Raw genomic sequence first — 213986 nt, forward strand, 5'->3', positions numbered from 1 at the left:
TCTGCAGAGGCAAGACAGGTAATGGAGGAGCGGGGAAAGAGAAAGGCCATGGAGCAGCATCCCACTGGTCGCCTCTGTAGGTTCTGCCACAAGCCCCTCAAACAAGGCCCAGATAGTCCACATACACATACTGGGTTCCCTGGTGTGGCAGGGAAATATGTATATTGTCCTGCCAAAGTGTTTTCCCTATATCGGACAGAGGGGATGACTCACGAGATGACTTGGGGAGAGTTCTGTCAATCTTCCTTTTATGAGGCAGAAAGGAAGAGATGGGTAGCAGAAAAGGGAAAGTGACTGCCCTCATGTTTCCTGGTTTTGAATGTGTACATTGTAATTATTGTATCGTAAAAAAATAACTCTGTATCTTGTTATGGATATCTTTTACATGCTGAAACCACTGTGGTTTGTTCTTGCCTTATTTGTCTTTCTGGTTTTTGTTTTTTTTTACTTTAGAATGCCATGTGGGTCCATGCATGATTGTAAAATGTTAAAAAAGTCTGCAACATTTACTGTTATATGCATAATTTATCAGTTAAAATGTTTTTACAATTCGTTCAAAACTCTATGATTATTTGGATGATGGAAAGCACTATTAATCTTTTGTAATTGTAAATACTTTGCATCTCACCTGTAAGATTTTTTTTGCATATAATATTTCTTAAGCATGTTGTTATATTGTTCTTACTTTTTATTAGTTTGTTACTTTTGGCACAATCATATTTATAACTGTACTGTATACATGCACATGGGCAGTAGGAACTTTGTTTAACTGAAAAAGTACTGTGTAGCCTGTTTCAGCCTGTTTCTTTTTTATTCTTCCATAGACCTTTGTTCAGTAGGTGTTTTTAAACTGTCACTTGATTTCATAGATTGATTAATTCTTTTGGTCATGTTGAGATATTCCCATTTTTTTTTTATTGGTTCATTCAATCCAATTGCCTTGGTTCACATTATTGTGTACTTAACATGTACTGTACATAGTGTTGTGGTATAATTAGTCTTTTAAAATGAAAAAGGTATTATTTTATAATTGTATATTTTATAAAGGTATACTTTTATTCTTTTGGATGTTTATTTTTTATTAAAACATAATTTAACTGAAAATGTCCCTAAATCCTTGACTGTTATTTTGGACAAGCACAATAAGTTACAGTATATATCACATTGCACCAATTAATTTATCAGTAAAATAAGGACTGTTATTTTGGGCAAGCCCAATAGGTAATATATCACAGTGCACCAATTAATTTATCAGTAAAATAAGTATCCTTCAGAAGCAAGTTTCATATTAGAAAACAAAAGTAAAGTGATTACTGATTCATACTCCATTAAATATATGAATTAGTGAATGTGTCAAAAGGTATAAATAACATCTTCATTTTCACCTCAGCTGGGATTCGAAGCGAAGTTTCAGTGAGGAATAATATTGATAAAACCTGGAACACGCCCTCAAATTTTTCTCGCTTCTGATTGGCTAGTCACCGATCTACAGGTATACATGCCTGGCCCCCGCGTGGAAGGCAGCTATGCTCACCACTATACCACCAACGCAGGCGGTTGGGCATAGACTGGATGCCGCCTTGTGCGGTCAGCAAGAATGCTGGCAACACATTAGCAGCTGGCAGGAACCGAAACTCTCTTTGTTTGGGCCCGGCACTGGAAAAAATACGCATGAACTTTTTGACCGGACCTACCAGGCTCTTTATTAAAAAAGCAAGCTCTCTAATTTAATAACGTAACCCGTTTTACACAGACACTTCATATTTAAATGGTATTAGATGATTTTTTTGGCTTCACTGGCTTCTGTGAAGCGATGACCTAAAATGATGCATGAGGCCGTTCCTGGTCGGGGGGGCGCTGATCGGGGGCGACTACCTTTCACTGTTACTCCTCGTTAGTATAGTGGACAGTATCTCCGCCTGTCACGTGGAAGACCGGGGTTCGATTCCCCGACGGGGAGACCTAGTCCTTTACTGCTGCCCAAAGACCCATACAAAAGTTTTGCTCCAGCCACGAGTTAAAGGAGGAGTTGGCCAGGGCCATACTAGGGCCATTTTTTCACCACATTTTGAATTTTGGGTGTATATTAATTCTGCTGGCATTTTTTGCCACCAAACCCTGATAACATTAAGAGAAACATAAACGACAAAACTAACAGTTTTCTATATTGTTTTTCGTCATTGGAAAGAACAACATTTTTGGCTTTAAAGCATGATTTAAAAAGAAATGTGGCAAATGTTATACAAAACATATACCGTCATTAATTATCATTTGAATATTGACAACATTAAGCTACATTTGAAAACATAATTGTGTATAAAGAGGCATGCTGTTTTGACCAATATTAATCTCTCTAGATTTAAAGATAGTCAAATTAACTATAACAAACAGGTTAAACAAGCCATAGCTTACTTTTAGACGTGGTGAATGAAGTTCGACTGTTCGAGGTTGTGATGGTCGTCCGATATCCCTTGCCAGTTATTATGCGTACAAAAAATCTTCTTGCATGAATATGGTCATTTTCTAGTGTTTATATCCAAAAAGATACGATGCAGGGAGATGTTTTTGTATTTAGCGCGCTCACCGCGATGTAGGCTATTTCTGGACTTGTGCAGCGTCACGCAATCGCGCAGAATCTGATGACGTCAATGGTTCCGTTGCTTTCATTTTGTTTATCAATGGATGTTGCGATGATTTATATAAAAATGTATATCAAGTCATTCTCGAGTCATACAGTTCAAGTCAAGTCAAGTCTCAAGTCATTGGATCTCAAGTCAAAGTCAAGTCGAGTCATTTTTTTAATTTAGTCAAGCAAGTCTCAAGTCCTTAAATTTGCGACTCGAGTCTGACTCGAGTCAAGTCATGTGACTCGAGTCCCCCATCTCTGCCTTTACTGCTGCCCAAAGACCCATGCAAAATTTTTGCTCCAGCCACGAGTTAAATGAGGAGTTGGCCAGGGGCCCCGGACGACTGTTTTAACGACAGCTTGAGCAAAAGGCGATGCGTTGGCCGGGAATCGAACCCGGGTCAACTGCTTGGAAGGCAGCTATGCTCACCACTATACCACCAACGCAGGCGGTTGGGCATAGACTGGATGCCGGGTTGTGCGGTCAGCAAGAATGCTGGCAACACATTAGTAGCTGGCAGGAACCGAAACTCTCTTTGTTTGGGCCCGGCACTGGAAAAAAACGCATGAACTTTTTGACCGGACCTACCAGGCTCTTTATTAAAAAAGCAAGCTCTCTACTTTAATAACGTAACCCGTTTTACACAGACACTTCATATTTAAATGGTATTAGAATATTCGTTTGGCTTCACTGGCTTCTGTGAAGCGATGACCTAAAATGACGCATGAGGCCGTTCCTGGTCGGGGGGCGCTGATCGGGGGCGACTACCTGTCTCTGCAACTCCTCGTTAGTATAGTGGACAGTATCTCCGCCTGTCACGCGGAAGACCGGGGTTCTATTCCCCGACGGGGAGACCTAGTCCTTTACTGCTGCCCAAAGACCCATGCAAAAGTTTTGCTCCAGCCACGAGTTAAAGGAGGAGTTGGCCAGGGCCATACTAGGGCCATTTTTCCACCACATTTTGAATTTTGGGTGCATATTAATTCTGCTGGCATTTTTTGCCACCAAACCCTGATAACATTAAGAGAAACATAAACGACAAAACTAACAGTTTTCTATATTGTTTTTCGTCATTGGAAAGAACAACATTTTTGGCTTTAATTCAATTCAATTCAATTCAAATTTATTTGTATAGCGCTTTTCACAATACATATTGTTTCAAAGCAGCTTTACAGAAAGTGCATTTCAGAAATGTACATAGAAGAATATAGTTAGTTAATCATCATGTATTAATTTAGGGCATAACATATCGCCGGCGTTGAGTCGTCTCTTCACAGGCGTCGAGTCGTCTCATCGCAGGTGTTGGGGCATCTGAAGTCTCCGTGAGAGGCTGGATACAAACTGGAGCTGACGAACGCTATTTACCTCGGGACTAGCGTCCCGAGATAACAGCAGAAAAACAGATGGGAGATAATTAGCGTAGCTGCTGTTCATAATATTAATGCAGTCGATCTGATTCAACAGTGGTATAAAAGGTAAGCATTATGTGAATGCTTGGCTGAAGAGATGCGTCTTTAATCTAGTTTTGAACTGGGAGAGCGAGTCTGAGCCACGAACAGTATCAGGAAGGCTATTCCAGAGTTTAGGAGCTAAATGTGAGAACGCCCTCCCTCCTTTAGTGGACTTAGATATCCTAGGAATGACCAGAAGCCTCGAATTTCGGGATCTTAAAGAACGCGATGGATTGTAGGGCGATAGAAGGTCCATTAAATACACAGGAGCTAAACCATTTAGGGCTTTATAGGTCAGTAGTAGTACTTTGTAATTGATACGGAACTTAATAGGTAACCAGTGCAGAGATGATAAAATCGGTGTTATATGATCATATTTTCTCGACCTAGTAAGAACTCTAGCGGCTGCATTTTTGGACTAACTGTGGCTTGTTTATTGAGGATGCAGGACAACCAGCTAATAAAGCATTACAGTAATCTAGTCTCGAGGTCATGAATGCATGAACTAACTTTTCTGCATCAGAAACAGATAGCATGTTACGTAATTTAGCAATGTTTCTAAGGTGGAAAAAAGCTGTTCTTGTAACATACGAAATATGATTTTCGAAAGACAAGTTGCGGTCTAGTATAACACCCAGGTATTTTACTGTAGTCGATAAGGTAACAGGACATCCTTCTAAATTAAAGTTGTATTGTAAGAGATTTTGTGGGTAGTTTTTTGGACCAATAAGTAATACCTCAGTTTTATCTGGATTTAGTAGCAGGAAATTACACGTCATCCAGCATTTTATATCTTTAAGACATTCTGTCAATTTAGATAAGTTAGTGTATTCATCTGGTCGTGATGCAATATATAATTGAGTGTCATCAGCATAGCAGTGGAAATTAATTCCATGTTTTCTTATAATATTACCAAGTGGCAGCATATATATTGAGAATAGCAGAGGGCCTAACACCGATCCTTGCGGCACTCCATAGTCTACTGACGTTATCTTTGATTTTTCCCCATTTAAACAGACAAAATGGTAACGGTCCGATAAGTACGATCTGAACCAGCTTAATGCCTGTCCCTGAACACCAGTGTAGTTTTGTAGTCGATCCAGGAGTATTTTATGATCTATAGTGTCGAACGCAGCGCTAAGATCGAGTAGAACTAGTATTGAGATACAGCCTTGGTCAGAAGCTAAAAGTAAATCATTTGTAATTTTAACTAGCGCAGTTTCTGTGCTATGATGCGGTCTGAATCCTGACTGAAATTTTTCGTATATCTCATTTTCTTGCAAGAAAGAACACAATTGAGCGGACACAATTTTTTCTAGTATTTTAGACATAAATGGAAGATTTGAAATGGGTCTGTAATTTGCTAAGTTATTTTGATCTAATTGCGGTTTCTTAATAAGAGGTTTTATTACTGCCAGCTTGAATATTTTTGGAACATGACCTAAAGATAAAGACGAGTTAATAATATTGAGAAGAGGCTCTTCCACTACAGGTAACACTTCTTTCAGTAGTTTAGTGGGTATTGGATCTAATAAACATGTTGTTGGTTTAGATGCAATGATAAGTTTATTTAGCTCTTCCTGTCCTACAGTTGTAAAGCGGTGTAGTTGTTCTTGAGGGACGATAATTGAGGCTGAATCACAAGACACCATAGAGGATTGTACATTTACAATTGTATTTCGGATGCTTTCTATTTTCTCATTGAAGTAATTCATAAAATCATTACAACTATACTGTAACGGAATATTTTGCTCTGGTGATGTCTGTTTATTTGTTAGTCTAGCCACGGTGTTAAATAAAAACCTTGGATTATGTTGGTTATTTTCTATTAGTTTGCGGAGATGCTCTGCCCTGGCTGCTTTTAGAGCCTTTTTATAACGTGACACACTGTCTTTCCACGCGATTCTAAAGACCTCTAAATTAGTTTGTTTCCATTTACGCTCTAAGTTACGAGTTTCTCTCTTGATAGCATGTGTAGTACTATTGTACCATGGTGCTTTAGTTTTCTCTCTAACCTTTTTCAATCTAATTGGTGCAACAATATCTAATGTACTAGAGAAAATGGTGCTCAAACTGCTGGTCATTTCCTCTAGTTCATCTGTTTGTTTGGGTTCACTGAGCAGCTGAGATAGATCAGGTAAGCTATTTGAGAATCTATCTATAGTGATTGGAAGGATTGTTCTGCCTGGTCGATAACGCGGCGCAACATGACAAATTTCAGCAGTACGTATTATACAAGTTACCATGTGATGATCAGTGAGATCGTCACTTTGCGGTATAATATCTATATCGGTTGGATCGGTTCCATATGATATAATTAAGTCTAGTGTGTGATTTAGACGGTGAGTGGGACCACTGACGTTTTGCTTGACCCCAAAGGAGTTTAATAAATCTGTAAACGCAGTCCCTAACGCATCATTTGTGTTATCTACGTGTATGTTAAAATCTCCAACAATTATTGCTTTATCAACATTGACCAATAGATCTGAGAGAAAGTCTGCAAACTCTTTTAGGAAATCAGTGTAGGGCCCTGGAGGTCTATATACAGTAGCCAAGGCTAGAGATAATAGGGATTTCTTTCTTACATCTAAGAGCGTAACATTTAGCACAAGTACTTCAAACGAATTAAACCTGTGACCTGTTTTCTGAGTAACATTAAGAATATCTCTATAGATTGTTGCAACACCGCCGCCACGACCGATCAGACGGGGCTCATGCTTATAACAATATCCTGACGGAGTAGACTCATTTAGACCGAAATACTCATTTGGTTTAAGCCAGGTTTCAGTAAGGCAAAGTACATCGAAGCTATTATCTGTGACCATTTCATTTACAATAACCGCCTTAGGTGTGAGCGATCTAATGTTTAGAAGACCTAGTTTTAGAAATTGTTTTTGTTCACTGATATTTAGATTTTCTGGTTTAATTACAATAAGATTTTTCCTAGATCCTACACTACATTTATTGTTTGGCCTCACTAGACGAGGAATAGACACAGTTTCTATATAATGTTCTACACTACTTATATCAATTAAGTTGGGACAGCAAAGACTGTGAATTGGACTTTGACTTACTAGTCAGATGGTGTGCAACGTCTTGGAGATGTTGTCCGACAGAACAGCCGCTCCGGCTCTGCTGGGGTGCAGGCCATCAGCACGGTAGAGCCTAGGTCGCTCCCAGAACAGATTCCAATTATTTACAAAGAGCAGTTTCTGTTCATTACACCATGACATTAACCATTCATTTAGAGCAAATAGTCTACTGAACCTTTCTTGTCCTAGTCGGTACGTGGGAAGCGGTCCAGACACGATGATCGTTGCCTCAGGCGCTGTGTTGCGTACCGCCTCGATCAGGCTCCTGTAGTCCTTCTTCAGAACCTCCGTCTGCCGCAGCCTGATGTCGTTCGTTCCCGCATGGAGGACAACGGCTCCGACGCGCTCGTCACCGTTCAGAATCTCGGGAACCTGTGCGGCGACATCAAGAACACGAGCACCAGGAAAGCAGTGAGTGCGCACCTTACCCTTACCTGAGGAAGCGCGGACATGACGGACCATGGAAGTGCCGATGATCACGGCGTCGTCGCGTTCCGACTCGTGAAGAGGGGAGAAGCGGTTCCGGGTGGAGATCTCGAAGACCGGGAGGGGCGGAGAGGCTCTTGCTCTGGTCCTGGCTCGTGTCTTCCGCTGTGGGATCACCCAGGGTCCATGGTGTTGTGTAGGTGCCGGAGTGAATGAAGCCAGAGATGATCGCGTCCTCCTGGGCAGAGAAACGCACGGAGTAGAGGAAGTCGGAGTCAAAAAGTTACTAACCACTGACTTGTGAGCATCGGCGCGTGACGTTTCAAGCGCTGATCGCCGATCCCGCAGCTCGGCTTGCCTCTCCAGCAGACCACGGATCTGTTTCTCCACCGATTCCAGTTCCAATCGTACCGACATCAGCTCGAATGTGTCCTCACCTGCACTCAGAGGTAACGTTAGACACACATCCGATATGTTCGCCATTATAACAGATGAACAGTAAATTAGCAGTGATACTACCAATATCACTACTAATTTAGGACTGGAATGCTGGATATAACCTGTATCCTTTCAGTGAAACGGGTGTAAAATCAGACGCTCGATAGGCGCGAGCCCACGCGTGAAATGCTAACGGGCTAAAGGCTAGTAGCCGAGATTCGCAAAGTTGGATCTAAGTAGCGATATCAAAGCAATCCGATTGTTTTTTTTATAGGGAATAGTATCGAGGATAGGTTCACACGATATAAAAATAGAAAGTGCTTGTTAATAAATGAGTGGTAAAGAAGAAAATCAAGGATTAATGAATCAATTCGACGGAGCTCTAAACACAAACAAACACCGCCCGCGCATGCGCACTATCAGTCTATCTAAAATTAAAAAGCACTATCACAAGCACTATCACTATCTTTAAAGCATGATTTAAAAAGAAATGTGGCAAATGTTATACAAAACATATACCGTCATTAATTATCATTTGAATATTGACAACATTAAGCTACATTTGAAAACATAATTGTGTATAAAGAGGCATGCTGTTTTGACCAATATTAATCTCTCTAGATTTAAAGATAGTCAAATTAACTATAACAAACAGGTTAAACAAGCCATAGCTTACTTTTAGACGTGGTGAATGAAGTTCGACTGTTCGAGGTTGTGATGGTCGTCCGATATCCCTTGCCAGTTATTATGCGTACAAAAAATCTTCTTGCATGAATATGGTCATTTTCTAGTGTTTATATCCAAAAAGATACGATGCAGGGAGATGTTTTTGTATTTAGCGCGCTCAGCGCGATGTAGGCTATTTCTGGACTTGTGCAGCGTCACGCAATCGCGCAGAATCTGATGACGTCAATGGTTCCGTTGCTTTCATTTTGTTTATCAATGGATGTTGCGATGATTTATATAAAAATGTATATCAAGTCATACAGTTCAAGTCAAGTCAAGTCTCAAGTCATTGGATCTCAAGTCAAAGTCAAGTCGAGTCATTTTTTTAATTTAGTCAAGCAAGTCTCAAGTCCTTAAATTTGCGACTCGAGTCTGACTCGAGTCAAGTCATGTGACTCGAGTCCCCCATCTCTGCCTTTACTGCTGCCCAAAGACCCATGCAAAAGTTTTGCTCCAGCCACGAGTTAAATGAGGAGTTGGCCAGGGGCCCCGGACGACTGTTTTAACGACAGCTTGAGCAAAAGGCGATGCGTTGGCCGGGAATCGAACCCGGGTCAACTGCTTGGAAGGCAGCTATGCTCACCACTATACCACCAACGCAGGCGGTTGGGCATAGACTGGATGCCGGGTTGTGCGGTCAGCAAGAATGCTGGCAACACATTAGTAGCTGGCAGGAACCGAAACTCTCTTTGTTTGGGCCCGGCACTGGAAAAAAACGCATGAACTTTTTGACCGGACCTACCAGGCTCTTTATTAAAAAAGCAAGCTCTCTAATTTAATAACGTAACCCGTTTTACACAGACACTTCATATTTAAATGGTATTAGAATATTCGTTTGGCTTCACTGGCTTCTGTGAAGCGATGACCTAAAATGACGCATGAGGCCGTTCCTGGTCGGGGGGCGCTGATCGGGGGCGACTACCTGTCTCTGCAACTCCTCGTTAGTATAGTGGACAGTATCTCTGCCTGTCACGCGGAAGACCGGGGTTCGATTCCCCGAGGGGGAGACCTAGTCCTTTACTGCTGCCCAAAGACCCATGCAAAAGTTTTGCTCCAGCCACGAGTTAAATGAGGAGTTGGCCAGGGGCCCCGGACGACTGTTTTAACGACAGCTTGAGCAAAAGGCGATGCGTTGGCCGGGAATCGAACCCGGGTCAACTGCTTGGAAGGCAGCTATGCTCACCACTATACCACCAACGCAGGCAGTTGGGCATAGACTGGATGCCGCCTTGTGCGGTCAGCAAGAATGCTGGCAACACATTAGCAGCTGGCAGGAACCGAAACTCTCTTTGTTTGGGCCCGCACTGGAAAAAAACGCATTAACTTTTTGACCGGACCTACCAGGCTCTTTATTAAAAAAGCAAGCTCTCTAATTTAATAACGTAACCCGTTTTACACAGACACTTCATATTTAAATGGTATTAGATGATTTGTTTGGCTTCACTGGCTTCTGTGAAGCGATGACCTAAAATGACGCATGAGGCCGTTCCTGGTCGGGGGCGCTGATCGGGGGCGACTACCTATCTCTGCAACTCCTCGTTAGTATAGTGGACAGTATCTCCGCCTGTCACGCGGAAGACCGGGGTTCGATTCCCCGACGGGGAGACCTAGTCCTTTACTGCTGCCCAAAGACCCATGCAAAAGTTTTGCTCCAGCCACGAGTTAAATGAGGAGTTGGCCAGGGGCCCCGGATGACTGTTTTAACGACAGCTTGATCAAAAGGAAATGGGTCGGGCATAGACTGGATGCCGCCTTGTGCGGTCAGCAAGAATGCTCGCAACACATTAGCAGCTGGCAGGACCCGAAACTCTCTTTGTTTGGGCCCGGCACTGGAAAAAAACGCATTAACTTTTTGACCTGACCTACCAGGCTCTTTATTAAAAAAGCAAGCTCTCTAATTTAATAACGTAACCCGTTTTACACAGACACTTCATATTTAAATGGTATTAGATGATTTGTTTGGCTTCACTGGCTTCTGTGAAGCGATGACCTAAAATGACGCATGAGGCCGTTCCTGGTCGGGGGGCGCTGATCAGGGGCGACTACCTGTCTCTGCAACTCCTCGTTAGTATAGTGGACAGTATCTCCGCCTGTCACGCGGAAGACCGGGGTTCGATTCCCCGACGGTGAGACCTAGTCCTTTACTGCTGCCCAAAGACCCATGCAAAAGTTTTGCTCCAGCCACGAGTTAAATGAGGAGTTGGCCAGAGGCCCCGGACGACTGTTTTAACGACAGCTTGAGCAAAAGGCAATGCGTTGGCCGGGAATCGAACCCGGGTCAACTGCTTGGAAGGCAGCTATGCTCACCACTATACCACCAACGCAGATGGTCGGGCATAGACTGGATGCCGGCTTGTGCGGTCAGCAAGAATGCTCGCAACACATTAGCAGCTGGCAGGACCCGAAACTCTCTTTGTTTGGGCCCGGCACTGGAAAAAAACGCATTAACTTTTTGACCTGACCTACCAGGCTCTTTATTAAAAAAGCAAGCTCTCTAATTTGATAACTTAACCCGTTTTACACAGACACTTCATATTTAAATGGTATTAGATGATTTGTTTGGCTTAACTGGCTTCTGTGAAGCGATGACCTAAAATGACGCATAAGGCCTTTCCTGGTCGGGGGGCGCTGATCGGGGGCGACTACCTATCTCTGCAACTCCTTGTTAGTATAGTGGACAGTATCTCCGCCTGTCACGCGGAAGACCGGGGTTCGATTCCCAGATGGGGAGACTTAGTCCTTTTACTGCTGCCCAAAGACCCATGCAAAAGTTTTGCTCCAGCCACGAGTTAAATGAGGAGTTGGCCAGGGGCCCCGGACAACTGTTTTAACGACAGCTTGAGCAAAAGGCGATGCGTTGGCCGGGAATCGAACCCGGGTCAACTGCTTGGAAGGCAGCTATGCTCACCACTATACCACCAACGCAGGCGGTTGGGCATAGACTGGATGCTGCCTTGTGCGGTCAGCAAGAATGCTGGCAACACATTAGCAGCTGGCAGGAACCGAAACTCTCTTTGTTTGGGCCCGGCACTGGAAAAAAACGCATGAACTTTTTGACCGGACCTACCAGGCTCTTTATTAAAAAAGCAAGCTCTCTAATTTAATAACGTAACCCGTTTTACACAGACACTTCATATTTAAATGGTATTAGATTATTCGTTTGGCTTCACTGGCTTCTGTGAAGCGATGACCTAAAATGACGCATGAGGCCGTTCCTGGTCGGGGGGCGCTGTTCGGGGGCGACTATCTGTCTCTGCAACTCCTCGTTAGTATAATGGACAGTATCTCCGCCTGTCACGCGGAAGACCGGGGTTCGATTCCCCGACGGGGAGACCTAGTCCTTTACTGCTGCCCAAAGACCCATGCAAAAGTTTTGCTCCAGCCACGAGTTAAATGAGGAGTTGGCCAGGGGCCCCGGACGACTGTTTTAACGACAGCTTGAGCAAAAGGCAATGCGTTGGCCGGGAATCGAACCCAGGTCAACTGCTTGGAAGGCAGCTATGCTCACCACTATACCACCAACGCAGGCGGTTGGGCATAGACTGGATGCTGCCTTGTGCGGTCAGCAAGAATGCTGGCAACACATTAGCAGCTGGCAGGAACCGAAACTCTCTTTGTTTGGGCCCGGCACTGGAAAAAAACGCATGAACTTTTTGACCGGACCTACCAGGCTCTTTATTAAAAAAGCAAGCTCTCTAATTTAATAACGTAACCCGTTTTACACAGACACTTCATATTTAAATGGTATTAGATTATTCGTTTGGCTTCACTGGCTTCTGTGAAGCGATGACCTAAAATGACGCATGAGGCCGTTCCTGGTCGGGGGGCGCTGTTCGGGGGCGACTATCTGTCTCTGCAACTCCTCGTTAGTATAATGGACAGTATCTCCGCCTGTCACGCGGAAGACCGGGGTTCGATTCCCCGACGGGGAGACCTAGTCCTTTACTGCTGCCCAAAGACCCATGCAAAAGTTTTGCTCCAGCCACCAGTTAAATGAGGAGTTGGCCAGGGGCCCCGGACGACTGTTTTAACGACAGCTTGAGCAAACGGCAATGCGTTGGCCGGGAATCGAACCCGGGTCAACTGCTTGGAAGGCAGCTATGCTCACCACTATACCACCAACGCAGATGGTCGGGCATAGACTGGATGCCGCCTTGTGCGGTCAGCAAGAATGCTCGCAACACATTAGCAGCTGGCAGGACCCGAAACTCTCTTTGTTTGGGCCCGGCACTGGAAAAAAACGCATTAACTTTTTGACCTGACCTACCTGGCTCTTTATTAAAAAAGCAAGCTCTCTAATTTAATAACGTAACCCGTTTTACACAGACACTTCATATTTAAATGGTATTAGATGATTTGTTTGGCTTCACTGGCTTCTGTGAAGCGATGACCTAAAATGACGCATGAGGCCGTTCCTGGTCGGGGGGCGCTCATCGGGGGCGACTACCTGTCTCTGCAACTCCTCGTTAGTAAAGTGGACAGTATCTCCGCCTGTCACGCGGAAGACCGGGGTTCGATTCCCCGACGGGGAGACCTAGTCCTTTACTGCTGCCCAAAGACCCATGCAAAAGTTTTGCTCCAGCCACGAGTTAAATGAGGAGTTGGCCAGGGGCCCCGGACGACTGTTTTAACGACAGCTTGAGCAAAAGGCAATGCGTTGGCCAGGAATCGAACCCGGGTCAACTGCTTGGAAGGCAGCTATGCTCACCACTATACCACCAACGCAGATGGTCGGGCATAGACTGGATGCCGCCTTGTGCGGTCAGCAAGAATGCTCGCAACACATTAGCAGCTGGCAGGACCCGAAACTCTCTTTGTTTGGGCCCGGCACTGGAAAAAAACGCATTAACTTTTTGACCTGACCTACCTGGCTCTTTATTAAAAAAGCAAGCTCTCTAATTTAATAACGTAACCCGTTTTACACAGACACTTCATATTTAAATGGTATTAGATGATTTGTTTGGCTTCACTGGCTTCTGTGAAGCGATGACCTAAAATGACGCATGAGGCCGTTCCTGGTCGGGGGGCGCTCATCGGGGGCGACTACCTGTCTCTGCAACTCCTCGTTAGTAAAGTGGACAGTATCTCCGCCTGTCACGCGGAAGACCGGGGTTCGATTCCCCGACGGGGAGACCTAGTCCTTTACTGCTGCCCAAAGACCCATGCAAAAGTTTTGCTCCAGCCACGAGTTAAATGAGGAGTTGGCCAGGGGCCCCGGACGACTGTTTTAACGACAGCTTGAGCAAAAGGCAATGCGTTGGCCGGGAATCGAACCCGGGTCAACTGCTTGGAAGGCAGCTATGCTCACCACTATACCACCAACGCAGATGGTCGGGCATAGACTGGATGCCGCCTTGTGCGGTCAGCAAGAATGCTCGCAACACATTAGCAGCTGGCAGGACCCGAAACTCTCTTTGTTTGGGCCCGGCACTGGAAAAAAACGCATTAACTTTTTGACCTGACCTACAAGGCTCTTTATTAAAAAAGCAAGCTCTCTAATTTAATAACGTAACCCGTTTTACACAGACACTTCATATTTAAATGGTATTAGATGATTTTTTTGGCTTCACTGGCTTCTGTGAAGCGATGACCTAAAATGACGCATGAGGCCGTTCCTGGTCGGGGGGGCGCTGATCGGGGGCGACTACCTTTCTCTGTTACTCCTCGTTAGTATAGTGGACAGTATCTCCGCCTGTCACGCGGAAGACCGGGGTTCGATTCCCCGACGGGGAGACCTAGTCCTTTACTGCTGCCCAAAGACCCATGCAAAAGTTTTGCTCCAGCCACGAGTTAAAGGAGGAGTTGGCCAGGGCCATACTAGGGCCATTTTTTCACCACATTTTGAATTTTGGGTGCATATTAATTCTGCTGGCATTTTTTGCCACCAAACCCTGATAACATTAAGAGAAACATAAACGACAAAACTAACAGTTTTCTATATTGTTTTTCGTCATTGGAAAGAACAACATTTTTGGCTTTAAAGCATGATTTAAAAAGAAATGTGGCAAATGTTATACAAAACATATACCGTCATTAATTATCATTTGAATATTGACAACATTAAGCTACATTTGAAAACATAATTGTGTATAAAGAGGCATGCTGTTTTGACCAATATTAATCTCTCTAGATTTAAAGATAGTCAAATTAACTATAACAAACAGGTTAAACAAGCCATAGCTTACTTTTAGACGTGGTGAATGAAGTTCGACTGTTCGAGGTTGTGATGGTCGTCCGATATCCCTTGCCAGTTATTATGCGTACAAAAAATCTTCTTGCATGAATATGGTCATTTTCTAGTGTTTATATCCAAAAAGATACGATGCAGGGAGATGTTTTTGTATTTAGCGCGCTCAGCGCGATGTAGGCTATTTCTGGACTTGTGCAGCGTCACGCAATCGCGCAGAATCTGATGACGTCAATGGTTCCGTTGCTTTCATTTTGTTTATCAATGGATGTTGCGATGATTTATATAAAAATGTATATCAAGTCATTCTCGAGTCATACAGTTCAAGTCAAGTCAAGTCTCAAGTCATTGGATCTCAAGTCAAAGTCAAGTCGAGTCATTTTTTTAATTTAGTCAAGCAAGTCTCAAGTCCTTAAATTTGCGACTCGAGTCTGACTCGAGTCAAGTCATGTGACTCGAGTCCCCCATCTCTGCCTTTACTGCTGCCCAAAGACCCATGCAAAAGTTTTGCTCCAGCCACGAGTTAAATGAGGAGTTGGCCAGGGGCCCCGGACGACTGTTTTAACGACAGCTTGAGCAAAAGGCGATGCGTTGGCCGGGAATCGAACCCGGGTCAACTGCTTGGAAGGCAGCTATGCTCACCACTATACCACCAACGCAGGCGGTTGGGCATAGACTGGATGCCGGGTTGTGCGGTCAGCAAGAATGCTGGCAACACATTAGTAGCTGGCAGGAACCGAAACTCTCTTTGTTTGGGCCCGGCACTGGAAAAAAACGCATGAACTTTTTGACCGGACCTACCAGGCTCTTTATTAAAAAAGCAAGCTCTCTAATTTAATAACGTAACCCGTTTTACACAGACACTTCATATTTAAATGGTATTAGAATATTCGTTTGGCTTCACTGGCTTCTGTGAAGCGATGACCTAAAATGACGCATGAGGCCGTTCCTGGTCGGGGGGCGCTGATCGGGGGCGACTACCTGTCTCTGCAACTCCTCGTTAGTATAGTGGACAGTATCTCCGCCTGTCACGCGGAAGACCGGGGTTCGATTCCCCGACGGGGAGACCTAGTCCTTTACTGCTGCCCAAAGACCCATGCAAAAGTTTTGCTCCAGCCACGAGTTAAATGAGGAGTTGGCCAGGGGCCCCGGACGACTGTTTTAACGACAGCTTGAGCAAAAGGCAATGCGTTGGCCGGGAATCGAACCCGGGTCAACTGCTTGGAAGGCAGCTATGCTCACCACTATACCACCAACGCAGATGGTCAGGCATAGACTGGATGCCGCCTTGTGCGGTCAGCAAGAATGCTCGCAACACATTAGCAGCTGGCAGGACCCGAAACTCTCTTTGTTTGGGGCCGGCACTGGAAAAAAACGCATTAACTTTTTGACCTGACCTACCTGGCTCTTTATTAAAAAAGCAAGCTCTCTAATTTAATAACGTAACCCGTTTTACACAGACACTTCATATTTAAATGGTATTAGATGATTTGTTTGGCTTCACTGGCTTCTGTGAAGCGATGACCTAAAATGACGCATGAGGCCGTTCCTGGTCGGGGGGCGCTCATCGGGGGCGACTACCTGTCTCTGCAACTCCTCGTTAGTATAGTGGACAGTATCTCCGCCTGTCACGCGGAAGACCGGGGTTCGATTCCCCGACGGGGAGACCTAGTCCTTTACTGCTGCCCAAAGACCCATGCAAAAGTTTTGCTCCAGCCACGAGTTAAATGAGGAGTTGGCCAGGGGCCCCGGACGACTGTTTTAACGACAGCTTGAGCAAAAGGCAATGCGTTGGCCGGGAATCGAACCCGGGTCAACTGCTTGGAAGGCAGCTATGCTCACCACTATACCACCAACGCAGATGGTTGGGCATAGACTGGATGCCGCCTTGTGCGGTCAGCAAGAATGCTCGCAACACATTAGCAGCTGGCAGGACCCGAAACTCTCTTTGTTTGGGCCCGGCACTGGAAAAAAACGCATTAACTTTTTGACCTGACCTACAAGGCTCTTTATTAAAAAAGCAAGCTCTCTAATTTAATAACTTAACCCGTTTTACACAGACACTTCAAATTTAAATGGTATTAGATTATTTGTTTGGCTTAACTGGCTTCTGTGAAGCGATGACCTAAAATGACGCATGAGGCCTTTCCTGGTCGGGGGGCGCTGATCGGGGGCGACTACCTATCTCTGCAACTCCTCGTTAGTATAGTGGACAGTATCTCCGCCTGTCACGCGGAAGACCGGGGTTCGATTCCCCGACGGGGAGACTTAGTCCTTTTACTGCTGCCCAAAGACCCATGCAAAAGTTTTGCTCCAGCCACGAGTTAAAGGAGGAGTTGGCCAGGGCCATACTAGGGCCATTTTTTCACCACATTTTGAATTTTGGGTGCATATTAATTCTGCTGGCATTTTTTGCCACCAAACCCTGATAACATTAAGAGAAACATAAACGACAAAACTAACAGTTTTCTATATTGTTTTTCGTCATTGGAAAGAACAACATTTTTGGCTTTAAAGCATGATTTAAAAAGAAATGTGGCAAATGTTATACAAAACATATACCGTCATTAATTATCATTTGAATATTGACAACATTAAGCTACATTTGAAAACATAATTGTGTATAAAGAGGCATGCTGTTTTGACCAATATTAATCTCTCTAGATTTAAAGATAGTCAAATTAACTATAACAAACAGGTTAAACAAGCCATAGCTTACTTTTAGACGTGGTGAATGAAGTTCGACTGTTCGAGGTTGTGATGGTCGTCCGATATCCCTTGCCAGTTATTATGCGTACAAAAAATCTTCTTGCATGAATATGGTCATTTTCTAGTGTTTATATCCAAAAAGATACGATGCAGGGAGATGTTTTTGTATTTAGCGCGCTCAGCGCGATGTAGGCTATTTCTGGACTTGTGCAGCGTCACGCAATCGCGCAGAATCTGATGACGTCAATGGTTCCGTTGCTTTCATTTTGTTTATCAATGGATGTTGCGATGATTTATATAAAAATGTATATCAAGTCATTCTCGAGTCATACAGTTCAAGTCAAGTCAAGTCTCAAGTCATTGGATCTCAAGTCAAAGTCAAGTCGAGTCATTTTTTTAATTTAGTCAAGCAAGTCTCAAGTCCTTAAATTTGCGACTCGAGTCTGACTCGAGTCAAGTCATGTGACTCGAGTCCCCCATCTCTGCCTTTACTGCTGCCCAAAGACCCATGCAAAAGTTTTGCTCCAGCCACGAGTTAAATGAGGAGTTGGCCAGGGGCCCCGGACGACTGTTTTAACGACAGCTTGAGCAAAAGGCAATGCGTTGGCCGGGAATCGAACCCGGGTCAACTGCTTGGAAGGCAGCTATGCTCACCACTATACCACCAACGCAGGCGGTTGGGCATAGACTGGATGCCGGGTTGTGCGGTCAGCAAGAATGCTGGCAACACATTAGTAGCTGGCAGGAACCGAAACTCTCTTTGTTTGGGCCCGGCACTGGAAAAAAACGCATGAACTTTTTGACCGGACCTACCAGGCTCTTTATTAAAAAAGCAAGCTCTCTAATTTAATAACGTAACCCGTTTTACACAGACACTTCATATTTAAATGGTATTAGAATATTCGTTTGGCTTCACTGGCTTCTGTGAAGCGATGACCTAAAATGACGCATGAGGCCGTTCCTGGTCGGGGGGCGCTGATCGGGGGCGACTACCTGTCTCTGCAACTCCTCGTTAGTATAGTGGACAGTATCTCCGCCTGTCACGCGGAAGACCGGGGTTCGATTCTAGTGTTTATATCCAAAAAGATACGATGCAGGGAGATGTTTTTGTATTTAGCGCGCTCAGCGCGATGTAGGCTATTTCTGGACTTGTGCAGCGTCACGCAATCGCGCAGAATCTGATGACGTCAATGGTTCCGTTGCTTTCATTTTGTTTATCAATGGATGTTGCGATGATTTATATAAAAATGTATATCAAGTCATTCTCGAGTCATACAGTTCAAGTCAAGTCAAGTCTCAAGTCATTGGATCTCAAGTCAAAGTCAAGTCGAGTCATTTTTTTAATTTAGTCAAGCAAGTCTCAAGTCCTTAAATTTGCGACTCGAGTCTGACTCGAGTCAAGTCATGTGACTCGAGTCCCCCATCTCTGCCTTTACTGCTGCCCAAAGACCCATGCAAAAGTTTTGCTCCAGCCACGAGTTAAATGAGGAGTTGGCCAGGGGCCCCGGACGACTGTTTTAACGACAGCTTGAGCAAAAGGCAATGCGTTGGCCGGGAATCGAACCCGGGTCAACTGCTTGGAAGGCAGCTATGCTCACCACTATACCACCAACGCAGATGGTCGGGCATAGACTGGATGCCGCCTTGTGCGGTCAGCAAGAATGCTCGCAACACATTAGCAGCTGGCAGGACCCGAAAATCTCTTTGTTTGGGCCCGGCACTGGAAAAAAACGCATTAACTTTTTGACCTGACCTACAAGGCTCTTTATTAAAAAAGCAAGCTCTCTAATTTAATAACTTAACCCGTTTTACACAGACACTTCAAATTTAAATGGTATTAGATTATTTGTTTGGCTTAACTGGCTTCTGTGAAGCGATGACCTAAAATGACGCATGAGGCCTTTCCTGGTCGGGGGGCGCTGATCGGGGGCGACTACCTATCTCTGCAACTCCTCGTTAGTATAGTGGACAGTATCTCCGCCTGTCACGCGGAAGACCGGGGTTCGATTCCCCGACGGGGAGACTTAGTCCTTTTACTGCTGCCCAAAGACCCATGCAAAAGTTTTGCTCCAGCCACGAGTTAAATGAGGAGTTGGCCAGGGGCCCCGGACGACTGTTTTAACGACAGCTTGAGCAAAAGGCAATGCGTTGGCCGGGAATCGAACCCGGGTCAACTGCTTGGAAGGCAGCTATGCTCACCACTATACCACCAACGCAGGCGGTTGGGCATAGACTGGATGCCGCCTTGTGCGGTCAGCAAGAATGCTGGCAACACATTAGCAGCTGGCAGGAACCGAAACTCTCTTTGTTTGGGCCCGGCACTGGAAAAAATACGCATGAACTTTTTGACCAGACCTACCAGGCTCTTTATTAAAAAAGCAAGCTCTCTAATTTAATAACGTAACCCGTTTTACACAGACACTTCATATTTAAATGGTATTAGATGATTTTTTTGGCTTCACTGGCTTCTGTGAAGCGATGACCTAAAATGACGCATGAGGCCGTTCCTGGTCGGGGGGGCGCTGATCGGGGGCGACTACCTTTCTCTGTTACTCCTCGTTAGTATAGTGGACAGTATCTCCGCCTGTCACGCGGAAGACCGGGGTTCGATTCCCCGACGGGGAGACCTAGTCCTTTACTGCTGCCCAAAGACCCATGCAAAAGTTTTGCTCCAGCCACGAGTTAAAGGAGGAGTTGGCCAGGGCCATACTAGGGCCATTTTTTCACCACATTTTGAATTTTGGGTGCATATTAATTCTGCTGGCATTTTTTGCCACCAAACCCTGATAACATTAAGAGAAACATAAACGACAAAACTAACAGTTTTCTATATTGTTTTTCGTCATTGGAAAGAACAACATTTTTGGCTTTAAAGCATGATTTAAAAAGAAATGTGGCAAATGTTATACAAAACATATACCGTCATTAATTATCATTTGAATATTGACAACATTAAGCTACATTTGAAAACATAATTGTGTATAAAGAGGCATGCTGTTTTGACCAATATTAATCTCTCTAGATTTAAAGATAGTCAAATTAACTATAACAAACAGGTTAAACAAGCCATAGCTTACTTTTAGACGTGGTGAATGAAGTTCGACTGTTCGAGGTTGTGATGGTCGTCCGATATCCCTTGCCAGTTATTATGCGTACAAAAAATCTTCTTGCATGAATATGGTCATTTTCTAGTGTTTATATCCAAAAAGATACGATGCAGGGAGATGTTTTTGTATTTAGCGCGCTCAGCGCGATGTAGGCTATTTCTGGACTTGTGCAGCGTCACGCAATCGCGCAGAATCTGATGACGTCAATGGTTCCGTTGCTTTCATTTTGTTTATCAATGGATGTTGCGATGATTTATATAAAAATGTATATCAAGTCATTCTCGAGTCATACAGTTCAAGTCAAGTCAAGTCTCAAGTCATTGGATCTCAAGTCAAAGTCAAGTCGAGTCATTTTTTTAATTTAGTCAAGCAAGTCTCAAGTCCTTAAATTTGCGACTCGAGTCTGACTCGAGTCAAGTCATGTGACTCGAGTCCCCCATCTCTGCCTTTACTGCTGCCCAAAGACCCATGCAAAAGTTTTGCTCCAGCCACGAGTTAAATGAGGAGTTGGCCAGGGGCCCCGGACGACTGTTTTAACGACAGCTTGAGCAAAAGGCAATGCGTTGGCCGGGAATCGAACCCGGGTCAACTGCTTGGAAGGCAGCTATGCTCACCACTATACCACCAACGCAGGCGGTTGGGCATAGACTGGATGCCGGGTTGTGCGGTCAGCAAGAATGCTGGCAACACATTAGTAGCTGGCAGGAACCGAAACTCTCTTTGTTTGGGCCCGGCACTGGAAAAAATACGCATGAACTTTTTGACCGGACCTACCAGGCTCTTTATTAAAAAAGCAAGCTCTCTAATTTAATAACGTAACCCGTTTTACACAGACACTTCATATTTAAATGGTATTAGATGATTTTTTTGGCTTCACTGGCTTCTGTGAAGCGATGACCTAAAATGACGCATGAGGCCGTTCCTGGTCGGGGGGGGCGCTGATTGGGGGCGACTACCTGTCTCTGCAACTCCTCGTTAGTATAGTGGACAGTATCTCCGCCTGTCACGCGGAAGACCGGGGTTCGATTCCCCGACGGGGAGACCTAGTCCTTTACTGCTGCCCAAAGACCCATGCAAAAGTTTTGCTCCAGCCACGAGTTAAAGGAGGAGTTGGCCAGGGCCATACTAGGGCCATTTTTTCACCACATTTTGAATTTTGGGTGCATATTAATTCTGCTGGCATTTTTTGCCACCAAACCCTGATAACATTAAGAGAAACATAAACGACAAAACTAACAGTTTTCTATATTGTTTTTCGTCATTGGAAAGAACAACATTTTTGGCTTTAAAGCATGATTTAAAAAGAAATGTGGCAAATGTTATACAAAACATATACCGTCATTAATTATCATTTGAATATTGACAACATTAAGCTACATTTGAAAACATAATTGTGTATAAAGAGGCATGCTGTTTTGACCAATATTAATCTCTCTAGATTTAAAGATAGTCAAATTAACTATAACAAACAGGTTAAACAAGCCATAGCTTACTTTTAGACGTGGTGAATGAAGTTCGACTGTTCGAGGTTGTGATGGTCGTCCGATATCCCTTGCCAGTTATTATGCGTACAAAAAATCTTCTTGCATGAATATGGTCATTTTCTAGTGTTTATATCCAAAAAGATACGATGCAGGGAGATGTTTTTGTATTTAGCGCGCTCAGCGCGATGTAGGCTATTTCTGGACTTGTGCAGCGTCACGCAATCGCGCAGAATCTGATGACGTCAATGGTTCCGTTGCTTTCATTTTGTTTATCAATGGATGTTGCGATGATTTATATAAAAATGTATATCAAGTCATTCTCGAGTCATACAGTTCAAGTCAAGTCAAGTCTCAAGTCATTGGATCTCAAGTCAAAGTCAAGTCGAGTCATTTTTTTAATTTAGTCAAGCAAGTCTCAAGTCCTTAAATTTGCGACTCGAGTCTGACTCGAGTCAAGTCATGTGACTCGAGTCCCCCATCTCTGCCTTTACTGCTGCCCAAAGACCCATGCAAAAGTTTTGCTCCAGCCACGAGTTAAATGAGGAGTTGGCCAGGGGCCCCGGACGACTGTTTTAACGACAGCTTGAGCAAAAGGCAATGCGTTGGCCGGGAATCGAACCCGGGTCAACTGCTTGGAAGGCAGCTATGCTCACCACTATACCACCAACGCAGGCGGTTGGGCATAGACTGGATGCCGCCTTGTGCGGTCAGCAAGAATGCTGGCAACACATTAGCAGCTGGCAGGAACCGAAACTCTCTTTGTTTGGGCCCGGCACTGGAAAAAATACGCATGAACTTTTTGACCGGACCTACCAGGCTCTTTATTAAAAAAGCAAGCTCTCTAATTTAATAACGTAACCCATTTTACACAGACACTTCATATTTAAATGGTATTAGATGATTTTTTTGGCTTCACTGGCTTCTGTGAAGCGATGACCTAAAATGACGCATGAGGCCGTTCCTGGTCGGGGGGGCGCTGATCGGGGGCGACTACCTTTCTCTGTTACTCCTCGTTAGTATAGTGGACAGTATCTCCGCCTGTCACGCGGAAGACTGGGGTTCGATTCCCCGACGGGGAGACCTAGTTCTTTACTGCTGCCCAAAGACCCATGCAAAAGTTTTGCTCCAGCCACGAGTTAAAGGAGGAGTTGGCCAGGGCCATACTAGGGCCATTTTTTCACCACATTTTGAATTTTGGGTGTATATTAATTCTGCTGGCATTTTTTGCCACCAAACCCTGATAACATTAAGAGAAACATAAACGACAAAACTAACAGTTTTCTATATTGTTTTTCGTCATTGGAAAGAACAACATTTTTGGCTTTAAAGCATGATTTAAAAAGAAATGTGGCAAATGTTATACAAAACATATACCGTCATTAATTATCATTTGAATATTGACAACATTAAGCTACATTTGAAAACATAATTGTGTATAAAGAGGCATGCTGTTTTGACCAATATTAATCTCTCTAGATTTAAAGATAGTCAAATTAACTATAACAAACAGGTTAAACAAGCCATAGCTTACTTTTAGACGTGGTGAATGAAGTTCGACTGTTCGAGGTTGTGATGGTCGTCCGATATCCCTTGCCAGTTATTATGCGTACAAAAAATCTTCTTGCATGAATATGGTCATTTTCTAGTGTTTATATCCAAAAAGATACGATGCAGGGAGATGTTTTTGTATTTAGCGCGCTCAGCGCGATGTAGGCTATTTCTGGACTTGTGCAGCGTCACGCAATCGCGCAGAATCTGATGACGTCAATGGTTCCGTTGCTTTCATTTTGTTTATCAATGGATGTTGCGATGATTTATATAAAAATGTATATCAAGTCATTCTCGAGTCATACAGTTCAAGTCAAGTCAAGTCTCAAGTCATTGGATCTCAAGTCAAAGTCAAGTCGAGTCATTTTTTTAATTTAGTCAAGCAAGTCTCAAGTCCTTAAATTTGCGACTCGAGTCTGACTCGAGTCAAGTCATGTGACTCGAGTCCCCCATCTCTGCCTTTACTGCTGCCCAAAGACCCATGCAAAAGTTTTGCTCCAGCCACGAGTTAAATGAGGAGTTGGCCAGGGGCCCCGGACGACTGTTTTAACGACAGCTTGAGCAAAAGGCAATGCGTTGGCCGGGAATCGAACCCGGGTCAACTGCTTGGAAGGCAGCTATGCTCACCACTATACCACCAACGCAGGCGGTTGGGCATAGACTGGATGCCGCCTTGTGCGGTCAGCAAGAATGCTGGCAACACATTAGCAGCTGGCAGGAACCGAAACTCTCTTTGTTTGGGCCCGGCACTGGAAAAAATACGCATGAACTTTTTGACCGGACCTACCAGGCTCTTTATTAAAAAAGCAAGCTCTCTAATTTAATAACGTAACCCGTTTTACACAGACACTTCATATTTAAATGGTATTAGATGATTTTTTTGGCTTCACTGGCTTCTGTGAAGCGATGACCTAAAATGACGCATGAGGCCGTTCCTGGTCGGGGGGGCGCTGATCGGGGGCGACTACCTTTCTCTGTTACTCCTCGTTAGTATAGTGGACAGTATCTCCGCCTGTCACGCGGAAGACTGGGGTTCGATTCCCCGACGGGGAGACCTAGTTCTTTACTGCTGCCCAAAGACCCATGCAAAAGTTTTGCTCCAGCCACGAGTTAAAGGAGGAGTTGGCCAGGGCCATACTAGGGCCATTTTTTCACCACATTTTGAATTTTGGGTGTATATTAATTCTGCTGGCATTTTTGGCCACCAAACCCTGATAACATTAAGAGAAACATAAACGACAAAACAAACGACAGTTTTCTATATTGTTTTTCGTCATTGGAAAGAACAACATTTTTGGCTTTAAAGCATGATTTAAAAAGAAATGTGGCAAATGTTATACAAAACATATACCGTCATTAATTATCATTTGAATATTGACAACATTAAGCTACATTTGAAAACATAATTGTGTATAAAGAGGCATGCTGTTTTGACCAATATTAATCTCTCTAGATTTAAAGATAGTCAAATTAACTATAACAAACAGGTTAAACAAGCCATAGCTTACTTTTAGACGTGGTGAATGAAGTTCGACTGTTCGAGGTTGTGATGGTCGTCCGATATCCCTTGCCAGTTATTATGCGTACAAAAAATCTTCTTGCATGAATATGGTCATTTTCTAGTGTTTATATCCAAAAAGATACGATGCAAGGAGATGTTTTTGTATTTAGCGCGCTCAGCGCGATGTAGGCTATTTCTGGACTTGTGCAGCGTCACGCAATCGCGCAGAATCTGATGACGTCAATGGTTCCGTTGCTTTCATTTTGTTTATCAATGGATGTTGCGATGATTTATATAAAAATGTATATCAAGTCATTCTCGAGTCATACAGTTCAAGTCAAGTCAAGTCTCAAGTCATTGGATCTCAAGTCAAAGTCAAGTCGAGTCATTTTTTTAATTTAGTCAAGCAAGTCTCAAGTCCTTAAATTTGCGACTCGAGTCTGACTCGAGTCAAGTCATGTGACTCGAGTCCCCCATCTCTGCCTTTACTGCTGCCCAAAGACCCATGCTAAAGTTTTGCTCCAGCCACGAGTTAAATGAGGAGTTGGCCAGGGGCCCCGGACGACTGTTTTAACGACAGCTTGAGCAAAAGGCGATGCGTTGGCCGGGAATCGAACCCGGGTCAACTGCTTGGAAGGCAGCTATGCTCACCACTATACCACCAACGCAGGCGGTTGGGCATAGACTGGATGCCGCGTTGTGCGGTCAGCAAGAATGCTGGCAACACATTAGTAGCTGGCAGGAACCGAAACTCTCTTTGTTTGGGCCCGGCACTGGAAAAAAACGCATGAACTTTTTGACCGGACCTACCAGGCTCTTTATTAAAAAAGCAAGCTCTCTAATTTAATAACGTAACCCGTTTTACACAGACACTTCATATTTAAATGGTATTAGAATATTCGTTTGGCTTCACTGGCTTCTGTGAAGCGATGACCTAAAATGACGCATGAGGCCGTTCCTGGTCGGGGGGGCGCTGATCGGGGGCGACTACCTTTCTCTGTTACTCCTCGTTAGTATAGTGGACAGTATCTCCGCCGGTCACGCGGAAGACCGGGGTTCGATTCCCCGACGGGGAGACCTAGTCCTTTACTGCTGCCCAAAGACCCATGCAAAAGTTTTGCTCCAGCCACGAGTTAAATGAGGAGTTGGCCAGGGGCCCCGGACGACTGTTTTAACGACAGCTTGAGCAAAAGGCAATGCGTTGGCCGGGAATCGAACCCGGGTCAACTGCTTGGAAGGCAGCTATGCTCACCACTATACCACCAACGCAGATGGTCGGGCATAGACTGGATGCCGCCTTGTGCGGTCAGCAAGAATGCTCGCAACACATTAGCAGCTGGCAGGACCCGAAACTCTCTTTGTTTGGGCCCGGCACTGGAAAAAAACGCATTAACTTTTTGACCTGACCTACAAGGCTCTTTATTAAAAAAGCAAGCTCTCTAATTTAATAACTTAACCCGTTTTACACAGACACTTCAAATTTAAATGGTATTAGATTATTTGTTTGGCTTAACTGGCTTCTGTGAAGCGATGACCTAAAATGACGCATGAGGCCTTTCCTGGTCGGGGGGCGCTGATCGGGGGCGACTACCTATCTCTGCAACTCCTCGTTAGTATAGTGGACAGTATCTCCGCCTGTCACGCGGAAGACCGGGGTTCGATTCCCCGACGGGGAGACTTAGTCCTTTTACTGCTGCCCAAAGACCCATGCAAAAGTTTTGCTCCAGCCACGAGTTAAATGAGGAGTTGGCCAGGGGCCCCGGACGACTGTTTTAACGACAGCTTGAGCAAAAGGCAATGCGTTGGCCGGGAATCGAACCCGGGTCAACTGCTTGGAAGGTAGCTATGCTCACCACTATACCACCAACGCAGGCGGTTGGGCATAGACTGGATGCCGCCTTGTGCGGTCAGCAAGAATGCTGGCAACACATTAGCAGCTGGCAGGAACCGAAACTCTCTTTGTTTGGGCCCGGCACTGGAAAAAATACGCATGAACTTTTTGACCGGACCTACCAGGCTCTTTATTAAAAAAGCAAGCTCTCTAATTTAATAACGTAACCCGTTTTACACAGACACTTCATATTTAAATGGTATTAGATGATTTTTTTGGCTTCACTGGCTTCTGTGAAGCGATGACCTAAAATGACGCATGAGGCCGTTCCTGGTCGGGGGGGCGCTGATCGGGGGCGACTACCTTTCTCTGTTACTCCTCGTTAGTATAGTGGACAGTATCTCCGCCTGTCACGCGGAAGACCGGGGTTCGATTCCCCGACGGGGAGACCTAGTCCTTTACTGCTGCCCAAAGACCCATGCAAAAGTTTTGCTCCAGCCACGAGTTAAATGAGGAGTTGGCCAGGGGCCCCGGACGACTGTTTTAACGACAGCTTGAGCAAAAGGCGATGCGTTGGCCGGGAATCGAACCCGGGTCAACTGCTTGGAAGGCAGCTATGCTCACCACTATACCACCAACGCAGGCGGTTGGGCATAGACTGGATGCCGCCTTGTGCGGTCAGCAAGAATGCTGGCAACACATTAGCAGCTGGCAGGAACCGAAACTCTCTTTGTTTGGGCCCGGCACTGGAAAAAATACGCATGAACTTTTTGACCGGACCTACCAGGCTCTTTATTAAAAAAGCAAGCTCTCTAATTTAATAACGTAACCCGTTTTACACAGACACTTCATATTTAAATGGTATTAGATGATTTGTTTGGCTTCACTGGCTTCTGTGAAGCGATGACCTAAAATGACGTATGAGGCCGTTCCTGGTCGGGGGGCGCTGATCGGGGGCGACTACCTGTCTCTGCAACTCCTCGTTAGTATAGTGGACAGTATCTCCGCCTGTCACGCGGAAGACCGGGGTTCGATTCCCCGACGGGGAGACCTAGTCCTTTACTGCTGCCCAAAGACCCATGCAAAAGTTTTGCTCCAGCCACGAGTTAAATGAGGAGTTGGCCAGGGGCCCCGGACGTCTGTTTTAACGACAGCTTGAGCAAAAGGCAATACGTTGGCAGGGAATCGAACCCAGGTCAACTGCTTGGAAGGCAGCTATGCTCACCACTATACCACCAACGCAGGCGGTTGGGCATAGACTGGATGCCGCCTTGTGCGGTCAGCAAGAATGCTGGCAACACATTAGCAGCTGGCAGGAACCGAAACTCTCTTTGTCTGGGCCCGGCACTGGAAAAAAACGCATGAACTTTTTGACCGGACCTACCAGGCTCTTTATTAAAAAAGCAAGCTCTCTAATTTAATAACGTAACCCGTTTTACACAGACACTTCATATTTAAATGGTATTAGATGATTTGTCTGGCTTCACTGGCTTCTGTGAAGCGATGACCTAAAATGACGCATGAGGCCGTTCCTGGTCAGGGGGGCGCTGATTGGGGGCGACTACCTATCTCTGCAACTCCTCGTTAGTATAGTGGACAGTATCTCCGCCTGTCACGCGGAATACCGGGGTTCGATTCCCCGACGGGGAGACCTAGTCCTTTACTGCTGCCCAAAGACCCATGCAAAAGTTTTGCTCCAGCCACGAGTTAAATGAGGAGTTGGCCAGGGGCCCCGGACGTCTGTTTTAACGACAGCTTGAGCAAAAGGCAATACGTTGGCAGGGAATCGAACCCAGGTCAACTGCTTGGAAGGCAGCTATGCTCACCACTATACCACCAACGCAGGCGGTTGGGCATAGACTGGATGCCGCCTTGTGCGGTCAGCAAGAATGCTGGCAACACATTAGCAGCTGGCAGGAACCGAAACTCTCTTTGTCTGGGCCCGGCACTGGAAAAAAACGCATGAACTTTTTGACCGGACCTACCAGGCTCTTTATTAAAAAAGCAAGCTCTCTAATTTAATAACGTAACCCGTTTTACACAGACACTTCATATTTAAATGGTATTAGATGATTTGTCTGGCTTCACTGGCTTCTGTGAAGCGATGACCTAAAATGACGCATGAGGCCGTTCCTGGTCAGGGGGGCGCTGATTGGGGGCGACTACCTATCTCTGCAACTCCTCGTTAGTATAGTGGACAGTATCTCCGCCTGTCACGCGGAATACCGGGGTTCGATTCCCCGACGGGGAGACCTAGTCCTTTACTGCTGCCCAAAGACCCATGCAAAAGTTTTGCTCCAGCCACGAGTTAAAGGAGGAGTTGGCCAGGGCCATACTAGGGCCATTTTTCCACCACATTTTGAATTTTGGGTGCATATTAATTCTGCTGGCATTTTTTGCCACCAAACCCTGATAACATTAAGAGAAACATAAACGACAAAACTAACAGTTTTCTATATTGTTTTTCGTCATTGGAAAGAACAACATTTTTGGCTTTAAAGCATGATTTAAAAAGAAATGTGGCAAATGTTATACAAAACATATACCGTCATTAATTATCATTTGAATATTGACAACATTAAGCTACATTTGAAAACATAATTGTGTATAAAGAGGCATGCTGTTTTGACTAATATTAATCTCTCTAGATTTAAAGATAGTCAAATTAACTATAACAAACAGGTTAAACAAGCCATAGCTTACTTTTAGACGTGGTGAATGAAGTTCGACTGTTCGAGGTTGTGATGGTCGTCCGATATCCCTTGCCAGTTATTATGCGTACAAAAAATCTTCTTGCATTAATATGGTCATTTTCTAGTGTTTATATCCAAAAAGATACGATGCAGGGAGATGTTTTTGTATTTAGCGCGCTCAGCGCGATGTAGGCTATTTCTGGACTTGTGCAGCGTCACGCAATCGCGCAGAATCTGATGACGTCAATGGTTCCGTTGCTTTCATTTTGTTTATCAATGGATGTTGCGATGATTTATATAAAAATGTATATCAAGTCATTCTCGAGTCATACAGTTCAAGTCAAGTCAAGTCTCAAGTCATTGGATCTCAAGTCAAAGTCAAGTCGAGTCATTTTTTTAATTTAGTCAAGCAAGTCTCAAATCCTTAAATTTGCGACTCGAGTCTGACTCGAGTCAAGTCATGTGACTCGAGTCCCCCATCTCTGCCTTTACTGCTGCCCAAAGACCCATGCAAAAGTTTTGCTCCAGCCACGAGTTAAATGAGGAGTTGGCCAGGGGCCCCGGACGACTGTTTTAACGACAGCTTGAGCAAAAGGCAATGCGTTGGCCGGGAATCGAACCCGGGTCAACTGCTTGGAAGGCAGCTATGCTCACCACTATACCACCAACGCAGGCGGTTGGGCACAGACTGGATGCCGCCTTGTGCGGTCAGCAAGAATGCTGGCAACACATTAGCAGCTGGCAGGAACCGAAACTCTCTTTGTTTGGGCCCGGCACTGGAAAAAAACGCATGAACTTTTTGACCGGACCTACCAGGCTCTTTATTAAAAAAGCAAGCTCTCTAATTTAATAACGTAACCCGTTTTACACAGACACTTCATATTTAAATGGTATTAGATGATTTGTTTGGCTTCACTGGCTTCTGTGAAGCGATGACCGAAAATGACGCATGAGGCCGTTCCTGGTCGGGGGGCGCTGATCGGGGGCGACTACCTGTCTCTGCAACTCCTCGTTAGTATAGTGGACAGTATCTCCGCCTGTCACGCGGAAGACCGGGGTTCGATTCCCCGACGGGGAGACCTAGTCCTTTACTGCTGCCCAAAGACCCATGCAAAAGTTTTGCTCCAGCCACGAGTTAAATGAGGAGTTGGCCAGGGGCCCCGGACGACTGTTTTAACGACAGCTTGAGCAAAAGGCAATGCGTTGGCCGGGAATCGAACCCGGGTCAACTGCTTGGAAGGCAGCTATGCTCACCACTATACCACCAACGCAGGCGGTTGGGCATAGACTGGATGCCGCCTTGTGCGGTCAGCAAGAATGCTGGCAACACATTAGCAGCTGGCAGGAACCGAAACTCTCTTTGTTTGGGCCCGGCACTGGAAAAAAACGCATGAACTTTTTGACCGGACCTACCAGGCTCTTTATTAAAAAAGCAAGCTCTCTAATTTAATAACGTAACCCGTTTTACACAGACACTTCATATTTAAATGGTATTAGATGATTTGTTTGGCTTCACTGGCTTCTGTGAAGCGATGACCTAAAATGACGCATGAGGCCGTTCCTGGTCGGGGGGCGCATTAACTTTTTGACCTGACCTACCAGGCTCTTTATTAAAAAAGCAAGCTCTCTAATTTACACAGACACTTCATATTTAAATGGTATTAGATGATTTGTTTGGCTTCACTGGCTTCTGTGAAGCGATGACCTAAAATGACGCATGAGGCCGTTCCTGGTCGGGGGGCGCTGATCAGGGGCGACTACCTGTCTCTGCAACTCCTCGTTAGTATAGTGGACAGTATCTCCGCCTGTCACGCGGAAGACCTGACCTACCAGGCTCTTTATTAAAAAAGCAAGCTCTCTAATTTAATAACGTAACCCGTTTTACACAGACACTTCATATTTAAATGGTATTAGATGATTTGTTTGGCTTCACTGGGTCGGGCATAGACTGGATGCCGCCTTGTGCGGTCAGCAAGAATGCTCGCAACACATTAGCAGCTGGCAGGACCCGAAACTCTCTTTGTTTGGGCCCGGCACTGGAAAAAAACGCATTAACTTTTTGACCTGACCTACCAGGCTCTTTATTAAAAAAGCAAGCTCTCTAATTTAATAACGTAACCCGTTTTACACAGACACTTCATATTTAAATGGTATTAGATGATTTGTTTGGCTTCACTGGCTTCTGTGAAGCGATGACCTAAAATGACGCATGAGGCCGTTCCTGGTCGGGGGGCGCTGATCAGGGGCGACTACCTGTTTCTGCAACTCCTCGTTAGTATAGTGGACAGTATCTCCGCCTGTCACGTGGAAGACCGGGGTTCGATTCCCCGACGGTGAGACCTAGTCCTTTACTGCTGCCCAAAGACCCATGCAAAAGTTTTGCTCCAGCCACGAGTTAAATGAGGAGTTGGCCAGAGGCCCCGGACGACTGTTTTAACGACAGCTTGAGCAAAAGGCAATGCGTTGGCCGGGAATCGAACCCGGGTCAACTGCTTGGAAGGCAGCTATGCTCACCACTATACCACCAACGCAGATGGTCGGGCATAGACTGGATGCCGGCTTGTGCGGTCAGCAAGAATGCTCGCAACACATTAGCAGCTGGCAGGACCCGAAACTCTCTTTGTTTGGGCCCGGCACTGGAAAAAAACGCATTAACTTTTTGACCTGACCTACCAGGCTCTTTATTAAAAAAGCAAGCTCTCTAATTTGATAACTTAACCCGTTTTACACAGACACTTCATATTTAAATGGTATTAGATGATTTGTTTGGCTTAACTGGCTTCTGTGAAGCGATGACCTAAAATGACGCATGAGGCCTTTCCTGGTCGGGGGGCGCTGATCGGGGGCGACTACCTATCTCTGCAACTCCTTGTTAGTATAGTGGACAGTATCTCCGCCTGTCACGCGGAAGACCGGGGTTCGATTCCCAGACGGGGAGACTTAGTCCTTTTACTGCTGCCCAAAGACCCATGCAAAAGTTTTGCTCCAGCCACGAGTTAAATGAGGAGTTGGCCAGGGGCCCCGGACGACTGTTTTAACGACAGCTTGAGCAAAAGGCGATGCGTTGGCCGGGAATCGAACCCGGGTCAACTGCTTGGAAGGCAGCTATGCTCACCACTATACCACCAACGCAGGCGGTTGGGCATAGACTGGATGCTGCCTTGTGCGGTCAGCAAGAATGCTGGCAACACATTAGCAGCTGGCAGGAACCGAAACTCTCTTTGTTTGGGCCCGGCACTGGAAAAAAACGCATGAACTTTTTGACCGGACCTACCAGGCTCTTTATTAAAAAAGCAAGCTCTCTAATTTAATAACGTAACCCGTTTTACACAGACACTTCATATTTAAATGGTATTAGATTATTCGTTTGGCTTCACTGGCTTCTGTGAAGCGATGACCTAAAATGACGCATGAGGCCGTTCCTGGTCGGGGGGCGCTGTTCGGGGGCGACTATCTGTCTCTGCAACTCCTCGTTAGTATAATGGACAGTATCTCCGCCTGTCACGCGGAAGACCGGGGTTCGATTCCCCGACGGGGAGACCTAGTCCTTTACTGCTGCCCAAAGACCCATGCAAAAGTTTTGCTCCAGCCACGAGTTAAATGAGGAGTTGGCCAGGGGTCCCGGACGACTGTTTTAACGACAGCTTGAGCAAAAGGCAATGCGTTGGCCGGGAATCGAACCCGGGTCAACTGCTTGGAAGGCAGCTATGCTCACCACTATACCACCAACGCAGATGGTCGGGCATAGACTGGATGCCGCCTTGTGCGGTCAGCAAGAATGCTCGCAACACATTAGCAGCTGGCAGGACCCGAAACTCTCTTTGTTTGGGCCCGGCACTGGAAAAAAACGCATTAACTTTTTGACCTGACCTACCAGGCTCTTTATTAAAAAAGCAAGCTCTCTAATTTAATAACTTAACCCGTTTTACACAGACACTTCATATTTAAATGGTATTAGATGATTTGTTTGGCTTCACTGGCTTCTGTGAAGCGATGACCTAAAATGACGCATGAGGCCGTTCCTGGTCGGGGGGCGCTGATCGGGGGCGACTACCTTTCTCTGCAACTCCTCGTTAGTATAGTGGACAGTATGTCCGCCTGTCACGCGGAAGACCGGGGTTCGATTCCCCGACGGGGAGACCTAGTCCTTTACTGCTGTCCAAAGACCCATGCAAAAGTTTTGCTCCAGCCACGAGTTAAATGAGGAGTTGGCCAGGGGCCCCGGACGACTGTTTTAACGACAGCTTGAGCAAAAGGCAATGCGTTGGCCGGGAATCGAACCCGGGTCAACTGCTTGGAAGGCAGCTATGCTCACCACTATACCACCAACGCAGTTGGTCGGGCATAGACTGGATGCCGGGTTGTGCGGTCAGCAAGAATGCTCGCAACACATTAGCAGCTGGCAGGACCCGAAACTCTCTTTGTTTGGACCCGGCACTGGAAAAAGACGCATTAACTTTTTGACCTGACCTACCAGGCTCTTTATTAAAATAGCAAGCTCTCTAATTTAATAACGTAACCCGTTTTACACAGACACTTCATATTTAAATGGTATTAGATGATTTTTTTGGCTTCACTGGCTTCTGTGAAGCGATGACCTAAAATGACGCATGAGGCCGTTCCTGGTCGGGGGGGCGCTGATCGGGGGCGACTACCTTTCTCTGTTACTCCTCGTTAGTATAGTGGACAGTATCTCCGCCTGTCACGCGGAAGACCGGGGTTCGATTCCCCGACGGGGAGACCTAGTCCTTTACTGCTGCCCAAAGACCCATGCAAAAGTTTTGCTCCAGCCACGAGTTAAAGGAGGAGTTGGCCAGGGCCATACTAGGGCCATTTTTTCACCACATTTTGAATTTTGGGTGCATATTAATTCTGCTGGCATTTTTTGCCACCAAACCCTGATAACATTAAGAGAAACATAAACGACAAAACTAACAGTTTTCTATATTGTTTTTCGTCATTGGAAAGAACAACATTTTTGGCTTTAAAGCATGATTTAAAAAGAAATGTGGCAAATATTATACAAAACATATACCGTCATTAATTATCATTTGAATATTGACAACATTAAGCTACATTTGAAAACATAATTGTGTATAAAGAGGCATGCTGTTTTGACCAATATTAATCTCTCTAGATTTAAAGATAGTCAAATTAACTATAACAAACAGGTTAAACAAGCCATAGCTTACTTTTAGACGTGGTGAATGAAGTTCGACTGTTCGAGGTTGTGATGGTCGTCCGATATCCCTTGCCAGTTATTATGCGTACAAAAAATCTTCTTGCATGAATATGGTCATTTTCTAGTGTTTATATCCAAAAAGATACGATGCAGGGAGATGTTTTTGTATTTAGCGCGCTCAGCGCGATGTAGGCTATTTCTGGACTTGTGCAGCGTCACGCAATCGCGCAGAATCTGATGACGTCAATGGTTCCGTTGCTTTCATTTTGTTTATCAATGGATGTTGCGATGATTTATATAAAAATGTATATCAAGTCATTCTCGAGTCATACAGTTCAAGTCAAGTCAAGTCTCAAGTCATTGGATCTCAAGTCAAAGTCAAGTCGAGTCATTTTTTTAATTTAGTCAAGCAAGTCTCAAGTCCTTAAATTTGCGACTCGAGTCTGACTCGAGTCAAGTCATGTGACTCGAGTCCCCCATCTCTGCCTTTACTGCTGCCCAAAGACCCATGCAAAAGTTTTGCTCCAGCCACGAGTTAAATGAGGAGTTGGCCAGGGGCCCCGGACGACTGTTTTAACGACAGCTTGAGCAAAAGGCGATGCGTTGGCCGGAAATCGAACCCGGGTCAACTGCTTGGAAGGCAGCTATGCTCACCACTATACCACCAACGCAGGCGGTTGGGCATAGACTGGATGCCGCCTTGTGCGGTCAGCAAGATTGCTGGCAACACATTAGCAGCTGGCAGGAACCGAAATTCTCTTTGTTTGGGCCCGGCACTGGAAAAAAACGCATGAACTTTTTGACCGGACCTACCAGGCTCTTTATTAAAAAAGCAAGCTCTCTAATTTAATAACGTAACCCGTTTTACACAGACATTTCATATTTAAATGGTATTAGATTATTCGTTTGGCTTCACTGGCTTCTGTGAAGCGATGACCTAAAATGACGCATGAGGCCGTTCCTGGTCGGGGGGCGCTGATCGGGGGCGACTACCTGTCTCTGCAACTCCTCGTTAGTATAGTGGACAGTATCTCCGCCTGTCACGCGGAAGAACGGGGTTCGATTCCCCGACGTGGAGACCTAGTCCTTTACTGCTGCCCAAAGACCCATGCAAAAGTTTTGCTCCAGCCACGAGTTAAATGAGGAGTTGGCCAGGGGCCCCGGATGACTTTTTTAACGACAGCTTGAGCAAAAGGAAATGGGTCGGGCATAGACTGGATGCCGCCTTGTGCGGTCAGCAAGAATGCTCGCAACACATTAGCAGCTGGCAGGACCCGAAACTCTCTTTGTTTGGGCCCGGCACTGGAAAAAAACGCATTAACTTTTTGACCTGACCTACCAGGCTCTTTATTAAAAAAGCAAGCTCTCTAATTTAATAACGTAACCCGTTTTACACAGACACTTCATATTTAAATGGTATTAGATGATTTGTTTGGCTTCACTGGCTTCTGTGAAACGATGACCTAAAATGACGCATGAGGCCGTTCCTGGTCGGGGGCGACTACCTGTCTCTGCAACTCCTCGTTAGTATAGTGGACAGTATCTCCACCTGTCACGCGGAAGACCGGGGTTCGATTCCCCGACGGGGAGACCTAGTCCTTTACTGCTGTCCAAAGACCCATGCAAAAGTTTTGCTCCAGCCACAAGTTAAATGAGGAGTTGGCCAGGGGCCCCGGACGACTGTTTTAACGACAGCTTGAGCAAAAGGCAATGCGTTGGCCGGGAATCGAACCCGGGTCAACTGCTTGGAAGGCAGCTATGCTCACCACTATACCACCAACGCAGATGGTCGGGCATAGACTGGATGCCGCCTTGTGCGGTCAGCAAGAATGCTCGCAACACATTAGCAGCTGGCAGGACCCGAAACTCTCTTTGTTTGGGCCCGGCACTGGAAAAAAACGCATTAACTTTTTGACCTGACCTACCAGGCTCTTTATTAAAAAAGCAAGCTCTCTAATTTAATAACGTAACCCGTTTTACACAGACACTTCATATTTAAATGGTATTAGATGATTTTTTTGGCTTCACTGGCTTCTGTGAAGCGATGACCTAAAATGACGCATGAGGCCGTTCCTGGTCGGGGGGGCGCTGATCGGGGGCGACTACCTTTCTCTGTTACTCCTCGTTAGTATAGTGGACAGTATCTCCGCCTGTCAAGCGGAAGACCGGGGTTCGATTCCCCGACGGGGAGACCTAGTCCTTTACTGCTGCCCAAAGACCCATGCAAAAGTTTTGCTCCAGCCACGAGTTAAAGGAGGAGTTGGCCAGGGCCATACTAGGGCCATTTTTTCACCACATTTTGAATTTTGGGTGCATATTAATTCTGCTGGCATTTTTTGCCACCAAACCCTGATAACATTAAGAGAAACATAAACGACAAAACTAACAGTTTTCTATATTGTTTTTCGTCATTGGAAAGAACAACATTTTTGGCTTTAAAGCATGATTTAAAAAGAAATGTGGCAAATGTTATACAAAACATATACCGTCATTAATTATCATTTGAATATTGACAACATTAATTTACATTTGAAAACATAATTGTGTATAAAGAGGCATGCTGTTTTGACCAATATTAATCTCTCTAGATTTAAAGATAGTCAAATTAACTATAACAAACAGGTTAAACAAGCCATAGCTTACTTTTAGACGTGGTGAATGAAGTTCGACTGTTCGAGGTTGTGATGGTCGTCCGATATCCCTTGCCAGTTATTATGCGTACAAAAAATCTTCTTGCATGAATATGGTCATTTTCTAGTGTTTATATCCAAAAAGATACGATGCAGGGAGATGTTTTTGTATTTAGCGCGCTCACCGCGATGTAGGCTATTTCTGGACTTGTGCAGCGTCACGCAATCGTGCAGAATCTGATGACGTCAATGGTTCCGTTGCTTTCATTTTGTTTATCAATGGATGTTGCGATGATTTATATAAAAATGTATATCAAGTCATTCTCGAGTCATACAGTTCAAGTCAAGTCAAGTCTCAAGTCATTGGATCTCAAGTCAAAGTCAAGTCGAGTCATTTTTTTAATTTAGTCAAGCAAGTCTCAAGTCCTTAAATTTGCGACTCGAGTCTGACTCGAGTCAAGTCATGTGACTCGAGTCCCCCATCTCTGCCTTTACTGCAGCCCAAAGACCCATGCAAAAGTTTTGCTCCAGCCACGAGTTAAATGAGGAGTTGGCCAGGGGCCCTGGACGACTGTTTTAACGACAGCTTGAGCAAAAGGCGATGCGTTGGCCGGGAATCGAACCCTGGTCAACTGCTTGGAAGGCAGCTATGCTTACCACTATACCACCAACGCAGGCGGTTGGGCATAGACTGGATGCCGCCTTGTGCGGTCAGCAAGAATGCTGGCAACACATTAGCAGCTGGCAGGAACCGAAACTCTCTTTGTTTGGGCCCGGCACTGGAAAAAAACGCATGAACTTTTTGACCTGACCTACCAGGCTCTTTATTAAAAAAGCAAGCTATCTAATTTAATAACTTAACCCGTTTTACACAGACACTTCATATTTAAATGGTATTAGATTATTCGTTTGGCTTCACTGGCTTCTGTGAAGCGATGACCTAAAATGACGCATGAGGCCGTTCCTGGTCGGGGGCGCTGATCGGGGGCGACTACCTATCTCTGCAACTCCTCGTTAGTATAGTGGACAGTATCTCCGCCTGTCACGCGGAAGACTGGGGTTCGATTCCCCGACGGGGTGACCTAGTCCTTTACTGCTGCCCAAAGACCCATGCAAAAGTTTTGCTCCAGCCACGAGTTAAATGAGGAGTTGGCCAGGGGCCCCGGATGACTGTTTTAACGACAGTGTTACGTGCCCACTAAATGAGTTTGAACAGGGACAACATAACACATAAAAACGACACCTCAAGCGATATACATAAATGAGTACATAAACGTGCCCACTAAATGAGTTTGAACAGGGACAACATAACACATAAAAACGACACCACAAATATTCCGGTGAGTCTTCCGGGTCCGCTGACTGCTGTTCTAGCTAAATCTACACTAAACAACGTGATAACCCAACACCAATACCACCAGCTCGAAACAAAAGAAAAACGGGTAAGACGTGGTACATACACAAGCGTCCCGCTAAGAACGGCATAAGAAAGAAACATGAAACATGACGCTGATCATGTAGACGCCTCTGTGGAGACGAGCGCCTGAGAGCACTCTGAAGGGCGCGCGCGCTGCCATCAGAGACGACTCAGCAATGAAAGTGAGAGCGTCAACACGGGTGTGAGAGAGAGAGCGGATGTCGATCTCGGCGTCCTTATAGTAGCAAGCCCCGCCCACTCGCAGCTGGCGAGACGTCACGTGACCTATGGGGAGAGACAGCGAGAAAGAACAGCACAGACATTGTTCCCAACAGGCTGACCAACGTAACACCCCCACCCTTAAAGAAAATAAATTGGGATTAAATCAATAACCAATAAACAGATTATAAATAAACAGATTATAAATAACATTTACAAACCCACAAACAGCAAGGACTCCGAAACATGCTGAACTAAAACAGGGAAGAGAAAAAAAAATTAAACAATTTATTTGGCAATTTTCAACAGGACCGAGGCAATGCATCTGCAACTACGTTGTCACGTCCTCGAATATGTCTAATCTCCAAGTTGCAACCTTGAAGGATCAAACTCCACCGCATTAAACGTTGGTTGGAATTTCTCATGCGATCAAGAAAAACCAAAGGGTTGTGGTCTGTATAGACCACCACCGGACACAAAGCACCTCCGACATAGACCTCGAAGTGCTGAAAGGCAAGCACTAGAGCAAGGGCTTCCTTTTCTATTGTCGAATAAGCACGCTGACAGCGGGTAAACTTACGCGAAAAAAAACAGACAGGGTGTTCAAAACCATCCCCGTCCTGTTGCAGAAGAACGGCTCCCGCTCCCAGATCACTCGCGTCAACAGCGATGGAAAAAGGCAGAGAAAAATTAGGAGCGGCTAGCACAGGCGCAGTAGTCAACAGTGCTTTTATAGAGTCGAAAGCAGCTTGACTCCGTGAAGTCCAGATATAAGACACCTTCGGACTCAGCAGATCAGTGAGAGGTGAGGCAAGAGCAGAGAAGTTTTTACAAAACGACCGATAGTAGCCGACCATGCCAAGGAAGCGGCGGAGTTCGCGGCGGGTTGTTGGAGAAGGATAATTCAAAATCGCCTCCACTTTAGACTGGACAGGGCGCACCTGCCCCCGACCAACCACTTTACCCAGATACACCACAGTGGCCTGGCCAAACTCACACTTAGCCAGGTTAATGGTCAAATTAGCTTCAGACAACCTGCCAAACACAGTAGAAAGATGGGTCATATGCGAAAACCAGGAGTCACTATAGATGATCAAATCATCTAAATAAGCCTCGCAGTTGGACACCCCTTCAAGAACGCCGTTGATAAGCCTCTGAAAGGTGGCAGGATCGTTACGAAGGCCGAAGGCCATAGCGGTGTACTGGAGGAAGTGATCAGGTGTTACAAAGGCTGAGATCTCCTTGGCACGGAGCGTCAACGGAACCTGCCAGTAACCCTTCAATAGGTCAATTTTACTGACGAATACAGCGGAACCCAGACGATCAACACAATCGTCAATGCGCGGTAATGGGTAACTGTCAGGCCTTGTGACAGCATTCACCCTCCTAAAATCCGTGCAAAACCGGGTGGAACCGTCACTCTTTGGAACAAGTAAACAAGGCGAACTCCACGGACTATTACTAGACTCTGCAATGCCGTTTCTTAGCATAAACTTCACCTCATTTGAAAACAACAACCTTTTATGTGGATTTACACGATACGGATGTTGTTTAATTGGGCATGTAGCGCCCACATCAATGTCATGCTCAATTTTCGTTGTCCGATGCGGCACATCAGGAAACAGGTTCTCATACTGCTTAAACAGAGAGACTAAGTCGTTACGTTCCAAGGTGGATAAGTTAGACAAAAATGAATCTAAATCATTAAGAACCTCAGAATTCTTCATTCTTCCTTCAATAACCTCCCTCGAGGGAATACGACCTTCATCTTCCAACAAAGGACTAAACACAGCGCCCTGTTGTACCGACGGAAACACATTCTCAACATGCGCCGTCACCGCCAGCGAAGCAGCAACTTCAGCACCCCACTTCTTGGACAGCGCCACTTTTGGCACGCGAACATCAGTTCTGTTAACTGAAGTGGAAGGCGATTTGAGCTCCGTAACTGAACCTTCTCCTCGATCACAAAACAGCTTCAGACGATTAATGTGACACAACGTAGTCTTTCTCCTTCGATCTGGGGTAGAGATAACATAGTTTAAATCACCCACTCGTCGTTCGACACGATAGGGACCACTGTAACGAGCCTGCAAAGCAGAACCCAACCCAGGAATCAACACGAGAACTCTATCCCCAGGACTGAAACTTCGAGAAACAGCCCTCTGATCAAATCTCTGCTTCATTCTCTTCTGACAGACCCCTAAATTATCTCTAGCCAACTGACATGCACGACTGAGTCTACTACGCATCTTAGACACATAATCCGTCAAACTGAGACAATCTTTAGGCTCAGCAAGCCAAGACTCCTTCAACAGCTTTAAAGGTCCCCGAACCGTGTGCCCAAAAACCAGCTCCGACGGGCTAAAACCCAAACTCTCTTGTACCACCTCGCGCACAGCAAAAAGAGCAGACGGAACCCCTTCGTCCCAATCACGCTGGAACTCGAGGCAAAAACACTTGAGTATACTCTTCAAAGTTTGATGGAACCTCTCGAGTGCACCTTGAGTCTGCGGACGGTACGGACTGGATGTAACATGATGGACCGCGAGCTGACGCATAACTTGTGCGAACACACGAGACATAAAATTGGTGCCGCGGTCTGTCTGAACTGTTTTTGGGAGGCCAAAAAGAGAGAAGAAACCCATCAGGGCTTTTATAATGACCGGAGCTGTGATTTTGCGGAGCGGGACAGCTTCTGGAAAACGAGTCGAGCTACACATTATGGTGAGCAACCATTGATTCCCAGTCTTTGTTCGAGGCAATGGACCAACACAGTCCAGTATAATATTTTCAAAAGGCTCAAAAGCAACCGGAATTGGCTGTAAAGGCGCAGGCGGAATCACCTGGTTAGGTTTACCAGTAACCTGACACACGTGACATGTTCTACAGTATCTCACAACGTCTCTCTTAATACCTGGCCAAAAAAAATGGCGTTGAACTCTATCAGTAGTTTTATTTACGCCAAGATGACCTGCCAAGTGATGGTCATGAGCCAAACTCAGAACCTTATCACGAAAAGCAACTGGGACAACAACTTGAAAAAGAACTCTCCACTCATCTTGCGCTGAGGCCATCAGAGGTCTCCACTTGCGCATTAAGACACCATCTCGTAAAAAATAGCCATGCGGCGTATGCTCAATATCTTCTTCAGACAAACTTTCTGAAAAAAAAGAAGACAGAGATGGGTCACTTTTCTGTTCCTTAATGAGCTGCTCTCGACTCATAGACAAATTATGAACATCAGAGGGAAACGACAGTGAACCAGAATTCAAAAGTAACTCACTATCGCTTGAGAGTGAAGGTCGAGCAATAAAAGTATCGCTAAGGTCAAGCTGTTCCTCAATTCCATTCTCTAGTTCATTTCTCGCCATGGCTCGAGTAACGACGCTAGAGGAAAAAACTTCAGGGAAGCTAATGGACAAGTCATCTGTACACGTTTTTGGAAGTGCATGAGACACTATGGGGCAAGGCAAAACTTTTCCCCCACACAAATCATTACCCAGTATCATCGCTACATTTTCAATGGGCAAGGAGGGCCGTACGCCCACGGTAACGTTGCCAGTAACTAAGTCAGACATAAGAAAAATCTCATGCAGAGGGACATTAACATGACCCATTTCGAATCCACGCACCAAAATACTATCACCAGTAAAAGTCTCATCACCGAAAGGCAATACATCTCGTAAAATAAAGCTCTGTGAAGCGCCAGTATCTCGCAGAATTTTTACCGGAGTTTTTACACGCTCACCGGGCAAAGAGACAAAACCATCCATTATAAACGGCCCAAAACCGTGCTTATCCAACTTAGTGTCGTTCCTACTCACCGATAAATTTGAAACACACAACCCCACCTCTGATCTGTAAGAAGCGGGCTGACTTGTCGCCCTATTTTTACGCTTTAGAGTATAACACTCAGACAGAACATGACCTCGTTTCTTACAGTAGGCGCAGGTCGGAACGGTAACACTAGACCCCGACGGACGGTGGTCTGGAGAGCAAGCAGAAGCAGGCACGGTCTCTTTAGACATTTTAGACATATTTGAATGACCCGAGACATTTTGCGAAAGTTTTAAACTAGGAAGGACACGCTTATGTGTGAGCACATACTCGTCAGCCAACACGGCTGCGCGAGCAGGAGTCAGATTTTTATGCTCACTAACATGGGTAGCGACAGCTTGAGGAAGACCGTTTTTAACATCTTCAAGAATAATCAAATCACGAAGAGATTGAAAAGTTGTTACTTCCTGTGAACTAAGCCAACGATCAAATAACATTTCTTTTTCTCTAACATATTCGACATAGGTGAGAGCTTCAGGCTTAAGATAACTGCGAAACTTTTGTCGATAAGCCTCAGGCACAAGAGCATAAATGCGTAAAACAGCATGTTTAACTTTTTCGTAATCTGCTGCGTCTTCGAGAGTTAATGAGGAATAAGCTTCCTGCGCTTTTCCAGTGAAGACACATTGTAACGTCATGGTCCAAATTTCTTTAGGCCATTTAAATGTTGTAGCCACGCGCTCGAAATGCGCAAAAAACTGATCAACTTCGCTCTCATTAAAAGGTGGAACGAGGCGAATGTTACGAGTTATGTCTAACTGATCTGGCTTAAATGCAACACCAGCCTCACGAGCCTTCAATTCGAGTTCTTTAATGCGTAACGCTTGTGCAAATTCAAGATCTTTCAATATAAATTCGTGTTCTCTTTTTTCTCGTTCTCGTACTGTCTGTCTATTAGCCTCTAACCTAGTTTTCTCGCGTTCCCATTCAATTTCCTTTTCTCTTAACTGTAAACGTTTCAATTCTAGTGCTGCTTTAGTAGGTGAAGAGTCAATAAGAAGACGCTTACCCAGATCAGGTGATGTAGATACTTCAGGAGACACTTTTCCAAACTCACCCAGTTCTCGCAACTTTTCCACAAGCATATCCTGCAGATCAGCCTTGGAAGGGCTACCACTCACTTCAAGTTTATAGTGGCCAGCGATTCTAACAAGGTCATCACGTGTAATCGTTAACAACAACTCTTGCGAAGGAGCGAGGATAAACGCGTCTAAATCAAACATTGCGAGTGATTCCAAATTCCCTAAATGGGCAAAAGTCGAAAGAGAAAACAAAACAAAAGGCGCTCTCCCACAGCGCGCAGTACAACCACCACCGAAAAAGATTTTTACGAAAGGAAAAATCGAGAAGAACAAATAAATAAATATGGTCCAAAACCCGGCAAGACGAGCCCCCATTTATATGTTACATGCCCACTAAATGAGTTTGAACAGGGACAACATAACACATAAAAACGACACCTCAAGCGTCAAATGACAATACAAAAACAATTTATGGCGCTGCCATCAGAGACGACTCAGCAATGAAAGTGAGAGCGTCAACACGGGTGTGAGAGAGAGAGCGGATGTCGATCTCGGCGTCCTTATAGTAGCAAGCCCCGCCCACTCGCAGCTGGCGAGACGTCACGTGCCCTATGGGGAGAGACAGCGAGAAAGAACAGCACAGACATTGTTCCCAACAGGCTGACCAACGTAACAGACAGCTTGAGCAAAAGGAAATGGGTCGGGCATAGACTGGATGCCGCCTTGTGCGGTCAGCAAGAATGCTCGCAACACATTAGCAGCTGGCAGGACCCGAAACTCTCTTTGTTTGGGCCCGGCACTGGAAAAAAACGCATTAACTTTTTGACCTGACCTACCAGGCTCTTTATTAAAAAAGCAAGCTCTCTAATTTAATAACGTAACCCGTTTTACACAGACACTTCATATTTAAATGGTATTAGATGATTTGTTTGGCTTCACTGGCTTCTGTGAAACGATGATCTAAAATGACGCATGAGGCCATTCCTGGTCGGGGGCGACTACCTGTCTCTGCAACTCCTCGTTAGTATAGTGGACAGTATCTCCGCCTGTCACGCGGAAGACCGGGGTTCGATTCCCCGACGGGGAGACCTAGTCCTTTACTGCTGCCCAAAGACCCATGCAAAAGTTTTGCTCCAGCCACGAGTTAAATGAGGAGTTGGCCAAGGGCCCCGGACGACTGTTTTAACGACAGCTTGAGCAAAAGGCGATGCGTTGGCCTGGAATTGAACCCGGGTCAACTGCTTGGAAGGCAGCTATGCTCACCACTATACCACCAACGCAGGCGGTTGGGCATAGACTGGATGCCGCCTTGTGCCGTCAGCAAGAATGCTGGCAACACATTAGCAGCTGGCAGGAACCGAAACTCTCTTTGTTTGGGCCCGCACTGGAAAAAAACGCATTAACTTTTTGACCGGACCTACCAGGCTCTTTATTAAAAAAGCAAGCTCTCTAATTTAATAACGTAACCCGTTTTACACAGACACTTCATATTTAAATGGTATTAGATGATTTGTTTGGCTTCACTGGCTTCTGTGAAGCGATGACCTAAAATGACGCATGAGGCCGTTCCTGGTCGGGGGGCGCTGATCGGGGGCGACTACCTGTCTCTGCAACTCCTCGTTAGTACAGTGGACAGTATCTCCGCCTGTCACGCGGAAGACCGGGGTTTGATTCCCCGACGGGGAGACCTAGTCCTTTACTGCTGCCCAAAGACCCATGCAAAAGTTTTGCTCCAGCCATGAGTTAAATGAGGAGTTGGCCAGGGGCCCCGGACGTCTGTTTTAACGACAGCTTGAGCAAAAGGCAATGCATTGGCTGGGAATCGAACCCGGGTCAACTGCTTGGAAGGCAGCTATGCTCACCACTATACCACCAACGCAGGCGGTTGGGCATAGACTGGATGCCGCCTTGTGCGGTCAGCAAGAATGCTGGCAACACATTAGCAGCTGGCAGGAACCGAAACTCTCTTTGTCTGGGCCCGGCACTGGAAAAAAACGCATGAACTTTTTGACCGGACCTACCAGGCTCTTTATTAAAAAAGCAAGCTCTCTAATTTAATAACGTAACCCGTTTTACACAGACACTTCATATTTAAATGGTATTAGATGATTTGTTTGGCTTCACTGGCTTCTGTGAAGCGATGACCTAAAATGACGCATGAGGCCGTTCCTGGTCAGGGGGGCGCTGATCGGGGGAGACTACCTATCTCTGCAACTCCTCGTTAGTATAGTGGACAGTATCTCCGCCTGTCACGCGGAAGACCGGGGTTCGATTCCCCGACGGGGAGACCTAGTCCTTTACTGCTGCCCAAAGACCCATGCAAAAGTTTTGCTCCAGCCACGAGTTAAAGGAGGAGTTGGCCAGGGCCATACTAGGGCCATTTTTTCACCACATTTTGAATTTTGGGTGCATATTAATTCTGCTGGCATTTTTGGCCACCAAACCCTGATAACATTAAGAGAAACATAAACGACAAAACAAACGACAGTTTTCTATATTGTTTTTCGTCATTGGAAAGAACAACATTTTTAGCTTTAAAGCATGATTTAAAAAGAAATGTGGCAAATGTTATACAAAACATATACCGTCATTAATTATCATTTGAATATTGACAACATTAAGCTACATTTGAAAACATAATTGTGTATAAAGAGGCATGCTGTTTTGACCAATATTAATCTCTCTAGATTTAAAGATAGTCAAATTAACTATAACAAACAGGTTAAACAAGCCATAGCTTACTTTTAGACGTGGTGAATGAAGTTCGACTGTTCGAGGTTGTGATGGTCGTCCGATATCCCTTGCCAGTTATTATGCGTACAAAAAATCTTCTTGCATGAATATGGTCATTTTCTAGTGTTTATATCCAAAAAGATACGATGCAGGGAGATGTTTTTGTATTTAGCGCGCTCACCGCGATGTAGGCTATTTCTGGACTTGTGCAGCGTCACGCAATCGCGCAGAATCTGATGACGTCAATGGTTCCGTTGCTTTCATTTTGTTTATCAATGGATGTTGCGATGATTTATATAAAAATGTATATCAAGTCATTCTCGAGTCATACAGTTCAAGTCAAGTCAAGTCTCAAGTCATTGGATCTCAAGTCAAAGTCAAGTCGAGTCATTTTTTTAATTTAGTCAAGCAAGTCTCAAGTCCTTAAATTTGCGACTCGAGTCTGACTCGAGTCAAGTCATGTGACTCGAGTCCCCCATCTCTGCCTTTACTGCTGCCCAAAGACCCATGCAAAAGTTTTGCTCCAGCCACGAGTTAAATGAGGAGTTGGCCAGGGGCCCCGGACGACTGTTTTAACGACAGCTTGAGCAAAAGGCGATGCGTTGGCCGGGAATCGAACCCGGGTCAACTGCTTGGAAGGCAGCTATGCTCACCACTATACCACCAACTCAGGCGGTTGGGCATAGACTGGATGCCGCGTTGTGCGGTCAGCAAGAATGCTGGCAACACATTAGTAGCTGGCAGGAACCGAAACTCTCTTTGTTTGGGCCCGGCACTGGAAAAAAACGCATGAACTTTTTGACCGGACCTACCAGGCTCTTTATTAAAAAAGCAAGCTCTCTAATTTAATAACGTAACCCGTTTTACACAGACACTTCATATTTAAATGGTATTAGAATATTCGTTTGGCTTCACTGGCTTCTGTGAAGCGATGACCTAAAATGACGCATGAGGCCGTTCCTGGTCGGGGGGCGCTGATCGGGGGCGACTACCTGTCTCTGCAACTCCTCGTTAGTATAGTGGACAGTATCTCCGCCTGTCACGCGTAAGACCGGGGTTCGATTCCCCGACGGGGAGACCTAGTCCTTTACTGCTGCCCAAAGACCCATGCAAAAGTTTTGCTCCAGCCACGAGTTAAATGAGGAGTTGGCCAGGGGCCCCGGACGACTGTTTTAACGACAGCTTGAGCAAAAGGCAATGCGTTGGCCGGGAATCGAACCCGGGTCAACTGCTTGGAAGGCAGCTATGCTCACCACTATACCACCAACGCAGATGGTCGGGCATAGACTGGATGCCGCCTTGTGCGGTCAGCAAGAATGCTCGCAACACATTAGCAGCTGGCAGGACCCGAAACTCTCTTTGTTTGGGCCCGGCACTGGAAAAAAACGCATTAACTTTTTGACCTGACCTACCTGGCTCTTTATTAAAAAAGCAAGCTCTCTAATTTAATAACGTAACCCGTTTTACACAGACACTTCATATTTAAATGGTATTAGATGATTTGTTTGGCTTCACTGGCTTCTGTGAAGCGATGACCTAAAATGACGCATGAGGCCGTTCCTGGTCGGGGGGCGCTCATCGGGGGCGACTACCTGTCTCTGCAACTCCTCGTTAGTATAGTGGACAGTATCTCCGCCTGTCACGCGGAAGACCGGGGTTCGATTCCCCGACGGGGAGACCTAGTCCTTTACTGCTGCCCAAAGACCCATGCAAAAGTTTTGCTCCAGCCACGAGTTAAATGAGGAGTTGGCCAGGGGCCCCGGACGACTGTTTTAACGACAGCTTGAGCAAAAGGCAATGCGTTGGCCGGGAATCGAACCCGGGTCAACTGCTTGGAAGGCAGCTATGCTCACCACTATACCACCAACGCAGATGGTCGGGCATAGACTGGATGCCGCCTTGTGCGGTCAGCAAGAATGCTCGCAACACATTAGCAGCTGGCAGGACCCGAAACTCTCTTTGTTTGGGCCCGGCACTGGAAAAAAACGCATTAACTTTTTGACCTGACCTACCTGGCTCTTTATTAAAAAAGCAAGCTCTCTAATTTAATAACGTAACCCGTTTTACACAGACACTTCATATTTAAATGGTATTAGATGATTTGTTTGGCTTCACTGGCTTCTGTGAAGCGATGACCTAAAATGACGCATGAGGCCGTTCCTGGTCGGGGGGCGCTCATCGGGGGCGACTACCTGTCTCTGCAACTCCTCGTTAGTATAGTGGACAGTATCTCCGCCTGTCACGCGGAAGACCGGGGTTCGATTCCCCGACGGGGAGACCTAGTCCTTTACTGCTGCCCAAAGACCCATGCAAAAGTTTTGCTCCAGCCACGAGTTAAATGAGGAGTTGGCCAGGGGCCCCGGACGACTGTTTTAACGACAGCTTGAGCAAAAGGCAATGCGTTGGCCGGGAATCGAACCCAGGTCAACTGCTTGGAAGGCAGCTATGCTCACCACTATACCACCAACGCATATGGTCGGGCATAGACTGGATGCCGCCTTGTGCGGTCAGCAAGAATGCTCGCAACACATTAGCAGCTGGCAGGACCCGAAACTCTCTTTGTTTGGGCCCGGCACTGGAAAAAAACGCATTAACTTTTTGACCTGACCTACAAGGCTCTTTATTAAAAAAGCAAGCTCTCTAATTTAATAACGTAACCCGTTTTACACAGACACTTCATATTTAAATGGTATTAGATGATTTTTTTGGCTTCACTGGCTTCTGTGAAGCGATGACCTAAAATGACGCATGAGGCCGTTCCTGGTCGGGGGGGGCGCTGATCGGGGGCGACTACCTTTCTCTGTTACTCCTCGTTAGTATAGTGGACAGTATCTCCGCCTGTCACGCGGAAGACCGGGGTTCGATTCCCCGACGGGGAGACCTAGTCCTTTACTGCTGCCCAAAGACCCATGCAAAAGTTTTGCTCCAGCCACGAGTTAAAGGAGGAGTTGGCCAGGGCCATACTAGGGCCATTTTTTCACCACATTTTGAATTTTGGGTGCATATTAATTCTGCTGGCATTTTTTGCCACCAAACCCTGATAACATTAAGAGAAACATAAACGACAAAACTAACAGTTTTCTATATTGTTTTTCGTCATTGGAAAGAACAACATTTTTGGCTTTAAAGCATGATTTAAAAAGAAATGTGGCAAATGTTATACAAAACATATACCGTCATTAATTATCATTTGAATATTGACAACATTAAGCTACATTTGAAAACATAATTGTGTATAAAGAGGCATGCTGTTTTGACCAATATTAATCTCTCTAGATTTAAAGATAGTCAAATTAACTATAACAAACAGGTTAAACAAGCCATAGCTTACTTTTAGACGTGGTGAATGAAGTTCGACTGTTCGAGGTTGTGATGGTCGTCCGATATCCCTTGCCAGTTATTATGCGTACAAAAAATCTTCTTGCATGAATATGGTCATTTTCTAGTGTTTATATCCAAAAAGATACGATGCAGGGAGATGTTTTTGTATTTAGCGCGCTCAGCGCGATGTAGGCTATTTCTGGACTTGTGCAGCGTCACGCAATCGCGCAGAATCTGATGACGTCAATGGTTCCGTTGCTTTCATTTTGTTTATCAATGGATGTTGCGATGATTTATATAAAAATGTATATCAAGTCATTCTCGAGTCATACAGTTCAAGTCAAGTCAAGTCTCAAGTCATTGGATCTCAAGTCAAAGTCAAGTCGAGTCATTTTTTTAATTTAGTCAAGCAAGTCTCAAGTCCTTAAATTTGCGACTCGAGTCTGACTCGAGTCAAGTCATGTGACTCGAGTCCCCCATCTCTGCCTTTACTGCTGCCCAAAGACCCATGCAAAAGTTTTGCTCCAGCCACGAGTTAAATGAGGAGTTGGCCAGGGGCCCCGGACGACTGTTTTAACGACAGCTTGAGCAAAAGGCAATGCGTTGGCCGGGAATCGAACCCGGGTCAACTGCTTGGAAGGCAGCTATGCTCACCACTATACCACCAACGCAGATGGTCGGGCATAGACTGGATGCCGCCTTGTGCGGTCAGCAAGAATGCTCGCAACACATTAGCAGCTGGCAGGACCCGAAACTCTCTTTGTTTGGGCCCGGCACTGGAAAAAAACGCATTAACTTTTTGACCTGACCTACCTGGCTCTTTATTAAAAAAGCAAGCTCTCTAATTTAATAACGTAACCCGTTTTACACAGACACTTCATATTTAAATGGTATTAGATGATTTGTTTGGCTTCACTGGCTTCTGTGAAGCGATGACCTAAAATGACGCATGAGGCCGTTCCTGGTCGGGGGGCGCTCATCGGGGGCGACTACCTGTCTCTGCAACTCCTCGTTAGTATAGTGGACAGTATCTCCGCCTGTCACGCGTAAGACCGGGGTTCGATTCCCCGACGGGGAGACCTAGTCCTTTACTGCTGCCCAAAGACCCATGCAAAAGTTTTGCTCCAGCCACGAGTTAAATGAGGAGTTGGCCAGGGGCCCCGGACGACTGTTTTAACGACAGCTTGAGCAAAAGGCAATGCGTTGGCCGGGAATCGAACCCGGGTCAACTGCTTGGAAGGCAGCTATGCTCACCACTATACCACCAACGCAGATGGTCGGGCATAGACTGGATGCCGCCTTGTGCGGTCAGCAAGAATGCTCGCAACACATTAGCAGCTGGCAGGACCCGAAACTCTCTTTGTTTGGGCCCGGCACTGGAAAAAAACGCATTAACTTTTTGACCTGACCTACCTGGCTCTTTATTAAAAAAGCAAGCTCTCTAATTTAATAACGTAACCCGTTTTACACAGACACTTCATATTTAAATGGTATTAGATGATTTGTTTGGCTTCACTGGCTTCTGTGAAGCGATGACCTAAAATGACGCATGAGGCCGTTCCTGGTCGGGGGGCGCTCATCGGGGGCGACTACCTGTCTCTGCAACTCCTCGTTAGTATAGTGGACAGTATCTCCGCCTGTCACGCGGAAGACCGGGGTTCGATTCCCCGACGGGGAGACCTAGTCCTTTACTGCTGCCCAAAGACCCATGCAAAAGTTTTGCTCCAGCCACGAGTTAAATGAGGAGTTGGCCAGGGGCCCCGGACGACTGTTTTAACGACAGCTTGAGCAAAAGGCAATGCGTTGGCCGGGAATCGAACCCAGGTCAACTGCTTGGAAGGCAGCTATGCTCACCACTATACCACCAACGCATATGGTCGGGCATAGACTGGATGCCGCCTTGTGCGGTCAGCAAGAATGCTCGCAACACATTAGCAGCTGGCAGGACCCGAAACTCTCTTTGTTTGGGCCCGGCACTGGAAAAAAACGCATTAACTTTTTGACCTGACCTACAAGGCTCTTTATTAAAAAAGCAAGCTCTCTAATTTAATAACGTAACCCGTTTTACACAGACACTTCATATTTAAATGGTATTAGATGATTTTTTTGGCTTCACTGGCTTCTGTGAAGCGATGACCTAAAATGACGCATGAGGCCGTTCCTGGTCGGGGGGGGCGCTGATCGGGGGCGACTACCTTTCTCTGTTACTCCTCGTTAGTATAGTGGACAGTATCTCCGCCTGTCACGCGGAAGACCGGGGTTCGATTCCCCGACGGGGAGACCTAGTCCTTTACTGCTGCCCAAAGACCCATGCAAAAGTTTTGCTCCAGCCACGAGTTAAAGGAGGAGTTGGCCAGGGCCATACTAGGGCCATTTTTTCACCACATTTTGAATTTTGGGTGCATATTAATTCTGCTGGCATTTTTTGCCACCAAACCCTGATAACATTAAGAGAAACATAAACGACAAAACTAACAGTTTTCTATATTGTTTTTCGTCATTGGAAAGAACAACATTTTTGGCTTTAAAGCATGATTTAAAAAGAAATGTGGCAAATGTTATACAAAACATATACCGTCATTAATTATCATTTGAATATTGACAACATTAAGCTACATTTGAAAACATAATTGTGTATAAAGAGGCATGCTGTTTTGACCAATATTAATCTCTCTAGATTTAAAGATAGTCAAATTAACTATAACAAACAGGTTAAACAAGCCATAGCTTACTTTTAGACGTGGTGAATGAAGTTCGACTGTTCGAGGTTGTGATGGTCGTCCGATATCCCTTGCCAGTTATTATGCGTACAAAAAATCTTCTTGCATGAATATGGTCATTTTCTAGTGTTTATATCCAAAAAGATACGATGCAGGGAGATGTTTTTGTATTTAGCGCGCTCAGCGCGATGTAGGCTATTTCTGGACTTGTGCAGCGTCACGCAATCGCGCAGAATCTGATGACGTCAATGGTTCCGTTGCTTTCATTTTGTTTATCAATGGATGTTGCGATGATTTATATAAAAATGTATATCAAGTCATTCTCGAGTCATACAGTTCAAGTCAAGTCAAGTCTCAAGTCATTGGATCTCAAGTCAAAGTCAAGTCGAGTCATTTTTTTAATTTAGTCAAGCAAGTCTCAAGTCCTTAAATTTGCGACTCGAGTCTGACTCGAGTCAAGTCATGTGACTCGAGTCCCCCATCTCTGCCTTTACTGCTGCCCAAAGACCCATGCAAAAGTTTTGCTCCAGCCACGAGTTAAATGAGGAGTTGGCCAGGGGCCCCGGACGACTGTTTTAACGACAGCTTGAGCAAAAGGCAATGCGTTGGCCGGGAATCGAACCCGGGTCAACTGCTTGGAAGGCAGCTATGCTCACCACTATACCACCAACGCAGGCGGTTGGGCATAGACTGGATGCCGGGTTGTGCGGTCAGCAAGAATGCTGGCAACACATTAGTAGCTGGCAGGAACCGAAACTCTCTTTGTTTGGGCCCGGCACTGGAAAAAAACGCATGAACTTTTTGACCGGACCTACCAGGCTCTTTATTAAAAAAGCAAGCTCTCTAATTTAATAACGTAACCCGTTTTACACAGACACTTCATATTTAAATGGTATTAGAATATTCGTTTGGCTTCACTGGCTTCTGTGAAGCGATGACCTAAAATGACGCATGAGGCCGTTCCTGGTCGGGGGGCGCTGATCGGGGGCGACTACCTGTCTCTGCAACTCCTCGTTAGTATAGTGGACAGTATCTCCGCCTGTCACGCGGAAGACCGGGGTTTGATTCCCCGACGGGGAGACCTAGTCCTTTACTGCTGCCCAAAGACCCATGCAAAAGTTTTGCTCCAGCCACGAGTTAAATGAGGAGTTGGCCAGGGGCCCCGGACGACTGTTTTAACGACAGCTTGAGCAAAAGGCAATGCGTTGGCCGGGAATCGAACCCGGGTCAACTGCTTGGAAGGCAGCTATGCTCACCACTATACCACCAACGCAGATGGTCGGGCATAGACTGGATGCCGCCTTGTGCGGTCAGCAAGAATGCTCGCAACACATTAGCAGCTGGCAGGACCCGAAACTCTCTTTGTTTGGGCCCGGCACTGGAAAAAAACGCATTAACTTTTTGACCGGACCTACCAGGCTCTTTATTAAAAAAGCAAGCTCTCTAATTTAATAACGTAACCCGTTTTACACAGACACTTCATATTTAAATGGTATTAGATGATTTTTTTGGCTTCACTGGCTTCTGTGAAGCGATGACCTAAAATGACGCATGAGGCCGTTCCTGGTCGGGGGGGCGCTGATCGGGGGCGACTACCTTTCTCTGTTACTCCTCGTTAGTATAGTGGACAGTATCTCCGCCTGTCACGCGGAAGACCGGGGTTCGATTCCCCGACGGGGAGACCTAGTCCTTTACTGCTGCCCAAAGACCCATGCAAAAGTTTTGCTCCAGCCACGAGTTAAATGAGGAGTTGGCCAGGGGCCCCGGACGACTGTTTTAACGACAGCTTGAGCAAAAGGCAATGCGTTGGCCGGGAATCGAACCCGGGTCAACTGCTTGGAAGGCAGCTATGCTTTTTTTTTTTTTTTTTTTTTTTTTTTTTTCAATTCTTAAGTTTAAAGAACTGTTAAAAAAATAAAATACAATAAAAGTAAAAATTAAAATTAAAAATCCAAATCACTTTCAGGTACATTCCATGCTAGATCTTTTACAACTTTAGAAACCCTTGGAGTAAAAACAACATAAAAGCTTTGCAACATGTTTTCATACTTAAAATACCAATACAATCCTTCAATATATCTTTCTGTTTTCCTTTTAAGAACATTCCAAACATCAAGCACCACTTTTCCTTTTTTTGCCACATTTCTTCTTTCCCATACTGCATTTTTTATCAACATTACTAACAGGTTCACAAACTGTTTACTTTGACAATTTTCCTCCCATCCAAACATCACTATCCTCTTCCATTCTATTACATCTTCGTCCCAGTCCTCAATTAATTCTTTTATCACCCTTTTGCATTTTCTGTAAAAACCCTCCAACTCTTTGCAGTATAAAAACAAGTGTAAAATCCCTTCGTCTTCTTCTTGGCATACTTTACATGTTGCATTCTGTTCCATTCCAATCTTAGTTAAAATACATTCGGTAAAAATTACTTTGTGCCTTATAAAATACTCTAAACATTCAAGTTTTGCTTCCACAAACTTTCCCCTCATATTTCTCCATATACTTTCTTTTTTCAGGTCCTTAATTTTCTGTACCCAAAAATTGTTAGCAACTGGTTCTTTAAAAACACCATCTCTAAAATAACAATAAAAATCTTTCACATTACACTCCTTAAAATTACATAGTTTTCCTTTAAGTCTGACATAAATGTCTTTCTCTTTCTTCCATTCCTCCATGTTTTCTATTCTTTTAATCCATTCCTCCGGTATTGCGTATTTGATAATTTCGTATTTATTCTCTATTTCTCGTTTGTTGCATTCCTCTTTTGCTTCCTCCATTGCATCCATTATAAATTGTGATGGTAAAAACCCTTCTTTAAATTCATACAAAACATCTCTTACCCTTGTTATACCCACATCCATCCATTTTTTAAAAAAGATCTCTTTCCCATCTCTTAAAATACTTTTGTTTAAGAACAGAGGTTGGTTTAAGATGTTTTCTCTTCCTTTCAGATTATAATCTATTACATTTAAGAAATCCCCCCAAGCACTTAAAATTTCCTTATAAAAATCCGATAATCCTTCCGCCATCCAGTTTTTTGTTTTCATCCATAAAATATCCTCCCCCAAATTAAAATTCCCACATTTGTTTAAAAAATATTGTCGGGCATAGATAGATGGTCGGGCATAGACTGGATGCCACCTTGTGCGGTCAGCAAGAATGCTCGCAACACATTAGCAGCTGGCAGGACCCGAAACTCTCTTTGTTTGGGCCCGGCACTGGAAAAAAACGCATTAACTTTTTGACCTGACCTACCAGGCTCTTTATTAAAAAAGCAAGCTCTCTAATTTAATAACGTAACCCGTTTTACACAGACACTTCATATTTAAATGGTATTAGATGATTTGTTTGGCTTCACTGGCTTCTGTGAAGCGATGACCTAAAATGACGCATGAGGCCGTTCCTGGTCGGGGGGCGCTCATCGGGGGCGACTACCTGTCTCTGCAACTCCTCGTTAGTATAGTGGACAGTATCTCCGCCTGTCACGCGTAAGACCGGGGTTCGATTCCCCGACGGGGAGACCTAGTCCTTTACTGCTGCCCAAAGACCCATGCAAAAGTTTTGCTCCAGCCACGAGTTAAATGAGGAGTTGGCCAGGGGGCCCGGACGACTGTTTTAACGACAGCTTGAGCAAAAGGCAATGCGTTGGCCGGGAATCGAACCCGGGTCAACTGCTTGGAAGGCAGCTATGCTCACCACTATACCACCAACGCAGGCGGTTGGGCATAGACTGGATGCCGGGTTGTGCGGTCAGCAAGAATGCTGGCAACACATTAGTAGCTGGCAGGAACCGAAACTCTCTTTGTTTGGGCCCGGCACTGGAAAAAAACGCCTTAACTTTTTGACCTGACCTACAAGGCTCTTTATTAAAAAAGCAAGCTCTCTAATTTAATAACTTAACCCGTTTTACACAGACACTTCAAATTTAAATGGTATTAGATTATTTGTTTGGCTTAACTGGCTTCTGTGAAGCGATGACCTAAAATGACGCATGAGGCCTTTCCTGGTCGGGGGGCGCTGATCGGGGGCGACTACCTATCTCTGCAACTCCTCGTTAGTATAGTGGACAGTATCTCCGCCTGTCACGCGGAAGACCGGGGTTCGATTCCCCGACGGGGAGACTTAGTCCTTTTACTGCTGCCCAAAGACCCATGCAAAAGTTTTGCTCCAGCCACGAGTTAAATGAGGAGTTGGCCAGGGGCCCCGGACGACTGTTTTAACGACAGCTTGAGCAAAAGGCAATGCGTTGGCCGGGAATCGAACCCGGGTCAACTGCTTGGAAGGCAGCTATGCTCACCACTATACCACCAACGCAGGCGGTTGGGCATAGACTGGATGCCGCCTTGTGCGGTCAGCAAGAATGCTGGCAACACATTAGCAGCTGGCAGGAACCGAAACTCTCTTTGTTTGGGCCCGGCACTGGAAAAAATACGCATGAACTTTTTGACCGGACCTACCAGGCTCTTTATTAAAAAAGCAAGCTCTCTAATTTAATAACGTAACCCGTTTTACACAGACACTTCATATTTAAATGGTATTAGATGATTTTTTTGGCTTCACTGGCTTCTGTGAAGCGATGACCTAAAATGACGCATGAGGCCGTTCCTGGTCGGGGGGGCGCTGATCGGGGGCGACTACCTTTCTCTGTTACTCCTCGTTAGTATAGTGGACAGTATCTCCGCCTGTCACGCGGAAGACCGGGGTTCGATTCCCCGACGGGGAGACCTAGTCCTTTACTGCTGCCCAAAGACCCATGCAAAAGTTTTGCTCCAGCCACGAGTTAAAGGAGGAGTTGGCCAGGGCCATACTAGGGCCATTTTTTCACCACATTTTGAATTTTGGGTGTATATTAATTCTGCTGGCATTTTTGGCCACCAAACCCTGATAACATTAAGAGAAACATAAACGACAAAACAAACGACAGTTTTCTATATTGTTTTTCGTCATTGGAAAGAACAACATTTTTGGCTTTAAAGCATGATTTAAAAAGAAATGTGGCAAATGTTATACAAAACATATACCGTCATTAATTATCATTTGAATATTGACAACATTAAGCTACATTTGAAAACATAATTGTGTATAAAGAGGCATGCTGTTTTGACCAATATTAATCTCTCTAGATTTAAAGATAGTCAAATGAACTATAACAAACAGGTTAAACAAGCCATAGCTTACTTTTAGACGTGGTGAATGAAGTTCGACTGTTCGAGGTTGTGATGGTCGTCCGATATCCCTTGCCAGTTATTATGCGTACAAAAAATCTTCTTGCATGAATATGGTCATTTTCTAGTGTTTATATCCAAAAAGATACGATGCAAGGAGATGTTTTTGTATTTAGCGCGCTCAGCGCGATGTAGGCTATTTCTGGACTTGTGCAGCGTCACGCAATCGCGCAGAATCTGATGACGTCAATGGTTCCGTTGCTTTCATTTTGTTTATCAATGGATGTTGCGATGATTTATATAAAAATGTATATCAAGTCATTCTCGAGTCATACAGTTCAAGTCAAGTCAAGTCTCAAGTCATTGGATCTCAAGTCAAAGTCAAGTCGAGTCATTTTTTTAATTTAGTCAAGCAAGTCTCAAGTCCTTAAATTTGCGACTCGAGTCTGACTCGAGTCAAGTCATGTGACTCGAGTCCCCCATCTCTGCCTTTACTGCTGCCCAAAGACCCATGCAAAAGTTTTGCTCCAGCCACGAGTTAAATGAGGAGTTGGCCAGGGGCCCCGGACGACTGTTTTAACGACAGCTTGAGCAAAAGGCGATGCGTTGGCCGGGAATCGAACCCGGGTCAACTGCTTGGAAGGCAGCTATGCTCACCACTATACCACCAACGCAGGCGGTTGGGCATAGACTGGATGCCGCGTTGTGCGGTCAGCAAGAATGCTGGCAACACATTAGTAGCTGGCAGGAACCGAAACTCTCTTTGTTTGGGCCCGGCACTGGAAAAAAACGCAGTAACTTTTTGACCTGACCTACCAGGCTCTTTATTAAAAAAGCAAGCTCTCTAATTTAATAACTTAACCCGTTTTACACAGACACTTCATATTTAAATGGTATTAGATGATTTGTTTGGCTTAACTGGCTTCTGTGAAGCGATGACCTAAAATGACGCATGAGGCCTTTCCTGGTCGGGGGGCGCTGATCGGGGGCGACTACCTATCTCTGCAACTCCTCGTTAGTATAGTGGACAGTATCTCCGCCTGTCACGCGGAAGACCGGGGTTCGATTCCCCGACGGGGAGACCTAGTCCTTTTACTGCTGCCCAAAGACCCATGCAAAAGTTTTGCTCCAGCCACGAGTTAAATGAGGAGTTGGCCAGGGGCCCCGGACGACTGTTTTAACGACAGCTTGAGCAAAAGGCAATGCGTTGGCCGGGAATCGAACCCGGGTCAACTGCTTGGAAGGCAGCTATGCTCACCACTATACCACCAACGCAGATGGTCGGGCATAGACTGGATGCCGCCTTGTGCGGTCAGCAAGAATGCTCGCAACACATTAGCAGCTGGCAGGACCCGAAACTCTCTTTGTTTGGGCCCGGCACTGGAAAAAAACGCATTAACTTTTTGACCTGACCTACAAGGCTCTTTATTAAAAAAGCAAGCTCTCTAATTTAATAACTTAACCCGTTTTACACAGACACTTCAAATTTAAATGGTATTAGATTATTTGTTTGGCTTAACTGGCTTCTGTGAAGCGATGACCTAAAATGACGCATGAGGCCTTTCCTGGTCGGGGGGCGCTGATCGGGGGCGACTACCTATCTCTGCAACTCCTCGTTAGTATAGTGGACAGTATCTCCGCCTGTCACGCGGAAGACCGGGGTTCGATTCCCCGACGGGGAGACTTAGTCCTTTTACTGCTGCCCAAAGACCCATGCAAAAGTTTTGCTCCAGCCACGAGTTAAATGAGGAGTTGGCCAGGGGCCCCGGACGACTGTTTTAACGACAGCTTGAGCAAAAGGCAATGCGTTGGCCGGGAATCGAACCTGGGTCAACTGCTTGGAAGGCAGCTATGCTCACCACTATACCACCAACGCAGGCGGTTGGGCATAGACTGGATGCCGCCTTGTGCGGTCAGCAAGAATGCTGGCAACACATTAGCAGCTGGCAGGAACCGAAACTCTCTTTGTCTGGGCCCGGCACTGGAAAAAAACGCATGAACTTTTTGACCGGACCTACCAGGCTCTTTATTAAAAAAGCAAGCTCTCTAATTTAATAACGTAACCCGTTTTACACAGACACTTCATATTTAAATGGTATTAGATGATTTGTTTGGCTTCACTGGCTTCTGTGAAGCGATGACCTAAAATGACGCATGAGGCCGTTCTTGGTCAGGGGGGCGCTGATCGGGGGCGACTACCTATCTCTGCAACTCCTCGTTAGTATAGTGGACAGTATCTCCGCCTGTCACGCGGAAGACCGGGGTTCGATTCCCCGACGGGGAGACCTAGTCCTTTACTGCTGCCCAAAGACCCATGCAAAAGTTTTGCTCCAGCCACGAGTTAAAGGAGGAGTTGGCCAGGGCCATACTAGGGCCATTTTTCCACCACATTTTGAATTTTGGGTGCATATTAATTCTGCTGGCATTTTTTGCCACCAAACCCTGATAACATTAAGAGAAACATAAACGACAAAACTAACAGTTTTCTATATTGTTTTTCGTTATTGGAAAGAACAACATTTTTGGCTTTAAAGCATGATTTAAAAAGAAATGTGGCAAATGTTATACAAAACATATACCGTCATTAATTATCATTTGAATATTGACAACATTAAGCTACATTTGAAAACATAATTGTGTATAAAGAGGCATGCTGTTTTGACCAATATTAATCTCTCTAGATTTAAAGATAGTCAAATTAACTATAACAAACAGGTTAAACAAGCCATAGCTTACTTTTAGACGTGGTGAATGAAGTTCGACTGTTCGAGGTTGTGATGGTCGTCCGATATCCCTTGCCAGTTATTATGCGTACAAAAAATCTTCTTGCATGAATATGGTCATTTTCTAGTGTTTATATCCAAAAAGATACGATGCAGGGAGATGTTTTTGTATTTAGCGCGCTCACCGCGATGTAGGCTATTTCTGGACTTGTGCAGCGTCACGCAATCGCGCAGAATCTGATGACGTCAATGGTTCCGTTGCTTTCATTTTGTTTATCAATGGATGTTGCGATGATTTATATAAAAATGTATATCAAGTCATTCTCGAGTCATACAGTTCAAGTCAAGTCAAGTCTCAAGTCATTGGATCTCAAGTCAAAGTCAAGTCGAGTCATTTTTTTAATTTAGTCAAGCAAGTCTCAAGTCCTTAAATTTGCGACTCGAGTCTGACTCGAGTCAAGTCATGTGACTCGAGTCCCCCATCTCTGCCTTTACTGCTGCCCAAAGACCCATGCAAAAGTTTTGCTCCAGCCACGAGTTAAATGAGGAGTTGGCCAGGGGCCCCGGACGACTGTTTTAACGACAGCTTGAGCAAAAGGCAATGCGTTGGCCGGGAATCGAACCCGGGTCAACTGCTTGGAAGGCAGCTATGCTCACCACTATACCACCAACGCAGGCGGTTGGGCATAGACTGGATGCCGCCTTGTGCGGTCAGCAAGAATGCTGGCAACACATTAGCAGCTGGCAGGAACCGAAACTCTCTTTGTCTGGGCCCGGCACTGGAAAAAAACGCATGAACTTTTTGACCGGACCTACCAGGCTCTTTATTAAAAAAGCAAGCTCTCTAATTTAATAACGTAACCCGTTTTACACAGACACTTCATATTTAAATGGTATTAGATGATTTGTTTGGCTTCACTGGCTTCTGTGAAGCGATGACCGAAAATGACGCATGAGGCCGTTCTTGGTCAGGGGGGCGCTGATCGGGGGCGACTACCTATCTCTGCAACTCCTCGTTAGTATAGTGGACAGTATCTCCGCCTGTCACGCGGAAGACCGGGGTTCGATTCCCCGACGGGGAGACCTAGTCCTTTACTGCTGCCCAAAGACCCATGCAAAAGTTTTGCTCCAGCCACGAGTTAAAGGAGGAGTTGGCCAGGGCCATACTAGGGCCATTTTTCCACCACATTTTGAATTTTGGGTGCATATTAATTCTGCTGGCATTTTTTGCCACCAAACCCTGATAACATTAAGAGAAACATAAACGACAAAACTAACAGTTTTCTATATTGTTTTTCGTTATTGGAAAGAACAACATTTTTGGCTTTAAAGCATGATTTAAAAAGAAATGTGGCAAATGTTATACAAAACATATACCGTCATTAATTATCATTTGAATATTGACAACATTAAGCTACATTTGAAAACATAATTGTGTATAAAGAGGCATGCTGTTTTGACCAATATTAATCTCTCTAGATTTAAAGATAGTCAAATTAACTATAACAAACAGGTTAAACAAGCCATAGCTTACTTTTAGACGTGGTGAATGAAGTTCGACTGTTCGAGGTTGTGATGGTCGTCCGATATCCCTTGCCAGTTATTATGCGTACAAAAAATCTTCTTGCATGAATATGGTCATTTTCTAGTGTTTATATCCAAAAAGATACGATGCAGGGAGATGTTTTTGTATTTAGCGCGCTCACCGCGATGTAGGCTATTTCTGGACTTGTGCAGCGTCACGCAATCGCGCAGAATCTGATGACGTCAATGGTTCCGTTGCTTTCATTTTGTTTATCAATGGATGTTGCGATGATTTATATAAAAATGTATATCAAGTCATTCTCGAGTCATACAGTTCAAGTCAAGTCAAGTCTCAAGTCATTGGATCTCAAGTCAAAGTCAAGTCGAGTCATTTTTTAAATTTAGTCAAGCAAGTCTCAAGTCCTTAAATTTGCGACTCGAGTCTGACTCGAGTCAAGTCATGTGACTCGAGTCCCCCATCTCTGCCTTTACTGCTGCCCAAAGACCCATGCAAAAGTTTTGCTCCAGCCACGAGTTAAATGAGGAGTTGGCCAGGGGCCCCGGACGACTGTTTTAACGACAGCTTGAGCAAAAGGCGATGCGTTGGCCGGGAATCGAACCCGGGTCAACTGCTTGGAAGGCAGCTATGCTCACCACTATACCACCAACGCAGGCGGTTGGGCATAGACTGGATGCCGCCTTGTGCGGTCAGCAAGAATGCTGGCAACACATTAGCAGCTGGCAGGAACCGAAACTCTCTTTGTTTGGGCCCGGCACTGGAAAAAAACGCATGAACTTTTTGACCGGACCTACCAGGCTCTTTATTAAAAAAGCAAGCTCTCTAATTTAATAACGTAACCCGTTTTACACAGACACTTCATATTTAAATGGTATTAGATTATTCGTTTGACTTCACTGGCTTCTGTGAAGCGATGACCTAAAATGACGCATGAGGCCGTTCCTGGTCGGGGGGCGCTGATCGGGGGCGACTACCTGTCTCTGCAACTCCTCGTTAGTATAGTGGACAGTATCTCCGCCTGTCACGCGGAAGACCGGGGTTCGATTCCCCGACGGGGAGACCTAGTCCTTTACTGCTGCCCAAAGACCCATGCAAAAGTTTTGCTCCAGCCACGAGTTAAAGGAGGAGTTGGCCAGGGCCATGCTAGGGCCATTTTTCCACCACATTTTGAATTTTGGGTGCATATTAATTCTGCTGGCATTTTTTGCCACCAAACCCTGATAACATTAAGAGAAACATAAACGACAAAACTAACAGTTTTCTATATTGTTTTTCGTCATTGGAAAGAACAACATTTTTGGCTTTAAAGCATGATTTAAAAAGAAATGTGGCAAATGTTATACAAAACATATACCGTCATTAATTATCATTTGAATATTGACAACATTAAGCTACATTTGAAAACATAATTGTGTATAAAGAGGCATGCTGTTTTGACCAATATTAATCTCTCTAGATTTAAAGATAGTCAAATTAACTATAACAAACAGGTTAAACAAGCCATAGCTTACTTTTAGACGTGGTGAATGAAGTTTGACTGTTCGAGGTTGTGATGGTCGTCCGATATCCCTTGCCAGTTATTATGCGTACAAAAAATCTTCTTGCATGAATATGGTCATTTTCTAGTGTTTATATCCAAAAAGATACGATGCAGGGAGATGTTTTTGTATTTAGCGGGCTCAGCGCGATGTAGGCTATTTCTGGACTTGTGCAGCGTCACGCAATCGCGCAGAATCTGATGACGTCAATGGTTCCGTTGCTTTCATTTTGTTTATCAATGGATGTTGCGATGATTTATATAAAAATGTATATCAAGTCATTCTCGAGTCATACAGTTCAAGTCAAGTCAAGTCTCAAGTCATTGGATCTCAAGTCAAAGTCAAGTCGAGTCATTTTTTAAATTTAGTCAAGCAAGTCTCAAGTCCTTAAATTTGCGACTCGAGTCTGACTCGAGTCAAGTCATGTGACTCGAGTCCCCCATCTCTGCCTTTACTGCTGCCCAAAGACCCATGCAAAAGTTTTGCTCCAGCCACGAGTTAAATGAGGAGTTGGCCAGGGGCCCCGGACGACTGTTTTAACGACAGCTTGAGCAAAAGGCGATGCGTTGGCCGGGAATCGAACCCGGGTCAACTGCTTGGAAGGCAGCTATGCTCACCACTATACCACCAACGCAGGCGGTTGGGCATAGACTGGATGCTGCCTTGTGCGGTCAGCAAGAATGCTGGCAACACATTAGCAGCTGGCAGGAACCGAAACTCTCTTTGTTTGGGCCCGGCACTGGAAAAAAACGCATGAACTTTTTGACCGGACCTACCAGGCTCTTTATTAAAAAAGCAAGCTCTCTAATTTAATAACGTAACCCGTTTTACACAGACACTTCATATTTAAATGGTATTAGATTATTCGTTTGGCTTCACTGGCTTCTGTGAAGCGATGACCTAAAATGACGCATGAGGCCGTTCCTGGTCGGGGGGCGCTGTTCGGGGGCGACTATCTGTCTCTGCAACTCCTCGTTAGTATAATGGACAGTATCTCCGCCTGTCACGCGGAAGACCGGGGTTCGATTCCCCGACGGGGAGACCTAGTCCTTTACTGCTGCCCAAAGACCCATGCAAAAGTTTTGCTCCAGCCACGAGTTAAATGAGGAGTGGGCCAGGGGCCCCGGACGTCTGTTTTAACGACAGCTTGAGCAAAAGGCAATGCGTTGGCCGGGAATCGAACCCAGGTCAACTGCTTGCAAGGCAGCTATGCTCACCACTATACCACCAACGCAGGCGGTTGGGCATAGACTGGATGCCGCCTTGTGCGGTCAGCAAGAATGCTGGCAACACATTAGCAGCTGGCAGGAACCGAAACTCTCTTTGTCTGGGCCCGGCACTGGAAAAAAACGCATGAACTTTTTGACCGGACCTACCAGGCTCTTTATTAAAAAAGCAAGCTCTCTAATTTAATAACGTAACCCGTTTTACACAGACACTTCATATTTAAATGGTATTAGATGATTTGTTTGGCTTCACTGGCTTCTGTGAAGCGATGACCTAAAATGACGCATGAGGCCGTTCCTGGTCAGGGGGGCGCTGATCGGGGGCGACTACCTATCTCTGCAACTCCTCGTTAGTATAGTGGACAGTATCTCTGCCTGTCACGCGGAAGACTGGGGTTCGATTCCCCGACGGGGAGACCTAGTCCTTTACTGCTGCCCAAAGACCCATGCAAAAGTTTTGCTCCAGCCACGAGTTAAATGAGGAGTTGGCCAGGGGCCCCGGATGACTGTTTTAACGACAGCTTGAGCAAAAGGAAATGGGTCGGGCATAGACTGGATGCCGCCTTGTGCGGTCAGCAAGAATGCTCGCAACACATTAGCAGCTGGCAGGACCCGAAACTCTCTTTGTTTGGGCCCGGCACTGGAAAAAAACGCATTAACTTTTTGACCTGACCTACCAGGCTCTTTATTAAAAAAGCAAGCTCTCTAATTTAATAACGTAACCCGTTTTACACAGACACTTCATATTTAAATGGTATTAGATGATTTGTTTGGCTTCACTGGCTTCTGTGAAGCGATGACCTAAAATGACGCATGAGGCCGTTCCTGGTCGGGGGGCGCTGTTCGGGGGCGACTATCTGTCTCTGCAACTCCTCGTTAGTATAATGGACAGTATCTCCGCCTGTCACGCGGAAGACCGGGGTTCGATTCCCCGACGGGGAGACCTAGTCCTTTACTGCTGCCCAAAGACCCATGCAAAAGTTTTGCTCCAGCCACGAGTTAAATGAGGAGTTGGCCAGGGGCCCCGGACGACTGTTTTAACGACAGCTTGAGCAAAAGGCAATGCGTTGGCCGGGAATCGAACCCGGGTCAACTGCTTGGAAGGCAGCTATGCTCACCACTATACCACCAACGCAGATGGTCGGGCATAGACTGGATGCCGCCTTGTGCGGTCAGCAAGAATGCTCGCAACACATTAGCAGCTGGCAGGACCCGAAACTCTCTTTGTTTGGGCCCGGCACTGGAAAAAAACGCATTAACTTTTTGACCTGACCTACCAGGCTCTTTATTAAAAAAGCAAGCTATCTAATTTAATAACTTAACCCGTTTTACACAGACACTTCATATTTAAATGGTATTAGATGATTTGTTTGGCTTCACTGGCTTCTGTGAAGCGATGACCTAAAATGACGCATGAGGCCGTTCCTGGTCGGGGGCGCTGATCGGGGGCGACTACCTATCTCTGCAACTCCTCGTTAGTATAGTGGACAGTATCTCCGCCTGTCACGCGGAAGACCGGGGTTCGATTCCCAGACGGGGAGACTTAGTCCTTTTACTGCTGCCCAAAGACCCATGCAAAAGTTTTGCTCCAGCCACGAGTTAAATGAGGAGTTGGCCAGGGGCCCCGGACGACTGTTTTAACGACAGCTTGAGCAAAAGGCGATGCGTTGGCCGGGAATCGAACCCGGGTCAACTGCTTGGAAGGCAGCTATGCTCACCACTATACCACCAACGCAGGCGGTTGGGCATAGACTGGATGCTGCCTTGTGCGGTCAGCAAGAATGCTGGCAACACATTAGCAGCTGGCAGGAACCGAAACTCTCTTTGTTTGGGCCCGGCACTGGAAAAAAACGCATGAACTTTTTGACCGGACCTACCAGGCTCTTTATTAAAAAAGCAAGCTCTCTAATTTAATAACGTAACCCGTTTTACACAGACACTTCATATTTAAATGGTATTAGAATATTCGTTTGGCTTCACTGGCTTCTGTGAAGCGATGACCTAAAATGACGCATGAGGCCGTTCCTGGTCGGGGGGCGCATTAACTTTTTGACCTGACCTACCAGGCTCTTTATTAAAAAAGCAAGCTCTCTAATTTACACAGACACTTCATATTTAAATGGTATTAGATGATTTGTTTGGCTTCACTGGCTTCTGTGAAGCGATGACCTAAAATGAAGCATGAGGCCGTTCCTGGTCGGGGGGCGCTGATCAGGGGCGACTACCTGTCTCTGCAATTCCTCGTTAGTATAGTGGACAGTATCTCCGCCTGTCACGCGGAAGACCTGACCTACCAGGCTCTTTATTAAAAAAGCAAGCTCTCTAATTTAATAACGTAACCCGTTTTACACAGACACTTCATATTTAAATGGTATTAGATGATTTGTTTGGCTTCACTGGGTCGGGCATAGACTGGATGCCGCCTTGTGCGGTCAGCAAGAATGCTCTCAACACATTAGCAGCTGGCAGGACCCGAAACTCTCTTTGTTTGGGCCCGGCACTGGAAAAAAACGCATTAACTTTTTGACCTGACCTACCAGGCTCTTTATTAAAAAAGCAAGCTCTCTAATTTAATAACGTAACCCGTTTTACACAGACACTTCATATTTAAATGGTATTAGATGATTTGTTTGGCTTCACTGGCTTCTGTGAAGCGATGACCTAAAATGACGCATGAGGCCGTTCCTGGTCGGGGGGCGCTCATCGGGGGCGACTACCTGTCTCTGCAACTCCTCGTTAGTATAGTGGACAGTATCTCCGCCTGTCACGCGGAAGACCGGGGTTCGATTCCCCGACGGGGAGACCTAGTCCTTTACTGCTGCCCAAAGACCCATGCAAAAGTTTTGCTCCAGCCACGAGTTAAATGAGGAGTTGGCCAGAGGCCCCGGACGACTGTTTTAACGACAGCTTGAGCAAAAGGCAATGCGTTGGCCGGGAATCGAACCCGGGTCAACTGCTTGGAAGGCAGCTATGCTCACCACTATACCACCAACGCAGATGGTCAGGCATAGACTGGATGCCGGCTTGTGCGGTCAGCAAGAATGCTCGCAACACATTAGCAGCTGGCAGGACCCGAAACTCTCTTTGTTTGGGCCCGGCACTGGAAAAAAACGCATTAACTTTTTGACCTGACCTACCAGGCTCTTTATTAAAAAAGCAAGCTCTCTAATTTGATAACTTAACCCGTTTTACACAGACACTTCATATTTAAATGGTATTAGATGATTTGTTTGGCTTAACTGGCTTCTGTGAAGCGATGACCTAAAATGACGCATGAGGCCTTTCCTGGTCGGGGGGCGCTGATCGGGGGCGACTACCTATCTCTGCAACTCCTTGTTAGTATAGTGGACAGTATCTCCGCCTGTCACGCGGAAGACCGGGGTTCGATTCCCAGACGGGGAGACTTAGTCCTTTTACTGCTGCCCAAAGACCCATGCAAAAGTTTTGCTCCAGCCACGAGTTAAATGAGGAGTTGGCCAGGGGCCCCGGACGACTGTTTTAACGACAGCTTGAGCAAAAGGCGATGCGTTGGCCGGGAATCGAACCCGGGTCAACTGCTTGGAAGGCAGCTATGCTCACCACTATACCACCAACGCAGGCGGTTGGGCATAGACTGGATGCTGCCTTGTGCGGTCAGCAAGAATGCTGGCAACACATTAGCAGCTGGCAGGAACCGAAACTCTCTTTGTTTGGGCCCGGCACTGGAAAAAAACGCATGAACTTTTTGACCGGACCTACCAGGCTCTTTATTAAAAAAGCAAGCTCTCTAATTTAATAACGTAACCCGTTTTACACAGACACTTCATATTTAAATGGTATTAGATTATTCGTTTGGCTTCACTGGCTTCTGTGAAGCGATGACCTAAAATGACGCATGAGGCCGTTCCTGGTCGGGGGGCGCTGTTCGGGGGCGACTATCTGTCTCTGCAACTCCTCGTTAGTATAATGGACAGTATCTCCGCCTGTCACGCGGAAGACCGGGGTTCGATTCCCCGACGGGGAGACCTAGTCCTTTACTGCTGCCCAAAGACCCATGCAAAAGTTTTGCTCCAGCCACGAGTTAAATGAGGAGTTGGCCAGGGGCCCCGGACGACTGTTTTAACGACAGCTTGAGCAAAAGGCAATGCGTTGGCCGGGAATCGAACCCGGGTCAACTGCTTGGAAGGCAGCTATGCTCACCACTATACCACCAACGCAGATGGTCGGGCATAGACTGGATGCCGCCTTGTGCGGTCAGCAAGAATGCTCGCAACACATTAGCAGCTGGCAGGACCCGAAACTCTCTTTGTTTGGGCCCGGCACTGGAAAAAAACGCATTAACTTTTTGACCTGACCTACCAGGCTCTTTATTAAAAAAGCAAGCTATCTAATTTAATAACTTAACCCGTTTTACACAGACACTTCATATTTAAATGGTATTAGATGATTTGTTTGGCTTCACTGGCTTCTGTGAAGCGATGACCTAAAATGACGCATGAGGCCGTTCCTGGTCGGGGGCGCTGATCGGGGGCGACTACCTATCTCTGCAACTCCTCGTTAGTATAGTGGACAGTATCTCCGCCTGTCACGCGGAAGACCGGGGTTCGATTCCCAGACGGGGAGACTTAGTCCTTTTACTGCTGCCCAAAGACCCATGCAAAAGTTTTGCTCCAGCCACGAGTTAAATGAGGAGTTGGCCAGGGGCCCCGGACGACTGTTTTAACGACAGCTTGAGCAAAAGGCGATGCGTTGGCCGGGAATCGAACCCGGGTCAACTGCTTGGAAGGCAGCTATGCTCACCACTATACCACCAACGCAGGCGGTTGGGCATAGACTGGATGCTGCCTTGTGCGGTCAGCAAGAATGCTGGCAACACATTAGCAGCTGGCAGGAACCGAAACTCTCTTTGTTTGGGCCCGGCACTGGAAAAAAACGCATGAACTTTTTGACCGGACCTACCAGGCTCTTTATTAAAAAAGCAAGCTCTCTAATTTAATAACGTAACCCGTTTTACACAGACACTTCATATTTAAATGGTATTAGATTATTCGTTTGGCTTCACTGGCTTCTGTGAAGCGATGACCTAAAATGACGCATGAGGCCGTTCCTGGTCGGGGGGCGCTGTTCGGGGGCGACTATCTGTCTCTGCAACTCCTCGTTAGTATAATGGACAGTATCTCCGCCTGTCACGCGGAAGACCGGGGTTCGATTCCCCGACGGGGAGATCTAGTCCTTTACTGCTGCCCAAAGACCCATGCAAAAGTTTTGCTCCAGCCACGAGTTAAAGGAGGAGTTGGCCAGGGCCATACTAGGGCCATTTTTTCACCACATTTTGAATTTTGGGTGTATATTAATTCTGCTGGCATTTTTGGCCACCAAACCCTGATAACATTAAGAGAAACATAAACGACAAAACAAACGACAGTTTTCTATATTGTTTTTCGTCATTGGAAAGAACAACATTTTTGGCTTTAAAGCATGATTTAAAAAGAAATGTGGCAAATGTTATACAAAACATATACCGTCATTAATTATCATTTGAATATTGACAACATTAAGCTACATTTGAAAACATAATTGTGTATAAAGAGGCATGCTGTTTTGACCAATATTAATCTCTCTAGATTTAAAGATAGTCAAATTAACTATAACAAACAGGTTAAACAAGCCATAGCTTACTTTTAGACGTGGTGAATGAAGTTCGACTGTTCGAGGTTGTGATGGTCGTCCGATATCCCTTGCCAGTTATTATGCGTACAAAAAATCTTCTTGCATGAATATGGTCATTTTCTAGTGTTTATATCCAAAAAGATACGATGCAGGGAGATGTTTTTGTATTTAGCGCGCTCAGCGCGATGTAGGCTATTTCTGGACTTGTGCAGCGTCACGCAATCGCGCAGAATCTGATGACGTCAATGGTTCCGTTGCTTTCATTTTGTTTATCAATGGATGTTGCGATGATTTATATAAAAATGTATATCAAGTCATTCTCGAGTCATACAGTTCAAGTCAAGTCAAGTCTCAAGTCATTGGATCTCAAGTCAAAGTCAAGTCGAGTCATTTTTTTAATTTAGTCAAGCAAGTCTCAAGTCCTTAAATTTGCGACTCGAGTCTGACTCGAGTCAAGTCATGTGACTCGAGTCCCCCATCTCTGCCTTTACTGCTGCCCAAAGACCCATGCAAAAGTTTTGCTCCAGCCACGAGTTAAATGAGGAGTTGGCCAGGGGCCCCGGACGACTGTTTTAACGACAGCTTGAGCAAAAGGCGATGCGTTGGCCGGGAATCGAACCCGGGTCAACTGCTTGGAAGGCAGCTATGCTCACCACTATACCACCAACGCAGGCGGTTGGGCATAGACTGGATGCCGGGTTGTGCGGTCAGCAAGAATGCTGGCAACACATTAGTAGCTGGCAGGAACCGAAACTCTCTTTGTTTGGGCCCGGCACTGGAAAAAAACGCATGAACTTTTTGACCGGACCTACCAGGCTCTTTATTAAAAAAGCAAGCTCTCTAATTTAATAACGTAACCCGTTTTACACAGACACTTCATATTTAAATGGTATTAGAATATTCGTTTGGCTTCACTGGCTTCTGTGAAGCGATGACCTAAAATGACGCATGAGGCCGTTCCTGGTCGGGGGGCGCTGATCGGGGGCGACTACCTGTCTCTGCAACTCCTCGTTAGTATAGTGGACAGTATCTCCGCCTGTCACGCGTAAGACCGGGGTTCGATTCCCCGACGGGGAGACCTAGTCCTTTACTGCTGCCCAAAGACCCATGCAAAAGTTTTGCTCCAGCCACGAGTTAAATGAGGAGTTGGCCAGGGGCCCCGGACGACTGTTTTAACGACAGCTTGAGCAAAAGGCAATGCGTTGGCCGGGAATCGAACCCGGGTCAACTGCTTGGAAGGCAGCTATGCTCACCACTATACCACCAACGCAGATGGTCGGGCATAGACTGGATGCCGCCTTGTGCGGTCAGCAAGAATGCTCGCAACACATTAGCAGCTGGCAGGACCCGAAACTCGCTTTGTTTGGGCCCGGCACTGGAAAAAAACGCATTAACTTTTTGACCTGACCTACAAGGCTCTTTATTAAAAAAGCAAGCTCTCTAATTTAATAACTTAACCCGTTTTACACAGACACTTCAAATTTAAATGGTATTAGATTATTTGTTTGGCTTAACTGGCTTCTGTGAAGCGATGACCTAAAATGACGCATGAGGCCTTTCCTGGTCGGGGGGCGCTGATCGGGGGCGACTACCTATCTCTGCAACTCCTCGTTAGTATAGTGGACAGTATCTCCGCCTGTCACGCGGAAGACCGGGGTTCGATTCCCCGACGGGGAGACTTAGTCCTTTTACTGCTGCCCAAAGACCCATGCAAAAGTTTTGCTCCAGCCACGAGTTAAATGAGGAGTTGGCCAGGGGCCCCGGACGACTGTTTTAACGACAGCTTGAGCAAAAGGCAATGCGTTGGCCAGGAATCGAACCCGGGTCAACTGCTTGGAAGGCAGCTATGCTCACCACTATACCACCAACGCAGGCGGTTGGGCATAGACTGGATGCCGCCTTGTGCGGTCAGCAAGAATGCTGGCAACACATTAGCAGCTGGCAGGAACCGAAACTCTCTTTGTTTGGGCCCGGCACTGGAAAAAATACGCATGAACTTTTTGACCGGACCTACCAGGCTCTTTATTAAAAAAGCAAGCTCTCTAATTTAATAACATAACCCGTTTTACACAGACACTTCATATTTAAATGGTATTAGATGATTTTTTTGGCTTCACTGGCTTCTGTGAAGCGATGACCTAAAATGACGCATGAGGCCGTTCCTGGTCGGGGGGGCGCTGATCGGGGGCGACTACCTTTCTCTGTTACTCCTCGTTAGTATAGTGGACAGTATCTCCGCCTGTCACGCGGAAGACCGGGGTTCGATTCCCCGACGGGGAGACCTAGTCCTTTACTGCTGCCCAAAGACCCATGCAAAAGTTTTGCTCCAGCCACGAGTTAAATGAGGAGTTGGCCAGGGGCCCCGGACGACTGTTTTAACGACAGCTTGAGCAAAAGGCAATGCGTTGGCCGGGAATCGAACCCGGGTCAACTGCTTGGAAGGCAGCTATGCTCACCACTATACCACCAACGCAGATGGTCGGGCATAGACTGGATGCCGCCTTGTGCGGTCAGCAAGAATGCTCGCAACACATTAGCAGCTGGCAGGACCCGAAACTCTCTTTGTTTGGGCCCGGCACTGGAAAAAAACGCATTAACTTTTTGACCTGACCTACCTGGCTCTTTATTAAAAAAGCAAGCTCTCTAATTTAATAACGTAACCCGTTTTACACAGACACTTCATATTTAAATGGTATTAGATGATTTGTTTGGCTTCACTGGCTTCTGTGAAGCGATGACCTAAAATGACGCATGAGGCCGTTCCTGGTCGGGGGGCGCTCATCGGGGGCGACTACCTGTCTCTGCAACTCCTCGTTAGTATAGTGGACAGTATCTCCGCCTGTCACGCGTAAGACCGGGATTCGATTCCCCGACGGGGAGACCTAGTCCTTTACTGCTGCCCAAAGACCCATGCAAAAGTTTTGCTCCAGCCACGAGTTAAATGAGGAGTTGGCCAGGGGCCCCGGACGACTGTTTTAACGACAGCTTGAGCAAAAGGCAATGCGTTGGCCGGGAATCGAACCCGGGTCAACTGCTTGGAAGGCAGCTATGCTCACCACTATACCACCAACGCAGGCGGTTGGGCATAGACTGGATGCCGGGTTGTGCGGTCAGCAAGAATGCTGGCAACACATTAGTAGCTGGCAGGAACCGAAACTCTCTTTGTTTGGGCCCGGCACTGGAAAAAAACGCCTTAACTTTTTGACCTGACCTACAAGGCTCTTTATTAAAAAAGCAAGCTCTCTAATTTAATAACTTAACCCGTTTTACACAGACACTTCAAATTTAAATGGTATTAGATTATTTGTTTGGCTTAACTGGCTTCTGTGAAGCGATGACCTAAAATGACGCATGAGGCCTTTCCTGGTCGGGGGGCGCTGATCGGGGGCGACTACCTATCTCTGCAACTCCTCGTTAGTATAGTGGACAGTATCTCCGCCTGTCACGCGGAAGACCGGGGTTCGATTCCCCGACGGGGAGACTTAGTCCTTTTACTGCTGCCCAAAGACCCATGCAAAAGTTTTGCTCCAGCCACGAGTTAAATGAGGAGTTGGCCAGGGGCCCCGGACGACTGTTTTAACGACAGCTTGAGCAAAAGGCAATGCGTTGGCCGGGAATCGAACCCGGGTCAACTGCTTGGAAGGCAGCTATGCTCACCACTATACCACCAACGCAGGCGGTTGGGCATAGACTGGATGCCGCCTTGTGCGGTCAGCAAGAATGCTGGCAACACATTAGCAGCTGGCAGGAACCGAAACTCTCTTTGTTTGGGCCCGGCACTGGAAAAAATACGCATGAACTTTTTGACCGGACCTACCAGGCTCTTTATTAAAAAAGCAAGCTCTCTAATTTAATAACGTAACCCGTTTTACACAGACACTTCATATTTAAATGGTATTAGATGATTTTTTTGGCTTCACTGGCTTCTGTGAAGCGATGACCTAAAATGACGCATGAGGCCGTTCCTGGTCGGGGGGGCGCTGATCGGGGGCGACTACCTTTCTCTGGTACTCCTCGTTAGTATAGTGGACAGTATCTCCGCCTGTCACGCGTAAGACCGGGGTTCGATTCCCCGACGGGGAGACCTAGTCCTTTACTGCTGCCCAAAGACCCATGCAAAAGTTTTGCTCCAGCCACGAGTTAAAGGAGGAGTTGGCCAGGGCCATACTAGGGCCATTTTTTCACCACATTTTGAATTTTGGGTGCATATTAATTCTGCTGGCATTTTTTGCCACCAAACCCTGATAACATTAAGAGAAACATAAACGACAAAACTAACAGTTTTCTATATTGTTTTTCGTCATTGGAAAGAACAACATTTTTGGCTTTAAAGCATGATTTAAAAAGAAATGTGGCAAATGTTATACAAAACATATACCGTCATTAATTATCATTTGAATATTGACAACATTAAGCTACATTTGAAAACATAATTGTGTATAAAGAGGCATGCTGTTTTGACCAATATTAATCTCTCTAGATTTAAAGATAGTCAAATTAACTATAACAAACAGGTTAAACAAGCCATAGCTTACTTTTAGACGTGGTGAATGAAGTTCGACTGTTCGAGGTTGTGATGGTCGTCCGATATCCCTTGCCAGTTATTATGCGTACAAAAAATCTTCTTGCATGAATATGGTCATTTTCTAGTGTTTATATCCAAAAAGATACGATGCAGGGAGATGTTTTTGTATTTAGCGCGCTCAGCGCGATGTAGGCTATTTCTGGACTTGTGCAGCGTCACGCAATCGCGCAGAATCTGATGACGTCAATGGTTCCGTTGCTTTCATTTTGTTTATCAATGGATGTTGCGATGATTTATATAAAAATGTATATCAAGTCATTCTCGAGTCATACAGTTCAAGTCAAGTCAAGTCTCAAGTCATTGGATCTCAAGTCAAAGTCAAGTCGAGTCATTTTTTTAATTTAGTCAAGCAAGTCTCAAGTCCTTAAATTTGCGACTCGAGTCTGACTCGAGTCAAGTCATGTGACTCGAGTCCCCCATCTCTGCCTTTACTGCTGCCCAAAGACCCATGCAAAAGTTTTGCTCCAGCCACGAGTTAAATGAGGAGTTGGCCAGGGGCCCCGGACGACTGTTTTAACGACAGCTTGAGCAAAAGGCAATGCGTTGGCCGGGAATCGAACCCGGGTCAACTGCTTGGAAGGCAGCTATGCTCACCACTATACCACCAACGCAGGCGGTTGGGCATAGACTGGATGCCGGGTTGTGCGGTCAGCAAGAATGCTGGCAACACATTAGTAGCTGGCAGGAACCGAAACTCTCTTTGTTTGGGCCCGGCACTGGAAAAAAACGCATGAACTTTTTGACCGGACCTACCAGGCTCTTTATTAAAAAAGCAAGCTCTCTAATTTAATAACGTAACCCGTTTTACACAGACACTTCATATTTAAATGGTATTAGATGATTTTTTTGGCTTCACTGGCTTCTGTGAAGCGATGACCTAAAATGACGCATGAGGCCGTTCCTGGTCGGGGGGCGCTGTTCGGGGGCGACTATCTGTCTCTGCAACTCCTCGTTAGTATAATGGACAGTATCTCCGCCTGTCACGCGGAAGACCGGGGTTCGATTCCCAGACGGGGAGACTTAGTCCTTTTACTGCTGCCCAAAGACCCATGCAAAAGTTTTGCTCCAGCCACGAGTTAAATGAGGAGTTGGCCAGGGGCCCCGGACGACTGTTTTAACGACAGCTTGAGCAAAAGGCGATGCGTTGGCCGGGAATCGAACCCGGGTCAACTGCTTGGAAGGCAGCTATGCTCACCACTATACCACCAACGCAGGCGGTTGGGCATAGACTGGATGCTGCCTTGTGCGGTCAGCAAGAATGCTGGCAACACATTAGCAGCTGGCAGGAACCGAAACTCTCTTTGTTTGGGCCCGGCACTGGAAAAAATACGCATGAACTTTTTGACCGGACCTACCAGGCTCTTTATTAAAAAAGCAAGCTCTCTAATTTAATAACGTAACCCGTTTTACACAGACACTTCATATTTAAATGGTATTAGATTATTCGTTTGGCTTCACTGGCTTCTGTGAAGCGATGACCTAAAATGACGCATGAGGCCGTTCCTGGTCGGGGGGCGCTGTTCGGGGGCGACTATCTGTCTCTGCAACTCCTCGTTAGTATAATGGACAGTATCTCCGCCTGTCACGCGTAAGACCGGGGTTCGATTCCCCGACGGGGAGATCTAGTCCTTTACTGCTGCCCAAAGACCCATGCAAAAGTTTTGCTCCAGCCACGAGTTAAAGGAGGAGTTGGCCAGGGCCATACTAGGGCCATTTTTTCACCACATTTTGAATTTTGGGTGTATATTAATTCTGCTGGCATTTTTGGCCACCAAACCCTGATAACATTAAGAGAAACATAAACGACAAAACTAACAGTTTTCTATATTGTTTTTCGTCATTGGAAAGAACAACATTTTTGGCTTTAAAGCATGATTTAAAAAGAAATGTGGCAAATGTTATACAAAACATATACCGTCATTAATTATCATTTGAATATTGACAACATTAAGCTACATTTGAAAACATAATTGTGTATAAAGAGGCATGCTGTTTTGACCAATATTAATCTCTCTAGATTTAAAGATAGTCAAATTAACTATAACAAACAGGTTAAACAAGCCATAGCTTACTTTTAGACGTGGTGAATGAAGTTCGACTGTTCGAGGTTGTGATGGTCGTCCGATATCCCTTGCCAGTTATTATGCGTACAAAAAATCTTCTTGCATGAATATGGTCATTTTCTAGTGTTTATATCCAAAAAGATACGATGCAGGGAGATGTTTTTGTATTTAGCGCGCTCAGCGCGATGTAGGCTATTTCTGGACTTGTGCAGCGTCACGCAATCGCGCAGAATCTGATGACGTCAATGGTTCCGTTGCTTTCATTTTGTTTATCAATGGATGTTGCGATGATTTATATAAAAATGTATATCAAGTCATTCTCGAGTCATACAGTTCAAGTCAAGTCAAGTCTCAAGTCATTGGATCTCAAGTCAAAGTCAAGTCGAGTCATTTTTTTAATTTAGTCAAGCAAGTCTCAAGTCCTTAAATTTGTGACTCGAGTCTGACTCGAGTCAAGTCATGTGACTCGAGTCCCCCATCTCTGCCTTTACTGCTGCCCAAAGACCCATGCAAAAGTTTTGCTCCAGCCACGAGTTAAATGAGGAGTTGGCCAGGGGCCCCGGACGACTGTTTTAACGACAGCTTGAGCAAAAGGCAATGCGTTGGCCGGGAATCGAACCCGGGTCAACTGCTTGGAAGGCAGCTATGCTCACCACTATACCACCAACGCAGGCGGTTGGGCATAGACTGGATGCCGGGTTGTGCGGTCAGCAAGAATGCTGGCAACACATTAGTAGCTGGCAGGAACCGAAACTCTCTTTGTTTGGGCCCGGCACTGGAAAAAAACGCATGAACTTTTTGACCGGACCTACCAGGCTCTTTATTAAAAAAGCAAGCTCTCTAATTTAATAACGTAACCCGTTTTACACAGACACTTCATATTTAAATGGTATTAGAATATTCGTTTGGCTTCACTGGCTTCTGTGAAGCGATGACCTAAAATGACGCATGAGGCCGTTCCTGGTCGGGGGGCGCTGATCGGGGGCGACTACCTGTCTCTGCAACTCCTCGTTAGTATAGTGGACAGTATCTCCGCCTGTCACGCGGAAGACCGGGGTTCGATTCCCCGACGGGGAGACCTAGTCCTTTACTGCTGCCCAAAGACCCATGCAAAAGTTTTGCTCCAGCCACGAGTTAAATGAGGAGTTGGCCAGGGGCCCCGGACGACTGTTTTAACGACAGCTTGAGCAATAGGCAATGCGTTGGCCGGGAATCGAACCCAGGTCAACTGCTTGGAAGGCAGCTATGCTCACCACTATACCACCAACGCAGGCGGTTGGGCATAGACTGGATGCCGCCTTGTGCGGTCAGCAAGAATGCTGGCAACACATTAGCAGCTGGCAGGAACCGAAACTCTCTTTGTTTGGGCCCGGCACTGGAAAAAATACGCATGAACTTTTTGACCGGACCTACCAGGCTCTTTATTAAAAAAGCAAGCTCTCTAATTTAATAACGTAACCCGTTTTACACAGACACTTCATATTTAAATGGTATTAGATGATTTGTTTGGCTTCACTGGCTTCTGTGAAGCGATGACCTAAAATGACGTATGAGGCCGTTCCTGGTCGGGGGGCGCTGATCGGGGGCGACTACCTGTCTCTGCAACTCCTCGTTAGTATAGTGGACAGTATCTCCGCCTGTCACGCGGAAGACCGGGGTTCGATTCCCCGACGGGGAGACCTAGTCCTTTACTGCTGCCCAAAGACCCATGCAAAAGTTTTGCTCCAGCCACGAGTTAAATGAGGAGTTGGCCAGGGGCCCCGGACGTCTGTTTTAACGACAGCTTGAGCAAAAGGCAATACGTTGGCAGGGAATCGAACCCAGGTCAACTGCTTGGAAGGCAGCTATGCTCACCACTATACCACCAACGCAGGCGGTTGGGCATAGACTGGATGCCGCCTTGTGCGGTCAGCAAGAATGCTGGCAACACATTAGCAGCTGGCAGGAACCGAAACTCTCTTTGTCTGGGCCCGGCACTGGAAAAAAACGCATGAACTTTTTGACCGGACCTACCAGGCTCTTTATTAAAAAAGCAAGCTCTCTAATTTAATAACGTAACCCGTTTTACACAGACACTTCATATTTAAATGGTATTAGATGATTTGTCTGGCTTCACTGGCTTCTGTGAAGCGATGACCTAAAATGACGCATGAGGCCGTTCCTGGTCAGGGGGGCGCTGATTGGGGGCGACTACCTATCTCTGCAACTCCTCGTTAGTATAGTGGACAGTATCTCCGCCTGTCACTTCTAATACCGGGGTTCGATTCCCTGACGGGGAGACCTAGTCCTTTACTGCTGCCCAAAGACCCATGCAAAAGTTTTGCTCCAGCCACGAGTTAAAGGAGGAGTTGGCCAGGGCCATACTAGGGCCATTTTTCCACCACATTTTGAATTTTGGGTGCATATTAATTCTGCTGGCATTTTTTGCCACCAAACCCTGATAACATTAAGAGAAACATAAACGACAAAACTAACAGTTTTCTATATTGTTTTTCGTCATTGGAAAGAACAACATTTTTGGCTTTAAAGCATGATTTAAAAAGAAATGTGGCAAATGTTATACAAAACATATACCGTCATTAATTATCATTTGAATATTGACAACATTAAGCTACATTTGAAAACATAATTGTGTATAAAGAGGCATGCTGTTTTGACTAATATTAATCTCTCTAGATTTAAAGATAGTCAAATTAACTATAACAAACAGGTTAAACAAGCCATAGCTTACTTTTAGACGTGGTGAATGAAGTTCGACTGTTCGAGGTTGTGATGGTCGTCCGATATCCCTTGCCAGTTATTATGCGTACAAAAAATCTTCTTGCATTAATATGGTCATTTTCTAGTGTTTATATCCAAAAAGATACGATGCAGGGAGATGTTTTTGTATTTAGCGCGCTCAGCGCGATGTAGGCTATTTCTGGACTTGTGCAGCGTCACGCAATCGCGCAGAATCTGATGACGTCAATGGTTCCGTTGCTTTCATTTTGTTTATCAATGGATGTTGCGATGATTTATATAAAAATGTATATCAAGTCATTCTCGAGTCATACAGTTCAAGTCAAGTCAAGTCTCAAGTCATTGGATCTCAAGTCAAAGTCAAGTCGAGTCATTTTTTTAATTTAGTCAAGCAAGTCTCAAGTCCTTAAATTTGCGACTCGAGTCTGACTCGAGTCAAGTCATGTGACTCGAGTCCCCCATCTCTGCCTTTACTGCTGCCCAAAGACCCATGCAAAAGTTTTGCTCCAGCCACGAGTTAAATGAGGAGTTGGCCAGGGGCCCCGGACGACTGTTTTAACGACAGCTTGAGCAAAAGGCAATGCGTTGGCCGGGAATCGAACCCGGGTCAACTGCTTGGAAGGCAGCTATGCTCACCACTATACCACCAACGCAGGCAGTTGGGCATAGACTGGATGCCGCCTTGTGCGGTCAGCAAGAATGCTGGCAACACATTAGCAGCTGGCAGGAACCGAAACTCTCTTTGTTTGGGCCCGGCACTGGAAAAAAACGCATGAACTTTTTGACCGGACCTACCAGGCTCTTTATTAAAAAAGCAAGCTCTCTAATTTAATAACGTAACCCGTTTTACACAGACACTTCATATTTAAATGGTATTAGATGATTTGTTTGGCTTCACTGGCTTCTGTGAAGCGATGACCTAAAATGACGCATGAGGCCGTTCCTGGTCGGGGGGCGCTGATCGGGGGCGACTACCTGTCTCTGCAACTCCTCGTTAGTATAGTGGACAGTATCTCCGCCTGTCACGCGGAAGACCGGGGTTCGATTCCCCGACGGGGAGACCTAGTCCTTTACTGCTGCCCAAAGACCCATGCAAAAGTTTTGCTCCAGCCACGAGTTAAATGAGGAGTTGGCCAGGGGCCCCGGACGACTGTTTTAACGACAGCTTGAGCAAAAGGCAATGCGTTGGCCGGGAATCGAACCCGGGTCAACTGCTTGGAAGGCAGCTATGCTCACCACTATACCACCAACGCAGGCAGTTGGGCATAGACTGGATGCCGCCTTGTGCGGTCAGCAAGAATGCTGGCAACACATTAGCAGCTGGCAGGAACCGAAACTCTCTTTGTTTGGGCCCGGCACTGGAAAAAAACGCATGAACTTTTTGACCGGACCTACCAGGCTCTTTATTAAAAAAGCAAGCTCTCTAATTTAATAACGTAACCCGTTTTACACAGACACTTCATATTTAAATGGTATTAGATGATTTGTTTGGCTTCACTGGCTTCTGTGAAGCGATGACCTAAAATGACGCATGAGGCCGTTCCTGGTCGGGGGGCGCATTAACTTTTTGACCTGACCTACCAGGCTCTTTATTAAAAAAGCAAGCTCTCTAATTTACACAGACACTTCATATTTAAATGGTATTAGATGATTTGTTTGGCTTCACTGGCTTCTGTGAAGCGATGACCTAAAATGACGCATGAGGCCGTTCCTGGTCGGGGGGCGCTGATCAGGGGCGACTACCTGTCTCTGCAACTCCTCGTTAGTATAGTGGACAGTATCTCCGCCTGTCACGCGGAAGACCTGACCTACCAGGCTCTTTATTAAAAAAGCAAGCTCTCTAATTTAATAACGTAACCCGTTTTACACAGACACTTCATATTTAAATGGTATTAGATGATTTGTTTGGCTTCACTGGGTCGGGCATAGACTGGATGCCGCCTTGTGCGGTCAGCAAGAATGCTCGCAACACATTAGCAGCTGGCAGGACCCGAAACTCTCTTTGTTTGGGCCCGGCACTGGAAAAAAAACGCATTAACTTTTTGACCTGACCTACCAGGCTCTTTATTAAAAAAGCAAGGTCTCTAATTTAATAACGTAACCCGTTTTACACAGACACTTCATATTTAAATGGTATTAGATGATTTGTTTGGCTTCACTGGCTTCTGTGAAGCGATGACCTAAAATGACGCATGAGGCCGTTCCTGGTCGGGGGGCGCTGATCAGGGGCGACTACCTGTCTCTGCAACTCCTCGTTAGTATAGTGGACAGTATCTCCGCCTGTCACGCGTAAGACCGGGGTTCGATTCCCCGACGGTGAGACCTAGTCCTTTACTGCTGCCCAAAGACCCATGCAAAAGTTTTGCTCCAGCCACGAGTTAAATGAGGAGTTGGCCAGAGGCCCCGGACGACTGTTTTAACGACAGCTTGAGCAAAAGGCAATGCGTTGGCCGGGAATCGAACCCGGGTCAACTGCTTGGAAGGCAGCTATGCTCACCACTATACCACCAACGCAGATGGTCGGGCATAGACTGGATGCCGGCTTGTGCGGTCAGCAAGAATGCTCGCAACACATTAGCAGCTGGCAGGACCCGAAACTCTCTTTGTTTGGGCCCGGCACTGGAAAAAAACGCATTAACTTTTTGACCTGACCTACCAGGCTCTTTATTAAAAAAGCAAGCTCTCTAATTTGATAACTTAACCCGTTTTACACAGACACTTCATATTTAAATGGTATTAGATGATTTGTTTGGCTTAACTGGCTTCTGTGAAGCGATGACCTAAAATGACGCATGAGGCCTTTCCTGGTCGGGGGGCGCTGATCTGGGGCGACTACCTATCTCTGCAACTCCTTGTTAGTATAGTGGACAGTATCTCCGCCTGTCACGCGGAAGACCGGGGTTCGATTCCCAGACGGGGAGACTTAGTCCTTTTACTGCTGCCCAAAGACCCATGCAAAAGTTTTGCTCCAGCCACGAGTTAAATGAGGAGTTGGCCAGGGGCCCCGGACGACTGTTTTAACGACAGCTTGAGCAAAAGGCGATGCGTTGGCCGGGAATCGAACCCGGGTCAACTGCTTGGAAGGCAGCTATGCTCACCACTATACCACCAACGCAGGCGGTTGGGCATAGACTGGATGCTGCCTTGTGCGGTCAGCAAGAATGCTGGCAACACATTAGCAGCTGGCAGGAACCGAAACTCTCTTTGTTTGGGCCCGGCACTGGAAAAAAACGCATGAACTTTTTGACCGGACCTACCAGGCTCTTTATTAAAAAAGCAAGCTCTCTAATTTAATAACGTAACCCGTTTTACACAGACACTTCATATTTAAATGGTATTAGATTATTCGTTTGGCTTCACTGGCTTCTGTGAAGCGATGACCTAAAATGACGCATGAGGCCGTTCCTGGTCGGGGGGCGCTGTTCGGGGGCGACTATCTGTCTCTGCAACTCCTCGTTAGTATAATGGACAGTATCTCCGCCTGTCACGCGGAAGACCGGGGTTCGATTCCCCGACGGGGAGACCTAGTCCTTTACTGCTGCCCAAAGACCCATGCAAAAGTTTTGCTCCAGCCACGAGTTAAATGAGGAGTTGGCCAGGGGCCCCGGACGACTGTTTTAACGACAGCTTGAGCAAAAGGCAATGCGTTGGCCGGGAATCGAACCCGGGTCAACTGCTTGGAAGGCAGCTATGCTCACCACTATACCACCAAAGCAGATGGTCGGGCATAGACTGGATGCCGCCTTGTGCGGTCAGCAAGAATGCTCGCAACACATTAGCAGCTGGCAGGACCCGAAACTCTCTTTGTTTGGGCCCGGCACTGGAAAAAAACGCATTAACTTTTTGACCTGACCTACCAGGCTCTTTATTAAAAAAGCAAGCTATCTAATTTAATAACTTAACCCGTTTTACACAGACACTTCATATTTAAATGGTATTAGATGATTTGTTTGGCTTCACTGGCTTCTGTGAAGCGATGACCTAAAATGACGCATGAGGCCGTTCCTGGTCGGGGGCGCTGATCGGGGGCGACTACCTATCTCTGCAACTCCTCGTTAGTATAGTGGACAGTATCTCCGCCTGTCACGCGGAAGACCGGGGTTCGGTTCCCAGACGGGGAGACTTAGTCCTTTTACTGCTGCCCAAAGACCCATGCAAAAGTTTTGCTCCAGCCACGAGTTAAATGAGGAGTTGGCCAGGGGCCCCGGACGACTGTTTTAACGACAGCTTGAGCAAAAGGCGATGCGTTGGCCGGGAATCGAACCCGGGTCAACTGCTTGGAAGGCAGCTATGCTCACCACTATACCACCAACGCAGGCGGTTGGGCATAGACTGGATGCTGCCTTGTGCGGTCAGCAAGAATGCTGGCAACACATTAGCAGCTGGCAGGAACCGAAACTCTCTTTGTTTGGGCCCGGCACTGGAAAAAAACGCATGAACTTTTTGACCGGACCTACCAGGCTCTTTATTAAAAAAGCAAGCTCTCTAATTTAATAACGTAACCCGTTTTACACAGACACTTCATATTTAAATGGTATTAGATTATTCGTTTGGCTTCACTGGCTTCTGTGAAGCGATGACCTAAAATGACGCATGAGGCCGTTCCTGGTCGGGGGGCGCTGTTCGGGGGCGACTATCTGTCTCTGCAACTCCTCGTTAGTATAATGGACAGTATCTCCGCCTGTCACGCGGAAGACCGGGGTTCGATTCCCCGACGGGGAGACCTAGTCCTTTACTGCTGCCCAAAGACCCATGCAAAAGTTTTGCTCCAGCCACGAGTTAAATGAGGAGTTGGCCAGGGGCCCCGGACGACTGTTTTAACGACAGCTTGAGCAAAAGGCAATGCGTTGGCCGGGAATCGAACCCGGGTCAACTGCTTGGAAGGCAGCTATGCTCACCACTATACCACCAACGCAGATGGTCGGGCATAGACTGGATGCCGCCTTGTGCGGTCAGCAAGAATGCTCGCAACACATTAGCAGCTGGCAGGACCCGAAACTCTCTTTGTTTGGGCCCGGCACTGGAAAAAAAACGCATTAACTTTTTGACCTGACCTACCAGGCTCTTTATTAAAAAAGCAAGCTATCTAATTTAATAACTTAACCCGTTTTACACAGACACTTCATATTTAAATGGTATTAGATGATTTGTTTGGCTTCACTGGCTTCTGTGAAGCGATGACCTAAAATGACGCATGAGGCCGTTCCTGGTCGGGGGCGCTGATCGGGGGCGACTACCTATCTCTGCAACTCCTCGTTAGTATAGTGGACAGTATCTCCGCCTGTCACGCGGAAGACCGGGGTTCGATTCCCCGACGGGGAGACCTAGTCCTTTACTGCTGTCCAAAGACCCATGCAAAAGTTTTGCTCCAGCCACGAGTTAAATGAGGAGTTGGCCAGGGGCCCCGGATGACTGTTTTAACGACAGCTTGAGCAAAAGGCAAAGCGTTGGCCGGGAATCGAACCCGGGTCAACTGCTTGGAAGGCAGCTATGCTCACCACTATACCACCAACGCAGTTGGTCGGGCATAGACTGGAGGCCGCCTTGTGCGGTCAGCAAGAATGCTCGCAACACATTAGCAGCTGGCAGGACCCGAAACTCTCTTTGTTTGGGCCCGGCACTGGAAAAAAACGCATTAACTTTTTGACCTGACCTACCAGGCTCTTTATTAAAAAAGCAAGCTCTCTAATTTAATAACGTAACCCGTTTTACACAGACACTTCATATTTAAATGGTATTAGATGATTTTTTTGGCTTCACTGGCTTCTGTGAAGCGATGACCTAAAATGACGCATGAGGCCGTTCCTGGTCGGGGGGGCGCTGATCGGGGGCGAAGTTTTGCTCCAGCCACGAGTTAAAGGAGGAGTTGGCCAGGGCCATACTAGGGCCATTTTTTCACCACATTTTGAATTTTGGGTGCATATTAATTCTGCTGGCATTTTTTGCCACCAAACCCTGATAACATTAAGAGAAACATAAACGACAAAACTAACAGTTTTCTATATTGTTTTTCGTCATTGGAAAGAACAACATTTTTGGCTTTAAAGCATGATTTAAAAAGAAATGTGGCAAATGTTATACAAAACATATACCGTCATTAATTATCATTTGAATATTGACAACATTAAGCTACATTTGAAAACATAATTGTGTATAAAGAGGCATGCTGTTTTGACCAATATTAATCTCTCTAGATTTAAAGATAGTCAAATTAACTATAACAAACAGGTTAAACAAGCCATAGCTTACTTTTAGACGTGGTGAATGAAGTTCGACTGTTCGAGGTTGTGATGGTCGTCCGATATCCCTTGCCAGTTATTATGCGTACAAAAAATCTTCTTGCATGAATATGGTCATTTTCTAGTGTTTATATCCAAAAAGATACGATGCAGGGAGATGTTTTTGTATTTAGCGCGCTCAGCGCGATGTAGGCTATTTCTGGACTTGTGCAGCGTCACGCAATCGCGCAGAATCTGATGACGTCAATGGTTCCGTTGCTTTCATTTTGTTTATCAATGGATGTTGCGATGATTTATATAAAAATGTATATCAAGTCATTCTCGAGTCATACAGTTCAAGTCAAGTCAAGTCTCAAGTCATTGGATCTCAAGTCAAAGTCAAGTCGAGTCATTTTTTTAATTTAGTCAAGCAAGTCTCAAGTCCTTAAATTTGCGACTCGAGTCTGACTCGAGTCAAGTCATGTGACTCGAGTCCCCCATCTCTGCCTTTACTGCTGCCCAAAGACCCATGCAAAAGTTTTGCTCCAGCCACGAGTTAAATGAGGAGTTGGCCAGGGGCCCCGGACGACTGTTTTAACGACAGCTTGAGCAAAAGGCAATGCGTTGGCCGGGAATCGAACCCGGGTCAACTGCTTGGAAGGCAGCTATGCTCACCACTATACCACCAACGCAGGCGGTTGGGCATAGACTGGATGCCGGGTTGTGCGGTCAGCAAGAATGCTGGCAACACATTAGTAGCTGGCAGGAACCGAAACTCTCTTTGTTTGGGCCCGGCACTGGAAAAAAACGCATGAACTTTTTGACCGGACCTACCAGGCTCTTTATTAAAAAAGCAAGCTCTCTAATTTAATAACGTAACCCGTTTTACACAGACACTTCATATTTAAATGGTATTAGAATATTCGTTTGGCTTCACTGGCTTCTGTGAAGCGATGACCTAAAATGACGCATGAGGCCGTTCCTGGTCGGGGGGCGCTGATCGGGGGCGACTACCTGTCTCTGCAACTCCTCGTTAGTATAGTGGACAGTATCTCCGCCTGTCACGCGGAAGACCGGGGTTCGATTCCCCGACGGGGAGACCTAGTCCTTTACTGCTGCCCAAAGACCCATGCAAAAGTTTTGCTCCAGCCACGAGTTAAAGGAGGAGTTGGCCAGGGCCATACTAGGGCCATTTTTCCACCACATTTTGAATTTTGGGTGCATATTAATTCTGCTGGCATTTTTTGCCACCAAACCCTGATAACATTAAGAGAAACATAAACGACAAAACTAACAGTTTTCTATATTGTTTTTCGTCATTGGAAAGAACAACATTTTTGGCTTTAAAGCATGATTTAAAAAGAAATGTGGCAAATGTTATACAAAACATATACCGTCATTAATTATCATTTGAATATTGACAACATTAAGCTACATTTGAAAACATAATTGTGTATAAAGAGGCATGCTGTTTTGACTAATATTAATCTCTCTAGATTTAAAGATAGTCAAATTAACTATAACAAACAGGTTAAACAAGCCATAGCTTACTTTTAGACGTGGTGAATGAAGTTCGACTGTTCGAGGTTGTGATGGTCGTCCGATATCCCTTGCCAGTTATTATGCGTACAAAAAATCTTCTTGCATTAATATGGTCATTTTCTAGTGTTTATATCCAAAAAGATACGATGCAGGGAGATGTTTTTGTATTTAGCGCGCTCAGCGCGATGTAGGCTATTTCTGGACTTGTGCAGCGTCACGCAATCGCGCAGAATCTGATGACGTCAATGGTTCCGTTGCTTTCATTTTGTTTATCAATGGATGTTGCGATGATTTATATAAAAATGTATATCAAGTCATTCTCGAGTCATACAGTTCAAGTCAAGTCAAGTCTCAAGTCATTGGATCTCAAGTCAAAGTCAAGTCGAGTCATTTTTTTAATTTAGTCAAGCAAGTCTCAAGTCCTTAAATTTGCGACTCGAGTCTGACTCGAGTCAAGTCATGTGACTCGAGTCCCCCATCTCTGCCTTTACTGCTGCCCAAAGACCCATGCAAAAGTTTTGCTCCAGCCACGAGTTAAATGAGGAGTTGGCCAGGGGCCCCGGACGACTGTTTTAACGACAGCTTGAGCAAAAGGCAATGCGTTGGCCGGGAATCGAACCCGGGTCAACTGCTTGGAAGGCAGCTATGCTCACCACTATACCACCAACGCATGCAGTTGGGCATAGACTGGATGCCGCCTTGTGCGGTCAGCAAGAATGCTGGCAACACATTAGCAGCTGGCAGGAACCGAAACTCTCTTTGTTTGGGCCCGGCACTGGAAAAAAACGCATGAACTTTTTGACCGGACCTACCAGGCTCTTTATTAAAAAAGCAAGCTCTCTAATTTAATAACGTAACCCGTTTTACACAGACACTTCATATTTAAATGGTATTAGATGATTTTTTTGGCTTCACTGGCTTCTGTGAAGCGATGACCTAAAATGACGCATGAGGCCGTTCCTGGTCGGGGGGCGCTGTTCGGGGGCGACTATCTGTCTCTGCAACTCCTCGTTAGTATAATGGACAGTATCTCCGCCTGTCACGCGGAAGACCGGGGTTCGATTCCCAGACGGGGAGACTTAGTCCTTTTACTGCTGCCCAAAGACCCATGCAAAAGTTTTGCTCCAGCCACGAGTTAAATGAGGAGTTGGCCAGGGGCCCCGGACGACTGTTTTAACGACAGCTTGAGCAAAAGGCGATGCGTTGGCCGGGAATCGAACCCGGGTCAACTGCTTGGAAGGCAGCTATGCTCACCACTATACCACCAACGCAGGCGGTTGGGCATAGACTGGATGCTGCCTTGTGCGGTCAGCAAGAATGCTGGCAACACATTAGCAGCTGGCAGGAACCGAAACTCTCTTTGTTTGGGCCCGGCACTGGAAAAAATACGCATGAACTTTTTGACCGGACCTACCAGGCTCTTTATTAAAAAAGCAAGCTCTCTAATTTAATAACGTAACCCGTTTTACACAGACACTTCATATTTAAATGGTATTAGATTATTCGTTTGGCTTCACTGGCTTCTGTGAAGCGATGACCTAAAATGACGCATGAGGCCGTTCCTGGTCGGGGGGCGCTGTTCGGGGGCGACTATCTGTCTCTGCAACTCCTCGTTAGTATAATGGACAGTATCTCCGCCTGTCACGCGTAAGACCGGGGTTCGATTCCCCGACGGGGAGATCTAGTCCTTTACTGCTGCCCAAAGACCCATGCAAAAGTTTTGCTCCAGCCACGAGTTAAAGGAGGAGTTGGCCAGGGCCATACTAGGGCCATTTTTTCACCACATTTTGAATTTTGGGTGTATATTAATTCTGCTGGCATTTTTGGCCACCAAACCCTGATAACATTAAGAGAAACATAAACGACAAAACTAACAGTTTTCTATATTGTTTTTCGTCATTGGAAAGAACAACATTTTTGGCTTTAAAGCATGATTTAAAAAGAAATGTGGCAAATGTTATACAAAACATATACCGTCATTAATTATCATTTGAATATTGACAACATTAAGCTACATTTGAAAACATAATTGTGTATAAAGAGGCATGCTGTTTTGACCAATATTAATCTCTCTAGATTTAAAGATAGTCAAATTAACTATAACAAACAGGTTAAACAAGCCATAGCTTACTTTTAGACGTGGTGAATGAAGTTCGACTGTTCGAGGTTGTGATGGTCGTCCGATATCCCTTGCCAGTTATTATGCGTACAAAAAATCTTCTTGCATGAATATGGTCATTTTCTAGTGTTTATATCCAAAAAGATACGATGCAGGGAGATGTTTTTGTATTTAGCGCGCTCAGCGCGATGTAGGCTATTTCTGGACTTGTGCAGCGTCACGCAATCGCGCAGAATCTGATGACGTCAATGGTTCCGTTGCTTTCATTTTGTTTATCAATGGATGTTGCGATGATTTATATAAAAATGTATATCAAGTCATTCTCGAGTCATACAGTTCAAGTCAAGTCAAGTCTCAAGTCATTGGATCTCAAGTCAAAGTCAAGTCGAGTCATTTTTTTAATTTAGTCAAGCAAGTCTCAAGTCCTTAAATTTGTGACTCGAGTCTGACTCGAGTCAAGTCATGTGACTCGAGTCCCCCATCTCTGCCTTTACTGCTGCCCAAAGACCCATGCAAAAGTTTTGCTCCAGCCACGAGTTAAATGAGGAGTTGGCCAGGGGCCCCGGACGACTGTTTTAACGACAGCTTGAGCAAAAGGCAATGCGTTGGCCGGGAATCGAACCCGGGTCAACTGCTTGGAAGGCAGCTATGCTCACCACTATACCACCAACGCAGGCGGTTGGGCATAGACTGGATGCCGGGTTGTGCGGTCAGCAAGAATGCTGGCAACACATTAGTAGCTGGCAGGAACCGAAACTCTCTTTGTTTGGGCCCGGCACTGGAAAAAAACGCATGAACTTTTTGACCGGACCTACCAGGCTCTTTATTAAAAAAGCAAGCTCTCTAATTTAATAACGTAACCCGTTTTACACAGACACTTCATATTTAAATGGTATTAGAATATTCGTTTGGCTTCACTGGCTTCTGTGAAGCGATGACCTAAAATGACGCATGAGGCCGTTCCTGGTCGGGGGGCGCTGATCGGGGGCGACTACCTGTCTCTGCAACTCCTCGTTAGTATAGTGGACAGTATCTCCGCCTGTCACGCGGAAGACCGGGGTTCGATTCCCCGACGGGGAGACCTAGTCCTTTACTGCTGCCCAAAGACCCATGCAAAAGTTTTGCTCCAGCCACGAGTTAAATGAGGAGTTGGCCAGGGGCCCCGGACGACTGTTTTAACGACAGCTTGAGCAATAGGCAATGCGTTGGCCGGGAATCGAACCCAGGTCAACTGCTTGGAAGGCAGCTATGCTCACCACTATACCACCAACGCAGGCGGTTGGGCATAGACTGGATGCCGCCTTGTGCGGTCAGCAAGAATGCTGGCAACACATTAGCAGCTGGCAGGAACCGAAACTCTCTTTGTTTGGGCCCGGCACTGGAAAAAATACGCATGAACTTTTTGACCGGACCTACCAGGCTCTTTATTAAAAAAGCAAGCTCTCTAATTTAATAACGTAACCCGTTTTACACAGACACTTCATATTTAAATGGTATTAGATGATTTGTTTGGCTTCACTGGCTTCTGTGAAGCGATGACCTAAAATGACGTATGAGGCCGTTCCTGGTCGGGGGGCGCTGATCGGGGGCGACTACCTGTCTCTGTAACTCCTCGTTAGTATAGTGGACAGTATCTCCGCCTGTCACGCGGAAGACCGGGGTTCGATTCCCCGACGGGGAGACCTAGTCCTTTACTGCTGCCCAAAGACCCATGCAAAAGTTTTGCTCCAGCCACGAGTTAAATGAGGAGTTGGCCAGGGGCCCCGGACGTCTGTTTTAACGACAGCTTGAGCAAAAGGCAATACGTTGGCAGGGAATCGAACCCAGGTCAACTGCTTGGAAGGCAGCTATGCTCACCACTATACCACCAACGCAGGCGGTTGGGCATAGACTGGATGCCGCCTTGTGCGGTCAGCAAGAATGCTGGCAACACATTAGCAGCTGGCAGGAACCGAAACTCTCTTTGTCTGGGCCCGGCACTGGAAAAAAACGCATGAACTTTTTGACCGGACCTACCAGGCTCTTTATTAAAAAAGCAAGCTCTCTAATTTAATAACGTAACCCGTTTTACACAGACACTTCATATTTAAATGGTATTAGATGATTTGTCTGGCTTCACTGGCTTCTGTGAAGCGATGACCTAAAATGACGCATGAGGCCGTTCCTGGTCAGGGGGGCGCTGATTGGGGGCGACTACCTATCTCTGCAACTCCTCGTTAGTATAGTGGACAGTATCTCCGCCTGTCACTTCTAATACCGGGGTTCGATTCCCTGACGGGGAGACCTAGTCCTTTACTGCTGCCCAAAGACCCATGCAAAAGTTTTGCTCCAGCCACGAGTTAAAGGAGGAGTTGGCCAGGGCCATACTAGGGCCATTTTTCCACCACATTTTGAATTTTGGGTGCATATTAATTCTGCTGGCATTTTTTGCCACCAAACCCTGATAACATTAAGAGAAACATAAACGACAAAACTAACAGTTTTCTATATTGTTTTTCGTCATTGGAAAGAACAACATTTTTGGCTTTAAAGCATGATTTAAAAAGAAATGTGGCAAATGTTATACAAAACATATACCGTCATTAATTATCATTTGAATATTGACAACATTAAGCTACATTTGAAAACATAATTGTGTATAAAGAGGCATGCTGTTTTGACTAATATTAATCTCTCTAGATTTAAAGATAGTCAAATTAACTATAACAAACAGGTTAAACAAGCCATAGCTTACTTTTAGACGTGGTGAATGAAGTTCGACTGTTCGAGGTTGTGATGGTCGTCCGATATCCCTTGCCAGTTATTATGCGTACAAAAAATCTTCTTGCATTAATATGGTCATTTTCTAGTGTTTATATCCAAAAAGATACGATGCAGGGAGATGTTTTTGTATTTAGCGCGCTCAGCGCGATGTAGGCTATTTCTGGACTTGTGCAGCGTCACGCAATCGCGCAGAATCTGATGACGTCAATGGTTCCGTTGCTTTCATTTTGTTTATCAATGGATGTTGCGATGATTTATATAAAAATGTATATCAAGTCATTCTCGAGTCATACAGTTCAAGTCAAGTCAAGTCTCAAGTCATTGGATCTCAAGTCAAAGTCAAGTCGAGTCATTTTTTTAATTTAGTCAAGCAAGTCTCAAGTCCTTAAATTTGCGACTCGAGTCTGACTCGAGTCAAGTCATGTGACTCGAGTCCCCCATCTCTGCCTTTACTGCTGCCCAAAGACCCATGCAAAAGTTTTGCTCCAGCCACGAGTTAAATGAGGAGTTGGCCAGGGGCCCCGGACGACTGTTTTAACGACAGCTTGAGCAAAAGGCAATGCGTTGGCCGGGAATCGAACCCGGGTCAACTGCTTGGAAGGCAGCTATGCTCACCACTATACCACCAACGCAGGCAGTTGGGCATAGACTGGATGCCGCCTTGTGCGGTCAGCAAGAATGCTGGCAACACATTAGCAGCTGGCAGGAACCGAAACTCTCTTTGTTTGGGCCCGGCACTGGAAAAAAACGCATGAACTTTTTGACCGGACCTACCAGGCTCTTTATTAAAAAAGCAAGCTCTCTAATTTAATAACGTAACCCGTTTTACACAGACACTTCATATTTAAATGGTATTAGATGATTTGTTTGGCTTCACTGGCTTCTGTGAAGCGATGACCTAAAATGACGCATGAGGCCGTTCCTGGTCGGGGGGCGCTGATCGGGGGCGACTACCTGTCTCTGCAACTCCTCGTTAGTATAGTGGACAGTATCTCCGCCTGTCACGCGGAAGACCGGGGTTCGATTCCCCGACGGGGAGACCTAGTCCTTTACTGCTGCCCAAAGACCCATGCAAAAGTTTTGCTCCAGCCACGAGTTAAATGAGGAGTTGGCCAGGGGCCCCGGACGACTGTTTTAACGACAGCTTGAGCAAAAGGCAATGCGTTGGCCGGGAATCGAACCCGGGTCAACTGCTTGGAAGGCAGCTATGCTCACCACTATACCACCAACGCAGGCAGTTGGGCATAGACTGGATGCCGCCTTGTGCGGTCAGCAAGAATGCTGGCAACACATTAGCAGCTGGCAGGAACCGAAACTCTCTTTGTTTGGGCCCGGCACTGGAAAAAAACGCATGAACTTTTTGACCGGACCTACCAGGCTCTTTATTAAAAAAGCAAGCTCTCTAATTTAATAACGTAACCCGTTTTACACAGACACTTCATATTTAAATGGTATTAGATGATTTGTTTGGCTTCACTGGCTTCTGTGAAGCGATGACCTAAAATGACGCATGAGGCCGTTCCTGGTCGGGGGGCGCATTAACTTTTTGACCTGACCTACCAGGCTCTTTATTAAAAAAGCAAGCTCTCTAATTTACACAGACACTTCATATTTAAATGGTATTAGATGATTTGTTTGGCTTCACTGGCTTCTGTGAAGCGATGACCTAAAATGACGCATGAGGCCGTTCCTGGTCGGGGGGCGCTGATCAGGGGCGACTACCTGTCTCTGCAACTCCTCGTTAGTATAGTGGACAGTATCTCCGCCTGTCACGCGGAAGACCTGACCTACCAGGCTCTTTATTAAAAAAGCAAGCTCTCTAATTTAATAACGTAACCCGTTTTACACAGACACTTCATATTTAAATGGTATTAGATGATTTGTTTGGCTTCACTGGGTCGGGCATAGACTGGATGCCGCCTTGTGCGGTCAGCAAGAATGCTCGCAACACATTAGCAGCTGGCAGGACCCGAAACTCTCTTTGTTTGGGCCCGGCACTGGAAAAAAAACGCATTAACTTTTTGACCTGACCTACCAGGCTCTTTATTAAAAAAGCAAGCTCTCTAATTTAATAACGTAACCCGTTTTACACAGACACTTCATATTTAAATGGTATTAGATGATTTGTTTGGCTTCACTGGCTTCTGTGAAGCGATGACCTAAAATGACGCATGAGGCCGTTCCTGGTCGGGGGGCGCTGATCAGGGGCGACTACCTGTCTCTGCAACTCCTCGTTAGTATAGTGGACAGTATCTCCGCCTGTCACGCGTAAGACCGGGGTTCGATTCCCCGACGGTGAGACCTAGTCCTTTACTGCTGCCCAAAGACCCATGCAAAAGTTTTGCTCCAGCCACGAGTTAAATGAGGAGTTGGCCAGAGGCCCCGGACGACTGTTTTAACGACAGCTTGAGCAAAAGGCAATGCGTTGGCCGGGAATCGAACCCGGGTCAACTGCTTGGAAGGCAGCTATGCTCACCACTATACCACCAACGCAGATGGTCGGGCATAGACTGGATGCCGGCTTGTGCGGTCAGCAAGAATGCTCGCAACACATTAGCAGCTGGCAGGACCCGAAACTCTCTTTGTTTGGGCCCGGCACTGGAAAAAAACGCATTAACTTTTTGACCTGACCTACCAGGCTCTTTATTAAAAAAGCAAGCTCTCTAATTTGATAACTTAACCCGTTTTACACAGACACTTCATATTTAAATGGTATTAGATGATTTGTTTGGCTTAACTGGCTTCTGTGAAGCGATGACCTAAAATGACGCATGAGGCCTTTCCTGGTCGGGGGGCGCTGATCTGGGGCGACTACCTATCTCTGCAACTCCTTGTTAGTATAGTGGACAGTATCTCCGCCTGTCACGCGGAAGACCGGGGTTCGATTCCCAGACGGGGAGACTTAGTCCTTTTACTGCTGCCCAAAGACCCATGCAAAAGTTTTGCTCCAGCCACGAGTTAAATGAGGAGTTGGCCAGGGGCCCCGGACGACTGTTTTAACGACAGCTTGAGCAAAAGGCGATGCGTTGGCCGGGAATCGAACCCGGGTCAACTGCTTGGAAGGCAGCTATGCTCACCACTATACCACCAACGCAGGCGGTTGGGCATAGACTGGATGCTGCCTTGTGCGGTCAGCAAGAATGCTGGCAACACATTAGCAGCTGGCAGGAACCGAAACTCTCTTTGTTTGGGCCCGGCACTGGAAAAAAACGCATGAACTTTTTGACCGGACCTACCAGGCTCTTTATTAAAAAAGCAAGCTCTCTAATTTAATAACGTAACCCGTTTTACACAGACACTTCATATTTAAATGGTATTAGATTATTCGTTTGGCTTCACTGGCTTCTGTGAAGCGATGACCTAAAATGACGCATGAGGCCGTTCCTGGTCGGGGGGCGCTGTTCGGGGGCGACTATCTGTCTCTGCAACTCCTCGTTAGTATAATGGACAGTATCTCCGCCTGTCACGCGGAAGACCGGGGTTCGATTCCCCGACGGGGAGACCTAGTCCTTTACTGCTGCCCAAAGACCCATGCAAAAGTTTTGCTCCAGCCACGAGTTAAATGAGGAGTTGGCCAGGGGCCCCGGACGACTGTTTTAACGACAGCTTGAGCAAAAGGCAATGCGTTGGCCGGGAATCGAACCCGGGTCAACTGCTTGGAAGGCAGCTATGCTCACCACTATACCACCAAAGCAGATGGTCGGGCATAGACTGGATGCCGCCTTGTGCGGTCAGCAAGAATGCTCGCAACACATTAGCAGCTGGCAGGACCCGAAACTCTCTTTGTTTGGGCCCGGCACTGGAAAAAAACGCATTAACTTTTTGACCTGACCTACCAGGCTCTTTATTAAAAAAGCAAGCTATCTAATTTAATAACTTAACCCGTTTTACACAGACACTTCATATTTAAATGGTATTAGATGATTTGTTTGGCTTCACTGGCTTCTGTGAAGCGATGACCTAAAATGACGCATGAGGCCGTTCCTGGTCGGGGGCGCTGATCGGGGGCGACTACCTATCTCTGCAACTCCTCGTTAGTATAGTGGACAGTATCTCCGCCTGTCACGCGGAAGACCGGGGTTCGGTTCCCAGACGGGGAGACTTAGTCCTTTTACTGCTGCCCAAAGACCCATGCAAAAGTTTTGCTCCAGCCACGAGTTAAATGAGGAGTTGGCCAGGGGCCCCGGACGACTGTTTTAACGACAGCTTGAGCAAAAGGCGATGCGTTGGCCGGGAATCGAACCCGGGTCAACTGCTTGGAAGGCAGCTATGCTCACCACTATACCACCAACGCAGGCGGTTGGGCATAGACTGGATGCTGCCTTGTGCGGTCAGCAAGAATGCTGGCAACACATTAGCAGCTGGCAGGAACCGAAACTCTCTTTGTTTGGGCCCGGCACTGGAAAAAAACGCATGAACTTTTTGACCGGACCTACCAGGCTCTTTATTAAAAAAGCAAGCTCTCTAATTTAATAACGTAACCCGTTTTACACAGACACTTCATATTTAAATGGTATTAGATTATTCGTTTGGCTTCACTGGCTTCTGTGAAGCGATGACCTAAAATGACGCATGAGGCCGTTCCTGGTCGGGGGGCGCTGTTCGGGGGCGACTATCTGTCTCTGCAACTCCTCGTTAGTATAATGGACAGTATCTCCGCCTGTCACGCGGAAGACCGGGGTTCGATTCCCCGACGGGGAGACCTAGTCCTTTACTGCTGCCCAAAGACCCATGCAAAAGTTTTGCTCCAGCCACGAGTTAAATGAGGAGTTGGCCAGGGGCCCCGGACGACTGTTTTAACGACAGCTTGAGCAAAAGGCAATGCGTTGGCCGGGAATCGAACCCGGGTCAACTGCTTGGAAGGCAGCTATGCTCACCACTATACCACCAACGCAGATGGTCGGGCATAGACTGGATGCCGCCTTGTGCGGTCAGCAAGAATGCTCGCAACACATTAGCAGCTGGCAGGACCCGAAACTCTCTTTGTTTGGGCCCGGCACTGGAAAAAAAACGCATTAACTTTTTGACCTGACCTACCAGGCTCTTTATTAAAAAAGCAAGCTATCTAATTTAATAACTTAACCCGTTTTACACAGACACTTCATATTTAAATGGTATTAGATGATTTGTTTGGCTTCACTGGCTTCTGTGAAGCGATGACCTAAAATGACGCATGAGGCCGTTCCTGGTCGGGGGCGCTGATCGGGGGCGACTACCTATCTCTGCAACTCCTCGTTAGTATAGTGGACAGTATCTCCGCCTGTCACGCGGAAGACCGGGGTTCGATTCCCCGACGGGGAGACCTAGTCCTTTACTGCTGTCCAAAGACCCATGCAAAAGTTTTGCTCCAGCCACGAGTTAAATGAGGAGTTGGCCAGGGGCCCCGGATGACTGTTTTAACGACAGCTTGAGCAAAAGGCAAAGCGTTGGCCGGGAATCGAACCCGGGTCAACTGCTTGGAAGGCAGCTATGCTCACCACTATACCACCAACGCAGTTGGTCGGGCATAGACTGGAGGCCGCCTTGTGCGGTCAGCAAGAATGCTCGCAACACATTAGCAGCTGGCAGGACCCGAAACTCTCTTTGTTTGGGCCCGGCACTGGAAAAAAACGCATTAACTTTTTGACCTGACCTACCAGGCTCTTTATTAAAAAAGCAAGCTCTCTAATTTAATAACGTAACCCGTTTTACACAGACACTTCATATTTAAATGGTATTAGATGATTTTTTTGGCTTCACTGGCTTCTGTGAAGCGATGACCTAAAATGACGCATGAGGCCGTTCCTGGTCGGGGGGGCGCTGATCGGGGGCGAAGTTTTGCTCCAGCCACGAGTTAAAGGAGGAGTTGGCCAGGGCCATACTAGGGCCATTTTTTCACCACATTTTGAATTTTGGGTGCATATTAATTCTGCTGGCATTTTTTGCCACCAAACCCTGATAACATTAAGAGAAACATAAACGACAAAACTAACAGTTTTCTATATTGTTTTTCGTCATTGGAAAGAACAACATTTTTGGCTTTAAAGCATGATTTAAAAAGAAATGTGGCAAATGTTATACAAAACATATACCGTCATTAATTATCATTTGAATATTGACAACATTAAGCTACATTTGAAAACATAATTGTGTATAAAGAGGCATGCTGTTTTGACCAATATTAATCTCTCTAGATTTAAAGATAGTCAAATTAACTATAACAAACAGGTTAAACAAGCCATAGCTTACTTTTAGACGTGGTGAATGAAGTTCGACTGTTCGAGGTTGTGATGGTCGTCCGATATCCCTTGCCAGTTATTATGCGTACAAAAAATCTTCTTGCATGAATATGGTCATTTTCTAGTGTTTATATCCAAAAAGATACGATGCAGGGAGATGTTTTTGTATTTAGCGCGCTCAGCGCGATGTAGGCTATTTCTGGACTTGTGCAGCGTCACGCAATCGCGCAGAATCTGATGACGTCAATGGTTCCGTTGCTTTCATTTTGTTTATCAATGGATGTTGCGATGATTTATATAAAAATGTATATCAAGTCATTCTCGAGTCATACAGTTCAAGTCAAGTCAAGTCTCAAGTCATTGGATCTCAAGTCAAAGTCAAGTCGAGTCATTTTTTTAATTTAGTCAAGCAAGTCTCAAGTCCTTAAATTTGCGACTCGAGTCTGACTCGAGTCAAGTCATGTGACTCGAGTCCCCCATCTCTGCCTTTACTGCTGCCCAAAGACCCATGCAAAAGTTTTGCTCCAGCCACGAGTTAAATGAGGAGTTGGCCAGGGGCCCCGGACGACTGTTTTAACGACAGCTTGAGCAAAAGGCAATGCGTTGGCCGGGAATCGAACCCGGGTCAACTGCTTGGAAGGCAGCTATGCTCACCACTATACCACCAACGCAGGCGGTTGGGCATAGACTGGATGCCGGGTTGTGCGGTCAGCAAGAATGCTGGCAACACATTAGTAGCTGGCAGGAACCGAAACTCTCTTTGTTTGGGCCCGGCACTGGAAAAAAACGCATGAACTTTTTGACCGGACCTACCAGGCTCTTTATTAAAAAAGCAAGCTCTCTAATTTAATAACGTAACCCGTTTTACACAGACACTTCATATTTAAATGGTATTAGAATATTCGTTTGGCTTCACTGGCTTCTGTGAAGCGATGACCTAAAATGACGCATGAGGCCGTTCCTGGTCGGGGGGCGCTGATCGGGGGCGACTACCTGTCTCTGCAACTCCTCGTTAGTATAGTGGACAGTATCTCCGCCTGTCACGTGGAAGACCGGGGTTCGATTCCCCGACGGGGAGACCTAGTCCTTTACTGCTGCCCAAAGACCCATGCAAAAGTTTTGCTCCAGCCACGAGTTAAAGGAGGAGTTGGCCAGGGCCATACTAGGGCCATTTTTCCACCACATTTTGAATTTTGGGTGCATATTAATTCTGCTGGCATTTTTTGCCACCAAACCCTGATAACATTAAGAGAAACATAAACGACAAAACTAACAGTTTTCTATATTGTTTTTCGTCATTGGAAAGAACAACATTTTTGGCTTTAAAGCATGATTTAAAAAGAAATGTGGCAAATGTTATACAAAACATATACCGTCATTAATTATCATTTGAATATTGACAACATTAAGCTACATTTGAAAACATAATTGTGTATAAAGAGGCATGCTGTTTTGACTAATATTAATCTCTCTAGATTTAAAGATAGTCAAATTAACTATAACAAACAGGTTAAACAAGCCATAGCTTACTTTTAGACGTGGTGAATGAAGTTCGACTGTTCGAGGTTGTGATGGTCGTCCGATATCCCTTGCCAGTTATTATGCGTACAAAAAATCTTCTTGCATTAATATGGTCATTTTCTAGTGTTTATATCCAAAAAGATACGATGCAGGGAGATGTTTTTGTATTTAGCGCGCTCAGCGCGATGTAGGCTATTTCTGGACTTGTGCAGCGTCACGCAATCGCGCAGAATCTGATGACGTCAATGGTTCCGTTGCTTTCATTTTGTTTATCAATGGATGTTGCGATGATTTATATAAAAATGTATATCAAGTCATTCTCGAGTCATACAGTTCAAGTCAAGTCAAGTCTCAAGTCATTGGATCTCAAGTCAAAGTCAAGTCGAGTCATTTTTTTAATTTAGTCAAGCAAGTCTCAAGTCCTTAAATTTGCGACTCGAGTCTGACTCGAGTCAAGTCATGTGACTCGAGTCCCCCATCTCTGCCTTTACTGCTGCCCAAAGACCCATGCAAAAGTTTTGCTCCAGCCACGAGTTAAATGAGGAGTTGGCCAGGGGCCCCGGACGACTGTTTTAACGACAGCTTGAGCAAAAGGCAATGCGTTGGCCGGGAATCGAACCCGGGTCAACTGCTTGGAAGGCAGCTATGCTCACCACTATACCACCAACGCATGCAGTTGGGCATAGACTGGATGCCGCCTTGTGCGGTCAGCAAGAATGCTGGCAACACATTAGCAGCTGGCAGGAACCGAAACTCTCTTTGTTTGGGCCCGGCACTGGAAAAAAACGCATGAACTTTTTGACCGGACCTACCAGGCTCTTTATTAAAAAAGCAAGCTCTCTAATTTAATAACGTAACCCGTTTTACACAGACACTTCATATTTAAATGGTATTAGATGATTTGTTTGGCTTCACTGGCTTCTGTGAAGCGATGACCTAAAATGACGCATGAGGCCGTTCCTGGTCGGGGGGCGCTGATCGGGGGCGACTACCTGTCTCTGCAACTCCTCGTTAGTATAGTGGACAGTATCTCCGCCTGTCACGCGGAAGACCGGGGTTCGATTCCCCGACGGGGAGACCTAGTCCTTTACTGCTGCCCAAAGACCCATGCAAAAGTTTTGCTCCAGCCACGAGTTAAATGAGGAGTTGGCCAGGGGCCCCGGACGACTGTTTTAACGACAGCTTGAGCAAAAGGCAATGCGTTGGCCGGGAATCGAACCCGGGTCAACTGCTTGGAAGGCAGCTATGCTCACCACTATACCACCAACGCAGGCAGTTGGGCATAGACTGGATGCCGCCTTGTGCGGTCAGCAAGAATGCTGGCAACACATTAGCAGCTGGCAGGAACCGAAACTCTCTTTGTTTGGGCCCGGCACTGGAAAAAAACGCATGAACTTTTTGACCGGACCTACCAGGCTCTTTATTAAAAAAGCAAGCTCTCTAATTTAATAACGTAACCCGTTTTACACAGACACTTCATATTTAAATGGTATTAGATGATTTGTTTGGCTTCACTGGCTTCTGTGAAGCGATGACCTAAAATGACGCATGAGGCCGTTCCTGGTCGGGGGGCGCATTAACTTTTTGACCTGACCTACCAGGCTCTTTATTAAAAAAGCAAGCTCTCTAATTTACACAGACACTTCATATTTAAATGGTATTAGATGATTTGTTTGGCTTCACTGGCTTCTGTGAAGCGATGACCTAAAATGACGCATGAGGCCGTTCCTGGTCGGGGGGCGCTGATCAGGGGCGACTACCTGTCTCTGCAACTCCTCGTTAGTATAGTGGACAGTATCTCCGCCTGTCACGCGGAAGACCTGACCTACCAGGCTCTTTATTAAAAAAGCAAGCTCTCTAATTTAATAACGTAACCCGTTTTACACAGACACTTCATATTTAAATGGTATTAGATGATTTGTTTGGCTTCACTGGGTCGGGCATAGACTGGATGCCGCCTTGTGCGGTCAGCAAGAATGCTCGCAACACATTAGCAGCTGGCAGGACCCGAAACTCTCTTTGTTTGGGCCCGGCACTGGAAAAAAACGCATTAACTTTTTGACCTGACCTACCAGGCTCTTTATTAAAAAAGCAAGCTCTCTAATTTAATAACGTAACCCGTTTTACACAGACACTTCATATTTAAATGGTATTAGATGATTTGTTTGGCTTCACTGGCTTCTGTGAAGCGATGACCTAAAATGACGCATGAGGCCGTTCCTGGTCGGGGGGCGCTGATCAGGGGCGACTACCTGTCTCTGCAACTCCTCGTTAGTATAGTGGACAGTATCTCCGCCTGTCACGCGTAAGACCGGGGTTCGATTCCCCGACGGTGAGACCTAGTCCTTTACTGCTGCCCAAAGACCCATGCAAAAGTTTTGCTCCAGCCACGAGTTAAATGAGGAGTTGGCCAGAGGCCCCGGACGACTGTTTTAACGACAGCTTGAGCAAAAGGCAATGCGTTGGCCGGGAATCGAACCCGGGTCAACTGCTTGGAAGGCAGCTATGCTCACCACTATACCACCAACGCAGATGGTCGGGCATAGACTGGATGCCGGCTTGTGCGGTCAGCAAGAATGCTCGCAACACATTAGCAGCTGGCAGGACCCGAAACTCTCTTTGTTTGGGCCCGGCACTGGAAAAAAACGCATTAACTTTTTGACCTGACCTACCAGGCTCTTTATTAAAAAAGCAAGCTCTCTAATTTGATAACTTAACCCGTTTTACACAGACACTTCATATTTAAATGGTATTAGATGATTTGTTTGGCTTAACTGGCTTCTGTGAAGCGATGACCTAAAATGACGCATGAGGCCTTTCCTGGTCGGGGGGCGCTGATCGGGGGCGACTACCTATCTCTGCAACTCCTTGTTAGTATAGTGGACAGTATCTCCGCCTGTCACGCGGAAGACCGGGGTTCGATTCCCAGACGGGGAGACTTAGTCCTTTTACTGCTGCCCAAAGACCCATGCAAAAGTTTTGCTCCAGCCACGAGTTAAATGAGGAGTTGGCCAGGGGCCCCGGACGACTGTTTTAACGACAGCTTGAGCAAAAGGCGATGCGTTGGCCGGGAATCGAACCCGGGTCAACTGCTTGGAAGGCAGCTATGCTCACCACTATACCACCAACGCAGGCGGTTGGGCATAGACTGGATGCTGCCTTGTGCGGTCAGCAAGAATGCTGGCAACACATTAGCAGCTGGCAGGAACCGAAACTCTCTTTGTTTGGGCCCGGCACTGGAAAAAAACGCATGAACTTTTTGACCGGACCTACCAGGCTCTTTATTAAAAAAGCAAGCTCTCTAATTTAATAACGTAACCCGTTTTACACAGACACTTCATATTTAAATGGTATTAGATTATTCGTTTGGCTTCACTGGCTTCTGTGAAGCGATGACCTAAAATGACGCATGAGGCCGTTCCTGGTCGGGGGGCGCTGTTCGGGGGCGACTATCTGTCTCTGCAACTCCTCGTTAGTATAATGGACAGTATCTCCGCCTGTCACGCGGAAGACCGGGGTTCGATTCCCCGACGGGGAGACCTAGTCCTTTACTGCTGCCCAAAGACCCATGCAAAAGTTTTGCTCCAGCCACGAGTTAAATGAGGAGTTGGCCAGGGGCCCCGGACGACTGTTTTAACGACAGCTTGAGCAAAAGGCAATGCGTTGGCCGGGAATCGAACCCGGGTCAACTGCTTGGAAGGCAGCTATGCTCACCACTATACCACCAAAGCAGATGGTCGGGCATAGACTGGATGCCGCCTTGTGCGGTCAGCAAGAATGCTCGCAACACATTAGCAGCTGGCAGGACCCGAAACTCTCTTTGTTTGGGCCCGGCACTGGAAAAAAACGCATTAACTTTTTGACCTGACCTACCAGGCTCTTTATTAAAAAAGCAAGCTATCTAATTTAATAACTTAACCCGTTTTACACAGACACTTCATATTTAAATGGTATTAGATGATTTGTTTGGCTTCACTGGCTTCTGTGAAGCGATGACCTAAAATGACGCATGAGGCCGTTCCTGGTCGGGGGCGCTGATCGGGGGCGACTACCTATCTCTGCAACTCCTCGTTAGTATAGTGGACAGTATCTCCGCCTGTCACGCGGAAGACCGGGGTTCGATTCCCAGACGGGGAGACTTAGTCCTTTTACTGCTGCCCAAAGACCCATGCAAAAGTTTTGCTCCAGCCACGAGTTAAATGAGGAGTTGGCCAGGGGCCCCGGACGACTGTTTTAACGACAGCTTGAGCAAAAGGCGATGCGTTGGCCGGGAATCGAACCCGGGTCAACTGCTTGGAAGGCAGCTATGCTCACCACTATACCACCAACGCAGGCGGTTGGGCATAGACTGGATGCTGCCTTGTGCGGTCAGCAAGAATGCTGGCAACACATTAGCAGCTGGCAGGAACCGAAACTCTCTTTGTTTGGGCCCGGCACTGGAAAAAAACGCATGAACTTTTTGACCGGACCTACCAGGCTCTTTATTAAAAAAGCAAGCTCTCTAATTTAATAACGTAACCCGTTTTACACAGACACTTCATATTTAAATGGTATTAGATTATTCGTTTGGCTTCACTGGCTTCTGTGAAGCGATGACCTAAAATGACGCATGAGGCCGTTCCTGGTCGGGGGGCGCTGTTCGGGGGCGACTATCTGTCTCTGCAACTCCTCGTTAGTATAATGGACAGTATCTCCGCCTGTCACGCGGAAGACCGGGGTTCGATTCCCCGACGGGGAGACCTAGTCCTTTACTGCTGCCCAAAGACCCATGCAAAAGTTTTGCTCCAGCCACGAGTTAAATGAGGAGTTGGCCAGGGGCCCCGGACGACTGTTTTAACGACAGCTTGAGCAAAAGGCAATGCGTTGGCCGGGAATCGAACCCGGGTCAACTGCTTGGAAGGCAGCTATGCTCACCACTATACCACCAACGCAGATGGTCGGGCATAGACTGGATGCCGCCTTGTGCGGTCAGCAAGAATGCTCGCAACACATTAGCAGCTGGCAGGACCCGAAACTCTCTTTGTTTGGGCCCGGCACTGGAAAAAAAACGCATTAACTTTTTGACCTGACCTACCAGGCTCTTTATTAAAAAAGCAAGCTATCTAATTTAATAACTTAACCCGTTTTACACAGACACTTCATATTTAAATGGTATTAGATGATTTGTTTGGCTTCACTGGCTTCTGTGAAGCGATGACCTAAAATGACGCATGAGGCCGTTCCTGGTCGGGGGCGCTGATCGGGGGCGACTACCTATCTCTGCAACTCCTCGTTAGTATAGTGGACAGTATCTCCGCCTGTCACGCGGAAGACCGGGGTTCGATTCCCCGACGGGGAGACCTAGTCCTTTACTGCTGTCCAAAGACCCATGCAAAAGTTTTGCTCCAGCCACGAGTTAAATGAGGAGTTGGCCAGGGGCCCCGGATGACTGTTTTAACGACAGCTTGAGCAAAAGGCAAAGCGTTGGCCGGGAATCGAACCCGGGTCAACTGCTTGGAAGGCAGCTATGCTCACCACTATACCACCAACGCAGTTGGTCGGGCATAGACTGGAGGCCGCCTTGTGCGGTCAGCAAGAATGCTCGCAACACATTAGCAGCTGGCAGGACCCGAAACTCTCTTTGTTTGGGCCCGGCACTGGAAAAAAACGCATTAACTTTTTGACCTGACCTACCAGGCTCTTTATTAAAAAAGCAAGCTCTCTAATTTAATAACGTAACCCGTTTTACACAGACACTTCATATTTAAATGGTATTAGATGATTTTTTTGGCTTCACTGGCTTCTGTGAAGCGATGACCTAAAATGACGCATGAGGCCGTTCCTGGTCGGGGGGGCGCTGATCGGGGGCGAAGTTTTGCTCCAGCCACGAGTTAAAGGAGGAGTTGGCCAGGGCCATACTAGGGCCATTTTTTCACCACATTTTGAATTTTGGGTGCATATTAATTCTGCTGGCATTTTTTGCCACCAAACCCTGATAACATTAAGAGAAACATAAACGACAAAACTAACAGTTTTCTATATTGTTTTTCGTCATTGGAAAGAACAACATTTTTGGCTTTAAAGCATGATTTAAAAAGAAATGTGGCAAATGTTATACAAAACATATACCGTCATTAATTATCATTTGAATATTGACAACATTAAGCTACATTTGAAAACATAATTGTGTATAAAGAGGCATGCTGTTTTGACCAATATTAATCTCTCTAGATTTAAAGATAGTCAAATTAACTATAACAAACAGGTTAAACAAGCCATAGCTTACTTTTAGACGTGGTGAATGAAGTTCGACTGTTCGAGGTTGTGATGGTCGTCCGATATCCCTTGCCAGTTATTATGCGTACAAAAAATCTTCTTGCATGAATATGGTCATTTTCTAGTGTTTATATCCAAAAAGATACGATGCAGGGAGATGTTTTTGTATTTAGCGCGCTCAGCGCGATGTAGGCTATTTCTGGACTTGTGCAGCGTCACGCAATCGCGCAGAATCTGATGACGTCAATGGTTCCGTTGCTTTCATTTTGTTTATCAATGGATGTTGCGATGATTTATATAAAAATGTATATCAAGTCATTCTCGAGTCATACAGTTCAAGTCAAGTCAAGTCTCAAGTCATTGGATCTCAAGTCAAAGTCAAGTCGAGTCATTTTTTTAATTTAGTCAAGCAAGTCTCAAGTCCTTAAATTTGCGACTCGAGTCTGACTCGAGTCAAGTCATGTGACTCGAGTCCCCCATCTCTGCCTTTACTGCTGCCCAAAGACCCATGCAAAAGTTTTGCTCCAGCCACGAGTTAAATGAGGAGTTGGCCAGGGGCCCCGGACGACTGTTTTAACGACAGCTTGAGCAAAAGGCAATGCGTTGGCCGGGAATCGAACCCGGGTCAACTGCTTGGAAGGCAGCTATGCTCACCACTATACCACCAACGCAGGCGGTTGGGCATAGACTGGATGCCGGGTTGTGCGGTCAGCAAGAATGCTGGCAACACATTAGTAGCTGGCAGGAACCGAAACTCTCTTTGTTTGGGCCCGGCACTGGAAAAAAACGCATGAACTTTTTGACCGGACCTACCAGGCTCTTTATTAAAAAAGCAAGCTCTCTAATTTAATAACGTAACCCGTTTTACACAGACACTTCATATTTAAATGGTATTAGAATATTCGTTTGGCTTCACTGGCTTCTGTGAAGCGATGACCTAAAATGACGCATGAGGCCGTTCCTGGTCGGGGGGCGCTGATCGGGGGCGACTACCTGTCTCTGCAACTCCTCGTTAGTATAGTGGACAGTATCTCCGCCTGTCACGCGGAAGACCGGGGTTCGATTCCCCGACGGGGAGACCTAGTCCTTTACTGCTGCCCAAAGACCCATGCAAAAGTTTTGCTCCAGCCACGAGTTAAATGAGGAGTTGGCCAGGGGCCCCGGACGACTGTTTTAACGACAGCTTGAGCAAAAGGCAATGCGTTGGCCGGGAATCGAACCCGGGTCAACTGCTTGGAAGGCAGCTATGCTCACCACTATACCACCAACGCAGATGGTCGGGCATAGACTGGATGCCGCCTTGTGCGGTCAGCAAGAATGCTCGCAACACATTAGCAGCTGGCAGGACCCGAAACTCTCTTTGTTTGGGCCCGGCACTGGAAAAAAACGCATTAACTTTTTGACCTGACCTACAAGGCTCTTTATTAAAAAAGCAAGCTCTCTAATTTAATAACTTAACCCGTTTTACACAGACACTTCAAATTTAAATGGTATTAGATTATTTGTTTGGCTTAACTGGCTTCTGTGAAGCGATGACCTAAAATGACGCATGAGGCCTTTCCTGGTCGGGGGGCGCTGATCGGGGGCGACTACCTATCTCTGCAACTCCTCGTTAGTATAGTGGACAGTATCTCCGCCTGTCACGCGGAAGACCGGGGTTCGATTCCCCGACGGGGAGACTTAGTCCTTTTACTGCTGCCCAAAGACCCATGCAAAAGTTTTGCTCCAGCCACGAGTTAAATGAGGAGTTGGCCAGGGGCCCCGGACGACTGTTTTAACGACAGCTTGAGCAAAAGGCAATGCGTTGGCCGGGAATCGAACCCGGGTCAACTGCTTGGAAGGCAGCTATGCTCACCACTATACCACCAACGCAGGCGGTTGGGCATAGACTGGATGCCGCCTTGTGCGGTCAGCAAGAATGCTGGCAACACATTAGCAGCTGGCAGGAACCGAAACTCTCTTTGTTTGGGCCCGGCACTGGAAAAAATACGCATGAACTTTTTGACCGGACCTACCAGGCTCTTTATTAAAAAAGCAAGCTCTCTAATTTAATAACGTAACCCGTTTTACACAGACACTTCATATTTAAATGGTATTAGATGATTTTTTTGGCTTCACTGGCTTCTGTGAAGCGATGACCTAAAATGACGCATGAGGCCGTTCCTGGTCGGGGGGGCGCTGATCGGGGGCGACTACCTTTCTCTGTTACTCCTCGTTAGTATAGTGGACAGTATCTCCGCCTGTCACGCGGAAGACCGGGGTTCGATTCCCCGACGGGGAGACCTAGTCCTTTACTGCTGCCCAAAGACCCATGCAAAAGTTTTGCTCCAGCCACGAGTTAAAGGAGGAGTTGGCCAGGGCCATACTAGGGCCATTTTTTCACCACATTTTGAATTTTGGGTGTATATTAATTCTGCTGGCATTTTTGGCCACCAAACCCTGATAACATTAAGAGAAACATAAACGACAAAACAAACGACAGTTTTCTATATTGTTTTTCGTCATTGGAAAGAACAACATTTTTGGCTTTAAAGCATGATTTAAAAAGAAATGTGGCAAATGTTATACAAAACATATACCGTCATTAATTATCATTTGAATATTGACAACATTAAGCTACATTTGAAAACATAATTGTGTATAAAGAGGCATGCTGTTTTGACCAATATTAATCTCTCTAGATTTAAAGATAGTCAAATTAACTATAACAAACAGGTTAAACAAGCCATAGCTTACTTTTAGACGTGGTGAATGAAGTTCGACTGTTCGAGGTTGTGATGGTCGTCCGATATCCCTTGCCAGTTATTATGCGTACAAAAAATCTTCTTGCATGAATATGGTCATTTTCTAGTGTTTATATCCAAAAAGATACGATGCAAGGAGATGTTTTTGTATTTAGCGCGCTCAGCGCGATGTAGGCTATTTCTGGACTTGTGCAGCGTCACGCAATCGCGCAGAATCTGATGACGTCAATGGTTCCGTTGCTTTCATTTTGTTTATCAATGGATGTTGCGATGATTTATATAAAAATGTATATCAAGTCATTCTCGAGTCATACAGTTCAAGTCAAGTCAAGTCTCAAGTCATTGGATCTCAAGTCAAAGTCAAGTCGAGTCATTTTTTTAATTTAGTCAAGCAAGTCTCAAGTCCTTAAATTTGCGACTCGAGTCTGACTCGAGTCAAGTCATGTGACTCGAGTCCCCCATCTCTGCCTTTACTGCTGCCCAAAGACCCATGCAAAAGTTTTGCTCCAGCCACGAGTTAAATGAGGAGTTGGCCAGGGGCCCCGGACGACTGTTTTAACGACAGCTTGAGCAAAAGGCGATGCGTTGGCCGGGAATCGAACCCGGGTCAACTGCTTGGAAGGCAGCTATGCTCACCACTATACCACCAACGCAGGCGGTTGGGCATAGACTGGATGCCGCGTTGTGCGGTCAGCAAGAATGCTGGCAACACATTAGTAGCTGGCAGGAACCGAAACTCTCTTTGTTTGGGCCCGGCACTGGAAAAAAACGCATGAACTTTTTGACCGGACCTACCAGGCTCTTTATTAAAAAAGCAAGCTCTCTAATTTAATAACGTAACCCGTTTTACACAGACACTTCATATTTAAATGGTATTAGAATATTCGTTTGGCTTCACTGGCTTCTGTGAAGCGATGACCTAAAATGACGCATGAGGCCGTTCCTGGTCGGGGGGGCGCTGATCGGGGGCGACTACCTTTCTCTGTTACTCCTCGTTAGTATAGTGGACAGTATCTCCGCCTGTCACGCGGAAGACCGGGGTTCGATTCCCCGACGGGGAGACCTAGTCCTTTACTGCTGCCCAAAGACCCATGCAAAAGTTTTGCTCCAGCCACGAGTTAAATGAGGAGTTGGCCAGGGGCCCCGGACGACTGTTTTAACGACAGCTTGAGCAGTTGGCCGGGAATCGAACCCGGGTCAACTGCTTGGAAGGCAGCTATGCTCACCACTATACCACCAACGCAGGCGGTTGGGCATAGACTGGATGCCGCCTTGTGCGGTCAGCAAGAATGCTGGCAACACATTAGCAGCTGGCAGGAACCGAAACTCTCTTTGTTTGGGCCCGGCACTGGAAAAAAACGCAGTAACTTTTTGACCTGACCTACCAGGCTCTTTATTAAAAAAGCAAGCTCTCTAATTTAATAACTTAACCCGTTTTACACAGACACTTCATATTTAAATGGTATTAGATGATTTGTTTGGCTTAACTGGCTTCTGTGAAGCGATGACCTAAAATGACGCATGAGGCCTTTCCTGGTCGGGGGGCGCTGATCGGGGGCGACTACCTATCTCTGCAACTCCTCGTTAGTATAGTGGACAGTATCTCCGCCTGTCACGCGGAAGACCGGGGTTCGATTCCCCGACGGGGAGACCTAGTCCTTTTACTGCTGCCCAAAGACCCATGCAAAAGTTTTGCTCCAGCCACGAGTTAAATGAGGAGTTGGCCAGGGGCCCCAGACGACTGTTTTAACGACGGCTTGAGCAAAAGGCAATGCGTTGGCCGGGAATCGAACCCGGGTCAACTGCTTGGAAGGCAGCTATGCTCACCACTATACCACCAACGCAGGCGGTTGGGCATAGACTGGATGCCGCCTTGTGCGGTCAGCAAGAATGCTGGCAACACATTAGCAGCTGGCAGGAACCGAAACTCTCTTTGTTTGGGCCCGGCACTGGAAAAAATACGCATGAACTTTTTGACCGGACCTACCAGGCTCTTTATTAAAAAAGCAAGCTCTCTAATTTAATAACGTAACCCGTTTTACACAGACACTTCATATTTAAATGGTATTAGATGATTTTTTTGGCTTCACTGGCTTCTGTGAAGCGATGACCTAAAATGACGCATGAGGCCGTTCCTGGTCGGGGGGGCGCTGATCGGGGGCGACTACCTTTCTCTGTTACTCCTCGTTAGTATAGTGGACAGTATCTCCGCCTGTCACGCGGAAGACCGGGGTTCGATTCCCCGACGGGGAGACCTAGTCCTTTACTGCTGCCCAAAGACCCATGCAAAAGTTTTGCTCCAGCCACGAGTTAAAGGAGGAGTTGGCCAGGGCCATACTAGGGCCATTTTTTCACCACATTTTGAATTTTGGGTGTATATTAATTCTGCTGGCATTTTTGGCCACCAAACCCTGATAACATTAAGAGAAACATAAACGACAAAACAAACGACAGTTTTCTATATTGTTTTTCGTCATTGGAAAGAACAACATTTTTGGCTTTAAAGCATGATTTAAAAAGAAATGTGGCAAATGTTATACAAAACATATACCGTCATTAATTATCATTTGAATATTGACAACATTAAGCTACATTTGAAAACATAATTGTGTATAAAGAGGCATGCTGTTTTGACCAATATTAATCTCTCTAGATTTAAAGATAGTCAAATGAACTATAACAAACAGGTTAAACAAGCCATAGCTTACTTTTAGACGTGGTGAATGAAGTTCGACTGTTCGAGGTTGTGATGGTCGTCCGATATCCCTTGCCAGTTATTATGCGTACAAAAAATCTTCTTGCATGAATATGGTCATTTTCTAGTGTTTATATCCAAAAAGATACGATGCAAGGAGATGTTTTTGTATTTAGCGCGCTCAGCGCGATGTAGGCTATTTCTGGACTTGTGCAGCGTCACGCAATCGCGCAGAATCTGATGACGTCAATGGTTCCGTTGCTTTCATTTTGTTTATCAATGGATGTTGCGATGATTTATATAAAAATGTATATCAAGTCATTCTCGAGTCATACAGTTCAAGTCAAGTCAAGTCTCAAGTCATTGGATCTCAAGTCAAAGTCAAGTCGAGTCATTTTTTTAATTTAGTCAAGCAAGTCTCAAGTCCTTAAATTTGCGACTCGAGTCTGACTCGAGTCAAGTCATGTGACTCGAGTCCCCCATCTCTGCCTTTACTGCTGCCCAAAGACCCATGCAAAAGTTTTGCTCCAGCCACGAGTTAAATGAGGAGTTGGCCAGGGGCCCCGGACGACTGTTTTAACGACAGCTTGAGCAAAAGGCGATGCGTTGGCCGGGAATCGAACCCGGGTCAACTGCTTGGAAGGCAGCTATGCTCACCACTATACCACCAACGCAGGCGGTTGGGCATAGACTGGATGCCGCGTTGTGCGGTCAGCAAGAATGCTGGCAACACATTAGTAGCTGGCAGGAACCGAAACTCTCTTTGTTTGGGCCCGGCACTGGAAAAAAACGCATGAACTTTTTGACCGGACCTACCAGGCTCTTTATTAAAAAAGCAAGCTCTCTAATTTAATAACGTAACCCGTTTTACACAGACACTTCATATTTAAATGGTATTAGAATATTCGTTTGGCTTCACTGGCTTCTGTGAAGCGATGACCTAAAATGACGCATGAGGCCGTTCCTGGTCGGGGGGGCGCTGATCGGGGGCGACTACCTTTCTCTGTTACTCCTCGTTAGTATAGTGGACAGTATCTCCGCCTGTCACGCGGAAGACCGGGGTTCGATTCCCCGACGGGGAGACCTAGTCCTTTACTGCTGCCCAAAGACCCATGCAAAAGTTTTGCTCCAGCCACGAGTTAAATGAGGAGTTGGCCAGGGGCCCCGGACGACTGTTTTAACGACAGCTTGAGCAAAAGGCGATGCGTTGGCCGGGAATCGAACCCGGGTCAACTGCTTGGAAGGCAGCTATGCTCACCACTATACCACCAACGCAGGCGGTTGGGCATAGACTGGATGCCGCCTTGTGCGGTCAGCAAGAATGCTGGCAACACATTAGCAGCTGGCAGGAACCGAAACTCTCTTTGTTTGGGCCCGGCACTGGAAAAAAACGCAGTAACTTTTTGACCTGACCTACCAGGCTCTTTATTAAAAAAGCAAGCTCTCTAATTTAATAACTTAACCCGTTTTACACAGACACTTCATATTTAAATGGTATTAGATGATTTGTTTGGCTTAACTGGCTTCTGTGAAGCGATGACCTAAAATGACGCATGAGGCCTTTCCTGGTCGGGGGGCGCTGATCGGGGGCGACTACCTATCTCTGCAACTCCTCGTTAGTATAGTGGACAGTATCTCCGCCTGTCACGCGGAAGACCGGGGTTCGATTCCCCGACGGGGAGACCTAGTCCTTTTACTGCTGCCCAAAGACCCATGCAAAAGTTTTGCTCCAGCCACGAGTTAAATGAGGAGTTGGCCAGGGGCCCCAGACGACTGTTTTAACGACGGCTTGAGCAAAAGGCAATGCGTTGGCCGGGAATCGAACCCGGGTCAACTGCTTGGAAGGCAGCTATGCTCACCACTATACCACCAACGCAGGCGGTTGGGCATAGACTGGATGCCGCCTTGTGCGGTCAGCAAGAATGCTGGCAACACATTAGCAGCTGGCAGGAACCGAAACTCTCTTTGTTTGGGCCCGGCACTGGAAAAAATACGCATGAACTTTTTGACCGGACCTACCAGGCTCTTTATTAAAAAAGCAAGCTCTCTAATTTAATAACGTAACCCGTTTTACACAGACACTTCATATTTAAATGGTATTAGATGATTTTTTTGGCTTCACTGGCTTCTGTGAAGCGATGACCTAAAATGACGCATGAGGCCGTTCCTGGTCGGGGGGGCGCTGATCGGGGGCGACTACCTTTCTCTGTTACTCCTCGTTAGTATAGTGGACAGTATCTCCGCCTGTCACGCGGAAGACCAGGGTTCGATTCCCCGACGGGGAGACCTAGTCCTTTACTGCTGCCCAAAGACCCATGCAAAAGTTTTGCTCCAGCCACGAGTTAAAGGAGGAGTTGGCCAGGGCCATACTAGGGCCATTTTTTCACCACATTTTGAATTTTGGGTGTATATTAATTCTGCTGGCATTTTTGGCCACCAAACCCTGATAACATTAAGAGAAACATAAACGACAAAACAAACGACAGTTTTCTATATTGTTTTTCGTCATTGGAAAGAACAACATTTTTGGCTTTAAAGCATGATTTAAAAAGAAATGTGGCAAATGTTATACAAAACATATACCGTCATTAATTATCATTTGAATATTGACAACATTAAGCTACATTTGAAAACATAATTGTGTATAAAGAGGCATGCTGTTTTGACCAATATTAATCTCTCTAGATTTAAAGATAGTCAAATGAACTATAACAAACAGGTTAAACAAGCCATAGCTTACTTTTAGACGTGGTGAATGAAGTTCGACTGTTCGAGGTTGTGATGGTCGTCCGATATCCCTTGCCAGTTATTATGCGTACAAAAAATCTTCTTGCATGAATATGGTCATTTTCTAGTGTTTATATCCAAAAAGATACGATGCAAGGAGATGTTTTTGTATTTAGCGCGCTCAGCGCGATGTAGGCTATTTCTGGACTTGTGCAGCGTCACGCAATCGCGCAGAATCTGATGACGTCAATGGTTCCGTTGCTTTCATTTTGTTTATCAATGGATGTTGCGATGATTTATATAAAAATGTATATCAAGTCATTCTCGAGTCATACAGTTCAAGTCAAGTCAAGTCTCAAGTCATTGGATCTCAAGTCAAAGTCAAGTCGAGTCATTTTTTTAATTTAGTCAAGCAAGTCTCAAGTCCTTAAATTTGCGACTCGAGTCTGACTCGAGTCAAGTCATGTGACTCGAGTCCCCCATCTCTGCCTTTACTGCTGCCCAAAGACCCATGCAAAAGTTTTGCTCCAGCCACGAGTTAAATGAGGAGTTGGCCAGGGGCCCCGGACGACTGTTTTAACGACAGCTTGAGCAAAAGGCGATGCGTTGGCCGGGAATCGAACCCGGGTCAACTGCTTGGAAGGCAGCTATGCTCACCACTATACCACCAACGCAGGCGGTTGGGCATAGACTGGATGCCGCGTTGTGCGGTCAGCAAGAATGCTGGCAACACATTAGTAGCTGGCAGGAACCGAAACTCTCTTTGTTTGGGCCCGGCACTGGAAAAAAACGCATGAACTTTTTGACCGGACCTACCAGGCTCTTTATTAAAAAAGCAAGCTCTCTAATTTAATAACGTAACCCGTTTTACACAGACACTTCATATTTAAATGGTATTAGAATATTCGTTTGGCTTCACTGGCTTCTGTGAAGCGATGACCTAAAATGACGCATGAGGCCGTTCCTGGTCGGGGGGGCGCTGATCGGGGGCGACTACCTTTCTCTGTTACTCCTCGTTAGTATAGTGGACAGTATCTCCGCCTGTCACGCGGAAGACCGGGGTTCGATTCCCCGACGGGGAGACCTAGTCCTTTACTGCTGCCCAAAGACCCATGCAAAAGTTTTGCTCCAGCCACGAGTTAAATGAGGAGTTGGCCAGGGGCCCCGGACGACTGTTTTAACGACAGCTTGAGCAAAAGGCGATGCGTTGGCCGGGAATCGAACCCGGGTCAACTGCTTGGAAGGCAGCTATGCTCACCACTATACCACCAACGCAGGCGGTTGGGCATAGACTGGATGCCGCCTTGTGCGGTCAGCAAGAATGCTGGCAACACATTAGCAGCTGGCAGGAACCGAAACTCTCTTTGTTTGGGCCCGGCACTGGAAAAAAACGCAGTAACTTTTTGACCTGACCTACCAGGCTCTTTATTAAAAAAGCAAGCTCTCTAATTTAATAACTTAACCCGTTTTACACAGACACTTCATATTTAAATGGTATTAGATGATTTGTTTGGCTTAACTGGCTTCTGTGAAGCGATGACCTAAAATGACGCATGAGGCCTTTCCTGGTCGGGGGGCGCTGATCGGGGGCGACTACCTATCTCTGCAACTCCTCGTTAGTATAGTGGACAGTATCTCCGCCTGTCACGCGGAAGACCGGGGTTCGATTCCCCGACGGGGAGACCTAGTCCTTTTACTGCTGCCCAAAGACCCATGCAAAAGTTTTGCTCCAGCCACGAGTTAAATGAGGAGTTGGCCAGGGGCCCCGGACGACTGTTTTAACGACAGCTTGAGCAAAAGGCAATGCGTTGGCCGGGAATCGAACCCGGGTCAACTGTTTGGAAGGCAGCTATGCTCACCACTATACCACCAACGCAGATGGTCGGGCATAGACTGGATGCCGCCTTGTGCGGTCAGCAAGAATGCTCGCAACACATTAGCAGCTGGCAGGACCCGAAACTCTCTTTGTTTGGGCCCGGCACTGGAAAAAAATGCATTAACTTTTTGACCTGACCTACAAGGCTCTTTATTAAAAAAGCAAGCTCTCTAATTTAATAACTTAACCCGTTTTACACAGACACTTCAAATTTAAATGGTATTAGATTATTTGTTTGGCTTAACTGGCTTCTGTGAAGCGATGACCTAAAATGACGCATGAGGCCTTTCCTGGTCGGGGGGCGCTGATCGGGGGCGACTACCTATCTCTGCAACTCCTCGTTAGTATAGTGGACAGTATCTCCGCCTGTCACGCGGAAGACCGGGGTTCGATTCCCCGACGGGGAGACTTAGTCCTTTTACTGCTGCCCAAAGACCCATGCAAAAGTTTTGCTCCAGCCACGAGTTAAATGAGGAGTTGGCCAGGGGCCCCGGACGACTGTTTTAACGACAGCTTGAGCAAAAGGCAATGCGTTGGCCGGGAATCGAACCCGGGTCAACTGCTTGGAAGGCAGCTATGCTCACCACTATACCACCAACGCAGGCGGTTGGGCATAGACTGGATGCCGCCTTGTGCGGTCAGCAAGAATGCTGGCAACACATTAGCAGCTGGCAGGAACCGAAACTCTCTTTGTCTGGGCCCGGCACTGGAAAAAAACGCATGAACTTTTTGACCGGACCTACCAGGCTCTTTATTAAAAAAGCAAGCTCTCTAATTTAATAACGTAACCCGTTTTACACAGACACTTCATATTTAAATGGTATTAGATGATTTGTTTGGCTTCACTGGCTTCTGTGAAGCGATGACCTAAAATGACGCATGAGGCCGTTCTTGGTCAGGGGGGCGCTGATCGGGGGCGACTACCTATCTCTGCAACTCCTCGTTAGTATAGTGGACAGTATCTCCGCCTGTCACGCGGAAGACCGGGGTTCGATTCCCCGACGGGGAGACCTAGTCCTTTACTGCTGCCCAAAGACCCATGCAAAAGTTTTGCTCCAGCCACGAGTTAAAGGAGGAGTTGGCCAGGGCCATACTAGGGCCATTTTTCCACCACATTTTGAATTTTGGGTGCATATTAATTCTGCTGGCATTTTTTGCCACCAAACCCTGATAACATTAAGAGAAACATAAACGACAAAACTAACAGTTTTCTATATTGTTTTTCGTTATTGGAAAGAACAACATTTTTGGCTTTAAAGCATGATTTAAAAAGAAATGTGGCAAATGTTATACAAAACATATACCGTCATTAATTATCATTTGAATATTGACAACATTAAGCTACATTTGAAAACATAATTGTGTATAAAGAGGCATGCTGTTTTGACCAATATTAATCTCTCTAGATTTAAAGATAGTCAAATTAACTATAACAAACAGGTTAAACAAGCCATAGCTTACTTTTAGACGTGGTGAATGAAGTTCGACTGTTCGAGGTTGTGATGGTCGTCCGATATCCCTTGCCAGTTATTATGCGTACAAAAAATCTTCTTGCATGAATATGGTCATTTTCTAGTGTTTATATCCAAAAAGATACGATGCAGGGAGATGTTTTTGTATTTAGCGCGCTCACCGCGATGTAGGCTATTTCTGGACTTGTGCAGCGTCACGCAATCGCGCAGAATCTGATGACGTCAATGGTTCCGTTGCTTTCATTTTGTTTATCAATGGATGTTGCGATGATTTATATAAAAATGTATATCAAGTCATTCTCGAGTCATACAGTTCAAGTCAAGTCAAGTCTCAAGTCATTGGATCTCAAGTCAAAGTCAAGTCGAGTCATTTTTTTAATTTAGTCAAGCAAGTCTCAAGTCCTTAAATTTGCGACTCGAGTCAAGTCATGTGACTCGAGTCCCCCATCTCTGCCTTTACTGCTGCCCAAAGACCCATGCAAAAGTTTTGCTCCAGCCACGAGTTAAATGAGGAGTTGGCCAGGGGCCCCGGACGACTGTTTTAACGACAGCTTGAGCAAAAGGCAATGCGTTGGCCGGGAATCGAACCCGGGTCAACTGCTTGGAAGGCAGCTATGCTCACCACTATACCACCAACGCAGATGGTCGGGCATAGACTGGATGCCGCCTTGTGCGGTCAGCAAGAATGCTCGCAACACATTAGCAGCTGGCAGGACCCGAAACTCTCTTTGTTTGGGCCCGGCACTGGAAAAAAACGCATTAACTTTTTGACCTGACCTACAAGGCTCTTTATTAAAAAAGCAAGCTCTCTAATTTAATAACTTAACCCGTTTTACACAGACACTTCAAATTTAAATGGTATTAGATTATTTGTTTGGCTTAACTGGCTTCTGTGAAGCGATGACCTAAAATGACGCATGAGGCCTTTCCTGGTCGGGGGGTGCTGATCGGGGGCGACTACCTATCTCTGCAACTCCTCGTTAGTATAGTGGACAGTATCTCCGCCTGTCACGCGGAAGACCGGGGTTCGATTCCCCGACGGGGAGACTTAGTCCTTTTACTGCTGCCCAAAGACCCATGCAAAAGTTTTGCTCCAGCCACGAGTTAAATGAGGAGTTGGCCAGGGGCCCCGGACGACTGTTTTAACGACAGCTTGAGCAAAAGGCAATGCGTTGGCCGGGAATCGAACCCGGGTCAACTGCTTGGAAGGCAGCTATGCTCACCACTATACCACCAACGCAGGCGGTTGGGCATAGACTGGATGCCGCCTTGTGCGGTCAGCAAGAATGCTGGCAACACATTAGCAGCTGGCAGGAACCGAAACTCTCTTTGTCTGGGCCCGGCACTGGAAAAAAACGCATGAACTTTTTGACCGGACCTACCAGGCTCTTTATTAAAAAAGCAAGCTCTCTAATTTAATAACGTAACCCGTTTTACACAGACACTTCATATTTAAATGGTATTAGATGATTTGTTTGGCTTCACTGGCTTCTGTGAAGCGATGACCTAAAATGACGCATGAGGCCGTTCTTGGTCAGGGGGGCGCTGATCGGGGGCGACTACCTATCTCTGCAACTCCTCGTTAGTATAGTGGACAGTATCTCCGCCTGTCACGCGGAAGACCGGGGTTCGATTCCCCGACGGGGAGACCTAGTCCTTTACTGCTGCCCAAAGACCCATGCAAAAGTTTTGCTCCAGCCACGAGTTAAAGGAGGAGTTGGCCAGGGCCATACTAGGGCCATTTTTCCACCACATTTTGAATTTTGGGTGCATATTAATTCTGCTGGCATTTTTTGCCACCAAACCCTGATAACATTAAGAGAAACATAAACGACAAAACTAACAGTTTTCTATATTGTTTTTCGTTATTGGAAAGAACAACATTTTTGGCTTTAAAGCATGATTTAAAAAGAAATGTGGCAAATGTTATACAAAACATATACCGTCATTAATTATCATTTGAATATTGACAACATTAAGCTACATTTGAAAACATAATTGTGTATAAAGAGGCATGCTGTTTTGACCAATATTAATCTCTCTAGATTTAAAGATAGTCAAATTAACTATAACAAACAGGTTAAACAAGCCATAGCTTACTTTTAGACGTGGTGAATGAAGTTCGACTGTTCGAGGTTGTGATGGTCGTCCGATATCCCTTGCCAGTTATTATGCGTACAAAAAATCTTCTTGCATGAATATGGTCATTTTCTAGTGTTTATATCCAAAAAGATACGATGCAGGGAGATGTTTTTGTATTTAGCGCGCTCACCGCGATGTAGGCTATTTCTGGACTTGTGCAGCGTCACGCAATCGCGCAGAATCTGATGACGTCAATGGTTCCGTTGCTTTCATTTTGTTTATCAATGGATGTTGCGATGATTTATATAAAAATGTATATCAAGTCATTCTCGAGTCATACAGTTCAAGTCAAGTCAAGTCTCAAGTCATTGGATCTCAAGTCAAAGTCAAGTCGAGTCATTTTTTAAATTTAGTCAAGCAAGTCTCAAGTCCTTAAATTTGCGACTCGAGTCTGACTCGAGTCAAGTCATGTGACTCGAGTCCCCCATCTCTGCCTTTACTGCTGCCCAAAGACCCATGCAAAAGTTTTGCTCCAGCCACGAGTTAAATGAGGAGTTGGCCAGGGGCCCCGGACGACTGTTTTAACGACAGCTTGAGCAAAAGGCGATGCGTTGGCCGGGAATCGAACCCGGGTCAACTGCTTGGAAGGCAGCTATGCTCACCACTATACCACCAACGCAGGCGGTTGGGCATAGACTGGATGCCGCCTTGTGCGGTCAGCAAGAATGCTGGCAACACATTAGCAGCTGGCAGGAACCGAAACTCTCTTTGTTTGGGCCCGGCACTGGAAAAAAACGCATGAACTTTTTGACCGGACCTACCAGGCTCTTTATTAAAAAAGCAAGCTCTCTAATTTAATAACGTAACCCGTTTTACACAGACACTTCATATTTAAATGGTATTAGATTATTCGTTTGACTTCACTGGCTTCTGTGAAGCGATGACCTAAAATGACGCATGAGGCCGTTCCTGGTCGGGGGGCGCTGATCGGGGGCGACTACCTGTCTCTGCAACTCCTCGTTAGTATAGTGGACAGTATCTCCGCCTGTCACGCGGAAGACCGGGGTTCGATTCCCCGACGGGGAGACCTAGTCCTTTACTGCTGCCCAAAGACCCATGCAAAAGTTTTGCTCCAGCCACGAGTTAAAGGAGGAGTTGGCCAGGGCCATGCTAGGGCCATTTTTCCACCACATTTTGAATTTTGGGTGCATATTAATTCTGCTGGCATTTTTTGCCACCAAACCCTGATAACATTAAGAGAAACATAAACGACAAAACTAACAGTTTTCTATATTGTTTTTCGTCATTGGAAAGAACAACATTTTTGGCTTTAAAGCATGATTTAAAAAGAAATGTGGCAAATGTTATACAAAACATATACCGTCATTAATTATCATTTGAATATTGACAACATTAAGCTACATTTGAAAACATAATTGTGTATAAAGAGGCATGCTGTTTTGACCAATATTAATCTCTCTAGATTTAAAGATAGTCAAATTAACTATAACAAACAGGTTAAACAAGCCATAGCTTACTTTTAGACGTGGTGAATGAAGTTTGACTGTTCGAGGTTGTGATGGTCGTCCGATATCCCTTGCCAGTTATTATGCGTACAAAAAATCTTCTTGCATGAATATGGTCATTTTCTAGTGTTTATATCCAAAAAGATACGATGCAGGGAGATGTTTTTGTATTTAGCGGGCTCAGCGCGATGTAGGCTATTTCTGGACTTGTGCAGCGTCACGCAATCGCGCAGAATCTGATGACGTCAATGGTTCCGTTGCTTTCATTTTGTTTATCAATGGATGTTGCGATGATTTATATAAAAATGTATATCAAGTCATTCTCGAGTCATACAGTTCAAGTCAAGTCAAGTCTCAAGTCATTGGATCTCAAGTCAAAGTCAAGTCGAGTCATTTTTTTAATTTAGTCAAGCAAGTCTCAAGTCCTTAAATTTGCGACTCGAGTCTGACTCGAGTCAAGTCATGTGACTCGAGTCCCCCATCTCTGCCTTTACTGCTGCCCAAAGACCCATGCAAAAGTTTTGCTCCAGCCACGAGTTAAATGAGGAGTTGGCCAGGGGCCCCGGACGACTGTTTTAACGACAGCTTGAGCAAAAGGCGATGCGTTGGCCGGGAATCGAACCCGGGTCAACTGCTTGGAAGGCAGCTATGCTCACCACTATACCACCAACGCAGGCGGTTGGGCATAGACTGGATGCTGCCTTGTGCGGTCAGCAAGAATGCTGGCAACACATTAGCAGCTGGCAGGAACCGAAACTCTCTTTGTTTGGGCCCGGCACTGGAAAAAAACGCATGAACTTTTTGACCGGACCTACCAGGCTCTTTATTAAAAAAGCAAGCTCTCTAATTTAATAACGTAACCCGTTTTACACAGACACTTCATATTTAAATGGTATTAGATTATTCGTTTGGCTTCACTGGCTTCTGTGAAGCGATGACCTAAAATGACGCATGAGGCCGTTCCTGGTCGGGGGGCGCTGTTCGGGGGCGACTATCTGTCTCTGCAACTCCTCGTTAGTATAATGGACAGTATCTCCGCCTGTCACGCGGAAGACCGGGGTTCGATTCCCCGACGGGGAGACCTAGTCCTTTACTGCTGCCCAAAGACCCATGCAAAAGTTTTGCTCCAGCCACGAGTTAAATGAGGAGTGGGCCAGGGGCCCCGGACGTCTGTTTTAACGACAGCTTGAGCAAAAGGCAATGCGTTGGCCGGGAATCGAACCCAGGTCAACTGCTTGCAAGGCAGCTATGCTCACCACTATACCACCAACGCAGGCGGTTGGGCATAGACTGGATGCCGCCTTGTGCGGTCAGCAAGAATGCTGGCAACACATTAGCAGCTGGCAGGAACCGAAACTCTCTTTGTCTGGGCCCGGCACTGGAAAAAAACGCATGAACTTTTTGACCGGACCTACCAGGCTCTTTATTAAAAAAGCAAGCTCTCTAATTTAATAACGTAACCCGTTTTACACAGACACTTCATATTTAAATGGTATTAGATGATTTGTTTGGCTTCACTGGCTTCTGTGAAGCGATGACCTAAAATGACGCATGAGGCCGTTCCTGGTCAGGGGGGCGCTGATCGGGGGCGACTACCTATCTCTGCAACTCCTCGTTAGTATAGTGGACAGTATCTCCGCCTGTCACGCGGAAGACTGGGGTTCGATTCCCCGACGGGGAGACCTAGTCCTTTACTGCTGCCCAAAGACCCATGCAAAAGTTTTGCTCCAGCCACGAGTTAAATGAGGAGTTGGCCAGGGGCCCCGGATGACTGTTTTAACGACAGCTTGAGCAAAAGGAAATGGGTCGGGCATAGACTGGATGCCGCCTTGTGCGGTCAGCAAGAATGCTCGCAACACATTAGCAGCTGGCAGGACCCGAAACTCTCTTTGTTTGGGCCCGGCACTGGAAAAAAACGCATTAACTTTTTGACCTGACCTACCAGGCTCTTTATTAAAAAAGCAAGCTCTCTAATTTAATAACTTAACCCGTTTTACACAGACACTTCATATTTAAATGGTATTAGATGATTTGTTTGGCTTCACTGGCTTCTGTGAAGCGATGACCTAAAATGACGCATGAGGCCGTTCCTGGTCGGGGGGCGCTGATCAGGGGCGACTACCTGTCTCTGCAATTCCTCGTTAGTATAGTGGACAGTATCTCCGCCTGTCACGCGGAAGACCGGGGTTCGATTCCCCGACGGGGAGACCTAGTCCTTTACTGCTGCCCAAAGACCCATGCAAAAGTTTTGCTCCAGCCACGAGTTAAATGAGGAGTTGGCCAGGGGCCCCGGACGACTGTTTTAACGACAGCTTGAGCAAAAGGCAATGCCTTGGCCGGGAATTGAACCCGGGTCAACTGCTTAGAAGGCAGCTATGCTCACCACTATACCACCAACGCAGATGGTCGGGCATAGACTGGATGCCGCCTTGTGCGGTCAGCAAGAATGCTCGCAACACATTAGCAGCTGGCAGGACCCGAAACTCTCTTTGTTTGGGCCCGGCACTGGAAAAAAACGCATTAACTTTTTGACCTGACCTACCAGGCTCTTTATTAAAAAAGCAAGCTCTCTAATTTAATAACTTAACCCGTTTTACACAGACACTTCATATTTAAATGGTATTAGATGATTTGTTTGGCTTAACTGGCTTCTGTGAAGCGATGCCCTAAAATGACGCATGAGGCCTTTCCTGGTCGGGGGGCGCTGATCGTGGGCAACTACCTATCTCTGCAACTCCTCGTTAGTATAGTGGACAGTATCTCCGCCTGTCACGCGGAAGACCGGGGTTCGATTCCCCGACGGGGAGACTTAGTCCTTTTACTGCTGCCCAAAGACCCATGCAAAAGTTTTGCTCCAGCCACGAGTTAAAGGAGGAGTTGGCCAGGGCCATACTAGGGCCATTTTTTCACCACATTTTGAATTTTGGGTGTATATTAATTCTGCTGGCATTTTTGGCCACCAAACCCTGATAACATTAAGAGAAACATAAACGACAAAACAAACGACAGTTTTCTATATTGTTTTTCGTCATTGGAAAGAACAACATTTTTGGCTTTAAAGCATGATTTAAAAAGAAATGTGGCAAATGTTATACAAAACATATACCGTCATTAATTATCATTTGAATATTGACAACATTAAGCTACATTTGAAAACATAATTGTGTATAAAGAGGCATGCTGTTTTGACCAATATTAATCTCTCTAGATTTAAAGATAGTCAAATTAACTATAACAAACAGGTTAAACAAGCCATAGCTTACTTTTTTAGGGGCCCCGGACGTCTGTTTTAACGACAGCTTGAGCAAAAGGCAATGCGTTGGCCGGGAATCGAACCCAGGTCAAGTGCTTGGAAGGCAGCTATGCTCACCACTATACCACCAACGCAGGCGGTTGGGCATAGACTGGATGCCGCCTTGTGCGGTCAGCAAGAATGCTGGCAACACATTAGCAGCTGGCAGGAACCGAAACTCTCTTTGTCTGGGCCCGGCACTGGAAAAAAACGCATGAACTTTTTGAGACATTAGCAAAAAGCAAAACCCGGACGACTGTTTTAACGACAGCTTGAGCAAAAGGCAATGCGTTGGCCGGGAATCGAACCCGGGTAAACTGCTTGGAAGTCAGCTATGCTCACCACTATACCACCAACGCAGATGGTCGCGCATAGACTGGATGCCGCCTTGTGCGGTCAGCAAGAATGCTCGCAAGACATTAGCAGCTGGCAGGAACCGAAACTCTCTTTGTTTGGGCCCGGCACTGGAAAAAAACGCATTAACTTTTTGACCTGACCTACCAGGCTCTTTATTAAAAAAGCAAGCTCTCTAATTTAATAACTTAACCCGTTTTACACAGACACTTCATATTTAAATGGTATTAGATGATTTGTTTGGCTTAACTGGCTTCTGTGAAGCGATGACCTAAAATGACGCATGAGGCCTTTCCTGGTCGGGGGGCGCTGATCGGGGGCGACTACCTATCTCTGCAACTCCTCGTTAGTATAGTGGACAGTATCTCCGCCTGTCACGCGGAAGACCGGGGTTCGATTCCCCGACGGGGAGACCTAGTCCTTTTACTGCTGCCCAAAGACCCATGCAAAAGTTTTGCTCCAGCCACGAGTTAAATGAGGAGTTGGCCAGGGGCCCCAGACGACTGTTTTAACGACGGCTTGAGCAAAAGGCAATGCGTTGGCCGGGAATCGAACCCGGGTCAACTGCTTGGAAGGCAGCTATGCTCACCACTATACCACCAACGCAGGCGGTTGGGCATAGACTGGATGCCGTCTTGTGCGGTCAGCAAGAATGCTGGCAACACATTAGCAGCTGGCAGGAACCGAAACTCTCTTTGTTTGGGCCCAGCACTGGAAAAAATACGCATGAACTTTTTGACCGGACCTACCAGGCTCTTTATTAAAAAAGCAAGCTCTCTAATTTAATAACGTAACCCGTTTTACACAGACACTTCATATTTAAATGGTATTAGATGATTTTTTTGGCTTCACTGGCTTCTGTGAAGCGATGACCTAAAATGACGCATGAGGCCGTTCCTGGTCGGGGGGGCGCTGATCGGGGGCGACTACCTTTCTCTGTTACTCCTCGTTAGTATAGTGGACAGTATCTCCGCCTGTCACGCTTTAGACCGGGGTTCGATTCCCCGACGGGGAGACCTAGTCCTTTACTGCTGCCCAAAGACCCATGCAAAAGTTTTGCTCCAGCCACGAGTTAAAGGAGGAGTTGGCCAGGGCCATACTAGGGCCATTTTTTCACCACATTTTGAATTTTGGGTGTATATTAATTCTGCTGGCATTTTTGGCCACCAAACCCTGATAACATTAAGAGAAACATAAACGACAAAACAAACGACAGTTTTCTATATTGTTTTTCGTCATTGGAAAGAACAACATTTTTGGCTTTAAAGCATGATTTAAAAAGAAATGTGGCAAATGTTATACAAAACATATACCGTCATTAATTATCATTTGAATATTGACAACATTAAGCTACATTTGAAAACATAATTGTGTATAAAGAGGCATGCTGTTTTGACCAATATTAATCTCTCTAGATTTAAAGATAGTCAAATTAACTATAACAAACAGGTTAAACAAGCCATAGCTTACTTTTAGACGTGGTGAATGAAGTTCGACTGTTCGAGGTTGTGATGGTCGTCCGATATCCCTTGCCAGTTATTATGCGTACAAAAAATCTTCTTGCATGAATATGGTCATTTTCTAGTGTTTATATCCAAAAAGATACGATGCAGGGAGATGTTTTTGTATTTAGCGCGCTCAGCGCGATGTAGGCTATTTCTGGACTTGTGCAGCGTCACGCAATCGCGCAGAATCTGATGACGTCAATGGTTCCGTTGCTTTCATTTTGTTTATCAATGGATGTTGCGATGATTTATATAAAAATGTATATCAAGTCATTCTCGAGTCATACAGTTCAAGTCAAGTCAAGTCTCAAGTCATTGGATCTCAAGTCAAAGTCAAGTCGAGTCATTTTTTTAATTTAGTCAAGCAAGTCTCAAGTCCTTAAATTTGCGACTCGAGTCTGACTCGAGTCAAGTCATGTGACTCGAGTCCCCCATCTCTGCCTTTACTGCTGCCCAAAGACCCATGCAAAAGTTTTGCTCCAGCCACGAGTTAAATGAGGAGTTGGCCAGGGGCCCCGGACGACTGTTTTAACGACAGCTTGAGCAAAAGGCGATGCGTTGGCCGGGAATCGAACCCGGGTCAACTGCTTGGAAGGCAGCTATGCTCACCACTATACCACCAACGCAGGCGGTTGGGCATAGACTGGATGCCGGTTTGTGCGGTCAGCAAGAATGCTGGCAACACATTAGTAGCTGGCAGGAACCGAAACTCTCTTTGTTTGGGCCCGGCACTGGAAAAAAACGCATGAACTTTTTGACCGGACCTACCAGGCTCTTTATTAAAAAAGCAAGCTCTCTAATTTAATAACGTAACCCGTTTTACACAGACACTTCATATTTAAATGGTATTAGAATATTCGTTTGGCTTCACTGGCTTCTGTGAAGCGATGACCTAAAATGACGCATGAGGCCGTTCCTGGTCGGGGGGCGCTGATCGGGGGAGACTACCTGTCTCTGCAACTCCTCGTTAGTATAGTGGACAGTATCTCCGCCTGTCACGCGGAAGACCGGGGTTCGATTCCCCGACGGGGAGACCTAGTCCTTTACTGCTGCCCAAAGACCCATGCAAAAGTTTTGCTCCAGCCACGAGTTAAATGAGGAGTTGGCCAGGGGCCCCGGACGACTGTTTTAACGACAGCTTGAGCAAAAGGCAATGCGTTGGCCGGGAATCGAACCCGGGTCAACTGCTTGGAAGGCAGCTATGCTCACCACTATACCACCAACGCAGATGGTCGGGCATAGACTGGATGCCGCCTTGTGCGGTCAGCAAGAATGCTCGCAACACATTAGCAGCTGGCAGGACCCGAAACTCTCTTTGTTTGGGCCCGGCACTGGAAAAAAACGCATTAACTTTTTGACCTGACCTACCTGGCTCTTTATTAAAAAAGCAAGCTCTCTAATTTAATAACGTAACCCGTTTTACACAGACACTTCATATTTAAATGGTATTAGATGATTTGTTTGGCTTCACTGGCTTCTGTGAAGCGATGACCTAAAATGACGCATGAGGCCGTTCCTGGTCGGGGGGCGCTCATCGGGGGCGACTACCTGTCTCTGCAACTCCTCGTTAGTAAAGTGGACAGTATCTCCGCCTGTCACGCGGAAGACCGGGGTTCGATTCCCCGACGGGGAGACCTAGTCCTTTACTGCTGCCCAAAGACCCATGCAAAAGTTTTGCTCCAGCCACGAGTTAAATGAGGAGTTGGCCAGGGGCCCCGGACGACTGTTTTAACGACAGCTTGAGCAAAAGGCAATGCGTTGGCCGGGAATCAATCCCGGGTCAACTGCTTGGAATGCAGCTATGCTCACCACTATACCACCAACGCAGATGGTCGGGCATAGACTGGATGCCGCCTTGTGTGGTCAGCAAGAATGCTCGCAACACATTAGCAGCTGGCAGGACCCGAAACTCTCTTTGTTTGGGCCCGGCACTGGAAAAAAACGCATTAACTTTTTGACCTGACCTACAAGGCTCTTTATTAAAAAAGCAAGCTCTCTAATTTAATAACGTAACCCGTTTTACACAGACACTTCATATTTAAATGGTATTAGATGATTTTTTTGGCTTCACTGGCTTCTGTGAAGCGATGACCTAAAATGACGCATGAGGCCGTTCCTGGTCGGGGGGGCGCTGATCGGGGGCGACTACCTTTCTCTGTTACTCCTCGTTAGTATAGTGGACAGTATCTCCGCCTGTCACGCGGAAGACCGGGGTTCGATTCCCCGACGGGGAGACCTAGTCCTTTACTGCTGCCCAAAGACCCATGCAAAAGTTTTGCTCCAGCCACGAGTTAAAGGAGGAGTTGGCCAGGGCCATACTAGGGCCATTTTTTCACCACATTTTGAATTTTGGGTGCATATTAATTCTGCTGGCATTTTTTGCCACCAAACCCTGATAACATTAAGAGAAACATAAACGACAAAACTAACAGTTTTCTATATTGTTTTTCGTCATTGGAAAGAACAACATTTTTGGCTTTAAAGCATGATTTAAAAAGAAATGTGGCAAATGTTATACAAAACATATACCGTCATTAATTATCATTTGAATATTGACAACATTAAGCTACATTTGAAAACATAATTGTGTATAAAGAGGCATGCTGTTTTGACCAATATTAATCTCTCTAGATTTAAAGATAGTCAAATTAACTATAACAAACAGGTTAAACAAGCCATAGCTTACTTTTAGACGTGGTGAATGAAGTTCGACTGTTCGAGGTTGTGATGGTCGTCCGATATCCCTTGCCAGTTATTATGCGTACAAAAAATCTTCTTGCATGAATATGGTCATTTTCTAGTGTTTATATCCAAAAAGATACGATGCAGGGAGATGTTTTTGTATTTAGCGCGCTCAGCGCGATGTAGGCTATTTCTGGACTTGTGCAGCGTCACGCAATCGCGCAGAATCTGATGACGTCAATGGTTCCGTTGCTTTCATTTTGTTTACCAATGGATGTTGCGATGATTTATATAAAAATGTATATCAAGTCATTCTCGAGTCATACAGTTCAAGTCAAGTCAAGTCTCAAGTCATTGGATCTCAAGTCAAAGTCAAGTCGAGTCATTTTTTTAATTTAGTCAAGCAAGTCTCAAGTCCTTAAATTTGCGACTCGAGTCTGACTCGAGTCAAGTCATGTGACTCGAGTCCCCCATCTCTGCCTTTACTGCTGCCCAAAGACCCATGCAAAAGTTTTGCTCCAGCCACGAGTTAAATGAGGAGTTGGCCAGGGGCCCCGGACGACTGTTTTAACGACAGCTTGAGCAAAAGGCAATGCGTTGGCCGGGAATCGAACCCGGGTCAACTGCTTGGAAGGCAGCTATGCTCACCACTATACCACCAACGCAGGCGGTTGGGCATAGACTGGATGCCGGGTTGTGCGGTCAGCACGAATGCTGGCAACACATTAGTAGCTGGCAGGAACCGAAACTCTCTTTGTTTGGGCCCGGCACTGGAAAAAAACGCATGAACTTTTTGACCGGACCTACCAGGCTCTTTATTAAAAAAGCAAGCTCTCTAATTTAATAACGTAACCCGTTTTACACAGACACTTCATATTTAAATGGTATTAGAATATTCGTTTGGCTTCACTGGCTTCTGTGAAGCGATGACCTAAAATGACGCATGAGGCCGTTCCTGGTCGGGGGGCGCATTAACTTTTTGACCTGACCTACCAGGCTCTTTATTAAAAAAGCAAGCTCTCTAATTTACACAGACACTTCATATTTAAATGGTATTAGATGATTTGTTTGGCTTCACTGGCTTCTGTGAAGCGATGACCTAAAATGACGCATGAGGCCGTTCCTGGTCGGGGGGCGCTGATCAGGGGCGACTACCTGTCTCTGCAACTCCTCGTTAGTATAGTGGACAGTATCTCCGCCTGTCACGCGGAAGACCTGACCTACCAGGCTCTTTATTAAAAAAGCAAGCTCTCTAATTTAATAACGTAACCCGTTTTACACAGACACTTCATATTTAAATGGTATTAGATGATTTGTTTGGCTTCACTGGGTCGGGCATAGACTGGATGCCGCCTTGTGCGGTCAGCAAGAATGCTCGCAACACATTAGCAGCTGGCAGGACCCGAAACTCTCTTTGTTTGGGCCCGGCACTGGAAAAAAACGCATTAACTTTTTGACCTGACCTACCAGGCTCTTTATTAAAAAAGCAAGCTCTCTAATTTAATAACGTAACCCGTTTTACACAGACACTTCATATTTAAATGGTATTAGATGATTTGTTTGGCTTCACTGGCTTCTGTGAAGCGATGACCTAAAATGACGCATGAGGCCTTTCCTGGTCGGGGGGCGCTGATCGGGGGCGACTACCTATCTCTGCAACTCCTTGTTAGTATAGTGGACAGTATCTCCGCCTGTCACGCGGAAGACCGGGGTTCGATTCCCAGACGGGGAGACTTAGTCCTTTTACTGCTGCCCAAAGACCCATGCAAAAGTTTTGCTCCAGCCACGAGTTAAATGAGGAGTTGGCCAGGGGCCCCGGACGACTGTTTTAACGACAGCTTGAGCAAAAGGCGATGCGTTGGCCGGGAATCGAACCCGGGTCAACTGCTTGGAAGGCAGCTATGCTCACCACTATACCACCAACGCAGGCGGTTGGGCATAGACTGGATGCTGCCTTGTGCGGTCAGCAAGAATGCTGGCAACACATTAGCAGCTGGCAGGAACCGAAACTCTCTTTGTTTGGGCCCGGCACTGGAAAAAAACGCATGAACTTTTTGACCGGACCTACCAGGCTCTTTATTAAAAAAGCAAGCTCTCTAATTTAATAACGTAACCCGTTTTACACAGACACTTCATATTTAAATGGTATTAGATTATTCGTTTGGCTTCACTGGCTTCTGTGAAGCGATGACCTAAAATGACGCATGAGGCCGTTCCTGGTCGGGGGGCGCTGTTCGGGGGCGACTATCTGTCTCTGCAACTCCTCGTTAGTATAATGGACAGTATCTCCGCCTGTCACGCGGAAGACCGGGGTTCGATTCCCCGACGGGGAGACCTAGTCCTTTACTGCTGCCCAAAGACCCATGCAAAAGTTTTGCTCCAGCCACGAGTTAAATGAGGAGTTGGCCAGGGGCCCCGGACGACTGTTTTAACGACAGCTTGAGCAAAAGGCAATGCGTTGGCCGGGAATCGAACCCGGGTCAACTGCTTGGAAGGCAGCTATGCTCACCACTATACCACCAACGCAGATGGTCGGGCATAGACTGGATGCCGCCTTGTGCGGTCAGCAAGAATGCTCGCAACACATTAGCAGCTGGCAGGACCCGAAACTCTCTTTGTTTGGGCCCGGCACTGGAAAAAAACGCATTAACTTTTTGACCTGACCTACAAGGCTCTTTATTAAAAAAGCAAGCTCTCTAATTTAATAACTTAACCCGTTTTACACAGACACTTCAAATTTAAATGGTATTAGATTATTTGTTTGGCTTAACTGGCTTCTGTGAAGCGATGACCTAAAATGACGCATGAGGCCTTTCCTGGTCGGGGGGCGCTGATCGGGGGCGACTACCTATCTCTGCAACTCCTCGTTAGTATAGTGGACAGTATCTCCGCCTGTCACGCGGAAGACCGGGGTTCGATTCCCCGACGGGGAGACTTAGTCCTTTTACTGCTGCCCAAAGACCCATGCAAAAGTTTTGCTCCAGCCACGAGTTAAATGAGGAGTTGGCCAGGGGCCCCGGACGACTGTTTTAACGACAGCTTGAGCAAAAGGCAACGCGTTGGCCGGGAATCGAACCCAGGTCAACTGCTTGGAAGGCAGCTATGCTCACCACTATACCACCAACGCAGGCGGTTGGGCATAGACTGGATGCCGCCTTGTGCGGTCAGCAAGAATGCTGGCAACACATTAGCAGCTGGCAGGAACCGAAACTCTCTTTGTTTGGGGCCGGCACTGGAAAAAATACGCATGAACTTTTTGACCGGACCTACCAGGCTCTTTATTAAAAAAGCAAGCTCTCTAATTTAATAACGTAACCCGTTTTACACAGACACTTCATATTTAAATGGTATTAGATGATTTTTTTGGCTTCACTGGCTTCTGTGAAGCGATGACCTAAAATGAAGCATGAGGCCGTTCCTGGTCGGGGGGGCGCTGATCGGGGGCGACTACCTTTCTCTGTTACTCCTCGTTAGTATAGTGGACAGTATCTCCGCCTGTCACGCGTTAGACCGGGGTTCGATTCCCCGACGGGGAGACCTAGTCCTTTACTGCTGCCCAAAGACCCATGCAAAAGTTTTGCTCCAGCCACGAGTTAAATGAGGAGTTGGCCAGGGGCCCCGGACGACTGTTTTAACGACAGCTTGAGCAAAAGGCAATGCGTTGGCCGGGAATCGAACCCGGGTCAACTGCTTGGAAGGCAGCTATGCTCACCACTATACCACCAACGCAGATGGTCGGGCATAGACTGGATGCCGCCTTGTGCGGTCAGCAAGAATGCTCGCAACACATTAGCAGCTGGCAGGACCCGAAACTCTCTTTGTTTGGGCCCGGCACTGGAAAAAAACGCATTAACTTTTTGACCTGACCTACCTGGCTCTTTATTAAAAAAGCAAGCTCTCTAATTTAATAACGTAACCCGTTTTACACAGACACTTCATATTTAAATGGTATTAGATGATTTGTTTGGCTTCACTGGCTTCTGTGAAGCGATGACCTAAAATGACGCATGAGGCCGTTCCTGGTCGGGGGGCGCTCATGGGGGGCGACTACCTGTCTCTGCAACTCCTCGTTAGTATAGTGGACAGTATCTCCGCCTGTCACGCGTAAGACCGGGGTTCGATTCCCCGACGGGGAGACCTAGTCCTTTACTGCTGCCCAAAGACCCATGCAAAAGTTTTGCTCCAGCCACGAGTTAAATGAGGAGTTGGCCAGGGGCCCCGGACGACTGTTTTAACGACAGCTTGAGCAAAAGGCAATGCGTTGGCCGGGAATCGAACCCGGGTCAACTGCTTGGAAGGCAGCTATGCTCACCACTATACCACCAACGCAGATGGTCGGGCATAGACTGGATGCCGCCTTGTGCGGTCAGCAAGAATGCTCGCAACACATTAGCAGCTGGCAGGACCCGAAACTCTCTTTGTTTGGGCCCGGCACTGGAAAAAAACGCATTAACTTTTTGACCTGACCTACCTGGCTCTTTATTAAAAAAGCAAGCTCTCTAATTTAATAACGTAACCCGTTTTACACAGACACTTCATATTTAAATGGTATTAGATGATTTGTTTGGCTTCACTGGCTTCTGTGAAGCGATGACCTAAAATGACGCATGAGGCCGTTCCTGGTCGGGGGGCGCTCATGGGGGGCGACTACCTGTCTCTGCAACTCCTCGTTAGTATAGTGGACAGTATCTCCGCCTGTCACGCGGAAGACCGGGGTTCGATTCCCCGACGGGGAGACCTAGTCCTTTACTGCTGCCCAAAGACCCATGCAAAAGTTTTGCTCCAGCCACGAGTTAAATGAGGAGTTGGCCAGGGGCCCCGGACGACTGTTTTAACGACAGCTTGAGCAAAAGGCAATGCGTTGGCCGGGAATCGAACCCGGGTCAACTGCTTGGAAGGCAGCTATGCTCACCACTATACCACCAACGCAGGCGGTTGCGCATAGACTGGATGCCGGGTTGTGCGGTCAGCAAGAATGCTGGCAACACATTAGTAGCTGGCAGGAACCGAAACTCTCTTTGTTTGGGCCCGGCACTGGAAAAAAACGCATTAACTTTTTGACCTGACCTACAAGGCTCTTTATTAAAAAAGCAAGCTCTCTAATTTAATAACTTAACCCGTTTTACACAGACACTTCAAATTTAAATGGTATTAGATTATTTGTTTGGCTTAACTGGCTTCTGTGAAGCGATGACCTAAAATGACGCATGAGGCCTTTCCTGGTCGGGGGGCGCTGATCGGGGGCGACTACCTATCTCTGCAACTCCTCGTTAGTATAGTGGACAGTATCTCCGCCTGTCACGCGGAAGACCGGGGTTCGATTCCCCGACGGGGAGACTTAGTCCTTTTACTGCTGCCCAAAGACCCATGCAAAAGTTTTGCTCCAGCCACGAGTTAAATGAGGAGTTGGCCAGGGGCCCCGGACGACTGTTTTAACGACAGCTTGAGCAAAAGGCAATGCGTTGGCCGGGAATCGAACCCGGGTCAACTGCTTGGAAGGCAGCTATGCTCACCACTATACCACCAACGCAGGCGGTTGGGCATAGACTGGATGCCGCCTTGTGCGGTCAGCAAGAATGCTGGCAACACATTAGCAGCTGGCAGGAACCGAAACTCTCTTTGTTTGGGCCCGGCACTGGAAAAAATACGCATGAACTTTTTGACCGGACCTACCAGGCTCTTTATTAAAAAAGCAAGCTCTCTAATTTAATAACGTAACCCGTTTTACACAGACACTTCATATTTAAATGGTATTAGATGATTTGTTTGGCTTCACTGGCTTCTGTGAAGCGATGACCTAAAATGACGCATGAGGCCGTTCCTGGTCGGGGGGCGCATTAACTTTTTGACCTGACCTACCAGGCTCTTTATTAAAAAAGCAAGCTCTCTAATTTACACAGACACTTCATATTTAAATGGTATTAGATGATTTGTTTGGCTTCACTGGCTTCTGTGAAGCGATGACCTAAAATGACGCATGAGGCCGTTCCTGGTCGGGGGGCGCTGATCAGGGGCGACTACCTGTCTCTGCAACTCCTCGTTAGTATAGTGGACAGTATCTCCGCCTGTCACGCGGAAGACCTGACCTACCAGGCTCTTTATTAAAAAAGCAAGCTCTCTAATTTAATAACGTAACCCGTTTTACACAGACACTTCATATTTAAATGGTATTAGATGATTTGTTTGGCTTCACTGGGTCGGGCATAGACTGGATGCCGCCTTGTGCGGTCAGCAAGAATGCTCGCAACACATTAGCAGCTGGCAGGACCCGAAACTCTCTTTGTTTGGGCCCGGCACTGGAAAAAAACGCATTAACTTTTTGACCTGACCTACCAGGCTCTTTATTAAAAAAGCAAGCTCTCTAATTTAATAACGTAACCCGTTTTACACAGACACTTCATATTTAAATGGTATTAGATGATTTGTTTGGCTTCACTGGCTTCTGTGAAGCGATGACCTAAAATGACGCATGAGGCCGTTCCTGGTCGGGGGGCGCTGATCAGGGGCGACTACCTGTCTCTGCAACTCCTCGTTAGTATAGTGGACAGTATCTCCGCCTGTCACGCGGAAGACCGGGGTTCGATTCCCCGACGGTGAGACCTAGTCCTTTACTGCTGCCCAAAGACCCATGCAAAAGTTTTGCTCCAGCCACGAGTTAAATGAGGAGTTGGCCAGAGGCCCCGGACGACTGTTTTAACGACAGCTTGAGCAAAAGGCAATGCGTTGGCCGGGAATCGAACCCGGGTCAACTGCTTGGAAGGCAGCTATGCTCACCACTATACCACCAACGCAGATGGTCGGGCATAGACTGGATGCCGGCTTGTGCGGTCAGCAAGAATGCTCGCAACACATTAGCAGCTGGCAGGACCGAAACTCTCTTTGTTTGGGCCCGGCACTGGAAAAAAACGCATTAACTTTTTGACCTGACCTACCAGGCTCTTTATTAAAAAAGCAAGCTCTCTAATTTGATAACTTAACCCGTTTTACACAGACACTTCATATTTAAATGGTATTAGATGATTTGTTTGGCTTAACTGGCTTCTGTGAAGCGATGACCTAAAATGACGCATGAGGCCTTTCCTGGTCGGGGGGCGCTGATCGGGGGCGACTACCTATCTCTGCAACTCCTTGTTAGTATAGTGGACAGTATCTCCGCCTGTCACGCGGAAGACCGGGGTTCGATTCCCAGACGGGGAGACTTAGTCCTTTTACTGCTGCCCAAAGACCCATGCAAAAGTTTTGCTCCAGCCACGAGTTAAATGAGGAGTTGGCCAGGGGCCCCGGACGACTGTTTTAACGACAGCTTGAGCAAAAGGCGATGCGTTGGCCGGGAATCGAACCCGGGTCAACTGCTTGGAAGGCAGCTATGCTCACCACTATACCACCAACGCAGGCGGTTGGGCATAGACTGGATGCTGCCTTGTGCGGTCAGCAAGAATGCTGGCAACACATTAGCAGCTGGCAGGAACCGAAACTCTCTTTGTTTGGGCCCGGCACTGGAAAAAAACGCATGAACTTTTTGACCGGACCTACCAGGCTCTTTATTAAAAAAGCAAGCTCTCTAATTTAATAACGTAACCCGTTTTACACAGACACTTCATATTTAAATGGTATTAGATTATTCGTTTGGCTTCACTGGCTTCTGTGAAGCGATGACCTAAAATGACGCATGAGGCCGTTCCTGGTCGGGGGGCGCTGTTCGGGGGCGACTATCTGTCTCTGCAACTCCTCGTTAGTATAATGGACAGTATCTCCGCCTGTCACGCGGAAGACCGGGGTTCGATTCCCCGACGGGGAGACCTAGTCCTTTACTGCTGCCCAAAGACCCATGCAAAAGTTTTGCTCCAGCCACGAGTTAAATGAGGAGTGGGCCAGGGGCCCTGGACGTCTGTTTTAACGACAGCTTGAGCAAAAGGCAATGCGTTGGCCGGGAATCGAACCCAGGTCAACTGCTTGCAAGGCAGCTATGCTCACCACTATACCACCAACGCAGGCGGTTGGGCATAGACTGGATGCCGCCTTGTGCGGTCAGCAAGAATGCTGGCAACACATTAGCAGCTGGCAGGAACCGAAACTCTCTTTGTCTGGGCCCGGCACTGGAAAAAAACGCATGAACTTTTTGACCGGACCTACCAGGCTCTTTATTAAAAAAGCAAGCTCTCTAATTTAATAACGTAACCCGTTTTACACAGACACTTCATATTTAAATGGTATTAGATGATTTGTTTGGCTTCACTGGCTTCTGTGAAGCGATGACCTAAAATGACGCATGAGGCCAATCCTGGTCAGGGGGGCGCTGATCGGGGGCGACTACCTATCTCTGCAACTCCTCGTTAGTATAGTGGACAGTATCTCCGCCTGTCACGCGGAAGACTGGGGTTCGATTCCCCGACGGGGAGACCTAGTCCTTTACTGCTGCCCAAAGACCCATGCAAAAGTTTTGCTCCAGCCACGAGTTAAATGAGGAGTTGGCCAGGGGCCCCGGATGACTGTTTTAACGACAGCTTGAGCAAAAGGAAATGGGTCGGGCATAGACTGGATGCCGCCTTGTGCGGTCAGCAAGAATGCTCTCAACACATTAGCAGCTGGCAGGACCCGAAACTCTCTTTGTTTGGGCCCGGCACTGGAAAAAAACGCATTAACTTTTTGACCTGACCTACCAGGCTCTTTATTAAAAAAGCAAGCTCTCTAATTTAATAACGTAACCCGTTTTACACAGACACTTCATATTTAAATGGTATTAGATGATTTGTTTGGCTTCACTGGCTTCTGTGAAGCGATGACCTAAAATGACGCATGAGGCCGTTCCTGGTCGGGGGGCGCTGATCAGGGGCGACTACCTGTCTCTGCAATTCCTCGTTAGTATAGTGGACAGTATCTCCGCCTGTCACGCGGAAGACCGGGGTTCGATTCCCCGACGGGGAGACCTAGTCCTTTACTGCTGCCCAAAGACCCATGCAAAAGTTTTGCTCCAGCCACGAGTTAAATGAGGAGTTGGCCAGGGGCCCCGGACGACTGTTTTAACGACAGCTTGAGCAAAAGGCAATGCCTTGGCCGGGAATCGAACCCGGGTCAACTGCTTAGAAGGCAGCTATGCTCACCACTATACCACCAACGCAGATGGTCGGGCATAGACTGGATGCCGCCTTGTGCGGTCAGCAAGAATGCTCGCAACACATTAGCAGCTGGCAGGACCCGAAACTCTCTTTGTTTGGGCCCGGCACTGGAAAAAAACGCATTAACTTTTTGACCTGACCTACCAGGCTCTTTATTAAAAAAGCAAGCTCTCTAATTTAATAACTTAACCCGTTTTACACAGACACTTCATATTTAAATGGTATTAGATGATTTGTTTGGCTTAACTGGCTTCTGTGAAGCGATGCCCTAAAATGACGCATGAGGCCTTTCCTGGTCGGGGGGCGCTGATCGGGGGCAACTACCTATCTCTGCAACTCCTCGTTAGTATAGTGGACAGTATCTCCGCCTGTCACGCGGAAGACCGGGGTTCGATTCCCCGACGGGGAGACTTAGTCCTTTTACTGCTGCCCAAAGACCCATGCAAAAGTTTTGCTCCAGCCACGAGTTAAAGGAGGAGTTGGCCAGGGCCATACTAGGGCCATTTTTTCACCACATTTTGAATTTTGGGTGTATATTAATTCTGCTGGCATTTTTGGCCACCAAACCCTGATAACATTAAGAGAAACATAAACGACAAAACAAACGACAGTTTTCTATATTGTTTTTCGTCATTGGAAAGAACAACATTTTTGGCTTTAAAGCATGATTTAAAAAGAAATGTGGCAAATGTTATACAAAACATATACCGTCATTAATTATCATTTGAATATTGACAACATTAAGCTACATTTGAAAACATAATTGTGTATAAAGAGGCATGCTGTTTTGACCAATATTAATCTCTCTAGATTTAAAGATAGTCAAATTAACTATAACAAACAGGTTAAACAAGCCATAGCTTACTCTTTTAGGGGCCCCGGACGTCTGTTTTAACGACAGCTTGAGCAAAAGGCAATGCGTTGGCCGGGAATCGAACCCAGGTCAACTGCTTGGAAGGCAGCTATGCTCACCACTATACCACCAACGCAGGCGGTTGGGCATAGACTGGATGCCGCCTTGTGCGGTCAGCAAGAATGCTGGCAACACATTAGCAGCTGGCAGGAACCGAAACTCTCTTTGTCTGGGCCCGGCACTGGAAAAAAACGCATGAACTTTTTGAGACATTAGCAAAAAGCAAAACCCGGACGACTGTTTTAACGACAGCTTGAGCAAAAGGCAATGCGTTGGCCGGGAATCGAACCTGGGTAAACTGCTTGGAAGTCAGCTATGCTCACCACTATACCACCAACGCAGATGGTCGCGCATAGACTGGATGCCGCCTTGTGCGGTCAGCAAGAATGCTCGCAAGACATTAGCAGCTGGCAGGAACCGAAACTCTCTTTGTTTGGGCCCGGCACTGGAAAAAAACGCATTAACTTTTTGACCTGACCTACCAGGCTCTTTATTAAAAAAGCAAGCTCTCTAATTTAATAACTTAACCCGTTTTACACAGACACTTCATATTTAAATGGTATTAGATGATTTGTTTGGCTTAACTGGCTTCTGTGAAGCGATGACCTAAAATGACGCATGAGGCCTTTCCTGGTCGGGGGGCGCTGATCGGGGGCGACTACCTATCTCTGCAACTCCTCGTTAGTATAGTGGACAGTATCTCCGCCTGTCACGCGGAAGACCGGGGTTCGATTCCCCGACGGGGAGACCTAGTCCTTTTACTGCTGCCCAAAGACCCATGCAAAAGTTTTGCTCCAGCCACGAGTTAAATGAGGAGTTGGCCAGGGGCCCCAGACGACTGTTTTAACGACGGCTTGAGCAAAAGGCAATGCGTTGGCCGGGAATCGAACCCGGGTCAACTGCTTGGAAGGCAGCTATGCTCACCACTATACCACCAACGCAGGCGGTTGGGCATAGACTGGATGCCGTCTTGTGCGGTCAGCAAGAATGCTGGCAACACATTAGCAGCTGGCAGGAACCGAAACTCTCTTTGTTTGGGCCCAGCACTGGAAAAAATACGCATGAACTTTTTGACCGGACCTACCAGGCTCTTTATTAAAAAAGCAAGCTCTCTAATTTAATAACGTAACCCGTTTTACACAGACACTTCATATTTAAATGGTATTAGATGATTTTTTTGGCTTCACTGGCTTCTGTGAAGCGATGACCTAAAATGACGCATGAGGCCGTTCCTGGTCGGGGGGGCGCTGATCGGGGGCGACTACCTTTCTCTGTTACTCCTCGTTAGTATAGTGGACAGTATCTCCGCCTGTCACGCTTTAGACCGGGGTTCGATTCCCCGACGGGGAGACCTAGTCCTTTACTGCTGCCCAAAGACCCATGCAAAAGTTTTGCTCCAGCCACGAGTTAAAGGAGGAGTTGGCCAGGGCCATACTAGGGCCATTTTTTCACCACATTTTGAATTTTGGGTGTATATTAATTCTGCTGGCATTTTTGGCCACCAAACCCTGATAACATTAAGAGAAACATAAACGACAAAACAAACGACAGTTTTCTATATTGTTTTTCGTCATTGGAAAGAACAACATTTTTGGCTTTAAAGCATGATTTAAAAAGAAATGTGGCAAATGTTATACAAAACATATACCGTCATTAATTATCATTTGAATATTGACAACATTAAGCTACATTTGAAAACATAATTGTGTATAAAGAGGCATGCTGTTTTGACCAATATTAATCTCTCTAGATTTAAAGATAGTCAAATTAACTATAACAAACAGGTTAAACAAGCCATAGCTTACTTTTAGACGTGGTGAATGAAGTTCGACTGTTCGAGGTTGTGATGGTCGTCCGATATCCCTTGCCAGTTATTATGCGTACAAAAAATCTTCTTGCATGAATATGGTCATTTTCTAGTGTTTATATCCAAAAAGATACGATGCAGGGAGATGTTTTTGTATTTAGCGCGCTCAGCGCGATGTAGGCTATTTCTGGACTTGTGCAGCGTCACGCAATCGCGCAGAATCTGATGACGTCAATGGTTCCGTTGCTTTCATTTTGTTTATCAATGGATGTTGCGATGATTTATATAAAAATGTATATCAAGTCATTCTCGAGTCATACAGTTCAAGTCAAGTCAAGTCTCAAGTCATTGGATCTCAAGTCAAAGTCAAGTCGAGTCATTTTTTTAATTTAGTCAAGCAAGTCTCAAGTCCTTAAATTTGCGACTCGAGTCTGACTCGAGTCAAGTCATGTGACTCGAGTCCCCCATCTCTGCCTTTACTGCTGCCCAAAGACCCATGCAAAAGTTTTGCTCCAGCCACGAGTTAAATGAGGAGTTGGCCAGGGGCCCCGGACGACTGTTTTAACGACAGCTTGAGCAAAAGGCGATGCGTTGGCCGGGAATCGAACCCGGGTCAACTGCTTGGAAGGCAGCTATGCTCACCACTATACCACCAACGCAGGCGGTTGGGCATAGACTGGATGCCGGTTTGTGCGGTCAGCAAGAATGCTGGCAACACATTAGTAGCTGGCAGGAACCGAAACTCTCTTTGTTTGGGCCCGGCACTGGAAAAAAACGCATGAACTTTTTGACCGGACCTACCAGGCTCTTTATTAAAAAAGCAAGCTCTCTAATTTAATAACGTAACCCGTTTTACACAGACACTTCATATTTAAATGGTATTAGAATATTCGTTTGGCTTCACTGGCTTCTGTGAAGCGATGACCTAAAATGACGCATGAGGCCGTTCCTGGTCGGGGGGCGCTGATCGGGGGAGACTACCTGTCTCTGCAACTCCTCGTTAGTATAGTGGACAGTATCTCCGCCTGTCACGCGGAAGACCGGGGTTCGATTCCCCGACGGGGAGACCTAGTCCTTTACTGCTGCCCAAAGACCCATGCAAAAGTTTTGCTCCAGCCACGAGTTAAATGAGGAGTTGGCCAGGGGCCCTGGACGACTGTTTTAACGACAGCTTGAGCAAAAGGCAATGCGTTGGCCGGGAATCGAACCCGGGTCAACTGCTTGGAAGGCAGCTATGCTCACCACTATACCACCAACGCAGATGGTCGGGCATAGACTGGATGCCGCCTTGTGCGGTCAGCAAGAATGCTCGCAACACATTAGCAGCTGGCAGGACCCGAAACTCTCTTTGTTTGGGCCCGGCACTGGAAAAAAACGCATTAACTTTTTGACCTGACCTACCTGGCTCTTTATTAAAAAAGCAAGCTCTCTAATTTAATAACGTAACCCGTTTTACACAGACACTTCATATTTAAATGGTATTAGATGATTTGTTTGGCTTCACTGGCTTCTGTGAAGCGATGACCTAAAATGACGCATGAGGCCGTTCCTGGTCGGGGGGCGCTCATCGGGGGCGACTACCTGTCTCTGCAACTCCTCGTTAGTAAAGTGGACAGTATCTCCGCCTGTCACGCGGAAGACCGGGGTTCGATTCCCCGACGGGGAGACCTAGTCCTTTACTGCTGCCCAAAGACCCATGCAAAAGTTTTGCTCCAGCCACGAGTTAAATGAGGAGTTGGCCAGGGGCCCCGGACGACTGTTTTAACGACAGCTTGAGCAAAAGGCAATGCGTTGGCCGGGAATCAATCCCGGGTCAACTGCTTGGAATGCAGCTATGCTCACCACTATACCACCAACGCAGATGGTCGGGCATAGACTGGATGCCGCCTTGTGTGGTCAGCAAGAATGCTCGCAACACATTAGCAGCTGGCAGGACCCGAAACTCTCTTTGTTTGGGCCCGGCACTGGAAAAAAACGCATTAACTTTTTGACCTGACCTACAAGGCTCTTTATTAAAAAAGCAAGCTCTCTAATTTAATAACGTAACCCGTTTTACACAGACACTTCATATTTAAATGGTATTAGATGATTTTTTTGGCTTCACTGGCTTCTGTGAAGCGATGACCTAAAATGACGCATGAGGCCGTTCCTGGTCGGGGGGGCGCTGATCGGGGGCGACTACCTTTCTCTGTTACTCCTCGTTAGTATAGTGGACAGTATCTCTGCCTGTCACGCGGAAGACCGGGGTTCGATTCCCCGACGGGGAGACCTAGTCCTTTACTGCTGCCCAAAGACCCATGCAAAAGTTTTGCTCCAGCCACGAGTTAAAGGAGGAGTTGGCCAGGGCCATACTAGGGCCATTTTTTCACCACATTTTGAATTTTGGGTGCATATTAATTCTGCTGGCATTTTTTGCCACCAAACCCTGATAACATTAAGAGAAACATAAACGACAAAACTAACAGTTTTCTATATTGTTTTTCGTCATTGGAAAGAACAACATTTTTGGCTTTAAAGCATGATTTAAAAAGAAATGTGGCAAATGTTATACAAAACATATACCGTCATTAATTATCATTTGAATATTGACAACATTAAGCTACATTTGAAAACATAATTGTGTATAAAGAGGCATGCTGTTTTGACCAATATTAATCTCTCTAGATTTAAAGATAGTCAAATTAACTATAACAAACAGGTTAAACAAGCCATAGCTTACTTTTAGACGTGGTGAATGAAGTTCGACTGTTCGAGGTTGTGATGGTCGTCCGATATCCCTTGCCAGTTATTATGCGTACAAAAAATCTTCTTGCATGAATATGGTCATTTTCTAGTGTTTATATCCAAAAAGATACGATGCAGGGAGATGTTTTTGTATTTAGCGCGCTCAGCGCGATGTAGGCTATTTCTGGACTTGTGCAGCGTCACGCAATCGCGCAGAATCTGATGACGTCAATGGTTCCGTTGCTTTCATTTTGTTTATCAATGGATGTTGCGATGATTTATATAAAAATGTATATCAAGTCATTCTCGAGTCATACAGTTCAAGTCAAGTCAAGTCTCAAGTCATTGGATCTCAAGTCAAAGTCAAGTCGAGTCATTTTTTTAATTTAGTCAAGCAAGTCTCAAGTCCTTAAATTTGCGACTCGAGTCTGACTCGAGTCAAGTCATGTGACTCGAGTCCCCCATCTCTGCCTTTACTGCTGCCCAAAGACCCATGCAAAAGTTTTGCTCCAGCCACGAGTTAAATGAGGAGTTGGCCAGGGGCCCCGGACGACTGTTTTAACGACAGCTTGAGCAAAAGGCAATGCGTTGGCCGGGAATCGAACCCGGGTCAACTGCTTGGAAGGCAGCTATGCTCACCACTATACCACCAACGCAGGCGGTTGGGCATAGACTGGATGCCGGGTTGTGCGGTCAGCACGAATGCTGGCAACACATTAGTAGCTGGCAGGAACCGAAACTCTCTTTGTTTGGGCCCGGCACTGGAAAAAAACGCATGAACTTTTTGACCGGACCTACCAGGCTCTTTATTAAAAAAGCAAGCTCTCTAATTTAATAACGTAACCCGTTTTACACAGACACTTCATATTTAAATGGTATTAGAATATTCGTTTGGCTTCACTGGCTTCTGTGAAGCGATGACCTAAAATGACGCATGAGGCCGTTCCTGGTCGGGGGGCGCATTAACTTTTTGACCTGACCTACCAGGCTCTTTATTAAAAAAGCAAGCTCTCTAATTTACACAGACACTTCATATTTAAATGGTATTAGATGATTTGTTTGGCTTCACTGGCTTCTGTGAAGCGATGACCTAAAATGACGCATGAGGCCGTTCCTGGTCGGGGGGCGCTGATCAGGGGCGACTACCTGTCTCTGCAACTCCTCGTTAGTATAGTGGACAGTATCTCCGCCTGTCACGCGGAAGACCTGACCTACCAGGCTCTTTATTAAAAAAGCAAGCTCTCTAATTTAATAACGTAACCCGTTTTACACAGACACTTCATATTTAAATGGTATTAGATGATTTGTTTGGCTTCACTGGGTCGGGCATAGACTGGATGCCGCCTTGTGCGGTCAGCAAGAATGCTCGCAACACATTAGCAGCTGGCAGGACCCGAAACTCTCTTTGTTTGGGCCCGGCACTGGAAAAAAACGCATTAACTTTTTGACCTGACCTACCAGGCTCTTTATTAAAAAAGCAAGCTCTCTAATTTAATAACGTAACCCGTTTTACACAGACACTTCATATTTAAATGGTATTAGATGATTTGTTTGGCTTCACTGGCTTCTGTGAAGCGATGACCTAAAATGACGCATGAGGCCGTTCCTGGTCGGGGGGCGCTGATCAGGGGCGACTACCTGTCTCTGTAACTCCTCGTTAGTATAGTGGACAGTATCTCCGCCTGTCACGCGGAAGACCGGGGTTCGATTCCCCGACGGTGAGACCTAGTCCTTTACTGCTGCCCAAAGACCCATGCAAAAGTTTTGCTCCAGCCACGAGTTAAATGAGGAGTTGGCCAGAGGCCCCGGACGACTGTTTTAACGACAGCTTGAGCAAAAGGCAATGCGTTGGCCGGGAATCGAACCCGGGTCAACTGCTTGGAAGGCAGCTATGCTCACCACTATACCACCAACGCAGATGGTCGGGCATAGACTGGATGCCGGCTTGTGCGGTCAGCAAGAATGCTCGCAACACATTAGCAGCTGGCAGGACCCGAAACTCTCTTTGTTTGGGCCCGGCACTGGAAAAAAACGCATTAACTTTTTGACCTGACCTACCAGGCTCTTTATTAAAAAAGCAAGCTCTCTAATTTGATAACTTAACCCGTTTTACACAGACACTTCATATTTAAATGGTATTAGATGATTTGTTTGGCTTAACTGGCTTCTGTGAAGCGATGACCTAAAATGACGCATGAGGCCTTTCCTGGTCGGGGGGCGCTGATCGGGGGCGACTACCTATCTCTGCAACTCCTTGTTAGTATAGTGGACAGTATCTCCGCCTGTCACGCGGAAGACCGGGGTTCGATTCCCAGACGGGGAGACTTAGTCCTTTTACTGCTGCCCAAAGACCCATGCAAAAGTTTTGCTCCAGCCACGAGTTAAATGAGGAGTTGGCCAGGGGCCCCGGACGACTGTTTTAACGACAGCTTGAGCAAAAGGCGATGCGTTGGCCGGGAATCGAACCCGGGTCAACTGCTTGGAAGGCAGCTATGCTCACCACTATACCACCAACGCAGGCGGTTGGGCATAGACTGGATGCTGCCTTGTGCGGTCAGCAAGAATGCTGGCAACACATTAGCAGCTGGCAGGAACCGAAACTCTCTTTGTTTGGGCCCGGCACTGGAAAAAAACGCATGAACTTTTTGACCGGACCTACCAGGCTCTTTATTAAAAAAGCAAGCTCTCTAATTTAATAACGTAACCCGTTTTACACAGACACTTCATATTTAAATGGTATTAGATTATTCGTTTGGCTTCACTGGCTTCTGTGAAGCGATGACCTAAAATGACGCATGAGGCCGTTCCTGGTCGGGGGGCGCTGTTCGGGGGCGACTATCTGTCTCTGCAACTCCTCGTTAGTATAATGGACAGTATCTCCGCCTGTCACGCGGAAGACCGGGGTTCGATTCCCCGACGGGGAGACCTAGTCCTTTACTGCTGCCCAAAGACCCATGCAAAAGTTTTGCTCCAGCCACGAGTTAAATGAGGAGTTGGCCAGGGGCCCCGGACGACTGTTTTAACGACAGCTTGAGCAAAAGGCAATGCGTTGGCCGGGAATCGAACCCGGGTCAACTGCTTGGAAGGCAGCTATGCTCACCACTATACCACCAACGCAGGCGGTTGGGCATAGACTGGATGCTGCCTTGTGCGGTCAGCAAGAATGCTGGCAACACATTAGCAGCTGGCAGGAACCGAAACTCTCTTTGTTTGGGCCCGGCACTGGAAAAAAACGCATGAACTTTTTGACCGGACCTACCAGGCTCTTTATTAAAAAAGCAAGCTCTCTAATTTAATAACGTAACCCGTTTTACACAGACACTTCATATTTAAATGGTATTAGATTATTCGTTTGGCTTCACTGGCTTCTGTGAAGCGATGACCTAAAATGACGCATGAGGCCGTTCCTGGTCGGGGGGCGCTGTTCGGGGGCGACTATCTGTCTCTGCAACTCCTCGTTAGTATAATGGACAGTATCTCCGCCTGTCACGCGGAAGACCGGGGTTCGATTCCCCGACGGGGAGACCTAGTCCTTTGCTGCTGCCCAAAGACCCATGCAAAAGTTTTGCTCCAGCCACGAGTTAAATGAGGAGTTGGCCAGGGGCCCCGGACGACTGTTTTAACGACAGCTTGAGCAAAAGGCGATGCGTTGGCCGGGAATCGAACCCGGGTCAACTGCTTGGAAGGCAGCTATGCTCACCACTATACCACCAACGCAGGCGGTTGGGCATAGACTGGATGCTGCCTTGTGCGGTCAGCAAGAATGCTGGCAACACATTAGCAGCTGGCAGGAACCGAAACTCTCTTTGTTTGGGCCCGGCACTGGAAAAAAACGCATGAACTTTTTGACCGGACCTACCAGGCTCTTTATTAAAAAAGCAAGCTCTCTAATTTAATAACGTAACCCGTTTTACACAGACACTTCATATTTAAATGGTATTAGATTATTCGTTTGGCTTCACTGGCTTCTGTGAAGCGATGACCTAAAATGACGCATGAGGCCGTTCCTGGTCGGGGGGCGCTGTTCGGGGGCGACTATCTGTCTCTGCAACGCCTCGTTAGTATAATGGACAGTATCTCCGCCTGTCACGCGGAAGACCGGGGTTCGATTCCCCGACGGGGAGACCTAGTCCTTTACTGCTGCCCAAAGACCCATGCAAAAGTTTTGCTCCAGCCACGAGTTAAATGAGGAGTTGGCCAGGGGCCCCGGACGACTGTTTTAACGACAGCTTGAGCAAAAGGCAATGCGTTGGCCGGGAATCGAACCCGGGTCAACTGCTTGGAAGGCAGCTATGCTCACCACTATACCACCAACGCAGATGGTCGGGCATAGACTGGATGCCGCCTTGTGCGGTCAGCAAGAATGCTCGCAACACATTAGCAGCTGGCAGGACCCGAAACTCTCTTTGTTTGGGCCCGGCACTGGAAAAAAACGCATTAACTTTTTGACCTGACCTACAAGGCTCTTTATTAAAAAAGCAAGCTCTCTAATTTAATAACTTAACCCGTTTTACACAGACACTTCAAATTTAAATGGTATTAGATTATTTGTTTGGCTTAACTGGCTTCTGTGAAGCGATGACCTAAAATGACGCATGAGGCCTTTCCTGGTCGGGGGGCGCTGATCGGGGGCGACTACCTATCTCTGCAACTCCTCGTTAGTATAGTGGACAGTATCTCCGCCTGTCACGCGGAAGACCGGGGTTCGATTCCCCGACGGGGAGACTTAGTCCTTTTACTGCTGCCCAAAGACCCATGCAAAAGTTTTGCTCCAGCCACGAGTTAAATGAGGAGTTGGCCAGGGGCCCCGGACGACTGTTTTAACGACAGCTTGAGCAAAAGGCAATGCGTTGGCCGGGAATCGAACCCGGGTCAACTGCTTGGAAGGCAGCTATGCTCACCACTATACCACCAACGCAGGCGGTTGGGCATAGACTGGATGCCGCCTTGTGCGGTCAGCAAGAATGCTGGCAACACATTAGCAGCTGGCAGGAACCGAAACTCTCTTTGTCTGGGCCCGGCACTGGAAAAAAACGCATGAACTTTTTGACCGGACCTACCAGGCTCTTTATTAAAAAAGCAAGCTCTCTAATTTAATAACGTAACCCGTTTTACACAGACACTTCATATTTAAATGGTATTAGATGATTTGTTTGGCTTCACTGGCTTCTGTGAAGCGATGACCTAAAATGACGCATGAGGCCAATCCTGGTCAGGGGGGCGCTGATCGGGGGCGACTACCTATCTCTGCAACTCCTCGTTAGTATAGTGGACAGTATCTCCGCCTGTCACGCGGAAGACTGGGGTTCGATTCCCCGACGGGGAGACCTAGTCCTTTACTGCTGCCCAAAGACCCATGCAAAAGTTTTGCTCCAGCCACGAGTTAAATGAGGAGTTGGCCAGGGGCCCCGGATGACTGTTTTAACGACAGCTTGAGCAAAAGGAAATGGGTCGGGCATAGACTGGATGCCGCCTTGTGCGGTCAGCAAGAATGCTCTCAACACATTAGCAGCTGGCAGGACCCGAAACTCTCTTTGTTTGGGCCCGGCACTGGAAAAAAACGCATTAACTTTTTGACCTGACCTACCAGGCTCTTTATTAAAAAAGCAAGCTCTCTAATTTAATAACGTAACCCGTTTTACACAGACACTTCATATTTAAATGGTATTAGATGATTTGTTTGGCTTCACTGGCTTCTGTGAAGCGATGACCTAAAATGACGCATGAGGCCGTTCCTGGTCGGGGGGCGCTGATCAGGGGCGACTACCTGTCTCTGCAATTCCTCGTTAGTATAGTGGACAGTATCTCCGCCTGTCACGCGGAAGACCGGGGTTCGATTCCCCGACGGGGAGACCTAGTCCTTTACTGCTGCCCAAAGACCCATGCAAAAGTTTTGCTCCAGCCACGAGTTAAATGAGGAGTTGGCCAGGGGCCCCGGACGACTGTTTTAACGACAGCTTGAGCAAAAGGCAATGCCTTGGCCGGGAATCGAACCCGGGTCAACTGCTTAGAAGGCAGCTATGCTCACCACTATACCACCAACGCAGATGGTCGGGCATAGACTGGATGCCGCCTTGTGCGGTCAGCAAGAATGCTCGCAACACATTAGCAGCTGGCAGGACCCGAAACTCTCTTTGTTTGGGCCCGGCACTGGAAAAAAACGCATTAACTTTTTGACCTGACCTACCAGGCTCTTTATTAAAAAAGCAAGCTCTCTAATTTAATAACTTAACCCGTTTTACACAGACACTTCATATTTAAATGGTATTAGATGATTTGTTTGGCTTAACTGGCTTCTGTGAAGCGATGCCCTAAAATGACGCATGAGGCCTTTCCTGGTCGGGGGGCGCTGATCGGGGGCAACTACCTATCTCTGCAACTCCTCGTTAGTATAGTGGACAGTATCTCCGCCTGTCACGCGGAAGACCGGGGTTCGATTCCCCGACGGGGAGACTTAGTCCTTTTACTGCTGCCCAAAGACCCATGCAAAAGTTTTGCTCCAGCCACGAGTTAAAGGAGGAGTTGGCCAGGGCCATACTAGGGCCATTTTTTCACCACATTTTGAATTTTGGGTGTATATTAATTCTGCTGGCATTTTTGGCCACCAAACCCTGATAACATTAAGAGAAACATAAACGACAAAACAAACGACAGTTTTCTATATTGTTTTTCGTCATTGGAAAGAACAACATTTTTGGCTTTAAAGCATGATTTAAAAAGAAATGTGGCAAATGTTATACAAAACATATACCGTCATTAATTATCATTTGAATATTGACAACATTAAGCTACATTTGAAAACATAATTGTGTATAAAGAGGCATGCTGTTTTGACCAATATTAATCTCTCTAGATTTAAAGATAGTCAAATTAACTATAACAAACAGGTTAAACAAGCCATAGCTTACTTTTTTAGGGGCCCCGGACGTCTGTTTTAACGACAGCTTGAGCAAAAGGCAATGCGTTGGCCGGGAATCGAACCCAGGTCAACTGCTTGGAAGGCAGCTATGCTCACCACTATACCACCAACGCAGGCGGTTGGGCATAGACTGGATGCCGCCTTGTGCGGTCAGCAAGAATGCTGGCAACACATTAGCAGCTGGCAGGAACCGAAACTCTCTTTGTCTGGGCCCGGCACTGGAAAAAAACGCATGAACTTTTTGAGACATTAGCAAAAAGCAAAACCCGGACGACTGTTTTAACGACAGCTTGAGCAAAAGGCAATGCGTTGGCCGGGAATCGAACCCGGGTAAACTGCTTGGAAGTCAGCTATGCTCACCACTATACCACCAACGCAGATGGTCGCGCATAGACTGGATGCCGCCTTGTGCGGTCAGCAAGAATGCTCGCAAGACATTAGCAGCTGGCAGGAACCGAAACTCTCTTTGTTTGGGCCCGGCACTGGAAAAAAACGCATTAACTTTTTGACCTGACCTACCAGGCTCTTTATTAAAAAAGCAAGCTCTCTAATTTAATAACTTAACCCGTTTTACACAGACACTTCATATTTAAATGGTATTAGATGATTTGTTTGGCTTAACTGGCTTCTGTGAAGCGATGACCTAAAATGACGCATGAGGCCTTTCCTGGTCGGGGGGCGCTGATCGGGGGCGACTACCTATCTCTGCAACTCCTCGTTAGTATAGTGGACAGTATCTCCGCCTGTCACGCGGAAGACCGGGGTTCGATTCCCCGACGGGGAGACCTAGTCCTTTTACTGCTGCCCAAAGACCCATGCAAAAGTTTTGCTCCAGCCACGAGTTAAATGAGGAGTTGGCCAGGGGCCCCAGACGACTGTTTTAACGACGGCTTGAGCAAAAGGCAATGCGTTGGCCGGGAATCGAACCCGGGTCAACTGCTTGGAAGGCAGCTATGCTCACCACTATACCACCAACGCAGGCGGTTGGGCATAGACTGGATGCCGTCTTGTGCGGTCAGCAAGAATGCTGGCAACACATTAGCAGCTGGCAGGAACCGAAACTCTCTTTGTTTGGGCCCAGCACTGGAAAAAATACGCATGAACTTTTTGACCGGACCTACCAGGCTCTTTATTAAAAAAGCAAGCTCTCTAATTTAATAACGTAACCCGTTTTACACAGACACTTCATATTTAAATGGTATTAGATGATTTTTTTGGCTTCACTGGCTTCTGTGAAGCGATGACCTAAAATGACGCATGAGGCCGTTCCTGGTCGGGGGGGCGCTGATCGGGGGCGACTACCTTTCTCTGTTACTCCTCGTTAGTATAGTGGACAGTATCTCCGCCTGTCACGCTTTAGACCGGGGTTCGATTCCCCGACGGGGAGACCTAGTCCTTTACTGCTGCCCAAAGACCCATGCAAAAGTTTTGCTCCAGCCACGAGTTAAAGGAGGAGTTGGCCAGGGCCATACTAGGGCCATTTTTTCACCACATTTTGAATTTTGGGTGTATATTAATTCTGCTGGCATTTTTGGCCACCAAACCCTGATAACATTAAGAGAAACATAAACGACAAAACAAACGACAGTTTTCTATATTGTTTTTCGTCATTGGAAAGAACAACATTTTTGGCTTTAAAGCATGATTTAAAAAGAAATGTGGCAAATGTTATACAAAACATATACCGTCATTAATTATCATTTGAATATTGACAACATTAAGCTACATTTGAAAACATAATTGTGTATAAAGAGGCATGCTGTTTTGACCAATATTAATCTCTCTAGATTTAAAGATAGTCAAATTAACTATAACAAACAGGTTAAACAAGCCATAGCTTACTTTTAGACGTGGTGAATGAAGTTCGACTGTTCGAGGTTGTGATGGTCGTCCGATATCCCTTGCCAGTTATTATGCGTACAAAAAATCTTCTTGCATGAATATGGTCATTTTCTAGTGTTTATATCCAAAAAGATACGATGCAGGGAGATGTTTTTGTATTTAGCGCGCTCAGCGCGATGTAGGCTATTTCTGGACTTGTGCAGCGTCACGCAATCGCGCAGAATCTGATGACGTCAATGGTTCCGTTGCTTTCATTTTGTTTATCAATGGATGTTGCGATGATTTATATAAAAATGTATATCAAGTCATTCTCGAGTCATACAGTTCAAGTCAAGTCAAGTCTCAAGTCATTGGATCTCAAGTCAAAGTCAAGTCGAGTCATTTTTTTAATTTAGTCAAGCAAGTCTCAAGTCCTTAAATTTGCGACTCGAGTCTGACTCGAGTCAAGTCATGTGACTCGAGTCCCCCATCTCTGCCTTTACTGCTGCCCAAAGACCCATGCAAAAGTTTTGCTCCAGCCACGAGTTAAATGAGGAGTTGGCCAGGGGCCCCGGACGACTGTTTTAACGACAGCTTGAGCAAAAGGCGATGCGTTGGCCGGGAATCGAACCCGGGTCAACTGCTTGGAAGGCAGCTATGCTCACCACTATACCACCAACGCAGGCGGTTGGGCATAGACTGGATGCCGGTTTGTGCGGTCAGCAAGAATGCTGGCAACACATTAGTAGCTGGCAGGAACCGAAACTCTCTTTGTTTGGGCCCGGCACTGGAAAAAAACGCATGAACTTTTTGACCGGACCTACCAGGCTCTTTATTAAAAAAGCAAGCTCTCTAATTTAATAACGTAACCCGTTTTACACAGACACTTCATATTTAAATGGTATTAGAATATTCGTTTGGCTTCACTGGCTTCTGTGAAGCGATGACCTAAAATGACGCATGAGGCCGTTCCTGGTCGGGGGGCGCTGATCGGGGGAGACTACCTGTCTCTGCAACTCCTCGTTAGTATAGTGGACAGTATCTCCGCCTGTCACGCGGAAGACCGGGGTTCGATTCCCCGACGGGGAGACCTAGTCCTTTACTGCTGCCCAAAGACCCATGCAAAAGTTTTGCTCCAGCCACGAGTTAAATGAGGAGTTGGCCAGGGGCCCTGGACGACTGTTTTAACGACAGCTTGAGCAAAAGGCAATGCGTTGGCCGGGAATCGAACCCAGGTCAACTGCTTGGAAGGCAGCTATGCTCACCACTATACCACCAACGCAGATGGTCGGGCATAGACTGGATGCCGCCTTGTGCGGTCAGCAAGAATGCTCGCAACACATTAGCAGCTGGCAGGACCCGAAACTCTCTTTGTTTGGGCCCGGCACTGGAAAAAAACGCATTAACTTTTTGACCTGACCTACCTGGCTCTTTATTAAAAAAGCAAGCTCTCTAATTTAATAACGTAACCCGTTTTACACAGACACTTCATATTTAAATGGTATTAGATGATTTGTTTGGCTTCACTGGCTTCTGTGAAGCGATGACCTAAAATGACGCATGAGGCCGTTCCTGGTCGGGGGGCGCTCATCGGGGGCGACTACCTGTCTCTGCAACTCCTCGTTAGTAAAGTGGACAGTATCTCCGCCTGTCACGCGGAAGACCGGGGTTCGATTCCCCGACGGGGAGACCTAGTCCTTTACTGCTGCCCAAAGACCCATGCAAAAGTTTTGCTCCAGCCACGAGTTAAATGAGGAGTTGGCCAGGGGCCCCGGACGACTGTTTTAACGACAGCTTGAGCAAAAGGCAATGCGTTGGCCGGGAATCAATCCCGGGTCAACTGCTTGGAATGCAGCTATGCTCACCACTATACCACCAACGCAGATGGTCGGGCATAGACTGGATGCCGCCTTGTGTGGTCAGCAAGAATGCTCGCAACACATTAGCAGCTGGCAGGACCCGAAACTCTCTTTGTTTGGGCCCGGCACTGGAAAAAAACGCATTAACTTTTTGACCTGACCTACAAGGCTCTTTATTAAAAAAGCAAGCTCTCTAATTTAATAACGTAACCCGTTTTACACAGACACTTCATATTTAAATGGTATTAGATGATTTTTTTGGCTTCACTGGCTTCTGTGAAGCGATGACCTAAAATGACGCATGAGGCCGTTCCTGGTCGGGGGGGCGCTGATCGGGGGCGACTACCTTTCTCTGTTACTCCTCGTTAGTATAGTGGACAGTATCTCTGCCTGTCACGCGGAAGACCGGGGTTCGATTCCCCGACGGGGAGACCTAGTCCTTTACTGCTGCCCAAAGACCCATGCAAAAGTTTTGCTCCAGCCACGAGTTAAAGGAGGAGTTGGCCAGGGCCATACTAGGGCCATTTTTTCACCACATTTTGAATTTTGGGTGCATATTAATTCTGCTGGCATTTTTTGCCACCAAACCCTGATAACATTAAGAGAAACATAAACGACAAAACTAACAGTTTTCTATATTGTTTTTCGTCATTGGAAAGAACAACATTTTTGGCTTTAAAGCATGATTTAAAAAGAAATGTGGCAAATGTTATACAAAACATATACCGTCATTAATTATCATTTGAATATTGACAACATTAAGCTACATTTGAAAACATAATTGTGTATAAAGAGGCATGCTGTTTTGACCAATATTAATCTCTCTAGATTTAAAGATAGTCAAATTAACTATAACAAACAGGTTAAACAAGCCATAGCTTACTTTTAGACGTGGTGAATGAAGTTCGACTGTTCGAGGTTGTGATGGTCGTCCGATATCCCTTGCCAGTTATTATGCGTACAAAAAATCTTCTTGCATGAATATGGTCATTTTCTAGTGTTTATATCCAAAAAGATACGATGCAGGGAGATGTTTTTGTATTTAGCGCGCTCAGCGCGATGTAGGCTATTTCTGGACTTGTGCAGCGTCACGCAATCGCGCAGAATCTGATGACGTCAATGGTTCCGTTGCTTTCATTTTGTTTATCAATGGATGTTGCGATGATTTATATAAAAATGTATATCAAGTCATTCTCGAGTCATACAGTTCAAGTCAAGTCAAGTCTCAAGTCATTGGATCTCAAGTCAAAGTCAAGTCGAGTCATTTTTTTAATTTAGTCAAGCAAGTCTCAAGTCCTTAAATTTGCGACTCGAGTCTGACTCGAGTCAAGTCATGTGACTCGAGTCCCCCATCTCTGCCTTTACTGCTGCCCAAAGACCCATGCAAAAGTTTTGCTCCAGCCACGAGTTAAATGAGGAGTTGGCCAGGGGCCCCGGACGACTGTTTTAACGACAGCTTGAGCAAAAGGCAATGCGTTGGCCGGGAATCGAACCCGGGTCAACTGCTTGGAAGGCAGCTATGCTCACCACTATACCACCAACGCAGGCGGTTGGGCATAGACTGGATGCCGGGTTGTGCGGTCAGCACGAATGCTGGCAACACATTAGTAGCTGGCAGGAACCGAAACTCTCTTTGTTTGGGCCCGGCACTGGAAAAAAACGCATGAACTTTTTGACCGGACCTACCAGGCTCTTTATTAAAAAAGCAAGCTCTCTAATTTAATAACGTAACCCGTTTTACACAGACACTTCATATTTAAATGGTATTAGAATATTCGTTTGGCTTCACTGGCTTCTGTGAAGCGATGACCTAAAATGACGCATGAGGCCGTTCCTGGTCGGGGGGCGCATTAACTTTTTGACCTGACCTACCAGGCTCTTTATTAAAAAAGCAAGCTCTCTAATTTACACAGACACTTCATATTTAAATGGTATTAGATGATTTGTTTGGCTTCACTGGCTTCTGTGAAGCGATGACCTAAAATGACGCATGAGGCCGTTCCTGGTCGGGGGGCGCTGATCAGGGGCGACTACCTGTCTCTGCAACTCCTCGTTAGTATAGTGGACAGTATCTCCGCCTGTCACGCGGAAGACCTGACCTACCAGGCTCTTTATTAAAAAAGCAAGCTCTCTAATTTAATAACGTAACCCGTTTTACACAGACACTTCATATTTAAATGGTATTAGATGATTTGTTTGGCTTCACTGGGTCGGGCATAGACTGGATGCCGCCTTGTGCGGTCAGCAAGAATGCTCGCAACACATTAGCAGCTGGCAGGACCCGAAACTCTCTTTGTTTGGGCCCGGCACTGGAAAAAAACGCATTAACTTTTTGACCTGACCTACCAGGCTCTTTATTAAAAAAGCAAGCTCTCTAATTTAATAACGTAACCCGTTTTACACAGACACTTCATATTTAAATGGTATTAGATGATTTGTTTGGCTTCACTGGCTTCTGTGAAGCGATGACCTAAAATGACGCATGAGGCCGTTCCTGGTCGGGGGGCGCTGATCAGGGGCGACTACCTGTCTCTGTAACTCCTCGTTAGTATAGTGGACAGTATCTCCGCCTGTCACGCGGAAGACCGGGGTTCGATTCCCCGACGGTGAGACCTAGTCCTTTACTGCTGCCCAAAGACCCATGCAAAAGTTTTGCTCCAGCCACGAGTTAAATGAGGAGTTGGCCAGAGGCCCCGGACGACTGTTTTAACGACAGCTTGAGCAAAAGGCAATGCGTTGGCCGGGAATCGAACCCGGGTCAACTGCTTGGAAGGCAGCTATGCTCACCACTATACCACCAACGCAGGCGGTTGGGCATAGACTGGATGCTGCCTTGTGCGGTCAGCAAGAATGCTGGCAACACATTAGCAGCTGGCAGGAACCGAAACTCTCTTTGTTTGGGCCCGGCACTGGAAAAAAACGCATGAACTTTTTGACCGGACCTACCAGGCTCTTTATTAAAAAAGCAAGCTCTCTAATTTAATAACGTAACCCGTTTTACACAGACACTTCATATTTAAATGGTATTAGATTATTCGTTTGGCTTCACTGGCTTCTGTGAAGCGATGACCTAAAATGACGCATGAGGCCGTTCCTGGTCGGGGGGCGCTGTTCGGGGGCGACTATCTGTCTCTGCAACTCCTCGTTAGTATAATGGACAGTATCTCCGCCTGTCACGCGGAAGACCGGGGTTCGATTCCCCGACGGGGAGACCTAGTCCTTTGCTGCTGCCCAAAGACCCATGCAAAAGTTTTGCTCCAGCCACGAGTTAAATGAGGAGTTGGCCAGGGGCCCCGGACGACTGTTTTAACGACAGCTTGAGCAAAAGGCGATGCGTTGGCCGGGAATCGAACCCGGGTCAACTGCTTGGAAGGCAGCTATGCTCACCACTATACCACCAACGCAGGCGGTTGGGCATAGACTGGATGCTGCCTTGTGCGGTCAGCAAGAATGCTGGCAACACATTAGCAGCTGGCAGGAACCGAAACTCTCTTTGTTTGGGCCCGGCACTGGAAAAAAACGCATGAACTTTTTGACCGGACCTACCAGGCTCTTTATTAAAAAAGCAAGCTCTCTAATTTAATAACGTAACCCGTTTTACACAGACACTTCATATTTAAATGGTATTAGATTATTCGTTTGGCTTCACTGGCTTCTGTGAAGCGATGACCTAAAATGACGCATGAGGCCGTTCCTGGTCGGGGGGCGCTGTTCGGGGGCGACTATCTGTCTCTGCAACGCCTCGTTAGTATAATGGACAGTATCTCCGCCTGTCACGCGGAAGACCGGGGTTCGATTCCCCGACGGGGAGACCTAGTCCTTTACTGCTGCCCAAAGACCCATGCAAAAGTTTTGCTCCAGCCACGAGTTAAATGAGGAGTTGGCCAGGGGCCCCGGACGACTGTTTTAACGACAGCTTGAGCAAAAGGCAATGCGTTGGCCGGGAATCGAACCCGGGTCAACTGCTTGGAAGGCAGCTATGCTCACCACTATACCACCAACGCAGATGGTCGGGCATAGACTGGATGCCGCCTTGTGCGGTCAGCAAGAATGCTCGCAACACATTAGCAGCTGGCAGGACCCGAAACTCTCTTTGTTTGGGCCCGGCACTGGAAAAAAACGCATTAACTTTTTGACCTGACCTACAAGGCTCTTTATTAAAAAAGCAAGCTCTCTAATTTAATAACTTAACCCGTTTTACACAGACACTTCAAATTTAAATGGTATTAGATTATTTGTTTGGCTTAACTGGCTTCTGTGAAGCGATGACCTAAAATGACGCATGAGGCCTTTCCTGGTCGGGGGGCGCTGATCGGGGGCGACTACCTATCTCTGCAACTCCTCGTTAGTATAGTGGACAGTATCTCCGCCTGTCACGCGGAAGACCGGGGTTCGATTCCCCGACGGGGAGACTTAGTCCTTTTACTGCTGCCCAAAGACCCATGCAAAAGTTTTGCTCCAGCCACGAGTTAAATGAGGAGTTGGCCAGGGGCCCCGGACGACTGTTTTAACGACAGCTTGAGCAAAAGGCAATGCGTTGGCCGGGAATCGAACCCGGGTCAACTGCTTGGAAGGCAGCTATGCTCACCACTATACCACCAACGCAGGCGGTTGGGCATAGACTGGATGCCGCCTTGTGCGGTCAGCAAGAATGCTGGCAACACATTAGCAGCTGGCAGGAACCGAAACTCTCTTTGTTTGGGGCCGGCACTGGAAAAAATACGCATGAACTTTTTGACCGGACCTACCAGGCTCTTTATTAAAAAAGCAAGCTCTCTAATTTAATAACGTAACCCGTTTTACACAGACACTTCATATTTAAATGGTATTAGATGATTTTTTTGGCTTCACTGGCTTCTGTGAAGCGATGACCTAAAATGACGCATGAGGCCGTTCCTGGTCGGGGGGGCGCTGATCGGGGGCGACTACCTTTCTCTGTTACTCCTCGTTAGTATAGTGGACAGTATCTCCGCCTGTCACGCGTTAGACCGGGGTTCGATTCCCCGACGGGGAGACCTAGTCCTTTACTGCTGCCCAAAGACCCATGCAAAAGTTTTGCTCCAGCCACGAGTTAAATGAGGAGTTGGCCAGGGGCCCCGGACGACTGTTTTAACGACAGCTTGAGCAAAAGGCAATGCGTTGGCCGGGAATCGAACCCGGGTCAACTGCTTGGAAGGCAGCTATGCTCACCACTATACCACCAACGCAGATGGTCGGGCATAGACTGGATGCCGCCTTGTGCGGTCAGCAAGAATGCTCGCAACACATTAGCAGCTGGCAGGACCCGAAACTCTCTTTGTTTGGGCCCGGCACTGGAAAAAAACGCATTAACTTTTTGACCTGACCTACCTGGCTCTTTATTAAAAAAGCAAGCTCTCTAATTTAATAACGTAACCCGTTTTACACAGACACTTCATATTTAAATGGTATTAGATGATTTGTTTGGCTTCACTGGCTTCTGTGAAGCGATGACCTAAAATGACGCATGAGGCCGTTCCTGGTCGGGGGGCGCTCATCGGGGGCGACTACCTGTCTCTGCAACTCCTCGTTAGTATAGTGGACAGTATCTCCGCCTGTCACGCGGAAGACCGGGGTTCGATTCCCCGACGGGGAGACCTAGTCCTTTACTGCTGCCCAAAGACCCATGCAAAAGTTTTGCTCCAGCCACGAGTTAAATGAGGAGTTGGCCAGGGGCCCCGGACGACTGTTTTAACGACAGCTTGAGCAAAAGGCAATGCGTTGGCCGGGAATCGAACCCGGGTCAACTGCTTGGAAGGCAGCTATGCTCACCACTATACCACCAACGCAGGCGGTTGGGCATAGACTGGATGCCGGGTTGTGCGGTCAGCAAGAATGCTGGCAACACATTAGTAGCTGGCAGGAACCGAAACTCTCTTTGTTTGGGCCCGGCACTGGAAAAAAACGCATTAACTTTTTGACCTGACCTACAAGGCTCTTTATTAAAAAAGCAAGCTCTCTAATTTAATAACTTAACCCGTTTTACACAGACACTTCAAATTTAAATGGTATTAGATTATTTGTTTGGCTTAACTGGCTTCTGTGAAGCGATGACCTAAAATGACGCATGAGGCCTTTCCTGGTCGGGGGGCGCTGATCGGGGGCGACTACCTATCTCTGCAACTCCTCGTTAGTATAGTGGACAGTATCTCCGCCTGTCACGCGGAAGACCGGGGTTCGATTCCCCGACGGGGAGACTTAGTCCTTTTACTGCTGCCCAAAGACCCATGCAAAAGTTTTGCTCCAGCCACGAGTTAAATGAGGAGTTGGCCAGGGGCCCCGGACGACTGTTTTAACGACAGCTTGAGCAAAAGGCAATGCGTTGGCCGGGAATCGAACCCGGGTCAACTGCTTGGAAGGCAGCTATGCTCACCACTATACCACCAACGCAGGCGGTTGGGCATAGACTGGATGCCGCCTTGTGCGGTCAGCAAGAATGCTGGCAACACATTAGCAGCTGGCAGGAACCGAAACTCTCTTTGTTTGGGCCCGGCACTGGAAAAAATACGCATGAACTTTTTGACCGGACCTACCAGGCTCTTTATTAAAAAAGCAAGCTCTCTAATTTAATAACGTAACCCGTTTTACACAGACACTTCATATTTAAATGGTATTAGATGATTTTTTTGGCTTCACTGGCTTCTGTGAAGCGATGACCTAAAATGACGCATGAGGCCGTTCCTGGTCGGGGGGGCGCTGATCGGGGGCGACTACCTTTCTCTGGTACTCCTCGTTAGTATAGTGGACAGTATCTCCGCCTGTCACGCGGAAGACCGGGGTTCGATTCCCCGACGGGGAGACCTAGTCCTTTACTGCTGCCCAAAGACCCATGCAAAAGTTTTGCTCCAGCCACGAGTTAAAGGAGGAGTTGGCCAGGGCCATACTAGGGCCATTTTTTCACCACATTTTGAATTTTGGGTGCATATTAATTCTGCTGGCATTTTTTGCCACCAAACCCTGATAACATTAAGAGAAACATAAACGACAAAACTAACAGTTTTCTATATTGTTTTTCGTCATTGGAAAGAACAACATTTTTGGCTTTAAAGCATGATTTAAAAAGAAATGTGGCAAATGTTATACAAAACATATACCGTCATTAATTATCATTTGAATATTGACAACATTAAGCTACATTTGAAAACATAATTGTGTATAAAGAGGCATGCTGTTTTGACCAATATTAATCTCTCTAGATTTAAAGATAGTCAAATTAACTATAACAAACAGGTTAAACAAGCCATAGCTTACTTTTAGACGTGGTGAATGAAGTTCGACTGTTCGAGGTTGTGATGGTCGTCCGATATCCCTTGCCAGTTATTATGCGTACAAAAAATCTTCTTGCATGAATATGGTCATTTTCTAGTGTTTATATCCAAAAAGATACGATGCAGGGAGATGTTTTTGTATTTAGCGCGCTCAGCGCGATGTAGGCTATTTCTGGACTTGTGCAGCGTCACGCAATCGCGCAGAATCTGATGACGTCAATGGTTCCGTTGCTTTCATTTTGTTTATCAATGGATGTTGCGATGATTTATATAAAAATGTATATCAAGTCATTCTCGAGTCATACAGTTCAAGTCAAGTCAAGTCTCAAGTCATTGGATCTCAAGTCAAAGTCAAGTCGAGTCATTTTTTTAATTTAGTCAAGCAAGTCTCAAGTCCTTAAATTTGCGACTCGAGTCTGACTCGAGTCAAGTCATGTGACTCGAGTCCCCCATCTCTGCCTTTACTGCTGCCCAAAGACCCATGCAAAAGTTTTGCTCCAGCCACGAGTTAAATGAGGAGTTGGCCAGGGGCCCCGGACGACTGTTTTAACGACAGCTTGAGCAAAAGGCAATGCGTTGGCCGGGAATCGAACCCGGGTCAACTGCTTGGAAGGCAGCTATGCTCACCACTATACCACCAACGCAGGCGGTTGGGCATAGACTGGATGCCGGGTTGTGCGGTCAGCAAGAATGCTGGCAACACATTAGTAGCTGGCAGGAACCGAAACTCTCTTTGTTTGGGCCCGGCACTGGAAAAAAACGCATGAACTTTTTGACCGGACCTACCAGGCTCTTTATTAAAAAAGCAAGCTCTCTAATTTAATAACGTAACCCGTTTTACACAGACACTTCATATTTAAATGGTATTAGAATATTCGTTTGGCTTCACTGGCTTCTGTGAAGCGATGACCTAAAATGACGCATGAGGCCGTTCCTGGTCGGGGGGCGCTGATCGGGGGCGACTACCTGTCTCTGCAACTCCTCGTTAGTATAGTGGACAGTATCTCCGCCTGTCACGCGGAAGACCGGGGTTCGATTCCCCGACGGGGAGACCTAGTCCTTTACTGCTGCCCAAAGACCCATGCAAAAGTTTTGCTCCAGCCACGAGTTAAATGAGGAGTTGGCCAGGGGCCCCGGACGACTGTTTTAACGACAGCTTGAGCAATAGGCAATGCGTTGGCCGGGAATCGAACCCGGGTCAACTGCTTGGAAGGCAGCTATGCTCACCACTATACCACCAACGCAGATGGTCGGGCATAGACTGGATGCCGCCTTGTGCGGTCAGCAAGAATGCTCGCAACACATTAGCAGCTGGCAGGACCCGAAACTCTCTTTGTTTGGGCCCGGCACTGGAAAAAAACGCATTAACTTTTTGACCTGACCTACAAGGCTCTTTATTAAAAAAGCAAGCTCTCTAATTTAATAACTTAACCCGTTTTACACAGACACTTCAAATTTAAATGGTATTAGATTATTTGTTTGGCTTAACTGGCTTCTGTGAAGCGATGACCTAAAATGACGCATGAGGCCTTTCCTGGTCGGGGGGCGCTGATCGGGGGCGACTACCTATCTCTGCAACTCCTCGTTAGTATAGTGGACAGTATCTCCGCCTGTCACGCGGAAGACCGGGGTTCGATTCCCCGACGGGGAGACTTAGTCCTTTTACTGCTGCCCAAAGACCCATGCAAAAGTTTTGCTCCAGCCACGAGTTAAATGAGGAGTTGGCCAGGGGCCCCGGACGACTGTTTTAACGACAGCTTGAGCAAAAGGCAATGCGTTGGCCGGGAATCGAACCCGGGTCAACTGCTTGGAAGGCAGCTATGCTCACCACTATACCACCAACGCAGGCGGTTGGGCATAGACTGGATGCCGCCTTGTGCGGTCAGCAAGAATGCTGGCAACACATTAGCAGCTGGCAGGAACCGAAACTCTCTTTGTTTGGGGCCGGCACTGGAAAAAATACGCATGAACTTTTTGACCGGACCTACCAGGCTCTTTATTAAAAAAGCAAGCTCTCTAATTTAATAACGTAACCCGTTTTACACAGACACTTCATATTTAAATGGTATTAGATGATTTTTTTGGCTTCACTGGCTTCTGTGAAGCGATGACCTAAAATGACGCATGAGGCCGTTCCTGGTCGGGGGGGCGCTGATCGGGGGCGACTACCTTTCTCTGTTACTCCTCGTTAGTATAGTGGACAGTATCTCCGCCTGTCACGCGTTAGACCGGGGTTCGATTCCCCGACGGGGAGACCTAGTCCTTTACTGCTGCCCAAAGACCCATGCAAAAGTTTTGCTCCAGCCACGAGTTAAATGAGGAGTTGGCCAGGGGCCCCGGACGACTGTTTTAACGACAGCTTGAGCAAAAGGCAATGCGTTGGCCGGGAATCGAACCCGGGTCAACTGCTTGGAAGGCAGCTATGCTCACCACTATACCACCAACGCAGATGGTCGGGCATAGACTGGATGCCGCCTTGTGCGGTCAGCAAGAATGCTCGCAACACATTAGCAGCTGGCAGGACCCGAAACTCTCTTTGTTTGGGCCCGGCACTGGAAAAAAACGCATTAACTTTTTGACCTGACCTACCTGGCTCTTTATTAAAAAAGCAAGCTCTCTAATTTAATAACGTAACCCGTTTTACACAGACACTTCATATTTAAATGGTATTAGATGATTTGTTTGGCTTCACTGGCTTCTGTGAAGCGATGACCTAAAATGACGCATGAGGCCGTTCCTGGTCGGGGGGCGCTCATCGGGGGCGACTACCTGTCTCTGCAACTCCTCGTTAGTATAGTGGACAGTATCTCCGCCTGTCACGCGGAAGACCGGGGTTCGATTCCCCGACGGGGAGACCTAGTCCTTTACTGCTGCCCAAAGACCCATGCAAAAGTTTTGCTCCAGCCACGAGTTAAATGAGGAGTTGGCCAGGGGCCCCGGACGACTGTTTTAACGACAGCTTGAGCAAAAGGCAATGCGTTGGCCGGGAATCGAACCCGGGTCAACTGCTTGGAAGGCAGCTATGCTCACCACTATACCACCAACGCAGGCGGTTGGGCATAGACTGGATGCCGGGTTGTGCGGTCAGCAAGAATGCTGGCAACACATTAGTAGCTGGCAGGAACCGAAACTCTCTTTGTTTGGGCCCGGCACTGGAAAAAAACGCATTAACTTTTTGACCTGACCTACAAGGCTCTTTATTAAAAAAGCAAGCTCTCTAATTTAATAACTTAACCCGTTTTACACAGACACTTCAAATTTAAATGGTATTAGATTATTTGTTTGGCTTAACTGGCTTCTGTGAAGCGATGACCTAAAATGACGCATGAGGCCTTTCCTGGTCGGGGGGCGCTGATCGGGGGCGACTACCTATCTCTGCAACTCCTCGTTAGTATAGTGGACAGTATCTCCGCCTGTCACGCGGAAGACCGGGGTTCGATTCCCCGACGGGGAGACTTAGTCCTTTTACTGCTGCCCAAAGACCCATGCAAAAGTTTTGCTCCAGCCACGAGTTAAATGAGGAGTTGGCCAGGGGCCCCGGACGACTGTTTTAACGACAGCTTGAGCAAAAGGCAATGCGTTGGCCGGGAATCGAACCCGGGTCAACTGCTTGGAAGGCAGCTATGCTCACCACTATACCACCAACGCAGGCGGTTGGGCATAGACTGGATGCCGCCTTGTGCGGTCAGCAAGAATGCTGGCAACACATTAGCAGCTGGCAGGAACCGAAACTCTCTTTGTTTGGGCCCGGCACTGGAAAAAATACGCATGAACTTTTTGACCGGACCTACCAGGCTCTTTATTAAAAAAGCAAGCTCTCTAATTTAATAACGTAACCCGTTTTACACAGACACTTCATATTTAAATGGTATTAGATGATTTTTTTGGCTTCACTGGCTTCTGTGAAGCGATGACCTAAAATGACGCATGAGGCCGTTCCTGGTCGGGGGGGCGCTGATCGGGGGCGACTACCTTTCTCTGGTACTCCTCGTTAGTATAGTGGACAGTATCTCCGCCTGTCACGCGGAAGACCGGGGTTCGATTCCCCGACGGGGAGACCTAGTCCTTTACTGCTGCCCAAAGACCCATGCAAAAGTTTTGCTCCAGCCACGAGTTAAAGGAGGAGTTGGCCAGGGCCATACTAGGGCCATTTTTTCACCACATTTTGAATTTTGGGTGCATATTAATTCTGCTGGCATTTTTTGCCACCAAACCCTGATAACATTAAGAGAAACATAAACGACAAAACTAACAGTTTTCTATATTGTTTTTCGTCATTGGAAAGAACAACATTTTTGGCTTTAAAGCATGATTTAAAAAGAAATGTGGCAAATGTTATACAAAACATATACCGTCATTAATTATCATTTGAATATTGACAACATTAAGCTACATTTGAAAACATAATTGTGTATAAAGAGGCATGCTGTTTTGACCAATATTAATCTCTCTAGATTTAAAGATAGTCAAATTAACTATAACAAACAGGTTAAACAAGCCATAGCTTACTTTTAGACGTGGTGAATGAAGTTCGACTGTTCGAGGTTGTGATGGTCGTCCGATATCCCTTGCCAGTTATTATGCGTACAAAAAATCTTCTTGCATGAATATGGTCATTTTCTAGTGTTTATATCCAAAAAGATACGATGCAGGGAGATGTTTTTGTATTTAGCGCGCTCAGCGCGATGTAGGCTATTTCTGGACTTGTGCAGCGTCACGCAATCGCGCAGAATCTGATGACGTCAATGGTTCCGTTGCTTTCATTTTGTTTATCAATGGATGTTGCGATGATTTATATAAAAATGTATATCAAGTCATTCTCGAGTCATACAGTTCAAGTCAAGTCAAGTCTCAAGTCATTGGATCTCAAGTCAAAGTCAAGTCGAGTCATTTTTTTAATTTAGTCAAGCAAGTCTCAAGTCCTTAAATTTGCGACTCGAGTCTGACTCGAGTCAAGTCATGTGACTCGAGTCCCCCATCTCTGCCTTTACTGCTGCCCAAAGACCCATGCAAAAGTTTTGCTCCAGCCACGAGTTAAATGAGGAGTTGGCCAGGGGCCCCGGACGACTGTTTTAACGACAGCTTGAGCAAAAGGCAATGCGTTGGCCGGGAATCGAACCCGGGTCAACTGCTTGGAAGGCAGCTATGCTCACCACTATACCACCAACGCAGGCGGTTGGGCATAGACTGGATGCCGGGTTGTGCGGTCAGCAAGAATGCTGGCAACACATTAGTAGCTGGCAGGAACCGAAACTCTCTTTGTTTGGGCCCGGCACTGGAAAAAAACGCATGAACTTTTTGACCGGACCTACCAGGCTCTTTATTAAAAAAGCAAGCTCTCTAATTTAATAACGTAACCCGTTTTACACAGACACTTCATATTTAAATGGTATTAGAATATTCGTTTGGCTTCACTGGCTTCTGTGAAGCGATGACCTAAAATGACGCATGAGGCCGTTCCTGGTCGGGGGGCGCTGATCGGGGGCGACTACCTGTCTCTGCAACTCCTCGTTAGTATAGTGGACAGTATCTCCGCCTGTCACGCGGAAGACCGGGGTTCGATTCCCCGACGGGGAGACCTAGTCCTTTACTGCTGCCCAAAGACCCATGCAAAAGTTTTGCTCCAGCCACGAGTTAAATGAGGAGTTGGCCAGGGGCCCCGGACGACTGTTTTAACGACAGCTTGAGCAATAGGCAATGCGTTGGCCGGGAATCGAACCCGGGTCAACTGCTTGGAAGGCAGCTATGCTCACCACTATACCACCAACGCAGATGGTCGGGCATAGACTGGATGCCGCCTTGTGCGGTCAGCAAGAATGCTCGCAACACATTAGCAGCTGGCAGGACCCGAAACTCTCTTTGTTTGGGCCCGGCACTGGAAAAAAACGCATTAACTTTTTGACCTGACCTACAAGGCTCTTTATTAAAAAAGCAAGCTCTCTAATTTAATAACTTAACCCGTTTTACACAGACACTTCAAATTTAAATGGTATTAGATTATTTGTTTGGCTTAACTGGCTTCTGTGAAGCGATGACCTAAAATGACGCATGAGGCCTTTCCTGGTCGGGGGGCGCTGATCGGGGGCGACTACCTATCTCTGCAACTCCTCGTTAGTATAGTGGACAGTATCTCCGCCTGTCACGCGGAAGACCGGGGTTCGATTCCCCGACGGGGAGACTTAGTCCTTTTACTGCTGCCCAAAGACCCATGCAAAAGTTTTGCTCCAGCCACGAGTTAAATGAGGAGTTGGCCAGGGGCCCCGGACGACTGTTTTAACGACAGCTTGAGCAAAAGGCAATGCGTTGGCCGGGAATCGAACCCGGGTCAACTGCTTGGAAGGCAGCTATGCTCACCACTATACCACCAACGCAGGCGGTTGGGCATAGACTGGATGCCGCCTTGTGCGGTCAGCAAGAATGCTGGCAACACATTAGCAGCTGGCAGGAACCGAAACTCTCTTTGTTTGGGCCCGGCACTGGAAAAAATACGCATGAACTTTTTGACCGGACCTACCAGGCTCTTTATTAAAAAAGCAAGCTCTCTAATTTAATAACGTAACCCGTTTTACACAGACACTTCATATTTAAATGGTATTAGATGATTTTTTTGGCTTCACTGGCTTCTGTGAAGCGATGACCTAAAATGACGCATGAGGCCGTTCCTGGTCGGGGGGGCGCTGATCGGGGGCGACTACCTTTCTCTGTTACTCCTCGTTAGTATAGTGGACAGTATCTCCGCCTGTCACGCGGAAGACCGGGGTTCGATTCCCCGACGGGGAGACCTAGTCCTTTACTGCTGCCCAAAGACCCATGCAAAAGTTTTGCTCCAGCCACGAGTTAAATGAGGAGTTGGCCAGGGGCCCCGGACGACTGTTTTAACGACAGCTTGAGCAAAAGGCGATGCGTTGGCCGGGAATCGAACCCGGGTCAACTGCTTGGAAGGCAGCTATGCTCACCACTATACCACCAACGCAGGCGGTTGGGCATAGACTGGATGCCGCCTTGTGCGGTCAGCAAGAATGCTGGCAACACATTAGCAGCTGGCAGGAACCGAAACTCTCTTTGTTTGGGCCCGGCACTGGAAAAAATACGCATGAACTTTTTGACCGGACCTACCAGGCTCTTTATTAAAAAAGCAAGCTCTCTAATTTAATAACGTAACCCGTTTTACACAGACACTTCATATTTAAATGGTATTAGATGATTTGTTTGGCTTCACTGGCTTCTGTGAAGCGATGACCTAAAATGACGTATGAGGCCGTTCCTGGTCGGGGGGCGCTGATCGGGGGCGACTACCTGTCTCTGCAACTCCTCGTTAGTATAGTGGACAGTATCTCCGCCTGTCACGCGGAAGACCGGGGTTCGATTCCCCGACGGGGAGACCTAGTCCTTTACTGCTGCCCAAAGACCCATGCAAAAGTTTTGCTCCAGCCACGAGTTAAATGAGGAGTTGGCCAGGGGCCCCGGACGTCTGTTTTAACGACAGCTTGAGCAAAAGGCAATACGTTGGCAGGGAATCGAACCCAGGTCAACTGCTTGGAAGGCAGCTATGCTCACCACTATACCACCAACGCAGGCGGTTGGGCATAGACTGGATGCCGCCTTGTGCGGTCAGCAAGAATGCTGGCAACACATTAGCAGCTGGCAGGAACCGAAACTCTCTTTGTCTGGGCCCGGCACTGGAAAAAAACGCATTAACTTTTTGACCGGACCTACCAGGCTCTTTATTAAAAAAGCAAGCTCTCTAATTTAATAACGTAACCCGTTTTACACAGACACTTCATATTTAAATGGTATTAGATGATTTTTTTGGCTTCACTGGCTTCTGTGAAGCGATGACCTAAAATGACGCATGAGGCCGTTCCTGGTCGGGGGGGCGCTGATCGGGGGCGACTACCTTTCTCTGTTACTCCTCGTTAGTATAGTGGACAGTATCTCCGCCTGTCACGCGGAAGACCGGGGTTCGATTCCCCGACGGGGAGACCTAGTCCTTTACTGCTGCCCAAAGACCCATGCAAAAGTTTTGCTCCAGCCACGAGTTAAAGGAGGAGTTGGCCAGGGCCATACTAGGGCCATTTTTTCACCACATTTTGAATTTTGGGTGTATATTAATTCTGCTGGCATTTTTGGCCACCAAACCCTGATAACATTAAGAGAAACATAAACGACAAAACAAACGACAGTTTTCTATATTGTTTTTCGTCATTGGAAAGAACAACATTTTTGGCTTTAAAGCATGATTTAAAAAGAAATGTGGCAAATGTTATACAAAACATATACCGTCATTAATTATCATTTGAATATTGACAACATTAAGCTACATTTGAAAACATAATTGTGTATAAAGAGGCATGCTGTTTTGACCAATATTAATCTCTCTAGATTTAAAGATAGTCAAATTAACTATAACAAACAGGTTAAACAAGCCATAGCTTACTTTTAGACGTGGTGAATGAAGTTCGACTGTTCGAGGTTGTGATGGTCGTCCGATATCCCTTGCCAGTTATTATGCGTACAAAAAATCTTCTTGCATGAATATGGTCATTTTCTAGTGTTTATATCCAAAAAGATACGATGCAAGGAGATGTTTTTGTATTTAGCGCGCTCAGCGCGATGTAGGCTATTTCTGGACTTGTGCAGCGTCACGCAATCGCGCAGAATCTGATGACGTCAATGGTTCCGTTGCTTTCATTTTGTTTATCAATGGATGTTGCGATGATTTATATAAAAATGTATATCAAGTCATTCTCGAGTCATACAGTTCAAGTCAAGTCAAGTCTCAAGTCATTGGATCTCAAGTCAAAGTCAAGTCGAGTCATTTTTTTAATTTAGTCAAGCAAGTCTCAAGTCCTTAAATTTGCGACTCGAGTCTGACTCGAGTCAAGTCATGTGACTCGAGTCCCCCATCTCTGCCTTTACTGCTGCCCAAAGACCCATGCTAAAGTTTTGCTCCAGCCACGAGTTAAATGAGGAGTTGGCCAGGGGCCCCGGACGACTGTTTTAACGACAGCTTGAGCAAAAGGCGATGCGTTGGCCGGGAATCGAACCCGGGTCAACTGCTTGGAAGGCAGCTATGCTCACCACTATACCACCAACGCAGGCGGTTGGGCATAGACTGGATGCCGCGTTGTGCGGTCAGCAAGAATGCTGGCAACACATTAGTAGCTGGCAGGAACCGAAACTCTCTTTGTTTGGGCCCGGCACTGGAAAAAAACGCATGAACTTTTTGACCGGACCTACCAGGCTCTTTATTAAAAAAGCAAGCTCTCTAATTTAATAACGTAACCCGTTTTACACAGACACTTCATATTTAAATGGTATTAGAATATTCGTTTGGCTTCACTGGCTTCTGTGAAGCGATGACCTAAAATGACGCATGAGGCCGTTCCTGGTCGGGGGGGCGCTGATCGGGGGCGACTACCTTTCTCTGTTACTCCTCGTTAGTATAGTGGACAGTATCTCCGCCTGTCACGCGGAAGACCGGGGTTCGATTCCCCGACGGGGAGACCTAGTCCTTTACTGCTGCCCAAAGACCCATGCAAAAGTTTTGCTCCAGCCACGAGTTAAATGAGGAGTTGGCCAGGGGCCCCGGACGACTGTTTTAACGACAGCTTGAGCAAAAGGCAATGCGTTGGCCGGGAATCGAACCCGGGTCAACTGCTTGGAAGGCAGCTATGCTCACCACTATACCACCAACGCAGATGGTCGGGCATAGACTGGATGCCGCCTTGTGCGGTCAGCTTGAATGCTCGCAACACATTAGCAGCTGGCAGGACCCGAAACTCTCTTTGTTTGGGCCCGGCACTGGAAAAAAACGCATTAACTTTTTGACCTGACCTACAAGGCTCTTTATTAAAAAAGCAAGCTCTCTAATTTAATAACTTAACCCGTTTTACACAGACACTTCAAATTTAAATGGTATTAGATTATTTGTTTGGCTTAACTGGCTTCTGTGAAGCGATGACCTAAAATGACGCATGAGGCCTTTCCTGGTCGGGGGGCGCTGATCGGGGGCGACTACCTATCTCTGCAACTCCTCGTTAGTATAGTGGACAGTATCTCCGCCTGTCACGCGGAAGACCGGGGTTCGATTCCCCGACGGGGAGACTTAGTCCTTTTACTGCTGCCCAAAGACCCATGCAAAAGTTTTGCTCCAGCCACGAGTTAAATGAGGAGTTGGCCAGGGGCCCCGGACGACTGTTTTAACGACAGCTTGAGCAAAAGGCAATGCGTTGGCCGGGAATCGAACCCGGGTCAACTGCTTGGAAGGCAGCTATGCTCACCACTATACCACCAACGCAGGCGGTTGGGCATAGACTGGATGCCGCCTTGTGCGGTCAGCAAGAATGCTGGCAACACATTAGCAGCTGGCAGGAACCGAAACTCTCTTTGTTTGGGCCCGGCACTGGAAAAAATACGCATGAACTTTTTGACCGGACCTACCAGGCTCTTTATTAAAAAAGCAAGCTCTCTAATTTAATAACGTAACCCGTTTTACACAGACACTTCATATTTAAATGGTATTAGATGATTTGTTTGGCTTCACTGGCTTCTGTGAAGCGATGACCTAAAATGACGCATGAGGCCGTTCCTGGTCGGGGGGCGCATTAACTTTTTGACCTGACCTACCAGGCTCTTTATTAAAAAAGCAAGCTCTCTAATTTACACAGACACTTCATATTTAAATGGTATTAGATGATTTGTTTGGCTTCACTGGCTTCTGTGAAGCGATGACCTAAAATGACGCATGAGGCCGTTCCTGGTCGGGGGGCGCTGATCAGGGGCGACTACCTGTCTCTGCAACTCCTCGTTAGTATAGTGGACAGTATCTCCGCCTGTCACGCGGAAGACCTGACCTACCAGGCTCTTTATTAAAAAAGCAAGCTCTCTAATTTAATAACGTAACCCGTTTTACACAGACACTTCATATTTAAATGGTATTAGATGATTTGTTTGGCTTCACTGGGTCGGGCATAGACTGGATGCCGCCTTGTGCGGTCAGCAAGAATGCTCGCAACACATTAGCAGCTGGCAGGACCCGAAACTCTCTTTGTTTGGGCCCGGCACTGGAAAAAAACGCATTAACTTTTTGACCTGACCTACCAGGCTCTTTATTAAAAAAGCAAGCTCTCTAATTTGATAACTTAACCCGTTTTACACAGACACTTCATATTTAAATGGTATTAGATGATTTGTTTGGCTTCACTGGCTTCTGTGAAGCGATGACCTAAAATGACGCATGAGGCCTTTCCTGGTCGGGGGGCGCTGATCGGGGGCGACTACCTATCTCTGCAACTCCTTGTTAGTATAGTGGACAGTATCTCCGCCTGTCACGCGGAAGACCGGGGTTCGATTCCCCGACGGTGAGACCTAGTCCTTTACTGCTGCCCAAAGACCCATGCAAAAGTTTTGCTCCAGCCACGAGTTAAATGAGGAGTTGGCCAGAGGCCCCGGACGACTGTTTTAACGACAGCTTGAGCAAAAGGCAATGCGTTGGCCGGGAATCGAACCCGGGTCAACTGCTTGGAAGGCAGCTATGCTCACCTTCTATACCACCAACGCAGATGGTCGGGCATAGACTGGATGCCGGCTTGTGCGGTCAGCAAGAATGCTCGCAACACATTAGCAGCTGGCAGGACCGAAACTCTCTTTGTTTGGGCCCGGCACTGGAAAAAAACGCATTAACTTTTTGACCTGACCTACCAGGCTCTTTATTAAAAAAGCAAGCTCTCTAATTTGATAACTTAACCCGTTTTACACAGACACTTCATATTTAAATGGTATTAGATGATTTGTTTGGCTTAACTAGCTTCTGTGAAGCGATGACCTAAAATGACGCATGAGGCCTTTCCTGGTCGGGGGGCGCTGATCGGGGGCGACTACCTATCTCTGCAACTCCTTGTTAGTATAGTGGACAGTATCTCCGCCTGTCACGCGGAAGACCGGGGTTCGATTCCCAGACGGGGAGACTTAGTCCTTTTACTGCTGCCCAAAGACCCATGCAAAAGTTTTGCTCCAGCCACGAGTTAAATGAGGAGTTGGCCAGGGGCCCCGGACGACTGTTTTAACGACAGCTTGAGCAAAAGGCGATGCGTTGGCCGGGAATCGAACCCGGGTCAACTGCTTGGAAGGCAGCTATGCTCACCACTATACCACCAACGCAGGCGGTTGGGCATAGACTGGATGCTGCCTTGTGCGGTCAGCAAGAATGCTGGCAACACATTAGCAGCTGGCAGGAACCGAAACTCTCTTTGTTTGGGCCCGGCACTGGAAAAAAACGCATGAACTTTTTGACCGGACCTACCAGGCTCTTTATTAAAAAAGCAAGCTCTCTAATTTAATAACGTAACCCGTTTTACACAGACACTTCATATTTAAATGGTATTAGATTATTCGTTTGGCTTCACTGGCTTCTGTGAAGCGATGACCTAAAATGACGCATGAGGCCGTTCCTGGTCGGGGGGCGCTGTTCGGGGGCGACTATCTGTCTCTGCAACTCCTCGTTAGTATAATGGACAGTATCTCCGCCTGTCACGCGGAAGACCGGGGTTCGATTCCCCGACGGGGAGACCTAGTCCTTTACTGCTGCCCAAAGACCCATGCAAAAGTTTTGCTCCAGCCACGAGTTAAATGAGGAGTTGGCCAGGGGCCCCGGACGACTGTTTTAACGACAGCTTGAGCAAAAGGCAATGCGTTGGCCGGGAATCGAACCCAGGTCAACTGCTTGGAAGGCAGCTATGCTCACCACTATACCACCAAAGCAGATGGTCGGGCATAGACTGGATGCCGCCTTGTGCGGTCAGCAAGAATGCTCGCAACACATTAGCAGCTGGCAGGACCCGAAACTCTCTTTGTTTGGGCCCGGCACTGGAAAAAAACGCATTAACTTTTTGACCTGACCTACCAGGCTCTTTATTAAAAAAGCAAGCTATCTAATTTAATAACTTAACCCGTTTTACACAGACACTTCATATTTAAATGGTATTAGATGATTTGTTTGGCTTCACTGGCTTCTGTGAAGCGATGACCTAAAATGACGCATGAGGCCGTTCCTGGTCGGGGGCGCTGATCGGGGGCGACTACCTATCTCTGCAACTCCTCGTTAGTATAGTGGACAGTATCTCCGCCTGTCACGCGTAAGACCGGGGTTCGATTCCCAGACGGGGAGATTTAGTCCTTTTACTGCTGCCCAAAGACCCATGCAAAAGTTTTGCTCCAGCCACGAGTTAAATGAGGAGTTGGCCAGGGGCCCCGGACGACTGTTTTAACGACAGCTTGAGCAAAAGGCAATAAGTTGGCCGGGAATCGAACCCAGGTCAACTGCTTGGAAGGCAGCTATGCTCACCACTATACCACCAACGCAGATGGTCGGGCATAGACTGGATGCCGCCTTGTGCGGTCAGCAAGAATGCTCGCAACACATTAGCAGCTGGCAGGACCCGAAACTCTCTTTGTTTGGGCCCGGCACTGGAAAAAAACGCATTAACTTTTTGACCTGACCTACCAGGCTCTTTATTAAAAAAGCAAGCTATCTAATTTAATAACTTAACCCGTTTTACACAGACACTTCATATTTAAATGGTATTAGATGATTTGTTTGGCTTCACTGGCTTCTGTGAAGCGATGACCTAAAATGACGCATGAGGCCGTTCCTGGTCGGGGGCGCTGATCGGGGGCGACTACCTATCTCTGCAACTCCTCGTTAGTATAGTGGACAGTATCTCCGCCTGTCACGCGGAAGACCGGGGTTCGATTCCCCGACGGGGAGACCTAGTCCTTTACTGCTGCCCAAAGACCCATGCAAAAGTTTTGCTCCAGCCACGAGTTAAATGAGGAGTTGGCCAGGGGCCCCGGATGACTGTTTTAACGACAGCTTGAGCAAAAGGAAATGGGTCGGGCATAGACTGGATGCCACCTTGTGCGGTCAGCAAGAATGCTCGCAACACATTAGCAGCTGGCAGGACCCGAAACTCTCTTTGTTTGGGCCCAGCACTGGAAAAAAACGCATTAACTTTTTGACCTGACCTACCAGGCTCTTTATTAAAAAAGCAAGCTCTCTAATTTAATAACGTAACCCGTTTTACACAGACACTTCATATTTAAATGGTATTAGATGATTTGTTTGGCTTCACTGGCTTCTGTGAAGCGATGACCTAAAATGACGCATGAGGCCGTTCCTGGTCGGGGGGCGCTGATCGGGGGCGACTACCTTTCTCTGCAACTCCTCGTTAGTATAGTGGACAGTATGTCCGCCTGTCACGCGGAAGACCGGGGTTCGATTCCCCGACGGGGAGACCTAGTCCTTTACTGCTGTCCAAAGACCCATGCAAAAGTTTTGCTCCAGCCACGAGTTAAATGAGGAGTTGGCCAGGGGCCCCGGACGACTGTTTTAACGACAGCTTGAGCAAAAGGCAATGCGTTGGCCGGGAATCGAACCCGGGTCAACTGCTTGGAAGGCAGCTATGCTCACCACTATACCACCAACGCAGTTGGTCGGGCATAGACTGGATGCCGCCTTGTGCGGTCAGCAAGAATGCTCGCAACACATTAGCAGCTGGCAGGACCCGAAACTCTCTTTGTTTGGGCCCGGCACTGGAAAAAGACGCATTAACTTTTTGACCTGACCTACCAGGCTCTTTATTAAAAAAGCAAGCTCTCTAATTTAATAACGTAACCCGTTTTACACAGACACTTCATATTTAAATGGTATTAGATGATTTTTTTGGCTTCACTGGCTTCTGTGAAGCGATGACCTAAAATGACGCATGAGGCCGTTCCTGGTCGGGGGGGCGCTGATCGGGGGCGACTACCTTTCTCTGTTACTCCTCGTTAGTATAGTGGACAGTATCTCCGCCTGTCACGCGGAAGACCGGGGTTCGATTCCCCGACGGGGAGACCTAGTCCTTTACTGCTGCCCAAAGACCCATGCAAAAGTTTTGCTCCAGCCACGAGTTAAAGGAGGAGTTGGCCAGGGCCATACTAGGGCCATTTTTTCACCACATTTTGAATTTTGGGTGCATATTAATTCTGCTGGCATTTTTTGCCACCAAACCCTGATAACATTAAGAGAAACATAAACGACAAAACTAACAGTTTTCTATATTGTTTTTCGTCATTGGAAAGAACAACATTTTTGGCTTTAAAGCATGATTTAAAAAGAAATGTGGCAAATATTATACAAAACATATACCGTCATTAATTATCATTTGAATATTGACAACATTAAGCTACATTTGAAAACATAATTGTGTATAAAGAGGCATGCTGTTTTGACCAATATTAATCTCTCTAGATTTAAAGATAGTCAAATTAACTATAACAAACAGGTTAAACAAGCCATAGCTTACTTTTAGACGTGGTGAATGAAGTTCGACTATTCGAGGTTGTGATGGTCGTCCGATATCCCTTGCCAGTTATTATGCGTACAAAAAATCTTCTTGCATGAATATGGTCATTTTCTAGTGTTTATATCCAAAAAGATACGATGCAGGGAGATGTTTTTGTATTTAGCGCGCTCAGCGCGATGTAGGCTATTTCTGGACTTGTGCAGCGTCACGCAATCGCGCAGAATCTGATGACGTCAATGGTTCCGTTGCTTTCATTTTGTTTATCAATGGATGTTGCGATGATTTATATAAAAATGTATATCAAGTCATTCTCGAGTCATACAGTTCAAGTCAAGTCAAGTCTCAAGTCATTGGATCTCAAGTCAAAGTCAAGTCGAGTCATTTTTTTAATTTAGTCAAGCAAGTCTCAAGTCCTTAAATTTGCGACTCGAGTCTGACTCGAGTCAAGTCATGTGACTCGAGTCCCCCATCTCTGCCTTTACTGCTGCCCAAAGACCCATGCAAAAGTTTTGCTCCAGCCACGAGTTAAATGAGGAGTTGGCCAGGGGCCCCGGACGACTGTTTTAACGACAGCTTGAGCAAAAGGCGATGCGTTGGCCGGAAATCGAACCCGGGTCAACTGCTTGGAAGGCAGCTATGCTCACCACTATACCACCAACGCAGGCGGTTGGGCATAGACTGGATGCCGCCTTGTGCGGTCAGCAAGATTGCTGGCAACACATTAGCAGCTGGCAGGAACCGAAACTCTCTTTGTTTGGGCCCGGCACTGGAAAAAAACGCATGAACTTTTTGACCGGACCTACCAGGCTCTTTATTAAAAAAGCAAGCTCTCTAATTTAATAACGTAACCCGTTTTACACAGACATTTCATATTTAAATGGTATTAGATTATTCGTTTGGCTTCACTGGCTTCTGTGAAGCGATGACCTAAAATGACGCATGAGGCCGTTCCTGGTCGGGGGGCGCTGATCGGGGGCGACTACCTGTCTCTGCAACTCCTCGTTAGTATAGTGGACAGTATCTCCGCCTGTCACGCGGAAGAACGGGGTTCGATTCCCCGACGTGGAGACCTAGTCCTTTACTGCTGCCCAAAGACCCATGCAAAAGTTTTGCTCCAGCCACGAGTTAAATGAGGAGTTGGCCAGGGGCCCCGGATGACTTTTTTAACGACAGCTTGAGCAAAAGGAAATGGGTCGGGCATAGACTGGATGCCGCCTTGTGCGGTCAGCAAGAATGCTCGCAACACATTAGCAGCTGGCAGGACCCGAAACTCTCTTTGTTTGGGCCCGGCACTGGAAAAAAACGCATTAACTTTTTGACCTGACCTACCAGGCTCTTTATTAAAAAAGCAAGCTCTCTAATTTAATAACGTAACCCGTTTTACACAGACACTTCATATTTAAATGGTATTAGATGATTTGTTTGGCTTCACTGGCTTCTGTGAAACGATGACCTAAAATGACGCATGAGGCCGTTCCTGGTCGGGGGCGACTACCTGTCTCTGCAACTCCTCGTTAGTATAGTGGACAGTATCTCCGCCTGTCACGCGGAAGACTGGGGTTCGATTCCCCGACGGGGTGACCTAGTCCTTTACTGCTGCCCAAAGACCCATGCAAAAGTTTTGCTCCAGCCACGAGTTAAATGAGGAGTTGGCCAGGGGCCCCGGATGACTGTTTTAACGACAGTGTTACGTGCCCACTAAATGAGTTTGAACAGGGACAACATAACACATAAAAACGACACCTCAAGCGATATACATAAATGAGTACATAAACGTGCCCACTAAATGAGTTTGAACAGGGACAACATAACACATAAAAACGACACCACAAATATTCCGGTGAGTCTTCCGGGTCCGCTGACTGCTGTTCTAGCTAAATCTACACTAAACAACGTGATAACCCAACACCAATACCACCAGCTCGAAACAAAAGAAAAACGGGTAAGACGTGGTACATACACAAGCGTCCCGCTAAGAACGGCATAAGAAAGAAACATGAAACATGACGCTGATCATGTAGACGCCTCTGTGGAGACGAGCGCCTGAGAGCACTCTGAAGGGCGCGCGCGCTGCCATCAGAGACGACTCAGCAATGAAAGTGAGAGCGTCAACACGGGTGTGAGAGAGAGAGCGGATGTCGATCTCGGCGTCCTTATAGTAGCAAGCCCCGCCCACTCGCAGCTGGCGAGACGTCACGTGACCTATGGGGAGAGACAGCGAGAAAGAACAGCACAGACATTGTTCCCAACAGGCTGACCAACGTAACACCCCCACCCTTAAAGAAAATAAATTGGGATTAAATCAATAACCAATAAACAGATTATAAATAAACAGATTATAAATAACATTTACAAACCCACAAACAGCAAGGACTCCGAAACATGCTGAACTAAAACAGGGAAGAGAAAAAAAAATTAAACAATTTATTTGGCAATTTTCAACAGGACCGAGGCAATGCATCTGCAACTACGTTGTCACGTCCTCGAATATGTCTAATCTCCAAGTTGCAACCTTGAAGGATCAAACTCCACCGCATTAAACGTTGGTTGGAATTTCTCATGCGATCAAGAAAAACCAAAGGGTTGTGGTCTGTATAGACCACCACCGGACACAAAGCACCTCCGACATAGACCTCGAAGTGCTGAAAGGCAAGCACTAGAGCAAGGGCTTCCTTTTCTATTGTCGAATAAGCACGCTGACAGCGGGTAAACTTACGCGAAAAAAAAACAGACAGGGTGTTCAAAACCATCCCCGTCCTGTTGCAGAAGAACGGCTCCCGCTCCCAGATCACTCGCGTCAACAGCGATGGAAAAAGGCAGAGAAAAATTAGGAGCGGCTAGCACAGGCGCAGTAGTCAACAGTGCTTTTATAGAGTCGAAAGCAGCTTGACTCCGTGAAGTCCAGATATAAGACACCTTTGGACTCAGCAGATCAGTGAGAGGTGAGGCAAGAGCAGAGAAGTTTTTACAAAACGACCGATAGTAGCCGACCATGCCAAGGAAGCGGCGGAGTTCGCGGCGGGTTGTTGGAGAAGGATAATTCAAAATCGCCTCCACTTTAGACTGGACAGGGCGCACCTGCCCCCGACCAACCACTTTACCCAGATACACCACAGTGGCCTGGCCAAACTCACACTTAGCCAGGTTAATGGTCAAATTAGCTTCAGACAACCTGCCAAACACAGTAGAAAGATGGGTCATATGCGAAAACCAGGAGTCACTATAGATGATCAAATCATCTAAATAAGCCTCGCAGTTGGACACCCCTTCAAGAACGCCGTTGATAAGCCTCTGAAAGGTGGCAGGATCGTTACGAAGGCCGAAGGCCATAGCGGTGTACTGGAGGAAGTGATCAGGTGTTACAAAGGCTGAGATCTCCTTGGCACGGAGCGTCAACGGAACCTGCCAGTAACCCTTCAATAGGTCAATTTTACTGACGAATACAGCGGAACCCAGACGATCAACACAATCGTCAATGCGCGGTAATGGGTAACTGTCAGGCCTTGTGACAGCATTCACCCTCCTAAAATCCGTGCAAAACCGGGTGGAACCGTCACTCTTTGGAACAAGTAAACAAGGCGAACTCCACGGACTATTACTAGACTCTGCAATGCCGTTTCTTAGCATAAACTTCACCTCATTTGAAAACAACAACCTTTTATGTGGATTTACACGATACGGATGTTGTTTAATTGGGCATGTAGCGCCCACATCAATGTCATGCTCAATTTTCGTTGTCCGATGCGGCACATCAGGAAACAGGTTCTCATACTGCTTAAACAGAGAGACTAAGTCGTTACGTTCCAAGGTGGATAAGTTAGACAAAAATGAATCTAAATCATTAAGAACCTCAGAATTCTTCATTCTTCCTTCAATAACCTCCCTCGAGGGAATACGACCTTCATCTTCCAACAAAGGACTAAACACAGCGCCCTGTTGTACCGACGGAAACACATTCTCAACATGCGCCGTCACCGCCAGCGAAGCAGCAACTTCAGCACCCCACTTCTTGGACAGCGCCACTTTTGGCACGCGAACATCAGTTCTGTTAACTGAAGTGGAAGGCGATTTGAGCTCCGTAACTGAACCTTCTCCTCGATCACAAAACAGCTTCAGACGATTAATGTGACACAACGTAGTCTTTCTCCTTCGATCTGGGGTAGAGATAACATAGTTTAAATCACCCACTCGTCGTTCGACACGATAGGGACCACTGTAACGAGCCTGCAAAGCAGAACCCAACCCAGGAATCAACACGAGAACTCTATCCCCAGGACTGAAACTTCGAGAAACAGCCCTCTGATCAAATCTCTGCTTCATTCTCTTCTGACAGACCCCTAAATTATCTCTAGCCAACTGACATGCACGACTGAGTCTACTACGCATCTTAGACACATAATCCGTCAAACTGAGACAATCTTTAGGCTCAGCAAGCCAAGACTCCTTCAACAGCTTTAAAGGTCCCCGAACCGTGTGCCCAAAAACCAGCTCCGACGGGCTAAAACCCAAACTCTCTTGTACCACCTCGCGCACAGCAAAAAGAGCAGACGGAACCCCTTCGTCCCAATCACGCTGGAACTCGAGGCAAAAACACTTGAGTATACTCTTCAAAGTTTGATGGAACCTCTCGAGTGCACCTTGAGTCTGCGGACGGTACGGACTGGATGTAACATGATGGACCGCGAGCTGACGCATAACTTGTGCGAACACACGAGACATAAAATTGGTGCCGCGGTCTGTCTGAACTGTTTTTGGGAGGCCAAAAAGAGAGAAGAAACCCATCAGGGCTTTTATAATGACCGGAGCTGTGATTTTGCGGAGCGGGACAGCTTCTGGAAAACGAGTCGAGCTACACATTATGGTGAGCAACCATTGATTCCCAGTCTTTGTTCGAGGCAATGGACCAACACAGTCCAGTATAATATTTTCAAAAGGCTCAAAAGCAACCGGAATTGGCTGTAAAGGCGCAGGCGGAATCACCTGGTTAGGTTTACCAGTAACCTGACACACGTGACATGTTCTACAGTATCTCACAACGTCTCTCTTAATACCTGGCCAAAAAAAATGGCGTTGAACTCTATCAGTAGTTTTATTTACGCCAAGATGACCTGCCAAGTGATGGTCATGAGCCAAACTCAGAACCTTATCACGAAAAGCAACTGGGACAACAACTTGAAAAAGAACTCTCCACTCATCTTGCGCTGAGGCCATCAGAGGTCTCCACTTGCGCATTAAGACACCATCTCGTAAAAAATAGCCATGCGGCGTATGCTCAATATCTTCTTCAGACAAACTTTCTGAAAAAAAAGAAGACAGAGATGGGTCACTTTTCTGTTCCTTAATGAGCTGCTCTCGACTCATAGACAAATTATGAACATCAGAGGGAAACGACAGTGAACCAGAATTCAAAAGTAACTCACTATCGCTTGAGAGTGAAGGTCGAGCAATAAAAGTATCGCTAAGGTCAAGCTGTTCCTCAATTCCATTCTCTAGTTCATTTCTCGCCATGGCTCGAGTAACGACGCTAGAGGAAAAAACTTCAGGGAAGCTAATGGACAAGTCATCTGTACACGTTTTTGGAAGTGCATGAGACACTATGGGGCAAGGCAAAACTTTTCCCCCACACAAATCATTACCCAGTATCATCGCTACATTTTCAATGGGCAAGGAGGGCCGTACGCCCACGGTAACGTTGCCAGTAACTAAGTCAGACATAAGAAAAATCTCATGCAGAGGGACATTAACATGACCCATTTCGAATCCACGCACCAAAATACTATCACCAGTAAAAGTCTCATCACCGAAAGGCAATACATCTCGTAAAATAAAGCTCTGTGAAGCGCCAGTATCTCGCAGAATTTTTACCGGAGTTTTTACACGCTCACCGGGCAAAGAGACAAAACCATCCATTATAAACGGCCCAAAACCGTGCTTATCCAACTTAGTGTCGTTCCTACTCACCGATAAATTTGAAACACACAACCCCACCTCTGATCTGTAAGAAGCGGGCTGACTTGTCGCCCTATTTTTACGCTTTAGAGTATAACACTCAGACAGAACATGACCTCGTTTCTTACAGTAGGCGCAGGTCGGAACGGTAACACTAGACCCCGACGGACGGCGGTCTGGAGAGCAAGCAGAAGCAGGCACGGTCTCTTTAGACATTTTAGACATATTTGAATGACCCGAGACATTTTGCGAAAGTTTTAAACTAGGAAGGACACGCTTATGTGTGAGCACATACTCGTCAGCCAACACGGCTGCGCGAGCAGGAGTCAGATTTTTATGCTCACTAACATGGGTAGCGACAGCTTGAGGAAGACCGTTTTTAACATCTTCAAGAATAATCAAATCACGAAGAGATTGAAAAGTTGTTACTTCCTGTGAACTAAGCCAACGATCAAATAACATTTCTTTTTCTCTAACATATTCGACATAGGTGAGAGCTTCAGGCTTAAGATAACTGCGAAACTTTTGTCGATAAGCCTCAGGCACAAGAGCATAAATGCGTAAAACAGCATGTTTAACTTTTTCGTAATCTGCTGCGTCTTCGAGAGTTAATGAGGAATAAGCTTCCTGCGCTTTTCCAGTGAAGACACATTGTAACGTCATGGTCCAAATTTCTTTAGGCCATTTAAATGTTGTAGCCACGCGCTCGAAATGCGCAAAAAACTGATCAACTTCGCTCTCATTAAAAGGTGGAACGAGGCGAATGTTACGAGTTATGTCTAACTGATCTGGCTTAAATGCAACACCAGCCTCACGAGCCTTCAATTCGAGTTCTTTAATGCGTAACGCTTGTGCAAATTCAAGATCTTTCAATATAAATTCGTGTTCTCTTTTTTCTCGTTCTCGTACTGTCTGTCTATTAGCCTCTAACCTAGTTTTCTCGCGTTCCCATTCAATTTCCTTTTCTCTTAACTGTAAACGTTTCAATTCTAGTGCTGCTTTAGTAGGTGAAGAGTCAATAAGAAGACGCTTACCCAGATCAGGTGATGTAGATACTTCAGGAGACACTTTTCCAAACTCACCCAGTTCTCGCAACTTTTCCACAAGCATATCCTGCAGATCAGCCTTGGAAGGGCTACCACTCACTTCAAGTTTATAGTGGCCAGCGATTCTAACAAGGTCATCACGTGTAATCGTTAACAACAACTCTTGCGAAGGAGCGAGGATAAACGCGTCTAAATCAAACATTGCGAGTGATTCCAAATTCCCTAAATGGGCAAAAGTCGAAAGAGAAAACAAAACAAAAGGCGCTCTCCCACAGCGCGCAGTACAACCACCACCGAAAAAGATTTTTACGAAAGGAAAAATCGAGAAGAACAAATAAATAAATATGGTCCAAAACCCGGCAAGACGAGCCCCCATTTATATGTTACATGCCCACTAAATGAGTTTGAACAGGGACAACATAACACATAAAAACGACACCTCAAGCGTCAAATGACAATACAAAAACAATTTATTGTCAATGGTTTAAATGATAAATAATTGAGTCACAAAGAAAGCATGGTGGTAAAATGAATAGTAAAACAAACAGAAAGAAAAACCCTGCTCACAGCTGTCTTTCGGATCAAAGCTCTCTCCTGCCTCCCGTCCAAAAAGAAAGACAATATTCCGGTGAGTCTTCCGGGTCCGCTGACTGCTGTTCTAGCTAAATCTACACTAAACAACGTGATAACCCAACACCAATACCACCAGCTCGAAACAAAAGAAAAACGGGTAAGACGTGGTACATACACAAGCGTCCCGCTAAGAACGGCATAAGAAAGAAACATGAAACATGACGCTGATCATGTAGACGCCTCTGTGGAGACGAGCGCCTGAGAGCACTCTGAAGGGCGCGCGCGCTGCCATCAGAGACGACTCAGCAATGAAAGTGAGAGCGTCAACACGGGTGTGAGAGAGAGAGCGGATGTCGATCTCGGCGTCCTTATAGTAGCAAGCCCCGCCCACTCGCAGCTGGCGAGACGTCACGTGCCCTATGGGGAGAGACAGCGAGAAAGAACAGCACAGACATTGTTCCCAACAGGCTGACCAACGTAACAGACAGCTTGAGCAAAAGGAAATGGGTCGGGCATAGACTGGATGCCGCCTTGTGCGGTCAGCAAGAATGCTCGCAACACATTAGCAGCTGGCAGGACCCGAAACTCTCTTTGTTTGGGCCCGGCACTGGAAAAAAACGCATTAACTTTTTGACCTGACCTACCAGGCTCTTTATTAAAAAAGCAAGCTCTCTAATTTAATAACGTAACCCGTTTTACACAGACACTTCATATTTAAATGGTATTAGATGATTTGTTTGGCTTCACTGGCTTCTGTGAAACGATGATCTAAAATGACGCATGAGGCCATTCCTGGTCGGGGGCGACTACCTGTCTCTGCAACTCCTCGTTAGTATAGTGGACAGTATCTCCGCCTGTCACGCGGAAGACCGGGGTTCGATTCCCCGACGGGGAGACCTAGTCCTTTACTGCTGCCCAAAGACCCATGCAAAAGTTTTGCTCCAGCCACGAGTTAAATGAGGAGTTGGCCAAGGGCCCCGGACGACTGTTTTAACGACAGCTTGAGCAAAAGGCGATGCGTTGGCCGGGAATTGAACCCGGGTCAACTGCTTGGAAGGCAGCTATGCTCACCACTATACCACCAACGCAGGCGGTTGGGTATAGACTGGATGCCGCCTTGTGCCGTCAGCAAGAATGCTGGCAACACATTAGCAGCTGGCAGGAACCGAAACTCTCTTTGTTTGGGCCCGCACTGGAAAAAAACGCATTAACTTTTTGACCGGACCTACCAGGCTCTTTATTAAAAAAGCAAGCTCTCTAATTTAATAACGTAACCCGTTTTACACAGACACTTCATATTTAAATGGTATTAGATGATTTGTTTGGCTTCACTGGCTTCTGTGAAGCGATGACCTAAAATGACGCATGAGGCCGTTCCTGGTCGGGGGGCGCTGATCGGGGGCGACTACCTGTCTCTGCAACTCCTCGTTAGTACAGTGGACAGTATCTCCGCCTGTCACGCGGAAGACCGGGGTTTGATTCCCCGACGGGGAGACCTAGTCCTTTACTGCTGCCCAAAGACCCATGCAAAAGTTTTGCTCCAGCCATGAGTTAAATGAGGAGTTGGCCAGGGGCCCCGGACGTCTGTTTTAACGACAGCTTGAGCAAAAGGCAATGCATTGGCTGGGAATCGAACCCGGGTCAACTGCTTGGAAGGCAGCTATGCTCACCACTATACCACCAACGCAGGCGGTTGGGCATAGACTGGATGCCGCCTTGTGCGGTCAGCAAGAATGCTGGCAACACATTAGCAGCTGGCAGGAACCGAAACTCTCTTTGTCTGGGCCCGGCACTGGAAAAAAACGCATGAACTTTTTGACCGGACCTACCAGGCTCTTTATTAAAAAAGCAAGCTCTCTAATTTAATAACGTAACCCGTTTTACACAGACACTTCATATTTAAATGGTATTAGATGATTTGTTTGGCTTCACTGGCTTCTGTGAAGCGATGACCTAAAATGACGCATGAGGCCGTTCCTGGTCAGGGGGGCGCTGATCGGGGGAGACTACCTATCTCTGCAACTCCTCGTTAGTATAGTGGACAGTATCTCCGCCTGTCACGCGGAAGACCGGGGTTCGATTCCCCGACGGGGAGACCTAGTCCTTTACTGCTGCCCAAAGACCCATGCAAAAGTTTTGCTCCAGCCACGAGTTAAAGGAGGAGTTGGCCAGGGCCATACTAGGGCCATTTTTCCACCACATTTTGAATTTTGGGTGCATATTAATTCTGCTGGCATTTTTTGCCACCAAACCCTGATAACATTAAGAGAAACATAAACGACAAAACTAACAGTTTTCTATATTGTTTTTCGTCATTGGAAAGAACAACATTTTTGGCTTTAAAGCATGATTTAAAAAGAAATGTGGCAAATGTTATACAAAACATATACCGTCATTAATTATCATTTGAATATTGACAACATTAAGCTACATTTGAAAACATAATTGTGTATAAAGAGGCATGCTGTTTTGACCAATATTAATCTCTCTAGATTTAAAGATAGTCAAATTAACTATAACAAACAGGTTAAACAAGCCATAGCTTACTTTTAGACGTGGTGAATGAAGTTCGACTGTTCGAGGTTGTGATGGTCGTCCGATATCCCTTGCCAGTTATTATGCGTACAAAAAATCTTCTTGCATGAATATGGTCATTTTCTAGTGTTTATATCCAAAAAGATACGATGCAGGGAGATGTTTTTGTATTTAGCGCGCTCACCGCGATGTAGGCTATTTCTGGACTTGTGCAGCGTCACGCAATCGCGCAGAATCTGATGACGTCAATGGTTCCGTTGCTTTCATTTTGTTTATCAATGGATGTTGCGATGATTTATATAAAAATGTATATCAAGTCATTCTCGAGTCATACAGTTCAAGTCAAGTCAAGTCTCAAGTCGCTCGGGGTCCCTCGGCCCCCACCCCATGATGCCCTGGGGCTTTGTCCCCCGCTCCTAGCCCCCCCATGGGCCCCTCCAGGGGCCCCCAAAGTCCGCACTGGTGAAGTTGCAAAATGCTGCAGTTCAGGGGTTCGCCACAAGGCGGCAGCACGGTCCAACGGGCAACCTACTCGACGTGCGTCGAATAGGTTGTGAGATGGCTTCCACGAAGTGCATATTCATCCACCTAAGTGCATATTCTTCATCCTAGTATTCCTCACGTCCAACGAACAGCATATTCATCCACCTAGTCGCCTATTCTACACTAATTAAGGCCACGAAGTGCATATTCATCCACCTAAGTGCATATTCTTCATCCTAGTCTTCCTCACGTCCAACGAACAGCATATTCATCCACCTAGGCGCCTATTCTACACTAATTAAGGCCACGAAGTGCATATTCATCCACCTAAGTGCATATTCTTCATCCTAGTCTTCCTCACGTCCAACGAACAGCATATTCATCCACCTAGTCGCCTATTCTACACTAATTAAGGCCACGAAGTGCATATTCGTCCACCTAAGTGCATATTCTTCATCCTAGGCTTCCTCACGTCCAACGAACAGCATATTCATCCACCTAGTCGCCTATTCTACACTAATTAAGGCCACGAAGTGCATATTAATCCACCTAAGTGCATATTCTTCATCCAAGTCTTCCTCACGTCCAACGAACAGCATATTCATCCACCTAGGCGCCTATTCTACACTAATTAAGGCCACGAAGTGCATATTCGTCCACCTAAGTGCATATTCTTCATCCTAGTCTTCCTCACGTCCAACGAACAGCATATTCATCCACCTAGTCGCCTATTCTACACTAATTAAGGCCACGAAGTGCATATTCGTCCACCTAAGTGCATATTCTTCATCCTAGTCTTCCTCACGTCCAACGAACAGCATATTCATCCACCTAGTCCCCTATTCTACACTAATTAAGGCCACGAAGTGCATATTCATCCACCTAAGTGCATATTCTTCATCCTAGTCTTCCTCACGTCCAACGAACAGCATATTCATCCACCTAGTCGCCTATTCTACACTAATTAAGGCCACGAAGTGCATATTCATCCACCTAAGTGCATATTCTTCATCCTAGTCTTCCTCACGTCCAACGAACAGCATATTCATCCACCTAGGCGCCTATTCTACACTAATTAAGGCCACGAAGTGCATATTCGTCCACCTAAGTGCATATTCTTCATCCTAGTCTTCCTCACGTCCAACGAACAGCATATTCATCCACCTAGTCGCCTATTCTACACTAATTAAGGCCACGAAGTGCATATTCATCCACCTAAGTGCATATTCTTCATCCTAGTCTTCCTCACGTCCAACAAACAGCATATTCATCCACCTAGGCGCCTATTCTACACTAATTAAGGCCACGAAGTGCATATTCATCCACCTAAGTGCATATTCTTCATCCCTAGTCTTCCTCACGTCCAACGAACAGCCTATTTGTCCACCTAACAGCTTATTTTTCACCAGGTCGTCCCAGGGCCCCCAAACTTCAGATCCTGGTAGCCTAGGGGCCCCACTGCCACATACTGGGAGGACAGGTCTCTAGAGTTGAGGGAAAATTTTTGCACCCACCTAGGACCCTGAAACCCTAGATCATGAACCGGGGGCCCCTGGACTACCGCCGTGTCGAATTTGAAGCCCCTGCGACCTTTTGAACCCTGCTTTCCAGACATCCGTACTGCAACCTATTCGACGTAGACTTTCCGTTGACAGTTGGGCCAATTAAGCACGACAATACATTTAAGGCAAGGCAAGGCAAGTTTATTTATATAGCACATTTCATACACAATGGTAATTCAAAGTGCTTTACATAGAAGAAATTAAAATAATCAAAACAAATGAGAATAATTAAAACAGTTTAGAATAAAAAATAAAGTACAGTAAAAAACAGTCGGACGAACAGTGGCACAGTGCTCATTCAGTTAATGCATAGCTAAACAGATGTGTTTTGAGTCTGGATTTGAATGTAACTATTAACATGACCCATTTCGAATCCACGCACCAAAATACTATCACCAGTAAAAGTCTCATCACCGAAAGGCAATACATCTCGTAAAATAAAGCTCTGTGAAGCGCCAGTATCTCGCAGAATTTTTACCGGAGTTTTTACACGCTCACCGGGCAAAGAGACAAAACCATCCATTATAAACGGCCCAAAACCGTGCTTATCCAACTTAGTGTCGTTCCTACTCACCGATAAATTTGAAACACACAACCCCACCTCTGATCTGTAAGAAGCGGGCTGACTTGTCGCCCTATTTTTACGCTTTAGAGTATAACACTCAGACAGAACATGACCTCGTTTCTTACAGTAGGCGCAGGTCGGAACGGTAACACTAGACCCCGACGGACGGCGGTCTGGAGAGCAAGCAGAAGCAGGCACGGTCTCTTTAGACATTTTAGACATATTTGAATGACCCGAGACATTTTGCGAAAGTTTTAAACTAGGAAGGACACGCTTATGTGTGAGCACATACTCGTCAGCCAACACGGCTGCGCGAGCAGGAGTCAGATTTTTATGCTCACTAACATGGGTAGCGACAGCTTGAGGAAGACCGTTTTTAACATCTTCAAGAATAATCAAATCACGAAGAGATTGAAAAGTTGTTACTTCCTGTGAACTAAGCCAACGATCAAATAACATTTCTTTTTCTCTAACATATTCGACATAGGTGAGAGCTTCAGGCTTAAGATAACTGCGAAACTTTTGTCGATAAGCCTCAGGCACAAGAGCATAAATGCGTAAAACAGCATGTTTAACTTTTTCGTAATCTGCTGCGTCTTCGAGAGTTAATGAGGAATAAGCTTCCTGCGCTTTTCCAGTGAAGACACATTGTAACGTCATGGTCCAAATTTCTTTAGGCCATTTAAATGTTGTAGCCACGCGCTCGAAATGCGCAAAAAACTGATCAACTTCGCTCTCATTAAAAGGTGGAACGAGGCGAATGTTACGAGTTATGTCTAACTGATCTGGCTTAAATGCAACACCAGCCTCACGAGCCTTCAATTCGAGTTCTTTAATGCGTAACGCTTGTGCAAATTCAAGATCTTTCAATATAAATTCGTGTTCTCTTTTTTCTCGTTCTCGTACTGTCTGTCTATTAGCCTCTAACCTAGTTTTCTCGCGTTCCCATTCAATTTCCTTTTCTCTTAACTGTAAACGTTTCAATTCTAGTGCTGCTTTAGTAGGTGAAGAGTCAATAAGAAGACGCTTACCCAGATCAGGTGATGTAGATACTTCAGGAGACACTTTTCCAAACTCACCCAGTTCTCGCAACTTTTCCACAAGCATATCCTGCAGATCAGCCTTGGAAGGGCTACCACTCACTTCAAGTTTATAGTGGCCAGCGATTCTAACAAGGTCATCACGTGTAATCGTTAACAACAACTCTTGCGAAGGAGCGAGGATAAACGCGTCTAAATCAAACATTGCGAGTGATTCCAAATTCCCTAAATGGGCAAAAGTCGAAAGAGAAAACAAAACAAAAGGCGCTCTCCCACAGCGCGCAGTACAACCACCACCGAAAAAGATTTTTACGAAAGGAAAAATCGAGAAGAACAAATAAATAAATATGGTCCAAAACCCGGCAAGACGAGCCCCCATTTATATGTTACATGCCCACTAAATGAGTTTGAACAGGGACAACATAACACATAAAAACGACACCTCAAGCGTCAAATGACAATACAAAAACAATTTATTGTCAATGGTTTAAATGATAAATAATTGAGTCACAAAGAAAGCATGGTGGTAAAATGAATAGTAAAACAAACAGAAAGAAAAACCCTGCTCACAGCTGTCTTTCGGATCAAAGCTCTCTCCTGCCTCCCGTCCAAAAAGAAAGACAATATTCCGGTGAGTCTTCCGGGTCCGCTGACTGCTGTTCTAGCTAAATCTACACTAAACAACGTGATAACCCAACACCAATACCACCAGCTCGAAACAAAAGAAAAACGGGTAAGACGTGGTACATACACAAGCGTCCCGCTAAGAACGGCATAAGAAAGAAACATGAAACATGACGCTGATCATGTAGACGCCTCTGTGGAGACGAGCGCCTGAGAGCACTCTGAAGGGCGCGCGCGCTGCCATCAGAGACGACTCAGCAATGAAAGTGAGAGCGTCAACACGGGTGTGAGAGAGAGAGCGGATGTCGATCTCGGCGTCCTTATAGTAGCAAGCCCCGCCCACTCGCAGCTGGCGAGACGTCACGTGCCCTATGGGGAGAGACAGCGAGAAAGAACAGCACAGACATTGTTCCCAACAGGCTGACCAACGTAACAGACAGCTTGAGCAAAAGGAAATGGGTCGGGCATAGACTGGATGCCGCCTTGTGCGGTCAGCAAGAATGCTCGCAACACATTAGCAGCTGGCAGGACCCGAAACTCTCTTTGTTTGGGCCCGGCACTGGAAAAAAACGCATTAACTTTTTGACCTGACCTACCAGGCTCTTTATTAAAAAAGCAAGCTCTCTAATTTAATAACGTAACCCGTTTTACACAGACACTTCATATTTAAATGGTATTAGATGATTTGTTTGGCTTCACTGGCTTCTGTGAAACGATGATCTAAAATGACGCATGAGGCCATTCCTGGTCGGGGGCGACTACCTGTCTCTGCAACTCCTCGTTAGTATAGTGGACAGTATCTCCGCCTGTCACGCGGAAGACCGGGGTTCGATTCCCCGACGGGGAGACCTAGTCCTTTACTGCTGCCCAAAGACCCATGCAAAAGTTTTGCTCCAGCCACGAGTTAAATGAGGAGTTGGCCAAGGGCCCCGGACGACTGTTTTAACGACAGCTTGAGCAAAAGGCGATGCGTTGGCCGGGAATTGAACCCGGGTCAACTGCTTGGAAGGCAGCTATGCTCACCACTATACCACCAACGCAGGCGGTTGGGTATAGACTGGATGCCGCCTTGTGCCGTCAGCAAGAATGCTGGCAACACATTAGCAGCTGGCAGGAACCGAAACTCTCTTTGTTTGGGCCCGCACTGGAAAAAAACGCATTAACTTTTTGACCGGACCTACCAGGCTCTTTATTAAAAAAGCAAGCTCTCTAATTTAATAACGTAACCCGTTTTACACAGACACTTCATATTTAAATGGTATTAGATGATTTGTTTGGCTTCACTGGCTTCTGTGAAGCGATGACCTAAAATGACGCATGAGGCCGTTCCTGGTCGGGGGGCGCTGATCGGGGGCGACTACCTGTCTCTGCAACTCCTCGTTAGTACAGTGGACAGTATCTCCGCCTGTCACGCGGAAGACCGGGGTTTGATTCCCCGACGGGGAGACCTAGTCCTTTACTGCTGCCCAAAGACCCATGCAAAAGTTTTGCTCCAGCCATGAGTTAAATGAGGAGTTGGCCAGGGGCCCCGGACGTCTGTTTTAACGACAGCTTGAGCAAAAGGCAATGCATTGGCTGGGAATCGAACCCGGGTCAACTGCTTGGAAGGCAGCTATGCTCACCACTATACCACCAACGCAGGCGGTTGGGCATAGACTGGATGCCGCCTTGTGCGGTCAGCAAGAATGCTGGCAACACATTAGCAGCTGGCAGGAACCGAAACTCTCTTTGTCTGGGCCCGGCACTGGAAAAAAACGCATGAACTTTTTGACCGGACCTACCAGGCTCTTTATTAAAAAAGCAAGCTCTCTAATTTAATAACGTAACCCGTTTTACACAGACACTTCATATTTAAATGGTATTAGATGATTTGTTTGGCTTCACTGGCTTCTGTGAAGCGATGACCTAAAATGACGCATGAGGCCGTTCCTGGTCAGGGGGGCGCTGATCGGGGGAGACTACCTATCTCTGCAACTCCTCGTTAGTATAGTGGACAGTATCTCCGCCTGTCACGCGGAAGACCGGGGTTCGATTCCCCGACGGGGAGACCTAGTCCTTTACTGCTGCCCAAAGACCCATGCAAAAGTTTTGCTCCAGCCACGAGTTAAAGGAGGAGTTGGCCAGGGCCATACTAGGGCCATTTTTCCACCACATTTTGAATTTTGGGTGCATATTAATTCTGCTGGCATTTTTTGCCACCAAACCCTGATAACATTAAGAGAAACATAAACGACAAAACTAACAGTTTTCTATATTGTTTTTCGTCATTGGAAAGAACAACATTTTTGGCTTTAAAGCATGATTTAAAAAGAAATGTGGCAAATGTTATACAAAACATATACCGTCATTAATTATCATTTGAATATTGACAACATTAAGCTACATTTGAAAACATAATTGTGTATAAAGAGGCATGCTGTTTTGACCAATATTAATCTCTCTAGATTTAAAGATAGTCAAATTAACTATAACAAACAGGTTAAACAAGCCATAGCTTACTTTTAGACGTGGTGAATGAAGTTCGACTGTTCGAGGTTGTGATGGTCGTCCGATATCCCTTGCCAGTTATTATGCGTACAAAAAATCTTCTTGCATGAATATGGTCATTTTCTAGTGTTTATATCCAAAAAGATACGATGCAGGGAGATGTTTTTGTATTTAGCGCGCTCACCGCGATGTAGGCTATTTCTGGACTTGTGCAGCGTCACGCAATCGCGCAGAATCTGATGACGTCAATGGTTCCGTTGCTTTCATTTTGTTTATCAATGGATGTTGCGATGATTTATATAAAAATGTATATCAAGTCATTCTCGAGTCATACAGTTCAAGTCAAGTCAAGTCTCAAGTCGCTCGGGGTCCCTCGGCCCCCACCCCATGATGCCCTGGGGCTTTGTCCCCCGCTCCTAGCCCCCCCATGGGCCCCTCCAGGGGCCCCCAAAGTCCGCACTGGTGAAGTTGCAAAATGCTGCAGTTCAGGGGTTCGCCACAAGGCGGCAGCACGGTCCAACGGGCAACCTACTCGACGTGCGTCGAATAGGTTGTGAGATGGCTTCCACGAAGTGCATATTCATCCACCTAAGTGCATATTCTTCATCCTAGTATTCCTCACGTCCAACGAACAGCATATTCATCCACCTAGTCGCCTATTCTACACTAATTAAGGCCACGAAGTGCATATTCATCCACCTAAGTGCATATTCTTCATCCTAGTCTTCCTCACGTCCAACGAACAGCATATTCATCCACCTAGGCGCCTATTCTACACTAATTAAGGCCACGAAGTGCATATTCATCCACCTAAGTGCATATTCTTCATCCTAGTCTTCCTCACGTCCAACGAACAGCATATTCATCCACCTAGTCGCCTATTCTACACTAATTAAGGCCACGAAGTGCATATTCGTCCACCTAAGTGCATATTCTTCATCCTAGGCTTCCTCACGTCCAACGAACAGCATATTCATCCACCTAGTCGCCTATTCTACACTAATTAAGGCCACGAAGTGCATATTAATCCACCTAAGTGCATATTCTTCATCCAAGTCTTCCTCACGTCCAACGAACAGCATATTCATCCACCTAGGCGCCTATTCTACACTAATTAAGGCCACGAAGTGCATATTCGTCCACCTAAGTGCATATTCTTCATCCTAGTCTTCCTCACGTCCAACGAACAGCATATTCATCCACCTAGTCGCCTATTCTACACTAATTAAGGCCACGAAGTGCATATTCGTCCACCTAAGTGCATATTCTTCATCCTAGTCTTCCTCACGTCCAACGAACAGCATATTCATCCACCTAGTCCCCTATTCTACACTAATTAAGGCCACGAAGTGCATATTCATCCACCTAAGTGCATATTCTTCATCCTAGTCTTCCTCACGTCCAACGAACAGCATATTCATCCACCTAGTCGCCTATTCTACACTAATTAAGGCCACGAAGTGCATATTCATCCACCTAAGTGCATATTCTTCATCCTAGTCTTCCTCACGTCCAACGAACAGCATATTCATCCACCTAGGCGCCTATTCTACACTAATTAAGGCCACGAAGTGCATATTCGTCCACCTAAGTGCATATTCTTCATCCTAGTCTTCCTCACGTCCAACGAACAGCATATTCATCCACCTAGTCGCCTATTCTACACTAATTAAGGCCACGAAGTGCATATTCATCCACCTAAGTGCATATTCTTCATCCTAGTCTTCCTCACGTCCAACAAACAGCATATTCATCCACCTAGGCGCCTATTCTACACTAATTAAGGCCACGAAGTGCATATTCATCCACCTAAGTGCATATTCTTCATCCCTAGTCTTCCTCACGTCCAACGAACAGCCTATTTGTCCACCTAACAGCTTATTTTTCACCAGGTCGTCCCAGGGCCCCCAAACTTCAGATCCTGGTAGCCTAGGGGCCCCACTGCCACATACTGGGAGGACAGGTCTCTAGAGTTGAGGGAAAATTTTTGCACCCACCTAGGACCCTGAAACCCTAGATCATGAACCGGGGGCCCCTGGACTACCGCCGTGTCGAATTTGAAGCCCCTGCGACCTTTTGAACCCTGCTTTCCAGACATCCGTACTGCAACCTATTCGACGTAGACTTTCCGTTGACAGTTGGGCCAATTAAGCACGACAATACATTTAAGGCAAGGCAAGGCAAGTTTATTTATATAGCACATTTCATACACAATGGTAATTCAAAGTGCTTTACATAGAAGAAATTAAAATAATCAAAACAAATGAGAATAATTAAAACAGTTTAGAATAAAAAATAAAGTACAGTAAAAAACAGTCGGACGAACAGTGGCACAGTGCTCATTCAGTTAATGCATAGCTAAACAGATGTGTTTTGAGTCTGGATTTGAATGTAACTATTAACATGACCCATTTCGAATCCACGCACCAAAATACTATCACCAGTAAAAGTCTCATCACCGAAAGGCAATACATCTCGTAAAATAAAGCTCTGTGAAGCGCCAGTATCTCGCAGAATTTTTACCGGAGTTTTTACACGCTCACCGGGCAAAGAGACAAAACCATCCATTATAAACGGCCCAAAACCGTGCTTATCCAACTTAGTGTCGTTCCTACTCACCGATAAATTTGAAACACACAACCCCACCTCTGATCTGTAAGAAGCGGGCTGACTTGTCGCCCTATTTTTACGCTTTAGAGTATAACACTCAGACAGAACATGACCTCGTTTCTTACAGTAGGCGCAGGTCGGAACGGTAACACTAGACCCCGACGGACGGCGGTCTGGAGAGCAAGCAGAAGCAGGCACGGTCTCTTTAGACATTTTAGACATATTTGAATGACCCGAGACATTTTGCGAAAGTTTTAAACTAGGAAGGACACGCTTATGTGTGAGCACATACTCGTCAGCCAACACGGCTGCGCGAGCAGGAGTCAGATTTTTATGCTCACTAACATGGGTAGCGACAGCTTGAGGAAGACCGTTTTTAACATCTTCAAGAATAATCAAATCACGAAGAGATTGAAAAGTTGTTACTTCCTGTGAACTAAGCCAACGATCAAATAACATTTCTTTTTCTCTAACATATTCGACATAGGTGAGAGCTTCAGGCTTAAGATAACTGCGAAACTTTTGTCGATAAGCCTCAGGCACAAGAGCATAAATGCGTAAAACAGCATGTTTAACTTTTTCGTAATCTGCTGCGTCTTCGAGAGTTAATGAGGAATAAGCTTCCTGCGCTTTTCCAGTGAAGACACATTGTAACGTCATGGTCCAAATTTCTTTAGGCCATTTAAATGTTGTAGCCACGCGCTCGAAATGCGCAAAAAACTGATCAACTTCGCTCTCATTAAAAGGTGGAACGAGGCGAATGTTACGAGTTATGTCTAACTGATCTGGCTTAAATGCAACACCAGCCTCACGAGCCTTCAATTCGAGTTCTTTAATGCGTAACGCTTGTGCAAATTCAAGATCTTTCAATATAAATTCGTGTTCTCTTTTTTCTCGTTCTCGTACTGTCTGTCTATTAGCCTCTAACCTAGTTTTCTCGCGTTCCCATTCAATTTCCTTTTCTCTTAACTGTAAACGTTTCAATTCTAGTGCTGCTTTAGTAGGTGAAGAGTCAATAAGAAGACGCTTACCCAGATCAGGTGATGTAGATACTTCAGGAGACACTTTTCCAAACTCACCCAGTTCTCGCAACTTTTCCACAAGCATATCCTGCAGATCAGCCTTGGAAGGGCTACCACTCACTTCAAGTTTATAGTGGCCAGCGATTCTAACAAGGTCATCACGTGTAATCGTTAACAACAACTCTTGCGAAGGAGCGAGGATAAACGCGTCTAAATCAAACATTGCGAGTGATTCCAAATTCCCTAAATGGGCAAAAGTCGAAAGAGAAAACAAAACAAAAGGCGCTCTCCCACAGCGCGCAGTACAACCACCACCGAAAAAGATTTTTACGAAAGGAAAAATCGAGAAGAACAAATAAATAAATATGGTCCAAAACCCGGCAAGACGAGCCCCCATTTATATGTTACATGCCCACTAAATGAGTTTGAACAGGGACAACATAACACATAAAAACGACACCTCAAGCGTCAAATGACAATACAAAAACAATTTATTGTCAATGGTTTAAATGATAAATAATTGAGTCACAAAGAAAGCATGGTGGTAAAATGAATAGTAAAACAAACAGAAAGAAAAACCCTGCTCACAGCTGTCTTTCGGATCAAAGCTCTCTCCTGCCTCCCGTCCAAAAAGAAAGACAATATTCCGGTGAGTCTTCCGGGTCCGCTGACTGCTGTTCTAGCTAAATCTACACTAAACAACGTGATAACCCAACACCAATACCACCAGCTCGAAACAAAAGAAAAACGGGTAAGACGTGGTACATACACAAGCGTCCCGCTAAGAACGGCATAAGAAAGAAACATGAAACATGACGCTGATCATGTAGACGCCTCTGTGGAGACGAGCGCCTGAGAGCACTCTGAAGGGCGCGCGCGCTGCCATCAGAGACGACTCAGCAATGAAAGTGAGAGCGTCAACACGGGTGTGAGAGAGAGAGCGGATGTCGATCTCGGCGTCCTTATAGTAGCAAGCCCCGCCCACTCGCAGCTGGCGAGACGTCACGTGCCCTATGGGGAGAGACAGCGAGAAAGAACAGCACAGACATTGTTCCCAACAGGCTGACCAACGTAACAGACAGCTTGAGCAAAAGGAAATGGGTCGGGCATAGACTGGATGCCGCCTTGTGCGGTCAGCAAGAATGCTCGCAACACATTAGCAGCTGGCAGGACCCGAAACTCTCTTTGTTTGGGCCCGGCACTGGAAAAAAACGCATTAACTTTTTGACCTGACCTACCAGGCTCTTTATTAAAAAAGCAAGCTCTCTAATTTAATAACGTAACCCGTTTTACACAGACACTTCATATTTAAATGGTATTAGATGATTTGTTTGGCTTCACTGGCTTCTGTGAAACGATGATCTAAAATGACGCATGAGGCCATTCCTGGTCGGGGGCGACTACCTGTCTCTGCAACTCCTCGTTAGTATAGTGGACAGTATCTCCGCCTGTCACGCGGAAGACCGGGGTTCGATTCCCCGACGGGGAGACCTAGTCCTTTACTGCTGCCCAAAGACCCATGCAAAAGTTTTGCTCCAGCCACGAGTTAAATGAGGAGTTGGCCAAGGGCCCCGGACGACTGTTTTAACGACAGCTTGAGCAAAAGGCGATGCGTTGGCCGGGAATCGAACCCGGGTCAACTGCTTGGAAGGCAGCTATGCTCACCACTATACCACCAACGCAGGCGGTTGGGCATAGACTGGATGCCGCCTTGTGCCGTCAGCAAGAATGCTGGCAACACATTAGCAGCTGGCAGGAACCGAAACTCTCTTTGTTTGGGCCCGCACTGGAAAAAAACGCATTAACTTTTTGACCGGACCTACCAGGCTCTTTATTAAAAAAGCAAGCTCTCTAATTTAATAACGTAACCCGTTTTACACAGACACTTCATATTTAAATGGTATTAGATGATTTGTTTGGCTTCACTGGCTTCTGTGAAGCGATGACCTAAAATGACGCATGAGGCCGTTCCTGGTCGGGGGGCGCTGATCGGGGGCGACTACCTGTCTCTGCAACTCCTCGTTAGTACAGTGGACAGTATCTCCGCCTGTCACGCGGAAGACCGGGGTTTGATTCCCCGACGGGGAGACCTAGTCCTTTACTGCTGCCCAAAGACCCATGCAAAAGTTTTGCTCCAGCCATGAGTTAAATGAGGAGTTGGCCAGGGGCCCCGGACGTCTGTTTTAACGACAGCTTGAGCAAAAGGCAATGCATTGGCTGGGAATCGAACCCGGGTCAACTGCTTGGAAGGCAGCTATGCTCACCACTATACCACCAACGCAGGCGGTTGGGCATAGACTGGATGCCGCCTTGTGCGGTCAGCAAGAATGCTGGCAACACATTAGCAGCTGGCAGGAACCGAAACTCTCTTTGTCTGGGCCCGGCACTGGAAAAAAACGCATGAACTTTTTGACCGGACCTACCAGGCTCTTTATTAAAAAAGCAAGCTCTCTAATTTAATAACGTAACCCGTTTTACACAGACACTTCATATTTAAATGGTATTAGATGATTTGTTTGGCTTCACTGGCTTCTGTGAAGCGATGACCTAAAATGACGCATGAGGCCGTTCCTGGTCAGGGGGGCGCTGATCGGGGGAGACTACCTATCTCTGCAACTCCTCGTTAGTATAGTGGACAGTATCTCCGCCTGTCACGCGGAAGACCGGGGTTCGATTCCCCGACGGGGAGACCTAGTCCTTTACTGCTGCCCAAAGACCCATGCAAAAGTTTTGCTCCAGCCACGAGTTAAAGGAGGAGTTGGCCAGGGCCATACTAGGGCCATTTTTCCACCACATTTTGAATTTTGGGTGCATATTAATTCTGCTGGCATTTTTTGCCACCAAACCCTGATAACATTAAGAGAAACATAAACGACAAAACTAACAGTTTTCTATATTGTTTTTCGTCATTGGAAAGAACAACATTTTTGGCTTTAAAGCATGATTTAAAAAGAAATGTGGCAAATGTTATACAAAACATATACCGTCATTAATTATCATTTGAATATTGACAACATTAAGCTACATTTGAAAACATAATTGTGTATAAAGAGGCATGCTGTTTTGACCAATATTAATCTCTCTAGATTTAAAGATAGTCAAATTAACTATAACAAACAGGTTAAACAAGCCATAGCTTACTTTTAGACGTGGTGAATGAAGTTCGACTGTTCGAGGTTGTGATGGTCGTCCGATATCCCTTGCCAGTTATTATGCGTACAAAAAATCTTCTTGCATGAATATGGTCATTTTCTAGTGTTTATATCCAAAAAGATACGATGCAGGGAGATGTTTTTGTATTTAGCGCGCTCACCGCGATGTAGGCTATTTCTGGACTTGTGCAGCGTCACGCAATCGCGCAGAATCTGATGACGTCAATGGTTCCGTTGCTTTCATTTTGTTTATCAATGGATGTTGCGATGATTTATATAAAAATGTATATCAAGTCATTCTCGAGTCATACAGTTCAAGTCAAGTCAAGTCTCAAGTCATTGGATCTCAAGTCAAAGTCAAGTCGAGTCATTTTTTTAATTTAGTCAAGCAAGTCTCAAGTCCTTAAATTTGCGACTCGAGTCTGACTCGAGTCAAGTCATGTGACTCGAGTCCCCCATCTCTGCCTTTACTGCTGCCCAAAGACCCATGCAAAAGTTTTGCTCCAGCCACGAGTTAAATGAGGAGTTGGCCAGGGGCCCCGGACGACTGTTTTAACGACAGCTTGAGCAAAAGGCGATGCGTTGGCCGGGAATCGAACCCGGGTCAACTGCTTGGAAGGCAGCTATGCTCACCACTATACCACCAACGCAGGCGGTTGGGCATAGACTGGATGCCGCCTTGTGCGGTCAGCAAGAATGCTGGCAACACATTAGCAGCTGGCAGGAACCGAAACTCTCTTTGTTTGGGCCCGGCACTGGAAAAAAACGCATGAACTTTTTGACCGGACCTACCAGGCTCTTTATTAAAAAAGCAAGCTCTCTAATTTAATAACGTAACCCGTTTTACACAGACACTTCATATTTAAATGGTATTAGATTATTCGTTTGGCTTCACTGGCTTCTGTGAAGCGATGACCTAAAATGACGCATGAGGCCGTTCCTGGTCGGGGGGGGCGCTGATCGGGGGCGACTACCTGTCTCTGCAACTTCTCGTTAGTATAGTGGACAGTATCTCCGCCTGTCACGCGGAAGAACGGGGTTCGATTCCCCGACGGGGAGACCTAGTCCTTTACTGCTGCCCAAAGACCCATGCAAAAGTTTTGCTCCAGCCACGAGTTAAATGAGGAGTTGGCCAAGGGCCCCGGACGACTGTTTTAACGACAGCTTGAGCAAAAGGCGATGCGTTGGCCGGGAATCGAACCCGGGTCAACTGCTTGGAAGGCAGCTATGCTCACCACTATACCACCAACGCAGGCGGTTGGGCATAGACTGGATGCCGCCTTGTGCGGTCAGCAAGAATGCTGGCAACACATTAGCAGCTGGCAGGAACCGAAACTCTCTTTGTTTGGGCCCGCACGGGAAAAAAACGCATTAACTTTTTGACCGGACCTACCAGGCTCTTTATTAAAAAAGCAAGCTCTCTAATTTAATAACGTAACCCGTTTTACACAGACACTTCATATTTAAATGGTATTAGATGATTTGTTTGGCTTCACTGGCTTCTGTGAAGCGATGACCTAAAATGACGCATGAGGCCGTTCCTGGTCAGGGGGCGCTGATCGGGGGCGACTACCTGTCTCTGCAACTCCTCGTTAGTATAGTGGACAGTATCTCCGCCTGTCACGCGAAAGACCGGGGTTCGATTCCCCGACGGGGAGACCTAGTCCTTTACTGCTGCCCAAAGACCCATGCAAAAGTTTTGCTCCAGCCACGAGTTAAAGGAGGAGTTGGCCAGGGCCATACTAGGGCCATTTTTCCACCACATTTTGAATTTTGGGTGCATATTAATTCTGCTGGCATTTTTTGCCACCAAACCCTGATAACATTAAGAGAAACATAAACGACAAAACTAACAGTTTTCTATATTGTTTTTCATCATTGGAAAGAACAACATTTTTGGCTTTAAAGCATGATTTAAAAAGAAATGTGGCAAATGTTATACAAAACATATACCGTCATTAATTATCATTTGAATATTGACAACATTAAGCTACATTTGAAAACATAATTGTGTATAAAGAGGCATGCTGTTTTGACCAATATTAATCTCTCTAGATTTAAAGATAGTCAAATTAACTATAACAAACAGGTTAAACAAGCCATAGCTTACTTTTAGACGTGGTGAATGAAGTTCGACTGTTCGAGGTTGTGATGGTCGTCCGATATCCCTTGCCAGTTATTATGCGTACAAAAAATCTTCTTGCATGAATATGGTCATTTTCTAGTGTTTATATCCAAAAAGATACGATGCAGGGAGATGTTTTTGTATTTAGCGCGCTCACCGCGATGTAGGCTATTTCTGGACTTGTGCAGCGTCACGCAATCGCGCAGAATCTGATGACGTCAATGGTTCCGTTGCTTTCATTTTGTTTATCAATGGATGTTGCGATGATTTATATAAAAATGTATATCAAGTCATTCTCGAGTCATACAGTTCAAGTCAAGTCAAGTCTCAAGTCGCTCGGGGTCCCTCGGCCCCCACCCCATGATGCCCTGGGGCTTTGTCCCCCGCTCCTAGCCCCCCCATGGGCCCCTCCAGGGGCCCCCAAAGTCCGCACTGGTGAAGTTGCAAAATGCTGCAGTTCAGGGGTTCGCCACAAGGCGGCAGCACGGTCCAACGGGCAACCTACTCGACGTGCGTCGAATAGGTTGTGAGATGGCTTCCACGAAGTGCATATTCATCCACCTAAGTGCATATTCTTCATCCTAGTATTCCTCACGTCCAACGAACAGCATATTCATCCACCTAGTCGCCTATTCTACACTAATTAAGGCCACGAAGTGCATATTCATCCACCTAAGTGCATATTCTTCATCCTAGTCTTCCTCACGTCCAACGAACAGCATATTCATCCACCTAGGCGCCTATTTTACACTAATTAAGGCCACGAAGTGCATATTCATCCACCTAAGTGCATATTCTTCATCCTAGTCTTCCTCACGTCCAACGAACAGCATATTCATCCACCTAGTCGCCTATTCTACACTAATTAAGGCCACGAAGTGCATATTCGTCCACCTAAGTGCATATTCTTCATCCTAGTCTTCCTCACGTCCAACGAACAGCATATTCATCCACCTAGTCGCCTATTCTACACTAATTAAGGCCACGAAGTGCATATTCATCCACCTAAGTGCATATTCTTCATCCTAGTCTTCCTCACGTCCAACGAACAGCATATTCATCCACCTAGGCGCCTATTCTACACTAATTAAGGCCACGAAGTGCATATTCGTCCACCTAAGTGCATATTCTTCATCCTAGTCTTCCTCACGTCCAATGAACAGCATATTCATCCACCTAGTCGCCTATTCTACACTAATTAAGGCCACGAAGTGCATATTCGTCCACCTAAGTGCATATTCTTCATCCTAGTCTTCCTCACGTCCAACGAACAGCATATTCATCCACCTAGTCCCCTATTCTACACTAATTAAGGCCACGAAGTGCATATTCATCCACCTAAGTGCATATTCTTCATCCTAGTCTTCCTCACGTCCAACGAACAGCATATTCATCCACCTAGTCGCCTATTCTACACTAATTAAGGCCACGAAGTGCATATTCATCCACCTAAGTGCATATTCTTCATCCTAGTCTTCCTCACGTCCAACGAACAGCATATTCATCCACCTAGGCGCCTATTCTACACTAATTAAGGCCACGAAGTGCATATTCGTCCACCTAAGTGCATATTCTTCATCCTAGTCTTCCTCACGTCCAACGAACAGCATATTCATCCACCTAGTCGCCTATTCTACACTAATTAAGGCCACGAAGTGCATATTCATCCACCTAAGTGCATATTCTTCATCCTAGTCTTCCTCACGTCCAACAAACAGCATATTCATCCACCTAGGCGCCTATTCTACACTAATTAAGGCCACGAAGTGCATATTCATCCACCTAAGTGCATATTCTTCATCCCTAGTCTTCCTCACGTCCAACGAACAGCCTATTTGTCCACCTAACAGCTTATTTTTCACCAGGTCGTCCCAGGGCCCCCAAACTTCAGATCCTGGTAGCCTAGGGGCCCCACTGCCACATACTGGGAGGACAGGTCTCTAGAGTTGAGGGAAAATTTTTGCACCCACCTAGGACCCTGAAACCCTAGATCATGAACCGGGGGCCCCTGGACTACCGCCGTGTCGAATTTGAAGCCCCTGCGACCTTTTGAACCCTGCTTTCCAGACATCCGTACTGCAACCTATTCGACGTAGACTTTCCGTTGACAGTTGGGCCAATTAAGCACGACAATACATTTAAGGCAAGGCAAGGCAAGTTTATTTATATAGCACATTTCATACACAATGGTAATTCAAAGTGCTTTACATAGAAGAAATTAAAATAATCAAAACAAATGAGAATAATTAAAACAGTTTAGAATAAAAAATAAAGTACAGTAAAAAACAGTCGGACGAACAGTGGCACAGTGCTCATTCAGTTAATGCATAGCTAAACAGATGTGTTTTGAGTCTGGATTTGAATGTAACTACTGTAGGAGCACATCTGATCTCTTCTGGAAGCTGGTTCCAGCTGCGGCTGGCATAATAGCTAAAAGCAGACTCTCCTTGCTTAGAGTGAACCCCCTGGTGTTGTGCATAATTAATGGCTGTAATGTACATGAGTGTGTGGAGCTGTGTCCCCTGTGTGGCGTACAGTAGGTTCCACCCCATAAAAGCACTGTAGTTATGAAATATGACCCATTAATGCACAGTCCGGGAGGAAGCCTATAGGAGCTCTGTCGAATAAGTTGCTGACTGGACTTCACCACATAGTGTGAAATCCCCAAACCTTTACAGGATCTGACCCGCTGAAAAATGTCTAAGTCAGAAAGAGCATCCATCCTGTAACCTATTTGACGGTCTCCCTATAGGCTTCCCCCTGGACGGTCGAATATTATGCAAATTGTGCATAATTAATGGCTGTTATGTACATGAGTGTGTGGAGCTGTGTCCCCTGTGTGGCGTACATTCGGTTCCACCCCATAAAAGCACTGTAGTTATGAAATATGACCCATTAATGCACTGTCAGGGGTAAGCCTATAGGAGCTCTGTCGAATAAGTTGCTGACTGGACTTCACCACATAGTGTGAAATCCCCAAACCTATACAGGATCTGACCCGCTGAAAATGTCTAAGTCAGAAAGAGCATCCATCCTGTAACCTATTTGACGGTCTCCCTATAGGCTTCCCCCTGGACGGTCGAATATTATGCAAATTGTGCATAATTAATGGCTGTTATGTACATGAGTGTGTGGAGCTGTGTCCCCTGTGTGGCGTACATTCGGTTCCACCCCATAAAAGCACTGTAGTTATGAAATATGACCCATTAATGCACTGTCAGGGGGAAGCCTATAGGAGCTCTGTCGAATAAGTTGCTGACTGGACTTCACCACATAGTGTGAAATCCCCAAACCTTTACAGGATCTGACCCGCTGAAAATGTCTAAGTCAGAAAGAGCATCCATCCTGTAACCTATTTGACGGTCTCCCTATAGGCTTCCCCCTGGACGGTCGAATATTATGCAAATTGTGCATAATTAATGGCTGTAATGTACATGAGTGTGTGGAGCTGTGTCCCCTGTGTGGCGTACATTTGGTTCCACCCCATAAAAGCACTGTAGTTATGAAATATGACCCATTAATGCACAGTCCGGGAGGAAGCCTATAGGAGCTCCGTCGAACAAGTTGCAGGTTGGCTCCAAACTTTGAACGGCTATAACTCGGGGACCCGGCCGCCTAGCGACACCAAACTCGGGGCATGGGTAGGGACCCATGGGCCCCACATGACCCAAGAGTATGGAGCCCAAAGTCGGCTTGGTTCCTGAGTTATGCCCGGTCAAAGATGGGAGTTTGACCGGGTGTATCTCGGAAACCACGCCGACTTTGAGCTCCAAACTCCGGGCATGGATAGGGACCCATGGGCCCCCTATGACCCAAGAGTATGGAGCCCAAAGTCGGCTTGGTTCCTGAGTTATGCCCGGTCAAAGATGGGAGTTTGACCGGGTGTATCTCGGAAACCACGCCGACTTTGAGCTCCAAACTCCGGGCATGGGTAGGGGCACATGGGCCCCACATGACCCAAGAGTATGGAGCTCAAAGTCGGCTTGGTTCTCGAGATCCATCCGGTTGAAAACAGCATCCATCCTGTAACCTATTTGACCGTCTCCCTATAGGCTTCCCCCTGGACGGTCGAATATTATGCAAATTGTGCATAATTAATGGCTGTAATGTACATGAGTGTGTGGAGCTGTGTCCCCTGTGTGGCGTACAGTAGGTTCCACCCCATAAAAGCACTGTAGTTATGAAATATGACCCATTAATGCACTGTCAGGGGGAAGCCTATAGGAGCTCTGTCGAATAAGTTGCTGACTGGACTTCACCACATAGTGTGAAATCCCCAAACCTTTACAGGATCTGACCCGCTGAAAATGTCTAAGTCAGAAAGAGCATCCATCCTGTAACCTATTTGACGGTCTCCCTATAGGCTTCCCCCTGGACGGTCGAATATTATGCAAATTGTGCATAATTAATGGCTGTAATGTACATGAGTGTGTGGAGCTGTGTCTCCTGTGTGGCGTACATTCGGTTCCACCCCATAAAAGCACTGTAGTTATGAAATATGACCCATTAATGCACAGTCCGGGAGGAAGCCTATAGGAGCTCCGTCGAACAAGTTGCAGGTTGGCTCCAAACTTTGAACGGCTATAACTCGGGGACCCGGCCGCCTAGCGACACCAAACTCGGGGCATGGGTAGGGACCCATGGGCCCTCTATGACCCAAGAGTATGGAGCCCAAAGTCGGCTTGGTTCCTGAGTTATGCCCGGTCAAAGATGGGAGTTTGACCGGGTGTATCTCGGAAACCACGCCGACTTTGAGTTCCAAACTCCGGGCATGGATAGGGACCCATGGGCCCTCTATGTCCCAAGAGTATGGAGCCCAAAGTCGGCTTGGTTCCTGAGTTATGCCCGGTCAAAGATGGGAGTTTGACCGGGTGTATCTCGGAAACCACGCCGACTTTGAGTTCCAAACTCCGGGCATGGATAGGGACCCATGGGCCCTCTATGACCCAAGAGTATGGAGCCCAAAGTCGGCTTGGTTCCTGAGTTATGCCCGGTCAAAGATGGGAGTTTGACCGGGTGTATCTCGGAAACCACGCCGACTTTGAGCTCCAAACTCCGGGCATAGATAGGGATCCATGGGCCCTCTATGACCCAAGAGTATGGAGCCCAAAGTCGGCTTGGTTCCTGAGTTATGCCCGGTCAAAGATGGGAGTTTGACCGGGTGTATCTCGGAAACCACGCCGACTTTGAGCTCCAAACTCGGGGCATGGATAGGGACCCATGGGCCCCCTATGACCCAAGAGTATGGAGCCCAAAGTCGGCTTGGTTCCTGAGTTATGCCCGGTCAAAGATGGGAGTTTGACCGGGTGTATCTCGGAAACCACGCCGACTTTGAGCTCCAAACTCCGGGCATGGGTAGGGGCACATGGGCCCCACATGACCCAAGAGTATGGAGCTCAAAGTCGGCTTGGTTCTCGAGATCCATCCGGTTGAAAACAGCATCCATCCTGTAACCTATTTGACAGTCTCCCTATAGGCTTCCCCCTGGACGGTCGAATATTATGCAAATTGTGCATAATTAATGGCTGTTATGTACATGAGTGTGTGGAGCTGTGTCCCCTGTGTGGCGTACATTCGGTTCCACCCCATAAAAGCACTGTAGTTATGAAATATGACCCATTAATGCACTGTCAGGGGGAAGCCTATAGGAGCTCTGTCGAATAAGTTGCTGACTGGACTTCACCACATAGTGTGAAATCCCCAAACCTTTACAGGATCTGACCCGCTGAAAATGTCTAAGTCAGAAAGAGCATCCATCCTGTAACCTATTTATGCACCTAAGTGCATATTCTTCATCCTAGTCTTCCTCACGTCCAACGAACAGCATATTCATCCACCTAGTCGCCTATTCTACACTAATTAAGGCCACGAAGTGCATATTCATCCACCTAAGTGCATATTCTTCATCCTAGTCTTCCTCACGTCCAACAAACAGCATATTCATCCACCTAGGCGCCTATTCTACACTAATTAAGGCCACGAAGTGCATATTCATCCACCTAAGTGCATATTCTTCATCCCTAGTCTTCCTCACGTCCAACGAACAGCCTATTTGTCCACCTAACAGCTTATTTTTCACCAGGTCGTCCCAGGGCCCCCAAACTTCAGATCCTGGTAGCCTAGGGGCCCCACTGCCACATACTGGGAGGACAGGTCTCTAGAGTTGAGGGAAAATTTTTGCACCCACCTAGGACCCTGAAACCCTAGATCATGAACCGGGGGCCCCTGGACTACCGCCGTGTCGAATTTGAAGCCCCTGCGACCTTTTGAACCCTGCTTTCCAGACATCCGTACTGCAACCTATTCGACGTAGACTTTCCGTTGACAGTTGGGCCAATTAAGCACGACAATACATTTAAGGCAAGGCAAGGCAAGTTTATTTATATAGCACATTTCATACACAATGGTAATTCAAAGTGCTTTACATAGAAGAAATTAAAATAATCAAAACAAATGAGAATAATTAAAACAGTTTAGAATAAAAAATAAAGTACAGTAAAAAACAGTCGGACGAACAGTGGCACAGTGCTCATTCAGTTAATGCATAGCTAAACAGATGTGTTTTGAGTCTGGATTTGAATGTAACTACTGTAGGAGCACATCTGATCTCTTCTGGAAGCTGGTTCCAGCTGCGGCTGGCATAATAGCTAAAAGCAGACTCTCCTTGCTTAGAGTGAACCCCCTGGTGTTGTGCATAATTAATGGCTGTAATGTACATGAGTGTGTGGAGCTGTGTCCCCTGTGTGGCGTACATTCGGTTCCACCCCATAAAAGCACTGTAGTTATGAAATATGACCCATTAATGCACAGTCCGGGAGGAAGCCTATAGGAGCTCCGTCGAACAAGTTGCAGGTTGGCTCCAAACTTTGAACGGCTATAACTCGGGGACCCGGCCGCCTAGCGACACCAAACTCGGGGCATGGGTAGGGACCCATGGGCCCTCTATGACCCAAGAGTATGGAGCCCAAAGTCGGCTTGGTTCCTGAGTTATGCCCGGTCAAAGATGGGAGTTTGACCGGGTGTATCTCGGAAACCACGCCGACTTTGAGTTCCAAACTCCGGGCATGGATAGGGACCCATGGGCCCTCTATGACCCAAGAGTATGGAGCCCAAAGTCGGCTTGGTTCCTGAGTTATGCCCGGTCAAAGATGGGAGTTTGACCGGGTGTATCTCGGAAACCACGCCGACTTTGAGTTCCAAACTCCGGGCATGGATAGGGACCCATGGGCCCTCTATGACCCAAGAGTATGGAGCCCAAAGTCGGCTTGGTTCCTGAGTTATGCCCGGTCAAAGATGGGAGTTTGACCGGGTGTATCTCGGAAACCACGCCGACTTTGAGCTCCAAACTCCGGGCATAGATAGGGATCCATGGGCCCTCTATGACCCAAGAGTATGGAGCCCAAAGTCGGCTTGGTTCCTGAGTTATGCCCGGTCAAAGATGGGAGTTTGACCGGGTGTATCTCGGAAACCACGCCGACTTTGAGCTCCAAACTCGGGGCATGGATAGGGACCCATGGGCCCCCTATGACCCAAGAGTATGGAGCCCAAAGTCGGCTTGGTTCCTGAGTTATGCCCGGTCAAAGATGGGAGTTTGACCGGGTGTATCTCGGAAACCACGCCGACTTTGAGCTCCAAACTCCGGGCATGGGTAGGGGCACATGGGCCCCACATGACCCAAGAGTATGGAGCTCAAAGTCGGCTTGGTTCTCGAGATCCATCCGGTTGAAAACAGCATCCATCCTGTAACCTATTTGACAGTCTCCCTATAGGCTTCCCCCTGGACGGTCGAATATTATGCAAATTGTGCATAATTAATGGCTGTTATGTACATGAGTGTGTGGAGCTGTGTCCCCTGTGTGGCGTACATTCGGTTCCACCCCATAAAAGCACTGTAGTTATGAAATATGACCCATTAATGCACTGTCAGGGGGAAGCCTATAGGAGCTCTGTCGAATAAGTTGCTGACTGGACTTCACCACATAGTGTGAAATCCCCAAACCTTTACAGGATCTGACCCGCTGAAAATGTCTAAGTCAGAAAGAGCATCCATCCTGTAACCTATTTATGCACCTAAGTGCATATTCTTCATCCTAGTCTTCCTCACGTCCAACGAACAGCATATTCATCCACCTAGTCGCCTATTCTACACTAATTAAGGCCACGAAGTGCATATTCATCCACCTAAGTGCATATTCTTCATCCTAGTCTTCCTCACGTCCAACAAACAGCATATTCATCCACCTAGGCGCCTATTCTACACTAATTAAGGCCACGAAGTGCATATTCATCCACCTAAGTGCATATTCTTCATCCCTAGTCTTCCTCACGTCCAACGAACAGCCTATTTGTCCACCTAACAGCTTATTTTTCACCAGGTCGTCCCAGGGCCCCCAAACTTCAGATCCTGGTAGCCTAGGGGCCCCACTGCCACATACTGGGAGGACAGGTCTCTAGAGTTGAGGGAAAATTTTTGCACCCACCTAGGACCCTGAAACCCTAGATCATGAACCGGGGGCCCCTGGACTACCGCCGTGTCGAATTTGAAGCCCCTGCGACCTTTTGAACCCTGCTTTCCAGACATCCGTACTGCAACCTATTCGACGTAGACTTTCCGTTGACAGTTGGGCCAATTAAGCACGACAATACATTTAAGGCAAGGCAAGGCAAGTTTATTTATATAGCACATTTCATACACAATGGTAATTCAAAGTGCTTTACATAGAAGAAATTAAAATAATCAAAACAAATGAGAATAATTAAAACAGTTTAGAATAAAAAATAAAGTACAGTAAAAAACAGTCGGACGAACAGTGGCACAGTGCTCATTCAGTTAATGCATAGCTAAACAGATGTGTTTTGAGTCTGGATTTGAATGTAACTACTGTAGGAGCACATCTGATCTCTTCTGGAAGCTGGTTCCAGCTGCGGCTGGCATAATAGCTAAAAGCAGACTCTCCTTGCTTAGAGTGAACCCCCTGGTGTTGTGCATAATTAATGGCTGTAATGTACATGAGTGTGTGGAGCTGTGTCCCCTGTGTGGCGTACAGTAGGTTCCACCCCATAAAAGCACTGTAGTTATGAAATATGACCCATTAATGCACAGTCCGGGAGGAAGCCTATAGGAGCTCTGTCGAATAAGTTGCTGACTGGACTTCACCACATAGTGTGAAATCCCCAAACCTATACAGGATCTGACCCGCTGAAAAATGTCTAAGTCAGAAAGAGCATCCATCCTGTAACCTATTTGACGGTCTCCCTATAGGCTTCCCCCTGGACGGTCGAATATTATGCAAATTGTGCATAATTAATGGCTGTTATGTATATGAGTGTGTGGAGCTGTGTCCCCTGTGTGGCGTACATTCGGTTCCACCCCATAAAAGCACTGTAGTTATGAAATATGACCCATTAATGCACTGTCAGGGGTAAGCCTATAGGAGCTCTGTCGAATAAGTTGCTGACTGGACTTCACCACATAGTGTGAAATCCCCAAACCTATACAGGATCTGACCCGCTGAAAATGTCTAAGTCAGAAAGAGCATCCATCCTGTAACCTATTTGACGGTCTCCCTATAGGCTTCCCCCTGGACGGTCGAATATTATGCAAATTGTGCATAATTAATGGCTGTTATGTACATGAGTGTGTGGAGCTGTGTCCCCTGTGTGGCGTACATTCGGTTCCACCCCATAAAAGCACTGTAGTTATGAAATATGACCCATTAATGCACTGTCAGGGGGAAGCCTATAGGAGCTCTGTCGAATAAGTTGCTGACTGGACTTCACCACATAGTGTGAAATCCCCAAACCTTTACAGGATCTGACCCGCTGAAAATGTCTAAGTCAGAAAGAGCATCCATCCTGTAACCTATTTGACGGTCTCCCTATAGGCTTCCCCCTGGACGGTCGAATATTATGCAAATTGTGCATAATTAATGGCTGTAATGTACATGAGTGTGTGGAGCTGTGTCCCCTGTGTGGCGTACATTTGGTTCCACCCCATAAAAGCACTGTAGTTATGAAATATGACCCATTAATGCACAGTCCGGGAGGAAGCCTATAGGAGCTCCGTCGAACAAGTTGCAGGTTGGCTCCAAACTTTGAACGGCTATAACTCGGGGACCCGGCCGCCTAGCGACACCAAACTCGGGGCATGGGTAGGGACCCATGGGCCCCACATGACCCAAGAGTATGGAGCCCAAAGTCGGCTTGGTTCCTGAGTTATGCCCGGTCAAAGATGGGAGTTTGACCGGGTGTATCTCGGAAACCACGCCGACTTTGAGCTCCAAACTCCGGGCATGGATAGGGACCCATGGGCCCCCTATGACCCAAGAGTATGGAGCCCAAAGTCGGCTTGGTTCCTGAGTTATGCCCGGTCAAAGATGGGAGTTTGACCGGGTGTATCTCGGAAACCACGCCGACTTTGAGCTCCAAACTCCGGGCATGGGTAGGGGCACATGGGCCCCACATGACCCAAGAGTATGGAGCTCAAAGTCGGCTTGGTTCTCGAGATCCATCCGGTTGAAAACAGCATCCATCCTGTAACCTATTTGACCGTCTCCCTATAGGCTTCCCCCTGGACGGTCGAATATTATGCAAATTGTGCATAATTAATGGCTGTAATGTACATGAGTGTGTGGAGCTGTGTCCCCTGTGTGGCGTACAGTAGGTTCCACCCCATAAAAGCACTGTAGTTAT

General features: G+C 46.5%; 150 non-coding genes across 150 annotated transcripts; 3 read left to right on the plus strand and 147 right to left on the minus strand.

Moving 5' to 3' along the window:
* Positions 1 to 3001: 3001 nt before the first annotated feature.
* Positions 3002 to 3073, minus strand: trnag-ucc (transfer RNA glycine (anticodon UCC)). Its single transcript has one exon. It is a non-coding gene; the product is annotated as a tRNA-Gly (tRNA).
* A 6215-nt stretch (positions 3074 to 9288) lies between these two features.
* On the minus strand, positions 9289 to 9360 carry trnag-ucc (transfer RNA glycine (anticodon UCC)). Its single transcript has one exon. It is a non-coding gene; the product is annotated as a tRNA-Gly (tRNA).
* A 528-nt stretch (positions 9361 to 9888) lies between these two features.
* Positions 9889 to 9960, minus strand: trnag-ucc (transfer RNA glycine (anticodon UCC)). Its single transcript has one exon. It is a non-coding gene; the product is annotated as a tRNA-Gly (tRNA).
* Positions 9961 to 11012: 1052 nt separating this feature from the next.
* Positions 11013 to 11084, minus strand: trnag-ucc (transfer RNA glycine (anticodon UCC)). The gene has a single exon. It is a non-coding gene; the product is annotated as a tRNA-Gly (tRNA).
* A 529-nt stretch (positions 11085 to 11613) lies between these two features.
* trnag-ucc (transfer RNA glycine (anticodon UCC)) lies at positions 11614 to 11685 on the minus strand. Its single transcript has one exon. It is a non-coding gene; the product is annotated as a tRNA-Gly (tRNA).
* Positions 11686 to 12813: 1128 nt separating this feature from the next.
* On the minus strand, positions 12814 to 12885 carry trnag-ucc (transfer RNA glycine (anticodon UCC)). Its single transcript has one exon. It is a non-coding gene; the product is annotated as a tRNA-Gly (tRNA).
* Positions 12886 to 14013: 1128 nt separating this feature from the next.
* trnag-ucc (transfer RNA glycine (anticodon UCC)) lies at positions 14014 to 14085 on the minus strand. Its single transcript has one exon. It is a non-coding gene; the product is annotated as a tRNA-Gly (tRNA).
* Positions 14086 to 15534: 1449 nt separating this feature from the next.
* trnag-ucc (transfer RNA glycine (anticodon UCC)) lies at positions 15535 to 15606 on the minus strand. Its single transcript has one exon. It is a non-coding gene; the product is annotated as a tRNA-Gly (tRNA).
* A 528-nt stretch (positions 15607 to 16134) lies between these two features.
* trnag-ucc (transfer RNA glycine (anticodon UCC)) lies at positions 16135 to 16206 on the minus strand. Its single transcript has one exon. It is a non-coding gene; the product is annotated as a tRNA-Gly (tRNA).
* Positions 16207 to 16734: 528 nt separating this feature from the next.
* On the minus strand, positions 16735 to 16806 carry trnag-ucc (transfer RNA glycine (anticodon UCC)). The gene has a single exon. It is a non-coding gene; the product is annotated as a tRNA-Gly (tRNA).
* A 1449-nt stretch (positions 16807 to 18255) lies between these two features.
* On the minus strand, positions 18256 to 18327 carry trnag-ucc (transfer RNA glycine (anticodon UCC)). The gene has a single exon. It is a non-coding gene; the product is annotated as a tRNA-Gly (tRNA).
* An 872-nt stretch (positions 18328 to 19199) lies between these two features.
* Positions 19200 to 19271, minus strand: trnag-ucc (transfer RNA glycine (anticodon UCC)). Its single transcript has one exon. It is a non-coding gene; the product is annotated as a tRNA-Gly (tRNA).
* A 529-nt stretch (positions 19272 to 19800) lies between these two features.
* On the minus strand, positions 19801 to 19872 carry trnag-ucc (transfer RNA glycine (anticodon UCC)). Its single transcript has one exon. It is a non-coding gene; the product is annotated as a tRNA-Gly (tRNA).
* Positions 19873 to 21322: 1450 nt separating this feature from the next.
* Positions 21323 to 21394, minus strand: trnag-ucc (transfer RNA glycine (anticodon UCC)). The gene has a single exon. It is a non-coding gene; the product is annotated as a tRNA-Gly (tRNA).
* A 1451-nt stretch (positions 21395 to 22845) lies between these two features.
* Positions 22846 to 22917, minus strand: trnag-ucc (transfer RNA glycine (anticodon UCC)). The gene has a single exon. It is a non-coding gene; the product is annotated as a tRNA-Gly (tRNA).
* A 1450-nt stretch (positions 22918 to 24367) lies between these two features.
* trnag-ucc (transfer RNA glycine (anticodon UCC)) lies at positions 24368 to 24439 on the minus strand. Its single transcript has one exon. It is a non-coding gene; the product is annotated as a tRNA-Gly (tRNA).
* A 1453-nt stretch (positions 24440 to 25892) lies between these two features.
* Positions 25893 to 25964, minus strand: trnag-ucc (transfer RNA glycine (anticodon UCC)). The gene has a single exon. It is a non-coding gene; the product is annotated as a tRNA-Gly (tRNA).
* Positions 25965 to 26493: 529 nt separating this feature from the next.
* Positions 26494 to 26565, minus strand: trnag-ucc (transfer RNA glycine (anticodon UCC)). Its single transcript has one exon. It is a non-coding gene; the product is annotated as a tRNA-Gly (tRNA).
* A 1131-nt stretch (positions 26566 to 27696) lies between these two features.
* On the minus strand, positions 27697 to 27768 carry trnag-ucc (transfer RNA glycine (anticodon UCC)). The gene has a single exon. It is a non-coding gene; the product is annotated as a tRNA-Gly (tRNA).
* A 2651-nt stretch (positions 27769 to 30419) lies between these two features.
* trnag-ucc (transfer RNA glycine (anticodon UCC)) lies at positions 30420 to 30491 on the minus strand. Its single transcript has one exon. It is a non-coding gene; the product is annotated as a tRNA-Gly (tRNA).
* Positions 30492 to 31019: 528 nt separating this feature from the next.
* Positions 31020 to 31091, minus strand: trnag-ucc (transfer RNA glycine (anticodon UCC)). The gene has a single exon. It is a non-coding gene; the product is annotated as a tRNA-Gly (tRNA).
* A 1188-nt stretch (positions 31092 to 32279) lies between these two features.
* On the minus strand, positions 32280 to 32351 carry trnag-ucc (transfer RNA glycine (anticodon UCC)). The gene has a single exon. It is a non-coding gene; the product is annotated as a tRNA-Gly (tRNA).
* A 529-nt stretch (positions 32352 to 32880) lies between these two features.
* On the minus strand, positions 32881 to 32952 carry trnag-ucc (transfer RNA glycine (anticodon UCC)). Its single transcript has one exon. It is a non-coding gene; the product is annotated as a tRNA-Gly (tRNA).
* Positions 32953 to 33480: 528 nt separating this feature from the next.
* Positions 33481 to 33552, minus strand: trnag-ucc (transfer RNA glycine (anticodon UCC)). Its single transcript has one exon. It is a non-coding gene; the product is annotated as a tRNA-Gly (tRNA).
* Positions 33553 to 33887: 335 nt separating this feature from the next.
* trnad-guc (transfer RNA aspartic acid (anticodon GUC)) lies at positions 33888 to 33959 on the plus strand. Its single transcript has one exon. It is a non-coding gene; the product is annotated as a tRNA-Asp (tRNA).
* A 121-nt stretch (positions 33960 to 34080) lies between these two features.
* On the minus strand, positions 34081 to 34152 carry trnag-ucc (transfer RNA glycine (anticodon UCC)). The gene has a single exon. It is a non-coding gene; the product is annotated as a tRNA-Gly (tRNA).
* A 2561-nt stretch (positions 34153 to 36713) lies between these two features.
* On the minus strand, positions 36714 to 36785 carry trnag-ucc (transfer RNA glycine (anticodon UCC)). Its single transcript has one exon. It is a non-coding gene; the product is annotated as a tRNA-Gly (tRNA).
* Positions 36786 to 37121: 336 nt separating this feature from the next.
* trnad-guc (transfer RNA aspartic acid (anticodon GUC)) lies at positions 37122 to 37193 on the plus strand. The gene has a single exon. It is a non-coding gene; the product is annotated as a tRNA-Asp (tRNA).
* Positions 37194 to 48058: 10865 nt separating this feature from the next.
* On the minus strand, positions 48059 to 48130 carry trnag-ucc (transfer RNA glycine (anticodon UCC)). The gene has a single exon. It is a non-coding gene; the product is annotated as a tRNA-Gly (tRNA).
* Positions 48131 to 48658: 528 nt separating this feature from the next.
* Positions 48659 to 48730, minus strand: trnag-ucc (transfer RNA glycine (anticodon UCC)). Its single transcript has one exon. It is a non-coding gene; the product is annotated as a tRNA-Gly (tRNA).
* Positions 48731 to 50780: 2050 nt separating this feature from the next.
* On the minus strand, positions 50781 to 50852 carry trnag-ucc (transfer RNA glycine (anticodon UCC)). The gene has a single exon. It is a non-coding gene; the product is annotated as a tRNA-Gly (tRNA).
* A 528-nt stretch (positions 50853 to 51380) lies between these two features.
* trnag-ucc (transfer RNA glycine (anticodon UCC)) lies at positions 51381 to 51452 on the minus strand. Its single transcript has one exon. It is a non-coding gene; the product is annotated as a tRNA-Gly (tRNA).
* Positions 51453 to 53502: 2050 nt separating this feature from the next.
* Positions 53503 to 53574, minus strand: trnag-ucc (transfer RNA glycine (anticodon UCC)). Its single transcript has one exon. It is a non-coding gene; the product is annotated as a tRNA-Gly (tRNA).
* A 528-nt stretch (positions 53575 to 54102) lies between these two features.
* On the minus strand, positions 54103 to 54174 carry trnag-ucc (transfer RNA glycine (anticodon UCC)). The gene has a single exon. It is a non-coding gene; the product is annotated as a tRNA-Gly (tRNA).
* A 2374-nt stretch (positions 54175 to 56548) lies between these two features.
* Positions 56549 to 56620, minus strand: trnag-ucc (transfer RNA glycine (anticodon UCC)). Its single transcript has one exon. It is a non-coding gene; the product is annotated as a tRNA-Gly (tRNA).
* Positions 56621 to 57149: 529 nt separating this feature from the next.
* trnag-ucc (transfer RNA glycine (anticodon UCC)) lies at positions 57150 to 57221 on the minus strand. The gene has a single exon. It is a non-coding gene; the product is annotated as a tRNA-Gly (tRNA).
* Positions 57222 to 58674: 1453 nt separating this feature from the next.
* trnag-ucc (transfer RNA glycine (anticodon UCC)) lies at positions 58675 to 58746 on the minus strand. The gene has a single exon. It is a non-coding gene; the product is annotated as a tRNA-Gly (tRNA).
* A 529-nt stretch (positions 58747 to 59275) lies between these two features.
* trnag-ucc (transfer RNA glycine (anticodon UCC)) lies at positions 59276 to 59347 on the minus strand. Its single transcript has one exon. It is a non-coding gene; the product is annotated as a tRNA-Gly (tRNA).
* Positions 59348 to 61397: 2050 nt separating this feature from the next.
* trnag-ucc (transfer RNA glycine (anticodon UCC)) lies at positions 61398 to 61469 on the minus strand. The gene has a single exon. It is a non-coding gene; the product is annotated as a tRNA-Gly (tRNA).
* A 1449-nt stretch (positions 61470 to 62918) lies between these two features.
* trnag-ucc (transfer RNA glycine (anticodon UCC)) lies at positions 62919 to 62990 on the minus strand. Its single transcript has one exon. It is a non-coding gene; the product is annotated as a tRNA-Gly (tRNA).
* A 1448-nt stretch (positions 62991 to 64438) lies between these two features.
* On the minus strand, positions 64439 to 64510 carry trnag-ucc (transfer RNA glycine (anticodon UCC)). The gene has a single exon. It is a non-coding gene; the product is annotated as a tRNA-Gly (tRNA).
* Positions 64511 to 65038: 528 nt separating this feature from the next.
* On the minus strand, positions 65039 to 65110 carry trnaa-ugc (transfer RNA alanine (anticodon UGC)). The gene has a single exon. It is a non-coding gene; the product is annotated as a tRNA-Ala (tRNA).
* Positions 65111 to 66165: 1055 nt separating this feature from the next.
* Positions 66166 to 66237, minus strand: trnag-ucc (transfer RNA glycine (anticodon UCC)). The gene has a single exon. It is a non-coding gene; the product is annotated as a tRNA-Gly (tRNA).
* A 528-nt stretch (positions 66238 to 66765) lies between these two features.
* On the minus strand, positions 66766 to 66837 carry trnag-ucc (transfer RNA glycine (anticodon UCC)). The gene has a single exon. It is a non-coding gene; the product is annotated as a tRNA-Gly (tRNA).
* A 1188-nt stretch (positions 66838 to 68025) lies between these two features.
* Positions 68026 to 68097, minus strand: trnag-ucc (transfer RNA glycine (anticodon UCC)). The gene has a single exon. It is a non-coding gene; the product is annotated as a tRNA-Gly (tRNA).
* A 529-nt stretch (positions 68098 to 68626) lies between these two features.
* Positions 68627 to 68698, minus strand: trnag-ucc (transfer RNA glycine (anticodon UCC)). The gene has a single exon. It is a non-coding gene; the product is annotated as a tRNA-Gly (tRNA).
* A 528-nt stretch (positions 68699 to 69226) lies between these two features.
* trnag-ucc (transfer RNA glycine (anticodon UCC)) lies at positions 69227 to 69298 on the minus strand. Its single transcript has one exon. It is a non-coding gene; the product is annotated as a tRNA-Gly (tRNA).
* A 528-nt stretch (positions 69299 to 69826) lies between these two features.
* On the minus strand, positions 69827 to 69898 carry trnag-ucc (transfer RNA glycine (anticodon UCC)). The gene has a single exon. It is a non-coding gene; the product is annotated as a tRNA-Gly (tRNA).
* A 1451-nt stretch (positions 69899 to 71349) lies between these two features.
* Positions 71350 to 71421, minus strand: trnag-ucc (transfer RNA glycine (anticodon UCC)). The gene has a single exon. It is a non-coding gene; the product is annotated as a tRNA-Gly (tRNA).
* A 528-nt stretch (positions 71422 to 71949) lies between these two features.
* On the minus strand, positions 71950 to 72021 carry trnag-ucc (transfer RNA glycine (anticodon UCC)). The gene has a single exon. It is a non-coding gene; the product is annotated as a tRNA-Gly (tRNA).
* Positions 72022 to 73152: 1131 nt separating this feature from the next.
* On the minus strand, positions 73153 to 73224 carry trnag-ucc (transfer RNA glycine (anticodon UCC)). The gene has a single exon. It is a non-coding gene; the product is annotated as a tRNA-Gly (tRNA).
* A 528-nt stretch (positions 73225 to 73752) lies between these two features.
* On the minus strand, positions 73753 to 73824 carry trnag-ucc (transfer RNA glycine (anticodon UCC)). The gene has a single exon. It is a non-coding gene; the product is annotated as a tRNA-Gly (tRNA).
* Positions 73825 to 74353: 529 nt separating this feature from the next.
* On the minus strand, positions 74354 to 74425 carry trnag-ucc (transfer RNA glycine (anticodon UCC)). The gene has a single exon. It is a non-coding gene; the product is annotated as a tRNA-Gly (tRNA).
* A 1450-nt stretch (positions 74426 to 75875) lies between these two features.
* trnag-ucc (transfer RNA glycine (anticodon UCC)) lies at positions 75876 to 75947 on the minus strand. Its single transcript has one exon. It is a non-coding gene; the product is annotated as a tRNA-Gly (tRNA).
* Positions 75948 to 76476: 529 nt separating this feature from the next.
* Positions 76477 to 76548, minus strand: trnag-ucc (transfer RNA glycine (anticodon UCC)). Its single transcript has one exon. It is a non-coding gene; the product is annotated as a tRNA-Gly (tRNA).
* Positions 76549 to 77997: 1449 nt separating this feature from the next.
* Positions 77998 to 78069, minus strand: trnag-ucc (transfer RNA glycine (anticodon UCC)). Its single transcript has one exon. It is a non-coding gene; the product is annotated as a tRNA-Gly (tRNA).
* Positions 78070 to 80719: 2650 nt separating this feature from the next.
* On the minus strand, positions 80720 to 80791 carry trnag-ucc (transfer RNA glycine (anticodon UCC)). The gene has a single exon. It is a non-coding gene; the product is annotated as a tRNA-Gly (tRNA).
* Positions 80792 to 81319: 528 nt separating this feature from the next.
* trnag-ucc (transfer RNA glycine (anticodon UCC)) lies at positions 81320 to 81391 on the minus strand. The gene has a single exon. It is a non-coding gene; the product is annotated as a tRNA-Gly (tRNA).
* A 1189-nt stretch (positions 81392 to 82580) lies between these two features.
* trnag-ucc (transfer RNA glycine (anticodon UCC)) lies at positions 82581 to 82652 on the minus strand. Its single transcript has one exon. It is a non-coding gene; the product is annotated as a tRNA-Gly (tRNA).
* Positions 82653 to 83181: 529 nt separating this feature from the next.
* Positions 83182 to 83253, minus strand: trnag-ucc (transfer RNA glycine (anticodon UCC)). Its single transcript has one exon. It is a non-coding gene; the product is annotated as a tRNA-Gly (tRNA).
* A 1128-nt stretch (positions 83254 to 84381) lies between these two features.
* On the minus strand, positions 84382 to 84453 carry trnag-ucc (transfer RNA glycine (anticodon UCC)). Its single transcript has one exon. It is a non-coding gene; the product is annotated as a tRNA-Gly (tRNA).
* A 528-nt stretch (positions 84454 to 84981) lies between these two features.
* trnag-ucc (transfer RNA glycine (anticodon UCC)) lies at positions 84982 to 85053 on the minus strand. Its single transcript has one exon. It is a non-coding gene; the product is annotated as a tRNA-Gly (tRNA).
* Positions 85054 to 86976: 1923 nt separating this feature from the next.
* On the minus strand, positions 86977 to 87048 carry trnag-ucc (transfer RNA glycine (anticodon UCC)). Its single transcript has one exon. It is a non-coding gene; the product is annotated as a tRNA-Gly (tRNA).
* Positions 87049 to 88496: 1448 nt separating this feature from the next.
* Positions 88497 to 88568, minus strand: trnag-ucc (transfer RNA glycine (anticodon UCC)). The gene has a single exon. It is a non-coding gene; the product is annotated as a tRNA-Gly (tRNA).
* A 529-nt stretch (positions 88569 to 89097) lies between these two features.
* trnag-ucc (transfer RNA glycine (anticodon UCC)) lies at positions 89098 to 89169 on the minus strand. The gene has a single exon. It is a non-coding gene; the product is annotated as a tRNA-Gly (tRNA).
* A 1449-nt stretch (positions 89170 to 90618) lies between these two features.
* On the minus strand, positions 90619 to 90690 carry trnag-ucc (transfer RNA glycine (anticodon UCC)). Its single transcript has one exon. It is a non-coding gene; the product is annotated as a tRNA-Gly (tRNA).
* Positions 90691 to 93340: 2650 nt separating this feature from the next.
* Positions 93341 to 93412, minus strand: trnag-ucc (transfer RNA glycine (anticodon UCC)). The gene has a single exon. It is a non-coding gene; the product is annotated as a tRNA-Gly (tRNA).
* Positions 93413 to 93940: 528 nt separating this feature from the next.
* Positions 93941 to 94012, minus strand: trnag-ucc (transfer RNA glycine (anticodon UCC)). The gene has a single exon. It is a non-coding gene; the product is annotated as a tRNA-Gly (tRNA).
* Positions 94013 to 95201: 1189 nt separating this feature from the next.
* Positions 95202 to 95273, minus strand: trnag-ucc (transfer RNA glycine (anticodon UCC)). The gene has a single exon. It is a non-coding gene; the product is annotated as a tRNA-Gly (tRNA).
* A 529-nt stretch (positions 95274 to 95802) lies between these two features.
* trnag-ucc (transfer RNA glycine (anticodon UCC)) lies at positions 95803 to 95874 on the minus strand. The gene has a single exon. It is a non-coding gene; the product is annotated as a tRNA-Gly (tRNA).
* Positions 95875 to 97002: 1128 nt separating this feature from the next.
* Positions 97003 to 97074, minus strand: trnag-ucc (transfer RNA glycine (anticodon UCC)). The gene has a single exon. It is a non-coding gene; the product is annotated as a tRNA-Gly (tRNA).
* Positions 97075 to 97602: 528 nt separating this feature from the next.
* On the minus strand, positions 97603 to 97674 carry trnag-ucc (transfer RNA glycine (anticodon UCC)). Its single transcript has one exon. It is a non-coding gene; the product is annotated as a tRNA-Gly (tRNA).
* A 1923-nt stretch (positions 97675 to 99597) lies between these two features.
* Positions 99598 to 99669, minus strand: trnag-ucc (transfer RNA glycine (anticodon UCC)). The gene has a single exon. It is a non-coding gene; the product is annotated as a tRNA-Gly (tRNA).
* Positions 99670 to 101117: 1448 nt separating this feature from the next.
* On the minus strand, positions 101118 to 101189 carry trnag-ucc (transfer RNA glycine (anticodon UCC)). Its single transcript has one exon. It is a non-coding gene; the product is annotated as a tRNA-Gly (tRNA).
* A 528-nt stretch (positions 101190 to 101717) lies between these two features.
* trnag-ucc (transfer RNA glycine (anticodon UCC)) lies at positions 101718 to 101789 on the minus strand. The gene has a single exon. It is a non-coding gene; the product is annotated as a tRNA-Gly (tRNA).
* A 1188-nt stretch (positions 101790 to 102977) lies between these two features.
* On the minus strand, positions 102978 to 103049 carry trnag-ucc (transfer RNA glycine (anticodon UCC)). Its single transcript has one exon. It is a non-coding gene; the product is annotated as a tRNA-Gly (tRNA).
* Positions 103050 to 103578: 529 nt separating this feature from the next.
* Positions 103579 to 103650, minus strand: trnag-ucc (transfer RNA glycine (anticodon UCC)). The gene has a single exon. It is a non-coding gene; the product is annotated as a tRNA-Gly (tRNA).
* Positions 103651 to 104778: 1128 nt separating this feature from the next.
* On the minus strand, positions 104779 to 104850 carry trnag-ucc (transfer RNA glycine (anticodon UCC)). The gene has a single exon. It is a non-coding gene; the product is annotated as a tRNA-Gly (tRNA).
* A 528-nt stretch (positions 104851 to 105378) lies between these two features.
* On the minus strand, positions 105379 to 105450 carry trnag-ucc (transfer RNA glycine (anticodon UCC)). Its single transcript has one exon. It is a non-coding gene; the product is annotated as a tRNA-Gly (tRNA).
* Positions 105451 to 107373: 1923 nt separating this feature from the next.
* Positions 107374 to 107445, minus strand: trnag-ucc (transfer RNA glycine (anticodon UCC)). The gene has a single exon. It is a non-coding gene; the product is annotated as a tRNA-Gly (tRNA).
* Positions 107446 to 107973: 528 nt separating this feature from the next.
* trnag-ucc (transfer RNA glycine (anticodon UCC)) lies at positions 107974 to 108045 on the minus strand. Its single transcript has one exon. It is a non-coding gene; the product is annotated as a tRNA-Gly (tRNA).
* A 529-nt stretch (positions 108046 to 108574) lies between these two features.
* trnag-ucc (transfer RNA glycine (anticodon UCC)) lies at positions 108575 to 108646 on the minus strand. Its single transcript has one exon. It is a non-coding gene; the product is annotated as a tRNA-Gly (tRNA).
* Positions 108647 to 110099: 1453 nt separating this feature from the next.
* On the minus strand, positions 110100 to 110171 carry trnag-ucc (transfer RNA glycine (anticodon UCC)). The gene has a single exon. It is a non-coding gene; the product is annotated as a tRNA-Gly (tRNA).
* A 1119-nt stretch (positions 110172 to 111290) lies between these two features.
* trnag-ucc (transfer RNA glycine (anticodon UCC)) lies at positions 111291 to 111362 on the minus strand. The gene has a single exon. It is a non-coding gene; the product is annotated as a tRNA-Gly (tRNA).
* A 1453-nt stretch (positions 111363 to 112815) lies between these two features.
* Positions 112816 to 112887, minus strand: trnag-ucc (transfer RNA glycine (anticodon UCC)). Its single transcript has one exon. It is a non-coding gene; the product is annotated as a tRNA-Gly (tRNA).
* Positions 112888 to 113416: 529 nt separating this feature from the next.
* Positions 113417 to 113488, minus strand: trnag-ucc (transfer RNA glycine (anticodon UCC)). The gene has a single exon. It is a non-coding gene; the product is annotated as a tRNA-Gly (tRNA).
* A 529-nt stretch (positions 113489 to 114017) lies between these two features.
* trnag-ucc (transfer RNA glycine (anticodon UCC)) lies at positions 114018 to 114089 on the minus strand. The gene has a single exon. It is a non-coding gene; the product is annotated as a tRNA-Gly (tRNA).
* A 1453-nt stretch (positions 114090 to 115542) lies between these two features.
* On the minus strand, positions 115543 to 115614 carry trnag-ucc (transfer RNA glycine (anticodon UCC)). Its single transcript has one exon. It is a non-coding gene; the product is annotated as a tRNA-Gly (tRNA).
* Positions 115615 to 116143: 529 nt separating this feature from the next.
* On the minus strand, positions 116144 to 116215 carry trnag-ucc (transfer RNA glycine (anticodon UCC)). Its single transcript has one exon. It is a non-coding gene; the product is annotated as a tRNA-Gly (tRNA).
* A 1130-nt stretch (positions 116216 to 117345) lies between these two features.
* Positions 117346 to 117417, minus strand: trnag-ucc (transfer RNA glycine (anticodon UCC)). The gene has a single exon. It is a non-coding gene; the product is annotated as a tRNA-Gly (tRNA).
* A 1438-nt stretch (positions 117418 to 118855) lies between these two features.
* Positions 118856 to 118927, minus strand: trnag-ucc (transfer RNA glycine (anticodon UCC)). Its single transcript has one exon. It is a non-coding gene; the product is annotated as a tRNA-Gly (tRNA).
* Positions 118928 to 119456: 529 nt separating this feature from the next.
* On the minus strand, positions 119457 to 119528 carry trnag-ucc (transfer RNA glycine (anticodon UCC)). The gene has a single exon. It is a non-coding gene; the product is annotated as a tRNA-Gly (tRNA).
* A 1449-nt stretch (positions 119529 to 120977) lies between these two features.
* trnag-ucc (transfer RNA glycine (anticodon UCC)) lies at positions 120978 to 121049 on the minus strand. The gene has a single exon. It is a non-coding gene; the product is annotated as a tRNA-Gly (tRNA).
* Positions 121050 to 122497: 1448 nt separating this feature from the next.
* trnag-ucc (transfer RNA glycine (anticodon UCC)) lies at positions 122498 to 122569 on the minus strand. Its single transcript has one exon. It is a non-coding gene; the product is annotated as a tRNA-Gly (tRNA).
* A 528-nt stretch (positions 122570 to 123097) lies between these two features.
* Positions 123098 to 123169, minus strand: trnaa-ugc (transfer RNA alanine (anticodon UGC)). Its single transcript has one exon. It is a non-coding gene; the product is annotated as a tRNA-Ala (tRNA).
* A 1055-nt stretch (positions 123170 to 124224) lies between these two features.
* trnar-ucu (transfer RNA arginine (anticodon UCU)) lies at positions 124225 to 124296 on the minus strand. Its single transcript has one exon. It is a non-coding gene; the product is annotated as a tRNA-Arg (tRNA).
* Positions 124297 to 126076: 1780 nt separating this feature from the next.
* Positions 126077 to 126148, minus strand: trnag-ucc (transfer RNA glycine (anticodon UCC)). The gene has a single exon. It is a non-coding gene; the product is annotated as a tRNA-Gly (tRNA).
* Positions 126149 to 127601: 1453 nt separating this feature from the next.
* On the minus strand, positions 127602 to 127673 carry trnag-ucc (transfer RNA glycine (anticodon UCC)). Its single transcript has one exon. It is a non-coding gene; the product is annotated as a tRNA-Gly (tRNA).
* A 528-nt stretch (positions 127674 to 128201) lies between these two features.
* Positions 128202 to 128273, minus strand: trnag-ucc (transfer RNA glycine (anticodon UCC)). Its single transcript has one exon. It is a non-coding gene; the product is annotated as a tRNA-Gly (tRNA).
* Positions 128274 to 130322: 2049 nt separating this feature from the next.
* Positions 130323 to 130394, minus strand: trnag-ucc (transfer RNA glycine (anticodon UCC)). Its single transcript has one exon. It is a non-coding gene; the product is annotated as a tRNA-Gly (tRNA).
* Positions 130395 to 131583: 1189 nt separating this feature from the next.
* Positions 131584 to 131655, minus strand: trnag-ucc (transfer RNA glycine (anticodon UCC)). The gene has a single exon. It is a non-coding gene; the product is annotated as a tRNA-Gly (tRNA).
* A 528-nt stretch (positions 131656 to 132183) lies between these two features.
* On the minus strand, positions 132184 to 132255 carry trnag-ucc (transfer RNA glycine (anticodon UCC)). The gene has a single exon. It is a non-coding gene; the product is annotated as a tRNA-Gly (tRNA).
* A 1131-nt stretch (positions 132256 to 133386) lies between these two features.
* Positions 133387 to 133458, minus strand: trnag-ucc (transfer RNA glycine (anticodon UCC)). Its single transcript has one exon. It is a non-coding gene; the product is annotated as a tRNA-Gly (tRNA).
* Positions 133459 to 133986: 528 nt separating this feature from the next.
* On the minus strand, positions 133987 to 134058 carry trnag-ucc (transfer RNA glycine (anticodon UCC)). The gene has a single exon. It is a non-coding gene; the product is annotated as a tRNA-Gly (tRNA).
* Positions 134059 to 134586: 528 nt separating this feature from the next.
* Positions 134587 to 134658, minus strand: trnag-ucc (transfer RNA glycine (anticodon UCC)). The gene has a single exon. It is a non-coding gene; the product is annotated as a tRNA-Gly (tRNA).
* A 529-nt stretch (positions 134659 to 135187) lies between these two features.
* Positions 135188 to 135259, minus strand: trnag-ucc (transfer RNA glycine (anticodon UCC)). Its single transcript has one exon. It is a non-coding gene; the product is annotated as a tRNA-Gly (tRNA).
* A 1189-nt stretch (positions 135260 to 136448) lies between these two features.
* Positions 136449 to 136520, minus strand: trnag-ucc (transfer RNA glycine (anticodon UCC)). The gene has a single exon. It is a non-coding gene; the product is annotated as a tRNA-Gly (tRNA).
* A 528-nt stretch (positions 136521 to 137048) lies between these two features.
* Positions 137049 to 137120, minus strand: trnag-ucc (transfer RNA glycine (anticodon UCC)). Its single transcript has one exon. It is a non-coding gene; the product is annotated as a tRNA-Gly (tRNA).
* A 528-nt stretch (positions 137121 to 137648) lies between these two features.
* On the minus strand, positions 137649 to 137720 carry trnaa-ugc (transfer RNA alanine (anticodon UGC)). The gene has a single exon. It is a non-coding gene; the product is annotated as a tRNA-Ala (tRNA).
* A 1055-nt stretch (positions 137721 to 138775) lies between these two features.
* Positions 138776 to 138847, minus strand: trnar-ucu (transfer RNA arginine (anticodon UCU)). Its single transcript has one exon. It is a non-coding gene; the product is annotated as a tRNA-Arg (tRNA).
* Positions 138848 to 140627: 1780 nt separating this feature from the next.
* Positions 140628 to 140699, minus strand: trnag-ucc (transfer RNA glycine (anticodon UCC)). The gene has a single exon. It is a non-coding gene; the product is annotated as a tRNA-Gly (tRNA).
* Positions 140700 to 142152: 1453 nt separating this feature from the next.
* trnag-ucc (transfer RNA glycine (anticodon UCC)) lies at positions 142153 to 142224 on the minus strand. Its single transcript has one exon. It is a non-coding gene; the product is annotated as a tRNA-Gly (tRNA).
* A 528-nt stretch (positions 142225 to 142752) lies between these two features.
* trnag-ucc (transfer RNA glycine (anticodon UCC)) lies at positions 142753 to 142824 on the minus strand. The gene has a single exon. It is a non-coding gene; the product is annotated as a tRNA-Gly (tRNA).
* A 2049-nt stretch (positions 142825 to 144873) lies between these two features.
* On the minus strand, positions 144874 to 144945 carry trnag-ucc (transfer RNA glycine (anticodon UCC)). The gene has a single exon. It is a non-coding gene; the product is annotated as a tRNA-Gly (tRNA).
* A 1188-nt stretch (positions 144946 to 146133) lies between these two features.
* Positions 146134 to 146205, minus strand: trnag-ucc (transfer RNA glycine (anticodon UCC)). The gene has a single exon. It is a non-coding gene; the product is annotated as a tRNA-Gly (tRNA).
* Positions 146206 to 146734: 529 nt separating this feature from the next.
* Positions 146735 to 146806, minus strand: trnag-ucc (transfer RNA glycine (anticodon UCC)). The gene has a single exon. It is a non-coding gene; the product is annotated as a tRNA-Gly (tRNA).
* Positions 146807 to 147334: 528 nt separating this feature from the next.
* trnag-ucc (transfer RNA glycine (anticodon UCC)) lies at positions 147335 to 147406 on the minus strand. The gene has a single exon. It is a non-coding gene; the product is annotated as a tRNA-Gly (tRNA).
* Positions 147407 to 147934: 528 nt separating this feature from the next.
* On the minus strand, positions 147935 to 148006 carry trnag-ucc (transfer RNA glycine (anticodon UCC)). Its single transcript has one exon. It is a non-coding gene; the product is annotated as a tRNA-Gly (tRNA).
* A 528-nt stretch (positions 148007 to 148534) lies between these two features.
* Positions 148535 to 148606, minus strand: trnag-ucc (transfer RNA glycine (anticodon UCC)). The gene has a single exon. It is a non-coding gene; the product is annotated as a tRNA-Gly (tRNA).
* A 529-nt stretch (positions 148607 to 149135) lies between these two features.
* On the minus strand, positions 149136 to 149207 carry trnag-ucc (transfer RNA glycine (anticodon UCC)). Its single transcript has one exon. It is a non-coding gene; the product is annotated as a tRNA-Gly (tRNA).
* Positions 149208 to 150262: 1055 nt separating this feature from the next.
* On the minus strand, positions 150263 to 150334 carry trnar-ucu (transfer RNA arginine (anticodon UCU)). The gene has a single exon. It is a non-coding gene; the product is annotated as a tRNA-Arg (tRNA).
* A 1780-nt stretch (positions 150335 to 152114) lies between these two features.
* Positions 152115 to 152186, minus strand: trnag-ucc (transfer RNA glycine (anticodon UCC)). Its single transcript has one exon. It is a non-coding gene; the product is annotated as a tRNA-Gly (tRNA).
* Positions 152187 to 153639: 1453 nt separating this feature from the next.
* trnag-ucc (transfer RNA glycine (anticodon UCC)) lies at positions 153640 to 153711 on the minus strand. The gene has a single exon. It is a non-coding gene; the product is annotated as a tRNA-Gly (tRNA).
* Positions 153712 to 156360: 2649 nt separating this feature from the next.
* Positions 156361 to 156432, minus strand: trnag-ucc (transfer RNA glycine (anticodon UCC)). Its single transcript has one exon. It is a non-coding gene; the product is annotated as a tRNA-Gly (tRNA).
* A 1188-nt stretch (positions 156433 to 157620) lies between these two features.
* trnag-ucc (transfer RNA glycine (anticodon UCC)) lies at positions 157621 to 157692 on the minus strand. The gene has a single exon. It is a non-coding gene; the product is annotated as a tRNA-Gly (tRNA).
* A 528-nt stretch (positions 157693 to 158220) lies between these two features.
* On the minus strand, positions 158221 to 158292 carry trnag-ucc (transfer RNA glycine (anticodon UCC)). The gene has a single exon. It is a non-coding gene; the product is annotated as a tRNA-Gly (tRNA).
* Positions 158293 to 158820: 528 nt separating this feature from the next.
* Positions 158821 to 158892, minus strand: trnag-ucc (transfer RNA glycine (anticodon UCC)). Its single transcript has one exon. It is a non-coding gene; the product is annotated as a tRNA-Gly (tRNA).
* A 529-nt stretch (positions 158893 to 159421) lies between these two features.
* trnag-ucc (transfer RNA glycine (anticodon UCC)) lies at positions 159422 to 159493 on the minus strand. The gene has a single exon. It is a non-coding gene; the product is annotated as a tRNA-Gly (tRNA).
* Positions 159494 to 160023: 530 nt separating this feature from the next.
* Positions 160024 to 160095, minus strand: trnag-ucc (transfer RNA glycine (anticodon UCC)). Its single transcript has one exon. It is a non-coding gene; the product is annotated as a tRNA-Gly (tRNA).
* A 528-nt stretch (positions 160096 to 160623) lies between these two features.
* trnag-ucc (transfer RNA glycine (anticodon UCC)) lies at positions 160624 to 160695 on the minus strand. Its single transcript has one exon. It is a non-coding gene; the product is annotated as a tRNA-Gly (tRNA).
* Positions 160696 to 161224: 529 nt separating this feature from the next.
* On the minus strand, positions 161225 to 161296 carry trnag-ucc (transfer RNA glycine (anticodon UCC)). Its single transcript has one exon. It is a non-coding gene; the product is annotated as a tRNA-Gly (tRNA).
* Positions 161297 to 162746: 1450 nt separating this feature from the next.
* On the minus strand, positions 162747 to 162818 carry trnag-ucc (transfer RNA glycine (anticodon UCC)). Its single transcript has one exon. It is a non-coding gene; the product is annotated as a tRNA-Gly (tRNA).
* Positions 162819 to 163346: 528 nt separating this feature from the next.
* On the minus strand, positions 163347 to 163418 carry trnag-ucc (transfer RNA glycine (anticodon UCC)). The gene has a single exon. It is a non-coding gene; the product is annotated as a tRNA-Gly (tRNA).
* Positions 163419 to 163947: 529 nt separating this feature from the next.
* On the minus strand, positions 163948 to 164019 carry trnag-ucc (transfer RNA glycine (anticodon UCC)). Its single transcript has one exon. It is a non-coding gene; the product is annotated as a tRNA-Gly (tRNA).
* A 530-nt stretch (positions 164020 to 164549) lies between these two features.
* On the minus strand, positions 164550 to 164621 carry trnag-ucc (transfer RNA glycine (anticodon UCC)). The gene has a single exon. It is a non-coding gene; the product is annotated as a tRNA-Gly (tRNA).
* Positions 164622 to 165149: 528 nt separating this feature from the next.
* trnag-ucc (transfer RNA glycine (anticodon UCC)) lies at positions 165150 to 165221 on the minus strand. Its single transcript has one exon. It is a non-coding gene; the product is annotated as a tRNA-Gly (tRNA).
* Positions 165222 to 165750: 529 nt separating this feature from the next.
* Positions 165751 to 165822, minus strand: trnag-ucc (transfer RNA glycine (anticodon UCC)). The gene has a single exon. It is a non-coding gene; the product is annotated as a tRNA-Gly (tRNA).
* A 1450-nt stretch (positions 165823 to 167272) lies between these two features.
* trnag-ucc (transfer RNA glycine (anticodon UCC)) lies at positions 167273 to 167344 on the minus strand. Its single transcript has one exon. It is a non-coding gene; the product is annotated as a tRNA-Gly (tRNA).
* Positions 167345 to 167872: 528 nt separating this feature from the next.
* Positions 167873 to 167944, minus strand: trnag-ucc (transfer RNA glycine (anticodon UCC)). The gene has a single exon. It is a non-coding gene; the product is annotated as a tRNA-Gly (tRNA).
* A 529-nt stretch (positions 167945 to 168473) lies between these two features.
* On the minus strand, positions 168474 to 168545 carry trnag-ucc (transfer RNA glycine (anticodon UCC)). Its single transcript has one exon. It is a non-coding gene; the product is annotated as a tRNA-Gly (tRNA).
* Positions 168546 to 169075: 530 nt separating this feature from the next.
* trnag-ucc (transfer RNA glycine (anticodon UCC)) lies at positions 169076 to 169147 on the minus strand. Its single transcript has one exon. It is a non-coding gene; the product is annotated as a tRNA-Gly (tRNA).
* Positions 169148 to 171200: 2053 nt separating this feature from the next.
* Positions 171201 to 171272, minus strand: trnag-ucc (transfer RNA glycine (anticodon UCC)). The gene has a single exon. It is a non-coding gene; the product is annotated as a tRNA-Gly (tRNA).
* Positions 171273 to 171801: 529 nt separating this feature from the next.
* trnag-ucc (transfer RNA glycine (anticodon UCC)) lies at positions 171802 to 171873 on the minus strand. The gene has a single exon. It is a non-coding gene; the product is annotated as a tRNA-Gly (tRNA).
* A 529-nt stretch (positions 171874 to 172402) lies between these two features.
* Positions 172403 to 172474, minus strand: trnag-ucc (transfer RNA glycine (anticodon UCC)). Its single transcript has one exon. It is a non-coding gene; the product is annotated as a tRNA-Gly (tRNA).
* A 1790-nt stretch (positions 172475 to 174264) lies between these two features.
* Positions 174265 to 174336, minus strand: trnag-ucc (transfer RNA glycine (anticodon UCC)). The gene has a single exon. It is a non-coding gene; the product is annotated as a tRNA-Gly (tRNA).
* A 2060-nt stretch (positions 174337 to 176396) lies between these two features.
* Positions 176397 to 176468, plus strand: trnad-guc (transfer RNA aspartic acid (anticodon GUC)). The gene has a single exon. It is a non-coding gene; the product is annotated as a tRNA-Asp (tRNA).
* A 121-nt stretch (positions 176469 to 176589) lies between these two features.
* On the minus strand, positions 176590 to 176661 carry trnag-ucc (transfer RNA glycine (anticodon UCC)). Its single transcript has one exon. It is a non-coding gene; the product is annotated as a tRNA-Gly (tRNA).
* A 22966-nt stretch (positions 176662 to 199627) lies between these two features.
* trnag-ucc (transfer RNA glycine (anticodon UCC)) lies at positions 199628 to 199699 on the minus strand. The gene has a single exon. It is a non-coding gene; the product is annotated as a tRNA-Gly (tRNA).
* A 2048-nt stretch (positions 199700 to 201747) lies between these two features.
* trnag-ucc (transfer RNA glycine (anticodon UCC)) lies at positions 201748 to 201819 on the minus strand. Its single transcript has one exon. It is a non-coding gene; the product is annotated as a tRNA-Gly (tRNA).
* Positions 201820 to 202349: 530 nt separating this feature from the next.
* trnag-ucc (transfer RNA glycine (anticodon UCC)) lies at positions 202350 to 202421 on the minus strand. Its single transcript has one exon. It is a non-coding gene; the product is annotated as a tRNA-Gly (tRNA).
* Between the last annotated feature and the right edge of the window lie 11565 nt (positions 202422 to 213986).

The sequence above is a fragment of the Rhinichthys klamathensis genome, unplaced genomic scaffold, assembly GCF_029890125.1.
Source record: "Rhinichthys klamathensis goyatoka isolate OS25496 unplaced genomic scaffold, OSU_Roscu_1.1 h1tg000176l_1, whole genome shotgun sequence".
Taxonomy (NCBI): domain Eukaryota; kingdom Metazoa; phylum Chordata; class Actinopteri; order Cypriniformes; family Leuciscidae; genus Rhinichthys; species Rhinichthys klamathensis.